Source organism: Clytia hemisphaerica, unplaced genomic scaffold, assembly GCF_902728285.1.
Source record: "Clytia hemisphaerica strain Z4C2 unplaced genomic scaffold, Clytia hemisphaerica genome assembly, whole genome shotgun sequence".
NCBI classification, from domain to species: domain Eukaryota; kingdom Metazoa; phylum Cnidaria; class Hydrozoa; order Leptothecata; family Clytiidae; genus Clytia; species Clytia hemisphaerica.
Genome location: NW_027103638.1, coordinates 1,400,910 through 1,633,128, shown reverse-complemented (window position 1 = coordinate 1,633,128; position 232,219 = coordinate 1,400,910). Strand labels below are relative to the sequence as shown.

The 232,219-nt window shown below is 34.9% G+C and overlaps 14 protein-coding genes and 1 long non-coding RNA gene across 15 annotated transcripts; 8 read left to right on the top strand and 7 right to left on the bottom strand.

The window, feature by feature from the left end:
• Positions 1 to 1,697: 1,697 nt before the first annotated feature.
• Positions 1,698 to 2,765, bottom strand: LOC136802817 (lysophosphatidic acid receptor 6-like). The gene has a single exon (XM_067059583.1). It carries the CDS (start codon positions 2,685 to 2,687, stop codon positions 1,698 to 1,700), a length of 990 nt encoding a protein of 329 aa, XP_066915684.1. The 5' UTR covers positions 2,688 to 2,765.
• A 5,852-nt stretch (positions 2,766 to 8,617) lies between these two features.
• On the bottom strand, positions 8,618 to 15,404 carry LOC136802800 (ras-related and estrogen-regulated growth inhibitor-like). The gene is made up of 3 exons (XM_067059561.1): positions 15,058 to 15,404; positions 14,464 to 14,597; positions 8,618 to 9,447 (listed from the first exon to the last, which is right to left on the bottom strand). Exons 1-3 carry the CDS (start codon positions 15,125 to 15,127, stop codon positions 9,046 to 9,048), a joined length of 606 nt encoding a protein of 201 aa, XP_066915662.1. The 5' UTR covers positions 15,128 to 15,404; the 3' UTR covers positions 8,618 to 9,045.
• A 23,035-nt stretch (positions 15,405 to 38,439) lies between these two features.
• Positions 38,440 to 48,681, top strand: LOC136802797 (uncharacterized). Its single transcript, XM_067059559.1, has 5 exons — positions 38,440 to 39,658; positions 44,673 to 44,874; positions 45,548 to 45,775; positions 46,624 to 46,808; positions 47,124 to 48,681. Exons 1-5 carry the CDS (start codon positions 38,552 to 38,554, stop codon positions 47,598 to 47,600), a joined length of 2,199 nt encoding a protein of 732 aa, XP_066915660.1. The 5' UTR covers positions 38,440 to 38,551; the 3' UTR covers positions 47,601 to 48,681.
• Positions 48,682 to 52,109: 3,428 nt separating this feature from the next.
• On the bottom strand, positions 52,110 to 70,462 carry LOC136802796 (dihydrolipoyl dehydrogenase, mitochondrial-like). The gene is made up of 11 exons (XM_067059558.1): positions 70,246 to 70,462; positions 57,135 to 57,192; positions 56,756 to 56,832; positions 56,268 to 56,549; positions 55,619 to 55,717; positions 54,914 to 55,377; positions 54,549 to 54,610; positions 54,191 to 54,273; positions 53,745 to 53,789; positions 53,151 to 53,378; positions 52,110 to 52,445 (listed from the first exon to the last, which is right to left on the bottom strand). The coding sequence occupies exons 1-11, from the start codon at positions 70,417 to 70,419 to the stop codon at positions 52,377 to 52,379; spliced, it is 1,641 nt and encodes a 546-aa protein (XP_066915659.1). The 5' UTR covers positions 70,420 to 70,462; the 3' UTR covers positions 52,110 to 52,376.
• A 1,435-nt stretch (positions 70,463 to 71,897) lies between these two features.
• Positions 71,898 to 81,799, bottom strand: LOC136802815 (uncharacterized). Its single transcript, XM_067059581.1, has 7 exons — positions 81,794 to 81,799; positions 80,068 to 81,089; positions 79,633 to 79,762; positions 79,186 to 79,292; positions 78,856 to 78,952; positions 78,293 to 78,435; positions 71,898 to 72,004 (listed from the first exon to the last, which is right to left on the bottom strand). Exons 1-6 carry the CDS (start codon positions 81,797 to 81,799, stop codon positions 78,319 to 78,321), a joined length of 1,479 nt encoding a protein of 492 aa, XP_066915682.1. The 3' UTR covers positions 71,898 to 72,004; positions 78,293 to 78,318.
• LOC136802816 (uncharacterized) lies at positions 74,073 to 77,901 on the top strand. The gene is made up of 9 exons (XM_067059582.1): positions 74,073 to 74,126; positions 74,348 to 74,378; positions 74,752 to 74,808; positions 75,336 to 75,500; positions 75,853 to 75,929; positions 76,073 to 76,181; positions 76,777 to 76,815; positions 77,094 to 77,150; positions 77,660 to 77,901. The coding sequence occupies exons 1-9, from the start codon at positions 74,088 to 74,090 to the stop codon at positions 77,899 to 77,901; spliced, it is 816 nt and encodes a 271-aa protein (XP_066915683.1). The 5' UTR covers positions 74,073 to 74,087.
• Positions 81,800 to 82,831: 1,032 nt separating the features above from the next.
• On the bottom strand, positions 82,832 to 83,293 carry LOC136802814 (molybdopterin synthase catalytic subunit-like). Its single transcript, XM_067059580.1, has one exon. It carries the CDS (start codon positions 83,291 to 83,293, stop codon positions 82,832 to 82,834), a length of 462 nt encoding a protein of 153 aa, XP_066915681.1.
• A 656-nt stretch (positions 83,294 to 83,949) lies between these two features.
• LOC136802795 (uncharacterized) lies at positions 83,950 to 85,165 on the bottom strand. Its single transcript, XM_067059557.1, has one exon. The coding sequence runs from the start codon at positions 85,137 to 85,139 to the stop codon at positions 84,336 to 84,338; it is 804 nt and encodes a 267-aa protein (XP_066915658.1). The 5' UTR covers positions 85,140 to 85,165; the 3' UTR covers positions 83,950 to 84,335.
• A 7,018-nt stretch (positions 85,166 to 92,183) lies between these two features.
• LOC136802794 (small ribosomal subunit protein eS1-like) lies at positions 92,184 to 99,583 on the top strand. The gene is given in 5 exon segments (XM_067059556.1): positions 92,184 to 92,298; positions 92,449 to 92,526; positions 92,528 to 92,550; positions 95,078 to 95,584; positions 99,415 to 99,583. Coding segments are annotated over 5 exon segments (801 nt in total). The 5' UTR covers positions 92,184 to 92,239; the 3' UTR covers positions 99,549 to 99,583.
• An 18,250-nt stretch (positions 99,584 to 117,833) lies between these two features.
• LOC136802790 (maternal embryonic leucine zipper kinase-like) lies at positions 117,834 to 132,732 on the top strand. The gene is made up of 23 exons (XM_067059554.1): positions 117,834 to 117,966; positions 120,274 to 120,323; positions 120,570 to 120,611; positions 120,790 to 120,909; positions 121,145 to 121,198; positions 121,896 to 121,985; positions 122,102 to 122,128; positions 122,376 to 122,475; positions 122,735 to 122,769; positions 126,309 to 126,416; positions 126,538 to 126,574; positions 126,725 to 126,756; positions 127,056 to 127,154; positions 127,391 to 127,480; positions 129,325 to 129,419; positions 129,752 to 129,788; positions 129,938 to 130,028; positions 130,269 to 130,341; positions 130,496 to 130,628; positions 130,909 to 130,980; positions 131,310 to 131,428; positions 131,581 to 131,675; positions 132,141 to 132,732. Exons 1-23 carry the CDS (start codon positions 117,888 to 117,890, stop codon positions 132,221 to 132,223), a joined length of 1,761 nt encoding a protein of 586 aa, XP_066915655.1. The 5' UTR covers positions 117,834 to 117,887; the 3' UTR covers positions 132,224 to 132,732.
• Positions 132,733 to 132,780: 48 nt separating this feature from the next.
• On the top strand, positions 132,781 to 147,723 carry LOC136802792 (galanin receptor 2a-like). Its single transcript, XM_067059555.1, has 2 exons — positions 132,781 to 133,887; positions 145,655 to 147,723. Exon 2 carries the CDS (start codon positions 145,687 to 145,689, stop codon positions 147,211 to 147,213), a length of 1,527 nt encoding a protein of 508 aa, XP_066915656.1. The 5' UTR covers positions 132,781 to 133,887; positions 145,655 to 145,686; the 3' UTR covers positions 147,214 to 147,723.
• Positions 137,260 to 140,424, top strand: LOC136802787 (neuromedin-K receptor-like). Its single transcript, XM_067059551.1, has one exon. It carries the CDS (start codon positions 137,510 to 137,512, stop codon positions 139,565 to 139,567), a length of 2,058 nt encoding a protein of 685 aa, XP_066915652.1. The 5' UTR covers positions 137,260 to 137,509; the 3' UTR covers positions 139,568 to 140,424.
• A 71-nt stretch (positions 147,724 to 147,794) lies between the features above and the next one.
• LOC136802789 (adhesion G protein-coupled receptor L2-like) lies at positions 147,795 to 163,260 on the bottom strand. Its single transcript, XM_067059553.1, has 19 exons — positions 162,994 to 163,260; positions 159,478 to 159,864; positions 158,677 to 159,051; positions 158,533 to 158,553; positions 157,957 to 158,042; positions 154,515 to 154,713; positions 153,903 to 154,025; positions 153,701 to 153,758; positions 153,313 to 153,412; positions 152,785 to 153,009; positions 152,148 to 152,263; positions 151,622 to 151,727; positions 151,026 to 151,176; positions 150,703 to 150,769; positions 150,340 to 150,406; positions 149,923 to 149,999; positions 149,368 to 149,494; positions 148,836 to 148,877; positions 147,795 to 148,566 (listed from the first exon to the last, which is right to left on the bottom strand). Exons 1-19 carry the CDS (start codon positions 163,046 to 163,048, stop codon positions 148,471 to 148,473), a joined length of 2,478 nt encoding a protein of 825 aa, XP_066915654.1. The 5' UTR covers positions 163,049 to 163,260; the 3' UTR covers positions 147,795 to 148,470.
• LOC136802793 (uncharacterized) lies at positions 149,427 to 183,736 on the top strand. Its single transcript, XR_010846057.1, has 6 exons — positions 149,427 to 149,499; positions 150,234 to 150,432; positions 151,645 to 151,702; positions 152,155 to 152,223; positions 152,787 to 152,929; positions 183,644 to 183,736. It is a non-coding gene; the product is annotated as an uncharacterized lncRNA (long non-coding RNA).
• A 10,987-nt stretch (positions 183,737 to 194,723) lies between these two features.
• LOC136802788 (uncharacterized) lies at positions 194,724 to 202,888 on the top strand. Its single transcript, XM_067059552.1, has 3 exons — positions 194,724 to 196,262; positions 201,039 to 201,287; positions 201,949 to 202,888. Exons 1-3 carry the CDS (start codon positions 194,745 to 194,747, stop codon positions 202,831 to 202,833), a joined length of 2,652 nt encoding a protein of 883 aa, XP_066915653.1. The 5' UTR covers positions 194,724 to 194,744; the 3' UTR covers positions 202,834 to 202,888.
• Positions 202,889 to 232,219: the final 29,331 nt, after the last annotated feature.

Sequence of the window (232,219 nt, the reverse complement as noted above, 5' to 3'; positions counted from 1 at the left end):
GGCGTTGGATACGAGATCGGTTTTATAATGATGCTATAATTATATAATCATATTTCAAAAAATATCAAAAGTCCATTGAAGGTGTGCCCCTAATATGCTAATGAGGGTGTATGCATTGTACCATTGAGGATGAAATTTCTGGGAATCTCTATCAGTACCCGTTTCCTTTCTTATGGCCGATTTTTACCGAAGAATGGAGAATTAAAAAATAGTCTTTTATGAATATGCAACAATTCAAAAACAGGCTCGGAGATGCTTAGGTTGAGGGCTTGACAAGGTTGAAAAATGTTTATAAGGATGCTTATATCCCAAGCAAAATTTTAGGGATATTCTAAAAATCTGTAAAACCGCACCCAAAATCAGGAAAATATAATTTTTTCGTATAAGCTTAATTTTTTTTGCCATATCTGAGCCTATATATGCTTATAAGTGCAATTCTAATAAAACAAATATGTATAGTTCTTGAATATTCGACAGCCTGAGAAAAACTCCGGGCGGGTGAACGAAAGAGTGATGTGTTCATCTAGTAGCGAGTGTGATTTCACTTAGTTATTTACACCCCCTTCTCACAGACCCGGTATAAAACCCTGATATAAGACCCTGGGGATAAAAATAACGGGGTGAAACTTGATGGGGATTGATATTTCCATACCTTTTATGACTGGGGATGTAAATTCTTTTGTTTTCAAGTCAGAAAATTCAATGGGGATGGGGAAAATAGCACCATTATTTTGCAGTAGGGATTGATTTATTTGATTATTTTCAGTGAGGAAAAAAAATTGGAGGATAATTTTCCACCGGGGGCGATTTTTTGGCTCATTTTTCCAGTGAGAAAGTAGACTGGGAATCCAGTCGTTTATAACGTTTTTGTTGAAAGCGGGAAATTTTTATGTCGGGATATGGTTAAAATAAACGACTGGGCTAAGGTGGTTTCCGTAGCTTACGGGAGTTCCAGCAGGGCCCGCAGATTTCTGCGGGGTGAGAAAACATGAGAAATTTGTAATCTGTAGCGCGGAAGGGGGTTCGTCCGATAAAAATTTGCCGCCAATGTTAGGAGAATACACATTTCAATCATCATCGTAAACAAAACTTCCAAATTCAAGATGGATGAAGTGTGGAGAAAAGTTGCAGATATTTTTAAAATAAAAGGTATAAAGGACTACCAGAAAGAAGTTTTCTATCTTTTTCAACTCTTTCCAAAGTTACAAAAAAATTTTATTTGATAGCAAATTCTCTGAAAATAACATAGTTTATCACGTTTCTTTTGTCTTAATTTTTTCAAATAATTGTTATCACTATTAGCAACAAACAGATTTCTCCTTTTAATATGTTAAGTCAATGAAAACGCAAAATTGATTTTCTCTAAGCCAATAAAAACGCAAGACATTGTCTCTCTTCGCCAATCATATACAACAAAATATATAAACAAATAAAAATTTCCGCCAATGAGAATTTCTAAGTGAAAGAAAAAAAAAAAACCAAAACAAACCAACAAGACCCCCTGAAAATGTTATCCAAAAACATGAAAAAAGAGAATTTTTATGAAAAGTTTGTTGTGCACAGAATATTCTAGACGACTATATTATGCTCCTGTCAAGTTTTCTATTTCCTATTTTTTACTGAGTTAAGTCGTCTAGCATGCTAGACTAGTGAGAAAGGGGTCCCGTTGGATCTGCGAGAAGGGTGTTTATTTAGTCTCATCTTTTGAAAAATCTTTTGTGTCTTCTGACGGATGGCATCGTATAAATGTATATCAAAGGGTTAAAGCATGATCGATACAGTACAAAAACTGCTGCCAAACTTGAAGCCGTATACTGACCAACGGTTGGATTAAGTCCTGTCTCGATAAGTCGAATTTTCCACAGTAAGATTACAACAAAATAAGGTGTATAACAGAGACAAAGAAGACATAACATGAACACGGCTACACTACTTGTTTTCCTTGTATCTAGAACGGTTGATTTCCGAGTTAGTTTTTTATTCGGTTTCACAGTTGCGGTATTGTTGATATTGTTGTTACTAGTATCAGCGGAGCTTTGTTGCGTGATACGTCTCTTGATTTGTGACACGGTACACGAAATTCTCAAATGAGTATAAAAAGAAATGACGACTATGAGCGGTACAGAACCAGTCAGATATAAAACAGGTTGAAAGCCAACTTGGGAGAAACTAACAATGACCATTATTATGCTGAATAAGCATGTCCCTGAACATAACCCGTAATAAAGTGATGGTCTGTTTACGCACCAAGATTCATAAAAATATGGATAAAATATAGCTAGATAGCGGTCAATACTAATAATCAAAGTCATGACAGCTGATATCCATGAAATCGACTGTCCGGCAGATAACATTATGACGTAAAGTGGACATTCATAATGGCGGCTTGAAATGATCAACCCATAATGTGCAATGCACGTCGGGATGGATATGGATCCGTTAAGAAGGTCTACGATACAAGACGCCAGTATTAGAATATTTGTCGGTATACGTTTACGTATTTCTTTACGTGAGAAAACGTAGACTGATACGGTGTTTAGTAGAGTTGTTGGTATTACGGCGATTGATAAAAGTATAATCACTAGCGTGTTGACGATTGAACTATCTTGTGCAAAGTCATATTTAAATTCCACTGTCAAGCATCGGAGGTGTATCACTGTATTGTTTGAAGTCAAGTTTAAGTGCATTTTAACATGTCCACTGCCGATGTTTTACTAAAACTTTAGAAATTTGAAATCGAATGAACTCAGTTGAAAACACTCAGAACATTTTCAGAGCTCTATACATTCCCATGCAAAATATTTGTTTGAAATCTTTACCGTTTGAATTGGACAGCTCCTTTCAGACTTGAATTGTTGCAATTTATAGTATTTCATCCATATAACAAAAGAATTAATGTTTTAACATTTAAAAAGAGGGAAAGAACTACGTGTTTTGGGCTTCTTATTTCCAAATAGATCCAATATTGAATATTCTGATAATTCAAAAACCAATCAGAAGCACGGTATGATTATTTTGATTATACTTTGTTTAAATTTTTCATCGACGGATTTTCGATTTTGTAAGTTTGCATAAGAATAATTTTTGAAGACCTCCATATTTGAGTACGGGCGTGTTTTTCAGAGAAAAATAGAGATTTACTCTTAAGTACAACGTACGAAAATTTCAATTAGCAAAGAAAGAATATTTTCTCTTTTTTCCAAATAATAACTTTGTAACACACTGTGAAGCACATATATAATCTCCGAGTAGGTTTTGATTACTCCGCACAGATGACGTATATTCACGGCTCCGTTTGGGAATATGCCTATGATGGCGAACCACTTTTATGTTTTACATCCAGATTTGGGACTAATACACCTTTTTTTATAACAACATCCAAAATTTTTAAAAGCCTTCGGATGTTCTTAACTTTTCAAGTTTTAATGTTCTTAATATATTCTTATTTTGACCATTTTGTGAGCGTTTTCGACCTTTTTCCTAAGAAATAGGGTGTTTTTGAGCCCACAAAGCCTTAAAGTGTTCTTGACACTTGTTCTTAACATTTTGGCCATCGAAGCCTTATGTTCTTATATAGTTTGTTCTTATAAAAAAAAGTGTATGACATTAAATTTTTTGAGCGGTGATCGACTGAAGCAGAAACAATCGCACCAGAATCAAATGTCATTATGTCAATCATTAACAATAAAACCAAGCCGCTTTCACTTTCTTCTTTCAAACAAAAGGCAACGGGGTCTTGAATATTTCGGCTGAACAACCAGCTCAGATCATCACATTCAGCACGTGATTTTCGATTTTCGGCTCGGACATACCCGTCACCTCGCAAACCTAGTACCCCCCCCCCCGGGCCCTTACGAGGCAAAAAGTTTAAATTTTCCTATTTTTCCGACCTTTAGGGAGACTAATGAAATTTGATTTTCTGAGTTGTCAAGACTTAAAAGGGACTGTCAGGTTCCAAAAAGGCACCCGTAAGGGAGGCACATACCCGTACACTTCACTTGCCTAGTTGGATAAACGTATTTCTATGAAATCCTAGAAAATCAAATTAGAGAGCGGATGATTAAATGATAATCATCGAAACCGGGGTGCAACAAATCCAAAAAACTATTGAGTGGATCCCAAGAAAAGCTGGTAGCACACGGACGGACGAGCGGACGGGCTGGTGAACTATTGTTAGTTAATGTGAAGGATCTCTAGATAGGACCAAAAACTACTGATTTCAAATAGATAAAAGTTTATTTGTATCATCTTTTAAAAATGTAATCGCTACACTTATAATCACGCAATATACCAATTTCTAATAGCAACTAAAGTCTGTCTCCAAAAGTATGTGGAAACTTTGGTCTTTGGTTTTTGAACATTTTCTCAATGCCCACTTTTGCTATGTTAGAAAATCATCCACAGTTGGAAAGATATTTTCAAGGAGAAAATTGAAAACCGAAAAGAAATTTTTTTTTACTGTTTGGTTTTAAAAATCATGTCATGAGGCTATTTAGAAAATTGAAACCTTGCTGATTTCAAATCTGTGTTCAGATTTTTAGTTTCTTTCTTGGATAAAAAATTACAGCCTTTTGAAGTAGGCCAAAAATGACCAAACAGCAAAAAAGACCATCATCACAGTGCTGTAACTTTTTATCTAAGAAAGAAAAGAAAAATCTGAGCACAGATTTGATGTCATAATTTTTGAGCCGGTAGAAAAATTCTTCACTTTTTCATCTTCAGTAATTTTCTTTTTCAATTTTTCAAGAATTTTTTATCCTTTATATTATTCCCCTTGGAAATATCTTTCCAACGATGCATAGTATTATAGTATGATGAACGGGTGCCAAAAATACCAGAACACATACTTTTGAGACTGACTTTAGTAAAGAGAAGCATCCTATATAAAAAGTTAGAAAATAAACCTCAAAATTACCACTCGTTTACAAGTAAAAGAATATGAAAAGTTGTTCATTGCTAATGGATCATTCGATACGTTCTTCGCTCCATGATCTCAATTGGTGTGTGGCTGTCATGTCGATGTGGTAGGCAGGCAAAGCCAAATGGGGTCCATTTTTTGGTGGAGGGATTCTGGGATCATTGTAATTATGATCAGGGACATATGCAACAAGTACAAACTGACCTGCAGAATCAGGTTTTCCATTTGCCGTTTCTAATAGCAACCGTTCGGTACCACGTCCATTGTTCCCATTGTTGTTGTTGAGATCTACTGCAACCCGACCTTTGTGTTTACCACCTAAACAGTGCAAATTATCATGTTTGTCAAGTAATAAAAGATCTGGTTTGCCATTTTTGTTTAGAGCAGTTATTTCCTTTCGGGTAGCCTTGATTTTTTTTTCATTTTTTCTGTTATCACTTTGCAATTGCTTTAGGTCCTGCAGCTGCTTGTCGTTTAAATTTGATTTGTCTCCTGTTCCTAAAATCGATGATTTATCTGCTTGATGTTGTTTTTTTGTCTTCTCTGCCTGGTTCAAATCAGCAGTTAGCTGGTCAAATTTCGAATCAAATTGGTCCCTTTTCTGTATGATTTGATCGGAGTTTGAAACCAAATCGGATATTTCCTTATCCGGGATCTTATTAACCTTTTCTAACTGTTCCTTAACTGAATCTCGTGTTTTCTCATCCTTGATGTTGCCATCTTTTTTAATCTGTTCATCGTTGTACGAAGGGACCATTCTTTTCTGTGTTTGCTTGGCGACGTTCTTACCAGCGCGTCGACCACATTCTCCAGCAACTGACGTAACCAACTGAGCACCAGCATTTTGCAGAAGTTTAGCAGGATCCACTTTTCCTGTTTCAGCAATCTGGATTCCAGCATCTAAACTTGTGTTGGTCACAGTCTCTGTCGCAATTCGAATCACTGGCTTCGTGATTGCATCTTTTAGAGGTTCAATTTTAGATAAATTACTTGCTAAATGACCGGAGGCACCACCTATACCTCCAGTAATGATCCCCATTGCCATTGATTTGAGGGCGGTCTCGCCATTAACTTCCTCCCCTTTAACTTTTCTTCCAGTTTCTGATATTCCTCCTCCAACGATTCCACTAACAGCTCCACTGGCAACTCGGACTCCAAGCTTAACAGCACCTTTTGCTCCTTCTGTTATTGCTGACGAACCGACCCCAAATCCCCCCGATGCAGCACCAATTATGGTACCAACGGTAACATCAGTCGCATAATCTTTTGGTGTCATCCTTTCTCCTGAATGTTTTTTGGAAAGGGGGTTAATTACCATAGATGAACCACCACCGGCTAAGGCAGCTCCTCCAACAGCAACTGCTACTGCTAAAGCACCACCGCCAGTAGCAACAGTACAAAAACAAAGAAATAAACCTCCGGTAACTGCTGACACACCTCTTTTACAGCTGTTTCGCCTTCTGATTCTTGACATGTACAAGTACAGTTCTTTTTGTCTTGACACTTGTCTCGATTTTCGTATTTACGTTCGCAAACGTTTTCTTCACAGCTTTTGCACTTCCCCATACTTTTTAATTAATCTTGAAAAACAAAATTCATAATAAATGATAAATAAAAATGACATATCAATTTTCGTGTAAGTTCAACCGTAGATAAAATAAAACAAATTTCAGAACCAAAAATACTCGCAGTTCTAATGGATGTACATGATGTACAAGAAACATGAAACATGCAAGATGGTAGCGATGGTAGGCATGACAAAATTTTACTTAAAGGGATAATCCAATACTAGAACAAAAGACGCTAGCAAATAAACTTGTTTCATTTTATCCAACAAACTTAAAAACGATTCACGGAAAGTTTGTGCGGGGATTGCGAGAGAAATGAAGTTGAGATAGACTAGCACCAGAAGCTTCGAAGCTTTCAATATGGAAGCGAAATAATTTGATCAGTGAAATGTTTAAATTTTTTACCACTGATTAAATATGCTTTGCTCAAATATGTTAAATAATTGAAAAAAAATTGGGAAAATATAGCGCGGAAATTTGGTGTGTTAACCGTAAAAATTTTCACCCACCGAGATGATTATGAAAACAATAAAATTTCACCGGGTTTGATTTTGAGGTCTCAAAATCTCTATTGATCATTTTTTTACCCCACAAAACAACAAAACACGTAACTGTCTATTCCATAACATTTACCATAAAACACTTTATATGTTGTTTCTTGAATTCCATATTTGTACTCTAAACAGCAACATCGTGTGTTGCTGACATGACATACATGGTTTATGTTCTGCTTTTGTCCTGATTTGTTGACAATTCTAAACAAAGTGGTACATAAAGTACAGAATTTTCTGGGAATTTTATGTAGGTATTCCACAAGAGTTTATTCAAGAAAAGTTATGTTCTCCCATTAAAAAAAAATTGATGAAGCAAGTCGACCAACATTTTGCATGGATAGGTCTGGGTGGGGAAGGGGTACTTAGGCAAAATGGGTGCCGGGTATGTGCGAGCCATAAGTGCCCCTTTTCACACCCTCGAAAGTCTCTCGGGTATAAAAATAATTAAAAAGAAAATCGAGTCTCTGTAAGGGTCCAAAAATCACGAAATTCAACATTTCTTCTCTCAAAGGGTCCAAAATTTGGACAAAAATCGAGTAAAAATCGTTCAAAATTTAATAATTTTTAAAATGCGTTAGAAAATCCTCCGTCTACTTTTAGTCATTTTGCCATCATTTTTCATGCTAAAAACGGGAAAACTTTCGTTCTGACAGGATCCACTTTTCAAACTTCTCACTCATGTGACTTACAGATAGGTTTCAAATGACAAGGTATATGTTCTGTTTTTTTTTTGGGATTAGTATATCCGTACTTTACAAAAATTTATAAATTCTACACAGAGTACAGTACAAAAAGTTCAAAGGTCATTTTCTAGCAATTTCATGGAGGTCTGGCACAAAAGTTTTGCATTATGTAAGAAAAATCATTCCTATGAAGTAAATAAGGGAACAGACAAGCCGAGATGCGAGAAGCTTGATAAGACTGAGCCTGAAAAACGCCAGGGAATAAGAACAATTTAAGAACAAAGCTGAGCCTGTAATTGATGAATTTCAAGCTTTGGTATTTCAATCTTTTCCCCGAAATAAGAACACGATATGAAAAATCTAAGGCTCAAAGCACAAAGGGCCATAAAGCATGATAATCCGAGCCTCGACAAAAAATTTCTTTGGAGCATAAAAATACAAAGTAAACCAATAACATAAAATGTTGGTCATTGAATTTTCGGATAAAAATGTTTACGATAAACCATACATAATGTTATCTTTCTTTTCATGTTTCCACCAGGGATGTGGAAATTCAGTTTCTTTCACTTTCATGTTTTCATTGGGTCTGCAATCGACAGAAATCGTAGTTTGACCCGACGATCTAAATTAGCGTGACAGATTCTTTTTAAAAGTCGCCGGTCTCCACTTTTGCGCGAAAATGAGTGAAAACTTTTTTCAATCGTTTTTGCCTGCATAAAAGATTACGTCTTTAAAAAAGAGGTTCAACTTTTTTAAACCGTTACGTCAAATTTGCCCAATGGAATTGCTTCATTTTTCACCCGACCAATGACCATACAAAAACGTTAAAAAGTTCTCGCTCATTTCGCGCGAAAGTGGGGACCGGCCTTCAGGCATCATAGCGAGTCGAGTTTTATGGTATCAATTTCTTTTTTTTATAGCAACGCTATATCGTCATTATAAAAATGCTACTTACAAAAAGCTCTTAAAAACAGGTAAAATAACTAGCAGGTATAAAGTGAACCGTAAAATCGGAAGCTGTTATACTACTAATTAATGGTATGCGCGACCTTTAAAGAACATTAGGAGCGATGGCCCATTGGTTAAAGGCGTCGGCGTCTCAAACCAGGAATTTGCGGTTGAAATCCCCGCTCCCTCCAACATTCCGTTCAGTTCATAGGTAGCCGAGCCGGCTGGGCGTGGATCCCGTGAAAACAATGGAAAGACTGCCTAAAAGTCTTAGATTACTGGGTTATCCACGTAAATTATCAGCTCTAATTATAAGAATGCCAAATTATTAAAAACATTAGACCGCTTCACAACATTTTATTTCCCAAATCTTCTTAAATGGTAGAAGATCTCTTTTCGTACTTGTTCAACAACTTCCGAAAAACCATTGTTGGTGATTTTCCAGTAACCACAATTTTATCATTTTTGATTCGCCTGTCCATCATTTTACGTACCAACTTTATAAAAGCACGTTTCACAGGTTTATAATCTAAGAAAGAAGAGAGTTCAAAATGTGTAGCTCCATACTCTCTTGCCAGTAATTCACCTTCGTATCGAAGTACAGTTCTATATTGATTCAATTCAGCTTTGGTTGCTACTAGGAAAAGAATGACTTTCCTGTTGTTGATTTTTTCAACTTCTTCGAGAATTTCTTTAGCTTTTTGAAGACTTGATCGATCGACGATTGAATAAGTAACAATAACACCGTCAGCCCATGCTAAAGCAGCTTTCGAATACTGAAATAAAGTAGACGAAAACATTATAATATACAGATGATTCTGAATTGAGTAGGAACTTTTCGGTCGAGAGAAGCAAACTCAGTGAGAGTACCTAGGCAAGTGAAGAGTACGGGTATGTATCGCACTTAAGGGTGCCTTTTTGGGAACTTAAAGTCCATTACCCTTTCCAACCGAAATAACAGTTTTTCGACTTTCCATAACAACAGGAAATTTTTCGCCTAAAAATGAATTTCTATTAACATTACCATTCAGTCATTTTTCTATCAATATTTATGACCGTTTAAGACTTGTAAACGACGTCATTATTAATAGTCCACTGCAATTTCAGGTTTATTTCAAAATGTCATCATAGTGGGTGACAAGTTCTCAATGTTTCCAAAATTTCTCTTTGGTGAATTTAATAATAACTTAATAATAACTTTTGCAAATCATAAGAACTTTTCATTGACAAATCTTGAAGTTACAGTATATAGCAAAAGTGTGCATAAAATTAGAGCTAAAGAACAATTTGTATCAGAATGCTTATTTCAGATAGGCCACTACACTACTTTAATTGTCCATTTGAAAGATATTTGTGGTTACCCAGCTGGCACACAACGTTGTTCCAACGTTCATCTAACGTTATACGGACGTTGTGAACGTTAGATAAACGTTGAAACAACGTTGTGTGTCATCTGGGTACGGATCACCGACATCACTGATATCTCTGACATCCTGTTATTTCCACAATTTGTAGAAAGAGCGTGACAGTATTTTAGAAAATTTGATTAAATGTTAGTCCGATTAATCCCAACTGTTTGACGAATTAAAAAACGTCAAAGAAACCGCGAATTAAATAAAGAGTGTTAAAGAATGTACATGCATATACAAAGAGACTATGTAATGTATGAAATTAATCTGAAATTATGCAGCCATCTTGAATCTCACGCAATAAAGTTTATCATTGAATGAAAGAATTCTTGAAGTTTAAACGAGAAACCAAAATTCCTGATGATCTACAATTTTTCCGATCCAGATTTGCATGCCCGGGAGGGTACTACTTTAATGGGATAAACTTTCGCGGGGATTAAATTTCGCGGATTTCGCGGAAATGGGTGTCATCCACGAAAATCCGCGAAATTATATCCCAATGGAAATTTGGAAGGGTCTCATCCGCGAAATATTTCTAAACAAAACTCAAAATACATAAAATAAATACTATTTCGATGGCTACTTGCTTCAAAGGAGCGCAAATAAATGCGTATTTCAACAACCAACATGCATTATTTGACAGTAAAAGTCACAAAATCGTGAAAATATTGCCACCCAATAGTGCCACCCGCAAAATTAAGTCCCCGCGAAATTTTTGAATTTCGCCGATAGGCCCAACGCGAAATTTAATCCCCTTGAAAGTTCATCCCATTAAAGTAGGGCTGGCGGATGAGGAGTATGTGCGGATGGGACCTCCAAAAACCGACCCTTAGAGAGACTAATCTTTGCTGAAAAGGTTTAAAAAGACTTTTTTGAAAAATTTTCTTCGATTTTTGAAAAACTCCCTACCCTTCGAGAGAGACTGTTTCAAAAATAATTCCTAAAACTTGTGAATTTTCCAACCCTTAGAGTGACTGATTTAAATTTTTCAGATTTTTGCAACCCTTAGAGAGACTTTGAAGGGTGAAAACGACCCTTAACGACCCTTAAGTATCCCCCCCCCCGGGGTTTACATGCTATTTGCCAGTGTGTTGACTGAGCAAGTTACAATGCACATATTCAATAACAGATGGTGAAAGGAAGTTAGCGTGAATTTTTTCTACTGTCAACACATATTTTCTTTCAGTTGTTTTGGTTTGATGAGGTACTTGCTATGAGAAAATCGACAGTCGACAAATTTTTCATGACATTATCGTCAGAAGCCTGAACATTTATTGTCTTTATCATATTGACTTTAGACAGTCGACTTTCTACCGACATACCCATAAAAAGTGAGGATCTTAAAGAAAAACTATTGCAAAGATACTACATTTTGACCACGTTCACACGCTACGTTCCGTGTGAACGTCAAAATTAGAAATGTCAAAAAAGAAGACGTTACAAAGCAAAACAGTTCTGAACTGAGTATGAACACTTCCTATCAGTAACGAATACCACACTGGAGCGATACGAAACCGTAACGTCCGAACATGGTCTTAGAGACTTTAATCTTCATTGTTCATGACATTGGCACGCACAACAACTAGAGACAAAGGAATTCCTCAGCCAACGAAAGCGAGAAAAGTGACGAAATTTTTTCTCGACGAATTTTCTACTTATTGCCACCGCAGGAAGCCTAAAGCTTCCGAGGATGGCATTCATAGCTTCACTCGTGAGGGAAAGTTGGGAAAACATCTCATAATTTTGCGCGCGCGTTTCAGTATTTTAGTTCCGCTTAGCGGAACATTATCAATTAACGGTTATTTGATTTCCCGGAATGAAGAGCGATAAGCCGTGTTTACAGGATAGCTCTTTTTTAGCTTGCGCGGCGGACGTTTGTTTCTTCCTATCGTGTCGGAGCTTTCAAACAATGTCAATTGAATTATCTGGTATTTCTTCTATTGACTATGTTTCAAACGATCAGCCGATGGCTCTGGCTTTAGGTATAAGGTAATGTCAGCGATAAAAAGGAAAGTTGGTGGACCTGATGTGATGGTGGCAGACATCTTGAATTTCTCCCTGTTTCTTTAAATCTGTTTTATTCCAGTTATTAGCACAGTCCAGTAGTCCAATCGCACTACTTTTCTATAAACCCAACAATCCAGTGTGAGTTTGCTGAAAGGAAAACTAAACAATTTGAATCCTTTTTAGACATTGAGATTGATTTATATTTTCCAGCGAAACAGAACACAGACTGACAGAACAACAGTCTGACAGTTATTTATATAGTTTTTTCCATCATCGTTCTAACACTATTGATACAGAACAGCACACAGCTGAAAATTAAAAGAATTTTTGAAACTGAACTAAAGTATAAAACAAGGCGCCCTATAAAAGGGAAATTCCATAAAGGAAAGTTTGCATTTTGCAAAAATCTATATATACAGTAGTTGACACTCTCTAATTCAAATTTCAAGGGATTCTCATCGAATACCACAGCATATTGAATATTGAGAAAGTCTCCCAAATCCCTAAAGTAAATATTGAATTATAGAGTAACACGGGAAGAAGAAGGCGAAGCGAAGGTTGATTATTGCGATTGGTTTTTGAACGTCGAATCAGTACAATAACCGAAGATCTTGCTGAAAATTTATATAAGTTTTTTGGAAGAAATCTTTGATATTTGCAATATTTGAGGAGTCAAATTTTGAGTTTCTAATTTGAACGCAACAAATCGAACATTTGAATTTCAAAATATCTGGCATTTTTTTTGTTACTAGAAATCAAATAAGAGAGTGGTTTTTCAAAACCTTTAAAGTGACTTCAAATTTTTATCCAAAACGGGCTTATCAAATAGTAGAACGTCAAATTAGACAGTGTCAACTGTAATTACATTTTTTGCTTTTTGCTCCTAAAATAATTTGAAGATTTTTCACAGTATGGCAGAGGAAGACTTTGCGATTAATCTAGACACTGCATTGAATGTTGCACATTTCCGAAATTCAAGCAGGACAACTGGCAGTCGTACCTATTCTTGCGCTGTTGATTGCTTTCTTGAAATATGTTACCGCTTGCTTCTTCCAGAAATGAAAGCTAAAGTATCATATGAAAAATCAAGTGATTTTTTTAAGCTGCTTCAATTAAGTGGATCAATGGAAATTTCACTTGAAGATTACGATATGAAAAGTAATGCTTTTCGACTGCTGGATGAAATTAGGGAACCGGTATGGTCTAAGATTATTGAAAATTGTGGTACCTTTGTGAGAAGAAATAGCGACGCAGAGTTTCAAGAGATTTTTGGAAGTAATATTTTCAAAGAATTATCAGAAGAAGAGAGACATGTTTTTGAAACAAGTTTTGTAATTCAGGGTACTTGTAATAGTTGTGGTAGTGAGAAGGAACAAAGAGAAACGGGTAGCATTGTCAGTCTTCTTTCGCATTTTTTATATCCAGAGATTTTAGTTGATGCAAGTTTGTGGCCAAACTGTGTATCAAATTCTCTTAATCCAAGCTCAGAAATTAATTGTGATTCTTGCTCTGTCAACATACCAGCACAGATTCAAGTTGTCAATTTGCCTATTTTTCTTCTTATAGAACTCTGTACAACAGTATGTATAAACAATTGTAGATTTTTTGAGGAGATTATTGCCACCGCAGGAAGCCTAAAGCTTCCGAGGATGGCATTCATAGCTTCACGCATAAGGAAGTTGGGCAAACATCTCATAATTTTACGCGCGTTTTTCAGTATTTTAGTTCCGGTTAAATGGTGTACCGTAACATTCTTAGCTTGACTGTATTTCTATTGTTTTATCATCATTAAAAACACTTTTCCGGATTTTTTTTTGATCTGATTACCCATTTTCAAAGCTCTATATGTCTTTTTTTTATGACCTCAGGGAGTCAAATTAAGGGAAATTCCTTTTTTTGTTGGGAAATTCCCTATTTAAACCACAAGTAGTTATTAACCGCCTCTGACCAGGTCAAATTAGAAATTTTTATCCTTTCATAAACATGTCGTTTGACTATTACAGTAAAATGGCAGTTTAGTACAGTAGCGTTTAGTATGCTATGAACAAACCATAATATACCATTATTTTGGTAATAAAAGAGATGATAAAAATAAACAGATAAATAACTTTACCTTATCTCTATAAGAAGATATCTCCGAGATGGACACAAATTGCTAATATTTGTAGACTAAATTTTGCTTCAGATGAGATGCCATTCTAACAGAAGTAACGGCTATAAGTAACATTTCTTTCCAAATTCAACAATTTATTTGATCGTTCTTCTGCGGTGGCACTTTAATGAAAATTATGGCTAGTATAAGGGCCTGGGGCATTTATTTGAAGTACTACGGTATTCATCCATATATCAAATTCAAGAATGACTAAGAGCAAATACCTTTTTCTCCGAAGTGTCAAGTATTTGCAAAGAAACTTGTTGGTTAGCTATTTCTTCTTGATGTTGATAAGCCGTGTCCATGCCACTTGCGTAGTCACCGATAAATCTTCCCGTAAGATAGCGTACTACCAAAGCTGAAGGTAATGACATACGGTGTAATAAGTGAAAATAAATCAAGCAGGAGGGCTGACTTTTAAAGATTTGAGGACACATCACAGTGACGGCACAGAAAACTGAAAAATGTTTGATTTTTTGGGGGGTAGGGGGAGGTGTAGCGACATCACAAGGGCCAACCATGGTTTAATTCGAGTTGAGAAAGTTGAAAATTTTAGTTTAAATAAATAAAATTTTATTTGGACAAGTAGAATCATAAATTTTTTGAGGAGAGGCTTTGCTCCCCATTAGCTACGGCACGGTATCAATGCCATATTTGTGAGGCTGCTTTGGAATGTTTAACGGTATGAACGTCGTTAAATGTTAATCAAGAGGGTTACGGTTTATGCTAATATCTTTTCTAAACGTATATGTGATTACCCTGCAAAGACTGTTGAAAAATGAAGCAAAAAAAGATATTAACCAATTAAAATTGCTCACCAGTTTTTCCAGTCTGGTGTGCACCAAGGATGACAACACGAAAGTTATTCACAGAATCAATGACACCCATCTTGCCAGGCTCTTGTCAATTTCGGGTCTTAACCAGAAATTATTGTTCGATTTCGAGGGAGACAAGCTCTTTAGCCTTGGAAACCTTGGCCAATTTGGTCAAATTGATGTCTTAAGAAAATCTTGTGACTTTATGACCACGATAAAACCGACAAGCCCATTGTACCAAGATATTGAAATTTCGCTCACCATAGATTATGGTTATCTTTCAAAGACTGTACCAATCAAAATGACTCACCTGACTAGAACTGTCTATAATAATGATGATATGATTCTAGGAGAAGAGGCACCAGAACATATGGTATCATAATAGATCACGCTATTAACAAATGCAAAAAAAAACCGCATTTTAGATTAACGGAGTTCATAAAAATATTTGAGGAATTTTTCAACTACGACCACAAATTGGTAATTGATACATCTCACGATCGTTGTAAAAAATGCATTTTTGGATAAATAAGATTACTAAACTTGATGATTTGGTTTAGTTTTGTTCGATTTTCGGGGGCCGTACCTTGAGGTTATGAAGGAACAGCTGACGTCAAAATGTTGGAGTAGAAAATAAACGAACATGAGAAACATGAAAATATTATGAATTCCAGACTTAGATTCGAAAATCCGTCTGCTTTTCCCTTCTCATCGCTAACCTCAAGATAAGCGACCTGCCTTACGGGTACTCTTAGGTGCCAAATAAACAGGGGGGTTCGAATAAATTTGAGGTTGGAAATTTACAAAGTAAAGGTCGAAATGAATAAAATGTACTCTAAGAGCGTAAAAAGCTGAGAAAAACGTTGTTTGGGAGAATATTTCTTTAAGTAATGAAAATCCACCGTATAATTTCGATGTTTCTTCAAGAGGTTAATTATGAGACATTAATTTTTGTCCACAGAATCAGTATTTTTCTGATCAAGTGTCCTGGCCCTGGCGGGCTCACAACATTATGAATTCATGCATAGTTCACCCATAGATCTGTTGAATGTTAACCTGTGCTTAACCAAAATTAAGTCTATAAAGAAATTTTTCCAGGTTTGGTTCAATACATAACTTTCACCGTCATGAAATGAATCATTCGAATCACCTCTTCAAATTCGAATTTATTTATCCATAATGGCAGATTTCCCGCTAAGATTGCATTTAACCTTGTCAAAGACCTCTTTTCCAAAACATATGCACGTTTATTTCATTATAAGAAATGAATTTACCAACATAGCTTCACCCCCTGGCCACAAGGGGGATCTAACAGGTTCCACCACAACTGGTACCTAGAAATAGCTTTACGTCAGGGGCTACAAACTCAGCTAGGGGTCACCTACATTTATTCAAACTTAAAAGGAGGCTTAATTCTAAATTATTGTGTTAATTCGACCACACCAAATTTAAAATAGCTAAAATTTTCGCCAACACGATATCCAAGAATGGAAACAAACCTCGCATTTTTGTGAGTACTCAAAATGTGAAGAATTCCATGGACAGGTCATTTCTTTTAATCAACGTACTTCAACCATAATGATATCAATGACAACATGGTGCATGTTTCAGATTGGAAGAGAAATCGTTTTATCCTGGTGTTCATTTTTTGTTTGTTGCAGTAACCTCCATACTAGAAAAGAGAAGAAGGTGATGTGTGTTTATATGCGACCGACTTCCTGCCCTTCTTTTCTTGAGCAGAAAGCTAAGATGTAAGCTTAGGTACCGGGTGACCCACGAAAAAGTTCAGACGTTTCTCGACGTCTCGAGGCCGAACAAATGTCCCAAAGTGCTTGGAGTTTAGATATTTAGAAAGAAGATATCCTAACTTAAAATTTGAGCTATCAATTTTTAAATTTGACCAATTTGTTCTCTACTTATGAGCTTTTAAAGTCAAAATTCACTTTTCGGAAAGTGTAAAAAACACGTAAAAAAGGGGTATCAAATTTGGTATTTTTAGACGTTTTTGATATACAGTTTTTGAAAAAAATCTGAAAAATCTACAAAAGCGCCAATTTTTATAAAAACTAGTCTTGTTTTAAACAAAAATTACTTTTAAAGGTGTTTTATTAATTATTAATGTCATAAAACTCGTTAAAAAAGTCAATTTGTAAGTGATTTTCTAATTGATTGCATAAATTTAATACCTCTTTTTTACGTGTTTTTTACACTTCCGAAAAGTGAATTTTGACTTTAAAAGCTTATAACTAGAGAACAAGTTGGTCAAATTTAAAAAGTGATAGCTCGAATTTTAAGTTAGGATATCTACTTTCTAAATATCTAAACTCCAAGCACTTTGGGACATTTGTTCGGCCTCAAGATGTCGGGAAACGTCTGAACTTTTTCGTGGGTCACCCGGTATGGTTTTTAAAGCCCTTAAAGTTATGGTCTTTAGAAACACGTTGTTATGACCTTTTTGCCAACTGAAACAAACTTAATCTCCGGCTGGCATAAATTAGAGTCTTCACTTAAACTTAAAGCCCTTTTCGGATTACATGCCAAGATACGTTCCTCAGAAGACCAGTTACCCAGAATATAACTTCAAACAGTATTCTAAACATTCTTTTTCAGTTATTAGTTGTATAATAAGAAAATCGGGCAATCATAACCGACTATTTTATTTAATTCTAGAAAATTTATTATCACATATCATAAAGACACATGCAGTGAGATTTGCTGTGTTTCCTGAGACACGCAGATTTTATTTTTTCTGCAGCATTCAAAAAATCTGCTCTTACAGACAAATTATCAAAAAAATTTATGGCGCTCATCAGATGAATAGCGACGAAATATCACATATAATTGTAGCCTTGCGGAGTATGTAAGAAATATCTTTTTAGTGTGATAATAGAATACCATGTTATTTTTGGAGTATTATTTCGACCTAGCCATCTCTTTACTTTCTGTTTTTTCCTAGGTTCAAAATTTAGAACAATAATAAATTTCCATACTTCAATGGGAGTGATAGTGCTTTACCACTGACCAAAAGGTGGTAGGCTAGTAGTGGTTATTAACATACCTTGACTATCGGATTTAGGTTACTTTATTGCTTTTTTTATAAGAATTGTGTTTTTCCATTTCACCATATGGATGTTATTAACTTTTTTTAAGAAAACTCATCTTAAAATATTCTAGGCATTACTAGGTTAGGATACTTTAATAACTTCAAGCAATTATGGGAACTCTTGAGCCGTCTAAGCAGATAATTCGGCAATTTACAGGCAAAAAGGTCTCTAAAATGCAATTTTAGGTTCAATTGCCGAATTCTAATTTTTAACACATTCTTAACTTTCTGGCTAATTTTATCATGAATATTCTTATATCGTACATTATCATAAAAAAAATGTATCGAGTGTCTGATTGTAATTCGGTCCTGGATTAAATTCAAATACAGAGAAAAAGTTTCCACTATCTGACTATACCAGGAAATTCGTCCTCCATATGTTCGCAAACAAGAATGAAACGGAGACATCCTTCGTAAATTGTTATGACTTCTCACAGATACCCCTGTCGCTTCCATTTTCGAAGTAAAAAATTAAAGGATTTTCTTTAAAAAACTTCTTCTCTAAATGAATAAAGAAGGATTTCATAAAAAGTGGTTTTCTCGATGTGAACTCTGTTCTTATACCCGACATATGCTGTATTCATAACATTATACTATAGATTGATTCTGTGAAATCCGAAAGATTTAAGCCCTGTGAAAAATGATTTTTTTCTTACAAATTTGAACAAGATTTAGCTAATATTAAAAAAAATTTTTTGGCGGATTATAGTGCTGGTTAGTTGCAATTAATTTTGTTTGGAGAAGGAATCCGTCAGGATTATAAATAGCCAAATAAAATCTTATGTAATAGCAAAATAAATTTAAATTTTTTTTTTAATTTCAATGAGAAAATTTTTCCGGATTTCCCATATTTTTGGTGAACACTTCAATCCTGCGGGATTAGAAATTTGATTGGATAATAACTCTTGTTTGAATGGCGTACTTGATATTTATTGGTTTGTAAATCTAATTTGATTTAATCTTATTTATACAGTTCAATGTTATTTCGACTAATGGTAACTGAAAAGTTTGGATTTCAAAATTTGGCTGACTACACAATGGATTTTGCAAGGGGAGATCTGAACCTTTTCCTTTCCGGGTACAAATGCATTAGAAGTCACTGACTACTATTCCTCCTTGTTGGAAAATCACCCCCACTCCTTTGGAGCTTTAGCGTGAAAAAATTTATCCACTTGCACCAGGGTTGTTCAAGATAAGCTTACATTTCTGCCTACATAAAAAAGATAGTAAGAAAATTATTTAGATGATCTTTGATCCTTCCGACAAAAATTATTTAAGAATTCTCAATACGATTTGAACCGGTATCTTTAAAGTCTATACCATGGAAATTATCAGAAAATAAGTTTGATAGTCTTTTGATACTTATTTTTGATGAATAGGATAGAAAAGAATCAGAGCAATTTAATTCAGTTAAATGTTGGATGCAGGATAGATGTATAAAATGTTGATTGAATAAACTCGTTTTTTATAAGAACCGCTCTTCTTAATTTCTAGGGCACGACAACTGATTATACCTCTATTTGTAATAAAAAACTCAAAAAGATAAAATATGCGGTTACGTTCAGACCATAGTAGGCGTTCTATTACGTCCATCCTTCAAAGTCTGAATGTGGTCTATCTTACAAAAGAATTTCTTTCTAAAGATCAGACAGGCCAGACAGGCAAAAGTTTCATAACCACTATCGACTGAACAAGGATAGTGTTTTGGAAGGGTGCAACAAAGCTAAGCACGAACGTTTTTACGACCTGTCAAAAACGCAAAACATTTCTTTCTCGCTAATTCGAACTCGGTCGGGAAGTTTTATTTGTTCGAATTACAGAGAGATTCGAATTATGGAGAGTATTTTACGTAGACTTCTCTTTGACGGGAACTGAGAATTAGTTTGAAGTATAGAAACATTCGAATAATGAAGTTTTAAGAATTGGCGAGAGTGCACTGCAGTTGACGCTCTTATGCGATTTTCAAGGGAAATTGGATTTTGTTTATTGAATAGTTGGAAGTCTCTCTAATCCAAAACACACGAGGTAAATATCGAATTATCAGGCTATGGAAGAAAGGTTTAAAGTTCAGTTGGTATGAATAAGAATCAGTTAAAATATCGAAATCTGTCATATTTGTTTATTTAAAGAATTTTGAAATTCGATCGTAAAAATTTAGAAGACTTTTTACACCCTAGATATAAAATAAGACAGCGCGAGGCAGCGAAAACCCTAGCCCGGCTTGCACTTAAAGCTTTTTGATTGACTGAATGTCACGATTAAGTTGCCCGGTAATGTATGGTAGTTATCATCTTTGAGCTTTTTCTTACCAGTTTCTAGTTCTTTTTGGAAGGTAAAAAATGAAAGCAATGCTTCTCCTTTCAAAATAGCGTCAATTGCCCCTAGTCTACATCACTGAACTCAGCCTCATCATAGGCTTCTGCTCATCCTTTAGCGAAAAGGTTTCTTATAGGAAGTATCTCATAGAGGTCTGTGATTCAGACTAGCCTCGTCAAAGATTCTCAAAAATATTCACATCCAGAAGTAGACTACAGTCTACAAAACACCGAACTCGGCGATAGTAGAGCGTCGTTATTGGGGGTTTCTTTCCAAATGCTTTGACAGGGGCTTATATTTACCCCTGGCGATATCACTTAGTGCCTTGCGGGGGAGCTGTTTATTTTTCTGTGTTCGTTATGCAAGAAGTATATGTGTAAAGAAGTGTAATGTAGCAGGACCGGCGGAAGCGGAGAGACTGGGGATACTTCAACCTCCCCATTCTTAGCAAATGATAATTTTTTCTCAAATTCCTAGCAAATTTCATCTCATTTTGAGCCTTCAGCCTCCCCACTTTTACGGTAACTCCGCCGGGCCTTTAGTTTATCAAATTATGCCTTGTAATGTTAAATACAAACTTTATTAGGCTTGCAGATTGTAAGAGTACTTTCAGTTTCTTCAAAACAGAAGATATGGGAAAAGAGCTAAGGAGAGTACCTTTTCAAGTTGTTAAATATTTCATTGGCTTTGACACTAATACCATCTTTTTTTATTTCTTGATATAAACATTATATCGATTTTTAATATTTTCCTAGTAATAATATTATTCGAAATTGTTCTTTTTAGACGTTATGACGTTTTCGCCTTTTTTGTAAGCATAAATTATTTTTATAATTTAGAAAAAAATCAAATCGTGTGAAATTCTTAGGAAGATTCTGTATACTGATTTGACGATGGATGGAAATTTATATTTTGATTTGATGATCCAGCATCATGTAGCAAAATTATATATTACATGTTTTTTTTTTATAAGCAAGTGTCTGCCACTAAATCAGGCTCGCATTATGCTTAGCATTCTATTGTTCACAAACAATAGAGCCATTGTTTAGGTACCAAAAACTGAGCCTGCATATGCTTATAAACGTTATGCTATAAAAGAAAAAAACATGTATTGTTTTTACTAATATTTTCCAAATGAAAACATATTAGATTTTGACGAAACGGATATGAGTTAGGAGGGTCTGCTTATAAACAGAATGTTCCAATATTTAAAATTGATTCTCTCTGGTGGACAAAATAGTCAATGTCCAACAAAACGATAGATAGCAAGAGTTGAGAAGAAAAAAAATATGAAAAATGAACAACATTTTATAACAAAATTTAAACTTTTGGCCTAAATACAAATTTGATATAAATTGAGAGAAAATAAGGGAGAGAGTATGATAGCAACCTTTTTTGTGTTTTTTTTCTTGGATTCTTTTTGCTTTTAGACTCCTGCAGTTTTATTATTGCAGTCGACTTTTTCTTTTTTGGATCATATAATTTAATATTGTTCACACAATTTAAAACAAGGAGGAGATTAGCTCGAGTCTTTTAGTTACGACTTAATTTGTTTTCATTGGACAGATGTTTTTAGGTTGCTTATTTGGCCTATGATAACATACTGTATCACGAAATCTGCCCTAAACTCAAGCTCTTTTTCGACTCGGAAAAGGATGAAATAAAAATTGAATAGGAGTTAGGAGCAGGAAGATAATACAGTGAAGATGATAAGTGCAATAATCTCGGCGTGTTCATAATTTGACGACAGTTGGCCGTCGTATCTGACATCTACCAACAACGTACTAAAACGTTTCAAGGCGATAGATTTTGGAATTTTTCTCATAGATTTCAGATTTTGTCTACAGTAATTTGTTTGATAGATGAACCTAAATTGGTAAACCCCAGACTAGAAAATACTTTTTTCCCTAAAAAAGTCAACCTTAAAGGTAGAGGTATCACATGTACATGTTTATTTCATTGAAAGTTATAGTTTACTAACTAAAGCTGTGAAAGAGTTAAAATATGAGGATTTTCTTTTTAAAGTTTACGGAGATTTTTATCGTTTTTTTTTGGAATCGTTCCAAATTCCAGTAAACACTTTTGTTCAATTTGATACTTATTCAATACGCCTTTGCAATAAGAAACCAGCTTTCGCAACTTTTCAAAGAGCTCTTTTACGAGTTTCAAGACACATATGAGTTCTCGTCTCAAAATTTTGACTTCTTGTTCTATATTTTCAAGGGATATTGATGTCTCTTACTTTAAGATATTTTACAAAAGTATTAAAGTCTGTTTTCGGCTATCAAACCCAAAAAAAAACAGATTCTTTGTAGTTCTTATAGACATATTAGCGTGAGATTTTTAAACACGAATTATCAAGAAATTATATACAGATCGCTGTCAGCTAAGTACCATCCCACTGCAGTTATTGGAAGGAGAAATCAAACAGCATGTCAATTCATTTTCAATAGTTCAGAAGGACGACTTTAGACGGCTAGTTTTAATTATACTATTTACATGTTTCTTTATGGTTTGTAAGCAAATATGCATCATGGGTCCTTTATTAGCTTCCAAGATGCCTGATTAAATGTTATGTACTATATACAAAGGCAGGGATAGTTTGATACATCGCAATGTCAGGTATTTAACATACAGCGAATCATTTACGATCCGTCTAAGCCTAGAGACTGGAATTTGAAGATCTAGAGAGAAAATGATAAAAAGATTGGGAAGAAATCTCTTTTTATTTGGATTTTTTGATTGACTTTAAGTGCATCTGATTAAAGAATTTTTTAAATTTTTGTGTTGACAGTTTTGTCGAGATTTTATCATGTTTTTGGAATTTTTCAAAGACAAATATAGATTATAGATTCAGATATTATTGTTAAAGATCGTTTGCAGATGAATTGCGGAGATTCCACTAGCTAGAAATAACATTTAATCTCATAAATATAATAAAATTGCTTCATTTTCGTCTCAGAACAATCTAAATTTGCAACACATATGTTCTTTGGACATGAACTTGAAAAATCTGGACGGAATCTAGAGTATTCTGATTAAACAGGGGGCGTATCAACTAGGGTTTGAAAGGGGACCACCCTCCTTCTTAAAATAAACAACAATATAAATGAATGTAAAAAGCTTTTCAACCGAAAGAGTTAAGTTTGCAGTTTTTTCTTTAAGCTTTTGAATTTTGATTTGAAAACTTTGTTTTTGAAAAGTTGCAGTTGGCGAAATTTGGAGGTTGATTTATTTTTAAAAAATTTCAGAATATTTAAATGACGTCATTTGTTGTCGGGAAAAATTAAAATACGTCAAAAAATGCTGATGTCATCATGAATTTTCAATTTTTTTCATGAAATATTTCAGAATAAATAATCAACATCTCCAGTCAAAATTTTGCTTTAATTGTAGTAAGTTGATCGGAATTATCGCCTTTTTTCAATAATGACGTCATTTAAATTGTCTTTTTGACGTGTTTTTTCAATGTACTTCATAACGTCAAAATCCGTTTTTGGCCGATATCTTGAGATTGGCTTAATATCAATTTTTGACCCAGCACTTTTCTAAATCCTCTCGTTGATACGATTCTTTTGAGTTTTATATGAAAGTTAAGGGATTATGGGAAGCGATGCGCGTCACGCAAAATATATTTTAGACTTGCCTTGTTTCACCCGAGGTCCATCATCCACCCCAGTCCATCATCCTGCGACCCCGTTCTTGGTTTAAAGGCAAGAGGGGAAAGCTGCGAAATTTTTAACGTTGTGGAATTTGACAACGCTAAAGTTGCAGAATTTTGCAGCACTGTAATTCCATGCAATTCCCCGACATAATAACCAAGAAACCTTAAGAACTTTTCTAGAAAACTGAAACCAAACATCGGGAAAGAATCAGGCTTCCTTTGTCGTATGGTATTTTAAAGAAAGAAGAAGACTTTTCAAAAATAAATAACAAAGGTAAATTATTAATTTATGTTAATTAATGCCATTCTTACTCATCACAAGCTTCTTTTTGCTTACACGTGATATTAGACCATAAGAGCTGAAGAAAATCAAGTTTCGACATTCATACAACGTTCTATGACCGTTTATGGACTTTGTTGTTACATTTTGCGATAGCTGAGAAACCAGCTCGAAAAATGCTTAGGTATTCAGCTTTTTTAAATACTAATTCTTTACTTGCGTGTGGAACGTTGACTGAAATCAAGCAACTTAAAAGGTCCTTGAACTAGTTATTTATGTGGTCAAAAGCTGTGAATTGGGGAATTTCGTTTCAGGGCATGGAATTTTTTTAAACTAGATTGAGGGTTCTTTTAAAAGAAAATGCTGATGTGACAATCATTTGATTATAACACGTGTATCTCTTTTATCTGTTATTCCCGGGAGGTCAAAATTTATTTTCGTCGAAAATATTGATCCACTCTCTTGGTCACGTGTGTAAAGTTAAATTTTTCGCAACCATGTGTGAATTACCCTATATCAAACTCTTCTTGGCTAAAAATATTTTTAAAAGAAAAACCAGACTGGTACAGGCTATGGGTGTGAATTCAAGTAAATTTTTGAAGCTCAAAAAGCTATTCCTAAAACCTAGCAACCAGCCCGTGTGGTAATGAAAGATCGTTTGACTCGAATAAAATGCCATAAGAACATAAGTCCAACTTGGAAAGGTGAAGATATGAACAGGTTGAGAACATTTTTAGATTTAAAACTCAAAAAGTTAAGAACATCCTAAGGCTCCAAAAATTTTAGGTTTTATAAAAAAGCGAGCACAAAAATAATCTGATTCCGAAATGAAACAAGAATAGAAAGTCATTTTTGATCAATTTAACCCAAGCATGCAACAACAGTTCAAAGATTTTGACGGAAATCCCCTTTTTGAGTTATATTTTTGACTGGGGAATTATAACATAAAAAGTGCAGGGAATTATTTTTAATAAATTTAAAATTATGCCCGTACACTTTTTTCATAAGAACCATTCGGGAAAAAGATTTCTGGTATACTACTCTTTTTATTTCATAAGAACCAGTAAATTTTCGATAAGATTCGGCTTATTCTTCTGTCAATTTGAGCCTCAAATTGCTCTTATCATGTTCTTATTTATAGGGTGAAATGGAGGTATTTTAGGCTTTACACCCAATTATTACTACTTTTACGCCTGAATTGCTTGAAATTGAGTAATTCAAGGTTTATCGTTGTTCTTAAATTTTCTTAGAATTTTCTTAGAATTTTCTCAGATCGAGTTTTTGAAAAAATGTTTCTCGTGACCATGTTTTGCCGATTTCCCAGGGGCGAGAATGCCCAGTTTTTACAGGTTATTCCTGCTCGGAGATAAATTGCCTATAAAAACTTCGCTAACTTCATGCTTAACTGAGGGCTAAAGTCTCGATACAAAAACAATCGATATTGATGGGTAATAAAATACTTGCTTTCCAGTAAAAATCTCTAAGTATCAAAATAATTTTAGCAGGAAAGCGAGAAAACAAAAATAACCATTTCATTTTCATAACTTTATTAAAAGGTTACAAAATAATTAAGATATTTTTCACACTTCGACTATAAAAAGTTTTTTCTTCTTTTTTGTAAAGTGTAGAGATTTTTCGATAGAAGGCATAGAAGGAAAACATCACCTTTGCACTCTATACTTGACCCTTCGAGATTGAACTTTAGGCTATAAATATGTCAAGACAGAGAGCCCAACACAGGGGTTACACACGCCAACATGGCAAAAACTTGTTACTGTTGAAAGATAGATGACATATAAAATCAAGCTTAAAAACATAATGGTGTTATTTACTGGTTTGCATGGCTGAGATTTAGAAGTGTTATTCTGCGTGTTATAAGGTTTGAATCAGAGGGTTTGAATAATGATTTTATTTTGATCGGATAGATTGATTATAAGTTTTTTTTATAAGAACATACAAAGTTTTTGAAGCCTTCGGAAATTCTTAACTTTTTGGGTTTTTAGCCTAAAAATGTTCTTATTTTCTCCATTTTGTGACCTTTTTTACTCATTTTCCTTAAAAATCGGTTGTTTTCGAGTCTGCAAAGCCTTAAAATTTTTCTTAACTTGTTCTTAATATTTTGGCCATCGAAGCCTTATGTTCTTCTATGCTTTGTTCTTATAAAAAAACGTGTAACTGATCTGTTATTGAGCAGTGATATTACACGCTTTTTATATAAGAATGGTGTTTTTCTAATTCATCATAAATATTCTTAACTTTTTGGGAAAATCATCCTGGAATATTCTTACGGTATTCTAAGGTTTGGGTCCAAACCCAGCCGGAATCTAGCATGTAATACATACCTTAAGCAATTTAGCATTTTTGAGAAACTTTAAAGCATTGCTGGGGAATAATTGGCAATTTCATGTTAAAATGTTCTAAAAATAGCATTTAGTTGCCAAATTCCATGATGGTGGTATTCTTACCATATCCTCAATTTTTTGGCCAATTTCATCATAAATATTCTTAAAAAGTGTATTCTTATAAAGAAAGCGTGTATATTGTTTAATGAGTAGGACATAGGCCTTCCACTAACTGTATATTTCGTGTTTTTTGGCATCATTCTTTAATCATTTATCCTTCTAGTTTTACGTTAAATGGCGAGGTCCTGTTTCAATAGAGGGTAGATCATTTTTCCGAATCTGTTAAAGACTTGGTAATAACTCAGTGACGATGATAGCATACACCTTAAGGCCGGTCTCCACTTTCGCGCGACATGAGCGAAACTTTTTGACGTTTTTGTAAGGTCATTGATCGGTTGAAAAATGAAGCAATTCCATTGGTCGAAATTGACGTAACGCGTGAAAAAAGTTGAACTTCTTTCAACTTTTTTTGTTCGCGCGAAACTTTTTCATGACGTAATCTTTACTTCAGGCTAAAAAGGTTAAGAAAAAACTGTCGCCCATTTCGCGCGAAAGTGGAGTCCAACCTTTATAGACATTAACCTTTCAATGGGGGTTGAGTTCGACTGAGTAGGGTGATGTCAGAGCGCGCAATGACCTCGTAAGACATCAGTTGAACGATTGGATATCTACTGTATGAACAAAATTGTGAAGAATCCCTATGTAAAATATGTTCTAATTCATTCGACACGTAATGCTAACATAATGTTTTGGAAAACTTGGATAGGGTTAAGAAAAAGTCAAGATTTGCAGATTCTTTTTCTTAAAGGATTGTCCCCAAAAATAGAAAAACTAAGTTTTTAGAATATAGTGATCCGATCATGGTCCTTCGATTGTCCAGAGTTGATTTAAGGAAGATATGGGAATAAAAAACTGTAATAAACCTATTAGAAAACTTTAAGATTTAAAGTCAAAATCTTTTCAAACCCTACTCAAGGTTTTGATTTAATCCAGCGAGGAGCCATCTATTATAACAGTTTAAAATTTAAAAGTTTAAAAGCCTGAAGAGGTCAACAGCATTATAGTTAAATAAGTTAAATTTTCTACCCCTGGGCTTTTAGAATCAATAGCTGCGTTTCCTCTAATAAATTTCAAATTACAAAATCTTACACACACTTTTTTATTATAAGAACCATAAAGTTTTGACTGATAATCGTTTGTTCATATTCTATTCATGTTTTTCAGGCTTAAAAATTCTCAAACTGTTCTCAATAAACTTACTTTTATTATTATCAGCTGAAAAAAATCAACAAGCTTCTGAGGTCCAAAGCTGTTATTGGAGTTTTTAATTTTTTCTTAAGATTTGGACAAAGAATTGAGACTCGTGTGTAAAAAGGTTCTTATAAAAAATATGTAGAATTTCAAGTTACAAAGATCTGAGACGTCGAAGACTAGTATCCTTCAAAAATATTGATTGAAAAATGGAAACAGGAAATAGAAATGAGAACTGAGTATAATTTACAAACAGAATTAAGTGGGATCAAAGGATTAAACCCGGCTTACTATTCTCTGCTTTTTGAGGCTATTTAGGTCACGGTTCCAAGCGATTTCATTCAAATCGAGAAACTTTTTTGTATAGTATGGATTAGGTTTAATCACATAGGTGGGTATGAAATTTTTTTGGGTGAGAGGGGGGACACACAGTTTATGGCAATATAACGTTTTCGGCGCTTTGAAGATTTTTATATTTACAGATTTTAGTTTGCCTTGGAATACTAGTTATTCAGTCACAACTTACCATCAGATTTATCCTAGTGACTGAATCAAACTAGCTTAGATTTCTAGGCTAGGATAGATCAGGATTTTTTATGGGATGGAACGGATTAATATTATTGGCTACGGTTGTTGCAGTTGTTAATAAATATTAAGGTTAGAAATATCCAGAGAAAAGCCATGCAGTTTTAGTTTTTTAAGCATAATGTTGAAAATTAAGATGCCTAATAAAGTTTTTGTAGAAGGTCAGCATAAAAGTCTATCTACTACGGTGCACAAAGTTGTGATTTCAACTTGCTACTTTTTGAACACCCCTGTGTCATAGACCCTGGAAGATTTGGCTAAATTTCTTCCCAGTTGAAAAAATATCTTACAATTTCGGTCTCACTGGGAAATTGACTTTGATTTCTTCTCCATTCGAAATTTAATGGAAAATCTTGCAATCCAAAACAATCCCAATAGGATTTGTTTGAGTTTCTAACAATAGAATTTCTATCCAAATTGGGATTTCAATAGAAATTTTTATCCCCGCTTTCGGAAAAACTTCCAAACTGGGGCTGTGAGACAGGCATGTATTTGAGTCTTACTATTTATTCCGCATTCAAAGGGTCTTATCGATGATGAGTGGGGAAAACTAATTGAGGCGCCTGATTGAAACTAGGCTAAGTATCCTGTACCTCTGGATAGACAGAAGACCCGTTCTCTTATTTTTATAAGCTGATGTGATATGATCCCAATTTGGGTATTTATAATAGGAAACTTCGAATTTAGCGCTGACCTAAAGTTGTGTTTTTTCTAAGACGGTGTGAAAGTGAAAGAATAATATAATTTGATCGGCTGTGTCATTTTGAGCTGGGAAAGTCCAAACCATGCCATTCATTTTGTCATCAGCATAAAAGAAGAAATCATAGCACGGATCTCCAGGAAGACAGCTATCGAAAATTTAACCTCGACTTGTGCTTAAGGCCTGTTTCCATCGATCGCACAGGCCTTTGCGCGTGTTTTCGTAAAAACTGCATTACGTGACATTTGATGAGCATGTTCGATTGATTTGTTTTGATTTTTCCATTCTTATAGCAACGTTAGCCGGTAATTAAAAATCATGTTAAGACGTTGTTAATTCAGCCACATCTCAATTAGAGCGCTAATGGTAAATTGAAGGTGGCAGATAAGAATTCGTAAGACATTTCAGGACAGAGGCACTTAATGGTTTTTGATGAATGACCTTTTTTCGAGTGTTAATAGCGCATTATATTTTTTTTATAAGCAAGTGTCTGTCCCTTTATCAAGCTCGCATTATGCTTAGCATTCTATTGTCAAACAATAGAGCCATAGTTTAAGTACCAAAAACCGAGCCTGTATACACGTTTTTTTTTATTAGAACACCTAAAATTTGGCTGAGCCTGGATGTGCTTATTTTTTTAGCCATTTTCAGCCTGAAATGTTCTTAAATGCGTTCTTAATTTTTCAGACTACTCTAAATCGACATTATCATGCAAAATAAAGAGCACTTAAAATTGGTAAAATTTGGACAATATTTGACTCTCGATTTTAGAAAATCTATGCCTAGGTTCGGTTAAAACTGCTTGAAAAGAGGAAAAAATTGTAGTTTCTTGTCAATTTTTTCCAAACTGAGGCTGGGCATGTTCTTACGATGTTCTTAATTTTTCGACAAATTTCAGCCTCAATGTTCTTATAAACTGGGTTCTAATAAAAAAAAAACGTGTATGCTAAACGTAATGCTTATAAAAGAAAAAACATGTACTTGCATCATAAAAGATATCATCTATTCATTCATGTGCAAGGTCTATGACAAATTATACGAACTATGCCAGACTTATGCCACCCAATTCTTACCAACCCTGTGGCCTAACTGGCCCGTCCCCCAATTCCTTATCAACATACAATCCTAACTTAAAACCTAAGCAATATTCTAAGGAACGAGGAGTCGACCAAAGTAGTCAAAACTATTTTGGAAAATCATTCGTGTATGATGAAATAAGTAATTCATAACTAACTGGCTCCCAGGGGCAAAACTCTGACTTCACGGGGAGGGGTCTGGGGCTTCAACAATCCCCTTCACTCTATGCAACTCTACCTCTCAGCCTGTTTGCTTGTTTTAACAACAAACAAAGCACGCTAAACAAGTCCGAACAAAATGTTTTGGGAAGCCAAGAAGAATTTCTAACCCATTGTTCTACATAGACAGTGTTCTAACCAAAGCTATGACACACATATAAGAGTTTGGAGAGGGCACTTCAAACAAAGTTATGTTAAAGTGTAGACTTTTTTCTCGTTCTAAATAGTATATGATTAAAGCTTGTCCAAGTTGATATTTTCAAACAATATATGATCGTCAAGGAAAAATGACACAGTGGTATGTCTGAAACCTTTTTTTTATATTTTGTTGAGTTGCAGGAGGCTTTGAGGCCTATTTTCGCAACTATAGACTCTTTCAAATAGCACCCTACCCAATTCCCCTCACATGGCATGGGTTGATCCGGGCGAAGGTTCATTCACTTGCCAGGTGAACCGCTGCGAGTGGCAATAACCTGTGCAGCAACCAAGGTTAATGACCACTATACCACAGCGCCCTATCAAACAGCCATCTATGATAGAGATTTAATTATGCATCAGCAGCGTGTTAGTAGGGCACAAGGGAACAACTGACCCCTCGAAAGCAAACGAAATACCAATTGGCTCTGTCAGAAAAAAATGAATATGGGAGGTGGATGATATAATATTTTTTGGAAATTTATCCCCCGGACATTATGAATTTGGGGGAATTTGGGGGACAAGCATCAGTTGACCCCCCATTCAAAATCAACCCTAATCAGTCCAAGTTTGCCCCCAAAACAAGGCAAATTTTGCAGATTTTTCACTACCCCCTGACAAAATATCAATTATATCCTCCATCCCTATTTATAAAAATTTTCTGGAAGAGCCCAGTTAAGGAACTTCTTCCATAACACTGCTTCGAGGCACTCCTTTTTCTAATCATTTTATTTTAAAGAATTCCTTTTAGGCAAGTTTCTTTTTCTTGTCCTAGTCAAGAATTTGATTACTTTGCAATTAAAAAGTATAATTTGAGTCAACAATTAGTCAAATGAAATCCCCTTGGTCAATTTTCTGTTTATGTTTTTTTGATTAGGTTTTGAGAGAGAGTAGGAAAGCATCTCTGAGTGAGTAATAATGACCGACTGTGTGAACTGGATAGTACTCTTGTGTGTTTAATTGTTGGGGGGGGGAGTGTTGGAATAAGCGGGAAGGGGGGGGGGGGGTAGGTACTCCAGATAAAAATCAACAAAATGGGGGGATCCTAATTAAGTGCTATTAACCTGATTTTGCTATAGGAAAATGAAGGTTTTTGGCTAACTTTGGCACTTCGTAGCATAAAGGTCATAAAATGGGGGGATCATTATAAAGTGATATGGGGTTGATTTTTAACAAAAATTGCTAAATGAACCCCTACAATTAAGCACACAAGAGTACATAACTGACATAGACCCGGGGGGGGCACTTAAGGTAAATGAACTACCAGACGTTCGGCCCTTAAGGGTAGGTTTTTCATAGTTCAGCTAGTGCACTGTAAGGGTAGGAAATTACAAAACTGCACTGAACTGCACTGTAAGGGTAGGAAATTGTGATAAAAGGCCATTTTTTTGGTAAAATTGGCACAGAATTGGTAAATTTTGGAGGAAAAATTCCACATTTTCTTGGAAAATTGCAAAAATTTTCGCCCTTACGGGCCAGAAATTTTGAAAAAGTGCACTGTAAGGTATGATTTTTCATGGAAATTCACTGCACTGTAAGGGTCCGATTTTAGAAGCCAAATTTCGGACCGAACGTATGGTCGTTTTCAGATCGAGTGCCCCCCCCGGGACATAGAGTATTGTTTCAACACCAATAACATAATATGGACGGTATGAATGCTAAATGGACGTTGTTTTGACGACAATTGAGCAGTTTTATTACTAAAAAAAGGTATCAAAATAAAACACAGAGGTCCAGAGAGGTCAAGCTTTTAACCATTTTTAATTATCTGGTTTTATCGTTAAGATTTTAGTCAACTTATCATTATCATATCAGTGTTAAACTGAAAAAGCAGACATAGAGTTTCAGTGTATGTATTGAGATAGTAAACCTTTTTCCAGACTATTTCATTAGTCTAATCTGAAAAAGGGTCAAGGTTTAAAGACAGATAACTATTTAGAAGACGCATTTAAAATTCATGGTTCAGAGGAGTGTTTCTTTGATTTTTAATCCCTTACATGGAATACCAATGCTCTCCTCATAGAGCCTTTCAGCTCCTCTGTGATCTTGTCTCTGATCTTTCCGATGATATTCGAGATTTCAAATTCTGGCACAAATGTAAATATCTAAATCATAAAAGTCATTCTGATTGGTCAATGGATAATTGCTAAAAGTTTTGGGTTTTAATTTAATAAGGAGTATCATTCTAGTATTAGTAATCTGTCATCTGGTCCAAAAGGCAATCTGACATTTTTATTTGTTGAAGTGGAAGTCTGTATCAGATCAGATCTGTGGAAAAGAAGGAGTCATCATGCCCAGAAGGGGCACTCGATTCAAAAACGACCATACGTGGGGCCCAAAATTAGGCCTTTGAAATCGGAGAAAATTTTGCAAAATTTGAGCGAAAAAAGGACCCTTACGGTGCATTTTCTTGAAAACTTTTGACCGTTTTCAGGCAAAATATGGTCAAAGTGCAATTTTTCTCATGTTTGCTGATTTCGACCCTTACAGTGCACTTTGGGAAGCTTGGAAAATATACCCTTAAGGGCCGCACGTATGGTAGGTTATTTACCTTGAGTGCCCCCCATGACAATGTCATGTCATTTCGGTCATTCGCACTAATAAGGTATTATTTATTACATAGTCATAGTGTGCACCCTGTTTTTAATTATTATTATTATTTTGAGGGAAAAGGTAGGAGTTCCGATATTTTTCAAATAAAGCCAGGGCTTCATTTATGTAGGGGGACTCAAAAATATGACTTTGGGGCTAATTCTGCTAATTTCAAAACATATTATTTTGAAAGTGGATCACTCATTTCAATATTATTGAAAAATAACAATTACCTTTTAAAGATTAAGAATTTTTAAGATTTTGAAAACAAAAAGCACAAATTTTTTTTCAAGCCTTCGAAGATTAGACAGAGGGAGAGGCAAATGTTCAAACTCTGTATTTTGGTAGTAAAAATGGGCAAAGAAATCTGTGAAAAATTACACGAGCGAAAGTGGGGTTTAAATTTATTTCGATGGTTACCCCCTTCTCAGACAAAAAATTAGCTATTTGCATAATGTAAAAGGAAAATCCATAACCAACTGATAATTTAGACCAATAAAGGATAAAAGCAAGTCCGAGAAAATTCATCAAGCCAAGATATTCGAAGCAAAAGATGAAAATTTTGATTTAAAAACAGCAAAAACAGTTGTTTTTAAATCAAAATTTTCATATTTTGCTTTGAATATCTTGGCTTGGTAAAAGGAAAAGGTGCACTGCAATTTGTGATTATAAGCCTTTTGGCAAATCACTCCTACCCTTACCCCCATGCTACTTCAAGAATTTATGACCCTTTGAGGAAGTCAATTATTGATTTTGGTAATTTTAAAACCCTTACAGAGACTCAATTGCTTTAATGGTTTTTGTACCCTTTGAGGGGCTTTGGAGGTTGTGAAAAAGGGACCCTTATGGCCAGTGGCGTTGTGGTAAAATTTTTCTGGAGGGGCCAAAGTCAATTTTTTTAAATGGCGCCCCGCACCAGTTTCTAAACTTGTACTAATTCATTTACCTAGGCATAACGAGGAAGGAAATGTTTTAGTGGATAAGAGTAGATATATCTTTGATGAATAGAAAAGGGATAAACAGGCGCCGCCATGGTTGGGGCTGACTAGAAAATTTTTGAAATTCGACTGCCAAGTTACCCTAAATCACTAAATAAAAATAGATAAATTTGACACTTGCTAGAGTGAAAAGAAAGTTAAAGAAAGCAAGCATTCTATTTAAGATTAACTCAGTAAAATTGGTCCTGGGGCACAGTTAAAGGTGCACAAAGTATAATTTTTAAGAATGAGGCGTTTAAAAAATCTCTTTTGGCGCCCCTTGCTCTTCGGCTCCCCCTCAAAAAAGATCCGCTTGGGGGGCCATGGCCCCCCGGCCCCCCTGCCACAACGCCACTGCTTATGGCTCGCACATACCCGGCACCTATTTTTCCTATAACCCCCCTCTCGGATTACCTATCATTACTATCTTCTCTATATAGCTCGTTCAGGCGCATAAAAGGTTAAATTGTAAGATTCATGGAGCTGAGGTGTTGGATATTGTGAGTTTTGAGGCACATGAATCTGCTCTGAATATCTTAAGGAGCTCCCTCAAACGTTTACAGTCTACCTAACGGCCTAACCCAGTATATGATTAAAGCTTATGTTCTCAGAATATTTTTGATTTTCAAAGAAGGTGTACTCGGAGAGTGATACTTTGATCTCATTTTCTATTATAGGTTTCTGTCAAAAATGGGGTCACTGAAAAACCAAAGTTAACAGGCTTTTATCTTGAATATTTCCAAAATAGCAGATTACTCATTCAACCTCCCAAATATATATTTTAGAAATTTTTGAGAATTTGTAGGGATTGTGGAGAATTTTAAGGGTATTTTCTTTGCATTTTTTTAGGATTTAGAAAAGTGTAAAGACTTTCTATAATGATTAACCCTAATGGGGAAAAACTTACTAGTTTGAGTAAAGAAAAACGATTTAAGTTAATTTCATACTCAAAGTTTCATGCCATCCAGGATGGCAATCTTCAGTGAAATAAACGTTCTTTAAAAATCTACAATTTAATCTAATATGGGTAAAAAATTCATATTTTCTTACATCTAACCTTACTCGTGAATGGAAATCTCACACCCCATCGCGCACAAAGCACAAACCCGGTAGAATTTCTTAGCCAGTAAAACTTTAAATTTCCAGGGGTAAAAATAACGGACTGAAACTCGATGGGGATTTATTTACCAATGTTTTTTTATGGCTGAACCAGAAAAGTCAGTGGGGATGGAAAAATAGCACCATATTTAGCAGTGAGGCTTTCTTTATTTGATTATTTTCAGCGGAACCAAAAATTGGAGTAAAATTTTCAGGTCAATTCTTCCAGAGGAAGGGGTTCCAACCAGGTCTGTGAGAAGAGGGTGTAACCACGACTTAATCAAGTCAGTGGAAAAATTTTGGACCTAAGTTGGGCTGAGCTGGACCCAAATGAGATATTTTACCCCTCGGGCGTCCTCAAAAATCTCACATAAAATCTACTATTTGGAGCCTTTTATAAAGAAATAAAATCAAAGGTGGGATTATCAATTATTATGTAATGCAAGACGTGACAACCCAAAGTAAAATGGGTTTAAATGGGGAAAAAGTTGGATGTATGTTTTAATAAGGGAATAAGATAAGAGGGGGAAAGCTTAAAAAGAAAACGAGACCATTATCAGAAGAAAACTTTCGAAAACAGAAAAGTCAAAAAAACTAACATTATTTTCCCATATCAGTAGAGATTTAAAACAAATTTTGTAGGATACAAGAAACCCAAAATTCCTCCAAGATTAGGATTGAAAAAATGTCTCTTTTTCTTTTGTGTGTGTTGGTGGTGTATATTTAGTCATTTTTTATCTTTTCTCTAATGCTAAGATTAATTATTGATCAGAATGATTCTTACCAGCAAGAGAATTTTCGTTTTTGAAAGTGTATAAAATTTGTGCAATATTATTTCTTTCTGGAAAGAGGGAGTTATAATATGATCTTACATGCTGTTATATGGTCACAAAAATTTCCACGTTCTGTAAAACGTTTAATTTAATCATTATCAAAACCTTGTTATTGAAATTTAATTTGAAGAAATATTGCGGTTGTGTATTTTTTGATCCATGTAAAAACTAAACCTTTCGAAATAGAATTTAATGACAATGTTTCTCTGTGTTACCGCATTGGATTGGTATTCCAGTTAACGCGATTCCTCTATTTTTCCTGGTGACCTACGAAGCTTTTTTTAATTCTTAAAACCCGTTTTTGGAAAGAAATGCTATGATTTTCTCCAAATTTCCTTCCGTACAACAGCCATTGGTGATATGCACCACTGGAAAGTCTTCTGAGAGCTTTAAAATTTTCCACCCAATACGTCACTTTTTCTATTGTTTAAGTGACGTATTGGGTAGAAAATTTTAAATATTCTCAGAAGAGACTCTCCAGTGGTGTATATCATGAAAACGCCTATCAACTCTTAACGACGCGGTCGGCTTTTGCGAGGTTTGGTAATGAATTTAAATGTTAATGACGTAAGAATTCTTTGTCTTTGAGAATGTCAATGCAATGACTTCAGACCTTTTGATGTCACTTTTCCTGATGAGCTCACAAACAGTTTTCTCACGCTTTAAAGGTTGATAGCATTGTACAGTGTTCTTATAAGCCGCGCAACCTAAATTTTTGCATCATACATACTCCATTCGATCTTTACGGGAGCTTAAATTTTCTTCAAAGGACGGTACGATTCGAATTCAACAGAGGTTCGAATAAAGACGTGTTGATTGTAATTGAATGAAAAATTATCAGAAAAATTGCTTACATCTAATTTCTTATGGTTGTGAATTTTAGTATAATTGTCGATAAATTTTGCATGCCACCTCAAATTCTCGGTTTCGTGGAAGGATATTGCAAGTAGGGATTTACACAAAGGTTTTCCTGAATTAAAAGGAAAGAGAAAATACAGTCAACTCTCTCTAATTCGAACTTCTATTATTCGAACCTTTCTATAATTCGAACAAGTATATTGGTCTCCTCAGCTGGAAATTGCTTTAAATTACTCTCTGCAATTCGAATTATTCTCTAATTCGAAGAAAATTTTTTGGTCCCATGAAGATTGAATTAGAGAGATATTTCTTTAAGGCTTTTTCTGGTATTTTTTGCTTTCATTTTCAGGGAAGCTCCAAACAAAATCGTTATAAAAACATACCTGCGACAAAAGGCACGCACAAGCTAGAAAATTGATCCCCTTTTAACAGGCTACAACTATTTAATTCAAATCTTTCTGTAATCCCCTAGATCGAAAAGTCTCTTCATAATTCAAAATGGTTCTCTAATTCGATCAAATCTCTCGATTCCTTGAAACTTGAAGATCGAAATTAAAGAGAGTTATCTGAAATTTTTCCATTTGATGAGTAGTTTCAACAGGAATTTGTCATAGTTTGTGGTGGTCGAAAAAATCAACTCAAAATTATTTTTCCAACGAGGTATTACTTTTTATCATATTTTCTTGTCTCCTTCGAGAGCATGAAAATGAAAATGTTTGAAAATGTGCGAACAGACAATTTCTTTGGAACGGAGCTAAAGGGGCGTTGTCATGTGAAAGTTACTAGGTAACATAAAATCAACAATGTAAAAAAAGTATGCTTATATAAAACGGGAACATTATCTTGTGGACAACAAAAATCGTATCTAGAAAATATATAGCAGTTCAATGGGTTTGTGGTTCTCTCTAGCAATGACATGTAGCAAATGAACAATTTTTTGTCCGAAGGTCAGAGACATGACAAGAAGTGTTTATTACTGGAGAGAGAAATCGAGAAAAAAATCTCAAATTCACTGGCATATTGGGATAAGATTTCGAAAGAAACGTTAAATCATTACATACAATATTTATAGGGGTCTTGAAATTAAAAAGAATTATTGTCAACTTTTAATTGGATTTGATATTCGACGCTGGGTCCTATTTCTCAACGTTCAAGATATCATAATCTCTTATTAATTTCATTTTTCTTTTCCCTAAAACCTCGTACTTTTATATTTTCTCTTGTTATGTTTAGAAGTATATTCATGGCCCTAATACTGTGGAAAATAATGAACAAAATTCATTAAGAGAACAAAGATAGAGAAGAAAAAGTAAAGAGAAAATCTCCCCGCGCGGAATCAACAAAGAGTATGGAGCCGAGAAAAGAAACCGGGTACGAAGTTGCAGAACGTATAGCCAATCAAAGAAAGAGAACAGATAAAAACAAAAGCCCGTCCAAAACATTGAATGATAAATATGCGTTACGTCACAATGAGAGTCAATTCAATAATGATAATAATGGAAAGAGCAGGTCATCAAGACAAACACAACAACCATTAAACATCGAGACAAATAATGAAACAGGACGGTTCGAGTTACTCCATCCAGAACAACAACAAAATACTAAAAGCAGTAATAACACAAGCCACAAGAAACAACGAAGGGTCAGTAGCACGTTATCTCCAATACGCAAAATCATTACAAAGAAAATGAGTATGGCTTTCTCGAGATCAAATAGTGGTATGGTTAGAGCAGATATATCCGGCTTTCAGCAGCAAGAAGAAGAGAAAACTGCCGTCCGTAAAGATTTAAGATGGCATGCTACTTTCTTATTCCTTTTAGCCGTATCGGCCACCGCTATCGTATTATTGGATACGCAAATCAAGATTCTATGGACGCGTGAACGTGATTTTTTGGATACGCTTGATAGGAATACAACAGATACAGAACAGAGAAAAATCATTGAAAACGGGCTCGATAAACTGGATTTGTACAGGAAACTGGGTATCGCGTTAAAATCTTTATTAACTGTTAGCTCCATTTTGAGCTGCGTTTCACTACTATATTACTATCGGAACTTGTTTCGGTTGAAGAAAATCCGGCATTTCTTTCCTCGGAAAATGTCTTTTATGAGATGTACGCCGTTAGTGAAAAAATATCTAATCGAATGTGTGATTTGTTTATTTCACGTACCGCCGTTCCTGGACTTGTACGTTTACATACCAAATGAAGTACAGGTTTTTGTGATCCTTCGATTATACTTGTTGGGAAGATATTTAAAAGAGAAACATGACCTAATGAACAGCCAATCAACGCGCTTTTTAGCGTCCGTTACAAAAACAGAATTGACAAGTATGTTCTTGTTCAAGACGTTTTTCATGCAATACCCATTTCAATTGATCTTGCTTGCCTATGTTATTTTGTTGTTTATTGGTGGTTACGGTGTTTGGTTGATCGAGAACAGATATACATATCAGGTAGGCGAAGTTTTACTTTTTTTACTTAATAGTCTTTAAAACCAAAATCGAATCTTTCCGGCCGGAGCGTAATGAAATTCTAAACTTTCCGGACCGCAAAATCATCAAGTTCGAAGTTTTGCTTTATAGAATTTTCGTGCAGAAAGAAAATTACAAGTAGCAAACTTTCTGAAATATTTCATTCAACCGATAAGGGAATAAAAACAACAAACATATTTTTTTAAGCAATTCGTAAAACAAAACATAGAAGCTCGACCATTATTCAATGATATTGGTGAATTAATAGAATAGTGAAAATCCGAACACAATTATTTATTCCAATCATAATTTGAGGTTTTCAAAAAAAAAGATCGCTATCAACAGTGCAATTATATTGGTGGTTTTATAAAATTTGTCTGATTTTTACTATACTAACCATAAAGATTTTCTTCAATGGAATCTAACATCATTATTTTAAAGACTTTTATTGAGAAGAAACCCCATAAGATTCATTTCAACTTCTTAATTATCGATCAAAAGGGAATTTGGTACAGAGCCAAAAAGGGGACGGACCATGAAATGATCCGCTCATGAAAGTAAATGGTCAGTTTATGGCCAACAGAGAGGAATTTCTAGAGCGCTATTCTACATATCAAATATCAAAGGCAATTGTTAGTAACCTATACACCTTTTCGCGCGGTCAGGCGCGTGCCACTTTATTACTTATAATCGACAAAGTAAGGCCCCTTGAACACAATTTAACTTAGCTTCATACTCTTATTAACCTTAAAAACATTATTTTTTAAATCAATCATCGAGTTTACAATGCGTTGGTATTAAAAAAAATGTGCTAATCTGCATGGTTTTGTACTATGCTGAAGGCGTTAAAACTAGTGACGATATTTTTATTAGGAATTACACTCATGACCTTTCAACCGCTTTTAAGGATAAATCTTTTAGCACTCGGTGAGTTTCTTGCCTTTCCTCTATTTCCCTGGACATACCCTTTATAACAAAGTTGAAAACACAGTAGATCGATAGATTTCTCAAAATTTCCGTCAAAAAAAATTTTTTTTACGATATAAATTGAATCACTCGCAGCGCCATTCAGTATAACTAATCGGCTTACTACTCTGTAAGATATTAATGTCACATGAAAAATGTCATCTTTTTTTTTATTTTCAAAATAGAGAAAAAAGACTACCACAAACTCCCCTTAATTCCCGTGCCATAAATATATTTTTGTTAAAAAATATGGTCAGATTTTGGTCATGCTAACTATGAAGACAATTTAAAGACTCAAATGCTCAAATAAAGGGACTTCTTAAAGGGCTAATGTCCTAAACTTTTTTTGTTTTCTGTCTGCAACAAAACTTCGAGTTGAGTTTCCTTTTCCTAGCTACTAAGCGGAGAAAAAAATTATAAAGTTCCGACAAAAACCGATTTAACTTGGTCATACTGGGCTACAACTGTTTTTCTATTTCAAGTTACATACTTTTTTCATTCTCGCTGCAGACACCACGCAGTTTCTACAGCTTAATAAGATATCACTTCTTAACCGCCATCATGGAACCATAAAATATTTTATTACTGTTACTCTATAATCCAGGAAAAAGTGTTCGTTTAAAAAACTGTGCTAACACTCTTTTCAAAGAGGCCTGCGTCAAGGTCTCATCTTAGACGTGAAGAAACGTTTTATTTTTCCATAGATTTCAGCTAAATTCAGCGATGGAGAAAACATGAGCTAAATGATAAGCTATACTTCTTCAATAGATTTTCTCTGTAGAAAAAAATGACACAAAACAAAACACAATTTTCGCACAGCGGTACAGGACATACTAGAACTCGTTTCCGGTGGCCCCATAGACTCAACAGTTGTATCTTGTATATCAAATTTATAACTAAGATATCTGCCAAAGGATACATTTTTTGCACCGCCTAACTTCACAGCTTTTTAGAAAATGCTCAAGCAGTGATTTTCACGGGAGCTTAAAACTTGAAAAAATACTTCTGCAAGCGTAAGATTTTTGAAAGCAGTATCTACTTTTGTAAAAAGTGATTCTCTATATATGTAATTAGTGGAAGATCTCCAGTAGGCGGGCATCTTATCCTATTATTAGAAAACAACCATCTGCTCGATGACAAACTCATGCTACAGAGAGAAGTGTGGCCGAATGTAAATTAGTGATTTTTCATCAGATTCGATTAAATTGATATAGATTGTTGATAGCATAGCCATTAAATGAAATTAGCTTGACGTCAATTCCTTAAAAAAATTTTATCTTCCGAGCATGTAACGGTTGAAATTTTGAACGGAAAATCATTTCTAGTGCATAAGATAAGTTTATCATCTATTTCGATCGATTAAAAACTATAATCTGAACATATATAGACAAAAATGCTTCTGATACACAAAGTAAACTGCAGGATTTGCATCAAACTCATAAGCTGTTAAATTGATATTACGAGGTTGTTTCAAATCTGATAAACTAACTGTCCAAAAAACAAGCAGGTTACTATAGGTGAAAAGGTTCATGGGAGACTCGAACAAAATTATTTCAAAAAATCATAGCTCCTCCCAAAAAGTATTAGCTCAAAGATATGTTACTTGGTCGATGAAACAGTACTTGAAAGTCTCTACAAAAATCCGGTTGCGCTTACGGTGGTAAATGCGTTTTCGGCTGTTCCCGTACTAAAAAGATTTTTTTCATTTCAAAAATGGCACAAGAAAGATTCGAATTATAGGGAGTAATTTAAACCACTTTTTAGCTGAGGGGACCAATATTTTAGTTTGGGTTACTGAAAGATTCGAATTAGAGAGTGTTTGACTGTATCTAGGTACATATCAATATGACGGATGTAGAAAGTCGAGTAAGACTTTAACAAGATAAGGATTAAGAACATAAATCAAATTGATCTATCGAAGTATGTTGATTAAGTAGTAGTATTATCCTGTCTGTCTTGTGGATAGGTTGCAAAGACGATCAAGCTAAGCTTTAGTTTTTGAGTCGAGTAGTGTGCCACTTGCAGAATATAGATTTTACGGTAGCAAACGGTATATTGCATTGCGCTGAAATGTTACGGTTTGGGATTTCTTCACCATTATCAATACAGTATTATCGAATGTAGGACTTTCTTTAAAGACGCCAAAACCTTTTCTTTGAAGTTAAAGAAACTTGAATTTATTGCTCGTTCGGGCATCTCGAGTAAACAATTCATGTATTTTTTGCTGCTGAGAGTTTTTGTAACCGCGCGCGATGGCCCTAGCGTTGTCTCCTTGAAAATTGAATTGTTAACCCTTACAGTAAAGGAATTCAGACCAACTTTCTTCAAAGCATACATTTCCTTGCACGTGTCTGTTGAGAGCGGATATTATTGCAAAAGATTTAAATCCGGATGTTCTTAAGATAATTGGATCGAGAGATTAGAGAGTGACAATTCAAAAAGGGCGTATTTTAAGAAATTGCCTAATTCAAAAAATAACAATACTTAAAGACTCTTACCTTCTTAATTATATGTATATACAATTCGACGTGTCGATTTAAGCCAATATAGCTGAGTCTCCTTGTTTTCTCCGCCCACAAAAGCATAAGGCACTTTACAATCTGTCTTTGTTTTCCAGACGTGACCCGAAATCTAAAAATAAAACCACATGACTTTTTACAAAATACAACAAATAAGGGTGGTCATATTATTACAAACCATCTTTCTTGTCGCTTTCAATTTTTTTATCAACTTATTCGAGATTTAAAAAGCCGAAAAAATACCTTAACCCGTGTTAACAGTTAAAGCAAATCCTTTTAACGGGAACCTCTGTAATCCACTCTGACGTCTGAGTCTTCAGCCAACTCTATAAACCCATCTTTCTGTTTGCTTTCAATCATATTTTCAATCGATTCGAGATTTGAAAAGTCTTAACCCATGTTACCTGTTATTTTCTAAGTAAATCCTTCCACCAGGCCGAGCCCTGTAATCTATTCTGAGTTGGCCAGCAAACTGTAAAAATCCTCAAACCTCTATGTGAAAGTTATATTGAAGTAGTAAAGTTTCGAACTTGGAATTGGCAATTTATTAGTTCCTAGGTTTAAGTTTGAATTGGAACGATACTAGAGAATGGTGAAAAAATGTATAGATGAAGTAAGGCAAAAGCAAAACACATCTCAAGTGGTCATTTTCTTAACTTGTTTAAGCAAATCTCAATTGTTGATAGCCCTTATCAAACAGATCATTCAGAGGTTTTGTCTCCAAATTTTATGGAAACAAACTCTTCAAATCTCAAGAGGCTGTAGAGTGTGTAATTCAAAAAGATAGATCCAAAAAGTTTCAAAAACACTTAAGCAAGCTATCAACTGATCAAACCTGCCTTATCACACAAATTCTCAAATGATGATGTCACAATCATGAAAATGTGACCTGAATATAGAGCTTCAAAATATGATGCGTTATGATGAGATATAGTTCACGTTATGATATGCGAGACCAACTTAATTTATTGATGTTCTACCCGGCCAACACTGATTGAGACAAAGAAGCTTTTATAAATAATTTCCGAAAATCTATTTTTAGTTTGGTTAAAGATACACCATTCAACGCAAAAAAAATTTTCAACATGTTTTTTCTTCGCCGTAAATAAGGTCTGCAATGTTGAAATACTCTTCTTCGCGAAAAGTCTTCATTTTCTTCTTCGTCAAATTTTTTCATTGAAATTTTTAAGTAATTGTTGGTTACATCAGGTAGATCTATATTTTGCACACGGCAAATATGAAAAATTCACTATGGTCAGAGCTCTTAAGAAACAATCTTTGAAAAAATAATTGGGGAGACTAATTGGGGGCACTCCGCACTAAGACATGGATAATAAAATAAATTTATCATGTTCATTGAAAGATATTTCTAAATCGTGTTGAATATTATCCTATGCTATTTGATAGCTGATAGTGACTACTTAACATTTTCTCTTAGATCTATCCCTTAAAAAGTTGGGTTGTGTCAGCAAATAAAATAAATTACTTTCACTTTCGTTTTCTGTCTAAAGGACACAGTATGGATGTTGATTATAACCATGACGACCGTGGGTTTCGGAGATTTGACACCCAAAACAACCGTGGGTAGATTTTGCGTTGGTATTACTGCAATCGTGGGGATCTTTTTGATGGCCCTGTTCATCTCTTTGGTGAATGAAGCTCTTATGTTGCAAAGAAGAGAGAAAAGAATATTAGCTTACGTTGAAAACCAAGGTAAAGACTGTGAAGAGAAGAGGTTAAGTATCTGATCCGTAAAAATCTAATAATCAACATGTCCTTTACTAGTATACAGTCAAGTACTATTAAGGGCGTATTGATAATTAGATTTGACGGACCTTTTACGATCGAAAAAAAGACGCAGTCTTGACTCCCGCAGTTTACAAAATAAGAGCGGACACTACTGGGATAAGGAGAAAAAGGTGCATTAATTATCCACCTTCGTTTTAATGGAGAGAAAGCAAACAAGTCCGCTGTTTTAATTGCGTCTGATATTTCCGTTGTTTGAGAAATTAAACTTCCGTTAAATCGTTTTTCCAGTTTTCTAAACAAAAAGGCTTTTAAGTTGCCCTACAAAAAGCAGTACAATTAAGTCAGTATTTTGAAAATTATGATAAATCACTACTTGGGTCTGATGTAATAAGGTTTAGGCTTTGTCAATTTTCTTGCATAATAAGTCATGTAGGCATGTCATATTGTGACGGGAATCTGACATTGATTTATCAGATCACATTTAAAATGTCTAGCGCTCACAAAATACGAAAGGTCCTCGTACTTTTTGTCTTGAGTTAAAACTCTGAGACCACTCGAGCCTCAAAATGTTGCCAAAAAAGTGAGCGTCACTTTTTGCTTGTGATAAATCACAATACCTATCATTTCAAATTTACAGATTTAACAAGACATCGAAAGATAACCGCTTTGAATGCAATTGGGTTATGGTACAAATATTACGCACACCGAAACAAACATATCCGGCGTTCGGGAGAGTCCGCATCTTTCATCGGAGGCTTCCGAAACGACCGGACCACCCATCAAGATTTGATGAACAAAATCAAAGGAAAATTATTGGAGACCGATATGTTTCATGCGGTAAATGAATGGAGGAAAATCAAAAACGGTGAGCAATTTAGATCGGACGGTTATACTTGAGATAAGCGAGGCCATCACTTAGACTGCACAATATATTGGTGAGCAACATTTGACAATATAGTTTGCGGCCCGTAATGTATGAAGTAAACAACAGGTGCTTTTAAAAAATTTTAAAAAGAATTTTCTTTCTGTAAACAAACCCCCTATATTGCTGGAATATGTATTGCCCGATAATATACTGTGTAGTGTATGTAGCCCTTTAGGCAATGAGTGAATACCCTCGCTGGCAATTACATGTCTACTACCCTTTAACAGGCTTGCATTATGCCTAGCATTCTATTGTTCTTGAATAATTGAGCTATTTTTGAAAAAACTGAGCCTGCATATGCTTATAAATGTAATGCTTACATAAAAAAACATGCAGTTCATAACGTTACGGACAGGGCTCAACGCAAGAGTCGTAGGTTGATCATAACTTCCAATAGTTCGAATCTCTCTGAAATTCGAACTAAGAAGTTGGGCCCCTGATTTACCTAATTCGTTTTGGCCTATAGAAGATCGGATTACTACAATCGACCGTAGCATGAAGGTAGAGCATCCAGCTACGGTGCACAAGGTTGTGGGTTCGATCCCCAGCCGGATCATACCAAAGATTCCCAATGGTACTTGATTCCTCTCTGCTTGATGCTCAGCAACTAAAGAGACGAATCAAGTGTAAGTGGAGAAGTCCAAGGAAAGGAGTGGCACCCTATCCTAGCTGGGTAGACAGCTATACGAAAAGGGAGCCATTGGGTCGTCCTCGACTGCGGTCGCACACTTACTTACAAGGACCCAACTGTTTTTGAATTTACTTCATTTTTTATTTCTTCATTCTAGCTCGTGGAGGAAATTACTTCGCCCAAGAATTTATGATAGAAGACATGAAAAATATGATGACTGATTTGAGCAGCAAATTCAATGAACTGGATGACAAAATAGATAATGTGTCTGTCGATTTGAAGAATATTCAAGAACAGAATAAAAAGAAGAAGAGTGTCGAAAAGAAGGAGACCAAAGAAGAGGTAGAATAATTTATATTCTTTTTAATAAGAACAATTTAATAAAAACAAGATCAGGCTCAAAGTCAAAATCGCCGCAAAGTAAGAATAATTTAAGAACAATGCTAAACCTGGATTGACTGAAATTTTAAGCAGGGGTCATGTCTTAAATGCCTTTAATTATGCCTTAAATCAGCTGCTTAAATCTTATTCGATTATAAATTGGGTTCGTTCAGTTCGACTAATCGAACCATGACTTTTGTAATTCGAGTGTTCTAAACAAGTAATCGCTATGGTTCTTTGCCAACGAATAAATCCAATATACAATATCTTTTCCAGAAGGAACCGAAGACATCAATCACTACCAAAAGTCACGATGAAATCAAAGATTCACATATGCGTATTCAAAACAATGGTAATTGCCACTACACGTCCCCGAAAAATATCAACTTCTCAAACGTTACACGACCCCAATTAAATGGCGGTAGCCATAACAACAAAAATAACAATTATGGTGGACTCAAAATGGAGCAAATAGATCGTTATGTCACACGGAGTCGTAAAAACGTACAAGATTTCATACAAAAACATCAAAATGACGACTCACAAGTTATACGTAAAAATGAACTTATAGTAGCATTTAAATTACTGAAAAACCAAGCTCAGATCATGAACAATGCTTTAGATGATATTTATTACAAAACACGGCAGGATATTTGTGATTTGGAGAATTTGATAAGTAGTTTGTTGGTGTGTACGGATGGGGAACATGAGGACACTGTTGATTATGTACCGTCAAGGGAATTACCTGTTTGATGGTGCAGCCGAAGCTGGATTCACCAGAGTTGCAAAGATGGCAATCTGAAAGAACTTCATTGCTTCATTGATGATGATCAGGTTGTCAGCATTAACGGGCTTAATTGCCCACCAAGGTACACTTTGTGGTGTAATATTGGATTGATTCCATAGGCGAGTTCCCAGAATCCTTGTTGAATCTTGGTCAGTTTCTAAGTAGTAAAGGAAATGTTGAATAAATTATGAGACATTGTGTATGGATACATTTCAATATGACGGAAGCAAAATATGACTCGCAACCGGTCAAAATTATGAAAAGTTTGGGTGAAATTACGAACTATATTAGAAGAGCAATAGGTAAAGAGAATTAAATCGATTTTTTGGATTAGAAAATTTTCTCCATAGCGTATAAATAGGGCCTTTCAATGGCCAAAAAAAGGCGAATAATTTCAGTCAAAGATTTTCTAGACTTTTTTTGTAAATACATTTTGATAAAAAGTACATTATACTTTGATTCAAATTTGAGAATCAAATTTTGCATGAAAAATTAACGGTTGAGAACATAACCTGCACTTGCAGTATATGTTAAGACATCTTCCACAATTACCGATCTAATGCAAATAAAAGCAGTTTATAATACTGCAATTGCAGGATATCTTAATTCGATTGACAGGAAGTTTCGGGTGGTATCTAAATAAAAGGTTTCAAAATTAGTTTTATGAGTTTTTAACGAAGTAGAAAATAATTAACCATGCCTTAAAAACTGCAAATTTGATAACAGGGCTTCACGCATTATTTAAAAAAATCAAATTTTATATATTTTAGTATTATTCCGTAACATTCCCTTTGATTCATTATAATGTACCTTATTGGAACTAATATTCGCGGTTTTGCCATTTTATGGACGAATTTCTTTCATTTTCCTAGAGATTTTTCAAATTTGTCGATAAAATTGCAAAAAATTGTATTTCGCGAAAATTAGTTCCAATAAGGTATGTGTTTGTGCTAATTTTATCATTCTCAGAAAAAGACTATTTTTTGTACATAATATGACAAATTGATTTAATGAGCTTTACATTGAAAAATAAATAATTATTTAGTACTCATTGGCATTACCATTATCAAACAGTTGACTCTCTCTAATTCTATCTTCAAAGAACCAGAGGAAGATTCGAATTATAGAAAGTATTTTATACTAATTTCTAGCTGAGGGGACCAGCATGAATTATAGAAAAGATTCGAATAGTAGAGGTTCGAATTAGAGAGAGTTGGCTGTGCCGCTTACCCGGCAACTTTGATTAAGGGCTCTGACCATAGTGAATTTTTCATATTTGACATGTATGTAAAAGTTATAAATTTCTGCTTAAAGTAGCCAACAAAAAAATATGACATTTTGTACATATTCTGTTGGGTTAATTATTCCTGAATCCGAAAATTCAAAAGTCAGGATGAAAAAATTGATGAAAAAAACGGGGGACTTTTGTGATGGAGAGTATTTCAACTTTTGAAAATGTTTACTTTTTGCCCAATTTTTTATCCCTATTTTTAATGAGGAAATAGCCATAACTTTTGATGCAGAAAAATTTCAAATAGATCAATTCTTTGCAGATAATTTAACCCTATTCATACTAGGCTTTTAGGGGCGGTTCAGAACTAGGGGGGGCTTTTCCTGTACCACCCCTTAACTTTTGATCTAGTGGGTCTTTTTGGATGAAATTTGGCACACAAGATCCTTGTGACGTAAAGTAACTTTTGACAAAATTTTTTTTTGATGACGTCACTCATCTTGCCCAAAGTGAGCAAAAACCGAAAATTTCCTTTGTTCTTATAAATAGCTATTGTATTCTAACAAAGGCTTTAGAAAAAAGTTGCCTGAGTTTAAAATGCTTATTTTATCCTAAATATTCAATAAATTACGGTTTAAACGATATATTTGACAATGAAAATCAATTTGTATTGGAAAAGTGTCAATTTTTGTGACACCTTACTGTCAGAAATGTCATCATGCTCAAGGTGTGAAAATATTTAGGTGTCAAATTTTTTTTTATTTTGAAGCTAAATTAAAGTTAGGAATTTACAGAAAATTTCACTGCAAAAGCTCTATTATTTCAGGAGCTATTAGCAATAGTTTGACCTCCGAACAGAAAGAGCCCCCCCCTAGTACGAATAGGGTTAAAGAAAATTTGAAACAAAAACGTTAATTATTAGGAATTTAATCTGGCGGATGGACGAAAAAGTTTTTAGAGGGAATTTAATCTGGCGGATGGACGAAAAAACTAAATTTGGCGGGAATTTAAATTAGCGTTTGCTGAAAAATTTATCCTTAAAATGGTGTAAAAACAGCAAAAAAAAAATACAAAAACACCCTAAAAGAGATCATATTTTCAAAAAGTTTAATTTGGCGGGAATTTGGCGGCCAAATTAGCCAAAGATGATGATGATCTGGAGTTTTTACAACGTCGGCTAAAGATTTCTTCCTGTGTATTTTACCGAACCAGTTCTTTTTTCGTGATATTATGCTGTACATCTCCACAAAATACATGTACCCTCTAAGAGAAATGGGTGAGATTTTGGCAAATCAGCAGGAAAATTTTCCCAATTTTCCGAAAAATTTCTTGAATCGATTTCATTTCATTCGATTTTCTAATATTTAAAAAAAAGTTTTTAACTTAAAGTTCTTCCACATATCGGTGAGGTGAAATTGACTGTTGGGTATTACAAAGCATTATTCCAGGGTGATGTACCCATGTTTTCTCTTGATAACCAGCACCTGAGTAAGGGGTGGGTCCCCTTTTTTTCTTCAAAGAACAAATTACTTGGTACTAAAAAGGGGTGTAATCAAAAAAAATCAATGCCTCACTTAAAAGGGTGATACGTAAAAAAAATCGGGTTAGATATTGAGAGCTCAAACAATTCAATGACAAATAGGCGGACATCCTCCATCAATGGGCTCAACCTCAATAATTTTTAACTATTACAGGACTCGATCGTAGCAATGGTGAGAGATTCGTTCCCAGGTCGCAAAAATCTAAATTTTGTATTCACCAAGTGCGTAAAATTCATTGAGTTGAAACCCTCCTAGAGGCAAAAGTTGAAACTCTTGGATAGGGAAATAAGTTCATTTGAAACGGATGACCCCAGCTTGGTTTTGACACAAACACCAGGTTGAAAATAAAATCCACCGCTGGATTTCGAAAAATATGCCAAATGAAAACAAAGGTAGCACTAGACTCAATCCGTCTTTCTTAAAGCGGCAATTGGATAGATTACTGAAGACATCAGGGAATGAGCTGCTTCGCCAAACAATTCTTTTTGGAAAAGAAATAAGATTTGGACAAACCTAACCAGTAATTTAACACTAATCTTTTATTGTTTCAGCTTGCTTGTCTGGACCTAAATTTTAAAACTAGGTTTTAAAAAAGCGCAAAATCACATACCTTTTTGCGAAATTAATTCTGTATCTGTTTCATGTTTGCCATAGTATATCTTTTATTTTTTATACAACTTTCTTTTTTTGTTCACATCTTTTTTTAATAAGTTCTAAAGAGAAAATACAGATACAAGCATGGTATGATGTAGTTAAACTGTTCAGTTTACCAATAAATTATAAACATATATAAACATATTGAGTCGCCCTGATTTACCAGGATTGAAATGATGTCAAATGCTTGAAATCGTTGCATGAGCCCTAAACGGAGACGCACGCACTTAAAGACGATTTTGGGCAAATCCGTGAGGGACTTAACAGATACTAAGACCTTTATTCATATTCCTGGTTGTTGACAATTTCAGGCATGCATTTGAGAAAAGAATAACCCGAAAAAACTCATGAGTTTCCTTTAGCGAGTTTATGCATTTGCACTTTTGAGGACGGTAGAGTAACTGAAGCGATTTGGAAAAACCCGCATTTCTGACCCGCATTCATAGTGTCCTCCACCCCCTTTATAAAGGGGTGGGGGAATCAATTTTCCAGTTTTGAATGGGTGAGGGGGGGGGGAATGAAAATTTGAATAGTAAAGGGGGGAAAAAAAAGAGGGGGGAAAACATCGATAGTTGGCAAATTTGGTGGGGGGAAGTGTGAAATCACTTCAATTTTATCTCAGCAACCAAGGTCAGTCCACATGATATCATGTGATTAGATCATGATTGAAAATTAACCAATTTTCGTTCTATTTTGTCTAGTATTCCTTTTGCAGCAAAATTTTACGTCTGTGTCAGGTTGAAATTTGAGAAATTTATACGGGTATATGGGGGGGGGAAATGATATTTTCAGAATTTTCTGGGGGGAAAGCAAAAAAGAGGGGGGAAACTAAAAAACTGAAAAGTCATAGGGGGGAAAAAAAGAGGGGGAACAAACCCTGGAGGACACTATGGCATTATCGAGGACAGTAAAAATGCTGATTTGCCGTCGTCCTCAGCTGGTCAGGATCTAGTCAAATTAGAACCTTACCCTCTCGGTCGTTGAAAAACACAGTACATAAACTCGGTAATATCGTCATGGAGGAGCATCATTCTTCTCACCGAGCATAGTAAATTTGGAGAGGTTTATTATTTAAATATTGACAGTTATTCTATCCAGTCATATTAAAGATATTTACAAAAATAATGAAATAAGAGTGTAAAATAGAAATTGTCACCAGAAAATTTATTGTGTTCACTTTTTCAGGGAATATTATAGAGGAGATTCTCAGCACTACAGCATTTTGAAGCTAAGTGGGAAGATATTATAAGCATTTGATTTTTAAAAAACTGAACCAATCATAGCATTGCACACCCATGTAGGATCATTTTGAATTTTTAAGAGAAATTGATGGCCTTCCCACAGTAAGCTGCCAGACAAGCTTCTCTGAATGCTTCTGATACGGTCTGAATAGAAAAAAAAACAATAGAATATTATAAGAATGTGAACAAAACGTGATGACCCTTGAGACAGTCTCTTAATCCCAGCCAACAAAAACCTCTGATCGTTTTTCAGAAAGTCTGCACCTCAATGAATGTATTGGTTAATTTGGTTACTGTTCTTAACAGTTATGGTATCTGATATACATGTTTTTTCTTTTATATGCATAACGCTTATAAGCATATAAAGGCTCAGATTTGCAGAATTCCTACGCTTAACATAAGCATATAATGTTAGCATGGAATATTTTACAAGTTGTCATTTTTTATCTGTTTAAAAAGGTTTGATAAAGGTCAAGTAAAAAAGACATTCCACGGCAAGCTACATTCCACTGCTCCCAAAATCTGAACAAATTTTTACAAAATTTCTGAAATTTCACTAAAAACTTGGCTCGGGGTGAATCATAAGCATATAACAGGCATAAGCTATGTCTGGATGCTTTAAAAACTTATTAAGCATACACGAGCCTGACCAAAGGGCATACACTTGCTTATAAAAAAAACATGTACCACAAAAACTCGGATTATGGGAGATATATCTCATTGCAGCGTATTAAACATTGGCCAATATGATGATGACCAGGGGTTTTGTTAACTGGATATGAACATAAATCTCAATAAAATAGATCCAGATTTGAAATCTCAAACCACAAAAAAAGTAACAAAACTTACAGGATGGGCGTGGCAAACACGAGCAACATCTTCAGCAGCCGCTCCATACTCCATGGCTAATGCAGCTTCGTTAATGAGTTCACCAGCACAACTGGCAACGATGTGACATCCCAAAAGACGATCAGTGTCTTTGTGGCTGATAATTTTGACTACTCCTTCAGTGTCGTTGTTGGTCTTGGCACGACTGTTGGCCGCCATTGGAAATTTACCGACCTTGTATGGAATACCCTATTAAAAGAGAGTTTGATGGATCAAAGACTTTTAAAAACGTATAACGTATAAACAATAATTATATATGCCATGTTTTAGGATATATAAACCTCGCTGATTGCAGATCTGTAATTGTATGTTTCGTACTTCTTTTCTTGTTAAAAGTTCACTGCCCTACGGGCTGAGAGGTCCATTATTTTGAGCTGTTAAAAGCACAACTCCAAAGAAACAAAATAGTAAAAAATAAAACTCTCTTTGTCCCCATCTTACATCGACGTATAATATTTATTTAAATAAATAAAACAAGTAACAGCTCCAGTAATTTGATGCAGATAAAACTTTAACAGACAGTAAATCATGAAATTAAAAATAAAGAAACGAAACCTCAGCTTTTAAGTCTTCTTCAGTTTTTCCAACCCATGCAACTTCCTAAAAATGATGAGCATAATAAAAGTAAAATATAGCAGATCAAAAACAAACTAAAAAGCCCATTACATTGTACTCTGTCCGATTATAATTGCCAGTGCTAACTAAAAAGGCTGGGGTTTGATGTAACTTCGATATTATTGACAACGCTTACCCAAGATCGTTATCATCTGAGTTTTGGTTATCAATCGAAGACTTACTTTGGCAATTGTAATAATAAAGTAAAATAATAAAGTGTCATAATTATGATTAAGTATTCAATTTTAATACACATGGTCATTCTTATACGATTTGAAATAAACCATATTTCGACTTGCTTAGTGCAGATCATCTTTACTTTTGCTAGTTAAAAAATTCAGAAAATTGAAGCAAACGACTTCGTTAGTAAGAAAACAGATTCATACAGGATGTGTGTAGATGACAGATGGAACACAGTTGTAATCGATGTGTACGGCTGAACCACACATTCCTTCTACTGTTATGATTCCTGCAATAAAAAATATATATATACAGTGAAACGAGAAAAGATAATAGCAGTTAAAAAGCTGTAAGTTGGAAGATGGTATTACTAACGAATATAAAATATTTTTCCTCCTAGAAACGGCGACAGAGATAACAAAATCCTTTGGGAATCATTGTATCCATAGTGAACAATTCATTAGTGTTACAAATAAAAGAAAATTAGTAGCGTTTAGGTGACATTCAGTGTGATTCCAACCCAAAATATCTTGAAGTAATATCTAGAAATCTTAGGTCTTGTACCTTCGTCCTCAGCTTTGTGAGCAAGCATGGGTCCGTGTACAGCGTCTCCAATAGCGTAAATACTGTATGAAAAGCAAGAATTAAACATGTTCGAAATTTTACACCTATAATTTATTATTGTTAAAAAATTATTGGAAATTACCAGTTGTGCATTTAACCACTCTCCATTAATTTTTGAATGAAATAAGACCTTTGTATACAACTTTTTAAGTATTAAAATCTCATTTAATAATCACATTCCTCAAGGAATCTTAAGTGTATCCAGCAGTTATGACACAGGATGAAATATTTTAATAAGTTTCAGAAATAATAAGTAAATCAACATTTGGAAGGAGACTAAAGGAGGAAAGAAGAAGTTCTCATACGATGGAATGTTCGATTGAAAACGCTCATTAACGACGACACGATTCCTTTCGTCCTTTTGTACTCCAGTCTCCTCAAGACCAATGCCGTTGGTGTAGGGGCGTCTGCCAACACACACTAAGAGCACATCACATTCAATATCCTCTTTCTTGCCACCTTTATTCTTCTCGACAGATACTTTTATAGAGCCGTCTGGATTGCGTTCAGCACCGGTCACCTTGTGACCCAATTTGAATTTAAGTCCTTGCTTTGTCAAAGCTCTTTGTGTGGCTTTGGCAATCTCCATATCAATACCCATTCCACCGACGTTGTCTAAGAATTCGACAGCCGTGACCTGGGATCCAAGACGCGACCATACAGAGCCGAGTTCAACACCAATGACTCCAGCACCGATAACAACCATGCGTTTAGGGAGTTCTTTTAAGGATAATGCTCCGGTAGAGGAGACAACTGTCTCTTCATCGATCTGTATCATAAAAATAGTTATATAAGGTTCAGAAAAGTTATTTTTAATAGTAGCCTACGCGCTGGGGAATATCTCGTGTGTGTAAGTCATTAGCCGATGAATAAATTTTAAATTATGACTAATGCATCTTCAGAAAGTCTCTCGTCACAAATTTATGAGAGAAATTATGAGAGTTTTAGTTACATTTTTTCCAGTATATAAACCTAGCAAATGAATTTAGAGTCAAAAATTTATTTGATACCTCAATACCAGGGAATGGTGTGACCTCAGACCCAGTGGCGATCAAAATGTTTTTTGTGTTGACAGTTTCACTTGATCCATCGTTCTTTGCGACTGTTACCTATTGTAAAGAGGATTGTATCTATAAAGGGCAAATCACTCAAATCATATTAGAATTATTTCAGATTTCTTTTTCAGACATGTATGAACTTATTACGCAAATGCAACCTCATTATTGACAACGTCCAAATATAAAAAGTCAGAAGTGGATAAACCTTTCTTAGCCGTATTCACAGTTAAAATTGTATTTCAATTCTAGAATTCGAAGTTATAAAGTAACGGATATTCAAGGAATTATACGGTGTTATATATACACCCGACTCGTCTGAAACTGATGTCAGCAAAATTTTAATGAAAGAGTCCTTTCAAATTTGTAAATAAAAGGAAGAAAAAAATCTTGCTCCACATTTTTCTTTATTCGTTACAAAAGATTCTATTTATTTCAATCTTCTGAATCAACAACATACATTATAACTATGTAAAAGGTCAATGGCTTTAAACAAGAGAAAGAACAGAACTATTCCTCAAAATACTAACTCATTTTCAGGCTTAAATTAATTAAGATATTCAAATGATTGAAAAAAAGACAAGTCAAGAAAAAAATAATATACCTGGTTTGGTCCAGTGATTTTACCAAAGCCTTGAATGTGTTCGACTTTATTGTTTTTGAACAGCATTGCGATGCCAGAGGTCAGTCCCGAGACAGAATCACGTTTTGATTTCATCATTGCATCCAAATCCAAAGAGACTTCTCCAGTTTTGATGCCACGTTGGGCAAACTCTTTTTGAGCGACATGGAAATAGTGTGAATTGTTCAACAACGATTTTGAAGGGATGCATCCGACGTTGAGACAAGTTCCTCCAAGAGTGTCGTTCTTTTCCACACAAACTGTCTGCAAATAATTGAAATATTTGAAAATAAAGTAATAGGCTAAGCTGATTAGCTGACAAACATTCTTAAGTTTCTTAGAATTTTCAGACTTTGAGTTTGATTTGATTTTGGTTTGAAGAAAAAAAAGGAATGGAAATTTTTCCTCAAAAACAGTTCATTCTACCTATTATCACTGCTTTTATAAATTTTAATCTATAGAAACCGTACCTTTAGACCAAGTTGAGCAGCCTTAATAGCAGCAACATATCCTCCAGGTCCAGAACCAATGACCACGAGATCAGCATCTAAATTGGAACAAAAATATCAAATGATATTTAGCGGAGTAGAATTGATACATTTTGACAGTTAGAGATGACCTTCCTTGACCAGGATATTCTGTATACCATTTTTATCCTATTATTATTATCTTATTATAGAATTATCCCTTTAAAAATTAGTAGTATACTTTCCAACAGGGTTGATGCCTCGACCTCAAAATTGAACAATTACCTCACCGTTTAGTTTTAATGACAGTTTCAGTTTATACAGAATCTGTTCTGTTTTTTTTTTCAGACACACATTATAGGAAAATGATTTCTAATCTCACCTGTTGATGAGCTGGCATATCCTCTTGTCATCAATGATGCATGGCGACTGAGGGAAAGCTATAATAACAATTTGAACAAAAGTGAATGCTTTAGTTAGAAAAGGTATTTATTAAAAATTGTTCCAAAATTGAAATTCAAATTAGAACACTTTCCTAATGCTTTAAAAAAGGAGATCTTCAAAAAATTTCCTAAGAAAGTACCGGGTGGTTAAAAAAAACTTCCGATGTTTGGCAACGCCTTAAAGGCTTTGAGTGAGCTGATTGTCCAAACTTTAATAAAGCAAGGTAAACCTTACAGATTACTTCGATAGCTCTTAAAACGTTGTTGCCAAACATCCAAAAATAATTTGAGCAAATATAGGTATTTGTAAAGTACTAAGTCATCTGGGGTAATTTTGACGATTTTGAATAATTTGTACTAGTAATAACATGGTTTAGAGGGTGATTTGGGATTAATAACCCCGAGGTTCATTGAAAACATTTCAAAATATAGTAGTAGTGAGGGCTATTTTGAAGTGTTTTCAATGAAACGAGGGGTTATTAATCCAAAATCACCCGAGAATACCACGTTATTCCGCGTTAGTTATATGGTCAAAGGTCAAATAAAGAATTCAAGAACACTCAATCGCTATTCTTTTCGAAACTTATAAAAACATTCGAAACTATAAAAAAACATTCGACTGACACTCTTATTTTGATTGGCTTAAAAATTTCGTACGATATTTTGTTAACCAATCAAAATATCATACGATACTTTTCTTTCAACCAATAGATATTTTTGTTTACATCAGGGCGATTACAAAAAAGCGGGGCTATTACGGATTTATCGCCCCAAATCTAAGCTAAATGTAATCAACCATATAATTAGGGCATGAAATTATCAATCATAAACATCAATCTATTGATATTTTATTTATCAAAGTATGACCATTATATACATAAGATTTATTACTTTTCTTGGAATTTTAGTAGATGTTCCTTACATTTATTCTGAAGGTGTCCCATAAATACCCCATAATTTGGGTGTAATTACCAGAAACCCTCGGGGGAAATATTGGACAGGTATAAAATGTTACTGACAAATCCAGATATATTTCCAAAAGGTCAAGGTTTTGCATCCACTTGATGACTTCAAGTCCATCAAGTGGTGCTATCATTTAAATGACTTTTGACAAAATTACTAATGTGTCCCATTTTTATCCAAGCTTTTTTCCCATCTTGGGCTAGTAACAGGACACTTCCACCAATAATAATATTTGCTTAGAACAATCTGAGCCAGCCAAAGCATATTTAGATGAAAACTTTGCATGTTTTGAAAGACTTAGAGTGTATATGATTCTATCAAACTAGAAAATGAAGTTGTAGCTTCAGGCAAAAAAAAAATAGTCTTGTTTCTGTAAATGCATATGACAAAAAAAACAACTCACCCAGCGAGCTTTAACTTTTTCTTACAGTCTCGATTTTTTTTCTCTTTAAGCATTAACACAAAACGGGCAAAGTCAGAAAATTCAAGATGTAGTGCTTTTTTATGAACATTAAACCTATTGTGAGGAGTTTTTAAGGTCAGAAGTCCAAAATTGGCCGAACCTCCCTGGGGGTACTGATTCGCACTACAGGCAAAAATTGGAAAAAATGGCATTTTCTGGCCTTTTCAGGCCTGTAAATATGTCAAAACTATTGTAAATCTTAATTTTCTCATTTGCTGTACTAAGTTTTATGAAGAAACAACAAAATAATCATATTGGATTGAAAATTGTGCCCATTGGAGCCCTAAACGAGCCGTTTTAAGCCAATTTTGGGTAGCAAAATGCTATTTTAAAAGGCCAATTTTGCAAGCTCATAAACTTTAAACTGATTGATTCATATGTCTGAAATTTTCAGAGATGGAAGCCTTCAATAGAGTCTTTAAGCAAAATGAATTTCAAGTTTTTCACTTTTTAGCAAAATAAAATCATATATTTATCAAAAAATAGCATTTTTTAAGGCAAGCTTCTTCAAACTGAGTTTAAAATGCTGACTGAAATTTTTTTGCAGTGATAGTATTCTGGAGATACTCCAGGGAAATAAAAAATCATTTAGATCTGTGTCCACCATTATGGAAATAAAATCCCTGCTAAGAGCCATTTTTCAGGCAAAAACCCAAATTTGGACTAAAAAAATCTCTAAAATGACAATAGACATGGGCATGAATTTCTTGCAGTGATAGTATTCTTGAAATAATGCAGGAACATCTGGGGGCTTGGGATTTGGGTATATCCATCATTTTGGAATTGAAATTCCTGCTAAAATGCAATATTTCAAGCAAAAATCCAATTTTTGACTAAAAAAGATCTTAAAAAATGGAATAGACATGAACCTAAAACCTTTTTTCAGTGATAGTCTTCTGGAAATACTCCAGGAAAATCAAAATCATTTGGGTTTTGGATTTGGGTATATCCGCCATTATGGAATTGAAATATGTGCCAAAACTGGCTAAATTGCAACATTTCGAGCAAAAACCCAATTTTTGACTAAAAACCTCTCTAGAAAGGCAATAGTTTTAGACTCAAAATCTTTTTGCAGTGATAGTGTTCTGTAAATACTCTAGGGGTAAAAACTATTCAGGCATAAGATGCCTGGGCACGCAATTTTTAAACTGCATGAAGCCAGTTTTAAAATGTATATAATATTTCAAGCTAAAATTCCATCTTTTTTTGACGGAACAAGTCTTGACATGAGAATGGAAATGTATGTGGGCTATAAAGAATTGTTGGGTGAAATGGGATTTTTATCATAATTTATTTCAACTAGTATTTCTAAATCAAAGGATTGTAAATTCATATTCTTTGTTTAATATAACATACAAAATATTAAGTCAATTATGATGTATCGGATGGAAATATGTGGCATTTTAACAGAGATTTAATTTCCATAATGGTGGATGTAAACAAATCCCAGACTAAAATGATTTTGTTCACAGAATACTATCACTTCAAAAAAATTTGGGTCCATGTCTATTGCCATTTTAGAGCAGTTTTTAGTCAAAAACGAGGTTTTTGCTTGAAACGTTGTATTTTAGCCAGTTTTAAAAAACATATTTCAATTCCATAATTGCGGATATACCCAAATCCTAAACCCAAATGATTTTGATTTCTCTGGAGTATTTCCAGAAGACTATCACTGCAAAAAGATTTTAGGTTCATGTCTATTGCAATTTTTAAGATTTTTGCTTCAAATATTGCGTTTTAGCAGGAATTTCAATTCCAAAATGATGGATATACCCAAATCCCAAGCCCAGATGACTTTGATTTTCCTGCAGTATTTTCAGAATACTATGACTGCAAGAAAATTCATGCCCATGTCTATTGTCATTTTAGAGATTTTTTTAGTCCAAATTTGGGTTTTTGCCTGAAAAATGGCTCTTAGCAGGGATTTTATTTCCATAATGACGGACATAGACGCATCCCAGACCCAAATGATTTTTATTTCCCTGGAGTATCTCCAGAATACTATCACTGCAAAAAAAATTTCAGTGAGCATTTTAACTCAGTTTGAAGAAGCTTGCCTTAAAAAATGCTATTTTTTGATAAAAATATGATTTTTTTTTTGCTAAAAAGCGATTTTTGAAGACGCCAGTATGATTTTTTGAAAAAAGTGAGAAACTTGAAATTCATTTTGCTTAAAGACTTTATTGAAGACTTCATCTCTGAAAATTTCAGACGTGTGAATCAATCAGTTTAAAGTTTACGACCTTGCAAAATTGGCCTCAAAAAGCATTTTGCTACCCAAAATTGGCTTAAAACGGCTCGCTTAGGGCTCCAATGGGCACAATTTTCAATCCAATATGATTATTTTGTTGTTTCTTCATAAAACTTAGTACAGCAAATGAGAAAATTAAGATTTGCAATAGTTTTGACATATTTACAGGCCTGAAAAGGCCAGAAAAAGCCATTTTTTTCCAATTTTTGCCTGTAGTGCAAATCAGGGGGGTTTGGTCAATTTTGGACTTCTGACCTTAAAAATTGCGCAGAATGCCTCACTTTAATAGGTTAAGAGCCATTTTCTGTAAGAACCAGGCAGGTGGTGATAGTAGAAAATTTTAGATTCCTAAGTTTTTGGATATTTGGTAGACAATATAGTGAAAAACTCAGAATCCCAAAATTTTAGGTCCCCAAAATTTATAATGGCGGATTTACAGCCAATCAAAAATTTCACTTTTTTTGGCCGTTTTCTTTGTTACAACTTTAAGAGGCATTTTTTCAAGTTGCAACTAAGATCACATGGGTTTTTATTACCCAATTAGTGCTTCCAAAAAACCCAAAAAAACCCATGTAACCTTAAACGCAAATTTCATAATGGCAGCTTAAAAAGGCTCCAAAATCCATTTCAGCCATCTTTTAAGGTGTCATTACTCAGCCCAGGACTTTTTTGGGCCAAATTTCTTTGTGGAAATGTGTTAAGCAACTTTATGACAGCAGATTTAATCCATTTTAAAATTTTTTTAAAAAGTAGACTGGGCTCTAGCAGCCCTGAAAGGCGGCTCCAAACTCAAAAAGTGGCAAATCCGGCTCAAATTTTTCAGAGTTGTGACTAATTTCGGGCAAAACCAAAAATTAGATCTGATAGAATAGACTATGTATTTTCAGAAAGTGAAATAAAACCCATGTGATCTATAAGCATGAAAGAGAAATAAAGGTAGATAAAAGTCCGAAAAAAGTATCAAAAACCATCTTCTCTCCAACCATCAACGGTTTGAAGAGCACAATGAGTCGTGTCAGCAATGTGAAGAGCTATTTAGCACAATAGATTTGATCCCTGATGAACTTTCCAGATCTCAAATGCATGGTAAGCAGGAACCAGAAATGCTATATTCAAATAGCTGCAACACGTAATGAGACATGTGCAACAGGACTTGTAAAGTTAAAATTGATGCCTTTGAGCTCCTCAGTAAATCAACAGGACTGTGGATTAGAGACCTGCCAAAAAGTCCTCCCAATGAGATTTAGAGAGGGACAGTGTGATTATTTTGGCAAAAAAGGAATGACACTTTACATTGATGTCTTTCTTTACCGAGATGATGATGGTGAGATAAAGAAGAAATCTTATTTTATGGCTGCATTCAGGAGTATGGCCAAGACTACCAGGATACTCTATCACTCTGGTCACAATGTGAAGTGTCATTCCTTTTTTGCCAAAATAATCACAAAGAAAACGGGCAAAAAAGGTGAAATTTTTGATTGGCTGTAAATCCGCCATTATGGATTTTGGGGGCCTGAAATTTTGGGATTCTGAGTTTTTCACTATTGTCTACCAAATATCCAAAAATGGAGGAATTCAAATTTTTCTACTATCAAAAATGTCTAAAACTGCCTGGTTCTTACAGAAAATGGCTCTTAAATTTTCATAAAAAACACTACATGTTATATATTTTGTTCTTATTATATCTTTTAGGCAAACAAAAACCTTATCTTAACTAATACAATAATTCTGCTATTCTTCAATTCTACAACAATTTTGTTTGCCAACTCATCATCATCTGGTCATCATCATGGATAGATTGTTACGGCCAAAAGTCTTCGAAACTGACTCAAACGATCCAAATGCTGAAAAACTCTACAGGCATTGGAAGATGACATTTGCCAACTATCTCCACACTTTTATTCCTGACATACCTGCAGATGCTCCAAATGCAGATGCACAGCAAGCTAACGTTGAACGTAAGAAACTCTTCGCATTGTTTAATAACATTTCTGCTGATATCTTTGACATTGTGAGTGAGGCACCAGATTACAATACCCCCATTCACTTACTCGATTCCGCTTATATCAAACCGACAAGTGTTGTATACAACCGGCACAAACTGATCACTTACAAACAAGAGCCCTCCCAATCGATTGATACCTTCAAACAGGAGCTACAACGTTTATCAAAAAACTGTAATTTCCAGCAAGTTATAGCAGAACAATACAGACAGCAATACGTTAGAGATGCCTTCATTAATAACATGGCATCAGCCCATATTCGTCAGCGTCTTCTCGAAAACATTGGAGAGCTTACTTTAGATGATGCATTCACCCAAGCTCGTGCGTTAGAACAGGCACAAAATCAGTCGGCATCTTATGAGAATAACGCCAATGCAGCTACATCAGAACGTGAGGATCTCTCATTGGCAGCCATACAACGAAACAAGCAAAATTCTGAGAAGCCCAACGGTAATGGGCAAAAGTCTCTACAATCTAAGGAACTGTGTTATTTTTGTGGGAATGCCAGACATGCCAGATCGAATTGCCCTGCCAAAGAGTCTGAATGTCGAATCTGTTGCAAATAAATTGAACTTGTACATTATCCCTAAAAACAGAACAATACCCCTTGCTGATAGTAACTTGGTCGCAAAAATAGTAGGGGAAGTCGTTATAAACATTGAAGTAAACAGTCGCGAACACAGAGGAGTAGTAGCAGAAGTAATCAAAGATTTTCTCAGTATCAGCATTATTCCACATTCGACCTCAAATCTGCATATCATCAAGTACCCATCCAAGAAGGCGATCGAAAGTACACGGCATTTGAAGCAGATGGGCAACTATGGGAGTTTACACACATACCGTTTGGTGTCACCAATGGAGTCAGCGCTTTACAACGAACTATGGATAAGGTAGTACAGACTGAAAACCTCAAAAGATACCTTTGTTTACGTCGATAATATCACTATCACAGGTCGAACAAAGAAGGAACATGACCAGAATGTTAAAAACTTTTTTGCTATGATAGAAAAGTACAATCTAATATTGAATCATGATAAAACAATATCATCTCTACAACACTTATCACGCTACTAGGATACGCCGTCAGCAAAGATTCAATATCACCAGGCCAACATCGACTCCAACCTTTGATCGATATGCCACCGCCATCAAATCTTAAATCGCAGAAAAGAGTCATTGGAATGTTTTCCTACTACAGCAAATTTATCGATAAGTTCTCAGAGAAAATCCGACCGCTCAATAAAAACACAACCTTCCCAGTACCTCAGCCAGTACTCGACGCATTCAATATACTCAAAGAAGATCTTAAAACAGCCACCCTCCAACCCATTGATCCGGAAGCACTGTTTGTCGTAGAAACAGATGCTAGTGGCTTTTGTATCGCTGCTACTCGCAAACACTCAAACATAACGAAATAAAACACCATTCAGTAGAAAAAAAAGCAGCTGCCATCGTTGAGTCTATTCGAGATTGGAGACACTTCTTGATTGGTCGTAAATTCTTCTTGTCAGAGATCAAAGAAGCATCAGTTTTATGTTCGATAACAGACGTAGATCTAAGATAAAAAAGCGCGAAAATCGCTAGATGGCGTATGGAACTGTTCCAGTACAAGTATGACATCTCCTATTGACCAGGAAGTGAAAACCCTGCGGCAGACACGTTTTCCAGAATTGCTGCCATTTGTCACCCATTGCAAGAATTACGCAATCTTCACGAACAACTTTGTCATCCTGGAGTTCACACTTTGTACGTCAAAGAAATTTACCGTTCACTCAGGAGCAAGTTAAAACCGTCACTAACAGTTGTAAATCTTGCTTGTTCCATAAACCGAAATTCTTGAACTCTCAAGGTACGTTGAGTAATGCTAACAGCCCCTTTACAGAAACTAAATATTGATTTCAAAGGGCCACTACCACCTTCAAAATATGGAAACCGTTTCCTTCTTACAATAATTGACGAATATTCACGTTTTTACGTTTGCTTACCCTTGCTGAGACACTAAAAGCTCAACAATCAATCAGTGTTTCAATAATCTATTTTCAATGTTTGGCATGCCCGAAATGGTCCACAACGACCGAGGTACCGACTTCCTTTCGGAAGAAACACAATCTTATTTACTTGGCAAATCAATCGCTACATCGAAAACAAGTCGTTATAACCCAAGATGTTATGGTCAAGTTGAACAACTAAACGGAACATTATGGAAAGCTCTTCAAGTCACGTTACATTCACGGAACTTAAAACAATCTGACTGGGAAGATGTTCTTCCTGATGCACTGCACTCGATCCGCTCCTTGCTATGCAAAACAACAAACGAAACACCTCATGACAGAATGTTCAGATATTCACGCAAATCCACTTCAGGACGTTCAATCCCATCGTGGGTCAAGCCAGGGCCCGTTTACATCAGAAATCAACCAAGGAGGAGTAAGAACGCAGCCCTGTGAATCCAGGTCGGCATTTGGCAATGCCGACCTGAAAGCCGACGTAACTTGAGCTGAAGTCGGCTTTTATTTGCCGACATAGTTTACACTCTAGGTCGGCGTGCCGACAAAAGAAATGTTTTGGGTCGGCAAAGCCGACCTAAAGAGAAAAAATATTATTTGTTAGGTTAATCTAATTGTGTTATCATTGGATAACACATGATAATCAAGCCTCATTCCATTCTCTTTATAAAACATAAAACTTATCAACACAATTATAGAGCAGCTGAATTTGTTAGTTCGTTAATTATTGTCTTTGCCGACCTAAACAAGCTACTTAGGACGGCTTTGCCAACCTAAAATGACCTCTAGGTCGGCAAAATTTTGTCGGCCTACCGCCAGTTTAGGTCAGCACTTACGTGCCGATGTGATTTTGTCTGAATTCACAGGGCTGAAGAACGACCCCCTTGTCTCACCAGCAACACTACTCTTAGGTTCCAAATAAACGGGGGGGTTCGAATAAACGGGGGGGTTGGAAAATTTTCTAGATTTTAATAAACGGGGGGGACCTAATTGCCGGGGGGTTGGAAATTGTACTTCTGAAACCCAAAAATAAGGTAAAAATAGGCTAAAATCACGCTATTTAGAGCAAAATAAAGGACCTTCTCTTTGACAGCTGAAAATATTCTTCGAGATTAATAAACGGGGGGGTCCTAATAAGGTCCGGGGGGGTTGGAAAATTTTCGAAAAATTAACAAGCGGGGGGGCCCGTTTATTTGGAACCTAAGAGTAATCCACGCAAATCCAGAATACGTCTACAATCTGGGGTAGAGACTACGGTTAACCTCAGAGACATTGCACAACATCCTGACACATCATAGACATTGATATTGTTCCAAATGTTGAAACCGATAATATGAACTACCAAGGCCCTGCTAGCAAGCCTTCTCATGTCGATCAATCAAAACAATCAGTTATGCCCAGAGAACCCGTAATGGACGATATGAGTGTCAACGAAGACATTTCATCTACCGAAACAACAAACGTACGCAGAAGTATGTGGGTTTCAAGGCCTCCCAAACGATTTGACGATTACGTCATGAAATAATCTACTTGGTAGGTTACGTATTGATTTTACATTCGATAGAAGTCATTTTGTTCTTTATTCTAGGTATTATTCTTAGGTATTATTCTTAGGTCTTATTTTTAGGTAGTGCTTTTATCTTATTTACTAGGGGAAAGTGTTGTAATATATTTGTTCTTATTATATCTTTTAGGCAAACAAAAACCTTATCTTAACTACTCTCGGGTACCTAATAGCCGGGGGGGTCGGAATAAGCAGGGGGGTTGGAAAAAATCTCAAAATTTAATAAGCGGGGTGGTTGGAATAAAAATGTCCTGGGTGGAAAATGTTTGAAAAGGAGGATAATACAGCAGAATTAAGACAAAAAAGGGAACTTTCAAAAACATTTTCCCAAAAATTAATAAGCGGGGGGGGGGGGGGTTGGAATAAGAATGTCCTGGGTGGAAAATTTTCGAAAAATTAATTAGCGGGGGGGGACTGCTATTAGGTACCCGAGAGTAATACAATAATTCTGCTATTCTTCAATTCTACAACACTACATCTTGAATTTTCTGACTTTGACATTTGACACCCCACCCTTTGGTTAAAAAAGTTAGGTCATTCATTTGAGGGCTATGCAAGTTAACCGAGAATAGAAGTTTTTGCCTTTCTGTCTGCCATATTGAATTATATGAAAAAATACAGGAACGAAAAAGCCATGGTTGGATTTAGCTGGAAAATATGCAAAACATGCAAGTTTACACAAAGATTAAAAAGACAACAAAGTATCTTATAAAGAAATATTATACTCATTAGAACAATAAAAGATAGAATTTCTTAATTTAAAAAGAAATATTTACAAAATAACAAAAGCCTTTAAGAAATTTCTGCAAATGCATATTCTGTTTTAAAAAAATCCACTAAGAGTACTAAGAGTACACACACCAATCTTTCAAAACACGCAAATTGCTAGCATCTCCGTCAGTCACGCAACTTTTGTTGACATCAAACCAAATGTTTCATTTTTCCATGAACTTTTTAAACCCTTCTAACTTTTTTCTATGTATGTTAAAGCGTTTCGGTTTTAACTAAAAGAAAGTGATCTTAGCTTTCCAGTGGTATATAACACTATGGACACCGGCTGGACGACAAATGGATAAATTGCCAAACATTTTTGCAACATTTCAAAATCTGTATTCCGTGGGGGAAAAAAATTACAACTGTTGATGAACAAATGTTTCTGGAAATGGAGGAAAACATAGTTGAAGGCTGATCCTTTGTATATATTTATCACTATCAGAAAAAGGGTGAGAAATTCAAAAATCACTTTCGCTAATTATGGTTCTTTCATTTTCATGTAGCTTTTTTCACTTTTTTGCTTCTTTAGCATGGGAATGTCCCCAAAAAAGTTTTTATTTTTGCCAAAATGAATTTTCTTTTCATTTGGAGTTTCTCCTTTCAGAAAAACTTAAATTCTTTACTTATAACTTTTTATTCCTCCATTTTCAGAGGCCCCTTTAAAGCGGGTCCTACCATCTTTTTTGACTCATATATTCTAACGCCATCTAAAGTTCTCCCTCCAAATTTCAAGTCTCTAGCTACACTAGAAAAAGAGATATGCAAAATTAAAGAAGCAGGACTGGAAAAATTTTGTTTTTCTTCTTTGACACATTTTGCAAATTTAATTCCAAGCTATTTTCCTAATATTTTATTGACATTTTTAGTCAAATTTTTGACACTAAAATTTGAATATCTTTACAACCACTTATCCTATTGAGGCCTATGACCCCTCATTTCAGATTCAGAGGTGCCAACTCTCACGCATTGGACATGAGACTCACGCATTGGACATGAGACTCACGCATCCAACATTAGAGGCGCTGTGGTATGGTGGTCATTGACCTTGGTTGCTGCACAGGCGACTGAAGTTCGGTTCCCACTCACAGCAGCTCACTTGGTAATAAACCTTTGCCCAGGTCAACCCATGCCATGTGAGGGGAATTATGTGGTCAGTTCAAGGTGCTAACGGGGGGCTAATTGAAACGTCTATAGTTGCAAAAATGGGCCTTAAAGCCTCCTGCGACTCAACCAAATGAAAATAGGAAAAAAAACTGTCTCACGCAATTTTTCAAAAGTTTCATTTCTCACGCATTTTTGATATTTGAAAAAAATTTCCTTGTTTTTCTGATTTTTTGAAAAAAGTTTCCCAGATTTTCTGATTTTCAGAAATTTTTTTTCCTATTTTCAGAAATTTTTTTCCTATTTTCTGATTTTTGGAAAAAATTCCTGATTTTCTGATTTTCGGAAAAAGTTTTCCTGATTTTCTGATGTTTGTAAAAAAATTTCCCAGATTTCTGAATTTTTTGGAAACATTTTTCTGATTTCCGATATCGGAAAATAGACCTTTTCGCCTTTGCGTCCGCCATATTGAATTGTATGCAAAAATTATGGTTGCCGAATTGCCATGGTTGGATTTAGTTGGAATGTATGCAAAACATATGCAAGTTTACACAAAGATTAAAAAGACAACAAAGCATCTTATAAATAAGGGGACCCGTCCATATTCATTTGGCAACGCAAAACGTCAAATTGACGTTATCCTCTGAACCCCCCCACCCCCCACAGATAACGTCTAGCGATGTACTGATGTATACCAAAAGTTGTAGCCATTTTTCATCAAAGTTTTCCCGTTCCGTCGCAAAGTCTGTACTTGGTTCTACCCGTGCGTGTATGTGTTCTTTTAATTAATGAACTTTATTTAAAAAGAAATTAAAAGCTCCACTTGGCGCTAGGTCCGTGCCGTGCTTTAGGCGTACCACCTTCTTTGCCCACTTGTGCGATGTGGTTCGCTCGATCGCGCAAACAATGAAAATATGATGTAATGATATCATAGCACGAACCAATGGGTTTATGCAAGCAGCAAATTTTCATGTACTTCATACACGAATATGTTTTCGAAAGCTTATAAAGTATAGTGTGGTTGGTGGTTACAAATATCCGCGATTTTCACAAAAAGGTATACCTTTGATTTCTTATAACGTCAAACCTAACTTTTGAAAACCCCCCCACCCCCTCATAAACGTCAATTTGACGTTTTGCGTTGTCAAATGAATATGGACGGCTCCCCTAAATATTATAATCATTAGAACAATAAAAGATGGAATTTCTTAATCCAAAAGGAAATATTTACAGAACAACAAAAGCCTTTTAGGAATTTGTTCTTAAAGACATTGCATATTCTGTTTTCATGCCATTAAGAAATTCCACGAAGACGGAGTACACACATCAAACTTTCAAAACACGCAAACTGAAAGCAGTAATTATGACGTCACACTTTATCAATGTTTTGATTTGATCATTTGGCGGCTCTATTCCCAGGAGAATAATTTGCCGTCAGCCGAATAAGGATTGTTTTTTACCTTCGCGGGTGATTTTTCAGTTTGAGATTCTGTCTAATGTTATGGTCTTTTGAAGTGCTTGTTCTAAGAGATGAGTGAATATAATTGTTTTCAGTTTTCAAGAGAAGCGAATTTAATCTTTCTTCTACAAGATTACACTTTAATATAATGCCAATTATGCATGTAAGTTTTTATTTAATACTTTCTTTTTGCATATGTTTTGCATACTTTCTAAGGGAATTTCACCACGGCAATTCAGCAACCATCATTTTTGCATACAATTCAATATGGCGGACGCAAAGGCGAAAAGGTCTATTGGAAAAATCAGACTAAGATCAGAACACCACAGGAAAAAAAATTATTTCTGAAGTTTTGAAGGTGAGTGGGTTGGGTAGTGAATAGAGATAGAAGAAAAATAAAAAATAAAACTTTATTGAAACAAAGTTTAAAAGTATATTGTGTTGTCATAAACAATAAAATATATACCTTTGAGCCAGATCCAAGAACTTTCTTCCAAGTGAGATTAGCACACTGCATTTTAATACTGTAGTCTTTCTCAAAAAGAGAGGGGTTATGCAACAAGGATGGATGTTCAGATGTTTGCAACTCCTGTTTGCGTGTGGCTGAAGACGATAAAATGTGTCGTAACTCCTCTACCATTTTTAGTGGCGATGTCCAGTTACCGCCCACCCGCGCCAAAAACCACCCGCGTGAGAGGAAGTAAGGATTTGTTTTGTCAGCAACCTTCTTGTTCCAAATCGCATTATCAGCCTTTTTTATGCTTTACTGGATAATACCACAGATATCTGTAAAGCCCGAAGGGCTAGATATGCGGCTTTTATCGAAAAGTGAAGCCTAGGTTTGGAAGGATTTCCTACCAAAGTCACGTGACTAAAATATGCAATTTCACCTGTTTGAGAGATGTGAAATAGCGTTTGCCGCCTACTTTTTTTGATCTCGCGCTCCAAAAACAATTAAAATGCTAGATCCTATCCGCGGGCACGAAATTTAAAAAGTCAATTTTTGCTTCACTTTTTTTTTGCTGGAGAATGCTTAAAGTTGCATATCTAGCCCTTCAGGCTTTACAGATCTGTGGATAATACCCTGGCATCGTCTAGTTTCGCCTACCCTGGGTACCAGAGGCCAAGTTTTCTTCAGAGAAAATACGTCAGCTCGGCGGTACAGTTGCAAGGAAAATCTAGTCAAGTGTTTAGCATAGCATAGCAGCAAGCCTCTCGCAAGTTCCATTGGTCTGAAAAAGCAAATCAAACATTATCTGCAACCTCATCTAAGCCAATCTGAGGCGCAGATTGGAAAATTAGTCGGCCTTTAGAGCTTGAAAGGGCTATGCTCGTATGCTCCCGCGGGGGGGGGGAGCAAAAATGGGTGCTGGGGGTGTGCGGACGGTGGTAAGGGTCGGTTTTTTGCCTTTCATAGTATCTCTCTAAGAGTCGGTAAATTCACTGTTTTTATTTGATTTATTAGTTAGATAGAGTGAAAAAATTGTAAAAAAGTCTCTCTAACGGTCTAAGGGTAGGTAATTTTTCAAAAATTGACGAAAATTTTTCAAAAAAGTCTCTTTAAGGGTCGCCTTTTCAGCAAAAGTCAGTCTCTCCAAGGGTCGGTTTTTGGAGGTCCCATGCCGCTCATACCCCTCATCTGATGTTACGTGTTTGGGAGTTCGTTGTTGGGAAACTCTTTTCAAGGTCAATCTCAGTACCATGAGTATCACAGCGCGAATAAATTCGTCCTCAGAGGTTAATATTTTCTCTTTGAAAACTTGACCTCTGATACTCAGGAAACAATCGCAGCGCGCCACGTTTTTTGAAAGAGTTAAATAAAAGGGATAACTTATTTGGACAAAATTTTCCGTCAGTTTTCCCCAACTAAACTCCCTCTGGACTATTTGTGCGGGAGATGAGCATAAAACGTTTTTAAAGCCTGTAAAGTTATCAATATCAACTTATCAAGATCAACTCGGTCCCTCTTACTTAGGGTCCGTGTTTAGCAAGTCAAAAAGGCAAAAATTCAAAAGAGTAGGAAATTCAATCAAAGGCTAAGAAATGTTTGTGAAATTGTTTGTCTAAGGGTTACAGTACTCTCTCGCGAATGACCGATAAGTAATAAATAAAATCTGATTTCTGTTATACAAGGGTATATTTTCAATTTATAAAAAAATGATTAAAATCAAAACATTAAAAATACAGAAACTATTTATTGTCGTGAGATGATTCCCTCTTTCGTCCTAAAAAATAACAAAATATCAATCTCGAAATAAAATTTGCCACGTCGCAGGGAATAGGTGAGTTGGAATTTAAATGTTGATTTCTGCTGAAATTCAAACAAGGTATAGTGCGGTCGTTTAGCATAATTTACAGGAAAAAAATAATATATAGCTGAAACTTTCTCCAGACCTTCTCTATAGGATGCTTATGCCTCAGGAAAAAATCCCCTAAAATCCCACTGGTGGAACATCCCTTTTTTGGGCAATTTCTTTTTTCCCCAGGCAAAACCCTAAGGTCAAAAATTTTTGAAAATTTCAAACTCTTTTTGAGACAATATCAGGTATACCATTCGAAAGCTCTCAAAAAACTATACAGAAGACTTTTAAACGGGTATGGCCGATTTCATTACCTAACTCGAGATATTTCATGCGCAAGTTCCACTTTTCGCCACATTTTGGTCTAAAATTGACCAAAAATTGCATCTTCTGCGTGAATTATCTCGAGTTAGGTAATGAAATCGGCTATACCCGTCTGAAAGTCTTCTATATAGTTTTTTGAGAGCTTTCGAATGGTATACATGATGTTGTCTCAAAAAGAGTTTGAAATTTTCAAAAATTTTTGACCTTAGGGTTTTGCCTGGGGAAAAAAGAAATTGCCCAAAAAAGGGATGTTCCACCAGTGGGATTTTAGGGGATTTTTTCCTGAGGCATAAGCATCCTATAGAGAAGGTCTGGAGAAAGTTTCAGCTATATATTATTTTTTTCCTACAAACAGCCTGTACTTTTGTAACACGACCACACTAGTAAGAAATAAATATGTAAAGGAAGCTAAAGCGGAAAAACTTAAGAGTATAGGTCCTCTCAGGCCTAGATCGCGAAGGATATCGAATTTTACATAGATTAAACTTCTTAAATAATGTGTAGTATATAAAAGGGCTTTGATTGCTATATTTCGACTAATTTCAAGAGATTTTTTGAAAATATTTCGTGCTTTTTTTGTTAGGGGGAATTTTGTTCGATTTTTTGAAATCGCTCGATTGTTTTGTTAGAAGCACTTGCTATACATTTTTGGAAACCTCAACCTTAGAGAAATCGAAATTACGATGTTTCCAATTTCTTTTCGGACAATGTGGTGTGATTTTCGGACAAATATGACGGTCTCAGGCAAAAATCATGATAGGGTCAAAAATTAATGAAATTTTAGCTTGAGAAAACGGAGACCTGTTGTATATTTTTGGAAAGCTCTCAAAAAATTAAGATTAGAGATATATTGCAAGTATAGGTGATTTTTGTACCTAACTCGAGATATTAACCCTTGAAAACCGTGTTTTTCAGACAGAAGCAGCTGTTTTGTCCAGTTTTTGCGCTTTTTGAAGCTCAATACCTCGAGTTAGGCACTCGAATCACCTATACTTGCAATATATCTCTAATCCTAATTTTTTGAGAGTTTTCCAAAAGTATACAACAGGTCTCCGTTTTCTCAAGCTAAAATTTTCATTAATTTTTAACCCTATGATTTTTGCCTGAGACCGTCATATTTGTCCGAAAACCACACCAAAGTGTCCGAAAAAAATTTGGAAACATCGTAATTTCGATTTCTCTAAGGTTGAAGTTTCCAAAAATGTATAACAAGTGCTTCTAACAAAACAATCGAGCGATTTTACAAAATGCCCTCTACTATTTGACTAAAGCACTGAGATCTTGAAATGCGGATTACAAACGAAACTCCATAAATACAATGATAGTTTGTATACAAACTGGGGACAAACTGCGATCTGTCCTCAGGATGAGGATTTGCAAGCATGGAAACCATAAAATAAACAAGGAACTAATCCCTTTCATCTTTTTGGCATTTCAATGAGTGAGGTGACGAAAAGTAAACAGCGACGACCAAAAATAGACGAGAGAAGGGGATTACACTTTAAATGATCCCTTGTGTTATACAGAGGACACCCTTTAAACATCGCAGTGAGGCACTAGGCCTCAATCTCACATTTTTCGCGTATTTATCAGAAGGCCTGGTAAAACTGTAGAATTTATATTATAGCGTTGAAAATCTGATTTGAAATTCTATTCTATACTAGTTGGACAGTTTTTTGACACGATGAAAGAATTGTTTTGGTTAATTGTGTTTTCGATAGAGGTAAGTAATGTCTGAAAAGTTTTGTTGCTTATTTTATTGACCCAAGACAAAAAAAACCTCTCTCAAAAACATTGCTTACCTGATTTTGAAATAGAGGGACCGATATATTTTATTTGGAACATCAATATAGAAAAAAACTGTTTGCAAACAAGGTCATAAACGCTTTTTTGTAGTGTTATGTTGAAACATTTAACAGCTTGCAAAATGAATCCCTTTTTCAGATACTCTTTGCAGCTGGAACAGTAACAAATGGTAAGTTTGACATCGTTTTCAGTCAAAATTTTTGAGTTTTTTATATCTTATACCAACTCCGCAAGTTTTGTATATCAAACTTAAATTTCGAATTTCCTTCTTACATAGACGAAAAATGAAGCAAACATGCATTTGCGCAACCGGTATATAGCTGTAAACCGGTAAACAGTAAATTTTCGGAGCTCAAACCATTTGATTTCAAAAACCTTATTGGCGTTATTTGTTCGTCATTGGCGTAATAAGGGTTGGCGTAAGGGATCGGGATCAAATTAGGGCCGGCCTAAAAATGGAAATAATTGAGCTTTGGCGCAATAAGGGCCGGTGTTAAAAGGACCGATAAGGTATATAATTATGTATTTCACAATCATTTTAGAAACAGAACGCGATTGCAGTAAATCAAACTTCATCAGAGAATACGTCGCAAGCCTAAGTAAGATAGAGAATGTTTGTTTAGGTTTATGTACCTTAAACCCAAATTTCGTGTATAAAGACTAAGGATACTGATAGAATCTCTGATATCTGTGATAAACTATCTACCATCATTCATCTAAGGATACTGTTGGTCTATAATGAAAGGCTTTGATTGAAAAAACTTTAAAACTAAAGTTATAGATCGTCTCAATTAAGCGTATATATAATTCCTAAATCTAGTCATCCATATTTTCAACCTGAAATTTGAACCTGAACCATCGATCCGATAAGTCACATAAACTTAATAATAGCCATTTTATGTATGTGTGTTGCTCTGCGATGGAGACAGTAAGCTTTTGATTCTGTCTAGATTCTGACTGACTGAGGACGATGTTAAATCGGCACTTTTACTATCCTCAACTTTGCGGGTCAAAACTTCGGGTTGATCCAGATCGTTAGTCACTCCAACTGTCCTCAAATGTATGGAGCATAAAATCCCCAATACACCGAGCACATAAAAAATTAACTTTTTCATTCTGCTTATAGCTCAAATGCTCAGCAAGCAGGCTATAAGTGATATAGCCGACAAATGCAGCAGTACAGTTCATAGCTGTAAACCACCCGACTTTGAAGTTCTCTATGCATACAGCTACGTGGACCAAGCGTACTTCTTCATAGCCGACGCAAATATCAACACTAGCTTGACTGAAGGTATTTCAAGTCTTCATTTCTAAGTCAACACTTCGCTTAACTTTTTCAAAATATCTCAAGCGCCTGACTTTACTCCAAAAGAGTCTAAAAGAATTATTGGTCTAAAGTGGTCTGAATCGCAGACCTCCAAAAATCCGTTATAGATGCAAACAGTCTAGTTTCAAAGATACAAAAATTGAAAACTAGAAAAAATACGATAAGGCATTAAGCGAGGGAGAAAATTTACAACCAAGTACAATCTTTAATCAGAGCATTTTTTGAAAACATTGATATACATTCTCAGATTTTACAGCTAAACCTGAAGTCGTTACAGTTAACTAAATAACCATTCGGAATCCTCTTTCATCAAAAGGTTGTTGGGGTTTTGGATTAGAAGTAGCAACAAAGAACGACCGCAAATCGATGACATATTACAATTTCATCCAAAATGTAATTATGTAAAATATTTTATGGCAGGGTGGATAGAGCTTAAACGTTTACAGAGAGTAGATAGTCCGGGTACGAAAAGGTTCTTCCAGTTTGGGGATAATTCTTAAAAAATAAACAACCATCGAATACTACTGCTTTTATAGGATGTGCAAATAGAACATGCAGTGCAAGTGATACTAAAGCAAAGTTATTCATTCGATCTTTACACTTTCCCGTTGGGTTTGAAGGAATCAATCACCTTGAAAGCACCAGGTTCGTAAATGACATTGTTTTGCAGTGTCAAATCATTGGATTTGATCATTGGTAGCAAATATCGTTCTCTGGAAAAGACTGAATGGGGGTGGGGGGGGGTAGGGTCAATTAAAAGTCTGAAACAATTTTGGTATCGTAGAGCAAAATTGATACTTTAGGTGTACAAGCTTTCGCGAGCAGAAACTTTAGCGGGGTCGAAAAATTTGAGACATATATTTTCGCGAATTTGAGGGAAAAATGTTTTTTGCGAGGATAATCTTTCTCGATTTGTTTGATTAAAATGAGAATTTTCGAATAAAAATTGCCTTAAAAGTGGAAACTATTCTTAATTTCACTAAAAACGGTTGCTCTTCGACTTTAAAAAGGCATTAAAGGATAATAATATGCCGAAAATTTGATATTTATTTCGATTTCGAGGTTTTATAGATTTTCAACTTTTTTGAGAAGTTTTTGCGAGCATAAACTTTCGCGAATTGCCCTGCTAAGACATTTACTAACGCGAAGAAGGCCAAAATTCGCGAAAATCGGGAAAGTTTCTACTCGCGAAAGTCTGTACGCCCACGCCTAAAAAATTCTATTTTTATTCCATTTTTAGATGAATGTGGTAACCAAGTGCTAAGCCATATTTATGAAGGTTTGAATTATATTCCTCTTGAAAATATGTATAACCTATTAGGTGCACGAGTCTCAAAGTATGGTGGTATTTGTGATCTTTCTACAAAATCTTAACACTAATTCAAACAAGGAAATATTTTCTTTCAAATTAATTATGAAGTTAGCGTTGGAAGTAGTTTTGGAAATAAGAGGAAGATTTTGTAGGCAACAGAATAGCGAGAGTCCGCTTTACATACAACACTATGAAAATTTCAATGAAAAAAAAAATGATCACAATCGTTTCTTCATTTTTAACAGTTTCAAAGAACAAAACAAAGAAGAGTGAAAAGAACTGTTCCGATTGCACCCTGTCAGGTGAGTTATGAAAATCCCAAAGACGTTTGAAAACCATATCAATCAAGCAATGAAACATGGTGATAATATTGTTAACACAGGACCATTCAGGTCAAATATCTTCCAAAATAATAGTCACTGAACCATATTACTCAATCCCAGCCAACCAAAAATCTTTGATCGAAGTTTTTTTTGAAATTGGTACCCTAATGGCGGCACTTATCAATAGAGGTGTAAATGCATCCAGAGCGCCAGTTCTACTTTTCCTAGAATACTTTTGATGATGTAGCGCCGTTAAACGTTAATTTTTAACATTGCAATGGCTTCTTCTCGGGTACCAATTCCAAAAAAAACTCCGATCAAAGATGGCGGATATAGCTTGGTCATGGGATATATAAAGGTCAGTGTTTATAGTCTGTAAATTGATTCTTTTGGTTTAGTAGTATAAGTAGCCCCAATTAAAACTAGAATACCAACTTAAAAAAGCACAATTTTTCTCTTAAAAATATATATTTCTACTTTTGGAAAAGGTTTAACAATGAAAATGGATTTTGCAGAAGAAGTTTGCCACAGATACGAAAACAAAACAACACGCAACATAGCATTGAACCAACGGATGAAATGTAATGAGGAATGCATATTAATACTGACCAATGGCACGTATGGAGGAATGAACGGAGCCGAAAGCTCTAACAGCAATGGTGCAAGTGGTTACAATTTTTCATTTTCAATGATTCTTTATGTAATCGTAGTGACAGTCCTTATCAGTTAATAGTTTCCTTCGGAGCTGTCCCCTTACTTAAAACAAAAATGTTTAGCACAAAAATATTTCAGGACTGCCCCCTTTCTTTAAAGGAAAATGTTGCACCCACTTTAGTTTTTCCCCATTATGGCTCCGAAAGGCTTTCACTTAGATCGGCAAATACGGGCAAAACTTTGACGCCAAAAATTTTGAAATGTGGAAGTTTTGAAAAAAAATTTGAGAAAAGTTCAGCATAGTCTATTTCTTTCTCAGATTTATCAGTCTTAAAGTTCAATTTCATGTTTAAATTATTTGATTATTATTAAATTGAAGCATTTTGTTTGTGATTTGTTTAACATTTTCTAATTCAGATCATTTTACTATAGTTAGATGTAAAATTTAATATCTAGAAAAGACGTACCTTGTCAAAAAGAAATGAAAGCGTTGTCATCTTCGTTTGTAGATGCACGGCTTGAGCTCAATTGTTTTGTCGTTCTTACTGTTTTTGTTATAGTTGGAAGTCTTCTCAAAATCAAACATGATAAACATCTTATTGGTATCATCCTAAAAAAAGAAAAATCCCTGGTCTTTCATTTTTAAATGAAGTTTCTTTCAGTTTCATTTTTCTATAAAAACCAGTGCCTGGGTATGGAGAAATTACTAAAATTACTACCAAGGTCGTTTCAGCAGTTTGAAAATTAACTGCATTCATAAAGAATTGTTTTGTGATTTGTTAGGGGGGCGAATAATGTGATGGGGCAGTCTCGGAAGGTATGTATCATCTCATTAGGCTATCAGATTGATTTTTAGCCAAAATGAATATGTTTTTCGCAATCAGCACCCAGATAATGTCCTTATCTCTTTAGAGCATCAAAGAATAGTCAAGAGTGTACCTCTAAAATTGGCGGGAAAGAAAAGGAATGATTTATATAAAATGCTCGTGGGTGATTATGTGGCATGTGACAGTAACTGGAATAAACCTACTTTCGACAAAAGGTCAAAACCATGTGAGATTACACCATCGATAAAATGTTGGACGTCCTTGAAACGACTTTTCACTTCTGCTATCTTTAAATGACCACTGAAAATTCAAAAAAGAAGAAATTATTAATCGGACCTAATTTTATTTCTCGATATGATACTTTCTTTATATTAGAAAAATGAGAAGAATAGAATCTCTGAGCTTAAAAAGTTTTCCGGGTCAATGATAATATAAAGATTCACGTTCATACACTTCATAAATGTAGAAAAGATTCTAATTCAAGAGTAAATTTTTGATTCGTACAGATTGTGGTGTCTTGTGTAAGTCCTGACCTTATCTTGAGTGTACGGTTAGCCTCTGCAATAAAATCATTGACATTAGTACCCATGAGTGCCAACGAGAAAACTGCAATGTCAGCACTTCCACTTTTCACTGGTACCTAAAATATAAGTATTACATTTTTTCATTTATTTTTTCAAAGGCCTAAAGAGAACAAAATGAAGAACAATCAATGAATTGAGTTTCTAAATTGTCCTAAAATATGTTTTTGGATCCAAAAAAGACAACGAGCTTTTCTAACCTCACTTTCAAGGCCAATAAGCAATTCCGTCATCAGAAATTGAGGTAACGGATGAAAAAAGTACAACTTCCTTCAACTTTTTTTTTGCTCGCGCGAAACTCTTTTATGACGTAAGGTTAAGAAAAAAACTGTCGCCTATTTCGCGCGAAAGTGGATACCAGCCTTAAGTGAAATCTGAAATCTGTCTTCTAAAGCTTACATTTTTCATATCAGCAACAGTGACGTCATCATTGACCGCTACTAGATCAAAGGAATGGACTTTTTGAGGGACACTCCGACCAATCTTTGCATTACCACAACCAAAATCAATCACTATGGAATCTTCCGATCTTGAAGAAAAAACAAAAACATTTTCAAAAATAACAAAAATATCATTTCAATGATAAATATAGTTAAAATTTCATGGTCTACTAATGTTAAAAGGATCAAATGCTTTTCAAATTTTAGAGCAATGAAAAATTAGATACGATGTCTCTCTGTTTGTCAATTTATCAACAAATGGACCAGGTTTTTATTGCAAAGTGCAAGGATAAAAATTCGACCCGTTGAAAAAAGAAGGGTTTCAGCTTTCAAACCATTTTACATTCAATCAATTCAATCTACTAAAAGTTAACAAAATAAAGATACTACTTACTGCTCTTTGATGAATTCAATAATTAAATCAACTGGATTTTCTGGCCAATGTAAGACTTGTGATTCAAATCCTTTGTGATAAACATCAAACAGGGATGGTTGCCTTTTGAACATGTCTACAGCCATGTGGCTATCTGTTGTGTATAACTTCTCATTGATGTACCGGAAATGACCACCTTCCAGCTTTCTGTTCATCTTTTGTTGAAATTTAGAAAGTCTTTTGGAAATGGCATCATTTGGTTTAGGAGAATTGATACTTTTACTTTCTGGAATATTTGGCGATTTCTCTTGGTCATCAGTTGACAAGTCCTTTGCATCTCCCTCTTCTGAATTAATATTTCCTGTCTCTGTATCAATCTTTTCTGTTCGTTGCTCTGAATTATTGTCTTTATCCCTATTCTTTTTGCTTTTCTTCTTCTTCTTCTTTGAATCTCGTTCAGTACCTTTATCCCCACTTAAATTGTCATATTCATTAAAATCCAATCCATTGTTTATAACACTAGTTTCATCAATACCCGTCTTTTTAATGGTTATTGAATGCTCTAGGATATTATTATTCTCTTCGCTCTTTCGTTTTTCTTTCTTTTTCTTCTTCTTTTTGATAGTCTGAATATCTGTATTTTCAGCATTAATTTCCAGCAAATTCTTATCCTCAATATCCAACGCTTTCAATAATACTGCACTAGTATTAGTAGTTTCCAAATCACCAGATAATTTACGTTTCTTATTTTTCTTTTTCTTCAGCCCTGGGTTCTCTATGTTTTCTTCATTATTTTTATTTTCAAAATTCTCATTCTCAGATGAATTGTTTGTTCCATTTGCATTTTTCTTAGGTTTTGCTTGGTCAGGCTCCTTAGATATAGATCCATCTGCATCTTGTTTGTTGATATTCCCTTTATTTTTCTGTTTCTTCTTTTTCTTATTATTGTTTATTCTATCTACTGAGTTGGGTTTATCAAAAAGTTTTGATACCAAGATGTCTTGTTCTTCACCTGTACCCCATCCATCATTTATACTGAACATCTTAAAAGTGAACAAGAGAAATAAAAATTAAATAATACAGAGAAAAGATAACCAAGAAAAGTGATTCCAAAGCAAAAATATGTCACAGAATGTGCAGATGTAGAGCTTTCAGTTTGGTAACTCAAGAGGAACGAATTGGGGTTTATTCAATTTCGAGGCACAGAAAATCTACTTCAAAATATGCATAAATAAAACATGCTATTCATTGTTGATCAGTCATAAAAATCTTCTATAAATAATAATGCCTAGAGTCACATTGTTTGCAAGTAAATAAAACCTATTAAAAATCTACCATTAAAAACAACAGCAACAAAATTGTGATGCGCATACAAATATATCCTTAAACCATATTCATACTAGGCTTTTAGGGGTTGTCCAGAACTAGGGGGAGGGGGGGGCTTTTCTTGTACACCCCCTTAACTTTTGATTTAGTTGGCATTTTTGGATGGAATTTGGCACACAAGATCTTTGTCATTTAAGCAGGCAAATTTCCAGGATTTGGAGCTGCTACCGTTTTTAATCAAAAAACTAAGTTTCAGAATGTGCCTTAGGCTCGAAAAAGCATACAGGGGCCTTTGTAAACAGCCCAACTGGTCCAGGACAGTCCTGGTGTGGTCTATTGGGCAAAGCCCCAAGAAAATTATGCCTTTTTGCGGAATTAAGTGCTATAATGTCAAATATTTGAAGACATTTCACTCATTTACCTTCATTTACCTTTTTCCATAGCTAACTTTATTTTTCATAAAGATTGAGTTCCAAAACTTAATTAAAGATTCAGTTTCTGCTCATAGTGTCCTCCAGGGTTTGTTCCCCCCACCAAATTCTTGATTTTTTTAAATCTCCCCCCTCTTTTTTTTCCCCAGAAAATTCTGAAAATATCAGTTCCCCCCATATACCCGTATAAATTTCTCAAATGTTAACCTGACACAAACGTAAAATTTTGCTGCAAAAGGAATACTAGACATAATAGAACGAAAATTGGTTAATTTTTCAATCATGATCTAATCACATGATATCATGGGGACTGACCTTGGTTGCTGAGATAAAATTGAAGTGATTTCACACTTCCCCCCACCAAATTTGCAAACTATCGATGTTTTCCCCCCTCTTTTTTCCCCCCCTTTACTATTCAAATCTTCATTTTCCCCCCTCACCCATTCAAAATTGGAAAATTGGTTTCCCCCCCTTTATAAAGGGGGGGGGAGCTGGAAAAATGCCTGATAAGGTAAATTCTGACAAAATATTCTTTTGATGACTTCTCACATCAAGCCCAAAGTGAGCAATAACTGGAAACTTCCTTTGTTCTTAAAAAAAGGTCTTAAAATTTAAAAAATTCAAATGTTTTCTTGCAATGTGTCAATTTATATTACACCTTACTGTTAGAAATGTCATCATGCTCAGGGTGTGAATATTTTTAGGTGTCGGAGCTTTGTTCATTTTGAAGCTAAATAAAAGTTAGGAATTTACAGAAAATTTCATGCCAAAAGCTCTATTATTTCAGGAGTTAATATTAGTTTCACCTCCAAACAGAAAAAGCTCCCCCCCCAAAGTATGAATAGGGTTAACTAGGAATACTTAAATAAAATGTTTTGTAAATAAAAAATCTAAGCTTTGATGATAAGCTTTATACAGTGTTGTCTAGGTAAAGGAGAAAGGAATTCATACATAAGTTTATACAATGACAATTTCAGACGTAATTTCTAGATCTAAATTGTATCTTTTTTCAGTTGTCTTGATAATCCTTATCCATCTTTCTGTATCCAGAAAGCTTCTTTGTTCTCTTTCCAAGAACTTGATTCATCTTCATATATTTCTTTCTTCCAAATAGGGACTCTTGCTTTTAGCTCGTTAATCCCCAATTCAGTTGCTTGGATAGCTTCTTTCCTATGGGTTGAAGAAACAGCCACTATTACACTTGATTCCTTGACCTGAACCTCACCTAGTCGATGCATAATGCAAATATTACCCACATCATAGTTGTTTCGAATCTTTTGGCAAACATTAACAAGTTCTTTGATTGCCATTGGTTCATAGGCTTCGTAAAATAGTGTTTTCACAACATTTCCTTTGAAAGAGTTTCTTGTGGTGCCAACAAAACAAGATGTGCCACCAGTACACGGTAGAACTATAAAATCAAGAGCCACGTTAATATCAAGTTTCTCTTTTGTTATAATGATCAATTCTGTGTCTGTTGAATGCTTCATTTGCTTCGTATTTTATCCACCACTGATAGGAGGGATAAGTGCTATCTCGTCACCCTCTTTGAGACTCAAAGTTTCATCTAAATTATCAATGTAATTTTGGTTCAATGCAATTATTAAATTATTTTGTATCTGCTTCAACGTTGGGTATAATTCCAGAATCTGTTTGATGATGTCTGCTAATTTTATTTGTGATGTAAACTCTATGTCAATGGAACTTTTGCTTGTAATCTCTCGTACTTTTGCAAAGAACAAAACACTGACCCTAACTTTTCCACAGTCCATTTAATAATGAAACTTTCTTAAAAACAAGTGAATTTTTAACTGTTAATAAATCTATTTTCAGAAAATGAATACCTTAGGGGATAAATTTTTATGAGCAAATATTATCACAAGACAATTTTTTTCAAAAATTATTTTATTTTTTTGGGATTTATTTTCAGGAATCTGTCTTTTTTAAACTAATTTCCTTCATTTTCTTAGACGTTTTGCCAACAAACCTGGTTTTAAAATTTTGCGATTATTAAAATTCTCGAATTTTGGAATTAAACTCACAAAATATAATCCTCACATAAATTGATCCACTTAAGAAATTTGAAAAAGTAAGTTATCAACTTTATTTGAAAATTTAAGTTACAAGAGGAGTAGAAAAACAAAGATAAAAAGACCTTCTAGAAAATTTTTTTTCACTAATTAAGAAGAAACTGTATTTACATAACAATAAATTGATATTTAAAGACGACAATTACTTGGATAAAAAATATTTTTTAACATCATATTCGTAGCTCGATAATATATAAGGTCAATGCCTAAAACTTTATCCTTTGGGTGATATGTGTTATCAAAAAAAATGGATTGTTCCAGTAAAAAGAACAACATGGATCATTTAGAGATTTAGAGGGATGTTCTAAGAATGCTAAAATTCCTTAAAACTTTCTGGACCGCTCAAACTATCAATAACATTAATGAACATAGACCATTTAATTTGTATTTCAAATCACTAGCGATGACACATAATAATGAATAACAATCAAATTCAAGGCATTCATAAATTAGGCTTGTCTATCAAATTCAATCTTTTTTTCAATTCCATGAAATTTGTTTCAAGTTCTTCTTCAAAGTAAACATTCATGAATGATTTAGAATTATATCCATTATATAACGCCCAAGGAATGTATTTTGTTATTGTTGCTTTTTCCTCTGCTGACGTAGCTAGGGGTCCAAAAAGAGCTGACACAGCATTCATTGGAAGGCCAAAATGAGCCCACTCAAACCATTTAATAATTACTTCTTCTGGTACACTGATAGACAAATCAAGAAAAACATGTGCAAAATCGTGGATCTGACGATAACGCTTTATGATATATGCTAACTCAGTGTTGTCAACATAATGAACAGGATCTCTAGTATCCGAAGTAATTTCATGTTTTCTCATAAAGGAGGCATATGTATACCCAAAAGTGTCCTTGGACAGAGTAAGCAATTTATCTAGATTTAGTATGTTGCCATCAATGATAGGTTTCTCCTTTAGAATCCTTTGTCCGGTTGGGTCATTAAGCATTTGTAACTGAATATTACGGAGAGCTGGTTCAGGAAACAAGGATTCCCCTAGGGCAGCTACCATGTCAGATCTCAAGGGGTTAGTTACTCCTGCTAATGCTGAACCAACAGCTAACAAGCTCTTTTGAAATGAATTTGTGGGTCTGTGACCTTCATATAAAATTTCATTGTCAATAGCCTGAAATTGCTGGTGTTGGTTGTCATTGTACTGCCGCCTACTTACATTTACAGAAGCACATCTTTTTAGTAATACCAGTCTTCTAAATGTTGAATAATGCTTAGAAAGCATCCTAAAGATGAAATTTTAATCAATGCTTAGTTATATATTAATAATACAATAATAAAATCTAACATTGAGCAATTTGGGTTAAAATGCTAACTACTCTCTGAGAAAATTCAAATAAAAAGTATATGCACAATCAGAGAGGCAGTTTTGCAACTAGGTTTTGTTAATATAGATAGCAAACTAAGGATTGGATGGTTACTTGAACCAAAAACCCTCTTTATTGGCAAGGCATAAATGAAGTACCGTCAACTGCTCTAACTTGGGAAATTGGTTGAAACATGGGACTGGTCGATATCTGGCCTGTATTTTCACTTACTGTTAAATCTCTTTGACAACAAACTTGTTTTGATAACTCCACCAAGTTTATCAATCATACTTCTTTGTTCATCTTAGAGTGCACAGACACTCATCGCATGTCGCGTGTTTTCCACTACAGATTTTTTTCATATTTCGATTTAAAAGCCTACTCGGTGCGAAAGAGAAATTGTGTATTGTTTAATACGCCGTTCATTAACTCAAATCAAATTTTTGGAGGTTTGGTGAAATGGTGGCCGAATTGCCGTCCCATGTTTTGTCAGATAGTCCCAAGTTAGAGCAGTTGACGGTAATTGTCTTTCAATTACACAGAATGACAGACACAATCCGCAAAGTTGCGATCTGGAGGGTGGTCCTATGAAAAGCATAAGAAAATAGTCAAAGATCAAAGAAATTTATCTTTACATTCAATTGCAATTGATAGCAGGTTATGGGGCTTTCAAAGTTTATAAATATGAATCGCACGAAGCTTTCACTCTGACTGCCAGCCAGTTTTCAGAGTATGGCAGAAATCATCAAGGTCTCGAGGGCAGAGATTGCTCACTTTTTAAGGGTAGGGGCAAGTTTTGATAATATCTACCGTAGGTTGGTCTAATATCGACATCCCTGGTCTAATTTCAACACCCTTCTTTAGAGACGGGAATAATATGAAAGCTTGAATCACTGATTGAAAAAGTATTATTCCTCTGTAAGCCAAGAAAAACAGTTTCAACCTTTTATTTCTATCAATTTCAGCTGATAAAAAGAGTGTCAGAATTATATTACGGTACAGTTCAGGGGCAAAATCATTGAAAACTGGCTATATTTACCTGTTTTTCTGGCTTTTTTGTGCTAGGAAACAGATCTTAGGGGCAAAGTTTTATGTTGGAAATTTTCTTTGGGGGCAACCATGACATGCTCTGAAACTACCAGGACCGTTTGAAATCAGATTTTGTAGAAATGTCCAGTCTTTAAATGAGGAAACTTTTTTCCACTGAAAATACAAATACTGGACAGAGAGGTGATGAACCAATCATCACTATAGCGGTGAAGAAAAGGGGGAAATCCCACTTGTTCGACAGTATAATTGTTCGACGGTACATTTTGTTCGACAAATCTTTAAAAATGTCAAACAACTGGTCTGTTGAACAACTAAGCGATCACTTGTTCGACAGACCAGTTGTTCGACAAATCAGTTGTTCGACAAAATAAAAAAAGAGGCCTGGAAAAATAAAGAACAAACTGAAACTCGAGTTTTCATTTTCCCAAAAGGATTTTCGAGTTAACATTAACTCTGATTTCATTTTTCACAAAAAGCAGAGTGGGGTTGTTTATGCGTGTAATACAGTAGTATATATGGCGTTATATGATAATATGTATTGTTACAGGATTTAGTTTGTATAAACGACTGGAAGAATCCGATATTCCGGCCTTTTTCTCGGACGGGGGTGCTTCTGTTAAGACTTTTGGGCACGAAGGATAAGGTAATTAATTCTTGATCAAGCATCAACACAACCCCGTATCATCAGCTTTTGTATGCTTACTAATAGCGCTAGATAATACCCTGACATTGTCTGTTTTTCGAACGTGTCATTACATAATTCAAAAACAAAACATCAGATTTTTTCATAACGTATTGTTTTAAGAAAACTCGCATCAGCCAACACTAAGGTATTCTCTGGCGTCAATCAGTAATGTTTAAAGCCTGGGATACACGGGGACAAGGTTGGCATCAACAAATTCTCAAAATAAAATCTACTAAAATAAAGAAGTCTTTAACACACAAATCCACACTTTTTTTCAAGAATTTGTTTTGAGCGGGTTGAAATTATAATTGTAATATTGACACTTTTCTTTTGTTTGGAGATTTGAAACAGTTAGTTTGAAACAATTGAGAATAATTTCTTGGGAGAGAAAATTGTTGTGTGTTCTGATATCTCCTTTTATGTGTTTCAACCTTCAACCGATTATGTGCGTCTCGATTGTTTTTCTAAACCAATCAAATCGATGCATGAAATCAAAACAAACATTTTTTCCGAACAAGACCCCTAGATATTTTTCATTAACTATAGCAAACCAATATTATAGAATCTGGATTGGTCGGCACAGCGCCGATATATATGATTTCGACCTGTGCTTTTCACGGTTTGTTTATCTTACAGGTCCTGAAGATATCTGACAAGGTACCAAATATATATACTTACTTGTGTTACTTGTGTGGTTGTTCGAGCATCCTGCTTCAGGTAAGGTTCTTGGTGAACAACGCCTCTGTGTGATCAATCTGTCGAGAGAAAAAGAATCTCAGCAGATATTTTTCATGTCAATTATTGAATTGGAATTAGCTCTCCTGCACCCAGTATATCCATGGATCTGGGGTTCATCTGGGATAGACTTAAGGTGTGTGTCCAGGGCTCTTTTGAATTTATCGGTAGAAATGTTTTTGAGGTTTCTGATGCTCTTTGGCATAGCATTAAAAAGTTTTGCACCTTGAACTGCAAGTGTGCTGTCTCTAAATTTTGATGTTTGGTTCTTTGGAATTGACAGTGTACACATCCGGCCCAGCCGGGGGTTTTCAGTGGTTTTGATACCATTTAAAGTAGGTACAATCTTTTCCATCACCTTCCAGACGTACATTATTCTGTAGCGTTCTCTTCGCCTTTGAAGTGAGTAAATTTTTGTCTGTTTTAGACACTCCCAATAATTGTTTGGGGTGCCATTTATCTTTCGTAAGAAGGACTTTTGAATATCTTCAAGTCTCTGAATGAGACCAACTGCATTTGGGCTCCACAGAACGGAGCAATATTCTAATATTGGTATCACCAATGATTTATATAGTACGATCATACAATTTAAAGATCGTGAAGAAAAAGTTCTCAGGATCCAAGATGTTATAAGAGTAATATATAAACTGTCGACCATCTACACTGTCGAACAACTGGGCTGTCATTTATGTGAACCAGTCTAGTCTGTTCCTCTAAAGGATCCTGCATTGTTACACGCATGCGTAATTGGTCGTTCTTTTATACCACATTTAGTTGATTCCCGTGATAAACAAAGGGGAATGAATCGCTAGGGGTGGTACAGTCACTTTCGCTTCGGTCGGGGTTGTGGATGGTCAGTCTGGGAAATCCTCTCAATTGCACGCTTATGTTCGGAGGCCGTAAGCGCGCAATTGCACAGTTTTCAAAATGGCAGAATTTTTATTGAAATTGTTCTGAAACGGGCGGTAAGCGTTAAGAAAGATTGACGGGTGACGGCTTTTGCGGTAAGCGTGCAATTGCATGCTTTAAAATTTCCTATATTTTTGACACGCAATTCCTTCCGAAAGCTCTGTTGAATTTCAAAAGCCTAGGGCAGTTTTACTCAAAATTTATCGTAAAAGAAGATTCCGTAAAAATGGATTGCCCGTTAAACCATGCCACGACCCTCGACCTCGGGCCATGTTCGGGCCGAGAGACCTATCAATTCTTTTGGCCCGAACATGACCCGAGTCATTCGGGCCATGTTAAATGTTAAATTGATTCAGCATGCCCAGTCAAACAAAATAGTACAAAATAAGATTTGTCTGTTTTGTTTATATCGCTCAAAAAAACTTTACGAGCTTCCTGTGGACTCACGCTTCAGTTTAAAACCAGGACCAGTCATAGTTCGGAAGGGGGTCACTACCCCCCCTACCCTAGAGCTACCCCCCTACCCTAGAGCTACCCCCCTACCCTAGGTTCTTCCCCCTTTTAAAATTTGATGCTACCCCCCTCAAAATTTTAAAATCCTACCATAATTCTACCGGTGAAAAAGCAAGAACATTCAGTGTAAATAAGCAAATAATTGCATTGTAAATTAAACGTTACATTAGACGTTGCATTGTAAATTAAAAATAAAACTTCTAATTTGGGAAAACACAAAAAAAACATACCACTGACATCTTACCCCCCCCTTTCTAGATGAACCCCCCCTTTCTGAAAACTTCCCCCTTTCTAGAAAAAATTCTCTTACCCCCCCTTTTACTAGCAAATATTTCCACCCTAAGTATATTTTATAACTATGTTTTCATACCAAATAAGACATATAATATTTATATGAATTTACAACATTCATATATTTAATATAATCAAGAGAAACCAAGTTTTTCTCAAAAGAAAAGGCCTATGAAATTTACATATGAGTTTACCGTCGGCCGCCCGCATCTCTAAAAAGCACCCGCATGAAAATTTCATTATCTTCAAAATTCCTAAAATTTTCATTATTTCTATATTTCTTTACAACTACAACCTCCATCGCTGTTAAAATCGTCTCTACGCAGGATTCCCTCTACGCATGACCTTTTTCCCAGAGTAAACACGGGTAAACAAAGAAGATTTTTTACAGAAAATGTGACCGCCCTCAATCCTACAACTACAGCGGGCGTCACGCCCATCTATCTGCCTAACCGCCCTGGCGGCCATTTTAGTTTTTTGCCAAATCTAGCGCCACTGTAGTAGCAATCGATCTTTATTTTTCGTTCGCAAAACATGCGTAGGCCGTAGGGTTGAAGCGAAGCAAAATTTTTTATTTTGAGAGAGAATGGTTAGCAGAAATGGTGGATAAGGTGCTGTTGGGAAAATAATGAATAATGAATAATGAAATCATGCCGCATCTATTTTTGGGTAAGTTCACGACGGTAAACTCATATGTAAATTTCATCGGCCAAATGTTAAAAAAATTCAGTCCTGAAATTACACGCCTGTTTAAATCATGTTTTCAAAAATTGGCCCGAGTGTGGCCTGTGCGTGGCCCGCGTGTGGCCCGAACACGGCCCGAATTCTCGGGCCAGCTCGGGCGGTAGGTGATAACTACTATCCGTATATCTAACACTCCTTCTACTCCTTTTCCTTTCCTATCTTTCTTCTGTATCTTTACTTCTACTGACTGTTTGAGACTTAGTTTCTCATTTCTGACTAAGTTTTGATACCTGTCAATCATTTTTCGACCAATCAAATCATCGCACCGGGTTGGATTCGAACCACCACTAAAGAAAGACCTTCGGATTCGGAAGCCAACACGCTATCCGTTGAGCCACACTCGCACAGCAGAATACAAAATTTGGAAATACTTATAGAATGACAAAAAAGACGGGGGTGCTATTATGATATGGGTAAAAGTACCCCTTTTTTAACCTGACTGAAATTCGAGCCGTTACTAGCAACCCTGCGGGGCCCAAGGCGCCGAGTATGCACCCGGCACAGTGACAAGCCGTTACTAGAAACCCTGACCCTACCTAACTGTTAATGACCCAATACCCCCTGAAAACGGAATTACGGATAGGAAAAAAAATCGTGTTAGATCTACGGATAGTATATATCACTTTCCAGCTCGGGCCATACTCGGGCTTTACGCAAATTCCAATAAAAGTTTTGGCCCGAGAATTCTCGGGCCATGTCGAGGGTCGTACCATGCCTTCGCCTGAATTAGAGAATTCTGAACCCCTTGAAATCCCTAAGCAATTTCAACCGGGGCGGGAGCCCCGGTTGAATTATATGGTTAAATTATAACCATGCAATACACCTTTCCCGTAATTCGAAAATCTAATGCGCGCGCATTATTTTGATGCTCTCCACCGCTTAGTCTCTGGAGGTAAACAAACTCGTTTTTGCCTGCGTTCCCTTAGGGAAAGTTGGTTTTTTGAACTTTTCTTAAGTTCTGTCGAACAAAATCCCCTCAAATTTTAGTATGTTCAATCTATTCATGATATTATACCACCCTGAAAATATTTTGCCAAAAGAAGGTCGCTGTCAAAAGTTAGAGGCTAAAATCCCACTTTCCCTAACCCCTCGCAGGCAAAAACGCGTTTTTTACCTCCCAAACAATTTTATACACAACGGTGGAGCGCACATTTTCCCGGGCCATTTCTGAGAAATTTGAATTACGGGAAAGGTGTATTGCGCGCTTACGGCCTCGGAACATAAGCGTGCAATTGAGGAGGATTTCCCAGACTGATGGTGAAATATGTCGTTTTTTATGAAATTTGTCGTTCTTTTTGTCTATTTTTAGTAATGCAGGATTTTTTAGATAAATCCCCTCGAACGATCACTTGTTCGACGCCCCCACTTGTTCGACAATAATTGTCAAACAAGTGCAAGTGGGCGTCGAGCATGTGGGTGTCGAACAAGTGTGGGTTACAAGAGTGGGTTGTCGATCAAGTGGGCGCCCAAACTTTGTTTTTCGCTCCTTCGCGCAACAATACGGTGCGTGCGAGGCTCGCGATCGAGAAAGGTTATCTAAGATAACCTTGAGAGTCTGAAATTCTGCGAGCAGAATCTGTGATTGTAAATATTTTATATAAGGGAAAAAATATAACAATATATATAAGTAGAAAATTACAGTACGGGTAACGACCCAGGAAATTCTAATTGTACATATAAAACCCTTTTGTGTTTACGTTTTATTTTTATTATAATGTAGTGTAGTTTTTGTTAATATTAGCGAACTGTACAGCTATACGAAATAAACCTAATTTGTATTTAAAAACCTATTTCCCAAGGAGCAACAATCCATTAAGTCTAAACATTCAAAATACGTTACAAAAATAACGACCGGGCAAAATCCAACCAAACTTTTCCAAATAAGAATTTGCGAAATCGAAAGTAGATTTTGTAAACATGTGGGTTTCTAGACCTACGGTCTCCGAACAAGAGTAAAGGGAGAAAACTGTATGTTTCTTTTCCAAGACAAATTTTTTCGGTGACGGCATTTCGGGAGTCAATCTATTTTCCATCAATTTAAACCCCTCTAATTCTTTTTCGACCCGTAAACACAAGAGGGTTCACAAAACCATGGCGGTTGGCAAAAACAAGAGACTTTCCAAAGGAAAGAAAGGAACCAAAAAGAAGATGTAAGACCGAAATTTGTTTCTTCTAGTATTGCTTGATAATATGGCTGCTAGTACACATTTCCACATTCACCCGACACTTGTGATTGGTGCGATAATAGTGGATATTGTTTATGGTTATACTTGACAAATACTTCGGCTTTCTCTTTTCAGCATAGATCCCTTTGCAAAGAAAGACTGGTATGATGTAAAAATTCCATCAAACTTCAATGTGAGGAACATTGCAAACACCAGTACCCAGAACTATTGGAACAAGTAAGTATTTACCTTGTGAGTTTGTTATTGTTGACTTAATTTTGAGGCTCAAGAGCTTGAAAGTTAGTTGGGACCATCACTGGATGTACAATTCCTGACAAGCTTTCCTAACCTGCTGAATACAAATCTAAGTCTAATATATTTCTCATTTGGGTTACTACGGGACATAGTTCTTCATTCGCATAGCTGCAGGATTCCCTTGATTATCCAACCTGTATGATCTAAAGGGCCAGTCTCTATGCTAGAGTAAAGTTGATAGATACCAGTTCTATGTATTCTAGTTACTAGTACTGTTTACGTCAACTACACCATCAGTCTTGGGAATTTAATAAGATGTCAAAAATCTAGATATCAATATAAAGGGCTGCTTCATGGAAAATTATTCATTGGTATTGACTACTTCAGGTCCAGACCCCCGCGCTCGATAGGATCGATCATCGGAACGGCTCGATGACGGATCGATATGTGATCGATGGATTACTTATCGATCCGGATAGGAGATCGATAGAAGATTCAGCCATTAAAAAGTCTTGAGTATCGATCCTTCGTTGATCCATTATCGAGCTAGTATTTCAATCGAGTATATCGATTCGTCATCGATCGTTAATCGATTCGTCATCGATTCGTCATCGATTATGCATCGATCGTTAATCGATTCGTCATCGATCGTTAATCGATTCGTCATCGATCGTTAATCGATTCTTCATCGATCGTTAATCGATTCTTCATCGATCGTTGATCGATTCGTCATCGATCGTTAATCGATTCGTCATCGATTATAAATCGATTATGCATCGATTTTAAATCGATAGGTGTCGATAGGTAATCGATAGGTGTCGATAGGTAATCGATAGCGAGAAAGATCGATTAATATTAGAGCTCGATTTTTAGAAAGAGTCGATAGGGTCGATAAGATCGATAAAAGATCGATGATAGATCGATGATAGATCGATAACTAATCATAAGCTTAAAAAATATTGAGTATCGATCCTCTATCGATCTCCTATCCGGATCGATAAGTAATCCATCGATCACATATCGATCCGTCATCGAGCCGTTCCGATGATCGATCCTATCGAGCGCGGGGGTCTGGTTCAGGTTCACATACTTTCGCAAGTAGAAATTTTTGTGAGAACAGAAAATTGCAAAATTTACCAGTTTACCAGTTCTGTTTACATCAACTACACCATATAGGTTTGTTATTGTTGACTTAATTTTGAGGCTCTAGAGCTTGGAAGTTTGTTGGGATCATCATTGGTTGTACCATTCCTGGCAAGCTTTCCATTCCTACCTGCATGTTCAAATTTAAGTCTAATATTTTTTCATCTGGGTTACTACGGGACATGGTTCTTCATCTGCATAGCTGCAGGATTCTCTTGATTATTCTACCTTTATAATCTAAGGGCCAGTCTCTATGCTAGAGTAAAGTTGATAGATACCAGTTCTATGTATTCTAGTTACTAGTACTGTTTACGTCAACTACACAATCAGTCTTGGGAATTTAATAAGATGTCAAAAATCTAGATATCAATATAAAGGGCTGCTTCATGGAAAATTATTCATTGTATTGACTACTTCAGGTTTACATACTTTCGCAAGTAGAAATTTTTGTGAGAACAGAAAATTGCAAAATTTACCAGTATGGATTTCGTGTAACTAACGCCGAAGATCAATTTTTAGCTTTCCTTTGATAAGATGTCAAAAATCTAGATATCAATATAAAGGGCTGCTTCATGGAAAATTATTCATTGTATTGACTACTTCAGGTTTACATACTTTCGCAAGTAGAAATTTTTGTGAGAACAGAAAATTGCAAAATTTACCAGTATGGATTTCGTGTAACTAACGCCAAGATCAATTTTTAGCTTTCCTTTGGCTAAATTTGCTTACGCTCCCGTCAATTTTATGTATTAATCATGTTGGCGCATGCGCCTCTTTTCCCATCTTGCACCCTTATTGAAAAATTGAATTTTGGTACAAAAGAAATTTTGCTTGGCTTGAGGCTTGCTGTATGGAAAAATATCTTCAGCTCGAGATTTGAGGAATCCATACTGGAAAATTTACAACATTTATTTTTGCAAATTTGAGGAAAATTTATTTTTGCCATCATTGACTTCTGAGTCATTATGTCAAAAAATAAGGTAAAAAAAATGCTAAAAATATTTTACATTTGTTACAATTTAGAAGTTTTGTAAATTTTCAAGAATTTTTAACGAGTAAAACTTAGGGAATTGCCCTATTAAGAATTTTCAATTATATTAACTTTAAGGAAAAAGGCCAAATTTCGTGAAAATGCTTTTAGTAACTGGAATTCTGAGGCAAGGCTAGATGGAGATCACATTGTGAAAAAGGCTTGGAAACAACTTAAGCTGTTTCAGTTAACCTCCTTGGAAAGTTTAAAAGTAACTTAGTAAAATTTTGTTGATACCACTGAAAAGTTCTCAGAAATTGAATAGAAAAATACTTGTGACCACTGATTTAATGAAAAGGATAACTTAAACTTATTTCAGTCTGCTTACCTTTTCAGAAATTGCATCTGATGCCTTGAAAGGACGTGTTTTTGAAATGGCCCAAGCTGATTTGAACAATGATGAAGTTTCCTTCAGAAAATACAGATTGATGGTTGAAGATGTTCAAGGCAGAAATGTTATGACCAATTTCCATGGTATGTCAATGACCACTGATAAATTAAGATCACTTGTCAAGAAATGGCAAACATGCATTGAAGCCCATACTGATGTCAAAACCACTGATGGATATTTATTAAGATTCTTTGCCATTGGCTTCACCAAGAAGAGAAATAACTCAACAAAGAAAACAGCATATGCTAAATCAACCCAAATAAGAGCCATCAGAAAGAAGATGGTTGAGATCATGAGTCGTGAAGTTACCACCAAAGATTTAAAAGATGTTGTCACCAAACTTTTGCCAGACAGCATGGGTGCTGATATGGAGAAATCTTGCCAAAGCATCTATCCACTTCATGACTGTTACATTCGTAAAGTAAAAGTATTGAAGAAACCTAAATTTGATGGTAAGAATTTTTTTAGGTTGAGCAGTAATTCTTGAAATAAACTGTCAGCCATTCCAACAACCACCGATGTTTGATAATACATTGTTGGCTGGTAGTTTGGCAAGATCAGCAGCCCATTTAAAACCCATGAAAGCTTTGCTCTTGTGGATCCTGTCTTGGGCAACATTTCTTCTTTTGAAAAGTTTCCTCTCTTCTGTCATCGCTTAAAAATCTACTTAAACCTGGAAGTCACAAGTGTGTCAAGTTTAATGTCCTGTATTTACTGCTGTGCGTCTGGCTGGGCTTAGCAAATGTGATAGTGAAAGGAGTGTTAAGTGTTATTTCTCACACAAGCTCTAGAATGCTCTTTGGTAGTGATACATAAATTTAGATATTGCATAGTTGCAGGATTCCCTTGATGACCTACATGTCATTAATGGGCCAGTCTCTGTGCAAGAGCAATCCCATGTAACAAGTACCAACTTCATTTTTTCCATAAATGGCGTTGTCAAGATTACCATACAACCAAATTCTTTGTTAAGTCATTATTCGCGATTACTATTTAGTTATTTTTGTTCAACTAACAAGTCTCTTGACTTAGCCATTCTAACAACCACTTGTTCTATCAAAGTGTTCAAGTAGCTGGTAGTTTGGCAATATCATTTAAGCTCATTTAAAACCCACGAGGGTGATTTTATGAAGCCTTTGTCTTGGGAAACATATCCTGAGTAATTTGTTATATGCCTCCTGCAGGAAATTTGTGGTACAGCCTACTTTTTATAAGTTGTTTCATGAAACACTGCAGACCATAGACTTGTTAGTTTTTACGTGGAGTTGATGGTGATTACCACGTCAACTCCCCCGTGACTAACATACAGAACAATTTTGAATTTTTGCTAATTATTTTTAGGAAAGCACTAGTTGAAGTCAAGGTTTGAAAAGTGTTTTCTAATGATCAATTGTAAAAATTTGTTTTGATCTGGAAATAAGAAAAGTACAATGCCAGACGGTGTCAATCGAACGCCGAATCAATTGAACACAATCGAATAATTGCAATTCGATTGTCGAACTCAATCGAATCGCAATCGAATATTACCCAGGATTTGCCGTTCAATTGCTTCGATTACGTTCAATTATATTCGATTACGTTTGATTGATTCAATTGTATTCGATTTTATTTGCCCTCGTACGGTACTTAAAACGCTCGGGCGCCCACACTAAAAAAGCTCTAAAGGAGTGATTTAATTTAATCGCAATCAAACTTATCGAAAATGATCGTAATGGATTAAAATCGAAGATCAATCGAATGTAATCGAACCAATCGAACATAGCCGACTATCAATCAAACCTAGCCTGGGAATCCAAGCTCATAATTTTAGAAAAAACATAAAATACCTCACCTCACAAAGTTCTAAAATTATAGAGCTTGGTGCAGGTAGATTAGTCTGACACAGAATGTTATAAACAGTCTGTGTGTGAACCCTTGTTGACAGACTTTCTGAACTTTGGAAACCCAGGCAAACACACACAATCAACTTACCATAAAAACTCTTTCACAAGCTCTAAAGACTTTCAAAACTACTAAAAACCACATCAAAACATCAGCCACATGTATTTAGACTTCCAGCCAACAGCCATTTTGTTTCGAAATGAATCTATGTTTTCATTTTCATTTGTTTTCCTTTTTTCTGCAGAGTCAGCTTTTTCCATAAATTATGCGCGCGCATCGAAATTATCAAAATGCGCGCGAAAGTACTGCTAAGTAATACGCCAAAAGCTGGCCAATCAGGCCGAACCTGCATTGCAGGGAAAAATGTCCCTGCAAGCAAGCTACCTGCACCAAGCGTTAAACCAGCAGCAAAAATATCATAAACTAGACTGTGAAAAAAGTTTAACGCTTGGATTCCCAGGCTAAATCAAACCTTGCATGAACGCAATAGAACACAATTGAATATTACCCAGGAATCAGCCATTCGATTGCATTCGACAATCAAATACCAATTATTCGATTATGTTCGATTGCGATTTTCGTTTGAAGTCGTTCGATTGACACCATCTGGACAATGGCCTTCCCTGCTGCAAGTGAGAATTCTTTGAATTGGTCTCGTTCATAGATTGAAGATGTACTAACTCCATGTTCGGTGATTAAAAAAAGCTCCCTCTACTGATTACCTGAAGATAAAAGGCTTTCCGGAATCATTTGAAGCTGAGAACAGAATATATATATATTTTTTTATCGTCTCTTTTATCACCAAACATTATGGTATATAATCATAAAATAGTCTCTAGGTAGTATGTACATTTAAAAAAAAATAATAATAAAGAGCCCTAAATATATTTAAGTTTCCATTTTTCAAAAAATGTAAAAACGGAGTGACCGGTATAGATCACAGGGACAAAAGCGGTCACTAGCGGGAAACAATACCCATCCGTTGCGGGGCCTATCCGCAGGTGAGGATAACTTCTCCCCAGATTACGCTTGGTCCGGACTGTGGGAATGAATATGTTATCATTCTTTGATTGAGCCATTCCAACAACCACCGATGTTTAATAATACATTGTTGGCTGGTAGTTTGGCAAGATAAGCAGCCCATTTAAAACCCATGAAAGCTTTGCTCTTGTGGATCCTGTCTTGGGTAACATCTTTTCTAGAGCTTACACGTAGACTTTTCGCTGGATTCTGCAGGAAATTTGTGGTACAATTTTGCTTGAATAAGTTGTATCATGAAACACTGCAGAATATAGATTCTTTAGTTTTTACGTGGAGTTGTAAAATACCATCTTACCTATTCCCCCGTGACTAATGGACAGAGTTAAATTCCTGAATTGTTGCTGATAGAATTGTTCAATGATTAAAAAAAGCTCCCTCTACTGACTACCTGAAGATAAAAGGCTTTCCGGAATCATTTGAAGCTGAGAACAGAATATATGTTATCATTCTTTGTTTGAGCCATTCCAACAACCACCAATGTTTAATAATACATTGTTGGCTGGTAGATTGGCAAGATAAGCAGCCCATTTAAAACCCATGAAAGCTTTGCTCTTGTGGATCCTGTCTTGGGTAACATCTTTTCTAGAGCTTACACATAGACTTTTCGCTGGAAACTGCAGGAAATTTGTGGTACAATTTTGCTTGAATAAGTTGTATCATGAAACACTGCAGAATATAGATTCTTTAGTTTTTACGTGGAGTTGTAAAATACCATCTACCTATTCCCCCGTGACTAATGGACATAGTTAAATTCCTGAATTGTTGCTGATAGAATTGTTCAATGATTAAAAAAAGCTCCCTCTACTGACTACCTGAAGATAAAAGGCTTTCCGGAATCATTTGAAGCTGAGAACAGAATATATGTTATCATTCTTTGTTTGGGCCATTCCAACAACCACCAATGTTTAATAATACATTGTTGGCTGGTAGTTTGGCAAGATAAGCAACCCATTTAAAACCCATGAAAGCCTTGCTCTTGTGGATCCTGTCTTGGGTAACATCTTTTCTAGAGCTTACACGTAGACTTTTCGCTGGAAACTGCAGGAAATTTGTGGTACAATTTTGCTTGGATAAGTTGTATCATGAAACACTGCAGAATATAGATTCTTTAGTTTTTACGTGGAGTTGTAAAATACCCATCTTACCTATTCCCCCGTGACTAATGGACAGAGTTAAATTCTTGAATTGTTGCTGATAGAATTGTTCAATGATTAAAAAAAGCTCCCTCTACTGACTACCTGAAGAGAGAAAGCTTTCCGGAATCATTTGAAGCTGAGAACAATTAAGTAAATTATGATAGTGTGCTACAATCGTTCTATGATCAATCGCCTTGATTAACTTCTTCTTTTTTCTGTTTTAGTCCACAAATTGATGGAAATGCATGAAGGATCTTCAAGCGCCCCTGCCACTACCAGCGCTGACCCATCCGCCCCAGGTGGTGTTTCCGTCGAACGACCAGACAACTACGAACCGCCAGTTCTTGAATCCGTATAAAATGAAATAAATTATATGGTGTGAACCTAAATAAACTGTTTTCAATTTCCTTTGAAAAGGTCTCAAAATATCTTAAGCATATAAATGTACATTTTTATTTTGGATTTGCCTCTTTTATCTCATGCTTAACGCACTTAAAGTGTCATGTTAAATTTGATTGAATGAATGGTGCGATAATAGCTCTAAAGGCTCTGTTACGTGCGTACCCATTGGCTTTTTGGGAGTGTGATTAATTACGTGAGTCTCGTGCCCTCGTGGGTCGTGCCTTCATGCCTCGTGCGTCCCGTGCCCTCGTGGGTAGTTCGTGGGTCCTCAAAAAAATTACGTGGGTCCTAAAAAAAAATTACGTGGGTCCGGAAAATGATTTCGTGGGTTCAGTAGTCACGTGTGTCCTTGTAATTGTAGGCCAGCGTCCAAGGTTCAGAAAAGGCCTTAAAAATGGTTTTCGTAGGGCACCCCTTAGATCAGGGCAAATTTTTGATATTATGCTCCTAATAGGGTGTAGAATTGACAAAAAAAATTTGCCCTTCGAATCTCCTGCAGTTTTCGAGTGAATCGATTTTTAGTTAATCGATAGAACTTATCAAGGGTCCCCCCTTTAACTAACGGTTTTTTCGAAGTCTGAAAATCAAATATCTGATGCTACCAACTGATTCAGCTTGAAAAGTAGATAAAGAAAATGGGGTTATTTTTTAAGTTTCGACCACCTGGTGCCGAGAAATGGCATTTTAACAGTCAGGAACTATTGCAAATTAGGCTATGATGGCCAAACTAGGATGTTCGCCTAATTAGGCTAGGATTTATATCCTAGTTAGGATATTAATGGCTTAATTTGGATATATGAAATATTCAAACCTAAATATCTTGAGAACAAGTAAAATCCGCGTCAATCTTACTATATGGACTTGTCACTTGTACTAAGAAGAGTATTTAAAGCGAAAAACTTTTCTCTTTTTAGAGCGGAGTGAAAAGATGTGATTATCTTATTGAAATTTAGCTTAATTTGGCCATGATAGCCAAATTAAGCCGATTTAAGTTCTACATACAGCACGCCATTTTTTGTCTGAAAAATGAAAAAAACTTAGTATCATAATGTATATATTGTTGTTATCGTGGGCTTTAAAAGTATAGTTGTTTGGTTTTGCTGATCTTAAAGATATGTTATTAAGATATTAAATTCACACTTGATAGATTGATTAAATTTAAATATTTAAAATATTTAAATTGAGGAAAGTCTTTTTTACGTCTTTTTATTATATTATAGCTGACAAGGTTGTTCATAAAATCTAAAAGTGTACAATACAAGTTTATTATGAAGATAACAATAGATAGATAAAACATGTTTCTAAAGCAAAGTTCGGATTACGTTTGTTTACATTAATCTTGAAATAATTTCGACTGTACTGCTGTATATATGTAAACATAATTTTGCTGAAACAGCATAATATTTAAAAACTGAATATTTTCTCAGTCCGCTCAAATTTTACCCAAAAAACATTTGGAACTCATTCAAATAAATAAGAATTTTAAGCACATTTTAAGCTAAATATCGACGCGGATTTTGAAATCCAAGTCAAAAATTGGAATTTTGTTCCTTCCAGCCTAATTAGGCTACAATTTCTGGCTTAATTAAGCCATCGTATCCAAGTTAGGCCAGAATCGGCGAACATAGCCTAATTTGCAATAGTTCCTGACTGTTTAAGGCGAAAAATCGACGTTTTGGGCGTTTTCCGATGACGTCAGCATTTTCCTAGAAGCATTTTCAGGAAAAATCATTCCCATGGCTGGATAGCCCTGAATTAGTAGTATCCAAAAATGGTATGGTTTGTTAACTTTCGATGTCAAAATCTCGAGATATTTTGGTTTAAATATCGAAAATTATCGATATTTTTTGCTGAGTCAGCAGTTTTTCAGCATATTTACCCACCTTAAAAATGAATTATCTCGAGATTTAGACATAGAAAGTTAACAAACCATACCATTTTTGGATACTACTAATTCAGGGCTATCCAGCCGTGGGAATGATTTTTTCTGAAAATGCTTCTAGGAAAATGCTGACGTCATCGGAAAATGCCCGAAACGTCGATTTTTCGCCTTAAAAATGCCATTTCTCGGCACCAGGTGATCGAAACTTAAAAAATAACCCCATTTTCTTTATCTACTTTTCAAGCTGAATCAGTTGGTAGCATCAGATATTTGATTTTCAGACTTCGAAAAAACCGTTAGTAAAGGGGGGACCCTTGATAAGTTCTATCGATTAACTAAAAATCGATTCACTCGAAAACTGCAGGAGATTCGAAGGGCAAATTTTTTTTGTCAATTCTACACCCTATTAGGAGCATAATATCAAAAATTTGCCCTGATCTAAGGGGTGCCCTACGAAGTGACACAATTCACTACCTCGGCCGCTGGTCTATTGTGCGGAATCTTTTTTGTAGAATTTTTGATGGGATAAGTTTGAGAGTTTAATCGGATATTGTTCTCCTTAAAGGGACATAACAGTACTTGCGAAATTTGTAAACAAACTGTATGCAGCGGATACAAAATCAAAACAAATGTCACATGTCAAAATAAAAAATAAAACCAAATATGGCTAATTTTGATTGTTCAATTGTTTTACAAGTTTGTTTTGGACACGTGATTTTAATTGTTCTCTTTAATGACACGTGGTTCGCGCAATGTTTACATTTTACTACTGTTATGTCCCTTTAAAGCTATACTTTGAGACAACATACGATCTCGCCAAAATGAAAACACCATTTTCGAATACAAATTTCCAAAAATAATTGACATTAGCGAGTTTATGTATGTGTGTTTTTCAGCGACGGAGACGGTAAGGTTCTAATTTGATTAGATCCTGACCAGCTGAGGACGACGGTAAATCAGCACTTTTACCGTCCTCGATTTTGCGGGGCGGAATTGCGGGTTTTTCCAAATCGCTTCAGTCACTCTACCGTCCTCAAAAGTGCAAATACATAAACTCGGTATTAGCGAGGTTAAGCAAGAAGCTATCTGTTACGTGAGTATTTAGACTTGATCCGAGGTGTTTTAGCCTGATTCCTAAAGCTTCACGGCATAGAGAAAAAAGAGGTTAAGCAAAAAAGGCGATCTATCACGTATGACGTAATGTCGATTTTTCCGTATTTCACTTTCGGCCCCTACTTCTGAAATTTTCTACCTCTTTTTTCTTTTCCAGTTTTCTTGTTGGGGGTTTGGTCTATAAATTCCCCTTACTTTAAATTTTAATCTTAGTTTTTTCCCAAGACAAATGTTTTTCACAAAAATTAAATCTAGACAAGCATAGTCAGAGTATTCTATTACTTTTACTATTATTTATTATTCAACACTTTCGTAAACAAGAAATATGTCATTTGACTTATCATTTCAATGAATCAATATAATATTATGACTTAACATTGCAATAAAAATATATAATTTCATAATTTCATTCCTATAGTTTACATAGGTACCAATAAAAAATTACTGCTTTATTTATAAACAAAAAATAATCTGTAAGAGCATAGACATAGTGTACAGTATGTCATCCTTATTTAGCTGAATTTCTATATGAATGCTTCACCATTACCAATAAAAACTCTCTTATAAAAAGTGTGCAAACCTGGTCTTGTGTTTCATATCTGGCAGGTGTTCCTTCTTCTGCTTCTTTGCATTTCAAGGTACCGATATCACCTTTTTAGGAAGGGAGATGTCTCTTTAGAATCCAACCAATCAAACCAAACGTTATAACGTTATAATGTTGAAGAAGTTGAAGGATGACCAGTCGGTCAGTTAAAATTTTTCAGCAAAGGATTGAGAACTTGAAGCAGTAGCAGTGTCCAGAAGATAAGAGCTTTATATAATTTTGGGGAACGGTTTGAAGTTTAGCGGTTGTGTGACATCAGGTTTTTAGCAGGCTGATTTGTACGTACAATATAGTCAGATAGTTGATGATGAATGAAGAGCAGGAATTGAAACTCGTTACTTAATTCATAGTTGTAGCAGTTGAAATTGGAAAAATATATAAAGATTTCTTCTGTTTTGCTTTGGGTGGAGGGGTAAATTTCTTAGAGCTTGGCAGAGCGTCTTTTTCGTGTTTGTTGCTTTAGGTGGGTGATATTATAACTTTGGCTTCTTCGCACTTGATGGTGGCACCACAGAAACACTAAAAAACATGAAAAAGAAATATGGTTACATGCTGTTCATTGTAAAGGTTACTTTGGATGTATTTGGACTTTGAGACCATATAAAAAGCAAGATAAAAAAGAGAAGAAAAACAAACAGACAAAAGAACCAGAAAGAAACTTTCTGTTTGTTTTGGTTTGATAAAAAAGTCAGCAAAGGTTATTTAATTACACTTACATCTTGACCTTCTTTTGAGCAATAAATTCTTTCACTTTGTTTGTATGCATCATAGTTTCCACAGATGAGATTCAAAAACTTTCTTCTGTCAGCTCAAACTTGTCAGAAGTCAAAAAAAATCTACCAAAGTTTCTTTTCTGTTTACATTTTTTTCGGGTGATTTTTTATTACGCACGGAGCGAGCGTTAGCGAGCGGGGTGCGACTCTTTTGGCAAACGCATGCGCGTAAGCAAAATTTACAAAATTTCAATGATATGCGGGCCCTAAAAATGGAAATTCAGTTTTTTTTCACGATTTTTTTCGTCTAGCCGCTATTCCAACATGTTTAGCCTCTGGAATGGTTCAACTTTGAAAATTTCGTGAAAATTATCGTTTTTAAGAGAAGTCGTTGCAGTGTCAATCTTTCGCAAATTTAAAGGCCGGCCTCCACTTGCGCGCGCTTCGATCGCGTTTTTTCGAGCAAAGCCTCCACGCTATTGGTCAAAAGAAAAATGAAGCAACTCCATTGGCGCGAACTGACGTAACGGTTTAAAAAAGTTGAAATGTGTTCAACTTTTTTTTCAAGCGCGCGCTACATTTTTATGACGTAATCTTTTTTCAAAGCAAAAAGGATTGAAGCCCAAAAGTGCGATCGTAGCGCGCGCAAGTGGAAACCGGCCTTAAAAACCCACTTTCCCTTGGAAAAAATTGACGTTTTTTGGTTTTTTGGGATCCTTGGGGCATAAGGTACCTGTTGACCGCAAAAATTTCAAAATTCGCGAATTGACCGTTGACAACATTAGGGGTAAAGGGACCCACTGACGTCACGGGTTTGGGAAAAACTTCAAAATGCGATATCTCGAGTTTGAAGAAGAGTTGAGAGGTCGTTGACCCCTCATTAGATCGAGAACTTTATGGGGAATGAGATGGGAAGGTTTATAAGGCTTGAGTAGGACTTCAAAATTTGGCTGAATTTTTAGCCATTTTCAGTTGATGACGTCATCAAAACAAAAAAATGCAATAACGTGAGATTGGAAAGGAGTTGGGAGGTCGTTGACCCCTCATTCTATCGGGAATTTTATGGTGAATGAGATTGAAGAGTTTATAACGCTTGAGCACGATTTTCAAATTTGGCTGAATCTTTAGCCATTTTCAGTTGATGACGTCATCAAAACAAAAAAATGCGATAACTCGAGATTGGAAAGGAGTTTGGAAATGGCTAACCCCTCTTTGGATCGGAAAATTTATCGAGAATGCAATGAGAGAATAGGGGTGTTATGAGGCCTTAGGACGACTTTAAATAAAAATTGGTTAACATTTGGGTAAGCAGCGTGAGGAAATCAAAACAAAACAGCCGAAACGAACTGAACTCTCAGAATAAATAATGGAAAAACGTAAAAAAAAAACTATTTTTTGATGAGCTCTTACTCCATTCTTTCCAAAAAGTGAGTGAAATTAAATCCGATGAAATATATAGAAATTATAAAAAACTACTCGACAACCACGTGACGCGACCCATATAGCAAATAAATTCAGCTATCGGCACTATTCGTTCGTGAAAACCAAACAGTTTTTTATCAATGCATGCATAAAAACTTGAAATTCTTTAATACTTGTCAAGAATATTTTCCATAACAAAACGAGGGAATTTCAATGTCTTTGATTAAACCAGGTAACGAGGGGCTTTTGTAAAAAGTCTCTTGTGTCTCTCCCAATCCTCCACAAAACTGTGTCTTTGACTTTTCAGCATCAATTCTTCAACAATCAACACTTTACTTCGAAAATTCGACACGTTTACAGCTTGACGATAGTTGAAAGTTGAGAAGTTCGCCCCAATTAGTTTTTGTTGCAAAAATGTTGTTTCAGCAGACTATTCATAGCTTAAACCAGTATGCATTTTCTCATCTATGCATCAAAAGAAAAACATCGAAAAGTGTTATCAATCTGATAGGGGTCTGATAGAGAAACGCAATAATGAAAAATTTCTTTTCAATCGAAAAATACAATACATCTTCTTTTTCTGTGTATACTGTAATGTATAATAATTTCACAGCTGCTGCAATTATTTTGAAGCTTCTGGATCGACAAAATCTTTCTTTATTTTGATGTGCATAATTTCGGCGGGAACTTCGATCGAATGTTTTTGTTCGAATTTAAAATTCGAATCTAGCAAGATTTTCGAACAAAAACATTCGAAATTAAAGAGACCCGGAAGTTATTTTCCATTTTTTATAACTTTGGAATTTTTGCTTCCTTTAGCTTTCCGAGTTATTATTTATTTTCTAACTCGGAAAATTGTGCTTCCTTTAACTATCCGAGTTATTTTTATTTTTTGAACTCGGGAATTTTGGCTTCCTTTAATAACTTTCTGTAAATAGATTAAATCTATTAAATTTTACGTTTAATAAAAAGGCTCGCCTCGCTCGTAAAATATTTCTCGTATTGCACTCAAAGTCGTGCGATAACTATTACTTATTGAGTCTTCATTGGATTTGGTAATCATCGATAGAATCTATCGGATCATCAATTAGAAATCGATTTCATTTCAGTAATGTTAAAAATTTATTACCCTTTCGGTGACGACATTCAGGGCCAAAATGACGTCCTCGTCACAAGATTCACAGTATTTTGAGTTTTGATCCGTTTTAAGTTGTAATTTTTAGATTTATGGAATTCTGGATTTTCGGAATTTCTTTGGGGTTTGGGATTTCGGAAAAAGAGTACGATATTCTTCACCTCTTCTTACATAACTAGTGTGGGCTTGAGACGTCTATAGAATCCTTTCGCTTTGCGAACACGAGACTCGTTCTCCGTGCGTAACCCCTTTTACGATTGATCCTAAACGATTCAGCCCAATCTCCGTAAGCTAAATTTCCCTGGATCATGCTTATATCCTAATCGATATCTATTACGTGAGATTTGAGAAATTCGCGCAATAGATCCACTCCCCAAACTATGACGTACAGGTCAAATTTCACGGGACAGAGTTAGCCTTGAGATTTGGGCGCTAGCCTGCGAAAAACTCACGTAATAGATTCTGTACGTAATAGATAGCTTCTTGCTTAACCTCGCTATTGAATATTAAAAATTTTTATACTAGGGAAACATGGCACTATCAGACTGTCTTTGTGCAAAATTTCAAGTTATATTTCAGTGTGATGCTTGGAGACATGAGAGGATTTCTAATGCCAAACTTCAATCAAAATATTAAAAAATTCTGGGATGCCAAGTATATATATGTTTTTCGGACCCACGAACTGTACCCACGAGATTTTCTTTCGGACCCACGAACTACCCACGAGATTTTTTTGGACCCACGAACCAGCCACTTAATTTTTTTCGGGACCCACGAACTACCCACGCAATTTTTTTTGGGACCCACGAACTACCCACGTATTTTTTTTTGGACCCACGTAATTTTTTTCGGGACCCACGAGGGCACGGGACGCACGAGGCGCGACCCACGAGGGCACGGGACGCACGTAATTAATCACACCCGCTTTTTGGAAGAACAAAGCAGATATTTGAATTTTTGTTCTTTTGGAACAGTTCGGAATGGCTTTTTATTCGGTCGATTTTCGAAATAATTTTATGAGAAACTGGTTTTTGGCATTTTCTCGAGATTTTTTTGCACAAAGATGCGTATAAACAATACCCAAAACAAGTCAGAATCCGATTTTGGAGGAAAAATCTTCTTCCGGCCGAAAATGCCATTAGATCTTTCTATAAATTACGTCACGAACATCACTTGCCTCGTATCCAAACAATTGCCATGGTGTGAATATATTCCTTCAGGCATTAAATGATTTCTTTAACATTATGTATTTTAATGAAATCCGCTGGGAGTTAATCACCTTGGCAACAATCTATAGTGCCCACCATCAAGTATGCTTCAATTTTCAATAAAACTGATATAGACCTTTTCATAAATTACGTCACGAACATCACTTGCCTCGTTTTAAAATCATACATGGTGATTAATTCCCAGCAGATTTTATCAAAACTCATAAAAAATATTTTCCGTCATTTGTTTGCTCATTTTCTGTCGACTTAAGGTGGTAGTCTACCGCCAGATTTCAAAAGTCAAAAAATCACATTTTTTGCAATAACTCAAGAACTTCTTTACATTTCGTAATGAAATTTTCAGGAAATGTATATCAACTATTAACATTTCTAAAAATAAAAAAAAATTCTAAAAATAACCAAAGACTGGGGTAAAATCAGCTAGGGGGTAAAATACTTTATTTTGCTTGTGTCAGGTTTTCTGAATAGTCGGCTTGACCTATGAAGTTAGTTTTTTTTTTAAATGACTAATATTTAGAAAAGGTCTGGAATGAGTGAAAAAAAAAATTAAAATTTTTTTCCAGGGGGTAAGAAACTGAAAAAAACGCTTTTTTGAGATTAAAAATCAGGAAATCAATTTTAAAACTTTTTAATCCATTCATTCAATGCACAATCATGTAAGGAAACTTCCCTGAAAATTTCAAGCCTGTAGCTACTCTCAATCCTAAGATATTTCTGACAAGGTGTTTGCGAACCCCCGGAAACGCGTTTTTGAGAAAATCAAAGAAAAAGACAAAAATGGGTATCATTTTAAGCTGGAAAGCTCTTTTCAAAAAATTTCTTCATTGAATACTCATAAAACCAGTCAGGTTTCATAAGTTAAAGTAAAACATTTCACAAAAATTGATAAATTATCCAAAAATCAACAAAAACATGTTGCGCTAAAGTTACGTAAATATAGCAAACTTTGCGGTAATCTTGCGATAACATCAAATTTGGGTGAAAACAGCCACATAAGTGTCAAAATGTTCATTGAAATTCCAGCATGACTCTCTGTAGACATGGAAACTTTTCTAGTGCATATTTTTATTCACATAGACTTGAATTGACAATGAGCTGGCTTGATCGAAGGCGGCGCCTTCGCTTCGGTTACCGCCTAGGCGGTTATGAATGGCTGGTGTCAGATGAGAATGTGTGTCTCCAGAAGTTAGGTCCAGTTAATTATAATGCACATTTCTATCTCTGTTACATCATGTTGTGCTTGGAAATATCTCAGTTACATTTAAATCCACTACAAAACATTATGTGAGCCACCAAAAGCACACTGTCTATGCTCAAAACAAAATGCCGACAACTTAAATGTTTTTCGCAGAAATCCAGCAACACAACCAATGTAGAGCAACTTTATAGATTCTGTAGAGTCCATTCTTCATTTAAATAAATCATTTCAATCAAAGAGATTAAGTTTTGATCTAAAACTTGCCAAGAAATCTGCAGAATCCTGCTTACAGCTTGCTTTTCAGCTGGTTTTGATGTGTTACACTACTGCAGCTACCATCTTTAATTTCAAGGATTACGTAATGCCACGGAAAATAATATTTTGACGCTCGAAAAGGGCGTAAAAAGAGCTTTCTTTTGGCGTATCACATTGCTATGTTTCGGCCGAGATTGAAGAAATAAGTCCTTAGCAACGGGATTTTTTCTGTTGCTAGGGCGATTTTTCAAGCACCCAACAGGATAAAAATGCTCACTGCGGCCTGAATGATAAAGATATAGCTTTGAAATTTTCAGGAGATGTTCAGAAAAACCTAAGGATCTCAAAACACCCAAAAACGAGAATTCGACAATTTTTTCGATGATTTTTTATTTTTGGGTAGACTACCACCTTAATGCGATCTAAAAATTATGGTAATATTCAGTTTTTGAGACATGCCATGGCTTTTTGGGTCGTTTGCCACCGGTTAGATTATCAAACTAAAGTTTTTATCCTTTTTCTTACTAGATAAAGATAGTGGAAAAAAAATGGGATATAGCCCTCGAGTTTTAGCATCATGGTTTTTGGACCTACCTTAAGTTAAGGTAGTCCTTTAAATTAACCCTTGTCCGTTCGTTCGTCCGTTCGTTCGTTCGTCTGTTGCCAGCTTTTCTCGGGATCGGCTCATTAGTTTTTTCAAATTTCTTGCACAAGATGCAAAATGGCAATGCCCAAAATGTGACGGAGCCCAATTTTCGAAAAAAAAATTTTCCGGCCGAAAATGGCGGAAATATGCCGGAAAAACTGGTTTTTCGGTATTTTCTCGAGATTTCATCATTAGTTTTTTCTGATTTTTATACCAGGTCATTTGCCCTTAAGGGAGCTTGTTTCGAGCTAATGGATTTCTTTTGTTGTTGCTTTAAAAAAGTTGTATAATTAGCGTGGGTATGACGAAATTCTTTTGTTTTTAGGTCAGATTATGCGTAAACTTTAGGGGCTTATATTTTGGGAAGACCTCTTTTATACCAAAAGATACCTATATTTTTCTTGCTCAGAATTTTCTAGCGATTCTAACGCGATTATAACGGCATCATGACTGAATAATTAGATTAAAAGCTAAAGTGCACAAAAATAAGAAATCAAATCTGTCTTTGATTAATTTCTATCAAATTTTTTAGAAATGATTTGATTGATATCATTGTGATGAGAATTTTTCAGACTACAAGTCAGTGTAAAATTTGTTACTGGATACTGAAAGTTTAAAAAGTAATGGATCAAAAACGAAAAACATAAAACCACTTTTATAAACACAGCATATAATAGAAACCAGCCCTCATCGCATGGCGAGCTGTTTTTTCCTGAACTTTTTGTAACGACCAAATTAAAGCTAAAACAAAGGAGTTTTCAATAGACACGATCAGAACACTTCGGGTAATCAGAGAAGCATTTTTTCTATTCCATCCCATTTCTCTGTTTATACATTATCAGTGTCTTTTTGTTTAATGATCGCGCGCTAGATAATTCGAGGGTGCTAGATAATCACCCTAGACCCCAGGCCTTACTTAAGCTATTGATCTGATGATTCTAATGCGAATGGGACGCGTTTGACTGACAAAGAGAGTGGGAGGTGTAATCCTAAACCATTCCTCCCCAATTTTACGGCACTGGCCTCTCTGCATCTGCGCCACAGAATCGTTTTCCCCCCCAGCAGTAAACCCCTGGTGAATCTCCACCTTAAATATTTCCACCCTCCCAGTTGAATTCCCATATACTCGAATTCTCCCACCGGGACTACATGATATTGATATGCCACCGGGTGTATTTTAGTATTTTATACGATAATGTCTCCTTGAAGCCGAGCGTCGTCCGAGGGTCCGGATAGCTGATTTCTGCTGCCATTATTTAATTGAAATGAAACGCACGCGCTCGCTGTGCTTTTATGTTGCCCGCGAAAATTATGAGTAAAATTTTCATATGGCTGGTTCACCGCGATTGTGACTGCTGCTGTTGTGGTGTGTAGGTTTTCCTTCTCTTCTGGACCTCTGCTTAGAATTTAATGTCAGACCTCGAAAAATGTAAAACCTGGAAGGAAAATTAGATCTTGTGAAATAACATTTTTATTTGGAATTTATATAGATACAGTCGAGACGCGGTCGAGACGCGATCAACTGTGTCTGTAGTCTGAAACAGAATGCTATAGCTACCGTCAACTGCTCTAACAGTCAGGAACAGTCGCCTTATTAGGAGACGCCTCCTGATTAGGAGACCCGTCTCCTAATCAGGAGGTTCACGTCTCCTAATCAGGAGGCAGGTGTAATTATCTCGTGAACGAGCAAACTGCGCATGATTTGATTGCTCCCAATATGGAAAGAGCACAAAAAATTGATGTCCATATGGTGATTTTCAGAAAAATCCACCGGTGGAATCAATCACAATTCTAATAATCCATAAGAACCAATCAGAAGTAAGAATCTGTCTTCTGAACAAAAGCGTCTCAAAAAGAAAAATGGCGGACATGAAAAAAATCAAGAGGGGCTTCCTTGTAGTGCTTTATATTAGGATTGTGATCGATTGCACCGAGAAATTTTAATAATTTTTTTAAAACTTTACCAATTCGAGGCTGCTCTTTCCATTAAAACTAGTTTCAAAATGCGCGGAAAAGCCTAAAGCCCTTAAAATTGAGATAAAAGTTTTATGTCTCCTAATTAGGAGACGGGTCTCCTAATCAAGCGACCCCAGCGACCTACATGTCTCCTAATCAGGAGCCTAATAAGGCGACTGTTCCTGACTGTCTAACTCTAACTTGGGACTATAATATATCGGTGAATACATCCCAGACCCTATCAATCCAACTCGTCGAACCAATCGAACTAATCAAACTCCATCGAACAAATAAAGTTTGATTAGAAAAATTAATCTAACTCTAAGATTTAAAAAAAAATTGTGAGTCGTTCAATTAAGTTCGATCAATGGGTTGCGGTTCAGTTCGATATCCCAATTTTGTTTGACAAGTTCTTGCCGCTCTGCCACCGTATATCAAAGTCAAATTCGAAATGTAAATCGGGAAATTACTTCTGATAACAGATTATACACTTTTCCTATGTATCTATTAAACGCCAGAGGCAGTTTGTTGGGGCGCAGTATTCCGCCATTCGATACCATTCGATCGGTCGCGGGCGAAATCACAACAGAGGGGCTACGGACTTTATTCCGGATAGACAAATATCCGGGTAAAATAAACCTTAAGTCCGCGAACTGTTGAATGGCGAACGCCGGCTACGATAAAGTTTTTGCAAGTGAGGGAAGATATGAGGATTTGAGGATATATCATCGAACTAAGGCGGCAATCACAAATATCTTCGTTTCGCGTCGCCCGACCGACTCTCGAAAATTGAGTAGAATTGAGTCGGTGAGTCGGTAAGTTTTTCGGACTTTTTCTGTCAATAGACCTTTTCGCCTTTCCATCCGCCATATTGAATTGTATGCAAAAATTATGGTGGCCAAATTGCCGTGGTGAAATTCCCTTAGAAAGAATGCAAAACATATGCAAAAAGAAAGTATTAATATAAAACTTACATGCATAACTGGCATTATATTAAAGTGTAATCTTGTAGAAGAAAGATTAAATTTTCTTCTCTTGGAAACTAAAAATAATTATATTCGCTCATCTCTTAGAACAAGCACTTCAAAAATCCATAACATTAGACATAAACTCAAAATGAAAAATCACCAACGAAGGTTAAAAATGATCCTTATTCGGCTGACGGTAAATTATTCTCCTGGGAATAGAGCCGCCAAATGATCAAATCAAAACATTGATAATGTGTGACGTCATAATTACTGCTTTCAGATTGCGTGTTTTGAAAGTTTGATGTGTGTACTCCGTCTCCGTGGAATTTCTTAATGGCATGAAAACAGAATATGCTATGTCTTTAAGAACAAATTTCTAAAAGGCTTTTGTAGTTCTGTAAATATTTCTTTTTGGATTAAGAAATTCCATCTTTTATTGTTCTAATGATTATAATATTTATTTATAAGATGCTTTGTTGTCTTTTTAATCTTTGTGTAAACTTGCATATTTTTTGCATACTTTCCAACTAAATCCAACCATGGCTTTTTCGTTCCTGCAGGGTTCAGACATACCCTGGAAAACCTGGAAAACCTGGAAATATGATAAATTTTCCGAAAAATCAGGGAAACTCAGGGAAACCCAGGGAAAATTTTTTTTTTTCCCAGTCTGCTCAGGGAAACTCAGGGAATTTTATTTTCGAAGGTCTGTCTGAACCCTGTCCTGTATTTTTGCATACAATTCAAGATGGCGAATGGAAAGGCGAAAAGGTCTATGACCTTTCCTTCGTTCAAAAATTTTATTATTGCCGATATTTTGCAAGCGATTTCTAGCGCATTCGCAGCATTTTGACTTTCTTTATCATTACATGCGCCATTTTGGGGTCGGAGGTCACAGTGTTCAAAGGTCATAATTTCAAACCACCCATTACATGCGTTTTTTTGGCTGCTGGCTGGCTGGCAGTTTCCTCCAAGAATGCACTCCAAAAATGGATGGAAAATGGAAACCCCGAAAATTTTTATGACCGACCGACCGACCGACTCACTTTTTAGACCCAATGAGGACGCGAAATGAAGATATTTGTGATTGCCGCCTAATCAAAATTTTTACTGACCAAACTAATTGAACTCCTATTGCTTCAAGAATTGTAGGTACCGTAAACGGCCATAACTTGCAACGAAAAACAGCGTTTTTGACAAAACGATGCTATATCTTTTAACCTAGAAAAGTTATAGCAATGAAACTTTCACAAAATAAGCTTGTACCGTATTCCTTTTTAGATTACCATACATTGATCCAAACAGAAACTTCAATCGAAAACGTTGTTAATCCAAAGATGACCAAAAAATCTATATCGATCTCCGAAACGTCCATATACAGTGTTACATATACTTTCTTTTACACCCCTGTATCTTAACTAAATTCAGGACAGGTTTGAAGGAAAAATAATCACTTTTGATTAAAAAAGTTCTTAAAAAAAATTCAAAATTAGCGTGTACAGGGTGTGTTTTTCTTTTCCGAAGCTCATATCCTTCTTGCATTTCTTATACTTTTACAAAGTTGGCTCTGATATTTACTCCTCATTCCTGAAGCAAACGGTTGCTTTTTTTTATCCATCCTATCTTTTGGTTATTCTGTTTCCGTAAATCCAACGAATTGTAGAACTTATTTCAATTAAATTTTTCTTATAAAAGAAACGCACTTGAAGAATCCTTGACACCCTGATCCTAAAATTGATGATTATAGTTTAACAACGAATGATTTTATTGATTTCTTTTGAGGCACTTTTATAACACCAGTCTTGTTATTAACATGATTAGTTTTCGTATGGGACATTAGGAAGCAGAACTTCAGCTGAGATCCTTAAGTTACAATGGTTGATTGATTTAACATGTAAGCATTGGTAATTATCCAATTTATGCATTGAAACGTCTCTTCGTTGTGAAATGTAATCTAGCAACTTCAATCGCAGAATACGGAAGAACGAAAAACTGTACGAGCTGCGGATTTTGACCCAGCAAGGCCTCGTCTTTCTTCTTTCGAACTTTCTAGAAATCGCATCGTAAAAGGACGTCAATCGTCCAAGCGTGGGGGTTTATTGGAGTGACCTAATTATTTTCACTTTTTCATCTTCATTTTCGCAACAAATTATTCAATTGGGTTTGTTTTGCTTGATTAACGTGTAATTTACCATTTCGAACATTCCCTGAAAAAATAAAATAAAACGAAGCAATCAACATGGAGAAAACGTAAATAAACAAAGCTGTTGCAAGTTAAGTCCGTGTTGCAAGTTATGGCCGTTTACGGTATACGGTTAGGTTCGATTAATTTTTTTAATCAAACTTTAATTGTTCGATGGAGTTCGATTAGTTTGATTGTTCGATTGGTTCGACAAGTTCGATTGATAGGGTCTGGTATATCTGACAAAACATGGGACAACAATTTGGCCACCATTTCACTAAACCTCCAAAGTCATTTGATTTGATTTAATGAACGGTGTATTAAAAAATACACAAAAACAAATTTGGTGTCAAAGAGATTTAACAGTAAGTGAAAATACAGACCAGACCAGATATCATACCAGTCCCATGTTTCGATCAATCGTCCCAAGTTGGAGCAATTGACGGTATAAAACAAGTTCTCTGTGTGAACCCGCCTTATATGTTGAAAACTAAAAAATGAAACAAAAAATATTACTTTTAAGGTAAAAGTACTTGTCACAAATACTTCAAAAGTCTTCTTCTCCGAATCAGCATGTAAAAATCTGCCTGCAATATCAAATCAAAGAGGGCAACTTATTTCTGGCACACCGGGTACTTCAAATTAAAAAAGGGCAGGAAACATCATTTTTGAATAACTTTTATAGATTTATCGCAGACAGGGCTATGGTAGAAAAATCTGACAGTATGAAACACTCATCTTTGAAAAACTTGTATAAAAATTTGTTTCTATTGTGTTTTCTTTCTGCTCAAGTGTTTTATGAATGGTCTCGATTTTCTGGGAGTAAAGCAGGTCAGGCTAGCTCTAAAGCTCTAAAACAGCATCTAACAGGCTAGCTCTAAAGCTCTAAAACAGCATCTAATAACATGAAAACCAGAATATGATTCTTCAATGGGAATCAAAACTATAAAGTGTACTTACAAACATCAATATGTCAGATCTAACAAAATTAATAATGGCACTGTCATCATTGAAAATAAAACAAACGATTATCTGTTAAGAGCTTTGTAAACATTCCAACAACTTCCATCGAAATGATCCATCACAGCTAAGTCTACCATTTTTAGCACGGTCTGAGGATTGAGCCGAGAACGCTTGCAGAACGCCAGCGAGCTCCCGCGCAGGTTAAAAACTTTAATATGTCAATCATTTTCTCAAGCAAAGAGTTCGCGAAGCGATTCTAGCTTTACAATAGTGCAGCGGATCATCAGTGGATAGTATCCAATTATCATTATACCTTTATTTTCATCCCTAGAACTTTTGCAAAAAAAGAAAAAATAGAAAAGTTGTATTTTTTACTGCTCTATTTATTCACATACTGAATTTGAAAGATCTTCTATGTGGCGTTTTTTTGCAAACTTCTAAAAACTGATTTTTGTCCTGCTTTTGCGGGACTTTAGCTTAAGTGCTTGAGTGCAGCATAGGGTACAAAGTCCAAAATATGCGTTTCCTGTAATTTTTGTATGAAGAGTTAGGTCTATACCGTGAGTGGTCCTAAATCTGACAGCCCTGCCTAAATCCGATAGGGTCTTTCAAAGATACAAACTAAAATAAAACAAACCTTTCGCTGTGATGTAATGAAGATACCAAAGTGTCAACTAAACTGAGAGATTTGATACACTGAACCAATTCATAGCATCAGCCCCCCCCTTATTTTTTTTTTTTGGGGGGGGGGGTCTAAGAAATATTTTGGCCTTTAAAGAGCCTGGGGGCTAAAATCACCAAAATATTTGGGGGGACCTAGATTGTTGGGGGGCCTAGATGATCTGACTGAGACTCTGGGGACTGTTCAGCTAATTTCAAAAGATCTCTTATGAGGCCCCCCCAGCGGCACCCCTAATCGCACCATCACGCAAAAAAAATTTTCTCCATCACGCATCACGAAAATCGCTAAAAGTTGTCACCACGCAAAAAATAGCGAAAAATAGCCCAAATCACGCATCACGCCTCGAATTTTTGCCCTATCACGCATCACGCTAAAATCTTGATCACGCCATCAGGCCAAAAAAATCTCTAATCACGCAAGAAAAAAGTCCCAATCATGCCATCACGCAAACCGCTGGGGGGCCTCTATTATCTTACTATTAAATCAAATATAAAAAGCAAAAGATTTGTAAACATAAATATTAATACAAGTAAAATTGAGTTTTCATTTATCAGTACTGTACTCGGTACTGTCTAATAACATGAAAACCAGAATATGGTTTTTCAATGGGAATCAAAACTATAAAGTGCACTTACAAACATCAGTTTGTCAGACCTAACAAAATTAATAACGTCACTGTCATCATTGACAATCAAACAAACAATATTCTGTCAAGAGCCTTGTAAACATATTCCTACACAATTTCCATTGAAATGATCTGCCACAGCTATGTCTACCATTTTAGCGCACAGTCCGAGGATTGAGCCAGCTCCCGGGCGGACGAAAAACTTTAATCTGTCAATCATATTCTCAAGCGAAAAGACGCAAAGCGATTCTACCTTTACAATAGTGCCGCGGATCATCAGTGAATAGTATTCAATTATCATTATCCTTTTATTTTCATTTCTCTTATACTTTCATTTCATTTTGCAAAAAAAAGGAAAAATAGAAATATTGTATTTTTCACTGCTCTATTCACATACTGAATTTGAAAGATCTTATATGTGGCGTTTTTTTTCAAACTTTGAAAAACTGATTTTTGTCCTTTAGTATAAGTGCTTGATTGTAGCACAGTGTACAAAGTCCAAATATGCGTTCCCCATAATTTTTGTATGAAGAGTTAGGTCTATACTGCAGGTTATGGTTGTTTAACTCTCAACTAATGGTCCAAAATTGGAAATTGACGATGTAAACTTTTATACCATAGGTTTTACAAATGTCAATTGAATTTATTGACCATATTACCATCAATGAATTTAAAATTGAATAACATTTATGAAATTGAAGTTTATTTAGATAAAATTTACAAAAATGCCTGAAAGAATTGTTGATTCAGCATTCCCTCCAGAATTGGATGCATACATAGATCTATCTGAAAAATTAGGAGAAGGTACATTTTTTGTATTTTTGTTTCTCAAAATAAGGTTCCTCTTCTAATTGAAATGTAGCCATTTCATGAGTTACTTAATATTAAAAAAATTAACAAAATTCTTTCAATGTTTATGTAAAGAGGGATAGAAAGAAAGAAATCACGGATTGCATCCAAAAACTGCTCTTCCCTACTCTGCTCGATGTGTGGCGTGGTCCAATTTTCCCCAGTTAATTAACATTTGTGATGAGTATCTCTTGTCTGCAGCAATAGTCTTCATGAACAAGTTGAGCTTTGTATTGTTTTCCTCAGATGAATCTGTTTTCGTTGGGCTATGATAGAGACATGCAAAAGCTAACAAATCGTTGTCAGTAAGACAGACTTTAAATCGTACAGGCCTGCTCAAACTGCACTGGTGAGATTTTAACAATCAAATGCTTGATGGAGTCGTGTGCTAATATTATAATACCGCATACTATATATGTATCTGCATTTGTATGGTTGACTGGTGTGTACTCACAAAATTCGTATTTGTACACATATTTTAGCCCACCTACCTTTTTTTTGACTTCACGGATTGCAATGGTATGCGGCTTCTCTTTCTGACTGCGCATAGATTTGTAGTTTGTTTATCTTCTCAGGTGTAAGTTGGTCTGCATTGGTGTACATGATTTTTATGTCCTTCACAAGTTTCTTTTTTTCTTTGGATATGTTGGACATCAGACAATTCAGTGGAATGTTGTGTTGTCGGTTATTTTCTTTTTTTGCTTTTGTTGTATGTCGTTGTTTTCAATTTTTCCTTCTTTTTCTTCTTTTTTTGGTTTTTTTCAACAGTTGCCATGGTTTCAGCCCTCCCTTAAAAATGTTTCGATCGGCTATGAAAGAAAAGTTAATTGCCCTAACTGATTTTTTAGGCATGTCAGACAGCTACACCTTTTTATATAACTAAAACCTCTGCATTTTATTGTCTGAAATAGTTTTTTTGGATTGAAATTTTGCTAATAATAAAGTGTGGTAGGTATTAGAAAGTGTGTCAAGTTGTATTACAAAGAGTGACGTTTTTACAAAGGATGCAAGTATAAACTCCTCTATCTGGTTTGCACACCGGGGGCCCTGTCTGTAAGAAATTCAATGTTCCAATCTTATATTGAAGACAAATCACATTCTCAAAAGCAAAAAAATGCAAGGGGTATATTAGAAAGACAGAACAAGATTTACGGGAGGATTAGGAAATAAGGTTGAGGATTAGGAAATAAGGGCACATTACATATGGAATTCCAAATTGAGGGGGGAGAAATGGATAAGGGGTAATTTGCTGTTTAAGGGGGGACTGGAAAACATGGATGAAACCATGGTTGCTTTTACTGGTGTTGTTGAAGGTTGGTGACCTTTACCTTCCTGACGTCGAAACTGTTTTTTGAAGACCCACAAAGTCTAAATATTAAATCTGTTTTCCCTTTGTTCGGTTCGATTAAGTCTATTGCTTGCGCAACCAGGTCTTTATACTTTTTCCCATTTGATCTGGAGTCAGGTCTTCACATACACTCATCTCTTTTTACGTGTTCAGGCAAATTTCCAGGGCTTTGAGCTGCTACCGTTATTATTTCAAAGATTGAGTTTGAATTCAGTTCGAAGAACAAAATATTCAACCCAGGCTCTGTTTAATTAGTTGGGAACTATTAAAACAAAGAATTAACCTCAGAATGGGCTTTTTCTGTTAATAAGGGCCTAGGACATCAAATTTTTGTCATGATTCTCATGGCTCATGTACAAAAATTAGGATTGAGTTTCAAAATTCAAGCAAAGATTGAGTTCCTGCCACCGTCATCCGGTAGCAGAAAAGGCCTGGAAATTTGCCTGGTTGTTGTTGCCCTTAAGAGCGCTGAGGTTATCAGCAGTTATGTTCTCTTTTTCCTTCTGGCTACCCAACGAGTCTTTCCTGCAGATTTCGATCCGAGTCTAAACAATTGTTTGATGCTCACTTTTGCCCAAAGATTTTGAATGAGTGTCTTCACATACTCTTCATCGTGCTTGAATGCATCTTCAGCTAGTTCTTCAGCCCCATGGATTATGATGTTTGTTGTTTGTTGATGTTTTGTTGATTAAAGTCAGCCAACAACTGAAATTCTATACAATTCTTGCATAATTTTAAGCTGAAAAGCTTTAGAAACCTTTGTGGTTGAAAGGCCATAAACTTAATTAAATGAACATAGTTTAGAGCCAATATTATAACTGCAAAACCTTATGAGTGTTATATGTATCTCAGGCTAAATCATTATGAGGTTTTTATTAAAAACGATTTTTGTTTTATTTACTTTTTATGCGCAGGTGGGTTCGCAGAAGTGCATCTAGCAGAACACAGGCCAACTGGTATGAAGGTAAACAGACTTTTTGTAAAAAGCTTTTATGAGAATATTGCATCAGTTATTCAATAATCCATTTTAAGAATATAGCCTGCATAGACAAAATTCTAGAAAAATGGCCAATCATGGTGTTATTCTGTTAGTGAGGTGAACAAAATGTAAATAAAAGTGGGAAAAAATAATTATGGATTATTTACTTTTATTCAGTCGATATTAAGAAATGAGTTGGTCATTTTTTATCTCAATCATATTGTTTTTCAGGTTGCCATCAAAATAATGAGTAAAGCCAACCTGAAAAGTATGGTATGTAAATTTATTATTGTAGATTTTGGTAGATTTTAGGAGATAATTCTTCATTTTGCAATATATTGTGGATTTATCTCATGGTTGTGCCAAAAGAAACATTCTCATTGCCAAAACTCATTTTTAGACATTTTTAATCTGGAATGATGTCATAATTCTTTCTAAATTTTAATTCTAGGGCGATCTCCATAGAGCATATCGTGAGATTGATGCAATGAAGAGATTGGGAAGTCATCAACATGTCTGTCAGTTGTACCAAGTTGTTGAAAATGATGAAAATATCTACCTTGTCTTGGAGGTAAGTTGGAGTTTTAACAAGATTATCTGAAGAAGGTCATGATTTTCTCAACTAATGGGATTCAGGAAGTTATTCTAAAAACCAGCTGACTATGCCCAAAATGAGTATTTTTTAGTGAAGTTGCTACCATTGTTGATAATATCACACCAATATGAGTCATGATGCATGACGATTACTATTTGTTCATTGTACAAATTCATAGTTTTAAAAAGTGTTCTTAATTTCTCTCTTTTAGCATATATCTGGTGGGGAATTGTTTGATTATATTGTTTCCAGAGAAAAGTTATCGGTAAATTTTACCCTACTGCTAGACGACTAATTATCCAACTTCTCTAAAAGCTTGTTTCTTTTATTGGATTTTATTGGTTTGAAGTTATTGAATAACAACATTTTGCAACGTTGACAATGAGGGCATTAGAGGCCAGCAATGGTTCAAAGTTTCAAGATAATAAAAAAAGAAAATTTTTTTTTGCTTAATAATTCTCAATGTTACACACGACTGTGTAATATCGCATAAATTGTTAGACTGTTCAAGGTATTATTCCACCCATAATGCAATATCTTTTTATAATTTTTTAAATCGGTTCTTAGTTAGAAAAGCATCTGTTGCTTTTTTCAAACCTTAAAACTACATCAACAAATCGGACCCTCATAGTGAATCTTCTTGAAAACTTTTTACGATTTTTAGACTTTTAGGCAAGATATGGTCGGATTATTCAAATTTTATACCATTATAGTGTCGTTTTTCTCATCTCTGCTAATTTCGACCCTTACATTATCTAGCACCCAGATGCAGAAATTTTCATCCGTACACGGTAAAGCTCTGAAGGTCGAGAAAATTTTCCACATCTGGAAGGTTAACATTAATAATCTGCTCAAAGTATCATTTTCATGAACATGATTCTGTAACATTTTCAAGAAAATATTTCCGATTCAAAAGGAAAATAATTCTGACTTTCATCAATAATTACCTTTCATTTCAACAGGAAAAAGAGAGTCGAAGCTTTTTCAGACAGATTGTATCTGCTGTAGCATACATTCACTCAAAAGGTTTAGCACACAGAGACTTGAAACCAGTAAGTTTAACTGATAATTTGATAAACTGATATACTTTATACTGATATTTTCTAGACATGTCAATAACAATGTCATTTTTAACGTATCTAATTAACATAATTGTTTCTCTTTTTAGGAAAACATGCTTCTGGATGGTAACAATGTAAGGAAAATCTTTAGCAAAACGAAATACTGTGCTTATTCAAATGAGGGCCTTCCTGAGTCAGACATTTATCTCCAATAAAAACGCTCATCCAAAGTTAAAATAAATAAAAAACCGTGGAAAAATACTTTAGTTTTGAAATATTATATTTGACTTTATATTCGTCAAGTTTATTCATCTTCAATCTGCTTGAATATCTAAATTGATTTCCTTCTCACTGATTTACTATAGAAATTTTTTTATTTAGAGTATCAAAATAATTGATTTTGGATTAGCATCGGATCCAGACACAAGTTTGATGATGCCGCTTGCGACATGTTGCGGTTCTCCAGCTTATGCTGCACCAGGTGCACACACACTGTTTTCTATTTTTGATCAGTTCTTAAACTGATAGTCGGCTGAGATTTCATGTCCTGTTTTATAGGGAACATAAATTATAAGTTGAATACTATATAAAATCTCATTTTATGAAGCACAGTAGCCCTTTTTCAACAAAACAGGCTATTTTAAGGATAGCACAGCCTTTTCAAAATCATTGAATGATAACTGGATTAAAATAATTATTTAATGAATTTGCTTTTTAAAATTGTTTCATTCTTTTTTTAGAGCTGATATCTGGGAAAAACTATTTTGGTGCTGAGGTACTCTCTTCTCACTAAGATTGTATATTTGAATACTTAAGCTGGGTGTCCACTGAAAAAAAAGTTCAATCCAGACATAATATCTGGGATTAAAAATCTATTGTTCTTTTTCGACAGAATTCTCCATTCCTTATTTCTTTTTGCTATATCGCAAATAAAACAATAGATTTTTAATTCCAGACATGTGTCTGGATTTATTTTGTTAATTTTTTGGACCTACCCCGGTGGGGTAGAGGTCCTATAAATTAACCTGTGTTCGTTCGTTCGTCTGTTACCAACTTTTCTCAGGATTGAATCATAGGAATCTTTTGATTTTTGGTACAAAGGTGCAAAATGGTGGTGGCCAAAATGTGACGGAGCCCGATTTTCGAAAAAAAACATTTTTAGGCAAATTTCAGCCAAAAAACAGCTAAAAAACGGGTTTTTTGGACTTTGTGAAAAATTGGATCATTAATTTTTTCTGATTTTTTGTATGAAAGTAGGGTATCATCATAGGTAAAAGATGGCTCAAGCAGATTTTTGCAAAAAAATTTTGTTGGCTCAAAAAACGCATGTTTATCTATAAGAATCACTTGTAATAAGCATACATCAATGTTCTTAGTCAAATTACTCATTTTTTCTATAAGATAGATGTTTTTTTTTGCTCATGAGGGCTTACTTTTGAAGAATATGTGTGTTTAGACATGAAATTTTGGTTGCTTGGCGTGTTTTTATAGAAAAACTGGCCAAATTCGATATTTATTTATAAGCACGTTATCAATTACTTAGGTATTAGCTTTTCTCGTGATTGGCTCTGTCAATTTTTATGATTTTTCGCACAAAGATGCATAACTATAAACCCTCGTATGTGACGGAGCTCGATATCATGTTTATCTATAAGAATCACTATTAATAAGCATACATCAATGTGCTTAGACAAATTACTCAATATTTTTAATGAGATAGATGTTTATTTTGCTCATGAGGGCTTACTTTTGAAGAATATGTGTGTTTAGACATGTAATTCTGGTTGCTTGGCTTGTTTTTATAGAAAAACTGTCCAAATTCGATATTTTTTTATAAGCCCATTATCAATTACTTAGGTATTAGCTTCTCTCGAGATTGGCTCTTTTATTCTTTATGATTTTTCGCACAAAGATGCATAACTATAAACCCTCGAATGTGACGGAGCTCGATTTTTGGGAAAAAAATTTTTCGGTAAATTTCAGCTAAAAAACGGCTAAGAAAAGGGTTTTTTAGACTTTGTGAATTATTGGATCATTGGCATTGTTTTTTTTCTGCTTTTTTTGAATGAAAGTAGATGAAAGATGGCTCAAGCAGATTTTTGTTGAAAAAGAATTTTACAAAAAACGCATCTTTATCTATAAGAATCACTATTAATAAGCATACATCAATGTTCTTAGCCAAATTACTGAATTTTTTGATGAGATAGATGTTTTTTTGGACCTACCCCGGTGGAGGTCCTATAAATTAACCTTTGTCCGTCTGTCCGTCCGTTAGTTACCAGCTTTTCTCGAGATTGGCTCATTAGTTTTACCTGATTTTTTGCACAATGATGCAAAATGGCAATGCCCAAAATGTGACGGAGCCCGATTTTCGAAAAAAAATTTTGGGGGGCAAATTTGGGCCAAAAAACGGCTAAAAAACGGGTTTTTTGGACTTTGTGAAAAATTGGATCATTAATTTTTTCTGATTTTTTGCACAAAAGTAGGGTACCATCATAGGTATAAGATGGTTCAAGCAGATTTTTGCAAAAAAATTTTTTGGCCCAAAAAACGCATGTTTATCTATAAGAATCACTATTAATAAGCATACATCGATGTTCTTAGTCAAATTACTCAATTTTTTTATGAGATAGATGTTTTTTCTGCTCAAGAGGGCTTACTTTTGAAGAATATATGTGTTTAGACAGGAAATTTGGGTTGCTTGGCGTGTTTTTATAGAAAAACTGGCCAAATTCGATATTTTTTTATAAGCACATTATCAATTACTTAGGTATTGGCTTTTCTCGAGATTGGCTCTTTCATTCTTTATGATTTTTTACACAAAGATGCATAACTATAAACCCTTGAATGTGACAGAACCCGATTTTCGAAAAAAAATGTTTTTGGGCAAATTTGGGCCAAAAAACGGTTAAAAAACAGGTTTTTTGGACTTTGTGAAAAATTGGATCATTAATTTTTTCAAATTTTTTGCAAATAAGTAGGGTACCATCATAGGTAAAAGATGGCTTGAGCAGATTTTTGCAAAAAAATTTTGATGGCTCAAAAAACGCATGTTTATCTATAAGAATCACTATTAATAAGCATACATCAATGTTCTTAGTCAAATTACTCAATTTTTTTATGAGATAGATGTTCTTCTTTTCTCACGAGTGTGTAGACAGGAAATTTTGGTTGTTTGGCATGTTTTTATTGAAAAACTGGCCAAATTTGATATTTTTTTATAAGCACATTATCAATTACTTAGGTATTAGATTGATTGGCTCTTTCATTTTCTACGATTTTTGCATAAAGATGCATAATTAAACCCTCAATGTGACGGCGCCCGATTTTTGGAGAAAAAAATTTTGGGGTATAGTTCAGCTAAAAAACGGCCATAAAAGGGTTTTTTGGACTTAGTGAAATATTGGACCATTGTTTTTTTCTGATTTTTTGTATGAAAGTAGATAAAAGATGGCTCAAGCAGACTTTTGATAAAAACGAATTTTTCAGCTCAAAAAAGCATCTTTATCAATAAGAATCACTATTAATAAACATATATCAATGTTCTTAGCCAAATTACTCAATTTTTTGGAGATGTTTTTTTGCTCACGAAGTCTTGAATATGAAAGAACATTTCAAGAGCATGAAATTTTGGTTTCCAAACGTTTTTTTATAAGAAACAAACGACTAATTTTAATAGATCGTCACTATGTGTGTTCTGAATGATTGTTTAATGGTCACGTCACGTAGATATCAATTATAAACGTGTTAAATGCATAATCCAGGTAGGTCCATCAAAGTATCACTTGTTTTGCCTTGAATATAAAAAAATATTTCAAGTGCATGAAATTTTGGTTTCTAAACGTTTTTTTATAAGAAACAAACCACTAATTTTAATAGATTGTCACTATTTGTGTTTTGAATAATTTTTTAATGGTCACGCTCACGTAGATATCAATTATATATGTGTTAAATGCATAACCGGGTAGGTCCATAAAAGTATCACTTGTTTTGTTTGACATAATGGAATGTTTTCTTTCTAAAATATCATAGCACAGTAATTAGAACGCCCTTACCTTAAAAATGTTGAATAAGGATTAAAACGAATGATTTTTCATGGGTCAAGTAACTTTTTTTGCATTGATTTTGCAAAATCTGCACAGAGCTTCATATACGTAAAGATTAACTTTAAAATGTTGTGATTATCAGACTTTGTTTCTTTTTAGCTTTAGACTATGTCCTTCTATGTCCTTTAGAATACATATTTCTTGGTAATATTATTTTTCTGAATTTTGAGTTTCACATTCTCTGACTGGTATAAATCTTCATATTCAGGCTGACATATGGAGTCTTGGTGTGGTGTTGTATGGTTTGCTAAATGGATTTCTACCTTTTGACATTGAGGAGGATGAGCCTACATACCTTCTGTATGACAAGATAAAGGTTTGTGACGGTTGAGAAGTTGTTTTAGAGCTTTAAGCAAGAACTTCAAAGATTATCTTTCAGGTAAGGAGAAAAATTTTTTTTGTGAAAATAAATAAATGTACTTTCATTTCGTTTACAGCTTGGAGAATTCGAAGTTCCTGATTGGTTAAGTCAAGGTACCTAATGATTATTTTTCAAATTTAATCTTCAAATGTGTTTTAAATCTACCAATTTTTACAATTTTTAATCGAATTTCAAAGATTCAATTACAACACCCAATCTATAACTAAGATTGATTGCCACATTTTTTCCCTTATTCATTGCAGGAAGCTTGAAAATGTTGACTCGTCTATTGACAGTGAGTAAAAGCAAATTTTTTGCTCTTCTTTTGTTGTATTCTGAGTTAAAAATTAGGCTTCTACATTTAACAAGTGGAATTCAAAGGAAAAATTTATAATATAGAATAAAACAATTCTAACACATATTTCGGAGTCCCATAGTTCATACAAAAGTATTCTAGCTGTTTATTTATAGGGCACCAGATTCTTCAACTGTGTTAAAATATCTGTCTTCTTCTTTTTGCAGATTTACTATGATTGGATAACTAGCTTTTTTGAAAGCACAATTTTAACAAACTATTGTATTACTTTTGAACAGGTAAATCCAGAGGCTCGAGTGACAACAAAAGACCTTTTGGCACACCCCTGGCTATCTGAAGGATATGGAAATCCTGTAGAATATAAAAGTCCTCTTTCAGTAAGTTAGATATTCATTCGTAAATATCTTTCATACAATTAATTATGTAAAAATAAAATAGCTATCACATCATCATACAAATTGATACAAAATGCAAAATAATTGAAATCAGTCCCAAAAGTCAAACTATCGATATTCAACTTTTTTACTATATTAAGACCAAAAAGTTACTTTTTCTTATAAAATCCTCATTGTTCAATACCTTATGAACCATTTTCTGAATTTTCGTCTCTCAGAAGGAAAAACTGGAACCACGAATCGTTGAAGAGTTAGCAGATTATTACCATTCAGAGAATGACGGTTCTATGAGTCAACTTGTGAAAGAGGTATGACTGAAAATGATCTACTGGGTGCACCAAAAAAGAAATACAGGTTTTTTGAGATATTGTGAACTTCAGGATTTAGATTTTTTGTTCATTCTTTTTTATCGTATAGAGGATGCTTTAACTTGAATTTTGAGCTATCATACATTAAATTTGAAAAAGTTGTTCGAAAGTTATCCAAAAAAACTTTTTAAATTTTTTTATAAAATCATTAAAAGCAGCGAGCAAATTTCTCTCTTGACACTTACCTTCATTACACATCCAAATACCAAAAAATGCAACGCTGTCCATTAAAGATCGTCAGGGAATTCAAAAATGTGGAAAAACAAGCTATTCCTATTTGGGATTTTTGAAAAAACTGAAAAAATCTTTGGAAATCTCCAAGAGAGGTTTTGATGTTATGTGTGAATGTGTTGTGTGAAAATTTTTTTTGTAAAACAGTTCACCATGCCTTGACTAACAGTTGATCAAAGGACTTGGGTTTGCATTGAGTTTGCTCGTATTGGAAATGCGCATGAGGTGCAAAGAAGATGGAGAAACTGTTGGCAAAAAATCAACCCTCCTACCGTTAGAACAATTGTGAAAAACTTTAAAGAATTTGAAGGTGAGGGGACTTGTCATAACTTGAATAACTTCCACCCTATGTCTTAGTATCGAGACAAAAGCTTGAACCCGCCGATCCTCCTCGAAGAGTCGTCTTTTGCAACTGGTTTCTCCAAATGGTAAATGGTGCAAACAACTTCTTAAACAATCTCATCGTATCTGATGACGCAATTTTTAGCCTTAATTCTGAAGTCAATTCACGAAACGTTATCAAATACACTCAATACGGCCAAGGACACCCTCCAGATCACTTGAGTTTAAACAAGGTGCTGACCAAGTGATGGTTTGGATGGGGCTAACCGGAAGTGGACAAGTTCTTGGTCCCCCACTTTGTAAGAGGCAGATTTGGATGCAAAGGAGTATCTACGAGTAATCCGATATCGTGTAATCCAATGAGACCTCCGGAGGCTTGGAATCCAAAGAAACAACATGTGGTGGCAGCAAGATGGTGCACCTGCGCACACAAGCAATTGAGCAATAAACTACCTGAATGGCCAATTTCCTGGTAGAGTTTTAAGTGGCCGAGGGGATCAAGATTGGTCTGCAAGATCACCAGACCTTACAGTGTGTGATTTTATGAGGCTATTTAAAACACCAGATTTGGAATCGGGATGTTGCATTACAACCAAAGAATTTGAGACAGCTAAAAGCAGCTATCACAACAGAATGTCAAAATCTCAACCCTGCCATGATCAGAGATGCTTTCCAAGAAATGGTTAACCGTGCTCAAAAGTGTTTGAATGTAAATGGACTTACTTTTCCTAATGAATAAGAAAAACAAGTATCAAAAAATAAAACAGTGTTTTTGTCATTCGTTTTTTATCTTCTTAATAGCTTGATTGTTAAAAGAAATTTGCTCGCTGTTAATGATTTTTTGAAATTTCGACATGAAAAAAAAGTCAGTTTTTTAAAAATAACTTTCGAACAACTTTTTCAAATTTAATGTATGATAGCTCAAAATTCAAGTTCCTCTATACGATTAAAAAAGAATGAACTAAAAATCTGAAAGCTAACAATAACTCGACAAACGTGTATACTTTTTTTTGGTGCTCCCGGTAAAGTTGATAAATGTTCAAATCCGACTTTTTGGCTAGTACAAGCAAAAGATACTGTTCTCTTTTACTTGATTTAAAAAATGATCATTTACAATACATAATTTTTTGTCCCGACTATTCAAAATTTTGAATGTTTGGTGGGCCCCACTTTTTTTTGTAACTGATTTAAAATCTTTTTATTATTTGCAGTTTCAATATGATTCGCTGACAGCTCATTATTTTCTATTATACAAACTTCGTCAAAAAACACCTCGACCGAAAGTTACCTTCAAAACACCTGTCAGGTATTATTAGTTATAGTTTCATTGAAAACGTTTAATAAGAGTTAGAATTTTGGAAAAGAACTACATTGTTTTCAGATGAAGTCTAGTAAGGACCCTGAATGTTCTTTTGTAAAGTTGTTTTTTCACTTTTTCACCTTTACTCAGTTAAACACAGGAAAAAGGGAAAATCACCTGGATGGGACAAATGCATTTCATACCTTGGAACGTGCAAGAAAATCCCCTTTTGGAGGGGGGGGGTTCATTTATGTTCAAAAGTGTGAAATATACTTTTCACACCCGAGTGATTTACTCAATTTTTCCTGTGAATGGTATCTGATCTGTTTTACTTTTAGACCGAAGACAACGTCCAAAATTCAAAAGGAGAACCAAGTGAGTTAGAAAAAAATTCTGCCTCAAGATTTTCAACATTCAATTTTCAAAAGGAATCTTTTCTAGCCTTTGACTTGTCTGTTTCCTCCTTATTTTTTAAGATTTTTTTTCTCCAGGAATGAAAATGTTATTTCTTTTCTTTTTTATAGCCACCTAAACGAAATTGCTACAGTGTCAGCATTGATGATATCGATGTCACACCTACAAGAGAATATCGATCTAAAAGTTGTTCCAATGATCGTAAGCTTATGATTTGAACCGAGCAACATTCTCCTACCCTTGATCTTACACTAGTCGAGACTTTCACTTAACTAAAATTTCAGGTTGTCGAATAGTAGACTATTTTGTAAGACTTTGAGTTTCCCTTAACTCGAGAAATTTCTACCTCTGGTCTGGTGTTTAAGGAATGAAGACCATAAAGCACATGCAACTCGATAATGTGTGAACCAAATTACAATAACTTTTTTCTTTTCGTTACAGAAGACTTAGACGATATGCCATATATTGATCCTTCAGAAAAAGAATACATTTCACCGTTGAGAGACACCAGAGAGTAAGTATTTGTTTTTTTTCCATTGAAACTTTTTGGTGCAGCGGTTTTCAAAAATTGTGATTTTCTGATTTTTTCTAATATTTTTATACTCAAGTGAAGAATTTAATATAGGCTCAATTGCAATCCAAATTCAAATTTTTTCTATATTTTTCAGAAAAGCTTCATCACACGTGGACAATTTGAACAAATTGATTTCACTCACACCAGCCCGTCCAAAACCAAATTTCCATAACAAACGCATCGGTGGAATGGCCGCTGGTCTTGTCACCCCGAAATTCGCTAAAAGGGTTTGTTCTATTTCCTCTTCCCTTTGCAGGGAACTATATTTCGAGGCAAATATTTCGCAAGATTTGTGTTCGCACGGCGCGGCTGGGAGAGAAAGTTGTTCGTTATTTTGTTTAAGATTATGCAGAGTAAGCGAATGAAAGGAGAAACGTTAAATAATGTCCTTTTTGATTAGGATCGTGAGAACGGAAAGAAATTGTTTTGACTTTGTGTGTTAATGCTAGGAACTCAGGATTTCAGGATTGTTTTTTTGATTGTAACTGATTATACTTTTTTCTTTAGATCGGTAAACGAGTTGCAAACTTGATGACGCCTAGGAAAAACCAAGGTGGTGAAGAACCTCGAAAAGTGAAGGTACAATCTTGATTCACTTTGGTCATTTTGAAAACCAAAGATAATTGCCTTTTTTGACCAAAAATCTGTTCACTGTAAATGTGGGAGGGGTTTCCATACGTAGCGGAAAGAAAAGCTTCAAGTACTGCTATGAGAGAAGCATAATTTATGAGATGATGATAACAATGTGGATAGTTTATTGAAGGCTTTAAAACATCTATTTTGTTGTCTTTTGTAAAGGGTTTGCAACATTTTTTTCGTATTCACACCGTCCTGAGTTCTGGTGTCGATGGTATCTTATACAAAAAATTCAGAATCTAGTTTTCAAAAAGTTGTCTGTTTTTTTTCAGGCTTTATACAAATGCAGTACAACATCAACGAAGCCAGCAATGGAAGTACGACAAGAGGTGGAAACTGCTCTCATGAAATTAAGAGCCACTGATCGACTCACCAGTTATGAAGTCTCACAGTATGAATATTCATGTTTTGTTTTCTTTCAGTTTTCTCAAACATTTAATTCATCAAAGTAAAAAATCTTTTTGTCTAGAAAATGAAAATGCAACATAGCTTGAGTAACTGGCTTTTCTTAACACTAATTAACATTTAACTTTTTTCTTTCAGATATCTGTTTAAATGTAAAGGTCGAGACGAGAGAGGTGGAAAGCTGATCTTCCAACTCGAAATTTGTTCGGTCCCAGGCCTTCAAACTATAGTTGGTAAGATATTACAATGATAGTTTGAAGATTTGTGGACGACCGATATTTCGGTTTTGGATAGTCCACTTCGGCTTTTGTACCCATAAAATAGCTTAGCACAATATTTTGATAAAACCGTAAAAGTCTTAACATAAACCACACGTAAAATTAATGTTAAGGATTCTAAAGATTGGCTTTCCAAAAACGCACATTTTTTATAAGAATATCCAAAACTTTAGAAACGTTCTGATGTTCCTTACTTTTTGAGTTTTAAATCTTAAAAATGTTCTTAAACATGTTCTTATTTTTACCATTTTGTTAGCGTTTTTGTCCATTTTCCTAAAAAAATTGGGTGTTTTAGAGTTTGCAAAGCCTTAAAATATTCTTAAGATGTTGAATTACAACCTTCTTGCACCCTACAATCTTTAAGTCATCGAAGCTTTATTAAAAAAAAAACGTGTACATTTCAATCCTTTCATACCATAGGCATCAGGCATACAAGACTTAGAGGTGACGCTTGGTCCTACAAGAAGACATGTGATATCATATTGGGCATGGTCAAAATCTAATATGTCTCCCTCATTCATGATATTTCTAACCATCATCACTACTAACCATCATCACCTAACGTATCTTTTTCAACAAAATAAAAAACATTTTTAATACATATTTATTCTGTGCACCACCCCTCCATTGTTTTGTTCTGTCTTTGTTTATAACACTATCAACATTTTGTTTATCGTTTTGTTTAGCTAAGCCCCCCTGATAACACCATTTTTAGCTCTAATTTACATGATAATGTGCTATTGATAAATAAAAATGCCCATCCTATTTGTATATAATTAGCTTCATTATTTTAACTTATTCGGTCTCAGAATACGCATTTGATTAGATATCTAGGGATACTTCACCTAGTTTTAGGTTACCAATTTAAAATCAATAAATATTTACTGTCTATTCTATTGTATTATATTTTTTCTTCCAGTCACTTTTATAGATTGGGAACTCAAACATTGAAATATTATTATTCAACTTTTTTTCCATATAGATTTTAAATATGTCAGTTCATTACATTTTATCATGTTTTCCCTTTTTCTCAGGCTACTCTTATTGCAATTTTCTATGTGCCTGCTCATTATTTGTTATTACAAAAAGTCCTAACGTGTTTTTTGTTCTGTGAGAATACAATTTTCGTGACTTTTCTTATCTTGGCAGAATACAGTTTTCGTGCCTTTTCTTATCTTGGCAAGGCTTGAGAGAATAGAGGATGATATTCAAGTGATTTTTCTTTCCCTACAGGCTCATTCGACAATGAAACTTTTAATAACTGGTCGAAAAATCAAAGGCTTCAATTTTCGATCGAGTAAAAAATAAAAAGACTTTCGTAAAAAGATAATATCAGCACGAACTTTTAAAAGAAAATCTAGAAAAATTGTTTCATTGAAATAAAGAGACCTGAAATAATCTTCTTAATCAGCTATTAAAGGTGGGTTGTAATCACCGAGCTTTATACCCTGGAGGCAGTTTTTCAATTCAAGCCAATCAAAATCTTTGATCGGAGTACCCTAAAATAATATCGTAGCACTAATCAATAGCGGTGAAAATACACCGAGTGCGCTAGATCTACTTTTCCTTGAATATTGATGATGTAGCACCGTGTGGACGTTGGTTTGTGCACTGCAATTACTTCTTTGTGGCTACCACTTTCAAAAAAAACTCCGATCAAAGACGGAAGATCAAGCTTAGTACAGGGTCTATAAAGGTCACTGGTTGTGATGGAATCGTGGAAAAATTCACGAAGGTTTAAATTCTCAAGCACAACTTGGGCTTGTATTTGCTCAAGAGAGACAGAGAAAAAAAGCATTCCAAGAAATCTTATCTACTTAAAAGTTAAACACATGTTTTCGAGGTAAACTGACAATTTTCTATACCTGTCAAAATTTGTTTTTAGTACCAGAAAGTGGTCAAATATTAGTCCAAGTAGGCTGGACTATTTTCTCATCTCATTTAGAGAATGTCTACCTTTTCTTAATACCAAAATGAAACAAATTAATTCTTCCGAAATTGGAGAAGAAAAGAAAAGTTTTTTACTGATTTCAACGATGAAAACAAATAATTGTTAATTATTATTTGCACCAACAATACAGTCTCATATTTTTTATTTCCTTTCTTTTGAATTTTAGGTAACATTTAAAGATTGATGTCTCGCCATCATATAGAATTGGTCTCTGAGGTAAGCTGCTGTTCATGTATATCCTTTGTTGTGAATGTTGTGGTTTATTTGCCTCTTTTGTTTAGTATATTTTCCACCCAGATATTATAAGCAGGTATTCGACAGAAAGAATGAATTTCGAAAATTATTCAGTCGAGCTTGTTGATATTCGACGAAACGAAGCTGAGTCAAATATAATCAAGCGAGAATGAATAATTTCGATATCCGATTTTTCAAGTTGAATATATGATTTATCGTTCACCAATACACCTTTTCGACCGTAGTTGCGCGGGCATTTTTTTGTCCGCTTTATCCCACTAAAACCGTCCCAGTCCTTTTTTCGCATTTATAGACAATGGAAAAATGCGTCAAAAAAGGATTGGGACGGTTTTAGTGGGATAAAGCGGACAAAAAAAATGCCCGCGCGACTACGGTCGAAAAGGTGTATTAGCAGAAAAGCATTTGAATTGTTCCCTATTTTATTCACTCTTTCTCTATTTTTAAGACATTTTCGAACGTTTGAACTATCTTATTTGGAATGGAATTTGGCAACTGAAGCTAAAAACGCTTTATTTTTTTGGCCATTAACCTGTAGATTGCTAATTATTCGCCAGTAATGCTAAGCAGTATTACAAAAATGCCAAACTTTTGCTTGCGATTAATGCTGGGTTTGCATCCTGCATCCTAACCTAAGAATACTGTAAGAACATTCCAGAATGATCTTTCCCAAAAGTTAAGAATATCCATGATGAAATCAAAGAAACACCATTTTTTATAAAAAAGTGTATATCGTGTGTATCGTTATCCAAAAAGCTTAAATTTATACTTTACGAGATATAGAAACGAGAGATATGGGAAATTTGAGGACTCGAGCCTTAGCAGCCTGGTTGCTTATAAAATATGTGTATAGGAAAAATCGAATCTTTTTAATAAGCTAAACTCTTATAAGCATAACAAAAGCTCTGATTTGCAGATTTCCTAAAGAATAACGTAAGCATATACGCCAGCCTGAAATATTTTGTCAAGCTGTCAATTTCTTTCTGTACCAACCACAGCATGTGAATACACTTCATTAATTCAAAAAGGTTTGAAAGTGGTCACGTAAAATATATTGCACGGCTAGCCACATTCCAATACACATAAGCATAGAGCATGGGCTATGCCTTGACGCTTTGAAAGCTTGAGCATACACAGGGCTGGCCTAGCAGACACTTTCTTTAAAAAAAACATGGTTTTACAAAATAATTAAAACGATGTGAGGGGTAAATCATAAATTCGTGATTCGTTGTTTTTATTACAGATTTTCAATTATTTTTGTGAAACAGATGGTCGAAATTTACATTTTCACATTTTCACATTTTATCAAGTTAAAATGTATCTTAAAATTAAGTTAGTTACATGACAAACAGTATTTCTTTATTAATATGTTATTTTCGTGAATTGGCGTTTCAGGATATTTTGCGGAAGTTCCTTGAATTTGTGGTGTTTGTGAATTTATTCCCCTGAAGTGTCTATTCCAAACAAGAAAAAAAGTTCTTCGTCAGCTTTCGTTCCAAGAGTGTTATCGCCCTTTTGTTGATTTTTATCGTATAATACAACCCTTTGTTAAAGGCAGTGCAGCGCAATAATAGAGTTTGCGGACCGTAATGTACGAAGAAGCTCTATATTTTATTTTGAAAGTTTTTGTTTCATTTTCAGAATGAACATTTTTCTCATAACAAAGTATAACTTTTATTTTTCTATAAAGAGAAAAATATTTTAAACACTATTTATAAAACGCATTTGAGTTTCCACCCACGTTCCCACCCGCATAGGGTTCCACTTAATTCCCCATTAGGGTTCCTACTTAGGGTTCCCGGGTTCTCCCATCCCACTTTTCCGGTATGCTCATTTAAATGATTATTTGATCAAAAAACCATTTTCTTTATATGCTCGCTGCTGTAGCAGAGATATTCTCCGTCGGATATCTAAAAATATTCGACAGTGCGTTTTGCTTAGAGGTGGACGATAATTTGTATTTCTATCATCCGTTATCTGAATTAGAATCTTGCTATACGTTTTTTATAAGAAAACCTATAATTATAAGAAAAGTAAGGTTTCAATGGCCAAAATATAAAGAACAAAAGTTAAGAACATTTATTAAGGCTTAAAGGCCCACTTTACAGCACCAAAAATATTTCAAGAAAATTCTCACAAATACATTTAAAAAAAAACATAAGATGGTTTTTAGGCTTACAACTTAAAAAGTTGTCGCTTTATTTTACCTTTTACCAATTTCATACTAATTGGTATTTAATTTTTGTTCTCTGCTCATAGAGAGCAACACAAAGTGCCTTAATTGTATCGACACCTCTGAAAAGCTCATTTAAAGCATTAGAAGCCATTTGTTTAGTTATGTTAAATTTCATTTTCGCTTAAGTTCATCATCTGTGGTGGATTTAATTTCGCGAAAGTGGCAAAAATTTGCGAAAGTGGCAAAAATTTGCGAAATCGTGAAATTTCATCTCGCGAAAGTTGATCCGATTGAAATTATTCTCAACTGTAGTTCTATAAAAGGTGGCGATACGAAATTCCTTATTTTGGTAATTTTGTACAGTTTTTTGACATCAACGGCGACTAATTTTGGAGAATGACAGTTCCCTTTTGCAGATTGGGAAAAATGATTTTAAATTTGGGCAAAACTAGTATCCACGACTTCGAAAATCACTTTTCGTAATCAAACTCGGAGGCGGGTCTTCTTATCAACAATCGAAGTAATTTGAGAGTCTTACGTCATCATTTCAAAATGTTCATCATTCGTATGTTAATTACCTTATATCTTTGAAACATGGGGGCTTGGCTAAAAATAAGAAGAACAACAATTTCTTCCTAACAGATGAAACACGAACAAACAAATACGATCATAAAAAATCTCACAAATATTAAAAGAAAATCTGTTCTATTCTAGCTCTTTGATTAGCCCCTAATTTCGTGTTTCATCATATTTTTTTTTTGCGCCATGTCTCTTATTTTTCTTTTCCTGCTTTCTTCTGTTTACCTGACCGGGAAAAAACACTATTTTACCCCCTTTTTAACCTTTATTTACGTTTTTCATTTAGTCCTACCAATCACCTTTTTTTTCGTTTGCGCGCAGTATTCCCGTTACATTTGTTGATTAAAGAAAAAAGGACATTAAAAGGAGTCTGAAAACTTTCAGTGCTTTGATCGGAGTCAAGTCACTATTGATTCATTTGTGGTTTTTTTGGTACCTAAATGAAAAGATAAATATTTCAAAACATAAAATATTTTTCTTAATGTCTTTGGTACCGCCCTCAAACGTTTTTTCAATCTTTTGTGTTTTACAAGGTCATTAGTTTCTGACTATAGATATAGTTTTGTTGGATATGATTTCTGGTAGACCCTTCAGCTTTCTTTAGACTTTAAATGCCATTCGTATACAATTGGATTAGGCGTGATGGTTCATGGGTTCATAGTTTCATCTACATTTTATGATGAACAAATTACATTTTATGCTTAAGATATAGCTTGTTTAATATTCTTGTAGATTCTTTGATAAAACCATAAATCAAATTTATGTCAGTTTTCAGAAATTGAACCGAACAAAACAAGAAAAACTCCTTGAAAGATTCATCAGTCGAAAGTTATGGCTTGCAATTTTGGAATTGTTTTTAACTTCATCCTTATCTTGGCAATACAACATTCTATCAACACTTTGGATCTGAAAGGGTCCGGTGATTTCTATTGCCCAAAAATGGCATCATGGTGTAAGAAAAGTGCTGACATCGTTTTACCTGGTGGTTTTACTTCAGAATGTACTAAACTTGGACTTGCCAATAATATCTCAAAAGAGTTGAAGACACTCACTCCTAGCTGTTATTTCGCGATAGTTTCTCTTGGTGAACCAGATGAAAAAATTCCTGACTCATTCAATAAAGGAGAACTTGACCAGGGCATCTGGTGTCAATCCGATTCTGTCAACATCAATTTCCACGAAGAGTGCATACGGAAACGAACCCCCCAAGAGCAGGACTTATTTGACACATGTAAGGCATTCGGCACCACTGACAAGTTTGAAGAATGTAAGCCAGATATGTTTCAAATCATCAAAGATGGTAGATTGGTCGATTTTGCTCTCATTGATAAGACCACCAACAATGACCAGTCTGAATACACGTCATTAAAGATTAAGGAGGTTGACTGTAAGTTTAAGACACTGTTACAACGTTCCTGTCTCTATTTTAAGCAGACTGGCGAAAATGAATGCAGTTGTGATAATTTTGAAGTCACTAATGGTACCTTTGCAATGGATTTTTGTCAAGAAACTAAACCGGACGAGAGCTTTGTAGCTGGTTTCGAAGCACTTTGCGCACTCATTAACAAAACTTTAGACGATTGTGATTGTAAGCTTTTTAACCTTAGTGATAACACAACGAAGCAATCCGTTTGTGATTTTCTCCAACCGAAACCAGTTCAAAATTTGATACAGGCAGCATATTTTCTTCTACCCTACGCGACAGTAGAGACCGTTGCTTCAGTTATCGGGATTATCGGGAATCTAATCGTCATTGCAGTTGCCGTTCGATTCCGAATCGGTTTAGCTCCATGCAAAATGTTGATCGCTCACTTGGCTCTTTACGACCTGTTTTTCGCTATCTTCCAGTTCACCTACGCTTTACCAAAGTTCTGGGTAGCCAAATTCATATATGGTAAATTCGTATGCAGAGTGTTGCGAGGTGCAGAATACCTTGGTGTCTATCTAGCTATTGGTGTTATCTTGACCATCAGTATTGAACGTTTTATCGGAATCGTTAATCCGTTTAGCCGAGGAATCTCCAAGACGGGTTTGAATGTCATTCTGTTTATAAACGGCTTGTGTGGATTAATGGCGTGTATCCCGATCTTTTATTACAGCAGCATTACCGACCTTGGAATCTGTGAAGTCGATTGGCCGAATGGAAGCCAGGACATGTTCATATACAATATGTTTGTCCTGATCGTATATCTTCTGATCCCAACAATCATCATCGCCACGCTGTATTCATTAATCATATCCACATTACATGGAACCATTGTTCTTGGTAAAAATTCTTTCATCGCTGACCCCCGTTTACGGAAAAAGCGTCTCCAAGACAACCGCCGCACCATGTATGTCCTGATCGGTGTTGTGATCGCTTTTGTCATTTTTGTTTTCCCTAAACAAGTCATAATGACATTTTTAAGCTATAATGATTATGGATGGGGCTCTTTCGCGAATCAACGAGACATGAAAGCCTCCACTTTCGTGATTCTGGTATACATTGCCCACTTCACTTATCCATTTCACGTTTCCATCAACCCACTTGTGTACAGCTTAATCGATGCCCGATGGCGTAAAGATGTCCGTAATTTCTTTACTGGTCATAACTGGCGTAACCGTAGCGCGTATTCCGCAACCATGTCGTCGACCATGACCCAACGACGTCGTAGTAGTGTCGCCACCGTCCTCGATGATCCATGTACCAAGAGAAAAAGTCCACCCACAGTTGGTAAGTTAAACCCAAACATCAACAACAATAACAACATCTCCAGGCCCAGACAACTGGTTGTAACCGCAACCGCTACTGGTAAATTTGAAACTTTACCAACACCGTTAACCAGTAGTGATGAACTATGGATTGAGGAAAATGGTGGTCAAAAAAGTAAATTTACTTTCTTGACTTGATGTTAAAGGATGTTGGATACAATTTTATGATATGACAAAGTCCTTGTGAAAATCATTTACTGTATTACAGTGACTATTTCGAAATTTGCTACATTTTGTAGTTCGATTTTAAATTTCTTAGTTCGGGAAAAGATGTCAAACTTTGTAGTGATAAGCTATTTCACGACATTATTTGAGGTTACGTAATGCAATTGAGTAATTCGATTCGAACGTTTATATAGTAAATAAGCAAGAATAATCGGAACAGACAAACGAATATTCGGATATTCTTTTCGTTGGACTTGATAAAAACAGATCGATTACCGTAAGTTGGTTTAATGTCGACATCCCTCTTCTAATTTCGACACCCTTATTTGCAGATAAGAATAATAGGAAGGTCAGAATAGCTGATTTAAGCTAATTTTTATTGCTTAGCAATCAGAGAGGAAAAAAACTTTTCTCTATTGGTGATTCTGACCTTCATATTATTCCTACCTCCAATAAAGAAGGGTGTCGGAATTAGAAGAGGGATGTCGACATTAGACCAACTTACGGTATCATAGAATATTATTTATATAAGATATCGAAATAAACGAAGGCCTGAAGGCCAGAAGACAAACATAATCAGTTATTCTGGCATATGTACAAATAAACCATGTTGTATGTTAAGATGATGCAAACTAAGTGAAATGACGTCATCGTTCGATAGTACTTTGTACTGACTACACTAACAGAGACAAGGTTAAGGGTATATGATTTGTTTTTGTTGTTTATATTGACATTTGGTATTAGTAATCATATAAAGTAATGCATATTTGTTGTTGATTTTGATTAAGCATTCTTTTTTTTATAAGAACCAGCATTCTTGCTGAGGTTTGTGCCCTAAAAACAACCAAAATGTTTTACTAATCTTTTAAAAGGAAAAGTTCTTTTTAGATATCAAACTATGGTAAAGGATAGCCGTTGCCCCAAATAAGTATGAATTAGGGAAAATTTCTCAGATTGAGCTAGAATGCTCAAGCCGTGAGATCAAAATTGGGTTTCTTATTAAAAAAAAGTATGTATCACGTAGTTGTACTAACTCAGTTTGGTAATATTTTGTATGTAAAAAGATTAAGAAAATTGTCAGGTAAATTTTATTTGTAAAACTTGGTTGTGTATTCTAAAATGTTGTTGGATTTTGAAAATAATATATTTTAAATTATTCAAAACGGGAAAATTGTGACATTTGTTGGTGGGTGTACTTTTGACCCTAGAAATTTTCTAAAAAGGAAAATCGATTAGTTATTGAAAAGAAGTGTCATTTTTGCCCTACAAGTAAACATTAAAATGCTCGAATTTTCGACGATCGAATCAATCAATAGAGATTCCAATGAAATCGGGCATTGGTAAGGCTTAAGTTGTAGTTGCGGTTTCTTCTTGAAATCATTTCTGATCAAACGGTAGAACTCTTCCAAAGGCCATGGAAGTTGTTTTCTTTTGATATTTACTGAATGTCTCTAACCTTTTAAGGTTCCTTTCAACTATTTGACATCTCTAAAACCAAATGTGGGATTGGGTAGGCTGCACGTCTCCCTTTTGATGCGTTTTGATATATGGGCTGTGTATCGTGTATAAAATTCCCGTCCAAGAGTTACTCCGAGTTTTGTTTTTGAGTTTAAGAAGGTTAATTAGCTTGATTAATAAGGTTTATGTGAGAGATCTTTAAATTTCATTAAATTTGAATTAAGATTTTGAAGGGCTAAATAATACAATCATTGGATTTCGGAACCTTTTTAAGAAAAATGCAAAATCCAAATCCGAAATTTGGGGTAACTCTCGGACAGGAATTTTATACACGATGCGCACCCCATTTATCAAGAAATATCAGAGGGGACGCGTGTAGGGTTATTATGAATATGGTGAAACTGGGTGGGATGGGGAAATGAGCGAAAATGAGCCAAATCTCAACACGAATTTGAAAAAAGTTTTTAAAACATCGTTGTTTTATTTGGCTGATACATCAATTTCCATTCTTTCTTAATTTAGACCCTTCATCCGAAGTGGGCCTAAATATAGATTACATAAGAGGGAATCAATGGTGGGTTTTGAGTAATGTTTGAACAACGGTACCTTGCTATTTCTTTCGAATAGACGAAAAAAAACATAAAATGACAAACCTGATTTTGAACGTGATTTTGATATTTTTTCTAGAGGAGTAATGATGATAAAGAAGTTAGATTTACCTTATTACACGAATATTACTAGGCAAGTATTCAACGGCCTTGAAATTAACACGTTAAAAATTAACACGAATTTTGTTTACTTTTTCAAGGACATCATGGCTGGGTTTTAATTAAGGGGGTTTTGATTAACACGAAATTTTTCAATTCGTGTTAATAAAATGATAAAATGACTAGTAGTGTTTGTGTACATTGATTGTTGGATAGTTTTCTCATTGATTGTAGGCTGTTACATATGCGTTATTCATAGGTTCAGTTGCCAAATCATTGTGATGTTCTTAAGCATATAATTTCCATCATGGATATTTTTATTAGTAGCTTACCAACTCATGGGATCTGTAGCACTTTTCATGGGTTGGATGTGATTGGTCCGAAAGAAGATTTGATTTTGAGACATTTTTAGAGAAAAGACTCGCAAATTAGCATCTCTCATCTATTTTCCCAAAGAAAGGCTTTTCTTTAATTATTCTTAAACTTCCTCAAAAGTAAAAATTTTACTGTGTTTTTTTTTGATGAAAAAACAAGCGATCTATCGATGGCATATCATTTGAATTATCAGATTATTAGTCGCGACTTAATATCATCCCTCTATTGACACGTTCTTCATTTTCTACACAACACATCCTTGTTTTGACTATTCAACTAGAGCTGACTCATCTCTTCGCATCTACCAATCAGATTCCTGGAAGAAAATATGTCAACCAATCAAATTATTAGAAGAAAATGGTTACAACACATTAGTTCTGATTCCTAATCGAATTGATCTCGTTTTTAACCCTTTCAAACGATAATGGGTTCTCACCTTCAGCGAAATCTCATGACTTTGAAAAGTCAGCAGACCCGAACAAAACACGTTTTGGACGTAAACTGAACGTTGTTTGTGCTATCTAGAGATGTTCAATACTAAGGTTTTGTCTTCAAATGATTGTCTCTGTGTATAATACGCCTTTTAAATTTTGGACACTGTGATTGGAATGGTTTAAGATAAACTGGAGTGGGTCTGGGTGGAGTTGGCTCTGCTATAGGCGAGGTTGGATGATTTTTTCAAATGTCACGTTCCTTAGAAAAATGTTCAAGTCATTGGAAATAGATTTTTGATAGTGACTATTTTGTTTCTTTTTACTTTAGCTTTCTGTTTTTTGACCGTGGGATAATTTTTATTCTTTTGACATTTCACACTTATTTAAGGGACTTTGTATTTTAAGGTGTATCTGCTAATGCGATACGTGACTCTTAATATAACTGAGATTATCACAGAATTTATTCATTATTTTCATCCGCGACAGACAACTTTAGAAGAGAAAGTAGTTTCATAGTGATTTTACTTGCAGTACAGATGGACTCACTCAGTAGGAAATACTGGTCAATTGTTTTCTCAAATATAGGCCCTGATACTGAACAAGCCTAGCCACGAGATTGTTTCAACATAATGGGTGTAAGATTCACTTTATTATGATAACTTGGGATTTTTGGACTTTTTGTAAGGGAATTTCTAGTTACGATATATTTTTTTAGAAGGATCTTAATTTGGGTAAAACCTTGTGTGCTTATTTTTTTTCGACAATTTTCAAGCTAGAATGTTTTCATTGGTGCTCATGAAATTTATACCACTCAAATTAACAAACAGAATTACCTTGGGTTACATAGATGCTTTAATTCAAAGCTGGGAATTGAAAGAATTACTTATTTATATTACGAAAGTTGTGAATTTATCTAGTCCACGCAATATGGGGCACTTACCCCCAGCTCAAGCTCTTCGACTTTTTTTGGGTTTTTAGTTTTTTGGACTATTTTTAATTATGAATTTAGGTAATGTTGAGCAAATTTGGTGCATGTCGTCAATTAGACTTACCATATTCTTACAATGTTATAATTTTTCCCAAATTTTGACGTAACTTTGGATTTTACGTGGGTCTTTGATAATGACTTCGCCAATCGTATGGACTTGTTGGTCGTTAAGGTTATTTCAAAGTTAACAAGAAGTTATCTAGCTTATCGCTATAAAGTGTAATTATCGAAACCACAGTTAATAGGTTTGAATAACTTTTTAAACGTATATCAACGTATCTTAAAGGTCAATATCACAACTCATGCCTACATTTTTCGCAATTCATTTGCGCATTAAGCAAGACTTTTGACAAATTCTTTCATTTCTATGATTGCTTCTGTTGTAATTGGTTGTGCGAAATTTATGAAGGTAACGTTAGTTTGATATTGAAAGATAAAAAGGAGATTTCTCTGTTTCTCTGGTATATACGTGTTTTGAAAAAAAGGAAAGGGGTTTTGCAAATCATTGGTGAACGTTGATGGTTGGATGAGTTTGTTGGTGTTCAATTCTACATAAATTTGCACTTGAAAATGAGCCCGGCTGGCACAACCTGTTAAATAAACATTGAAACAACTTTGTGTGCCAGCTGGGAGGATTCCAATGAGAAAATAATCCTATGTCAGGTCTAATTTCCTGGAATTCAGTCTTTTGAAATGTTTTGGAGCCCATACCCTCCCTCCATCTTCTATAAGGTATATATATACCAGTGACTGTCATCATTTCAGTCTCAGTTTTTTAATGAAGGAAAGCTCAGAGGTCTCAGTTTTTCAAAATTTGTGAGATACAAAAAAGAAAAAGACTTTTTTAAATAAAAATCCTCTTTTTTCATTTTTAGGTCAAAAGTATCGAAATTTTCAACAGTGTTATTCACTCTTTCTTTAACCAAGAAAAATTAGTTCCTCAAAGGAGACTGGCTAGTTAAGCGTAATTAAAAACCTCCCCCATACTCGAATTCAAACACGTTTTGATGTGAAAAGCAAATTTTAACCCACGAAACGTCTATTTTTGTGACGTGATCAACGGAAACTTGATTTTAAGATTTTAGTCGATTTTTAGTTGCAAATCAATACGATGTACAAATAATGACGAAAATCTGTAATCAGTAGACTCTACTTTTCACGTAGGTTTGCTGTTAGGATGTTATTTTTAGTACTCAAAAATCTTTTTCAATCATATCCTAAATTTGAGTAAGGAGAGAACATGATATTTGTTTAATTTTCAATATTGTACATCCCTAAGAACAGGGAGGGAACGAGGAAATATAAACATCTGTCAGTTATAAAACCCCTGTCGGAATACTAAGTGTGATGACTAGTAACACAGAGAAAAGATAAAATATTCTTGAGCTTTTTATCTTTGTTTTAGTCCTTTTTTTAGGCTTATTATACAAGTTCGAATGTTTTTTTTGTCATATTCTATCTTCTTCGCGCTGTTGTTTTGTACTTAAAACAGGCAAAAAGATCGATCATATATATTTTGCAATCATTTCAAAGCCACATGCTGGGTTGCGTCTCTGGTTTTTCAGTTTGAAAAAGGAAAGGAAAGACTATAAACTAAGGAAAGGATAGAGCTTCCCAAGGATATACGGAAATGCAAAAAGGAAACTTCGATAGTTTTGGTTTAAAGGATTGCGGATGCTTTATCAATCAATATTAGGGAATATAAAGTATAAGATTTTGTTGCTGTATAAAGAACAAAGATGCAAGGCTAGGTCAACGCGGGTTTGGAAGTGTGCCTGATAAAACCTTTACCTGCTATTCTTTTGTCATGTGTCAGTTTAATAATTGACCTTTTGTCCAAATGCATTTCTAATCACGTGTGCATGTGCTTCATTTTTAAGTTCAGACAGTTTAAAAAAGGGTGTGACTTTTAATGCTTAAATTGTTTTCTCTCAAAAAGTATGAGATGAAATTGTAGTAGTACTGTATGAGCTGTCATAATCGTAATATTTGTTCTGAAAGTCACTTTTTCGGGCTTTTTCAATTTATCCATCCAAATCGTTGACAGAGACATGTAATGTAGATAATTTTAAATTAACTTTATCGCTTTCATTTTCAGGTTATGCAAATCAACTACAAAATTCCCTAAAAATGACACGTACATCAGCTTCGAAATATACTACGCAACTACTTTGGTTTCTACTTCTATCAACTTTCACTTTTGCTGAGAGTACCTTACCCGTTCTTTGCCATCGCGCTGGAATCACCAATTCAACATGCCAGTGTCAAGACTTTATCGTGAATCAAAACAACGTTACTGCATCATTGTGTACAATCCTTCATACTAATTCACATTCTTCAACGCTTAACATTACTAGCTTGGAAAGCACGCATCTGTTACCAGGATTAGCCATCAATTATTGTTCTTTCTTCAACATGACACAATCTGAATGTAATTGCCGGTCAGTTAGAATCATATCCCGGAACAAAGTATTGGATAATTGCCGGACACCAAGAACAACGGAACTCCCCGTTACGGCTCATTTGATTCGCGATGTTTACGATTTATGTGACCTTTTCGGGATCGCGCATCAAAATTGTTCTTGTGATCTTTTTACCGGCACCGATGTCTGCTCATTCGTTAAACCAAAAGTCGTACGTCGAATCAATATGCACGATTATCAACGCGTTTACGCCATCTTTGCCGCCGTAACAGCTTTTGTTGGTATTTTCGGGAACTCTCTCGTTATTTGCGTTTCCGAATCAAGCCGTAAACGTAAAACGGGAAACTTGAACAAACTAATTCGTCTGCTAGCGTTTTATGATTTAATATTCGCTATTTTTCAATTTGTCAATGTTGTACCGAAATTTTGGACGCCAAAATGGTTGTACGGACCGTTCCTGTGTTCACTTTTCAAATCTGTGGAATCGATCTCAGCCATGCTAGCCGTTGGAGTTATTCTAGCTATCAGTATTGAACGTTACTTAAAATTATTTCATCCAAACTTCGATATAACACCTATCAAATTACACAGTTTCTTAGCTGTTAATTTTATATTTGCTACAGCTGGTATCTCACCGCTCCTCGCTCATTTCCAACTAGATGAGGAACTACAAATTTGTAAAATCCAATGGCCTCTTGCCCATTCGGAAGGAACTGTATATCAAGGCGTTACTTTCATCTTATATTATGTCATCCCGATCATCCTAATCGGTGCTTTATACACTAAAATCATCCGATACTTGAACCGGCTCAACGCTAGACCGATCATCAGAACTGCTAGTGATTTAGTATACCAAGTTAGCCATCAAAAAGAAAACAAACGTATCATAAACTCAATGGTCAGCGTTGTGTTTGTCTTCATACTTTTCGTATTTCCAAAACACATAGTAACACTATATTTCAATATCAAAGGTTGGAGCAATTATGTCTCTGGAAAGGATCTAAGTGTTGATGCATATTTCGCTTTGATGTATCTAGCGTACATACCATACTTATTTCATATCTGTGCCAATCCATTGATTTATAGTATTACAGACTCGAGATGGCGACATGAATTTAAAAAATTGGTCATGACTGTCAAGGCAGGTGGGCGAAAAGCGACCGGTAAATTCACTAAGAATCAACATTCATCGATTGATTTGACGAATCTAACCAGTGTGGATCACGGTGTATAAACTATAGATGGTAACCGTCCTTCGTGGATATGAGATGCCTTGTCAAACGAACTACTGGGGGTAATATTCGATTTAGATTTGATTACAATCGCATTGGGGTTTAAAGTGATATGCTATTCTATGTTTAAACGGTTTTGTTTCGAGGGTGGTACTTATTAGAGGGTGGTGCTCTTTTCAAAGTATTTTTTCTATAAGAAGCTATTGACGTTACAAGAACGTTTAGCCGACGTTTCGACCTGATTTCTTACGACGCCTTTCGCGCTTTTGTCCAAATCCCTGCTGGTATTTAAACTACAGGAAACCCTCCTCATTTTTGTAAATAGGAATTCAATGATAATAATTCTAATCCCTAACGATTTAAATTTATTGTCATAATGTTATTCTATTTTTTTAAAAATATTTACAAAAATTGTAACGTAAATATGTAATAATTATGTACATTTTATTTGTTTAAATCTATACGTTCTATAAATATGATAAATTTAAAGTAAATTTAAATTTGAAGTAAAGATTTTTCAGTTGTATCTAAAATTTACTTAATGGCCTTTAAAATCTTTCAGTTTTTTTAATAGTTTCAAATAGTTTAATTTTTGTCAAGACTTCTATTGAATCGCAACGTTGCTGAAAAAAATATTGAATGACCAGAAAGTATCCTTTTGGCATCTATTCTGCCATACCATACTCGGTTTTAGACCGTGTTCACACGTTACTATTCCGTTTCGCTCCGGTATGATTTTCGTTACGAATCGAGTGTGTTCATATTGGTTTCGGAGCGTTTCGGAGTGTTTCGGAGCAAGAAAACGGAGCAGTTCCGTTCCGATGAAAAAAGTGGAGCAAAATCGTTTAACGTTTGACGTTTCGAATTTTGACGTTCACACTTGTTTTGGAACCGTTTCTTTTCGTTTCGTTTCGTTTCGGAACGGAACCGTAACGTCTGAACATGGTCTTAGAGTTATTATGTCCAAATTCTACCAAATTTTGAAAACTTCCTCATATAATATAATCGATACCTCGATTTGTGAATTCATATCAATTCAGCCTTTAAATGTCTGTTGAAAGTGTCTTTAAATGTTCCTTTAAAATTGCCGGTCACCCTTCACTGCTCCTCCAACAATAAGAGTTTATTTCACGAGAAAGCCTTTAAAAGGAAATAATTGAAATCGTATGTGATTTTGTTAAAAGCGCCACCAAATCTTTCTTTCAAAAATCTACCTTCTCTGCTTCTCAAACAGTAACATTTTGACTTTGTGAAAGTCTTTAAAATGAAGTACTTGAAATCGTATGCGATCTTGAGCTTCTTTTGAATAGACTGCTGTACTGGTCCCATGTTGCTTTGCGAAGCTCTTTTCTCACCTAGAATGAACCGAATATATCAGATAAGGCTCCCGGGTTGTCGACAAATTTAGTTTTTTTGTTGGGTTGGGATGGGGTTGTATCGATAAATGAAGTTCATTTTTGTGAAGATTCTTATACAAGAAATATAATTTTTATTTATTCCAATCTTCATCAAAAAGTAATTCTGAACATTCTACTGGCGGCTGTTTAAATTATTATTTCTTGCATTTTTGAGCCTCATTGTTCTTATGAACCAAAACAAAAGTGTAATCAAAGTAAAATTTTACCTCTCGGCTTGCTTGAATGTAGCAAACAAAGATCAAGAAGCCCTAAAATGAATTATAAGCACAGTGTAATGAAAATCAAAGTCCTTTTATGGTATAAAGTCCATGGCATTTGCTTTTATCACATGAAGCCAATTTGAACACTGTGCTGAGTGTAACTTTACACTTTTGTCTCTGTTTTTGCTTACTCTACAAGTATTAGTCTTAAAGTCCATTCGCTGCACTCTTTTTTGTTAGGTGGAAAGCACCCTCATGGGAATTTATCTAATTACACTAACATGGTTTCCACACAGAAGTAAAACAGAGTGCACACTTATAGCGAATTAGCTATTGGACTTTAGTACATGGTTCTATGGACTGTAATTTTAGCCTGCGGAGGCAGCAATTCAAAGCCAACAATTGGCATTTTACGAGGTCTCAGTTCCACTGTTTTTACCTTACCTTTTATTTTATAGTCTTAACATAAAATCAATATCACAAGCTAACAAACTAACATAGTCAAGACTAACAGTAACACCAATAATAGCACACTGACCTGGAATGAGTTGAGTGTGGCAAATATGTATCGGAAGATTTTGGTTTCTTCATTGAACGACAAAACACCGAAGATCCATGTCAATCCAAATACTGGCAGTAATATCAACACCATACGTGCCAAAGATCTAAGGTGAGAAAGGTTAACAAATTTTTAGTTCAGTAGCTTCCGGAATCTCTAATCCAGAGTTTGAGAATCTAAATACAGGTTTCAGCTTTCTATTTTAAGGCTGAGGCTGTTATTAGACCTTTATTGCAAAGGAAGGCTGAAACAATGTCCCTTGATTCCTGATCTCTTGAAGCGAGGGTTTGGGAACAGCCGAGCTTTTCAATTTCTTTTTTTTTATCGTTATGAATATGTTAGCTCGTCGACCTTGCCGGAACCATAAAACCATAAAATGAATTTGTTCTTTTATTAATAGTTAGACATTATTTATTATTTACTGATGTCCCAAATCTAAAACGGACTTTATCCAGCAGCAACCCCCATCCTGATTTCTCCCTTGTTGTCTTCTTATAGGACAAGCAACTATGTAGAGATTTTAACTCATTTTACCTTGTTCTTCCACGTTTGGTTTCTCGGGCGTGTTTGTTGGTGGCCACAAGCACCACTGCCAATATCAACGTGTTGATCTAAAATTATTGAAAGTTTATAATTTTATTTGAAAAAAAATGATCAGGTTCAGAGCCAATTGATCCCAAAATATAGTTTGTATTTTTGCTCTTATAGCCAATTTTTTTATCTTTTGTATGTAAAAAGGGGCAATAAAAAACGCCACGCGATAAATCAGGACCTACTATCACTTCCCATGACCCCGCTATGTATTCAGTGATACTTTCAGAAATTCTATTCTTTGTCATTTTTAGACAACCGTCTCAAAAGACTCGGCAAGCAACGATGGTTATGATATAAAGGAAAGCATTGTACAAAATAATTATGCTCAAATCCTGACAACATCAGAACTCTACTTACCACAATGATGGCCAATATCGGAAGAGCGAAGGCGTAGATTGTTGAATCTTCCCAGGATAACCAACACCTAAAACGGACCATGAGGAACCTTCAGTAAGTTGCTCTTTATTATCAGGAAGCCTTTGCTTTAAGTGTAAATGCTAGTCTGTTATAATGAAAACTATTCCAGGGGTGCGTACAGTCTAATGAATTTGAGATCGAGAATAAAAGAGCGATATCAAAGATTATGGGTGAGTTTGTATTATAAAACAGATAATTTCACTTGTTGAGTAGAGCAGAAAAGCAAAAACATACATTCGGGGTCAGTTTGCGGTCGAATAAATCAAGAAGTCAACAAGTCCTTCCAATCGGACCACAACTCACGTTTTATCAGTGATCAATTTATCTCGACTGACCAATCCTGTCGCTAACACTACACCCATTGGAGCTCCTGAAAATAAATCGTTACAGATTGTTTATCAGTGGCACAAAGAATGAAATATTGGGCCCAAAATCATTACGTTGGCCTGTTCACAGACATAAGCGTTATTCGCCGCCAGACCTCCAGGCTCTGTCGCATCGCGGTATTGTTTTTTGAATGATATGTATTTTAGGATGGACGCTAAACCTAGTCGAGTAACTTTTACAGTTTTGAATTGTTCAAGGGCCAAAATGAGATTGCATTATTTATCAAAGAAAAGATTTACCCCATCCGAAGAGTAGATAATATCCCAATCGATCATTTTCAGTGAAGATGGTAATAAGAGCTCTCCACACAAAGATGGCTTCACATAACATCCAAAAGAAACTTGCCAAGAAGAAGTAAAACATCATGATTGAGATCACCATACAATGACTCTGGTGAAAAAAGAAGGATCGATACGAGGTTGATAACAATAAAATGGTTTTTAAAATGTATTGCACTGACCAATCAAGCGTTTAATTTCCAAATTCGTTTACTGGTGAGTAGGGGGAAGAAGAGTGATGGAGTGAGACATTATTTTTAGCATTGAAATATTTGACTAACCCATAATCAGTTTTGGGAAAGAGTTTAGTGAACCCGGTACAAGAGGTCTTATTATTATCAGAGACAATATTAAATGTCGGTGAATGTATTAATGACCATAATTATTTTGTGAAAGCCTAGAATAGCTTAAAGATGACTTGGAGAGGCGGATCCAGAAGAAGATTAATTGGTAGAAGTTTTATTTAAGGAAATTTTATTTTCAGTACACCTAACTGAGTGTGGTTCATGAAAAACTTTTTATCAACTCAAAAACAAACAATCTTTGTATTGCCTTACTTTTGATTTCCCTTCTTTTTCAGAGAGAAGCAGTACCAAGTTGCCAAGGATCAAAGAAAAACAAAGGTTGATATGGATCTGGTAACGTTGATTCTTTCGGAGCTTCCTGGAAAGAAATTTTCCAATATTTAAACACCTTGTGCTTCATATGTAGAAAATTGAAAAATGAGATCCTATCTTCTTGATTTTATGTGCATTTAATCCCCATTCTTCCTCAGTTTCTACAGGCCTGATAAATTCATACTTTTAAATCAAGGATTATCTCAGAGATGAAGTTTGTAAAGTTACCAAATTTGGGTGAAATATACGAGAGGTAAATAGCCCTGCTTTCCTCTATTGCTACTCGGCTGACAAGCACAGATAATTTAAATCTTAAATTATTATCTTCAAACTTTCAAAACTATAGAATTTTAAGAGGAATAGATGTTCCTGTAACCTCGGGTGACCTGATAAGCGCAGAGCTACACTGAAGTGTATTCCAGCTTAATCTTTGATCATGACTAAGATTTTGAGCCTTTTCTCTTACCTTCTAGTAAGGATAACAATGATGGCAAAGATGAGAAAGACAATAGATACTATGCAACCAGTTGTCGTAATGAAATGTAAGTTCTCTTTGTCTGTCTCCGTCCAACCCAGTTGGTCCTGAAGTGTTATTAAAAAAACGATATATTTAAAGTGCTACTAAGACTACTCATCGTATTGGCGAAAAATATTCGACAATATGGCTCAAAGATCATAATGCAATTTTCTTCCTGTAACCCCTTCCCTACAATTTTGAAATTTTGCAAATTTCACCATTTTGTGAGCACTTTTGGCCTTTTTCCTAAGAAATTGGCTTTTTTCGAGTCCGCAAAGCCTTGAAATGTTCTTAACTTGTTCTTAAAATTTTGGCCATGGAAGCCTTATGTTCTTAATAGTTTATTCTTATAAAAAACGTGTATGTCTACAACAGAGTCTACTAAATTTGTGACTAGGACCAAAGATATGTACTCCTTGCTTATTTGCGTCAAATTCAATTGTTCTTGAAGTGTTATATGAATCATCGAAAGCTACATTGAAAATCTAAAGTTGCTAAATACATAACAGGCTAAACTACGAAGTGTTACCCACAAAATCTGTAAAAAATAGATATTTTCAAGACAATGTTTATTTAAATTGCTTACAGGGTTGACAACGGAGAGAAGGATGGAGAAGTCAGTCAAATGATCACATTCACATGTCACCGAAGATACTACATTCTCATTGGTTGAACTGTTGCCGTCCATTGATACTGGTGGAAGAACGAGACGACATCCATCTTTTTGCCAGGTATTTTCATTGTAATCCCAGTAGACACATTGTATACGGCGCTTCATTTCTTCACGTGTCAAATTACCGGTAGCCATAATCTAAAGAAATATTATATAATTTATAGGGACTTGTAGCTATGATTTATTTGTTTGAATGAGTTGGCAAACAGTTAGTTTGTGTATTAAAAAAATCCAAAAAAGCTTTTAAAGGAGGTCGTATGTCAAAGTTACCAAGAAATAGGTCATTAAAACTAATCTGAAAATCAAATTCAAATCTCCAAAGATCACAAGAAGAGCGACATAGGCCGATAAAATGGTCTTTTTAAAGTCAAGTATTGATACTTCAAGTTGTTGTTTTTTTCCCAAGTGTGTTGCGAAAAAATATCTTAAAGTATTACTCACAGGGAATCTCAACGTGATTTTTTCATTTTCTTTTGTTAAATCTCTGATTTTCGGTGAAACTCGTGTAGATATGACGTTATTCGTTAGCAATGTTCCTTTACTAGGTAAGAAAAGATTCAGAAAATATGTGAACTGCGATTTCATGAGTTTTAAACCAATCAAAATATGCTTAATTTGGTAACCGCACACTATTGAAATGAACTGGTAAAAAAAGATCTCATTCACCACCCTTTCACCGTGAACTCAATAGTCTTAAACCTATTAAGTACCATCAATCAGTAACTTCCAATTTTCAAAATATCTTTTCATTTCAAATACACACTCCATATAGCCCTTTGGGCTTTAGAAATCTGTGCCCATATGATGCCAGTGGGTTTAATAGTCATACCTGGTATTTTTCATTGCATTGAGTGGTTGATACAATATGGACTTGATCTTCAAAAGACCTAGAATTAGAAGATTAAAAACGATAATATGGAAGCCTCTCGCATGTTCTCACTTATTACAATATTAGCTCTTCATTTAGAAAATGTGTTCTGGTATGGAAAGACTTCCAAAAGATTTTTTCCGGTGTTTATTACTGTACTTACTTTGGTCAACGTTTCCACTTGTGATATTTCGCGGTAAATAGATATTAGGTTTGTTGACGTCATTGTTAGGAGGAAAGCTGTATCCATCAAAAGTGTCCCCCTTGAAATGTGCGATACCAAATTCTATGGTAACATGAAAAGAAGTTGATCTCACTCTTCATCTTTATGGGGGGTGAAGTAGGTCTTGTAAAGGAAAACTGTTTTCTTGTTCATGATTACTAATTTCAATATCACCAGTGTCAATTGAATAAAATTGATATTGGTTTATCCTTGATAAATACACAAGAGAATATTAATAAGTTCTTGAAACTAGACGGTCCTCTAAGTATTATCATTTAAAGAAAAAAGCAACAGCATGTGTTTAAAATTCAAGCAGAAGCTTTTCGGTCTTATGTCATCATCAGTGCTATAGGGTTCAAACATGGTGTTCTAAATTACTCCCCCTTATAAAACCAGCTAGATATCTAAAACACGAAACAGTTTCACTTATTGACCTTGATATGCTACGTTAGTTTCCAATTTTGGGCCTGCATAAAAATGAGATAGCTGCGCGTTTGCCAAGCCTGTAATTTAGAACGCCATGGGCTCAAATTATCATTGTTGTCATTTTACCTAAATCGTCGAAGCCTTTAGCGTAAAACTCTTTCGTTTCATTCCCGATCTTGTCTGACACCAAATCGCCGACATCTCGTAAAAACTTGGTCACTTCAAAACCTTTTGATGTTTGATTTCCATCTTCTTTCTTGTTTCCTTTGTCTTTCATATTTTTGAGGACCAGTGAAACGTCTTTTACCAGTTCCTCGGTGATTTTCTAAATGGACGAATTTCCGTTGAATGGTTAAACTTTCTCATTGCAAGCAAAACTTTCCTGCCACTTAATAAAACAAACCAGCATTCTGGGTAGGTGCAAAAGTTGTTGTCTATAGATGCATTTGTGCGCAACAAAAAAAAACTTTTGTCGGTGTGCCCGGAAAAAAATAGTGGAAAGATTCTGGAAATGCACCATGAATGTTTCCCGAGAACGAGAAAGTTTAACAATCCGGCAGTATTTTCTACCCTTTTATAGTTGAAAATCAGGGTAAAAAATTTAGACCTCCAAAAAATCTCGTACTATCTATATTATAATACGCTAAAATCGGAACTCTCCAATTCTCGCATGAAGCTTTTTCGCTAGCGATTTTTAAGCAGACGGCAATTCTTTTTCGCGCCTTTTCTGTGTTGGTTTTTACATTAGTAAAATTTCAGCTTTAAAATGAAAGCCGTGAAAAACATTTAATCTTTTCTCTCTTTTTCTTATCTTCTTTTTTGAATATTTTCAGGAGCACTTTGAAATTGAAGACTCTTCTTTTTCTTTTTCATTTTGAAATATTTAAGTTTCAAATTTTCAAAGCTTCCATCTGGGGGGTCGAACCACTGATCGCTTGCATGTTAACCAAACGCCTTAACCAACTGAGTTAACTCGACGATGCAATTACTGTGCATTCAAGCTATAAATTGAATTCAATGCTCTTTAGAACTTTCACTTTTGTCTTCTCATTTCTTCAACCTCTATATCTATCTATCTATCTATATTATAATACGCTAAAATCGGAACTCTCCAATTCTCGCATGAAGCTTTTTCGCTAGCGATTTTTAAGCAGACGCAATTCTTTTTCGCGCCTTTTCTGTGTTGGTTTTTACATTAGTAAAATTTCAGCTTTAAAATGAAAGCCGTGAAAAACATTTAATCTTTTCTCTCTTTTTCTTATCTTCTTTTTTGAATATTTTCAGGAGCACTTTGAAATTGAAGACTCTTCTTTTTCTTTTTCATTTTGAAATATTTAAGTTTCAAATTTTCAAAGCTTCCATCTGGGGGTCGAACCACTGATCGCTTGCATGTTAACCAAACGCCTTAACCAACTGAGTTAACTCGACGATGCAATTACTGTGCATTCAAGCTATAAATTGAATTCAATGCTCTTTAGAACTTTCACTTTTGTCTTCTCATTTCTTCAACCTCTATATCATCATCTATATTATAATACGCTAAAATCGGAACTCTCCAATTCTCGCATGAAGCTTTTTCGCTAGCGATTTTTAAGCAGACGGCAATTTTTTTCGCGCCTTTTCTGTGTTGGTTTTTACATTAGTAAAATTTCAGCTTTAAAATGAAAGCCGTGAAAAACATTTAATCTTTTCTCTCTTTTTCTTATCTTCTTTTTTGAATATTTTCAGGAGCACTTTGAAATTGAAGACTCTTCTTTTTCTTTTTCATTTTGAAATATTTAAGTTTCAAATTTTCAAAGCTTCCATCTGGGGGGTCGAACCACTGATCGCTTGCATGTTAACCAAACGCCTTAACCAACTGAGTTAACTCGACGATGCAATTACTGTGCATTCAAGCTATAAATTGAATTCAATGCTCTTTAGAACTTTCACTTTTGTCTTCTCATTTCTTCAACCTCTATATCTATCTATCATCTATATTATAATACGCTAAAATCGGAACTCTCCAATTCTCGCATGAAGCTTTTTCGCTAGCGATTTTTAAGCAGACGGCAATTCTTTCGCGCCTTTTCTGTGTTGTTTTACATTAGTAAAATTTCAGCTTTAAAATGAAAGCCGTGAAAAACATTTAATCTTTTCTCTCTTTTCTTATCTTCTTTTTTGAATATTTTCAGGAGCACTTTGAAATTGAAGACTCTTCTTTTTCTTTTTCATTTTGAAATATTTAAGTTTCAAATTTTCAAAGCTTCCATCTGGGGGGTCGAACCACTGATCGCTTGCATGTTAACCAAACGCCTTAACCAACTGAGTTAACTCGACGATGCAATTACTGTGCATTCAAGCTATAAATTGAATTCAATGCTCTTTAGAACTTTCACTTTTGTCTTCTCATTTCTTCAACCTCTATATCATCATCTATATTATAATACGCTAAAATCGGAACTCTCCAATTCTCGCATGAAGCTTTTTCGCTAGCGATTTTTAAGCAGACGGCAATTCTTTTTCGCGCCTTTTCTGTGTTGGTTTTTACATTAGTAAAATTTCAGCTTTAAAATGAAAGCCGTGAAAAACATTTAATCTTTTCTCTCTTTTTCTTATCTTCTTTTTTGAATATTTTCAGGAGCACTTTGAAATTGAAGACTCTTCTTTTTCTTTTTCATTTTGAAATATTTAAGTTTCAAATTTTCAAAGCTATTCAAAGTCTTTCAAAGTCACCCTCGAATGTCTACCCACGATGGCTAGCCACGATGGCTAAAGGACTTAAACGAAAGAATATATTTACAAGATATTTTTCATTGTGGTAATTTCTAGCAATGCAAGATCTTCATTTCTTCCCAGGCAGTTTTCATTTAATTTGCATTCAATTTACTCCATCATTTTAAAGTTTTCTTTTCAAAAACCAACTTGATGAAAGTAGTATCAAAATAGTTTTAATTTTCTTTGAACATAAAAAAAAATGTCTGATGTAATTCTCCTCCGAAAAATACAAGAAATTATATTAAGTGATTTGACAAAAGATGTTTTCCTTTTCCTTGCAAAGTACAAGAAATTACTTCAATTAGTTTTCCTTGGAAAATTCAACATATTTTTTTAGGTAATTTTCCTTGAAAAATACAAGAAACTGTACATAAGATGATTTTCCTTGGGAAATACAAGAAATCGTAACAGGGTATTTTCCTTGGGAAATACAAAAAACTGTATATAAGATGTATTTTCCTTGGAAAATACAATAAATCGTACTCGGTGATTTTCCTTGGAAAATACAAGAAATATGTCTTAACTATGTTTCCTTGGAAAACATAACTAACTGTTCGTAGAAATTTTCCTTTTACATTACTAAAACATATTTCGCATAAGTAAACAAAATATGTGTAATTTCTAAAGTGAAAGCGAGCGAAGCGAGCGTAATAATCATGTTAAAGAGTCGTCTCGGACGACGCCGGGACGGCTAGTGATTTATATGAACACAAAACCCATGTTTGAATATGACTTTTTTTAAACCATTCCCTTACCATTGCAGAGTTAAAAGTCCTTGCATTGTATTCTGATGATTTTCTCTTACTCTTACCTGAGCATCACTGGAAAAACTCATTGAATTCTCCAGAGCGTTCTTTTGGTTATTTAATTCATCCATCGATTTTGAGGGCTGACTCACTATAAAAATATTGGAAAACAAAATGAGCCTAAAACGGAAGAGAACTTCACAACTCAAAGCTGAGAATCTGAAAGCTGTAAAGCATTTAATGATGATCACATTTTGCTGGGACCTTTCACCCTTGTTACTTGGGTAAATACATAATGGATATTTAAAACTTTTTATCTTTGGGGTTTAAAAATGTGTTAAAATGTCAAAATGAAAGAAATTTCTAACTTGGACTAAGTCGAACTAAGTTCAAAGTTGGGCTTTTTAAATATTTTTATGTTACAGTGAACTTTTTCTAGTTCGAATCTCTATTATTCGAATCTTTCTGTAATTCGAACTGAAGTATTTGTCCCCTCAGCTGGAATATGGTTTAAAATCTTTCTCTGATTCAAATAAAATATTTGGTCCCTTGAAGATCGATTTAGAGAGAGTCGACTTTATGTCCAGTGTATTAGGTGTGCTCGACTATCTCTGAAATCAAACATTGTAGGAAAAACTTACCTTGTGCTTCTTGCAAGTTGTCTAAAAAATGAAAAGACAGCTCGACTTTAGATCATTAACTAACATGCTTTAACTGCCAAGACACATGAAACAAAATAAAATCAAAGATGTTACGTTTCATCTAATACTTAGCAAAAAACTTACCAAAATTAATTTCAATGAATATTTTAGACTCTTTCAACTGTTCCCTTGTAGACTCGTCTATTTTATGAATTTCTCGTGTCTTTAAATCGACTGAAACTTCGGTAGAATATTGGTATGGTAAAGCGTGGTAATTGTGTGTCTTTTTGTCTTTTTCATCATATTTTAGATATTCTGTTAGCCAAGTTTTTAAAACCAATTTTGGGCGTCCTTTTCCAAGATACACCACATTGTCTTTATCATTCCCTAATTCATCGTATCGATAGTATAAAATACACTCATCTATGGTCTTGTATTGTTCCAAGTATGTTTTGTTAGATTTGGATTTCGGTTTAATACAACTTGTGTTTTGATAATAGAACATGCCAAAGCTCTGAGCTATAAAAATTAGAAATAAGAATTATTCTTTATAAAAAAGCTTTTGATGGCTTTTCATTTTACTAGGATGAGTATTAAACAAAAGTTTACACCCTAAATTATAGGATTATAGACATAAGATCCCAGATGAATAATATCCCTGGCTCTTGGAAGGTTTTTCCCTGTAAAAAAAAAAAAAGTTTTTCCGTGTTGGTCCAATTCAGGATACCGTATTCAACCCTGTAATATCTATACGATAGTGCGTCGCAACAGCTGGTTGGATGTATTGGGTGAAAAAACAACAGATAAGTCACACAATTTCTGCCTAATAACTGATGATATCAGCAGTTAGCCGCTATGGAAAGATATTGCTGGGGAGCTAATCCTAAATTGGACCAAAAAGGTTGCTTTTTAGAATTTTTTTGTAGATTTTATAATTTACTATACCTTTGACATTTATTATCGGTCTATTTTTCGGATTTGTGTCATCAAATGTAAAAATCAATGGAAATTCCTGTTTAATCTTTAAATTCATTAACCAAGACAATTTGCCTTCTCTAGCGGTTTTCGGTTTATGCTTTCGAGTTATCAATATTTCTTGATTGCCACCTGTTATTATATTAATGTATACACAATAGTCTGTATTGTTTGGTGATATATATTTGACCATCTCTTTAGTACTTTTGTTCATTTTGAATCTGGCACAGCTGTCTTTTCCAGTCTCCTCATCTCTCGTTCTTTCTTGGAATGTTATGTTGAAATTATTTCCGTCATCAACAACATGAAGACATTTGCTTTCTTTCTCTTCGTAAATATTGTAAACGTCTTCAGTACCTGGGAATAAGAAATAAATATTATTCTATAGTGTATTCTCCGGGGGAATATGTGGTAGGTTATGTGCTGAAGGTAATAGTTGGTTTTAGCTATATTATTGTAATTCTCTCAATTTTTTTGGATGACTTTTCTGTTGGAAAGTTGTTGGCTGCAAACAAAAAATCCTCGAAATTTTTTGTCAATATAAAAAAGACTTTGATTCTAAGGGCAAAACATAAATTTTAATTTTAAGTGACAAATGTGTCACATAAATAATCATTTTTTAGCTTTTTTTGTAAAATCAGTCCTAAAAGCAACCAAAAAGTAGGTGGTCTCCATGACAAATTGTCCCAAAAACTTTTACTACCAGGGTAGTTAAATACCTCTTCCAAGAGTCTGGGTGGTGGTATGTAAAAATTCGTAAAAATCCTTTTACTACTCATATATGTCTGAGATTTTACTACCGACCCCCCCCCCTGTTTTTACCCCATTCCCAAGTCTGGAAATTTTTCGAAAATTTCCTGAATCGCAGTTTTGTAAAGGTCTGGTCTTCACCTCTCACCTGCCACTCTAATACCCTCGGGTGTATTCTTATTATAAATAAAAAGGGCAACAAAAGGGATGTTGTATTACAATGACTACAAGTCCTAATAAATAATTATAAAAACTTGGGAAAGACTTTCTCGGGGTTTTCAAAGGGTTCACGGCAAGTTCGATTCAGTTATCTACAAAATGAAGTGAAAGCCATTGATTGCATAGCCGACAATGCTTCTGCTTCTTTTACTAGAAACACGTTTTGTTTAAAGAAAGATTATTGTTCCTCTTATTGGAATGTCAAGTATCTTAGCCTGGGGGCACTTATAGCTTTTTAAATAGACTTGCGCTGACAAGTGCCCCGGTGTTATTGAACAAGCTTCATTTTTTGTAGTCTACACAATAGACAGCTCCAGGCTTTTAGGCCGAAGAGTAGGAGTTTTACGCTCGAAACGAAGGAAGATATGACGTAGCCTACATTTTTTGGCTTTGTTCATTAATTTTTAAAGAAGTTTTGACTTGTGAAATAATCATCAAAGAGAAACTAATTAATCCTTTGGAAGAAAAGAATGAAGATTATTTTAGTAACATTTTAAATGATTGTCTGCGGGATGACTTTTCTCTCACTTCCTGCTTATTTGAAACTACAAGGAGCATATTACAGGATACAAGTTCTTTATGAGAACATCCAAAAATTTTCAAGCCTTCGGATATTCTTAACTTTTCGAGTTTTAAGCCTAAAAAATGTTCTTAACGTGTTCTTACTTTCACCATGTTGTCAGTATGGAATTTCTTTAGAAATTTGATGTTTTAGAGTCGGTAAAGCCTTAAAATGTTTTAACGTGTTCTTAAAATTTTGGCCATCGAAGCTTTATGTTCTTATTATAAGCCGAATTTGGAGTGGGCAGAATAGTTGGTCTGTTATAAGCTTACTCTTTTTGAATAGAGAAAGATTTAAAGGAATTCTCATTCAGAGTTCATTTTATTCATATCCTCCCAGTGATTTTTTAAGTCCAAGCTGACTCTCATATTTCACAAAATTTCAAGCCAATCAATGATAATTTTTAGGATTTTTATTTTTCGGAAATCTGTCTTGTCTGGGGTTGTGATTCTTTCAAATTCTACTACTTTTTAACCTGAAACAGAAACTAAACTAGAAAGATCAATGTTAAAAAGAAGTTTATGGAAAATATTAATGAAAATTCCACCCGCCAAGGAGATTCTCACATTTTATTCATTGTTTTACCTTAAGGGAAGAAATTTTCGTGGAAAGAAATTTTCGCGGAATTTAATTTCGTAGTATAGAGGAATTTTTGTTTAAAATATTGCTTATTTTGCCCCAAAAACACCAATTCTATAGGTGATTTTTTTAAATCACGAGAACATTCTTTTTTCGCGGAATTTAATTCCGCGATTTCGCCAAAAAACTGCTAAAATTTGTTCCAGGTATGTTTAACCAAACTTGTTTTGTTTTCCAAGACAAGACAATTTCATATGACCTTTACATCCCGAGAATTTAGTTCAGCTGAAAACCAAAGGAGTACCTTATAGGCCCTTTTTACGCCGGCCCTTATTCCGCTACAGCCTAATTTTGGGCTTTCGCCAATTAGGGCCTTAAATAATGCCAAAATTTGTAAAAATCGCTATTCAGGCTTCAAAACCGTAATTATGAACTAAAATTTACATAAAAATGTCATCTTTCAGTATTAAACTGTTGAAAATTCCATTGAAAATCATTGATTTTCGTGAAGTTTTGGATATAGAGTAAAAAATGGATAGTTTTTATCTTTTAATCATGCCTAAAATCTATTAAATTGAGAAAAAATAGTCAAAAAATAACGCCGCTTTTAGATGAAAATTACAAAATTTTAGCCCTTTTAGCACCGACCCTTATTACACCACGAGGCCAAAAAATAACGCCGGATTCCCAGTTCGAATTCTCTCTCCTTTTCAAGTTTCTTCAATTTATCGATAGCTGAGCCAGTTAACCGTGTTTTTTAAACTTTCAATAAAAAATCTCTGCAAATTTTCAGTAAATGCCTATTTTTTCACGGCATTATAAAATTTAATGGTGTCTACTACAAATGGATACCCTCTTGAAAAATTCTTCTGCACACCTTAAAGTGAGGGTGGGTGAACTAAAATAAGTTTTTTACACCCTTGAAGTTTTAAAATGACATTTACCCCTGTTTATCCCTGCAAAGATAAAAAACTTTCCTTAGAGTCCCTGGAAATTCTTCTTCGGATTACCCCCTGGAAATGTTCGTCCCTTCGTTCGTTCGTCGTTCGATCCTTTACAAATTTACTCTTAGGTTCCAAATAAACGGGCCCCCCGTTTTTTTGGAAATTTTCCAACCCCCCCCCCCCCGGACCTTATTAGGACCCCCCCGTTTATTAATCTCTAAGAATATTTTCAGCTGTCAAAGAGAAGATCCCTTATTTTTCTCTAAATAGCCTGATTTTAGCCTATTTTTACCTTATTTTTGGGTTTCAGAAATACAATTTCCAACCCCCCCCCGTTTATTCGAACCCCTCCGTTTATTTGGAACCTAAGAGTACTATTTAAAAAAGTTAATACATTGTCTTAAAATTAAATCTGTTTAGTTCCTTGCTTACCTGCCAGTAGAGTTTGTACTCCGAGTAACAAAACGCCAAGTAGAAAAGTCTTCATGCTGTTTGCTCAACCAAGATTGTCTCCCTACCAGCAGGCCAAGTTATACAACTGCAACTTTATCTTACTCGTCTCCTTTGAATCAAAACCAGAAGATTTAACCAATGAAAATGATTTATTTTGGAATCAATCTTGATGATGAAAATCTGGCTCTTTTCTTTTCCTTCTTCAATCTTTGATTAATATTTCAGTTATTCTTTAATGATAAGAGACTTTTAGAAAATGAAGACATTATTATCTAACTGTCAATTTGACTTGTATAAAGATTTTAGTTGAAAAAGGAATTTTTTTACGAATTATTTGTGTGGAGGGAAAGAATTATAGAGTTTGCAAGTAGTTTTAAAGTTTTTAAATAAATATTTTTTGCTGAAACTCTGGCAAAATTGTTTTTAGATTTCGAATTTTTCAATTTATTAGTCGAAGATGAATATTTTATTCTTTTCATTTTTGGAGAATCCTCCTTCTCCTTTTTTTCCCAAAATGTCTACACCTCTCCTTCAGAAATTAAAAGGTCTTTCCAAAAGAAAAAAAAAGCTATTTTTACTGACCTTGCAGGACCTTGAAACATTTTAGGGATCCCTCACTAAATTTTCTAATGGACACCTTGCTGAAAACTTAGAATCGAGTGATCATTCCATCCAATACAATCTAAAAGTCTCATTTTCTGTCCCTAAAGCTTTAGAGGGAATCTTTCTTAACGAACTTTTTTTTTTAAAGAAGAGGACTTTTTCCAGATGGTGTTTTTAAAGTGGTCTTCATAAGAACGCAGAGGTCGTTATTTCAGATTCTTTCCTAATAGATTGTGTGAAAAACATTTGAAAGGAACATCGAGGAAGACAAGTTGATAATGAGAGCCTAAATAGACTCTAAACAGATAAAGACCAGCAGTTCCCCTTAAGTCTTTTAGATAAAAATGACGTAAATTTCCGTTCCAGTCCTTATTGAACCAACATTAGTTAGACAAAACAAAAGATTGTGACGAATTATACATTAAAAGTTTTGAAGCTTCTACACGAACGATGACGAGGGTTGATTTTGAATTTCCTTGTAGAAACTAGTAGCAACACGTCAAGGACTATTCATAAAAACTTTCCTCAAATTTCCAAACTTTCCTCGTTGAAAAGTTTTATTTTGAGTGAGTCCTTTTATTTTCAATTTTTTTCAATTTTTATTTTCAAAATAAATACCGATACCTTATTATTTTGTGCACTTTATGAAAGTATGGTTTTAGGTCGAAATGAGCAAAGATGAGAAAAAATGCACTCTAAGGGTGTAAAATTCTGAAAATCTGACCATATTTTGCCTAAAAATGGACAAAAATCTTCAAGAAAGTGCACCAATTTGTCTGAATTTTCTCGGCACTGTAAGAGTCCGATTTCAAAAGGTCTAATTTGGGCTGCACGTATGGTCGTTTTTGAATCGAGAGCCCCCCCCCCCACCGGGACCATAAATTATAGAGGCCACAAAGCCGCGCCTGCATCACGCCATCACACCTCTCATCTAGATTGCGTACCATCTTAGTGCGGAAAAGGGTCTGATCCCCCCTTCTTAAATGATCCCCCTTCTTGGGATCCCCCCTAACCTTGAAAAATGCCTATCCCCCAAGAATTTTGAACCACAAAAATAGCTAACAAATGTATGTGAAATATCTTTAGACAAGGAAAGCGAAATAATAAACTTCTTTCTTCTTTTTGACTCAGACTACTCTAACAGAAAACTTCCTTTCATGAAGACCAAATTTCATAACAGTGCTTGAAAATAATCTACAATCAATATATGTAAGCCCCCTTTCTTAAACTATCCTCCCTTTCTTGCTACCCCCCCCTTTTTTATGACAATTTCTGATTCCCCCTTCTTCATTTTTTTGGAAGGTGTCATCCACCCCCGAACGAACTATGTACCATGGTCCGTCAAGTTGAAATAGTAAAATATAGCTCAAATATAAACGCATCACGTCTTATAAAAACGATGAATTCTTATTGCTATAACTTTCGAATGTAAAAAGTGAAATTTACATATGCACAGTTGTGTAAGCCGTTAGATTACTGGCCTATTCAAATATTTTAGTTAGAAACACCACACACAGTATTTCAAACTTCTATCTCTTCTTTTTAAAGTCAACACTAATGCTAAAAATCAAATATTACCATTTTACCTGTTACATTGTTGCCAACATTTTCGGCAAGTTTAATCACACCCCCTACAACATTAGATCGACAGTAGCTTTTTCCAGAGTCCAATATCATTTTAGAACAGTCGAAACAACAAAACTGTATCGTCAATAATAATTCAAAAGCGCGAATGATACAGTTTAGCGTAGACAAGGGGAGCCGCAAAATTTGTATAGGAGAACAGATTTTTATAACACAGTTATTATCTTTTTAAATAATGAATAGATAATTTCAGTGTCATAAAAACCTGTTCACCTATACAAATTTTGCACCCCTCCTGTCTACCCAACTGATCTGATACTACTACCTTCTCCATATACTACGACTAATAGCGAGCTCTTTAGATATCTCTAGCTAAAACCTAGTAAATACAATTCATAAAATTTTACCAGTCTAAACTTTCTCCTAACTATTTTATTAAAACCAGAAATTATAATTGATAAAACAAATCTCTAGGGGTCCGGAAAGCGGTCTCACTAAGATTTTTTAAGATTAAGATTTTTAAGATTAGGAAAATTTCTACCTTATCTTTGTATACATGGTTAGGTCGGTAGATTCCCTTTTATTAGTTGCGTGCAGTTTTATTTTGGATACCCGGAAGTCGCGCGTTCTACATTTAAACAAATTAAGATGTTTTTTTTGCATTCTACTTATTTCTAATTAGCTAATTACTATATTATTAATTACTATTCACTGTCACTTGTTGTTATGTTGACGACAAAATGATTTCAGATGCACCCTCAACAGCACACTATCCGCTCTATGTATATAACAACTTCCATTCTATTGAATTCATCGTTCCTTTTCTTTATTCTTCCCTGTTACTTGAATACCCGCTACACGTTTTTTATAAGAACATCCAAATTTTTGAAGCCTTCGGATGTTCTTAACTTTTTGAGATTTAAGCCTAAAAATTTTCTTAACATATTCTTATTTTAAGCCATTTTTTGACTATTTTTGTCCATTTTCCTGAGAAATTGGGTGTTTTAGAGTCCGGGAAGCCCTAAAATGCTCTTACTTGTTCTTAACACTTTGGCCATCGAAGCCTTATGTTCTTATATAGTTTGTTCTTATAAAAAACGTGATATCCCTACATCATTACCTTTATCGAATACTTCGTATCCGTAACGTAATTTTCTATACAGAAACACCCAAAAAACATCAGGCAGTTTGCCACCAGTTTTGAATTTTGACACCTAATAAAAGATAACGTCGAAGATATCATGAAAACATACTTGTTTTCCGCACAGCACGTATGCAATACGAATGCCCTGTCTTAGACTGCCCGCACCCCTCTGAAATGTGTTTTGATATAGGTGATTATAGAGACTTGATTAGCTTGATTCGAAAGTTTTATATGAGAGATCTTCAAATTCAACTATTTGAATTAAAAATTTGAATGGCTAGAGACGTTAATACAATCATTGGATTCCTAAACCTTTTAAAGAAAATTGATACAGGCGGGACGGGACGGGAATTTTATATACGACTAGCATCACATAATAAGAGGGGATGCGTGCAGCCTCTAGCCCTGTCTACGCATTTGTTGATTTTTACAAAGGAAAAGGAAGAATTTAAAATTTCGAATTTATTCCTTTTGTTTTCAAGCAAATTATAAAGTATTGCTTATTTGAGGTAGAGGCGACATGATCTTCTAGGAGACAATCCAAGTATTCAACTAAAACTCCAATAATAATAATCAAATGTTACTAAGAAACGTCGTACTCAGTCGTCATTTTTTCGAGATGAACAAATGTTTACTTTGTTCTTCAGATGAATTTAAATCGATCAAAAAGCGAAAAAAGATCGCTTAATTCATCGATTAAAATCCATTGGATCAAAATATTACTTTTATCATAAAAATTTGAATTACTTTTGATATTACTCTGATATTTCCCAGGCTGAAACACTTGCTTTCTTCAAAATTTGAAACTTCACTTCCCAGAGAGGTCCGAAAGAGCTTTTAAAATGACCTAAAAGATCTATCAAAAGTAACGATAAAACGATAAAAACGGCTTTTACCATTTTCAATCTAAAAAACTAAAGAGGGAGACAGAGAATTAATAAATGGTTTGTTTCAATTTTTTCAAAGGAAGAATTTCTTGTGAAAATGAAAAAGAAAAGAAAACATAGCGGACAAATATTAAAACCTATGCAACAGTGAAAGATAAATTATTTCAAAATTTCTAATTTCAGTCCCTTCTTCGACCCTTAGACATATTAGATTCCTAAGGTTCTTTACTATAAAAAAAAACGCATGAAGTCTTTTAAGTCAATGGAGAAGTTTCCAATTACTAGAATACCCTTTTCAAACGGAGAGACAAGCCTTTGCTACTTATTACATAATGAATGTTTAATTATACAAATAACTGTGTTGCACAGCATGTACATGGGGTCTAATCTCAGAGGTTTCGATTATTTTCTCTAGGTCAAAGTGTCTATCTAATGTATTGATGTTCTATCAATTGGGGTAATGCAACTGCATAGCCTCGACAAGTAGAAAGAGAATATGTCCAGAATAGATAATTTATATGTAATGGGTTGATTGATTTTAGCAATCCAAAATTAACGGCATTGTCAGGTAAAATAGCTTTCAATTTGCCTGTCTTTCTGTATCCTTATATATCAGACATGGGCTATGTAAGAGGGCGAAACCCTCCTGTAGTGGCCAGTTTGAGTTAGAAATTGTCATTTTTGGTCTAACTCGTAGGAACTGGAATGGGCTTCATGGTCAAGCCCAAATGCAATCAAAAGTGAGTCTTTTCAGCGAGATTTTAAGCCAAAAAGTCAAAAAAATGCTAAAATTTGACAAAAATCTTTTTCTTTCAGATTTTGACCGTTTTTTGACCATTTTTGGTCAACGAGTGATTCAAGAACTCCAAATTTGGCCCTATTTTACTTGATTCTGTCTTCCAGCGAATTAATTTGAATTTTACCGCTGGTCACCTTTCTATCATTCAGGCAGGCCCGCGCAGCGGGCTGCTTTAATTTCCCTTACCTACCCCCTCTTAGCCACCGCCCAACCCGCCTTTCCTAAATCGGACGGCGCCTTAAAGAAAGAGGAGACTCTAAGCTATCCAACAAGCTATGAACAAGCTTCTAAATACTACATAGCCCATGTCTAGTATACTCGTCATAGGTAGTTAAAGAGTTAAGAACAGTAAGAAATCAATGAAAATCGCCGCTAAAGAGTTTCTGTTTTGGCTATACAATTGTGATGATTTTAGACCTTTTTTCAAAAGACACAACGGCCTGGAAGTTTTAAATTGGTAAATCGGTTTAAAATTTCAATAATTTTCAATCATCTGTTTTATGCAGTACTTATCTTTCGGGTTCAAAATTTTGATATTTTTTTCTATAGATTTTTCTATTTCAAAAAATGTTATCTTGTAATTTTATCATATGATCCTATTATGACGAATTTTAGTATCATATTTTGATCTGTTTGGGAGATCTAAAAATTTCAGTTATTTCGCCCATTTTATCTTGAAACCCTTTTAAGGAACCATCGATGACGAAATATGGAGATTTGGTAAGACCTTTTGATAAATCTATCATTATCTTTTTTATTCAATTTAATAGAACTTTATGTTAAAAGAAATGATTCATACAAAGCTTTCATAATATTGCAACTAGCAGAACGGTTGGGCGGAAAGACAAAATAAGTAAAATGCCAAAAACCTTAATTTTTCAACCAAAATGTCATTTTATATGATCTCCGACCCTCTATCCTGGAGTTACTCATCATTCTGCTTAATCGTTCTCTATATTATAGCATGATAATAGATAATAATGGTATCTTTAAACACAGCGATATTCAGTAGACCTTTTGTTTTCCAAGCCTCATTCCAGTTAGGGAGTACTTCAACAAGAACCGTGATTTTTCATGCCGTCCGACTTTGATGATTTTCGAAAAATTTCAAATATTCTGACGCAAATTTGATTTGAAAAAGATCGAATGTTTAGATACCGAAAACCTTGGCCCGAAACATTCGGAAAAGTCGCAAATTGGAATAGACGTTACTGCGTAGAAAAATAAAGCCTAGTATAGGCTACATTTCAGTGAAAAGAAAAAAAAAACGGTTACCACTAAACCTTTAGGGTCTGAATTTTGCTCATCCGTTTTGATCTAGAAAAGTCTGCTCTTCGCAAGTTTATTTTTCTTAAAGGATAATCAGATGGTTCGAGATTTTGCCTTAGCTGAGGATACCTTCTGTGGTCCTGAGTAAAATGTCCTTTAAGTATTTTGTATTTTCCAAAGGCAAGATTCACATTCGAAATTTCTAAAAATGGATTCATAGACAGTTCTTACGTTTTAATTTTATTGTTTTCGTACTGAAAGTCAATAACTTGTAACTTGGATATCTCGGCTTTGGAAAATAACTGTGCCTCATAAGCAAAAATATTTTGAGATTTTCAACGGTGAACTAGATTTATTAACCAGCTGACACATAACGTTGTTTCAACGTTCATTTAACGTGTTTTGGACGTTGTGAATGTTATTTAAACGTTGAAACAACGTTGTGTACCAGCTGGGTAAGCACTGTTTACGAGACTTTACCTGCAAAGATGGAATACTTTTAGTTATCAAAATATTGCACCTCCTCGTCAATAAATCCCCCTTTTGAAATTGTTTGACAAAAAATCGAAATACGTAAAAAGATAACATTGGGAACATTAATCTGCAAATGATTTCGAAAATCAGCCCTTTTTTTCTTATCTCTATATTTTGAGGTGAAAACGTCGTGAAGAAAAATTAAGACTTGAGATTATCCCCAAAGACAAAATATTGGTTGAAAGCATGTGACCAAGAAAAATTAAAGAAAAGGAATATTTTTTTGAAAAACCAGGCCAGATTGATTGATCAGTTCTACAATCAAAGTATTCGAACGTATCGAACGATAAAACTTCGATTAATCAACACGTGTCTTGCGCGGAGTTGTTACTGATATTCATAAACCATGGAAACAGTTTCTCGATCCCGACCAAGCAAAATGTTTGATTGGAATTCATTGAAAATTGTATACCCTAATGGTAGCACCGCTCAACGTGGGTGAAAAGATTTCTTAACGAAAAATTTCACTAAATTAAAAATTGACCCAATTTGAGTAGTGTTACCATTAGGATACTAATTTTCTAAAAAATGCGATCAAAGATGGTTAGTAATCAAAATATCCACCATCCTTACTATTTACATATTCTCGGTACGACGAGTCCAAAAACCAAAAAGACTAAAATCTACGTCATGTGCATAAAAAAGAAAGGAAAGTCAAATCAAAAATGTGCGACTCAAATAATTTCCAATCCTTTTTGCAATATGGTACATTTTCACGATACGTGATTTACAAGAAAGAAAAGAAAAAAGGAAAGGTTTAAAAAGCTTAAAAACTGGAAATGATAGATCGAAAGAACCTGATGGTCGTCCTTTTCTCCTACTTCCGATAGGAAAATGACTAAGAAAATATCTGTTTTCCATTTCATATTATAATAGGACAGAAACATGAGATTTATCACGAAATTTATGGTATGGTCTACTACCAATGTGAAGAACTCTTTCAAAAAGTCGATCCCACTGGTCAATTCTTCCAGAAAGTTTTACCCAGAACTCTGGTAATGATTAAAGATAACTTGCAACAGTCTTCAAAAATGGCTTTAGCTACCAAAGCGGCATTTTTTTCGCAAGAAATAAACTCTGCTGTAACTTTAGGAGAACAATCTACACATAATCCAACAAAATAATAAAAATCTACAAACGAAATAACACTTTCCTCAAGTGGATCTTTTCGCCAAATATTATGCCATGAAAAACCCCTGTTTAAAACAATTAATTTCAATGCTAAAACATTTAAAACTGCGTGATACAATTAATATACTCAGAATAAAAAAAAGATAAGAAAATCAGAAATCATTTAGTTTTGATCAAATTAAGAGTTTTACTAGACGTTGTTATTACCCGTTAAAAGGATATTATCAGGGCCGGCGAATCAATTTTGAAAGTGGAGGGGCCAAATAGTAAGTGTCTAAGGAGGCGCCACCATGGTTGGTTGGTTTTTTTTTTCTTAGCAAAAAAGTAGGGGGGCCATGGCCCCCCCCCCCCCCCCCCCTTTTCGCCGGCCCTGTACGGGAAATCATTATGCGCAGAATTTACAGCCGATATAATAGCAGTAGTCGAAAGAAAAATTTTCCCTGGTCGAGTTTCATAGACGTCTTACTCTACCGACTCGCAAATAGCGAAACCCGCCGTTCACGAATCTTAGGCTAAAGCTTAAACTAAAACTTTTTTCGAATTAGCAAACAGTCAGAAAGAAACGCAGACTGACAGACGCACAGTTAGGTAGCACCTTCTTTTTTACTTCAAATCCATCCATGTACTCTGATCCTCGACCACTGTATCAATTCTTAGAGCTAATTTGTCATTGCATGAGTGAAGTTCGTTTTAGGGCGTTACAGTCCTGTCAAAAGCATATAATTATTAGAAAATTTTATGATATTCGTCGGTATATTAAAGGTATCATATTTAAAAGTGGATTTCGAGAAGCTATGAAAAGTGCCTGGGTATTATGGATTAACTGAAATAAAAAAATACTTAAGCTAATTTGTCATTGTCATAGAAAAACACGGAAAAAGTAAAGTGGTTGCCTACTAACTAGATTTTGCGTTCCATCTATTTCTCGAATTTTAATTCTCCTGAACAAAAATCCTCCCTGTATTATCTCACGTACGAATTTTCTAAATTAGTTTATCAACACCAAAGTTTTTTGTTGAAAATAAAGGTTTGAAATTTTTTGTTTCAATTTTTATCAAAGCTGTCTGTCTGATTAAAGCATGATTTAACCTCAAAAATCTTCTAATCGAATTTGTAAAACTAAACACGTTCTATTTCTAAACGTCAAAACGATATTTTTTTCTCAAAGATTTTTTCATGTTTGAGGATATGCGTAGGAGTGTACCTTTTTATATATTTGGAACTGTACGTCGCTCTTCATCTCCTTAATTCATGATATTCATGACGTAATGTTTTCTACGGAAATACCCCGGTTTCGGCCAGTGGTGGCAAATTTAAATTAGACAAAAGTTGTATAAATTTACCACTACTGGCAAGAGCCGTGGTCTTTCCGTAGAAAACGTTACTTCATGACTATCATGAATACATAGGAAAAATAACAAAAAAAATTACCGTGATATTTCAAGGAATATTCACAGTGAAAAGCTGCAATCTTTATTTTATTTCATTTTGATGAACTTTAGCTACCGTCTAGTTCAATAAAACCTTGAAACTTAGCAAAATGTATCACTCATGTATATTGATATTGAGGTAAACCGGTCGATCGATCGACTTTGAAGAGACCACCCGTTCGACTTAAATTTGAAAATTCAAAATTGGACAGTAATTTGGCAACGTTTGACCAATTTGAGCTTAAATCGCCCACACCCTTCCCCGGTACCCAATGAAATTCAAGTATCGCTAGGTTCCCTTACTAATAAATCAAACACTGAAACATTTTAAATTTCCTCCAAAAAATGCATTCACCTCCCAAAACCCATCAAAATATCAATAACTATTCTTGACATTAAGTCTTCTAGATTTTCTAGATAACATGAGCTTTTACAACTTTTTTTTCTTTTTTGCACAAATTGTAAATTGTGAACGTCATGTAAAAAATATGCAAAGCTTCATTAATGCGATTGTAAATAACTTCTAAAAAAAAGCAGCTTGTGCGGGTTAAAAATAATATGCTTTGAATGTATAACTGTACCACGTACAACCTACAAAATTTGACAGTAACGAAATCTGTTTTACGCGCTTTTCTTTATAAGAATATACTTTAAGAATATTCATGATGAAATCGGCAAAATATAATTAAGAATATGCTAAGAATAACACCATCATGGAATTTGGCAACTGAACCTAAGAATGCGAATTTTTAAAGCATTCTACCTGTAAATTACCAAGCTATGCTAAAAGGTTAATCTCAAAATGTCAAATCTTTGCCCGAGGTATGTATTACATGCAAAATATAGGCTGGATTGGATCCTACCCTATGAATAATACCGTAAGAATGTTTTAGGATGATTTTCCCCAAAAAATTAAGAATATCCATCATGAAATGAAAAAAAACATCATTCTTATATAAAAAAGCGTGTACCCAAGAAGTTCAAAGAGATGTATAAGTATATACAGGCACATAGACCAGTTTGAAGTTTTTAGATTTTGAGTCTACACAAGGGCTTTCTGACGTTTGTAATAAAATAATTGTTTTGGTCTGTGTGAGTTTGCCAGCGGGTGGGGATTATTTAGACTTTGATTGTTATGAATGCATTGGATTCTGCAAGACGTTCAGCTTTTTCGGAAATTCCGAGGTTTTCCGAAAGTTCCTTGGCTTCATGATTGATTGATGTGTAAGTATCGTCTTGGTCGATCTTATAAGTTGATCATCGATTGGTTCAAGGAAATTGAGAACAAAAGGAAATGTCACTTCATACAATTTGACATAGTGGAATTCTACCCATCTATAACGAAAAGGCTACTACTTGCATCCCTCGAACACGCATCACGTTATGTCGAAATACCTGAGGAACACCAGTCGATCATCATGCACTCTCGGAAATCCTTATTATTCGCGAACGACGAACGATGGGTTAAAAAGAACGGAGACCCCGACTTCGACGTTACGATGGGAAGCTACGATGGGGCAGAACTTTGTGAATTAGTAGGAATTTTTATACTCCACCGCCTTGGTCAAAAGTTCGGTCGTAAAAATTGTGGAGTTTACCGAGATGATGGTTTAGGCGTTTTTGAAAGCATCAGTGGCCCGCAAGCAGACCGCATCCGGAAAGAAATGATTGAAATGTTTCAGAAAGAATTTGATCTTAAAATAACAATCACAACAAAACTTAAAATCGTCAACTTCCTAGATCTCACCCTAAACCTCAATAACGGCACATACGAACCTTACTCAAAGCCAAACAGTCAACCAGTATATGTTCACGTCAACTCAAACCACCCACCGAACATTATAAAACGGATACCTGAAATGATTGCAGATCGTATCAGCACCATATCGTCGAACGAAAAAATCTTCAAACGTGCTGCACCCTTCTACAATGATGCTTTGAGCAACAGTGGTTACAAGTCGAAAATCAAATTCAACAAAAAAGCCGAACGACCTAAACGACAAAGACGGAGAAATATCATATGGTTCAACCCTCCCTACAGCCTTAACGTTCGAACGGACATAGCAAAGCGATTCCTCAAAATACTCGACAAAAACTTTCCAAAACACCATCGACTACATAAATTGTTCAATCGCAATAATGTGAAAGTGAGTTATAGTTGTCTACCTAACGTCGCAAGAATCATAACCGGCCACAACAAGAAAGTGCTTTCATTAAAACCACAACCTCTTCAAGAAAAAATGTGTAATTGCCGCAAAAAAGCATCATGCCCACTTGACGGTAACTGTCAAAAGAGCAAATTGATTTACCAATGTACGGTCAAAAAATCAGAAAATGACGAAGGGGTTCAGTATATCGGTTTGACGGAAAACACGTTTAAAACAAGATGGTACCAACACAAACACACTTTTCGTCACGAAGACAAGTCAAATTCCACGGAGCTCTCAAAATATGTATGGTCTCTACAGAATAAGAACATCGAACCAATTCTGAAGTGGAAAGTTATCGAACACGCCCAACCGTACAAAAATGGAAGCAAATTATGTGACCTATGCCTTACGGAAAAGTACCACATTACAGGGTGTCCCTAATAAAAGTATCGAGTTTGAACATGCGATTGAGTAGAAAGTTTTAAGTGTGTATTCACAAAATTGTATTTTAAGCCCTCCCTCTTTTTATTGATTAATTTATACGTTGTAACTACCTTTTGTAATGAGTCTATGTGATGGAGAACGTTCTTATATTTTAGCGATAACACACACAAACTTTTTTACTCAATCACATGTTCAAACTCGATACTTTTATTAGGGACACCCTGTATTTCGTCAAAGGAAAAACTATTAAATAAACGATCTGAATTAATTTCTACGTGTCGTCATGCGGCAAAGTATTTATTAAAAAACTTCAAAGAGGTCCCACCAGACCCTTGAGAATTTTACAGTTTTACTACCTTTGTTTTTTTTTATCTTTTAACGATCTTTTAATAATTACCCATCACATGTTTTAATCACTTTTTAATGAATCAGAATTTTTTTCTTGTACATAAATTTCTTTTCAACACTGTTTTTAGTCACATCTGATGATTGTACGTAAGTGCATGAAACTTTTAGTTATGTTTTTAACATTTTGATTTTTGGAAAATACATATCAGTCTTATTTTTAAAAATTTCTTTAGCTCTTTCTTTTTGTACATTTGCAGAAAAAAAAGTTTGAAAGTAAGGCTAGCAATCCAAGCTTGATACATTTGTGAAATCTAATGTGAGAAAAACATCATTAGACAAGAAATTCAGACAAAATGTTTATAGTGACACGAAATTTTCAATTGGAAATATCTTTCCAAGACTCTCCCCAGAAGAGCTGAAATTAACATACATAAGACTTGAGTGTCTTGGCTCCACTGTGGTATGAAAATCCTTTGGAGGCACGTGGTGGCAAGGTCTTCTTATACACAACACGTCTTTTGCATCTTTCTCACAACTTGAAACGTCATAACGACTTATAATTAGCAATTAAGTGGAAGAATCTGACTCTCACAGGAAAGTTTTAAGTCTCTTTTGGGAATTGGATGAGTGATTTTCGATAAGAAATGCAATAAAAATGCTTCGAAAAATCATTTAATGAGGGAAGGAGAGTGAACAATAATATCATTACTGTGGACATAGCTAGTTCACGAGAAATCGGCAAAAATCTGTTACTTGTATATCCAGTGTATAGTAAATCCTTGATTCAGCTAACAATGCCTTACTCCATAACTCATAAATTTCCTTAACTAGAACAAATTTAAGTTCCCTTTAGTTTTCCAACCTCTTCTGTACGACCAAAATTTTGTTCCAAACTTCATGAATAATGTTAACTTGAAATTGTCATAATTCTTTAAAGCAAACATTATCTTACAAACTAAAAGCTAAAACGCAAAGGGAGGTACCAAGGGGAACATTCAAGCCAAAACTATTTTCTTTTACGAAAAAAGATTGGTCAAAAATAAGAATAAAATATGCGTTGTATAAAATAAAGGAAGTGTCCATATTTTTCAATCACAAAAGGGAGGATCTAAGGTCCACAAAATGTCCAGGAAACTATTGATAATTTGATTGACTTTTCTATAATTTTATTGGAAAACCAACCAAAATAAGATATAATAAAAACCGTGTCTGGTATTCAAATAATCGTCAACAGAAATCTCCGATTCTTGATTCCTAACACTTTTGCAAATAAACTATTTCCGATATGGATATGTAGGATGTTTTCAGGTCCGCCTATCTGTTAAATCATTTAGCAAAATCACTCAATTATTTTTATTGATAAGCAATTGAGTTATTTTAGAAATATTTTCTTGTATGATTTATAAATCGCAAAAAAAAAACAGGTCAGGATTTTCCATGAGTTCTCAATTTCAACCTTTTCTGATTCATACTCTCAGGTGCCTAATAAACGCCCCCCTGTTAGTTAATTTTTTGTTTCCCCGGGCCTTATTAGGACACCCCCCTCCCCCGTTTATTACATCTGTCAAAAGAGTAGTTCCTTATTTTAGTTTATAATTTAATTTCATACCCCTGGTAGTTTGAAGATTTTTCAAACTTCCCCATTTATTCCGACCCTCCCCTCCGTTTGTTTGGCACCTGAAAATATTCTCTTGTTTTTTAACAGATATTATAATATTCCCAATCACCTGAATTTTAAGATCTGATTCAGTATTCAAAAATCCCAAAAATGCTTTATAGGTTTTGTTTTTAAATAAGAGTCGTTTGCTTACTCATCAATTTTAATTTACAAGCTTTTTCACATTGGATTGACACGGATGCGGAGCAAGATGAACAGAAAGAGGGAAAAAAACATCTTTTGTTTATATCAGCATAATATAACAATAGGGAGACACTGTCCTGATATGAAATATGTGTCTGATATGAAACGGGAACACTTATGTAAAAATAAAACCTTTAAACAAATTTTCCTGAAAAAGTCGCTCAAAATTTTAGAAATCACAAAAATCTCAAAATCTCATCATTAAACCCAAAAATTGCAATCGAATATGAGTATTCCAAGGTCTTGAATTTTCCAAAAGCTAGAACCATTCTATAAGAACAACCCTGACTCTGGTATAACATCTCAAGCAACTTAATACCAAAATTATAAATCATTAATGAGCCATAATCCCTAGGTATAAAATAACAACAATAGCAGGCTCATTAATTAACAAAGACAATACACCTTTTCGAACGTAGCCGCCAACTGCCGTGCGGGCATTTTTTGTCCGTTTATCACCCTAAAACAGTCCCAGTCTGTTTTTCGCACCTATAAACAATAGAAAAAGGTGTCAAAAATAGGATTGGATCGAGTTTAGGGGGGTAATTAGTTGATAAAGTGGTACGCGCCTGGCCTGACTACGGTCGATAAGATAAGATAACAAACCCCGGGGGGCACTGGGTTTGTGGACTGACGGTATGTGCGGGCCAAAAATTGGCTTTTAAAATTGCACCCTTACAGTGGAGCAAAAGTCAGTGAAAATCATACCCTTAGAGTGCATTTTCTCCCAAATTTTTTATCCCTTTCGTGCAAAAAATGGTCAAAATTCTAGCATTTTTGGTCAAAATATCTAGATTTTTCAAGAATTTTCTGAAATTTCTACCCTTACAGTGCATCTCTAGTTTTTCCGACCCTTACAGTGAGTTTATGTATTTGTACTTTTGAGGACGGCGGAGTGACTGAAGCGATTTGGAAAAACCTCAGTTCTGAGCCACGAAATCGAGGACGGTAAAAGTGCTGACTTACCTTCGTCCTCAGTCAGTCAGGATTTAGACAAATCAGAACCTTACCGTCCCATAGCAGAAAAACACAGATACATAAACTCGCCAATAATTCAAAAGCTAGACAGTGATAGACAACAACTATTAACTGGAAACATCAACATCTCTTAAGATAGAAAGTATATTAAACAATTAAACGATAGAATGTAATCATTTCAACATTTGTAAATCATATTCTATTTATATCACACATAAGATTTTTATCTTGATTGATAATATCTTTAAAATCGGCTAACGGTGAATTTCAGCGCGGCGATGGAGGATGGTTTATGTGTTTTTCAGCTATTATGGGACACCTCTACCCCTCTCCACAGTGCTTAATGGGGAATAATATTTCATTACGTCATAATGAGAGTACAAGTATTGTTTTATAGGCTGGACGTAAAGCCACGGCTCTCTCGAAATAGATATCTCTAGACATAATGCCTATCTTTCTAAAAGTATTTTCTGCCAATATGCCAAGTTGAATTTTTGACTTCTAACTGTAACTATGAATTTCAAAACCTTCAAAATCTTGTCCGAAAAAAGGTTTAAGGGCTATCACTCGGATTTTATTATCAATTAAGCAAGGGCCATTATTTCATAATTAAAAGAACTTGAACAAACCGTAACAAACCGGACGTTTTCCCACTCATTATAAGTGTTTCCCACATTTTAAGGGCCTGTGCTTTTTATAAGAACATCCAAATTTTTTGAAGCTTTCTAAAGTCTAAAAATGTTCGCCTTTTGGAGTATTTTTTGTCCATTCTTCTAACAAATTGGGTGTTCTAGAGTCCGCGAGGCCTCAAAATGTTCTTAACTTGATCTTAGCATTTTGGCCATCGAAGCCTTATGTTTTTATATAGTTTGTTCTTATATAAAAAAAACGTGTACACCAATTCAATTTTCGGGTCTTGAGATTATGAAGTCAACAACTGACATTATGTGGCCATTATGAAAATCTTATTTGATGTTTGTATTTGAATGCGATCAATGACTGAATCAAAACAATTTGAAAATGGGTTGATGGATTTCTGCTAGAAAATTTGAATTAATCCTCGTGGAAGTTGACTGGACAACTTTGTTATGTCAGAACAAGAAGTTCCTTGGTCAGAAACAGGTAAAGTTTAATGTGAGACGTTCTAAATCACCCGTACATTCGGCTCGAAAACCTTCTGACTTCTTGAGATTTGAGAATTTGCGCACATTACATACCAATATTGGTCAATACACAGGTTGCAAAATTAAAGTCTGAAGACAAATCACGCTTTTACTCGAAATTTTCATGTGCTTGTTATATGACATTTATTTCTGACTGGTTCAAATTTATTGACACTAATAAAGTTATCAGCTGTAAGTTGTAAAGGAAGTAACATGGGAATAAAACCACGTGAACTTTTTCGAGTAATCACATGTTTTGACTGCATTGATATAATTTTGCAATCCGTGTATTACATTTAATTGCAATTCTTCTACAGCGTCTCTGCTCTGCTCATCCGCTTTCTTTCAGGATGCCATGGTGGGAAGTTTCTGCGCTTTGACAATGAATATGCTACTGCCCTAGGCCACTTTAAAGCTTTTTTGATCACAAACTTTGTTACTGCTGTTGTTTGCCGCACATCCAAATCATTGAGACGTGAGTTATACATTTTTCGGGAATTATGATAGACTAAATCATTGGATGCATATGGGGATGTTTTTGTTTTCTTTGGCTTTTGTATTAAAGGGTCGTTTTTTTCACCTTATCAACTCCCTCTAAGGGGAAGAAAACACAAAAGAGTCTATTTAAGATAGGAAATCCGAAAATCATCTTTAATTTAGGCTTTCTAAAGGCAAGGGTTTGAGGTCCTGCTCGCACATACCACACTAGACACCCTAAAAAAATATTTAAGCATCTCTTTAATCAGATGGTTTTACCAATTCTGTAAAAGGCGACGAGCTGGATAATTGAGGAACTGAAAGTGTAGGATTTTTTTGCAAGTGATATGTTTTTGACAGCTGAAAGTAACTACCAAGTGTAACACTCGGCATTTTAATTTTGAAATTTGTAAAATGCTTTATAATTTGCTATTTGCATTGATTGTATCATTATAACTTATTATGACCAAATTAAAATTGACATAGGTCAGCAGGAGCTTAATTTAATGACTTCGATGTTACTTTTGACATTAAAAGGGTGCTTACTTGAGTTAAGGTATGCAAGTAGCTTAGTTATCCAAGCTGTAAATTATTTTTCTCGAAAAGTTGTTCTCTGGATTATCTTTTCAATTGTGTATGATTTTGTTAATAATGAAGCGCTGCTTAAAAATTGTCAAGCGAAGCAATGGTTATTTTATAGGAAGAAAGTCCAGGGGGGGGCACTAAGGTAAAATTGGGTGAGGAGACGAACCGCTGGTCAGGGTCCCTTTTTAAGGCTCTAAAGATATTTGACAGGGTCCCAAATTTACTAATTTTCAAGATGTATGTTTGACAGGGTCGACTTTTGGTTATTTTGGAAAATTTTCAGGGTGGAAATTAGAAAAAGTGTTCATTTGCTCGTTTACTTTTAGTAATTTTTTGCCACTTTTCAGGTTTTGAGGGTGAAAATGGGAATTTATTTAGATTTTTCGTCCTTATAGTTTCCCAAATGTACCTAACATTCTTATCTGACAATGTCCACTTTTCAAGCTCCAGCGGTACTTCCCCATCGGGAGGGAAAGTCACCCCTATTTGATTTTTTGAATTTGGAAAAAATTTATCAAACAAAGTTTTTCCCGTGGGAAAAAGATTCAGGAAAAGCTTTCATCTTCTTGATTTGATGCTCCCGATTTAAATCTTGAATAAAACGGGGGTTTGAATAACCTGGAATTTAATCTGAATTGCACCGTTTGTATGATTTCTGTCATCATTTCTTCCCATTATTGCCCTCCCTCAAGCTCCAAGCCTTCTTAATTTTCCTTTATTTCTTTTACTTTAGACGATGCTATCGTCTGTTAAAGGGATATTAAAGGCAAAATATTATATATCACGGAGTTTACAGCCGTATGGTGGATCAGAAAAATCGGTGGTTGATTTCTGTAAGAGAGCTGTAAGTGAGCTGTAAAATATTTTCGGCAAAAAAAACCCGTTCGGAATTATCTTTGGCTTTGGACGTATTTCTTAGCTGGTGATTTGCCTCAGACTATAGCATAGTGTAGTTTTAACTTAGTTCGAAAAAGGGGATGTCTTTTTGAAAAATTATCTTATATTGGTCAAAATTGTCAATGTGAAGTTTTAATTTTTCAATAATGTTATTGAAAAATTCCTTTCAAAAGATGTTATCTATCAAAACACAGAGTTTGTGTGTATAAAAAATATTTTGTTAAATTGAGGAAATAAAATTATTTTCACGCGACTCTTTTCGTGAATATATCTAAATTCTAAAGCTCGTATCGCTCAAAACCTTCCGAGAAACAAAAACCCACGGAAAAGGGAGCTTGATTTTTTTTTCAAGAGGAAAGGGGTACCAAAACAAAACGGGAAGGGGTCCCTTTGGAAGCTTAGCAATAAGCATGAATCCTCATACTTCTGTTCAATAATATTGACTCTCGATAGTTCGAACTCCAACTGGGAAACTTATTTGTTCGAATTACAGAGAGATGCTTCGAACTATAGAAAGTATATTTAGAGGGTTTCTTTTTGACGGTGGCCGGGAATAAGTTCGAATGATAGAAAGATTCGAATAATAGAGGTTCGAATCACAGATATCTGTAAAGCCCGAAGGCAACTTTAAGCTTTCTCCAGCAAAAAAAAGCGAAGCAAAAATTTGGCTTTTTAAATTTCGTGCCGATGGATAGGATCTAGCATTGTAATTGTTTTCGGAGCGCGAGATCAAAAAAAGTAGGCGGCAAACGCTATTTCACATCTCTCAAACCGGTGAAATTGCATATTATAGTCACGTGACTTTGGTAGGAAATCCTTCCAAACCTAGGCTTCACTTTTTGATAAAAGCCGCAAATCTAGCCCTTCGGGCTTTACAGATCTGTGGTTCGAATAAGTGAGAGTCAACTGTATTTTTCTGTATTTTCGTACTCTGAAAAACCATTACCAACAACCTGATACACAGAAGATTTTGTCATCCAAAAGTCTAGCTTACCCGAGGTCCAAGTGTCCAAGTTTAAAGATATTTTTATTAGCAGAATGATACATTTAAAGGGGAACTCAGCAAATTCAACGATAAATTATAACATTTCACAGTTACAACTATCGTTTCACTCTAGAAATTTGTGGGATGAGCTTTTATCAAGGTTAAACCCTTCAAAAAATTCAGCCACTTTGAAATTAGGTATCCCCTATACATCTTTAGCTTGAAAGGTTATCCTCTAGATTAGACAAATACACATACAATTTTGTATCAATCTCAAAATTTTCTCCCATCAGTGTAACGTGGGTTTTCATGGTCTTCATGTTCCATACCATGGCGTGGCCCTTAGATCGGCCTAAAAACTACAATAATAATAAGAACAGCGAAAACTTGCAGTCAAGTTTCACTAGCTCTTTATAAGCGCGTGCCCTAAAATTATAAGAATACGAAGTATACGAGTTTAGAGCCGATAGGGTTTCTTTTACTAGTAAGTATCAATTCGTTTGAATGTATCTCGGCAACTGTAATCTTTTTTGTAAAACGAGGCCACCGATGCTTCAATAGTTCGAGAGACGAGTTTATTCATGGTTACCTTTTTGTGTGAAGAATTCCTTTCTCAGAAGTCTTAAAGTATTCGAAGACTATTTATCTAATGAATGTAAATGTCAACAGCAACTCAAGTGAAAACCAATCTATTTATTCCGCGATAGTTTATGTATGTGTCGTATGAGTGTTTTTCTGTAATGAAGACGGTTAGCTTCTGATTTGTCTAAATCCTGATCAACTAAGGACGACGGTAAACAAGTACTTTTACCATCCTCGGTTTTGCGGGTCAAAACTGCGAGCTGTTCCAAATCGCTTAAGTCACTTCGCCGTCCTCAAAAGTGCAAATACATAAACTCGCTAATACAAAAATTTTCTATTAGCAGATTCATGTAAAAAAGCCACGAAAAAACGTCGAGTGAAGCTTCCAGGAACACTTAATTAGAGCGTTGCCTCGACCACTTGGGAATTTTGTTCTGTTTAGATCAGTTTAGATAGGATTTTTTTTTAATGAGGATGCTCCAATGCATGGATTTTATTATGTGAGAAAGTTAAACAATTTGAGCATCATGTATGTAAATTTACAAGAATACTGTATACTCTGGAAGGATAGTTTTCATGTCATATTTAGTAGAAATTACCAAATTAAACAAAATCGAAATTTAATCCTTGTACAATCTGTAATCTACAATTTAAGATGTCAAGGATAAATCTGATATTAAATAAATAAATATGAATCCAGATGAATCTGATACTCGAATCGAATATGCTATATTATGTACTGGTTTTCAAGTTATAATAGTTTATTATTTTTATTCAGATTTATGATGCTGAAAGGACCATTCCTTAGACGTGGATATTGGGCTTTGTCAGATGTCGTATTTTGGTGTTTTGTGGAAAAGGTCCGGTTAGGCGAGTTGTAAGTATCGATGGACTTACATTATGCTGTTATTAAAAATCCTTCCAAAAAAGTTCAAAAGGTAATAAAGAACAGGCAATAAATTGCCCAAAATGGTTTAAATGGACTATAGCAACGGGCTGTAACTCTTGACTGAAAAGAGATATGAACAGAGATATGAAAACCAGAATACATATTTGAAATCAGCGGGATCTAGAGTTTCAGAGATGGGAAGAAATTTTGGTGGGAATTTAATTTAATGGGTGGCCGAGAAGGTTTTTTAAAAGGAATTTGATTTGGCGGATGGCTTGAAAAAGAAATTTGGCGGTCATTTGATTTGACGGATAAAGGATCTGTGCCCAAAATAGCACACTTAAAATTGGTGGGAATTTAATTTGGTAGATGGCGGGAAAAATTAAATTTGGTGGGAACTTAATTTGGCAGGTCGCCAAAATTTCTTTCCTTAAGGTATGATGAAATTTGTTGACCGAGTAAAAAATATCACTTTTCTTCATTTTTCATTTTCAGATTTTTGAAAAGTCTACAAAGATGACATCAAAACAACAAAATTATCTTTCCAACGAGGTATTATTTCCAGGGGATGTCAATCGAACTGTTCCATTACCGAACTAATCGAACTTAATCGAACGATAGGTGTTCGATTGCCGAACCAAATCGAACAGTAATTGAACCAAGAAATTTCGGTAAAGTTCGATGACTGTTCAATTGATCTGTTAATGTTTGATCGTGATTCGATTATAGTTAGATAGGTTTGATCGTAGTTAGACATTCATTCAATAAGCGTCTCGCTCTTCGGACCTACCTCGGAGGTCCTTTAATTTAACCTTTGGTTCAAATCATTTTTGCTCCATTGTCCCAGGGGCAAAAATAAGAGAAATTTTGTCCCACGTCAGAAAATTGCGTTTTTCTGTCGTGTCGCCACCTAAAACTAGATTTTTGGACCCGTTCGTTCGTTCGTTCGTTCGTTCGTTCGTTCGTTCGTTCGTTCGTTCGTTCGTTCGTTCGTTCGTTCGTTCGTTCGTTCGTTCGTTCGTTCGTTCGTTCGTTCGTTCGTTCGTTCGCTATTAGCTTTCCTCGTGATTGGCTCATTAGTTTTTTCAGATTTTTTGCACAAAGATGTGTAACTATAAGCCCTCGAATGTGACGGAGCCCGATTTTCGAAAAAAATAATTTGGGGGCAAATTGGGGCCAAAAAACGGCTAAAAAACGGGTTTTTTGGACTTTGTGAAAAATTGAATCATTAGTTTTTTCTGATTTTTTGCATAAAAGTAGGGTACCATCGTAAAAGATGGCTCAAGCAGATTTTTCAAAAAATATTGTTGGCTCAAAAAACGCATGTTTATCTATAATAATCACTATTCAGAAGCATACATCAATGTTCTTAGTTAAATTACTCAATTTTTTTATGAGATAGATGTTTTTTTTTGCTCATGAGGGCTTACTTTTGAAGAATGTGTGTGTTTAGACATGAAATTTTGGTTTCTTGGCGTGTTTTTATAGAAAAACTGGCCAAATTCAATATTTATCTATAAGCAAATTATCAATTACTTAGGTATCAGCTTTTCTCGAGATTGGCTCTTTGATTCTTTATGATTTTTTGCGCAAAGATGCATAACTATAAACCCTCGAATGTGACGGAGCCCGACTTTCAAAAAAAAAGATTTTGGGCAAATTTTGGCCAACAAATGGCTAAAAAACGGTTTTTTTGGACTTTGTGAAAAATTGGATCATTAACTTTTTCAGATTTTTTGCATGAAAGTAGGGTACCATCATAGGTAAAAGATGGCTTAAGCAGATTTTTTCAAAAAAATGTTGTTGGCTCAAAAACGCATGTTTATCTATAAGAATCACTATTAATAAGCATACATCAATGTTCTTAGCCAAATTACTCAATTTTTTTATGAGAGATGTTTTTTTTGCTCACAAAGTCTTGAGTAATGAATATGAAAGAACATTTCAAGAGCATGTAATTTTGGTTTCTAAACGTTTTTTATAAGAAACAAACGACTAATTTTAATAGATCGTTACTATTTGTGTTCTGAATGATTGTTTAATGGCCACGCTCACGGCTCACGTAGATATCAATTATATATGTGTTAAATGCATAACCAGGTAGGTCCATAAAAGTATCACTTGTTTAAGGGGAGATTCATATTTTCAGTAAAGATTACTCTTGGGAAAACTAAAAAGGTATTTTTTCATTTGCACTATTCCACTTTTTTGAATTGTCTAGAGGCTGTTCAAGGAAATGCAAAAAGTTACTTTTTTATCTGCTATGTGGCGACATTAGAAAGCGTTACAGGTTGGTTGGATGGAGCATGTTGCATTGCACCAACGCGAAAAAGACTTAAAAACGAAAGAAAAAAAAAATAGCTGTTTCTGGCTGAAAAACACTATTTTAAGGATCGATATCTTGAGTTAGGTACAGAAATCACCTATACTTGCATAATATGTCTAAACTTAATTTTTTGAGAGCTTTCAAGGCGCGTGGAAAATATGGGCACGTGAAAAAATTAAGGCGCGTGGAAAATATGGGCTCGAGAAAATCTTAGGGCGGGTGAAAAAAATAGGCGTGTGAAAAAAAGAGGTGCGTGGGCACTAGGACGTGAGCGCTAGGCACGCCAGGCGCGTGATTTAGCAGACTCGATAGTTGGAAACATGCTGAATGAAAACGAAAATGTGCGAACGAAAAAGAAAAGATAACAGCGTAGCATAGAGAAACGTAAGCTTGAAAAACATGATGAAGCTTGTTTCACACTGGCTTTTCGTTTTATATCTCTAATCTTAATTTTTTTAGAGCTTTCCAAAAATATACAACAGGTCTCTCTTTTTTCAAGCAAAGATTTTCAATAAACTTTGACCCTATGATTTTTGCCTGTGACCGCAATATTTGTCAGAAAAGTACACCAAAGTGTATGCCCAAAAAAAAATTGGCACCCATGTTATTTTGATTCTCCTACTCCTTAGCTTTCCAGAAATGTAATATAACAAGTGCTTTGACTAAAAAAGTCGAACGATTTTACAAATTTCCCTCTACTATTAGCCAGATTGAAAATTATAAGGCGAAAGGTGAAAAATCAAAGCGCGTAAAAAAAATATGCGCGTGAAAAAAGAGGCGCGTGGGCGCGTGAGGTGCATGATCTAGCAGACTCCCAACTATCTATCTCAGGTAGGTCCATTCAGCATGTTGCTTGTTTCTGGGCAATTTTCTCAAAATTGTTGCTAGTATACCCGAGTAAAATAGCGGAATGATTCCGGAAAAGCACCAAAATACTACTCGAACACTCCTCGATCAACTTGAACATACATCGAACAACATCGAACTTTATTTTCAATCGAACTATTCGAACTAATCAAGATATTACCGCGCTAAAGTTTGATTACTGTTCGATTCGGTTCGATTATCGAACACCTATCGTTCTAGTAAGTTCGATCGAGTTTGATGGTTCGATTAAGAAAATCGGTTTGATAGGGTTCGGTTGACATCACTCCCTGGTTATTTTTTGCTTTATTTGTCCCCCTTAAGGGACATAAAAGTAGTAAAGCACGTGTCATTAAAGAGAACAATTAAAATCACGTGTCCGAAACAAACTTGTAAAACAATTGAAACAATCAAAAATCAGCCATATTTGTTATTTTTTATTTTGACATGTGACATTTGTTTTGATTTTGTATCCCGCTGCATACGATTTGTTTACAAATTTCGAAAGTACTTTTATGTCCCTTTAATAGGAATGTTCAAATGTTTTTCTGCATTGGTTTTGCAAGATATGCAAATAGCCTCATGATTGCATAGATTGAATTTAAACGTCCTTCATGGATTATCAAGTCCAAGTGATGCGATTATATACACATCTATTGAAACTATTTATTGCTCACAATTCAGTAAAAGACGATATTACATTCTACTTGTTTATAAGAGGTATGTGCTAGTTTTAGAATTTTCTCTTTACCTTTGATATTCTATTCAAGGTTACTATCAATAACCGGGGAGGAATGGTTAAAGCTCCACTTAAGACTATTTTCGGGCAACCCTTATGTTCCATGGCATCTCTCGTGGGACGGAACTGCTCGTGGTTAGTTCGATAAAAGATAGGATTTTGAGTCTTTTTTTACATGACTAAAATATGGACGATTATAGAATATTGACCATTCGAACTCAAATAACACATTCTTAATTTTTTAGCTGATTTCATCATGAATTATATTCTTATAGAGACTATTCAAATAAAAAACGTGGAAAGAGTATACAAGACAGATTTTTTTGTTTTAGTTTCACTTTCATTGTCGACCAATGCTGTCACACCGAAAAACTTTTTGACATAGAAACACGCGATAGCTGACAGTCTCTTGACTTTGTCTGTTGTCATTATTGTCGGGGGCTGACCAAAATCATTCGTGAGAAATTCCTCTATATTAAGTGCAATTTTGAAAGGAGTGAGTCACTGTGTTAGAACTTGCAATCACATCAGGTCAATGTGATTAACAAGGAGCAAAATTTGCGGAAATTTTAACAATTACAGTGAATCGACTTCACTTTCCATCATCATCATGGATTTGTTTTAGAATTCATCCAAATGGATTAAAAGGGGGATTAAATAAAGGTTTTCCTTTTTTCTATAGATTTTTCCCACCTAATACTTATATGACAAAATTTATCATAAGCAAATTATACCAGCAGTTGCAGTAACAGTAGTTGCTAAATCATCGCAAATATCTTTCTTTTGTCTGTCAGCACAGATGATTACATAGCAAACTGCTCTTGAAGGCGAGAATAAACAGAAAACGTTCATGGAAACAAAATCCAATTTCGACTAATTTCACAATCTTTTTTTATAAGAACGTTCTCTATTCGACTTCACTTTCCATCATCATCATGGATTTGTTTTGGAATTCATCCAAATGGATTAAAAGAGGGATTAAAGGTATTAATTCCCACCTAATACTTATATGACAAAATTTATCATAAGCAAATTATACCAGCAGTTGCAGTAACAGTAGTTGCTAAATCATCGCAAATATCTTTCTTTCGTCTGTCAGTCAGTACAGATGGTTACATAGAAAACTGCTCTTGAAGGCGAGAATAAACAGAAAAAGTTTATGGAAACAAACAGAATCCAATTTTAATCCAACTAATTTTACACTTTTTTTATAAGAATGTACTCTATAAAAATGTTACTGATAAAATTGCAATAACCGTATTAATGAGGGAAACCAGGTCAAAATCGAAAAATACATATCAATGAACTCTACTATTCTAACTTAACCGGGTCATTGAGAAGTCGCTGTTTTCAGCCGCTAAAACTTGAGGTAAAGCCATCAAGTAAAAAAAAGTGTTTTTTTTAATATATTTTTTCCTTGAAACCGAAGCAAGTGTTTTTTGCATATTTTACATGTTAAGTTATGATGGTTTTATAAAGTCTCTTACAATTGCATACTTTCAGTTCAGAATCTTTACCTAATTATTATACCACAGTGATTACACAAAGTTCAACGATCACTTCTATTGAAAATTCTATTGTGAAAATGTTGATTAGGTCATTAAATGCAAGTCCAGAAAAGACGACTCGCCATTCAAATCGGACGGTTTCTACATGATTTGACGATAAAAATGAAAATTTGTTTTTCCTTTTTCGCCGTTACTAGCTCAATTTTTAAGAATAAGGAGCAATCTTTTTACCAGTGTATAGCAAAAGAAATTCTTAACGCAATGATATTAAATCGATTCTTGTAAAACTGTCAAAAATCGACATAGCGAGCCTTTTTTCCATTGTTTTCAAGAAACTGTCTCCTTACATACTCCTTACATTCCTCTGATTATACTTCCAACTCCATGGAGTTATTTCATAGATTAAAGCTTGTTTATCAATCACTATTTATGGCACTAAACAGCACCAAATCTCATGAAGGTTTCCTGGGGAAGGTATGTATTATTGAATTATATAGTGTCTTAATTAATGGATGATAACTAATAGAGTTATTACACGGTACAGAGTACAGTGTCCTAAAGGATGATGATAACCAGCAGTAGGTAAAAAATCAAGTCCGTTTTGATATTCTGTTTTGAAGGTCCAAATTCCGGATCTTCGGTTATGTAACACCCCTGTCTCACAGCCCCGGTAGAGCTTTTTTCCTCAGCGGGTATAAAAATTCCTTTTGAAATCCCAATTAGGATAGCAATTCTATTGTTCCAAGGTTAAAAAATCCAGTGGGATGGTTTTGGACGGGAATTTTTAAACATTGAATTTCGAGTCAATTACCCAGTGGGACTGAAAGTTCAGGGCGTTTTCCGACCGAGGATGAAATTTTTGCCAACTTTTCCAGTGGGGTTGGGATCTCAGCGGTTCTGTGACACAGGGGTGTTACGTAGTTAAAGTTAAAATATTGTGAAAGTAATTTAAAAGACATTCAGATAATTCCTGAATTCCTAAGACTCCTTGCTAAGACATTGACTATTTAGCTGGGTTGAAAAGACGTTTAAATTGAAAGTAGTTCAGGCTTATACTTTGATTTCAGCCTAAAAATCTTCCAACAGTTCAATTATTGTCATATGTACAAGTTTTGTCTTACGTAAAGCTTTCTATTTGATATCATAATAGTACAAATTGCTGGTCCTATTGTTGTTAAGTTGTTAATAGGGAATTCTAATATGAACCTTTCCTAGTTTTTTTCATTTTTGTTGAATTTTATGTTGCTCTGTACAAGTGGTGCTTGGAGTGAGAGTTTTTTGAGAGTTTTTTGAATTTAGCATTTGTGAAACTGAAATACATTTTGACAATGTTAAAGCTAAAAACTAATGTTTCAGTTATAACCTTTGAAATTGGTGGCGGTGTTTAATACAGATTTCTTGTTGCAATTAATGGCCGAATTACCTAACCGATGAGTTTGTCAAAATTTTACATATGATGCAAGTTTTGCTAATGTAAACTGCGGTGCGCCAGCCTGGGCAGATGCTCCCAAGGTACTCCAATAAAACAGGTGTAGTGTTATGTTCTGGTTTTTATTAGTTGTAGAACTTTATCGCTAACACACCTTTCTCAGGTGAGTATTTTCATCTCAAATTCACCAGGCAAGCATGGACAGTGTCGCATAAACCAGAAATTTTTGACTGGGCTAACCTACATAATGTAATTAATAACTGAGGCATGACCATAAATTTCCATATTCTTCCCGGGAAGGAAAATCTCGATTAGTTTTGATCGGTATGAGCAGTATCATTCTCCTACTAGGGCTTAAGATTAGGTCATTTTGACACTATTTTTAACCGGGTTATGCACAGGGGTGGATTTGACCAGCACGCTGTTACAAGTGTGCTCGCTACATTTGGTTTATACATCATTTCAATTCAAGCTTTGGGATTCGGTATATTGATCAATTTTATATTTGTATACACGTCACTTGCAGAATGTCAGAATGCTGCTGATTTCTGATGATGTAAAAAATAAAAGCTAGCTTGCTTTTATATGCTTTTCTGAAAGTGTGAATCAAGCCTTATATGAACTATATAGTAGAATTGTTTTATTTTGTTGAACGTTTGAATTGAAACTGACCAATTTAAGGATTTCCGAACGGCAAATGGGAGATGATTTTATGTCATTAGCTCTCATGGTCAGTCTCTAGGCAACCAACTTTTTCGTTCTGAGATTCATTTCCAATCTTTTTAAACTAATAACCAAGAATGATTTTACATGTGTACATGGCGTTCTATATTCTAAATGTGTTAAAATGATGTTCCAGTTATAGCACTATCAATATCAACCTTTCTACTTTGTTTTTCGACTCAAAACGCTTAAGTGCGGGATCATAAGTGGCATTTTTCTTGCACGAATACCTTTTTTCATGGCTGTCGGCCAAAATTTGGGCAAACTAGAGCGAGCATTTTTGGGATATTTTTCTTTTTTGGCTGAGACCTACCCATTTAGGGCGCCCACAAGATATTTTTCGATGAGGGGGGGGGAGAGTGTGTGGTAAACCAAGTTGTTCATCGTTTCATTTCATCCTCAATGAACAATGAACAAAAGAGGTCAACTTGGCCAAAAAATGTAACAGTTTTATGTTTGGTTTGTTTCAACCGAAATTCGGTATGAATATTGTACCGAACTTAAATTGTTTGTATCCCTAAATATCAGCTTTAAGCTTCCAGTTTTCTTAAACCAAGTTAAATAAAAGACAGAGACAGTGCTACTGTATTAAACTAAAACTTTTGACTCTCTTAACACCTTCCTGGGGGGGGGGGGCACTCAATTTCTAAACGACAGCTTGTGCCGCCAAAAAAATAGCTTTCAAAATCGGACCCACAATGCACCCCATAAGCAGTGAAAAGGTACTCTTACATTGAATTTTACCGAACGTTTTTGACCCTTACAGTGTATTTTGAATTCATATCTTATTTTACTGAAGCCGCCTGAAAATGAGCCTTAAAAAATCAAAATTGGTGCGAGTCAAAACTATAAAGATTCATCAAATTTTTACTGTTAAACTTGCAAGTCAGCCGTCCCCAAACAAACTCATAGTGTATCCAGCTGAAAGAAGACCCTTATTGTGCACTCTATCAAAAGTACACCCTTACATTACAGCGCATTCCGAGGGTCTTACATATGAGCCCCCCCCGGAAGACCTTGGACTGCGACATGCGATATGGTAAAAAACCTCATCCGCTGTAAAATCTTATATCTTTGATGTCTATTAGGTACTCTAATGAACGCACTTCTATATATTTAGCTTATCATCATGATATAAGGCATTCTTTATGCAAATTAAACGGTTGTCGTGACGATACCACTAGTTATCATTTTAATTATATAATACGTCTACATTTTGAAGCTGGTAAAAGATTAATTTCCGAAATTATTTGACAAGACATGATGATGACATTCATGAACACAAACTTTTACATTTCTCTTTTTATTTTTTAGTTACTCGTAATTTACTGAGAACTTGCACTTGTTCCCTCATGTGAATATTGTTCAACCTTTTTGAGATTGGTACAGGCTATCCTACTCTTTCCTTTGACATACTTTATTCATAAGCATTCTCAAGAGATACTGCTATTTCTTATAAAAAATAGATTAATATTTAGTTTGATCAAATGCAAACAGAGAGTTCATTTCAGAAGTCCCTTTTCTCATCTTTAATAGGTTTTATCAGGAAAACCACGAAAAACGAGTTATTCTGTTATTTTTTGTCTCGTATTTCTCAATACACGTTTCTGTTGATAGATTTTATTTTAAACAAAATACTGCATTATGGGTTACAGCATGTTATGTGTATGGGAAGTTTTCTTTGTTGTTTTAAAAGTGAAACTTTCCATGAGACTTGGAAGGCTCTACTGATAGATGAAACTTGGGAACGTTGAGATGATTCACGGTTGGCGGATGAACGAAATTGGCCCTTTTTCAAAGGGAGTTGGATATTTGCACGGGACATACTTGAAAAGTTGGAGGGGAACCCGGAAGCTCTAAGTGGGAACCTTAAGACACCTCCTTTTAACAGACCCGGTAGGATTTTTTCCGCCACTGGGGGTAAAAACAATGGACTGAGACTCGATTAGAATTGATATTCCCATGTTTTTTTACGGCTGGGGATTTGAAGTGTATTGTTTTCGAGTCAGAAAATTCTGTGGGGATGGAAAAATTAGCACACTATTTTGAGGATTCGCTTATCTGGTTATTTTCATCAGGTACAAAAATAAGAGTATAATTTTCCACTGGGGATGATATCCGAGTGGGTCTGTGAGAAGGTGGTGTCTTAAGTGAGAACTCTAATTGGGAACCCTAAGTGGATGGGGACGTGGGTGAGAACCCTAAGTGGAAACCCTATGTGGATGGCAACCCTAAATGGAAAACCCTTGTGGGTGGGAACCCTAAATGGAAAGCCCTTGGGGGTGGGAACCCTGAGTAGAAAGCCCTTGTGGGTGGGAACCCTGAGTGGAAACTCTATGTGGGTTGGAACGAATAAATATAATGAACGATACGAATTACGAAATACCTTATCGGGGAAAAAATACCCGACATTTTTTCCCCGATAAGGTAAATGAAGATAGTTTCCTCTCTAACCCCTTGCCTTCGGGTCTTTAAACACAATAAGCTGTCAACCCTTTCGGATAGCACGCGATTTTTGTAAAGTTAGTTGATTTACGGAAGACAACTAAAAACCGAAAGTTATAAGAAGGCTACTATAGAGAAAAAAATGCAAAAATGTGAATTTTTTTTTTTGTACGTATTCCACATACCCGAGTCTCACTTTCTAGAGACTTTTTGAAGTATCCAAAGGGAGTTTCCCTAAGGAAGAATATTACTTACGTGAATTGGTAAGTAGGGACAGTTCTAAATTCGCCCGATTCGCCATTAGTGCTAGCTGACTTTTAATGGCTGTTTGGGACACTGAACGATTGAACTTTTAAGAAGTCTCATTGAAAAGCTGTGAAAGTCTATTTTTTATTTTTTGACATTTTTCTAGCTTCGCAACATTAAAACAGCTTTTTCAATCTCTTACATCAAATTTCTGAAGAACGGAAAGGCCGTTTGTCATGAAATTTTCAACAATCACTGAAAGTTTAGCCGTACATGTGCTGAGTGTTGTTTTTTTTTCGAATCGTGAAATTCACTCCTTCGGGTAATCGATTTATTTTATCCATCCGATTTTTTTAATTTTTCAGTTTTTAAGAAAATTTTCAACTTCAAAGCTCTATTTAAGTACGAAAAAACCTCAGAACACGCATTGGTTATCAATTAGGACTTTTTGCAAAATTTTGACCATTTTCAACAAACGGTTGCAGACCCTTGAAAACGAGCTTTTTTTCCTAGCAACGGGGATCACTAAGGGGACCAGGGTCAGTTTAATGGTCGGAATTGTTACTTTTTAGGAAGACTCGACTCTTACCCACACTCTGACAGAAAAAACTTCAGTCAACGAGTTTGCTGGATTATTTCTATAGGAGTCACCTTAACCCTGATTTCTCTGTTTTTATTATTGTAGTGAAAAAGCAAAAAATAAAAACACGATGTTTAAACTTGATCAAGATACATTGAAGCTAAGGCCAAAGGCTATTGATGCTCTTAAATGCACTCCGACGAAATCTCTTTATCAGCAGATATTAAACCAAACAACATCCATTCAAAATAATGAACAACGGTTTAATTTAGGAAATGGTCAAAATTTCAATGACCCTATACAGGCTGCAGAGCTTCTTCTGGAAAGAGAATATGGTGATTCCTTCCTTTTTCTTCCCACCAAACATGATCCCATCTTGATCCCTCCATTTTTTATATCGACGAAGAAAATTGATGCAAATATTCAAGATCGATTGAAAAGCATTGCAAATAACTTGCAAAGGGACCAACCAAAGTATTGGTTTACAATTGAATTAAAAGCTTTCGTATGTGTAATTGAAGCGAATAAAGACATTGGAATTAGCAAAGCAAAATTTGGTAGTTGGATTTTGAATATCAAGATCATGTATCTTTTGTCTGATTATTCAAAGGAATCATTTGTGCACATTGAAAGCAAGTCGACATGTGATGTTCAAACTTTCTTAGCGTCTTGCTTTAGTTATCTTCCTTTGAATGATACTTTAAGGTATTTATTGGAAGAACTCTCAAAGGAGGATGATGTAAACAATGTATTGAAAATGGTTGATAACCTTCTTGGGAAGACATCGCTGGTTGAGGATCCTGCTTTGAAATGGCTCTTTGAAATGCAGTTTAGTGATATCCGCGGTGAAAACATTGAAGAATGGTTTATTGACCAGTTATGGGAGATGGAAATGAATGATATCTTGCGGGAAATTGTCATTTTAAATCTAGCGAATATCAATTCTGGTAGTGACAAGAAAGTCAAAGAGTTTGACCTTTTCATAATCTCCTGGTCACGAAAGCTTATCATTAACGTCAATGTAAAGAGAAAATTGAGTGAAAACGTTTTTGAGCAATTTGAAAAATCTCACAAATTTTTAGAGGAACAGTTAGGGGACCAACTAGGAGCAGGATGGATTTTCTTTCCAGTTGTTTGCGTAGGAAAAAATATCGCTGAACTCTCCTCACCTGATCACCATCACATTACTATGAATACCTGCTTGAAGACATGGCTTGAAAATGTTATCAAAAATTTTCCTCTGGTTCAAGATACCGAATCATTGGGACAATTAAGAAACGCTTTGAAATTTATTATCTTTCCTATGCACATGTCAAAGAAATATATTCCATCCCAAACCAAAATTTCCTGTTGGTCTGAACATATAAAATCGGCTTACGAGTCGATCTCCCATTCAGACAGTCTTTTGTTCTATTCCAAACTGCAGCTTTCTATTTTGAACAGTGACCATAGTCGGCTCATCATTATATCTCCCGGTTTTGGAGCAGGAGAGACAATCTTGCTTCGTGAGAAAGCCATGTTGCTTGCCAAGCAAAACGATCATTTGAGTGGAAAAGTTATGTACGTTGAATCGAACACTATGAAGGATGCAATCTCATCGGAGAGTACGTTAACGTTACGTAAATCAGGTGTCATGGTAGAATTCATGGTATGTTGTATTTTTGTTTTAATTTTAAGCCTTTTACAAACCATTCTTAGCTTTCTTAAATGGAAGGTACGCCGTCCCGTGCGTGAATGTATCTTTTACTTCAATGAAATTGTTGACTTTTATTTTTAAAAGGAAAAAGTGGTTGCATTTAAAGGAACGAATTTCTTTTGGCAACTGTTTAAGCGCTTTAAGGTCATTAATCGGATAAAATGAAGTCGTACTTTAATCGGATTAAATTTCGCGAGCGAAAAAAATCGCGAAATTTTCTGCATTTTCTGTAGTCGAGTTTTGAAAAAATTTCCGTGGATTTAATTTCGCAAACAAGCCTGAAAACAGCTGGAAAATAGCCATTTTTTGTCATAAATGGAGATTTTAGACTGGTTTTTCTGCTGAAAATGCGATTTAAAAAATTTTGAGGTGGATTTAATTCCGCGAGTCAGGAATCTCACGCGTTTTCGCGAAATTTGATCTCGGGAACAAAAGTGAAAATAACTCAAAATTGAATAAGCAAAGGCAGTTGCAATGGACCCAAAGAAGGTAATTGCAATTGAAAAAGGTGAATAATGTTGCAATTGAACATGTGCATGTACTCTTAGGTGCCAAATAAACGGGGGGGGGGGGTTCGAATAAATGGGGGGGTTGGAAAAAATTTTCAAATCAAATAAACGGGGGGGACCTAATTACCGGGGGGGTTGGAAAATGGACTTTTAAAAACCCTAAAAAGGGTCAAAATAGACTAAATTTAGGCTTTTTAGTGTAAAACAAGAAACTTTCCTTTTGGGATCTGGGAACTTTTTCAAAAATTAATAAACGGGGGTGGTCCTAATAGCGTCCGTGGGGGTTGGAAAAAATTGGAAAAATTAACAAGCGGGGGGGGGCCCGTTTATTTGGCACCTAAGAGTACTCGAAATTGAATAATAAAATGCTATTTCAAGTCAAATTTAAGCAAAGGCAATTGCAATGGACCCAAAAAGGTAATTGAAATTTAAAAAGGCGAATAATGTTACAATCGAATAAAAAAATGCTATTTTAAGTCAATTTTAAGCAAAGGCAATTGCAATGGACCCAAAAAGGTAATTGCAATTGAAAAAGGTGAATAATGTTGCAATTGAACATGTGCCTGTACTCGAAATTGAATAATAAAATGCTATTTCAAGTCAAATTTAAGCAAAGGCAATTGCAATGGACCCAAAAAAGGTAATTGCAATTGAAAAAGCGAATAATCTTGCAATTGAGTAAGTGCATGTACTCGAAATAGAATAAAAAAATGCTATTTCAAGTCAAATTTAAGCAAAGGCAATTGCAATGGACCCAAAGAAGGTAATTGCAATTGAAAAAGGCGAATAATGTTACAATTGAGTAAGTGCATGTACTCGAAATAGAATAAAAAATGCTATTTCAAGTCAAATTTAAGCAAAGGCAATTGCAATGGACCCAAAAAAGGTAATTGCAATTGAAAAAGGTGAATAATGTTGCAATTGAACATGTGCATGTACTCGAAATTGAATAAAAAAAATGCTATTTCAAGTCAAATTTAAGCAAAGGCAATTGCAATGGACCCAAAAAAGGTAATTGCAATTGAAAAAGGTGAATAATGTTGCACTTGAACATGTGCATGTACTCGAAATTGAATAAAAAAATGCTATTTCAAGTCAAATTTAAGCAAAGGCAATTGCAATGGACCCAAAAAAGGTAATTGCAATTGAAAAAAAGCGAATAATCTTGCAATTGAAATAATCGTTTGATTTCCAATCTTATTGGAGTATTCAATTTCAAGCACAGGGGCCTTGAAATTGAATAAGCCAATAAAATTGCAAATCAAATTCAATCATAGTTAATTTCAAGGGACATAATGAAATTAATTTCGATCCAAAAAGTGAAAAATCTTGCAATTGAAATAGCGCATATACTTGAAATTGTCGACGCAATTGTAAATAGAATTTAATAAAAATTACAATTGCAATCGAATAGGCGAAGGTAAACCTATTGATAAAGCAAAACTTTTATAAACGAAGCCATTTGCAATGGAACTAGCGAAGAACTTTTCAGTTCAATAAGTGAAAGCAATAGCAATTAAATAAGTAAGGCAGCTGTAATTGGATAATCAGAGGAAGTACTTCTTGCGAGTGAATAAGTGAAGACAATTGCAATTGAAAAACTAAAGGTCGTATCGATTGGATATTGCAATTTGACGTCTATTCAATTGCAATAAAATACGCTACTCCGGGGGGGGGGGGCAGTCAGGAAAATTGACCGACGGGTGAGTGCGACGGTAAAGGGTATGTTTTTCAAGATTGAAAAGTGCATTGTGAAGGTGGACATTATATAACGGTGAAAATTTCAGCAAATCCAGGAAAGATTGTTAACTTTTGTTATATACCGTCAGTTGCTGGTACACCCTCTGCCCTCACCCCGGGACGCTACTTCAATAGGAATGCCTTCACTAGAGCAATGTCGCATGAACGAATGTTTGTCATAGTAATAAAAAATGTTTGCGTCATTGCAATCGAATTTCAGGCTTACTTTTCACAGCACAGATTAACCCTATAAGTACCACGGTCATTTTTTTCTTAGTTTTTTAAAGCAAATCGCTAATTCAAACTTTTAAAGCTCATATTTTCAGATCTGGAAAGAGTTAGAAGCTCGTTTATAGTTCGTTGGATAGCTTAGAGTCTCTTCTTTCTTTTATGACCCTTCAGCGCCGCCAAATTTAGGAAGAGTGGGTTGGGGCCTGAATGATAGAAAAGTGCCCATTGGTAAAACTTCAAATTAATTCGCTGGAGGACGGGATCAAGTAAAGCAGGGCCAAATTTGGAGGTTATTGGATCACTCGTTGACCAAAACTGGTCAAAAAAACGGTCAAAATCTTATAAAAGTAGACTTTTGTCAAATTTTTGCATTTCTTTGCATTTTTGACTTAAAATCTCGCTGGAAAGACTCACTTTTGATTTTTTTTTGCTTGACAATGAAGCCCAATCTAACTCCTACGAGGGCTTCGCCCTCCTACATAGCCTTTGTCTGATATATACGACATTGTGACTTAAAGGGTTAAGTGAAGGCCAATTGAAGCTCAGTAACGATAGAAAAATTCTCACACACAAAAGATATCAATGACATTTTGCATACTTTTGACGTGGACAAGGTTATTGCAATTTAAATAATAAGCAGATATTCAATGGGTAAAAGTTATTGAGATTCATTAACCCGAGGTGATGTAAATATTCAACAAGGCAAAGCCGAGTTGGATATACATCACCGAGGGTTAATAAATCCAATAACCAACGAAAACCTATGAACACCTATTGAATATATGTTATTATATACCTACCAGTGGATACCCCTTAAAACCCACAATAAAAAGTGGTACCCTCTATCTCATTGTTTAGTTGGAGTGTAAGGCTGAAACTTGTTGTGTTGAAAGTACGTTGTCTATGATTGTCTTCCCTAGCAGTGATGTTTTGTAGAAAACAGTTTTCAGTTTTTCACGAGGAAGTGAAAAAGTGCAGTTTTAGCTATTTACCCCTTAAAACCTACAAAATGGTTTTTCTCGAATAACTTTTTACAAAAAAGTTCTTTTGACCTCAAATTTTGAACAGTGATTCACTGTAAAGTTACTAATGTTATGAATATACCATTAGTACCTAAATGATCTCAAAAATATGTGTTAAAATCAAAATACCCCTTAAAACCTACAAAAATAAGGCTAAAAACCACAAAGTCCGACCCTTGCTAACGGGATACTCAAGCTGATGGATACAAATTTGGTGTTGCTTCGTGATTCAATGGTTCAAAGACTTGCTAGAAATTCATTCCCACAACAATATTTTCATTTTTCAGGATTTCATGCCCATAATGCAATTGTGTGTGGTTTTTTCGTCAAAAACGGCTACGAAAGGCCAAAACCTTCATTCGCTTCATTTTTGACCTATGGTTCTAATGTTTTCTAAATCTCCATCAAATTTGTGACATTTTGGTATGCAACATGACCAGGTTTTGAGAAAGTTGATTTTCAGATTTTATTGATCATCACCATAAAAGTGCTTTAAAGTAGAATTTTAAGGGCCTGTCATTTTCGTTGGGGTCTATTCACGAAGATGAAAATGATTTTTTCATACCTACCATAAGTATAGGTATCTAAAAAGTATAGGTTTTATGACCTTAAATTCAATTGTGTAATTTCTAGGTCCAAAAAACCTGATTTTTTGAAGGGATTTTTGATAAAATTTTAAATAACTTCGAATTTTAAGATACTTTAGCATCTTTAAAATCCTTAAAATTTGGTATTTTATGAAAGAACATTTATAAGAGGTTGTAAAAAAGTGGAACATACCACATAAAATTAAATCTGGTAGTTATGAAAGCCAAAAATGCAACATTGTGGGTTTTAAGGGGTATGTGGTTTTAAGGGGTATCCACTGGTACAGGCAAAAACAAAACACTAATTATGTCAATAGTCGAACGTTTCACACAAAACATTCCCATAATCGAACGTTTGAATGTTTTTCTTTTTTAATGATTTTCTTAATTACTTTGATAAAATTTGTTCATTTAATGAATTTCTTTGATAACAACAAGAGCGACAAAAAAATCAAACTTTGAAATCAAAATTTGAAAAAAAATCTACCGTGATATAATAGCCATAGTATATCAGAAATTATCCAATGGCTGTTTTTGCCTACAGGTATATAATAATCAACGTTATAATACGTTTACTATCGAAAATGAATGAAGACAATGCGTTTTTCATTAGTAAAAATTTCCATTTCTTAATTTTAGAGACCGGATTTATTCAGACTGATTCTTCAAAACAAATCTAAAGCTGTTTTCTTGGATGAATACATGATCAATAAAGATAGTGATATATATTTATTGGATCAGCTGGCAAAGTATCTTGAAGTTTTATGGGTGGTACCGAGCTCAGAATCCTTCCTTGTCAATTTTAAAGAGAAATTGGAAACGAATTTTGAAATTTTGGATGTATCATTGAATTTTGGAGATGGCAAAGCTGAACCTGAAAAGAAAAAGGTAATTAAGAAGCCATTTTTGAAAGCGAATTGCATAGCAAAAATTTTTTGATTTTAATTCGTTTGAGTTGTGATATCAACCATTATTGCCGACCCAAAAAAATATCAGCGTTTTGATTGGTCGAGAGCATCGCAAAAAAGAATTGACTCATCACTCCTCGTGCAATACTCGATATTCCACTCGTTTCGAAATTTTACCGATATTTTTCTTCGCCTAAAGGCTCGGAAAAATATTACGGAAAAATCTCGGAGCTCATAAAATTTTTCTCGTATTGCACGCGAAGTCGTATAATGCGATAACTAAAACATATCATCTAGCATAGTTTGAAAAGCCATAATCATCTCTATCATTTTGGGCTTTACAAAAAACGTGTTTTTTATTGGACTTTACAAAAAACGTGTTTTTTATTAGAACATCCAAAAAATTTTATGTCTAACTTTTTCAGTTTTAACTCCAAAGATGTTCTTAACATTTTCTTATCTTCACGATTTTGTGAGTATTTTTGAGCAATTTCTTAAGAATTGTAGAGTTGGCAAATAATTAAAATTGTCTTCTTGTTCTTAAAAGTTTGACCATCGAAGCCTTATGTTCTTATCTGGTTTGTTTTCATATGAAAATATCTAGGTCACTTAGAATGTATTCATTTAATGTTCTTTTTTAGTTCGAAGGAAATCCAGAGATCGAAGTATTCACTGAATATCAATCAAATGAAAACAAGAAAAAAGACGACGTGAAACAAATGAAAAAAGATATTTCAAAGGTGAGCAAAGAATTGAACGATGCAAAGTCATCTGCTGAAAGAACAAAGAATGCGGTTTTGGAAGATAGCAATGCAGTATTGGAGAGCTTCATGAATACAGTGATTCATATGACTTCCGTTCTTTCTCTTATAAAAATGCCGTCTAAGGGAGATGAGTCTACTCAAAATCTTTCAAGTTTTGCGTCTCAACAATTCAAAGATATCGATAACCAAGTCAAAAAGAATCAGAAAGAGGTCGATCAATTGAATAACACAATTGTCAATGTTAGCCAGAATTTAGCCAGCGTTGATATGCGCCATCAATTACACGAGAATACCTCCTTCACTGGTCATATGATATGGAAGATTGATAACCTAGAGCATCGATTTACTCAAGCTATTATAGGTCGTACTACAGCTTTGCACTCTGCTCCTTGTTATATTACTAAATATGGATATAAATTCTGCGCAAGATTGTATTTAACTGGAGACGGTCTTGGAAAAGGAACGCACGCATCCTTGTATTTTGTTCTAATGAAATCGGAATTTGATGTTCTCCTTGAGTGGCCGTTCAAGAAACATATCACTTTTACCCTAATTAACCAAGATAATACTGAAAGAAATATCGTGGAAACCTTCAATACAGATGTCAATTCTTCAAGCTTTAAGCGACCAACTAAGCAGATGAACATTGCTTCTGGATGTCCCTACTTCGCCAAACAAGATAAGCTGAGAAAACCTGAATTGGGATTTGTCAAGGATGGGTGTATTTACATTGATATAAATGTCCGAAATCAGGCAAATTGATCGTTTTGGTCATGATTTTTCAAGTCTTGCAAGGGTAAGTAGAGTGTATTGAGGATATCATTTAGTGGAGTGCATACACTTCAAAAGGGGTGCAGATTTAGGAGTTTAGTAAAAAAACAAGGTCATTTTTGTGGATATCCAGGGGTTCATTCGTTTCACATCAAAACTCATGGGTGTGCGGCGGGGGACAAATAACTTGAAAAATAAAATGAAGCATTATTGAACAGTTTCAAGCCTGTACAGTCTATCCCAAAAGAAGCGGACAATTTTTTATTTAAAATCAAATCCTCAAAACTCATTGAATGAATTGGGCTTAGAATAATTGAGATAATATTACAATCCTCTCTTCAATCAATTGATATCCAATTCCCAAGATGATTGCATAGGTTATTTGGAGATTGAAATATTAAGTAATCAAGTCATAAGTCATAATTTGGCATAAATTATGAGGATTTTACTTTAAAAATGTGTCCACTTATTTAGTGACACACTGTAATTTGAAACATTTTTAAAGCTTAACCTTATATGAGAATAAAGCAAGCCTGTGTGTAAGAAATTGTACAAATGCAATACAAAATATTACAAGTCACTTAAATCTATCCATGAATTGATATTCTCAAAACTGACCGATTTTTCCCCTGGAAAAGCCTGAAAAATATCTTTAAAATGCTTACCATTTTACCTATACGTGTAAATGTTGTTCATATTATGTAATGATTGTTTTTAATTACACCGTAATTTTTTTTTCACGGAACTTATATAAAATACAGTAACCCTATCTATCTAGCCTGGTTTTTTTTGGTTATCCGAGGGAGACATTGCTTTTTGATTAAATCTTGGAAAAATGATCAAAAACTAATTATTTTACATATCTCAAATAAAACGAGGACAAAATATATTTTGTTAACATCAGCATTTTCAACCCGGGTAGAGTTCTATTAATTGACAAAGTCAATCACTGTAACGATTAGAAATCCAACCCGGACATTCTGTATGGACGTAAAAGGAGATTTAAGTTCTAGAAACCAAAAGGATTCAATTTTAGCCAAATAATCTTGTTAAAGGGTTGAACCTTTTTTGAGCTAATTTTACCAGATTAAAAGCAACTGCCCTCTAGGAAAACAGTTTTTTCACACTCTAGTAGGGATAAACATACTTTAAAATATATTATGATAAATTTGGATAGTTTTTTTGAGAATGAATGCAAAATTTATGGGTTACCAACTTTATACTAGAAAGGTACCTTTAAATAAAAAAGAAATTAGTTTAAAATTAGTTCATTAAATTAACTATTAAGTTTTAATAAATTTTATTAACTTAGAGAATGTAAACAATTATGTAACATATAGTAAGGACTTGATTTCAGGTAGTACGCTATGTACTCAGTGGGTGGTGCGATGGTCAGTCTTGATAATAAGTTGAAATGATATTTCCTCTTGAAACGGAATTTGTCGATGTCTTCGAATTTCTAAAGAATCAAACTATTTCTATAATGAAGAGGACAGGCTTAAACTTTGATGGGTCATTTATCAATTTTGGTTCACTATATCAAAAATTATGAAATTGCTCAAAAACTTCGAAAACCAACCTATCATATTTTGACACAAACATGACTGCATGTAGCATTGATTTCATTGTTTAAGTAATTAAAATAAAAGCTAAGCGTCAAAAAATTACAATACAAGGAAAGAAGGATGTCAGGTTACAAAAGAAAATGTCCTTAAAAAGTGGAAATATATGGTACTTCAAACAGAAATGCCATGATTATTGCTTTGTTGGGGAAATTAGCATAACCTTCGAATTTTTAGGGTCTTTAACCAAAAATTAGACCCAATTTTAGGATAAATTGGGTAGAAAGCAAATTTAATTCATTTAAGAGACCTTTAATGGATATTTTCAAGATTTTTAATTTTAATCGCAGTTGAAACACTTTATTAGGTAATAATTCACAATCTCTGTGCAATAAGAGTTTAATAGATTAATTTTTGACGGTTTTGAGCATTTTCAGAAAATGATATTTTTATTCATATTTCAGCATAACTTTTGATATTGTGAACCAAACTCAATGAATGACCCATCAAAGTCTAAATTTATTCTTTCTCTTTCTAATGAAAATGGTTTGAGTCCTAAACAAGTCATTGAGAAGTTTCACCTAAAAGAGGGTAACTTATCTCTGGCATACCCGGTACACATCTGGCATACTATCAACGACTCTCCTCCGATCGACAACCTAAATCATTTTGATCATCTTTTATCATTTATAATTTTCTGTAGAAATAATAATTTCATCTTATTTTTATCAACATATTTTGTGATAATCGCTGCATTAAAATCAGGAATCTTTGTACCTAAACACTCTTCTGTATTCGCAAAATTTAGTCTCTTAAAAAAAATTACGATTTTTTTGAAATGACAATGCTGAATTAGTAAAAGAATGCTCCATAATGCGGACAATAAGGATCGGTCATTTACCGCCCTCCCTCCCCCGGGACTATTTGGTGTTACGTCGAAGAGATATGGCCCAGAAAATAATTTTGATTTCAAAAAATGAGAAATTTTAATCAATCATTCATTTAAACTTTGTATATGTCCTTCTCTGACCAAAGCTTTTGTTAATATTCTGCATTTTTGGAAGCTTCTATCACTTAAACCTAATAAATAGGTCATAGGATCGAACAGTAGGGTGCAGTACGCGGCGCTGATGAGTCCCAGTAAGGACGAAATGTGTACATTATGTGTGCGCATATGCTGCTCTGTTACCCGAGTTTTTTTATTTATCTTCGATTTAAAAGTGTAGAAATAATGTAGATAAATAAATGTAGAAATATTTTATAGGAGAAATGTGGATTTAAAGTCTGTCTCAAAATAATTTGCAGCTGAGATAAAAATGGCTGTAACTTTTGATAGAATTCGAATCAAGTTATGATTTTGTGCTCATTGAAAAGATATTTTTGAGTGGAATATGATCAAGTAAAAAAAAGAAAAATGAAAATGAAAAATGAAGAAGAAAAAATTCAACTTCTTGTAGAAATGTGGTATGATTACCATTTTCACAGGAGTGATTCTTCAATCTTAGATTATCATAACTGTGGAAAAATTTCTCAAAAATATTTATTCAATCAAAAGATAGGTATCAAACAAAAATTATTGCTGGTTGACTTTATAAAGTAGCAAAAACGAGAAAAAACAGCCTTTTGTCAATCAACCAATGAAAAACTTTGTTTGATATCTTTTGATTGAATAAATATTTTTGAAAACCTTTTTCACAGTGATAATGGTTAAAGATTGAAGAATCACTCCTGTGAAAATGGTAACTATACCACATTTCTACAAGAAGTTGATTTGTTTCTTCTTCATTTTTCATTTTCATTTTTCTTTATTTTTCAAATTTTTTTGCTTGATAATATTCCACTCACAAATATCTTTTCAACGAGCACAAAATCGCAAATTCATTCAAATTCTATCAAAAGTTACAGCCATTTTTTGTCTCAGCTGCAAATTATTTTGAGACAGACTTTACTTTTTTACACTACCATACAGTCCAAGACGGGGGAGGGGGAGGTAATCTAAAATCCTCTTTTATTTGAAATTATCAATAGCTATCACGTGTTAAAATTTGAAAACAATTAAATTATTATTCCTGAAGTTATCAGTCTTTAAAGTTTTTGTTCTTACTCATCAATTTTTAATTACAAACATTTCACATTGAGTTGAGACGGATGTGGAGCAAGATCAGGTCAAGAGGAAAAGAAAAATATTTTTTTGTTTATTCAGCACAATATAACAATAGGGAGACATCGTCCTGATATGAAATATGTGTCTGATATTGAACGGGACCACTAATATGTAAAATAAAACCTTTAACGATTTTACTAGAGTTTAATTTTGATGTTTCACAGTAAAATCATAAAGCCTCATCTAGACAATAAAGAGGACCCCTAAATTCTTCACATGTCATCTTGAAATTGTATTAAAAGTCAGAAAGTTTCACATCGTTGACGATGTATACAATAGAATAGTAGCTTGGTAGATTCTAAGGGCTAAGAGAATGTACTAAAACAAAACAAAATTTCAAAGTAATTATGAAATATTCAAATAATTATTTTGAATTGTTTTGAAATTTTTCTGAAGTTATGTTTGGTATAATATTCCTGACAATAAGCACGCAGTATAAAATTTTACCAATTAAAATTTTAAATGTTTTACTTTATACTTTGATATTTCAATTTATTTTTGCCGTTTAAAGTTTATGATTATAAATTTACGCTTATTAGACATGCTTTTTTTTTATAAGAACATCCAATTTTTTTTGAAGCCTTGGGATGTTCTTAACTTTTTTAGTCTTAACATGTTTTTGTTTTCGCTATTTTTGAGTATTTTCCTAAGAAATTCCGAGTCTGCAAAGCATTAAAATGTAAATAAAATTTTTTTTCATCAAAGTCTCATGTTCTTATATAGTTTGTTCTTATAATAAACGTTTAATGTTATTGTAATTACAGTATTTTTAAATAATTTGGTTATGATTGTGTTCTTTTATAAATTTGTATTCAATTCAGTGTTTCTATAAAGGAATTTAATTTTCTCAGAATTTTGTTTGTAGTTCAAGTTCCTTTTTTTCCCACTTAATCTTTGCAGGGTTTGATCTTTGTAAAGAACTAACTTTTAATTTAGCCATGTACAGTCTGTGCCACTAACTCGATCGGGAAGATTCTTCCGAAATGGGAAGATTCGTCCGAAATGGGAAGAACCTTCCCGAACGGGAAATTAACTTGACACCCAAACGGGTAAGAGTTAAAAAACGGACTTCCAGATCGGGAAGAAGCGGGAAAATAAGGAAAAGTCGGTTGGGTTTAAACTTCCTGTTTGGGAAGTTTACGCAGTTTTTCACAATTTAACAAAAATTCTACGGTAAAGTTAACTTTTCTTTCGGTGAAAAACCTTAAAATTTGATGCTTTTCACCTCCAAAAAGTTTCAACTTTCGCCGGTCATCGTACAGCTTCGCCGAAGATTCAGTCGATTTTCAACTTTTCCCAAACGGGCAGAAAAAATTAGAGAATATATAAATTATATATATATCTCTTTTATCACCCAAAGTAGTTAGGTATATAATATGTACAGTTTTAAAAAGAAGCGGAATATAGGACATAAAAAATAAACAAAATATATACAAAGAAAATAATATGTTTAGGGGGTAGGAACAGAGCATTTATAACTGTCAGGTAGATCAGAGTAGACAAGGGGATATAGGGGAAACCAGAGGAAAAGGGATAAGACATACGTGGTCTGAATAGTTATTGCTCTGTTCTTGCCCTCTGAACGCGTTCTTCAAGGATTGCTTTAAAAGCAACACGATTTTCAAATGAGTACCAGTTGTCAATGTAGTATTTGCACTGATCAATTAAGTCTGAGTCATAATGCTGATGAGTAAGTACGTTGGAAATTCACTTTTCCAGATAAAATGTCCGTTATGTTCAGGTTGTTGTTGATTATAACCTGTTTCGACTTAGATATGAAGCTCGAGTTACACGTGCGAGTGTATAGCATCTTACATGTGTACTGTCTTGTGGTTTTGTTAGCCAAGAGTTGGTTGATAAGTTTCAATTTTCTTCTTTGGATGATGGAGCTGGCGTCTGGGATGTCGTATAGTTTAGAGATATAGTTCTTGCTGTATTTAGAAACATTGAACAGGGACTTGAGGCTGCTTGAGGCATGATCTAGCCTGTGCGTTGATACTGTCAAGTTCTGATTTACTTAGGTCGACAAGTTCAAGACCATACATCAGTTTAGGGATGATCAGAGTGTTGAATAGGGAAACTATTGTGTCAGGGTGGCAATGTCGTACACCAGAGGCAATGAGTGAGGAAGTGACCGACCATAACTCAGCTATTCGTGATGACTTGTGATTTTGTAGACAGAGTTCATTTCGCTTCTTCGCCCATTGAAAGCCCAGGTGAGATAACGTCTCTTGAGGAGTGATAGCATTGTTGTTTAAGACGAGACTTGGGGAGGGTAGATTGGACGTTCCTGAGATGACAAATTGGGTTTTCGATTTGGAATTGTTGAATTTGATGCCGTGTTCACGACCAAAGTTTTCACAGTGGGTGACTAGTGTCTGTAGGTGTTTTAGTGATGCGCTCAGCAATACAATATCATCGGCATATACAATGATACACGTCTGCAGATCACCAGGTAGTGTGGTACCAATGTTAAGGGCTTTGACACTCGATATTAGGTCTTCAGTATAGATATTGTAGAAGTAGGGTGAAAGAATTGCTCCTTGACGGACTCCTTGAGTTAGCGAAAAGTAGTCTGAGGTTGTTGAACCGTAACGAACTGATGCTGTACCCTTGAGGTAAAGTTGGATGAGAAATGATACAATTTGACTTGGAATATCTTTCTGACAGAGTTTATTGAATAAAGTGAGCCAATTACAAGAGTCGAAGGCTTTTTCCCCGTCGAGGCTACACACGTATACAGGCGAGTTCTGTCTGTTGAAGTACCGGATGATGTCTTGCATAACGAGTTCAGCATGAAGTGTTGATGCACCGCTGGTGAAACCAAATTGGGATTCGATGTGATTGCGTAAGGTAGGGCATCTCTCAAGGATGACAAGTTCTAACAGCTTGGTGATGATCGGTAGAATGCTAATACCTCTATAACTATTTGCGTCATTGAGTGGTTTCTTTTGAGATTTCAGCAATGGGATGATGATTGATGTACTTAGGATGTCAGGGATGTCCTTGGAAGTCAAAATGTTGTTTAAAAGTTTAGTTAGGTAATTGATAAGAGACTCACTCTGGGCATAGAGGTAGTGTTCAGCTGTAATCTGAAAGGGGTCACGAGATTTCCCCCCATTGAGATGCTTCAGTGCGTTCGACACTTCTGTTTTCGTGATGTAGAACGATTCATCTTGAAATGATTCTTGGAGTGACGTGAGGAGTTCTTTTAATTTGATGTTAGTCTCTGAGTTATCGATACCTGTAACCCTTGGGGTGTTCAAGAGAGTGTCGAAATGGTCATGGAAGTCTGTTGTAATGTCTGATCCATTAGTCTTGTTGTTAATCGTGTACAGCTTGCGAGGTCCTTTTTTTAGGAAGTTGATCTGTTTCCAGTACGAGGAGGGTTTGATTTTCTTTAGTTTATCGACTTTGATGTAGTGATTGATTGTCTCTTGATGTTTGGAACGTTTAACCAGTTTGCGAAAGATTTTGCGAGCAAATAAATATCTATTGTAACTCACATCTAAGTTTGATTTTGGAAAACCGTTCTCTCTCCAGATGTTGAACATACACTTCAGATTCTTGTGAGCGTTCTGTAGTTCCTCGTTCCACCATGATTTTGGGGTGAAATTGTACTGAGTTTGGTTTTCAGAAGTATAACAGTCTCTAGCAGAGGTACGCATGATATTGTGAAGTTCATGTATCATTGACTCTGTATCAGTCTTGGATGTTGTTTCAATAAGCTCAGACACGCGACTGCGGTAGTCCTTGGTAAATTTGCTATTTTTCCACATAAAGCTTGGAACAGATTCAGGTTCTTCCGGGTGAGGATCGTTGATAACGTTATGATGTGGGCATGATGGTATATTTATTGTGGCATCGACTGGTAGATGGTCTCCAGTGTTAGTTGCATCAGGTAATAGAACAGATGTATGTAGTACGGTTGAAGATAGTGATTGTGGCACCAGGATATGGTCAATGTACGAGCTGTTCGGTAGAGAAAGATGGTGATAGGTGTAGGTGGGTCCTACACCATTGGTTATGTCAACCGGTAGGAGATTGTTATCGAATATGAATTTTGATAGGTGGCTGGAGAGTGCATTGGATTGGGCTGTTCGTGAGGTAGTCGGTTGATCAGGACAGCATTGAAAATCTCCAAAGAGTAGAGGGTCAGCAGTATCACTGAATTGTCTGATGATGCCTGTTATTGAGGCTAACTGAGAGTTGTATGTATCTATGCATCGAGACTGGCTTGACTGTGAGTTCAATGATTGTAGGTATACCCCTCCAATTAGCAATACATTGTTTTTGTAGATAACTTTGACTATTGTGGCATAGTCCTCCTGAATGATTGTGCTGAAATTCTCAAATATCGTTTTCCGTAGTAGTAAACACGTTCCTCCAAACGGACGACCAAATTGGTGACGAGAGGCGGGTTGGTTAATAATATGAAAGTCTGTTTTGTAAGAATTGATTATTAGGTGTGATTCACTGTTGGTAAGCCAAGTTTCTGATAAATGTATGATGTCATAGAATTTACTGAGTTTATTGTTGATATAGAGGTAGTTTGTTTTGTAGCCATTACAATTGAGGGCGACAATGTTGAGATTATGTTCACTTCCAACCCCAATCATTTCTGTCATAAAAGTCATTTCTGTTATAATCTTGATCATAGGATGAGTCTCTGTGGGTTCGGTTGTTTTGACGGTACTGGTGTTGGTTGTGGTATCTGTTGGGGTGCTGGTCATCTAAAACGTTATATCGGTTTGGTGTTTCATAGGATGGTTGGTTGGCTTTGGGTTCTCTGGGTTGGCGAAAAGGTTTTACAACAAGGCCCTTGTACCAGCGATCAGGTTCGAAAGCCTTGCTCTTATCCAGAATGTCTATATCGACTCGAAACGATTGGTTATAACCATTCTTTCGGTTGAGATGGATGTCGAGGACCTTTATGTCCATATCGTTCGTAATAATGTTCTTGGTCTCCTCAGGTGAAAGCCGAAGGTCAAAGCCACCGACGAAAAGTGAGTATGGCCTGGTCACTCCTGACACATTTTTCCCGATGTGTGATTTACCACCATACACTACATTTTTATTTTGTAATTGCTTCTTGTGATTCTCATTCGTTTGTTTGTGGTGAGATTTGTTGTCACTACGAGCGTTCTGGGCTGGTTGGTCGTCATGTCGTTTGTCGTTGTCGTGTTGTTCACCAGGTGGTTGTTGTTGAGCAATAGGAACAATAGGATCTTCTGCAATGGTATGTTGCTGCTTGAGTGTGTTGCTTGAGATCAATGTATCGAGTTTGGCTTCAACAGAGATGAGATGCTCTCTGAGGAAGGTATTGTCTTTCTCAAGTTCTGACATTTGAAGTTTCAGTTCTTTGTTTTGAGTGACGAGTTTAGCATTGAAGGCGATGATAGCCTGCAGCTTTTGGAGGATCGTGGCATCCTCTGGAATGGGCTGAATGTCTGGTTCCACAGTCTTGGGGTTATTGGCAACTTTATCTTTAAGAATCTTCGAGGCAAGTCCTGACGCAATCCGGTTCTCGTGGATAGACTTACCAAGTTCATAAATGTCTTCTAACGCGTTAACAGTACTCCTTCTTGTTTTAAGGTGAGTTTTTGCATTGTCTTTTGTGCAGTTGAAACCGTTATCCGAGAGTACTTTCTCATTTTCAGTGTAGTGTGCAAGAAAGAGATAAAACATTTGCTCTCTGAATAGAGTCACTGATGTTGGATTCTTCAGTTGTTGTAAACTTTTGATAACAGAGTCTCTGGGAAGGTCGTATACTTTGCCGAGATTCATGAAGAATGGTGTTGATGGTTCATCGATGTTTTGTGTTATGTCTGATACAAGAGAGGCCAGGAATTCATCAGCCTTGTCTTGTTGATATGATTTTTCTGTTGCGCCATCTTTGAGCGCCTCTGTGGCCGCCATTTTGTTATTTATATTAATTATAAACGCCCCTTTTAGGGGGAAGTGTTTATACGAAGGGGCGGTTATTCGAAGTAATACGGTACTTGTCCTGTAATCTTTTCTTTTTCTCTCTAGCTACTCTAAGAAATAAAAAATTAAAATCGAAATATCAAAATGAAACAATGATTCTGGAGGTCACAAAACAACCCATGGGAAAAAAATGTGAATTTGAACTGCAGATTCTTTAAAATGCTTTGGTCCTCAAAAGTCAAGAGATTTTAATTTTTACCCACTAATAATTGAGAATTTGGAGTGCGCATGGAAGGTAATCCTTTAATAACCCTTTTCTCTAGGAAATTTTGATTCGCAAAAATAACTTCTAGCCAAAATTAATGTTTTTTTTCGGACACTGGTGTATTTCCAAGACCAGAATCAAAGCCTGTAATTTTGCACAAGAAGGCATTATAGCAAAGCAAATTTTCATCCAATAAGATTGTTGTTATTTTAGCAGGTTGACAATCATCAGTACACACTTAGATATCATAATACCTAGTATTTTTTGTACTATTATTCATTTACTGCAGGTTGAAGAGGATTCTGGATAATTAACATAAGGTATTGCTATTTCATTTATCGTTTTATGGTAAGGTAACTGACTTTTATATAACCTAAGCTATATCTGCCATACTTGATCGTAGATTCTGCGAAAATGGTACCCTAATGGTAGCACTATTCGATGTGGGTCAAATTGCATTTCAATAAAATTTTCCGTTCAAAACTTTTTCACCAACATTGAGAGTTATGCTCTCATTCGGAGTACCAATCATAAAACCTTCGAATAAAGATTTTGCTTGGTCGGGATCGAGGATCTGTGTCCAGGGGATAAACAGGTCAGTGAGTAGCATGAATTTTATTCTTATTCGCAATGTTGATTTGACAATAAAGTGCTTATCGTCATTGACCTTTATTTTAAAAGTCAGAATTAATACTCATAGTGTTGTCACGATATGGTAGGCAGGTTTTGGTTTCGCCCGGCCTAACTTACTTACTACTTCCCCTCCCTTTAAAACATAGTATTATCGAAAGGACACTGACTGAAGTACTTAAATAGAAAATCACTGGTATTTCCACGAGGTTTCTTTAAAGTGGTAGTTACCTAATCCTGCGGATCATTTACTTTCACTAAAACTCTAAAAGCTTGGTCTTCTTCTCTGTTATTGTCTGTAGTGTTCTATTTTTTCAACGCACGTATTATGATGAGGAAAATCATATGCGTAAATTGAGAGATAAGTCTTTTACTAACGCTAAAATTTAAACCAAATTTCCAGTCTGTAAATACTTGTCTCTTGCAACGCATACAGTTGACGCTCTCTAATTCGACATTCTACTATTCGATAGCCTCGATTATTCGATAATATTTAAAGTCATCGTCGACAAGAAACTCTTTTAAACGACGCTTTACTATACCATTTGATACGCTAACGTATTTGATGAAAATCCAGTTCCCTTTGAAAATTAAATTAGAGAGCTTCAACTGCATTTGCCAATCAGATACAGAAGAAGAACATCTTGTCCGTGTTGTGGTGGCCACCATATATGATTCAATGAACGTACAGTAACTGATCTAAAATTCGTTGGACTTGCCTTGAACCTGCCTCAATGAGGAGAGTACGTCTTTGACATTTCGTTCGAGTGTTTTAATGGAGGTAAAGTGGTTATAGTTTGTTTACATTTCAAATACTCTGGTACTTCAGAATCATATTTTGTTATTTACTGTATATACAATTTTTTAGATTGTTCCCTCCCTACCATAGCTTCTCCTTTTGCAACAACTGCTCAGAATTCTCACGCTGTAAAATATTCTTCTTCTTCAGTTTTTATCTTCCATTTTTCCAGTTTTTTTTCTAATTTGGCAATATATTGCACTCGTGCTTATCTTTCCAATGAGCTCTAAAGCCGCTTTTCTTTGAAACAGCCTTTTTTGTTTCCGCTGGCGATGCTGTTTTATCGAGACAGAATTTACGACAGGTCGTTATTAAAATTTACAGTTGTTGCAAAAATAGAATGTGTCCGACCCAAAGCATCTACACCCAATTGCCTTTCAGAAAAAGAAGATGCTTTTGGAGGAATTTTTATAGGTTTATAGGTGAGTCATACAATGTGGATACGAATCCCTGCTTTTATTCATCAGGGAACAAAAGCATTCATGACAGCTGGTAAGTCAAGTCTTTAAGGTCGACCAACATCCTATGTTTTTCTTTACTACTTGGCTTCTTTTTCGATGCATGACCTGTAACGCATACACCAAGATATAGACCTTTGCCAGATCAGATGGTGGCAAAAAGTCTATCCTATCCTAGTTGCAAGAGAGCTTAAATAACCTCGAATTTTTTATCAAAACGGAGTTTCCCATCGTTGAAATGCCCATTTTGTCTACAGTTTTTTTGTCTCAATGGTATACCTACTTATGACACGATTTAAACCTTAATCAAACGTCAAGAAGCTTATTGGGCCTATCATTATATGAAAGTAATATGTTAATAATGTATGGGAAAATTAATGTCGTCGCGAGTTTTTGACACGTGCCTCAAATCCCGATAAGCATTATTTGTAATTTCTTATCTTTGAATATGGTTTAAGATATTGGTAATGAGTAATGACCATGACTTTCCATGTCATGACCAAGTCCATTTTTGATGAGTCTACACTATTATCTTATCTGATTAGTTCATGATATAATTATATGGTTGATTACATTTAGCTTAGTTTGTAAAGGACGAGCGGGGCGATAAATCCGTAATAGCCCCGCTTTTTTGTAATCGCCCTGATGTAAACAAAAATATCTATTGGTTGAAAGAAAAGTATCGTATGATATTTTGATTGGTTAACAAAATATCGTACGAAATCTTTAAGCCAATCAAAATAAGAGTGTCAGTCGAATGTTTTTTTTATAGTTTCGAATGTTTTTATAAGTTTCGAAAAGAATAGCGATTGAGTGTTCTTCAATTCTTTTCTCACTACGTTCGGGCTATTTTGAAATGCAATGCCGGACAAAAGGTTGTAGACAAATGAAATTTCAGTGAAAAATGATGAGAAATAGAGCAAAATGACTCTTCAATGTGTCTGAAAGGGGATGGAAGTTAAGAAAAACACTTTTGAAGTCGTTGCATTGCTTTTGAATTGCTTTTGAGGGAACCACAAGCAAAAAATCAGCGTTTTGATACTGGTGTAAGCCAGTTAATCAAGCCCTTGTGGTTTGCCCTTGCGGTTAGACTGCAGTGGGTGACTTTCAAAGGCTTTGAATGGGTTTGGAAAGCACCCAGAGCCTCTTGGGAACTTGTTTTTGATCGATATTGAAGTATTTTGCAAATATTGCAGAAGTCTACAAACCTTTTGTCCAGCATTGTGTTTTCAATGAACCTCGGGGTTATTAATCCCAAATCACCCTCTAAACCATGTTATTACTAGTACTTATAGTTTTTGTGATTTCGAATGTTATAAGCAGAGACGGAGTCACAATGAATAAGAAAACGTTTAATGTTGAATCAGGTTGAATATTCTTTTTGAATAAAATTTGAATAAAATCCTCATACTTTACTGGTATAATTTTTATAAAAGTACTGCCCACAGTATAATAAAACTTTTTATTGTCAACATGAAAAATATAAGCAATCTGATTGGCTAAAAACGCGTACATAAATGCTGTATTTCATATTGTAATGTACAAATACAAGACCGCGTTCAAATAATGACCGCGTCCAAATAATCTCGTTCAGAGTTTTCTATATTTTCTGAGCTCGAAAAATAACTCCCATATTGTACTTTGTACCGCGTTATAACTATTACAAATTTAGGGGTATTCAAAAAAGTTGTTCTTTATTACAGCAATAATAGGCGAGTCATTCTGTCAGGATCCTGGCAATTTATCCGAGAACAATCTAATGTACGATCTTTAAGATTCGAACATTTCTCTTGTTCGCTTCCACGACATCTCCCACAAGACCGAATGCAAATATGACCGTATTTTGAACAATGTTGTGATGGATTGAATGTTTCTCTTAGGAAACAAAATGATGCTTTATCGCCACGACCTGATATCAATAATTCTGGAGTTTTTCGTGGTGGTATTGTTGTGTTGGTTTTCTCTGTTGCTGGTGTCGATTCTGTTGTCTTTATGAAGACTAAATTCCTAAAATTGTAGGAATTGTAGTTTTGGTTTTTGTTTTCTTGACTCCACCTCCATTGCATAGTTCACAAGTTTATCTACAATTATCTTTGGCTGACTCACTTTTGTCACAAAAACGTTGATAATACATGCCTACAATTTGAATTTTTATCCATGCATCGTTTTGAACTTGCCAATAGATCTTGTAGAAAACGGCTATAACTTTCATTTTCACTGGAGAGATTCGTTGATCTTAGGAGGTCATCACTGTGAAAAAATTTCACTAAAATATTTATTCAATATAAAGTTATGATACAAAGTTAATAAGTGATTGACTCTTAACAGCAGAAAACAGCGTTTTTAGACGTCAATCAGCTTATAACTTTCTTTGATATCTTTTGACTGAATGATTATTTTTGAGAAATTCTTTCACAGTGATGACGTTCGATGATCAAGGATTTACTTCAGTGAAAATTATAGTTAAAGCACTTTTATGCAAGATCTTCATTTTTTTTCTTCTTCATTTTCATTTTCATTTTTAAAACTTTTTAAAAGATTTTTTTATTTCAAATTGTTCCACTCACAAATATCTCTCCAACGATACCAAATTTATAAAGATTGAAGAATTCCTTCAAAAGCTATAGGTAAAAGAAAAAAGAGTGCACATTTATCGTGAATAGACTTTAATCTAATGCTTAAACTTATAGACCAGCGTCCGAGATTAAGAGAAGGCCTTAAAACAAGTTTTCGCAGGGCACCCCTTAGATCAGGGAAAATTTTTGATATTATGCTCCTAGTAGGGTGTAGAATTGACAAAAAGAATTGCACTTCTTATCTCCTGCAGTTTTCGAGTGAATCGATATAACTTATTAATTACTAATTTGACTAAACCATTTAGTTATGATTAAAATTCTTCTTAGAATTGATGACTTTTGCTAACTACTCTACGTGTATGTGATTACGTTTTAAGGTGCTGACTCTTCGGTGCAAAGTAGTCAGGTAATTTATGTTACGACTATGGGACATGTCGTTTAGGGGAAATTGCATATTAGTTTTTTAGTATCTTGGTTAAAGTACATTTAATAATGAAAGTTCTAAAGTATTAAATAAATTCCCGACAGTGGGTGATAAGAGTCTCGGGAGGTACTAGTTTTGCGAGCCTACGGGTATATACCGCCCGACTTTCGACCCTCGGGCCTATAAAAAAACCCTCGGAAAATGTTGTACAAATTGTACAACCCTTATTGAGACTAATTTGAAATGGTTTGACTAAGTTTTGTTCTTTCGAAATTAAAGAATTGACTTAAGCCTTCTGATAACTTGCGTAGACATACTTTGTCCCGTTTTTCGCGTAGGCTACTTTGCCTACGCGAAAAGCGGGGCGTCTAAAACAGAGCTAAGCTACGAATTGTATACTTTGAAACTTCAGTGACTTTAGGAGAGGAATGAACGCCTACGCCTACCCACCAGGATGCATTGGAAAACCAACGGATCCAGCGAGATTCGTAAGCAGAACGACTGCATTCATTGCTTGATTGCAGTATGAAAAATCTTTGTTTGTCTCAGCTGAAGACTATTTTGAGACAGAAGTTAGTACTCATAGCGCTTAAAATTACCAGTCCACATACCTATCAAAGGACTGAACAGAGCAGCTCTTGTAAGCTAATATATACATAATAAAATGGGAGAAAACAAGCCAAGGGTAATAGACACCTGCCGTACAAGGTATAATAAATGTAAATCGTTGAATCTTGCATATGCATAATAAAATGGGAGAAAGCAAGCCAAGGCTAAAATACACCTGCCGTACAAGGTATAATAAATGTAAATCGTTGAATCTTGGGTTCAGCTAGAACTGCAAACCGTCGTCGACATAGATAGGTTACAGATACTCACTTGTGGTATACAGGTTGATGTGGAACGCTCAAGTGAAATGTTAAATTGTACGAACGATACCAGTTGGCACTAAATGGTAAAATAAGATCCATTTTACATTCACGTCATGTTTTTGGATTTTTAGAATTTGTTCCGAAACTCTGCGTGGACAGCAAAATGGATTGAAACAGTTACCCTCCACTATTTTTATAGGAACGAACTTCTCCGTTTTAGTCCTCCTATCTGTATCTGCAACAAAAGCCATACCGGAGCGATGCTTTACCGTAATGTCTAAACAAGGTCATAACTGACATGTATTATGCCAACTGTGGGATGACTCTCAAAAGTTAGTTTCCTGTTGCATGACTTCTTAAAACGGCTAATAACCAAGCCAAAATACAAGACTTAAGAAAAAAAGAGGAAGAGGCCGATTTTTTGAGTGGTTTAAGGCCCCCCCCCCAGCGGTTTGCGTGAATGCGTGAATGCGTGAATAGGCATTTTCGGTTGCGTGAATGCGTGAAAATTGAAAAAAAAATGCGTGAATGCGTGAATCGAAAAAACCTGCGTGAACGTGAAAATCCACTTTTTGATTGCGTGAATGCGTGAATCTGGGCTATTTGTGCGTGAATACGTGAATTTTCCCTTTTTTTCCACCAATCGATTTTCCTATGTTTCCCCGATTTTCCCGAAAATTTCCCGATTTTCTGAAAAATCGGATTATTGCGTGAAACTCGAGGAAAATTTGCGTGAATGAGTGAATTTCGAAAAAAAATTGCGTGATTGCGTGAATTGAGGGTCCGCTGGGGGGCCTCATTTACCCCTCGGAAGAGGCTGTGTCAAGACTTCCCAGAAACGTAACGATCAGTCTCATCAATCTATAAGACGAATTATCAAACATCATAACGTTGTCAAAAAGTTTTAATTACCTCTTTTGTGTGACTTCTAGCAGTATAGTATAAATACTGGAGTTTAGCAATTTAAACTTCAGTCTTGATATAAAGCAAAAGACAAGAAGAAAGACAACATCCATATAAATCTGTAAAATGGTATCTTCAACAATTCACATCTTTATCATTGCTTTAGTTTTTGTTGGTAAGTTTAACATATCATTTAACTTTTAACATATTTGACTGAAGATTTTTGAAAACGATTGGTAGGATTTACGTTGAATTCAGCGTGGGAGAATTTGTAGAGCTGAAGCTCGAAGTTTAGGCCTTCACCCTGGACACATTTTGAAAATAGTTGTATAAGGACAATTTATGAGTAATTGATATTGAATGGGACCCTGCCCTGAATTCACAGTAAAAATCTACATTTTTTTTCTCAATAAAATGCAACTTTTCAATATATTTTTCTAACCTCACGGGCATCTTATCTTGACTAATATATTTTTGTCTTTTTCAGCACTATCAAGTTCCCAAGAATGCAAGAACAAAAGTAAAGCTTGTTGGTCTTACCGAAAATTTTGTGGAAGAAGTTGGTGGGTTGATCTAAATTGTAAATCCACTTGTAAGTTGTGTGATAAAGGTGGAGTCAAGACAACCAAACAAACTACTACTACTACAACAACAACTACAACGACAGCGCCAACAACAAAAGCTTCAACTACCACTACAACAACTGCAATAGTTTCCAAGACACCACCAGCAACAGAGAAAACCACCACTACAATACCACCACGAAAAACTCGGGAATTATTGACATCAGGTTGTGGCGATAAAGCATCATTTTGTTTCATAAGAGAAACATTCAAACCATCACAACATTGTTCAAAATACGGTCATATTTGCATTTGGTCTTGTCGGAGATGTCGTGGGAGCGAACAAGAGAAATGTTCCAATCTTACTAACCGTGCATTAGACTGTTCCCAAAGAAATTGCCAGGATCCTGACAGAATGATTCGCCTCCGAGCTCATACTAAATGTGCAAAGTATTGCTGTAATATAGGACAACTGTTTTGAAAAATTGTAACCTTTTAAAAGCTAGACAGTCTTCGTAACTTTGGATGGTGTGCCCGTTGTCTGTAGAGTAAAATTTGACTATTTTTGTAATTTTCCTTATTTTATAAAATAATCCAAAAGTTTATAAATTTGTAATCTCATTGAACCATAATGAAATAATAATAAAAGTCTAAATCGCCTAATTTGATCCATTTTATACTTTCTTCTATGTCTGATTTTGCAGTTCAGCGTCATCGTGAAAACTTCAATCATCAGGGTGGTTGAGACAATGAGCGCCACTCTCTAAAGTAAAAAAGTTGAAAAAATGCTTCCCTCCTATCTCATAACAGATTATCCATTCTGCACAAACATCGCACTACCCTAAAGGAATGTGCCGAATCTGATGATCAGATCTGGCTGTTCAGCAACAGTTCAAAGTTGCTCTGCCTTTTGTTTTAAATTAAAAGTATAAGTGACTTGGCCGGTAATGTTTTAATGATTGGTGTTTCATTTTAGTGCCATTGTTCTGCTTTAGCCAATCACCGTGCTTAAAATCTCATTTTATGTTCATCCCAAATCTGGATGGAAAAAGATCTAAAAACGTTATCGAACCTTGGCAGATTACCATACGGAGCTATGGCCTTTGGAATGAATGCGTGGCATGTAGGGAGTAGATTCTGAAGAGAATCTTACCCCAAAGAGCTGCGCCTATTAGAATGTTATAGGATTACTAGCCACAATTTGATCTTTCGATAAGAAGCTTACTATTTTGAGCTTCTAGGAAAGAAGCTGTAGAGAACAAAGCTGCAATAACTGAAACTATTGTGAAAATTAGGCCTTGCAAAAGACTTTATGGGTCATTGTTAACCGGTTACTTTTTCGAAGCGGGCTACACGGCTTTTTGCGCAATGCAATTGGTTCTTTTCGCATGACGACGGGCCTACACTGGCCATAGTTGCCCGTCGTTAGGAAAATTTATTGTGACGTTACTTTTTCAAAGGAAAATGAACAATGCGTTGACATCATTTCTCTCCTTTTTTATTTCTGACGTCAGAAATTATAAATTTTTTTTTCAACACAACAACCTCGCAAGCTCGGTCGTTACTTGACCCCGGGCAATATTTCTCTGTACAGCCCTCACTAACCGGTCATTATTGTATTATTGTTAACCAGTTTAGCTGGGAGCAAACCGTCAAACATGGTTCTTCAAACATTGTGACGTTTCATGTTTGAAATCGATGTTTGACGGTTTCCGGAGTCAAAAATCGTATCTTTTCAACAAAAAGATAAAAGAATATGTTTGAAACAATGTTTGAACAAGTTCATAATTTTTTCAAACATTCAACTTGGGGTTTCCCTAGAAGGAAGACATTGCATTGCTAATCGAACATTAAATATGATTTAGAACAATGTCAATTGAAGAAATACAGAGATACCCTAGAACGCGTGATTTAAAAAATAAACAAAAGAAAGAAGCCGTTGTAATGCAACAAAATAAATGTTTGAGACAATGTTGGAAAATGAAAATCCCGAGCAAACCATTCAACAAGAAAGTTCAAATGTTTGAAGAACCATGTTTGATGGTTTGCTCCCAGCTTTACTTTTTCAAAGCGGGCTACACGGCTTTTTGCGCATTCCAATTGGTTCTTTTCGCATGACGACGGGCCTACACTGCCCAGAAATGCCCGTTGTTAGGAAAATTCATTGTGACGTCACTTTTTGGACCTACCCCGGTGGGGTAGAGGTCCTATAAATTAACCCGTGTTCGTCCGTTCGTTCGTTCGTCTGTTACCTACCAACTTTTCTCAGGATTGAATCATAGGAATCCTTTGATTTTTGGTAGAAAGGTGCAAGATGGTGGTGGGCAAAATGTGACGGGGCCCGATTTAAAAAAAAAATTTTTTGGGCCAATTTGGGCCAAAAAACAGCTAAAAAACGGTTTTTTTGGACTTTGTGAAAAATTGAATTATTAATTTTTTCTGATTTTTTGTATGAAAGTAGGGTACCATCATAGGTAAAAGATGGCTCAAGAAGATTTTTGCAAAAAAAATTTGTTGGCTCAAAAAACGCATGTTTATTTATAAGAATCACTATCAATAAGCATACATCAATGTTCTTAGTCAAATTACTCAATTTCTTTTGTGAGATAGATGATTTTTTGCTCATGAGGGCTTAATTTTGAAGAATTTTGGTTGCTTGAAGTGTTTTTACAGAAAAACTGGCCAAATTCGGCATTTTTTTATAAGCACATTATCAATTACTTAGGTATTAGCTTTTCTCGAGAATGGCTCTTTCAATCTTTATGATTTTTCGCACAAAGATGCATAACTATAAACCCTCGAATGTGACGGAGCCTGATTTTCGAAAAAAATATTTTTGGGTAAATTTGGGCCAAAAAACGGCTAAAAAACGGGTATTTTGGACTTTGTGAATTATTGGATCATTGTTTTTTTCTAATTTTTTGCATGAAAGTAGAAAAATGATGGCTCAAGCTGATTTTTGTAAAAAAAAATTTTTCAGCTCAAGAAACGCATCTTTATATCTATAAGAATCACTATCAATAAGCATAATTCAATGTTCTTAGCCAAATTACTGATTTTTTTGATGAGATAGATGTTTTTTTTGCAAACGAAGTCTTGAAAATAAAAAAAATATTTCAATAGCATGAAATTTTGGTTTTTAAACGTTTTTTTATAAGAAACAAAGAACTAATTTTAATAGATCGTCACTTTTTGTGTTCTGAATGATTGTTTAATGGTCACACTTATGTAGATATCAATTATATATGTGTTAAATGCATAACCAGGTCCATAAAAGTATCACATGTTCAAAGAAAAATGAACATTGTGTTGACATCATTTCTCTCATTTTTTATTTCTGACGTCAGAAATTATAACAATTTTTATCTCTTGTTTTTTTCGCTTTATTTCCCTATTCTTCCTGGATAAAATGCTAAAAATTGATCGAAGCTGAAGGAAACGGTTAACAAATACAATAATGACCGGTTTTTTCGGAGTGTACTTTATCGTACATGTCAGAGGTTTTGCATGAAAACCATGCGGACCACGCAACTTAAAGAGGAAAAAAGTGGTTTCAAAACCTACATACAGTAGAAGATTTAATTCTTAGCCCTTCTCTATACCTTTTTGATTATGATTTGCAAAGAGCTAATTAAAATTCTTGGATGTAATTAATGACGTTTGATGATAACTTTGTTTGGCTTAAAAGAAGTGTTGTCTTAATTACGTACATCAATCGAGGCTTTACACGTCGGAACCTTCTTAGTGTCACATAGTAAATACTTTGCATCATTGGCAAGTTTTTAAGCGGCTTGTAATCAACAAACGAAGAAACCTGTTGTTCGCCATCTCTCTTGCCATGTTTGCCATCAAGTGAATACAATCGATCTGATGTTGTCTTCTGATCAACCACCAGGATCGTTGGAAATTTAAAGGATCCGGTGATAAACAAAAGCACAACCATGTCATCGCGTGCTTTTGCTTCACCATTGCTAGTTACGCCCTGATATATTATAGTTCAATGAAGTGAATACAGTTGCTCTAGCGTTGGTTTCTGACCAGCCACAAGGATCGTTGGAAAACCAACGGATCCAGCAAGATTCGTAAGCAGAACGACTGTATTCATTGCTTGATTGCAATATGAAAAGTTTTTTTTTGTGTCAGTTGCAATGCTTAAAATTACCTAAATCCATATACCTATATCCAAGGACTGAACAGAGCAGCTCTTATAAGCTTTATATAGTACATAATAAAATGAGGAGAAACAAGCCAAGGTTAAAATACACCTGGCGTACAAGGTATAATAAATGTACAGCGTTGAATCTTGGGTTCAACTCAAACTACAAACCGTCGTCGACATAGATAGGTTACACATACTCACGCGCGATGTTCGGATTACGCTCAAGTCAAATAATAGACTTTAGCAACGATACCAGCTAGCACTAAATGGTAAAATAAGATCCATCCATCCATCGGATTTTTAGACTTTGGTTCCAAAACACTATGTGGACAACAAAATGGATTGAAACAGTTACCCTCCACTTTTTTCATAGGAACGAACTTCTTTGTTTTAGTCCTCCTATTCGTATCTACAAAAGAGGAAAACCGGAGCGATACTTTACCGTAACATCTGAACAAGGTCATAACTGACATGTAGTATGCCAACTGTGGGATGACTCTCAAAAGTTAGTTTCCTGTTGTATGACCTCATCAAACGGCTAATAACCAAGCCAAAATACAAGACTAAGAAACAAAGAGGAAGATGCTGTGTCAAGACTTCCTAGAAACGTAACGGTCGGTATTATCAATCCATTAGACTAATTATCAAACGTCGTTATCGTTGCCAAAAAGTTTTAATTACCTCTTTTGTGTGACTTCTAGCAGTATAGTATAAATACTGGAGTTTAGCAATTTAATCTTCAGTCAACGATCGAAATCGATAAATTGATATAAAGCAAAAGACAAGAAGAAAGACAACATCGATATAAATCTGCAAAATGGTACCTTCAACGATTCACATATTTATCATGGCTTTAGTTTTTGTTGGTAAGTTTAACATACACTTTTAACATATTTGACTGAAGATTTTTGAAAACAATTGGTTAGGTATACGTTGTATTCAGCGCGGGAGAATTTGTAGAGCTGAAGCTCGAAATTTGGGCACTCACTCTCTGGACACATTTTGAAAACAGTTGTAGACATTTTATGAGTAATTGATTTTGAATGGGACCCTGCCCTGATTTAGTTAGATTGCAACTTTCCAATATAGGTATTTTTAACCTATTAATATTTAATGGGTTAATATCTTTCTTGTCTTTTTCAGCATTATCAAGTTCCCAAGAATGCAAGAACAAAAGTAAAGCTTGTTGGTCTTACCGAAAATTTTGTGGAAGAAGTTGGTGGGTTGATCTAAATTGTAAATCCACTTGTAAGTTGTGTGATAAAGGTGGAGTCAAGACAACGAAACAAACTACAACTTCTACAACAAAAACTACAACGACAGCGCCAACAACAAAAGCTTCAACTACAACAGTCTCCAAGACACCACTAACAACTAAGAGAACCACCCCAACGATACACCCACGAAAAACTCCAGAATTATTGGCATCAGGCTGTGGCGATAAAGCATCATTCTGTTTCATGACAGAAACATTTAATTCATCACAACATTGTTCAAAATACGGTCATATTTGCATTCGGTCTTGTGGGAGATGTCGTGGAAGCGAACAAGAGAAATGTTCCAATCTTACTGACCGTGCATTAGATTGTTCCCAAAGAAATTGCCAGGATCCTGACAGAATGACTCGCCTCCGAGCTCATACTAAATGTGCAAAGTATTGCTGTAATATAGGGCAACTGTTTTGAAAAATTGTAATATTTTAAAAGCCAGCCAATTTTCGTATCTTTGGAGGGTGTGCCCGTTGTTTGTAGAGTAAAATTAAAATATTTTTTTCTGAATTCACAGTTATTGTAATTTTCCATATTTTATAAAATAATCCAACAATTTATACATTTATAATTTTATTGAACCTTATAATATAATAGAAGTCTTAATCGCCTAATTTGATCTATCTTATAATTTCGTCTATGTCTGATTTTGCTGTTCAGCGTCACCGTGAAAACTACAATCACCAGGATGGCTGAGATATTATCTTCTAAGACCCTCCAATGACCGTCGCCCTTTAAATTAAAACATCTGAAAAGATCGCTTACCTCCTATCTCCTAACAGATTCATTCTGCACAAGCAGGGCTCTGCTCTAAAAAAATGTGCTGAATGTGACGATCTGATCTAGTCGTTTAGCAAAAACAGTCAAAACTGCCCCGTCATTCGTTTGAATATAAAAGTGAAAGTGACTTGGCTGGTATTGTTTTTATGATTGGTGTTTCATTTTAGTGCTATTGTTCTGCTTTAGCCAATCACCGTGCTTAAAATCTCATTTTATGTTCTCCCAAATCTGGATGGAAAAAGATTATCGAACCTTGGCAGATTACCATACGGAGCTATGGCCTTTGGAGTGAATGCGTGGCATGTGTGGAGTAGATTCTGAAGAGAATCTTACCCACAAAGAGCTGCGCCTATTAGAATGTTATAGGATTACTAGCCACAATTTGATCTTTCGCTAAGAAGTTCACTTTTTTGAACTTGTAGAAGTTATAGAGAAAAAGGCTGCAATAACTGAAACTATTGTGAAAATTAGGCCTTGCAAAAGACTTTATGGGTCATTGTTAACCGGTTACTTTTTCGAAGCGGGCTACACGGCTTTTTGCGCAATGCAATTGGTTCTTTTCGCATGACGATGGGCCTACACTGGCCATAGTTGCCTAGCCTATACTAGACGTCAGCCGCGTTTTTTTTACGCAAGTAACGTCTATTCCACTTTGCAACTTTTTGGAATGTTTTGAGCCCGGGTTTTCGGGCTCTAAACATTCGATTTTTTGACGTCACTTTTAACTTTCGAAGCTCCTGCAGTAGCAAAATAATCGAATTTGCGTCAAAACACTTGAAAGGCTTCTATTTTTCAAAAATCGTCAAAGTGGAACTCACTAAGAAACGAGATGAAAAATCCCGGTTTTTAGTGAGGCGCTCGCTAATAGTTAGGAAAATTTATTGGGACGTTACTTTTTCAAAGGAAAATGAACAATGCGTTGACATCATTTCTCTCCTTTTTTATTTCTGACGTCAGAAATTATAATTTTTTTTTATCTCTTTCGCTTGTTTTCTTTCGCTTTATTTCGCTATTTTTCCTGGATAAAGCGCTAAAAATCAATCGAGGCTGAGGAAACTGTTAACAAATACAATAATGACCGGTTTTTTCGGGCTGTACTGAAAATATTGCCCTTGGTCAACACAACAACCTCGCAAGCTCGGTCGTTACTTGACCCCGGGCAATATTTCTCAGTACAGCCCTCACTAACCGGTCATTATTGTATTATTGTTAACCAGTTACTTTTTCAAAGCAGGCTACACGGCTTTTTGCGCAGTCCAATTGGTTCTTTTTGCATGACGACGGGCCTACACTGCCCAGAAATGCCCGTTGTTAGGAAAATTCATTGTGACGTCACTTTTTGGACCTACATACCCCGGTGGGGTAGAGGTCCTATAAATTAACCCGTGTTCGTCCGTTCGTTCGTTCGTCTGTTACCAACTTTTCTCAGGATTGAATCATAGGAATCCTTTGATTTTTGGTACAAAATGGTGGGCAAAATGTGACGGAGCCCGATTTTCAAAAAAAAAAAATTTTTGGGCCAATTTGGGCCAAAAAAACAGCTAAAAAACGGGCTTTTTGGACTTTGTGAAAAATTGAATTATTAATTTTTTCTGATTTTTTGTATGAAAGTAGGGTACCATCATAGGTAAAAGATGGCTCAAGAAGATTTTTGCAAAAAAAATTTGTTGGCTCAAAAAACGCATGTTTATTTATAAGAATCACTATTAATAAGCATACATCAATGTTCTTAGTCAAATTACTCAATTTCTTTTGTGAGATAGATGATATTTTGCTCATGAGGGCTTAATTTTGAAGAATTTGTGTGTTTAGACATGAAATTTTGGTTGCTTGGAGTGTTTTTATAGAAAAACTGGCCAAAGTCGACATTTTTTTATAAGCACATTATCAATTACTTGGGTATTAGCTTTTCTCGAGAATGGCTCTTTCAATCTTTATGATTTTTCGCACAAAGATGCATAACTATAAACCCTCGAATATGACGGAGCCTGATTTTCGAAAAAAATATTTTTGGGCAAATTTGGGCTAAAAAACGGCTAAAAACGGGTCTTTTGGACTTTGTGAATTATTGGATCATTGATTTTTTGCATGAAAGTAGATAAAAGATGGCTCAAGCTGATTTTTGTAAAAAAAGAATTTTTCAGCTCAAAGAAACGTATCTTTATATCTATAAGAATCACTATCAATAAGCATACATCAATGTTCTTAGCCAAATTACTGATTTTTTTGATGAGATAGATGTTTTTTTTGCAAACGAAGTCTTGAATATAAAAAAATATTTCAATAGCATAAGATTTTGGTCTTTAAACGTTTTTTTATAAGAAACAAACAACTAATTTTAATAGATCGTCACTTTTTGTGTTCTGAATGATTGTTTAATGGTCACGCTTATGTAGATATCAATTATATATGTGTTAAATGCATAACCAGGTAGGTCCATAAAAGTATCACTTGTTCAAAGAAAAATGAACATTGTGTTGACATCGTTTCTCTCATTTTTTATTTCTGACGTCAGAAATTATAACAATTTTTTATCTCTTTTCGCTTGTTTTTTTCGCTTTATTTCCCTATTTTTCCTGGATAAAGCGCTAAAAATTGATCGAAGCTGAAGGAAACGGTTAACAAACACAATAATGACCGGTTTTTTTGGACTGTACTTTATCGGACATGTCAGAGGTTTTGCATGAAAACCATGCGGACCACGCAACTTAAAGAGAAAAAAAGTGTTTTCAAAACCTACATATACAGTAGAAGATTTAATCCTTAGCCCTTCTCTCTACCTATACCTTTTTGATTATAATTTACAAAGAGCTAATTAAAATTTTTGGATGTAATTAATGACGTTTGATGATTGCTTTGTTTGGTTTAAAAGAAGTAATGTCTTAATTACGTATATCAATCGAGGCTTTACACGTCGGAACCTTCTTAGTGTCACATAGTAAATGTCTTGTATCATTGTCAAGTTTTTAAGCGTTTTGTGGTCAAAAAACGAAGAAACCTTTTGTTCGCCATCTCTCTTTGTATATACCACCCGCTTCTTGAATAATAGGCCATAATTGCTATCAAGTGAATACAATCGGTCTGATGTTTTCTTCTGATCAACCACCAGGATCGTTGGAAATTTAAAGGATCCGGTGATAAACAAAAGTGCAACCATGTCATCGCGGGCTTTTGCTTCACCATTGCTAGTTACGCCCTGATATATTATAGTTCAATGAAGTGAATACAGTCTCTAGCGTTGCTTTCTGACCAGCCACCAGTATTGTTGGGAAACTAATGGATCCAGCAAGATTCGTAAGCAGAACGACTGCATTCATTGCTTTATTGCAAAATGAAAAGTCTTTTTTTTGTCTCAGTTGCAACGCTTAAAATTACCTATCCGCATACCTACCCAAGGACTGAATAGATCAGCTCTTAAAAGCTAGTATATTCATAATAAAGTGGGAGAAAACAAGCCAAGAATAATAGATACCTGGCGTACATGGTATAATAAACTTAAATCGTTGAATCTTTGGATCAGCTAAAACTACAAACCTTCGTTTGGATAGGTTAATGTTACACATACTCACGTGCGATGAACGGATTACGTATACTGTAGCAACGATACCAGTTGGCACTAAATGGTAAAATAAGATCCGTCTTACATTCACATCACGTAGTTTTATGGATTTTTAGACTTTGTTCAACGAAGTGGTTCTGAAACAATGCACTGCACCAAACTGAACTATTTTCATCGAAACAGAACTGCTTCGTTTTGTTGCTCGAAACCTTCCGAAACCAATACGAATAGCTTCTATCGGTATATGTAACAAAAACCATACCGACGCGATGCTTTACCGTAACGTCTGAACAAGGTCATAATTGATATATAGTATGCCAACTGTGGGATGACTCTAGAAAGTTAGTTTCCTGTTGTATGACCTCATCAAACGGCTAATAACCAAGCCAAAATACAAGACTAAGAAACAAAGAGGAAGATGCTGTGTCAAGACTTCCAAGAAACGTAACGATCGGTATTATCAACCCATTTGACTAATTATCAAACGTCATTATCGTTGCCAAAAAGTTTTAATTACCTCTTTTGTGTGACTTCTAGCAGTATAGTATAAATACTGGAGTTTAGCAATTTAATCTTCAGTCAACAATCGAAATCGATAAATTGATATAAAACAAAAGACAAGATCAATATAAATCATCTGCAAAATGGTATCTTCAACGATTTGCATCTTTATCATTGCTTTAGTTTTTGTTGGTAAGAAGATTAACACTTTTTACATATTTGACTGAAGATTTTTGAAAACGATTCGTTGGATTTAGGTTGAATTCAGCGCAGAAGGAATTATAATGCTAAAGCTCGAAATTTGGGCTCTCACTCTGGACACATTTTGAAAAAAGTTGTAGAACATACAATTTATGAGTAATTGATATTATAGTATAATAGTATATATTATAGTAACTGAATTTCAGCTATCACATAAAATTCACCATGAGTAAAGTTACATTTACAATCTTAATTAATAATAATCACAGTATAAATCCAATTTTTTTCAATAAAATGCAACTTATCAATATTCATTTTTTAACCTAATGGACATCTTGACTAATATCTTTCTTGTCTCTTTCAGCATTATCAAGTTCCCAAGAATGCAAGAACAAAAGTAAAGCTTGTTGGTCTTACCGAAAATTTTGTGGAAGAAGTTGGTGGGTTGATCTAAATTGTAAATCCACTTGTAAGTTGTGTGATAAAGGTGGAGTCAAGACAACGAAGCAAACTACTACTACTACTGCTACTATAACAACAGCTACAACGACAGCGCCAACAACAAAAGCTTCAACTAAAACAGCCTCCAAAACACTACCAACAACAAAAGCTTCAACTACAACAGTCTCCAAAACAAAACCAAAGAGAACCAACCCAACAAAACCACCACGAACAACTCCAGAATTATTGACATCAAGCTGTGGCGATAAAGCATCATTCTGTTTCATGACAGAAACATTTAATCCATCACAACATTGTTCAAAATACGGTCATGTTTGCATTCGATCTTGTGGGAAATGTCGTGGGAGCGAACAAGAAAAATGCTCCAATCTTACTGACCGTGCATTAGATTGTTCTCAAAGAAATTGCCAAGATCCTGACAGAATGACTCGCCTCCGAGCTCATACTAAATGTGCAAAGTATTGCTGTAATATAGGACAACTGTTTTGAAAAATTGTAATCTTTTAAAAGCCAGCCAATTTTCGTATCTTTGGAGGGTGTGCCCGTTGTTTGTAGAGTAAAATTATACTATTTTTTTTGAATTCACAGTTATTGTAATTTTCCATATTTTATAAAATAATCCAAAAATTTATACATTAAAGTCTATTCACGATAAGTGTGCACTCTTTTTTCATTTACCTATAACTTTTGAAGGAATTCTTCAATCTTTATAAATTTGGTATCATTGGAAAGATATTAGTGAGTGGAACAATTTAAAATAAAAAAATCTTTAAAAAATTTCCAAAAATGAAGATGAAAATGAAGAAGAACAAAATGAAGATCTTGTAGAATACTGCTATAACTTTCATTTTCACTGGAGAGATTCTATGATCTTAGGAGATCATCACTGTGAAGAAATTTTATTAAGATATTTATTCAATATAAAGTTATGATACAAAGTTAATAAGTGATTGACCCCAAAAAATAGCAAAAAACTGCAGAAAACAGCGTTTTTAGACGTCAATCAGCTTATAACTTTGTTTGATATCTTTTGACTGAATGATTATTCTTGAGAATTTTTTTCACAATAATGACGTTCGATGATCAAGGATTCACTTCACGGAAAATGATAGTTATAGCACTTTTCTACAAGATCTTTATTTTTTTCTTCTTCATTTTCATCTTCATTATTAGAATTTTTTTGAAGATTTTTTTATTTTAAATTGTTCCACTTACTAATATCTTTCCAATGATACCAAATTTATAAAGATTGAAGAATTCCTTCAAAAGTTATCGGTAAATGAAAAAAGAGTGCACACTTATC

Excerpts from the sequence above, each read along its gene's own strand:
- LOC136802817 (XM_067059583.1), bottom strand. The coding sequence starts at position 2,687 with ATGCACTTAAACTTGACTTCAAACAATACAGTGATACACCTCCGATGC.
- LOC136802800 (XM_067059561.1), bottom strand. The coding sequence starts at position 15,127 with ATGGGTGTCATTGATTCTGTGAATAACTTTCGTGTTGTCATCCTTGGT. Across the intron at positions 14,598-15,057 it reads ACACCAGACTGGAAAAACTG|CTTTGGTAGTACGCTATCTT; the intron begins GTGAGCAATTTT and ends CATTACCTTCAG. Across the intron at positions 9,448-14,463 it reads TTGACACTTCGGAGAAAAAG|TATTCGAAAGCTGCTTTAGC; the intron begins GTATTTGCTCTT and ends ACTTTATTTCAG.
- LOC136802797 (XM_067059559.1), top strand. The coding sequence starts at position 38,552 with ATGGAGCCGAGAAAAGAAACCGGGTACGAAGTTGCAGAACGTATAGCC. Across the intron at positions 39,659-44,672 it reads AGAACAGATATACATATCAG|GACACAGTATGGATGTTGAT; the intron begins GTAGGCGAAGTT and ends TTCTGTCTAAAG. Across the intron at positions 46,809-47,123 it reads AGAAGGAGACCAAAGAAGAG|AAGGAACCGAAGACATCAAT; the intron begins GTAGAATAATTT and ends TATCTTTTCCAG.
- LOC136802796 (XM_067059558.1), bottom strand. The coding sequence starts at position 70,419 with ATGGTAGAGGAGTTACGACACATTTTATCGTCTTCAGCCACACGCAAA. Across the intron at positions 53,790-54,190 it reads CTGTCATCTACACACATCCT|GAAGTTGCATGGGTTGGAAA; the intron begins GTATGAATCTGT and ends CATCATTTTTAG. Across the intron at positions 53,379-53,744 it reads AAGAAGACTTAAAAGCTGAG|GGTATTCCATACAAGGTCGG; the intron begins GTTTCGTTTCTT and ends CTCTTTTAATAG.
- LOC136802816 (XM_067059582.1), top strand. The coding sequence starts at position 74,088 with ATGAAAGAATTGTTTTGGTTAATTGTGTTTTCGATAGAG. Across the intron at positions 75,501-75,852 it reads CAACACTAGCTTGACTGAAG|GTTGTTGGGGTTTTGGATTA; the intron begins GTATTTCAAGTC and ends TTTCATCAAAAG. Across the intron at positions 76,182-76,776 it reads AATCACCTTGAAAGCACCAG|ATGAATGTGGTAACCAAGTG; the intron begins GTTCGTAAATGA and ends TTCCATTTTTAG.
- LOC136802815 (XM_067059581.1), bottom strand. Across the intron at positions 79,293-79,632 it reads CTGTTGCTGATATGAAAAAT|GTACCAGTGAAAAGTGGAAG; the intron begins GTAAGCTTTAGA and ends CTTATATTTTAG. Across the intron at positions 78,953-79,185 it reads AACCGTACACTCAAGATAAG|TGGTCATTTAAAGATAGCAG; the intron begins GTCAGGACTTAC and ends TTGAATTTTCAG.
- LOC136802814 (XM_067059580.1), bottom strand. The coding sequence starts at position 83,293 with ATGAAGCATTCAACAGACACAGAATTGATCATTATAACAAAAGAGAAA.
- LOC136802795 (XM_067059557.1), bottom strand. The coding sequence starts at position 85,139 with ATGCTTTCTAAGCATTATTCAACATTTAGAAGACTGGTATTACTAAAA.
- LOC136802790 (XM_067059554.1), top strand. The coding sequence starts at position 117,888 with ATGCCTGAAAGAATTGTTGATTCAGCATTCCCTCCAGAATTGGATGCA. Across the intron at positions 130,629-130,908 it reads CCCCGAAATTCGCTAAAAGG|ATCGGTAAACGAGTTGCAAA; the intron begins GTTTGTTCTATT and ends TTTTTTCTTTAG. Across the intron at positions 130,981-131,309 it reads AAGAACCTCGAAAAGTGAAG|GCTTTATACAAATGCAGTAC; the intron begins GTACAATCTTGA and ends GTTTTTTTTCAG.
- LOC136802787 (XM_067059551.1), top strand. The coding sequence starts at position 137,510 with ATGGCTTGCAATTTTGGAATTGTTTTTAACTTCATCCTTATCTTGGCA.
- LOC136802792 (XM_067059555.1), top strand. The coding sequence starts at position 145,687 with ATGACACGTACATCAGCTTCGAAATATACTACGCAACTACTTTGGTTT.
- LOC136802789 (XM_067059553.1), bottom strand. The coding sequence starts at position 163,048 with ATGAAGACTTTTCTACTTGGCGTTTTGTTACTCGGAGTACAAACTCTA. Across the intron at positions 154,714-157,956 it reads GTTTTTCCAGTGATGCTCAG|AAAATCACCGAGGAACTGGT; the intron begins GTAAGAGTAAGA and ends TCGTCCATTTAG. Across the intron at positions 151,177-151,621 it reads AAAAAGAAGGGAAATCAAAA|AGTCATTGTATGGTGATCTC; the intron begins GTAAGGCAATAC and ends TTTTTTCACCAG.
- LOC136802788 (XM_067059552.1), top strand. The coding sequence starts at position 194,745 with ATGTTTAAACTTGATCAAGATACATTGAAGCTAAGGCCAAAGGCTATT. Across the intron at positions 196,263-201,038 it reads GTGTCATGGTAGAATTCATG|AGACCGGATTTATTCAGACT; the intron begins GTATGTTGTATT and ends TCTTAATTTTAG. Across the intron at positions 201,288-201,948 it reads CTGAACCTGAAAAGAAAAAG|TTCGAAGGAAATCCAGAGAT; the intron begins GTAATTAAGAAG and ends GTTCTTTTTTAG.